This window comes from Stenella coeruleoalba, assembly GCF_951394435.1.
Source record: "Stenella coeruleoalba genome assembly, chromosome: 1".
Lineage (NCBI taxonomy): Eukaryota > Metazoa > Chordata > Mammalia > Artiodactyla > Delphinidae > Stenella > Stenella coeruleoalba.
The window spans coordinates 28,511,574-28,786,240 of NC_137169.1; the positions used below are offsets into that span (position 1 = coordinate 28,511,574).

Sequence of the window (274,667 nt, forward strand, 5' to 3'; positions counted from 1 at the left end):
TTATGAGTGTAAAATACACACCAGATTTCAAAAACTTATATAAAAAATGTAAAATATTAATAATTTTTATATTGATGACATGTTGAAATGATAATATTTGGAGGTTAAATAAAATATTAAAATCAATTTCACCTGTTTCTTTTTTGCTTTTTATAATGTGGCTGTTAGAAATCCAAAATGACAAATGTATCTCACATGGTATTTATATTGGATAGCACTCAACTGTATGTTTGTCTCTTCTTAGGGGTAGGAACTGGCTCTAATACATCCTTATCTCTTTGTATTTCTAAAGCTCAGTACACAGGGAATGATGGAAATACCTGATGCTAGTCCTCAGAACTTGGGGCTGGAAAACAAGGGTCCAACAGACATCATTACATTATTTGGTTTTTCCATCCAGGAACTTGGCATCTCTCTCTACTTAACTCACTTTTTCTATTTAAGAAAACTCTCTTTAAGAGTTTTCACTTTTAACTCTACTTAACTTACTTTTTTCTATGTCTTATTGATTCTTACAGATTTTCTTATAGAACACAAGCATCTCATTAAATTTATTTCTAAGTATTTTAAATGAGATATTTTACCCTTATAGTTTCTAATTAGTTATTACTTATACCAGTAGTGAATGCTATAGATTTCTGCTTATTTTCTTGAATCTTTCCACTTAGTCTTACTAATTTTAAAATTAGCAAGACTGTATATTCCTATTATATAATTGCAACAACTGCAATAAAGATTTTTTCTTATATACTTAATTTTATTTCTCTCTCTCTCTCTGTCTCTGACTCCCTCTGCTCTGGCTAAAATATCCAAAGCAGTATTAAAATAGTATTAGTGGTGAAGAGTGACCTCATTTATTCCTTAAAAACAGGAAAGCATCTCTGCTTCTCCACTAGCTAAAGATAGATATTCTATTATCTTGTTGTTATTATTATTATTAACAATAATAATATAATAATAAAATAAATATTAATAAATAATATAAATAATAAAATATAATATAAAATATAATTATAAATAAATATAATTAAATAATAATATAATAATAATTAATAATATTATTATTATTCTATTATCTTGATTTTAATGATTTTTATTAAGAATGGGTCTTGGGCTTCCCTGGTGGCGCAGTGGTTGAGAGTCCGCCTGCCGATGCAGGGGACACAGGTTCGTGCCCCGGTCCGGGAAGATCCCACATGCCACGGAGTGGCTGGGCCTGTGAGCCATGGCCGCTGAACCTGCACGTCCGGAGCCTGTGCTCCGCGGCGGGAGAGGCCACAACAGTGAGAGGCCCGCGTACAGCAAAAAAAATAAAAAATTAAAAAAAATTTAAAAAGAATGGGTCTTAAAATTTATGAAATATTTTAATCTATTACAATTATCCTGTTTATTTTTTGTTAATCTACCTATATGGTATATATTTATTTTTGAACCATTCCTGAATTACCCTTATGCTTGTGATATGCTGCTCTTTTAATAATAATGTCATATAGTGTTATGAAGAGTGTTGACCTTGGAACCATCCAGCATGGGTTCATGTTCTGCCTCTGCTAGTTGTAAGCTGTGTGATCTTGAGCAAGTTACTTAGCCTCTCTGTGTCTTCATTTTTTTAAAATTTTTTTAATTTTAAAAAAAATTTATTTTATTCATTTTTGGCTGTGTTGGGTCTTCGTTGCTGCGCGTGGGCTTTCTCTAGTTGCGGCGAGCGGGGGCTACTCTTCGTTGCGGTGCGCGAGCTTCTCATTGCAGTGGCTTCTCTCATTGTGGAGCACGGGCTCTAGGCGCACGGGCTTTAGTAGTTGCGGCACGCGGGGCTCAGTAGTTGTGGCTCACGGGCTCTAGAGCACAGGCTCAGTAGTTGTGGCACACGAGCTTAGTTGCTCCACGGCATGTGGGATCTTCCCGGACCAGGGATCAAACGTGTGTCCCTGCATTGGCAGGCGGATTCTCAGCCACTGTGCCACCGGGGAAGCCCTTCATTTTTTTAAAAATTAATTAGTTAATTTGGCTGCGCTGGGTCTTAGTTGCAGCACGTGGGATCTTTGTTGCGGTGTGTGGGATCTTTTTTAGTTGCTGCATGCAGGATCTAGTTTCCTGACCAGGGATCAAACCTGGGCCCCCTGCATTGGGAGCATGGAGTCCTAACTGCTGGACCACCAGGGAAGTCCCTCTGTGTCTTTATTTTTAATGATAGTATCTGCCTGTGCTGTTTATTTACCTATTGCTTCTTAGCCCAAGCTCACCTATATGTTCTATGATGCACCAGGATTTTTGTGAGGATTATGTGAGTTAACTTATGTAAAGTGTTGGAACAGTGCCTGACACTTAATATTAAGTAAATACTTAATAATGTTAAGTGTTAATATTATTATCATAATTTTAATTATTCTCTTACAGAATTCTGTAGGCTAGTATTTGACTTGTGATTTTTGCATCCATATTCCTGAGATCTCTTTTTGTAATATCATCATATGATAAGAGGTGTGGGTCTTTATCTGCTATTGTGAACAAATTGGGAAAATTCCCGTTTTTCTCATGTTCTAGAACCATTCATATAATATGGAACAGAATTATCTCTTTAAGGAATGGTTGGAAATATTACACAGTAAACCTTCTGGGCCAGATGTTGTTTGGTAATTTTTGATAGTTTTCTCAGTGTCCTCCTTAATTGTTGCTCAATTCTTGCTTTTTATTCTGTTTTGAATTTTTTAAAGGAAAAAAATTGTAGTTTAAACTTTTGATCAGGTATCAGATTCATTAGTCTATAGTTATGTAAAAAAAATTCCCTTGTATTTGTTAAATCTCTGTGATGAGTTTTAAAATTGGGGAGATAAATATGTTCACTGTCTTGATTGTGATGATGGTTTCACAGATCGATACATATGTTAGAATTGATTAAATTGTATACTTTATGTGCAGTTTATGTATGTCAATGATAGCATAATTTTAAAAAGTCTACCAATTGCATAAATCTTTTCAAAGTACAAGGTAACATTTATTAATTCCATTGTTCATGATTTCTGATTTTTAGAATTATCTCCTGAAATATTATACAAGAAATACATTTTATTATAGATAAAAAGAGATGGTGCATGCAGGAGGTGTTAGTGATTCATTTTCTGATAATAGGGTATACGATTTGTTTTATGTCTACTATACTACCTTGATTTCATTGTTCCCAGGCTGTTCTTTTAATATTTTAAAAAAGGAAAATATAGATGGAGATACAGTTTTTTTCTTAGGCCATTCTTGTTGTTTTGGGGCCAGGAAACTCTGCGTTTAGGGAAGGTGTGTAAGTGGAAAGATCTGAGGTCTGGCCTACGTAGCAGAGGCCCTTGGGTGTGACTTAGCTATGGATTGAGGTGGAAGGATTGAACTGGAAACAGAAGGAGCCAATAAGCTTTCTGGGAAGGTACATCAGGAGTTACTGAAAGAAGTCTGAATAAGAAAACAAGATACTATCTGGAATTCCTTTATACTCTACCACTTTGCCTAGCCAAGAGTGAAATCCTTGATGATGAAGACACTCTGCAGAGAGACCCTGCAAGGCCAGGGCAAGGCTTGACTCCACTAGCCACTTTGGAGGTGGATCAGAATAGTGACCAGTGCCTTTCCACAAAGTTAAGTGTGAGGCTTCATATTTAGAACAGGGGATTCAAACTCTTCTTAAGGAATGCTGAGCTTCTAGCTTAGTTACACCAAGGCAGAGATCTTGCTATTTCTGAGGATGTTTTGATGCCATCTGTTTGACACAGATCAACCCAAATTTACTGATCATTCTGGGCACAGCTTGTGCGAACCACTAAAGGGGGACAGAAGTACATCTGATATGGTCCCTGCTCTTAAAGAATTTAGAATGTAGTACAAGAGACAGACAGTAATTATGGTAGTAGCCAATACTTCACCTGCATTCTTCTAGGTACTGTTCTAAGGTCTTTATATATATTAATAACAGTCCAATGAGGTAGGTACTATTTTCACCCCCTAAAATAGGGGAGGAGGAAATTGGGACACACAGAAGTTAAGTAATTTTCACAGCTAGTAAATGGCAGCACCAGGATTGGAACCAAAACAGTGTGGCTTTAGAGTCTTTGTTCTTAACTTTATCTTGTAGAGCAGTAGTTCTTACAATGTGGTCCCCAGATCAGCAGCAGCAGCCCCATCTGGAAACTTACCAGAAACATGTATTCTTTGGGTCCCACCCAAGACCTACCGAATCACAAATTCTGGAGGCGGTGCTTAACATTCAGTGTTTTAACAAGCCCTCCAGGTGATTCTGATGCCTGCTATTTGAGAACCTCTGCTAGAGAAAAGCAAAGCATACTATGAAAAGTGTCAGAAATTAATCTTCCCAATGGGTAGCAACTGGATATGGTCTCTCTCTTAAGTTCCTAGCCTTCTGCACGGCATCTAGTGTAAAGTAGGCATCAAAAAATACAGATGGATGATGCATACATATGAATGAATATATGGAAAAGTGATGTTTGAGCTGGGGTCTCTTACCACCTATCAATTGATGCAGACCAAATAGGAGAAATGTTCCCCGAAACCGTGAGACCAGCAAGGAGGTGATTGTGATACTTTTGGCAAGGTATGGTAAAGGTCTGCACCAGCACAAGGAGCCATCAGAAGAATGTCAGGGAGATCATGCGAGAGCAGTTCAGGAGGTAAACATGTCAGGTCTTTGTGAACAGCTGTATAGGGGAAGAAGCAAGGGAGAGAGAGAAACTGTCATTTCTGGGATGAAGGTGCCCTTCACAGAGACAGGAGGTATAGGACAAGCACGTTTGTGGGGGAAAGATAGAGTTTGGATTTGGACTCTTGAAATTTGAAGTGCTGGTAGATCCAGGTGGAGCTGTCCAGCAGACACTTGGAAATATGAGTCTGAGACATGGTTGGAAATAGAGATTTGGAAGGATAGTTGAGTCATAAGAATGGATGAGACCTTTAAGGGAAAAGTGGAGAGTGGAATGAGAAGAGAGGTGGGTTTGAAACCATGGTGAACACTGTTATTTAATGAATCAAAAGCAAGAGGGGGGCCCTTGAAGAAGGCTGAAAAGGGCTTAGGCAATAGGAGACCTCAGAAAATGCTGAAGCCAAGTAGAAGCCTCAAAAAGGAAGGAGAGGCAAAGTGTCAGATGCTGCAGAGAAATAAGAGTTGAAAATTATCCTTTGAATTTCGACACAAAAAGTGTTTTAAGTGACATGGTGAGGGCAGAAACGGATTGACTGAGTTGAGGCGTGAGCTGTAGATGAGAAAGTGGAGACAGGTGTTTCCCAGGTCCCGCAGGTAGAGCTCAGGAGCTGCACTCAAGTTGAGACTGCGACATCTTCCAGGGTAGGCAGCCTCTTTCATATCTGTGGTCTCAGCGCCCGGTAGTCGGCCTGGAAGAGAGGGTGGCGTCAGTGAGTTCAGTGACTAGGGACGGAGAAAGGCTTCGCGGAGGCAATCGCTTTGCAGCCGAGGCTTGAAGGATGAGGGTGATTGGGAGGAGAGGTGGGAGGCAGGGCCCCTGGGTGACGGGGCTCTCGGAGTGTGTGAGGGTGACCTGGGAATGAGGTGGAAATGTGCGCGTGGCCCTGTGTGAAGGGGGGAGGCTGTGTGTAGGCTTGGAGGGACAGGTTTGGGGAAAAGACAAGGCCGGAGGTTGCTGCGGGGGGTTGTCCTCCCGCCCCGCCCCACTTAAGCCACTGCGTGGTTCCGCGGCGCCTCTACCGGAGCCCTCTCGCCGGGCTGCATGGCGACGGGTGACCGCCAGGGGCCGCTGCCTCCGGTCCCCGGTGCCCCCGCCCCTCTCCATTGGCCTTTGTTGCTGTCGGAGCGCCCCGTTTGACTCGTTCCCGTCCGCCCCCTGGGCCTGGCGGTCGCGCCTGCGCACTGGCAGCGGGCCGGGCGCTAGCTGGGGGAGCTGCTGCAGGCTCCGCGGCGGCGGCTGCAACGGAGGCTGCGGGGGCGGCGGCGCGAGCGGCCGGGCTTGGGGGGGGTAGCCGAGCCCGGCCCGGGAGCCCAAGCAGCTAAAGTGCGGGGTACCTAGGCCCTTCACGCTGGACTCCACAGTCTCCGGGCCGCCTGACCTCCGCACGGGTATATGGGATGGAAGCGGGACCCTCGGGAGCAGGTAAGGGCCCCCGGCAGAGGGGCACGGTGCATGCTCCAAGGACTAGGGGACTCCCGCGTGAAGAGCAGGATTTCCGACTGAGGAAAGGTTTCCTGAGTGAGGAAAGGGGCTCTTATGAGATGGGGGGCCCAGTTTGAAGGGGGCTGTGTGCAGTTCCGGGGGAAACCTTGTGAAGGGAGCTCAGAGACGGGGGCCATTTATCAAAGGAGGCTGTATGCACTCCTGGAGGTGGGAAGTGCTCTGGGAGAAGGGCCTGAACGCACGTAAGGACACTCGGAGATCCCGGGAGGCCTAGGGAGAGGCCCGGCAGGTGGCAGGGGGCGGGCCCCAGGTGTCCAGGAGAGGAGGGGGTCGACACAGATGGGCCCAGAGCTGCCGCATGCCGGGGGCGGGGGCTCAGCCGGGCTGGGCTGGGCTGATGTCTTTTGGGAGAAGGCGCCAGAGCTGGGCTGTGAGCTCCGTCCCAGCCGGGCCTGACGCGGGGGCGAGGGTCAGGGGGCAGTGGGTGGGGATCCAGCCCCGGGATCCCCCCCCCCCAGTCTAGGGAGATGGAGCGGAGGCGCCGGAGCATGCGCGGAGGTGGCAGCTGGAACGGGTTGCCCGATGTGGTGGGGGCGTGGCCGCCCGAACCCCCCACCCCCAGACCCGCAGGTTGGATTGCAAAAAGGAGCGCACTGTTGGGCTGCAGTCTCTCTTAGGTTATGCTGGCAGAGTACAAGTGGAAATGGGCCCCTTCCCCATCTTGGGGCTCTTGCACTTGGCCCTGAAAACCTTCAGTCATAATTTGCCAAGAATAGGTTGAGGGAAACTGCTAAAGTGCCTTATTCTGCCACTGGGATGAGGAAAGACTGGGATGGAAGCAATGTTTTAGGTTATGGACGGGTCCCCCTTGAAGACAGGCCTTAAAAAATGTGTTGGTTACTGAGGTACCAAGGCCAGGACCAGGTTTACCTAGAAGGGGTTTTCTGCCTGGTTTGCACGGTCCAACAGTGAGCAGAATTGGGATCTTTTAATCCAAGGAAAATGACCTCTCTATTGAATGTCTCCTGAGTCGACAGCCTAATCTTTCTATACCTTAATATTTTTATGTTTGTTGTCCCCCACTGAGTATCTTTTCTTTTTCCTCTCTCTACTCCCCAGAAACTGTCAGGGCCATGTTATTAGACCCAAGGTCGTCAAGCTAGCCTTTTGTCACAAATACGTTGTTTGGGGTAGGGGGAAGTCTATAGCCTTCACCATGGTGTCCCAGGTGATAGCCATAACTTCTCCTTATTTACAATCAGGAGAAAAGGCGGTAAGAATAGAGGAGAAACTGAGGCAAGGCTGCCCCAAGAAGACCAGAGTCCCTGGATGTGTTGTGTAGTGGTGGCACCTCCTGTGTCCTGTCTCTTACCCTTTTGATGGGAGGAGCAGTCTGGACCTGGGAATCCTTTAGGTCTTGTCTCACTACTTCCTTCCATTTGATCTCGGAGTGGGAATAGGATTTCCATTTGGGACAGGAATTTCATTTCTGGTTGAAGCATCTTTGTCTTTTATACCAGATCTAATCCCCTTAAGGAAATAGCTCCTGCCGACTCAGACTCATTCTTGGAGTCATCCATTCAGTGATCTATAAGTACTTAGTGACTACTTTCCCTGGGACAAAAACAACCTTGTAAAGGCTGTGTAAGCCTTAAGGTGGAATGCAGGGAGCAACTGACTTCAGAAAACTACTTCCTCCTTCCCTTAGGCCCCTTTCTCCATTCCAGGAGCTCTCGTGGTTTTCTGGGCTGGAGACTACTTGCAGCAACCCAGGGACTAGAGTAGTAGAGGTCCCAGAGGTCCAGATGGATTGCTGGGAGCTGGCACCCATACCAGATTGATCTATTATGGTGAATTTCTAATAGCCTCTAGAGTGATGAAAAAGTTGACTTTTTCTGATTCATGTTACATATTTATAGCTTCTAGGGAAGGAACTAGAGCCTGGTATCTGGAGTTGGCTGTAGCCTAATGAGGCAGGCTTTACCTCATCAAAAGGTGTAATTGAAATTCATTCTGGAAGCTGTGAGTGGAGGGATCCCATAACTGCCTCCTTCCTAGGCTCGGACTATTTTCTTGGAGGTTTGAGGACACAGTACGTACACAAAGCAAGGTATTGTTGCTGGCTTCACTGGGCTTATGGCCAGGTGTGCCTTCTGTGCTCAGGTGTGTTACAAGTACATATACTGGACTGGGAGCTCCCAGAGGGTAGAGGTGGTGTCTGATTTATCTGTGGAACCAACCAATGTCTAGGCCCTGACACAAGTACGTCTTTATTTTTTGAATTGAATCACATTCCAGTGTGAACATAAATGGTTAAGCACATGTGTGGATATTTAATAATTTGTGTGTACTCAGTGTGTGGACAAATTCTTTTTGGAGCGATTGGCCCTTTACTCTTTGCTTACTGGACAGCTAACCCAACCTTGAGTTTGTCTTTTGAGTGGGCTGTCTAGCTTATTGGGAGGTATGTGTGCCTCAGAACTGCAGGGAAGGAATCCCTGAGCCAGGCCTTTCAGCTCTGTTACTTTTCCTTCTCAGGGCTGGTTGAGGATGGGGGAGGGGGAGTGTCCTTTTCATAGCCCCTCCCTCCATGCTTTTGTCTGCAGGGAAGGGCCCCGCCCCTTTCCCCCAAGGCCCAAGCTTTGTCCTCTGTGCTGGGGCCCTCATCTGCATCACAAAGTGGCCGTCTGTCCCTGTCTGGCTCTGAAGGGAAGTGTCTCCCTTTCTCAGACTAAAAGCTGGGGGCAGGGTGGGGTTAGGGGAGGAACTTTGTACTGCTGTAAGGCTTGCAGGGGAGTGGAGTGGGAGAGAGGTTCTCTCTTCCTCCTGCCTTCCCTAGTTTGGGTATGAAGGGGAGGGTGGGGGCTCCTTGTTTTTCCAAAGCCTCCTAGGAGTGGAGGGTGCCTAAGGCTAAGTCTGGTGTGTAGTCCTGTTTCTGGGAAAGAGAAGGTTTTGAGGCTAGAGTGTCTGTCCCATCCCCCATCATTTCTACCCAGCCCCTAGCTCTAGGGGATGTCTTTCTCCCAAGGCTCCTAACAATTATTCAGCCTGGGAGGCTAAGGAGGTGAATGGAATGTAAGAACTTGGGGAGGGAAAGGGTATCTCTTACCAGCTACTTCCACTAGGGTCATGTTTGTCCTGTGCTGGGTTTATAATTGTTTCTGAGCAGTGTGCAGGTGTTTGTGTGCTGTGTATGCTTGTGTGTTCTTTGTGGTGTGTCTATGGATCTGTTTGTTAATTCATTTAGTATCTGTATATTGAACACCTATATGCCAGGCGCTGGAGATTCAGCAGTGACCAAGGCAGATACAGCCTGTATCTTTGAAGATCTCACAATCTAGGCTGGTGAGGGGTATGTGTATGAAGGTACACTGTCCAGGTCTAAGTATGTGTTTGGATGTGTATGTCTATCTATGGCTTGTGTATAATTTCTGTTCAGCTCTTTCTGGGGTATGTGGCCAGGTGCTAGTAGTTAAGCTTTCACTTCCCCAGGTAGCTGAATCCTGAAGGCCTTTTCTCCCCAGACTGGGCTGCCATTCCCGTCTGTGTTTCCCTGTCTGTGGAGTAGGGTAGGCTTGACAGGTGGTTAGAAGGAGACACAGCAGCTTAGCTCTGGAAAGCAGGCCCCTCCCTTGAATGGTTCTGACCTCTTCCTGACCCCCCTGCTGAGGATATGCCCCATCCCCCCAGCCTCGCCAACTGTGAAAGCAGATCTCTGGTAATGGGAGGTTCTGGGCTGTTTTGTCCCTCTTTCCTCCCACCTGGGCTGGTCCTCTGCTGGCAAAGACAATAGTAGATGCTGAGGGAGGGTTCTCTTAGGCAGTTTCCTCTTTTCTTCCCTTTCCCCTCAAGCTAGAAGATAAAACCAGGGGCAGCAATCAGACTGGTGGCAATAGAGGAGAAAGTAGTGGGAGTTCGCCCTGCCCTAGCCCTTTCCCAAGGGCTGCCTCTGTCTTAAACCCCTTCTGCTACTGTCTGGGCCCTCTGTGTAGAAGGAGCTGTGGGCCTGGAAAGAATCTTGTATTCTTCTTCCCAGAAGCAGTAATCTCGTCTTCTCCAGGATGCTACTGTCTGCCCCTCCTTCCCAAATCCTCTACTCTAGTTTACTCTTGCCTTAGTCTCCTATATTTAGCCTGTCTTCATTCCCTAGCTTTTTCTTCTTTTGAACTTCTTCATTGTCTCCCCACTTGCAGCCTTGCTTCTTGCCCAGGCTCTCAACTCTAAACTGTCTTGCCCCAGCCCTAACTCCAGCCTTTCCTCCTTCCCAGTTCAAGCATTTTTGGGCTGTGACCTCCAGTTCCAGCCTCTTCACCAGCTCCGTGTTTCAGCCTCTCTCCTTTCCTTAGTCTCCAAAATCCATCCTTTTAGCCTTTTCTCCTTTTCTGCTCCATCCTCAGCCATTCGGTTGCCTTAATCTTTTCTCAGACACTGCCCTGTTCCTTGCGTGGCCTCCCCCCATCCGCCCGCCCCAGCACTTGGCCTTCTTTAGGTCTTCCTCCTGCCTGCAGTGCAGAGAAGCATTAAGATGATACTATTTTGTGTTCTGGATGGTGATGAGTGAAGTGAGCATCTGGCTGACAGATAATAAGGCTTTCTTGGTCTGCTAGATAACCTGAAGGAGTCTTCATCTAGTAGAGGGAAGAAAGAGTTTTGTTACTAGAGCCAGATTTAGCCCGTCTACTTAACATGTAATAGGAAGATATTACATACTCATTTGATGAATTTAAGATAGACAACAAGGGTAATTTTCCTAACTGGAAAGAGTTTTTAAAAAATGAGCCTGGGTTGTTTCAGCCAGTGGAAGCCCTCAGTTGGGTTGGGTAGTCAGGAAAGAGGCTTTTCCTACACTTTGCTGCTCCCGTTCTAGGAGGCCTTGTGCCTTCTCTGATCAGAGTGGTAAGGAAATTACCAGACTCTACCCTCACCAGCCTCTCTGTCTTGTAGCTGCAGGCACCTACCTGCCCCCCCTGCAGCAGGTGTTCCAGGCACCTCGCCGGCCTGGCATTGGCACCGTGGGGAAACCAATCAAGCTTCTGGCCAACTACTTTGAAGTGGACATCCCTAAGATTGACGTCTACCACTACGAGGTGGATATCAAGCCGGATAAGTGTCCTCGCAGAGTCAACCGGTAAGTAATGCACGTTTAAGCCACTAAGTCCAGTAGTCCTTATTTTCCTGAGTCTCACAGCCTTAAAAGAGAATCCAGAGGGGTAAAAGAAAAACTAGTAGAGGGTGATATCACCAAATTCAAGAAAGTTCTTGAGGAAGAGATTCTAAGTAAGGTAAATGTTGAAAAATATCACTGGATTTGGCTATTAGGAGACAATTGGTACCTATTGCCACAGTAGTTTCAGTAGAGGAGTTGGGCTAGTAATCTAACAGTGAGTTAAGGAATAAATGGAAGGCAATGTGGTAGGGATAGTGAGAACAGATAGCTTTTTTCTAGATAGCTTGATAGTGAAGCATGGGGAGAGAGGGAATATGTTGGCTAGAGAAGATTATAGGGGTCAAGTATAGTGCCTACTGCATTTCATTATTTGTTGAAATGAATAAATGAAAAGTTTTTAAGAATGAGACATGGGTATGTTTATAAACCGAGAAGGAGCTAGTGCAGGAGAGGTTAAAGGTACAAGACAGAGAGGAGAGGAGTGAGTGGGATGTCCTTGCTGAGGCAGGAGGACACATATATATATGCACAATGTAAAAAAAAAATTTAATATTACAGGAAGAGTAGCAATGAAAAATGTCTCGTATTACCCTGGCCTCCTGTCTCCTAGTCCCTTTCCCCAGATGCATTCATTATTACCATTCTTGAGTACACTTCCAGATATTTTTCTATACATATGCAAGCCTATATGTTTACAGAACATTTTTAAAGCACACAGAATACAGAATCTTATATACACTGCTCTGCACCTTGCTTTTTTCCACTGAACAATATAATTTGGAAAGTAATATATATCAATACCTACATATTTGTCTCATTCTTTTGCATAGCTTCATAGATATTCCATTGAATGGATATATTATAACCTATTTAATAAATCTATTCAGGAACATTTAGGTTGAGTCTAAACTTTTGCTACGAAAGTGAAACTGTGTAGAATATTAATATAGATACATTTTTGCACTCAAATACAAGTGTATCTGTAGGATAAGTTCCTAGGCTGGAATTGCTGGCATAATACATTTAAAATTTTTGAGATGTTACCAGTTTTTTTTAAGGTAAGTTGTACCAATTTATACTCCCATCAGTAAGGTATCATCCCATATCCACACCAATTCAGTATATTGGATTTTTTAGTTGTTGGCATTCTGATAAGTAGAGAATTGTATCTTGGTCTAATTTTAAATTGTATTTCTCTACTGAGTGAAGTTGAACATATTTTCAGATGTTTAAAAATTATATATGGAAGGGATATTTCAAGTGTGAGAGGAAAGAAAGAGGAAAAGAGGCAAGTGTATATAAATGTATTTGTTTATATGTCTGGGAACTTGAGGGTGGCCTTGCCTTCTATGTTCTACTCCTTTCAAAATTATTAAAGATGCTTTTTGATCTGAGGTAGGAGTGGATTCTGTCGTTAGGCGGGTAGTGGAGAAGGTTTGACACAATCTATGAGGATGGAAGTGATCAGAGATATGAAAAAGATTGCTGGGCAGCACTGAGGCCTAATTGGCATTAAAACCATGTGTTTACAGTTGCTTCCAATGTATAGTTTGAGTCTTTTTATCCAATAGTATTCAAGAGCTTTGGTTTAGAAAGCGAAGAGTTCAGATAGTTGGATGGACTGGGATTTTGAAGGCTAGATGGATACTCTGGAATCTAAGTAGCAGAGCACAGGAACTGAAATCAGGAAAGAGATGATAATGGAGAGAAAACAGGGTGGTAGGACTAAGGACTTCAGAGAGATGGAAGAGGTGAGGTTCTTCTTCCACACTTTATTCCTATTCCAATTCAGGGCTCTTCCCATCTACCTTTCTTGATTATCAGCTTGGGGATTGGAGCAGCCTAGATTTTGTTCCTGATTCTGGACAGACCCTGAGATTAAGCCCTTCTCCCCTCAGCCTCCCCCTCTGCTCAGAAGGCACTCACAACCACTCTTTTAGGTCCTTCGGAGCCTGGGTGATCCGAGGACCAAAAATATCACCTGGGAGCGTATTAGAAACGTAGAATTTCAGACTTTGCTCTAAATCTGCTGAATCAGAACCTGCATTTTAGATCTCTAGGTGGTTCATATGAATGTTGAAGCTTGAGAAGCACTGCTTAGAATAGAGATTAGTAGCTGGTAGGACAGAATATAGTAGATGGGACATTGCCTGGAGTTTAAATTACTTCCAAGAGCTTGAAGTAGTAGTGTTTCAGCTTCCACTGGCCTTTCCCATTCCCCACAGGGAAGTGGTGGAATACATGGTCCAGCATTTCAAGCCTCAGATCTTTGGTGATCGCAAGCCCGTGTATGATGGAAAGAAGAACATTTACACTGTCACAGCACTGCCCATTGGCAATGAACGGGTAAGGTTGGGAGTCAGGCTGGACCTATCTGGGGAGGGACAGAACTCAACTAAGCCTGTTTGCAGTCTGGCAGTCCAGAGATCCCTTTCGTCTTTTGTGCTGAGAAAGTGTGTTTTAGGGTGAGGGATGGGTAGGTGCTGATGTTTATTTAGCCTCTTGTATGTCTGTCCCTGTCCAAACAGACTGAGATTAGACTTAAAATAGACCTAAGGGACTTCCTACTAAGTGTGGTTGAGAGGGACAGATACACTGAGCCAAGGTGGCTGGAGACTAAGGGGCTGGATTTACTCTGAAGTTTTCATTGTGAGTCCCTATCAGATTAAGAAGCAGATTCTGGGAAACCTATGGGGTGAAGGATAATAGGGGCAAGGCAGGGAATATTGGACTGTGGGACAGCATCAGCAATCTTTCACCCCTTTCTCTTTCCTGAAGGTTGACTTCGAGGTGACAATCCCTGGGGAAGGGAAGGATCGAATCTTCAAGGTCTCCATCAAGTGGCTAGCCATTGTGAGCTGGCGCATGCTGCATGAGGCCTTGGTTAGTGGCCAGATCCCCGTTCCCCTGGAGTCTGTGCAAGCCCTGGATGTGGCCATGAGGCACCTGGCATCCATGAGGTACTGGGTGTAGTTAGTATCTGGGCTACAAGTGGTGGCAGAAGTGCTGTGGGAGGAGGAGGGGAATGAGCGTATATTAAGGTCCCACCGTGTGCCTTTCAAATAAAAAATTCTTTGAAGCCCTACCATATACCAGGCAAGTGTGCATATACATTTAGATGGTTTAAAGCTTTGGCCCTGTCCCTTGTAGATATCTTTGGACCTCACCCCATCTGTCCCTGCAGGGCAGTAAAAGGGGAGAGACTTGCACAAGGTCAGTCACACAACTAGTAAAGGATCAGAGCTGGAATTAAAGCCCTGGTGTCCTGCCTTCCAGGCCAGGGCTCCTCCGTGCCCAGGATGCCTCACAGGGTGGGGGCCTGTGCCCGAGGGACCAGTTCTCTGCCTGTCCCTGCCAGGTACACCCCTGTGGGCCGCTCCTTCTTCTCACCGCCTGAGGGCTACTACCACCCGCTGGGGGGTGGGCGCGAGGTCTGGTTCGGCTTTCACCAGTCTGTGCGCCCTGCCATGTGGAAGATGATGCTCAACATTGATGGTGAGTGGGGAGAGCTATGGAGCCAGGGGCACCCTGAGTCCAGTGACCACACTCCCAGCCTCATCCCTCCCAGCTCTGTAACCACACTCCTAGTCTAATCCCTACAGCCCTGGGACCCCTCCCCCATCCCAATACCCTATAAAGAAGAGGGTGTAAAGAGCAGTGCTTCCATTTATTCTGGAAGACAGAACCTGAGCTGAGCTGTACTTACCATGTCCCCACAGTCTCAGCCACTGCCTTCTACAAGGCGCAGCCAGTGATTGAGTTCATGTGTGAGGTGCTGGACATCAGGAACATAGATGAGCAGCCCAAGCCCCTCACGGACTCTCAGCGTGTGCGCTTCACCAAGGAGATCAAGGGTGAGGACCCAACCAGGCGGGGAGGGGAATCAGTGCTACTTTCTCTTTAGTCCTAAAAGGAAATCCCCTTGGGATATATTCAGGGGAGAGGCCAAGCCTGGGCACATGAACAACCTTTTCCAACCCTGACAAGCAGTGTGTGTGTCCCAGGCCTGAAGGTGGAAGTGACCCACTGTGGACAGATGAAGAGGAAATACCGCGTGTGTAATGTTACCCGCCGCCCTGCCAGCCATCAGACGTAAGTTGACAGGGCTGCTAAGCCATACTGTTGGTGGAAGAGGGCCGATATTTCAACATACTCTGTTCACTTTCTCTGCACCCACACCTGGCCCTGAGGATGAGCCCTGTTTTTGAAGATAAGCTGTGGGAATTTGGCATCCCTCCCCTAACCTTCCCAGATCCATTGATACTCTCCCTACCATTTTTACCTTCTTGGTCTCCACCTTTCCTTCTTGGGCCTTTACTGGAGAGCAGGTGTCTTTCTCTGGCTTCTTTCTCAGTTCTATAAACGTTAGGATCTCTCTCAACTTATTCTTCCTCCTGAAAAAGCAAGTTGATATCCTAGGCTAGACCCTTGGGAAAGTTGTCACTGATTCCATCTACGTCCTTCACTTCAGACTGTGCTGGACTGTGAGTGCCTACTGTGTGTCAGGCTTCATGCACAACACTAGACATACAGATGAGTCAGATATGATCTGACCATTGTGGAACTTGCCTTTCAAATCTTTGGCTTCACTCTTGGAGCCCTGTATTTCCTCTGCTTCCCTGTGAGTGGTGGGAGTGCTCAAAGAGGTTGGATAGGGATGAAGTCAAGTCTGGCGCTTCCCATGGTTGTAGGTCTAGAAAGGTGTTACTGAATGCTAGGCTATGACACTTCTTTCCCTTCCCCCAAACAGGTTTCCCTTGCAGCTGGAGAGTGGACAGACTGTGGAGTGCACAGTGGCACAGTATTTCAAGCAGAAATATAACCTTCAGCTCAAGTATCCCCACCTGCCCTGCCTGCAAGTTGGCCAGGAACAAAAGCATACCTACCTGCCCCTAGAGGTGAGACTGCCAAGTAATGGCCTGGCTGGGGAACAAGCACGGTACCTGCACACTGATCATCAGAGGTCTATTCTTCCATTTGTAGTCTCTCATCATTTTTAGGTTTGGAAAATTGATGTTCTGAGAGGTCATTCTGTGAAATGTAGGCCTCATTCTTAACTGCTGAGTTCTTTACTTATCCCGCATCCTGCTCTCGTATTCTTTCAGGACTGCCAGGCAGAGGCGAAAGCTGTATTTACTGTTTAATAAGTAATTAGTTCATTCAGTACAGAGATTTCAGATACCTACACTCATGTCCTCTTAATTTCTCTTTCCCTGTCTGGAGCTCGGGATCTAAATGACCTAAAGATACAAGTATACTTTATTTTACAGAAAATGTACATGAACGTTACCTATAACGTGAATCCTGTATCCCCAGTGATCAATGTGTTCCTTTTTTTTAAAAAATTAATTAATTTATGTTTGGCTGCATTGGGTCTTCATTGCTATGCGCGGGCTTTCTCTAGTTGTGGCAAGCGGGGGCTACTCTTCGTTGCGGTGCACGGGCTTCTCATTGCGGTGGCTTCTCTTCCTGAGGAGCACAGCCTCTAGGTTCACGGGCTCAGTAGTTGTGGCTCAAGGACTCAGTAGTGGCTCACGGGCTCTAGAGTGCAGGCTCAGTAGTTGTGGCGCATGGGCTTAGTTGCTCCGCGGCATGTGGGATCTTCCCAGACCAGGGCTCGAACCCGTGTCCCCTGCATTGGCAGGCATCAGATTCTTAACCACTGTGCCACGAGGGAAACCCAGTGTGTTCCTTTTGAAAAAGTTTTCGCTCCAAGATTTGTCATATTTTTATGCTTCAGCAGACCTTTGAAATTCTGCAATTAAGGAAAGAATAGTAATGCTCTTAAGTCATTACTTAAGTCATTACTTAAGTAATGCTTTTAAGTCATTTGCATTAAGTCATAGAATGCAAATGGAGAACCACTGGGCTGTATTTGGTTTTCTATACACTAGCCAAAATGTCTAATGAGAAACTGTCTCTGACTGCTTCATTGTCTAGTCTAGTGCTGCTCAAAGTGTGGTCAGTGGACCAAGAGCATAGGTATTACCTGAGAGCTTGTTTGAAATGTAGAATCTCAGGTTCCACCTAGACCTACTGAATCAGTATCTCTTTTAACAGAATCTAAAGAGGATTCATATGAACATTTAAGTTGGAAAAGCACTAGCCTAGATGACCGTCCTCTGTTCTAGCAGCAGGAGTCAGATAGCTGGGACCAAAACTTAAGCCTTCTTTCTGTGAGCTTCTGGGATTTCAGAACTAACCAGAGGAAATTAGGCTGAAGGAAGAAGAGATCCCAAAGCCCAAGAACTCTGACTTAGTAATAGCTGCTGATGCACAGAAAGTGGGATGAAGACAGTATGTTCTCTGAGATGTAAACAGAAGTCTTTAATGGCAATTACAGCTAAGTAGATAGGCTTTGGGTAATATCTACTGCAAGCTGAGATTTGTTAGCAAATTGACATTACTTCTGTTTAAACAATAGTTTCCAAGGTGAATAACTTATGTATTTTGATTTTTACTGTTGCTTGTTTATTTAACAAATATTTATTGAACTCCTACTATGAGTCATACACTCTTAGGTGTGGGGAAAGCAGAGATTAACAAGACAGATAAAGTCCCTGCTGTCATGGAGCTTATAATCTAGAAGGGGGAGATAGATAATAAGTTGGTAAATAAGATAGTTTCAGTTGGTGGTAAGTGCTATAAGAATAATAAAACAGGTTAAGGGGATAGTCATAAGGGTGGAGCGGGTTGGAGATTCACTTTAGTTATTGTGGTCAGGGAAGGCTTCTTTTTTTTTTTTCTTTTTGGCCACACTGACGGCATGTGGAACTTCCTCAACCAGGGATCAAACCTGTGCGAGTGCGGAATCTTAACCACTGGACCACCAGGGAAGGCTTCTTTTAGGAGACATTTGAGCTGAGTCCCAAATTATGAGATAGAACAACCTTTTACAACCTGAAGGAAGAGCCTTCCAGGCAAGAGTTTAATAGTGAGTACAGAGGCTCTAAAGCAGCAGGGAGCTTGGATCTTCTTAGAGAGACAGAAGGCTTAGTGGCTGGTATGTAGTGTATGAGGGGAGAAGTAGTAGGAGATGATTTTGGAGAGAGGTACAGGGTCAAATCACATAGGCTATTGTAGGTGATAGGATTTTTTTAGAATTGCTTTATTGAGATATAATTCACATTCCATAAAACTCACCCTCTTAAAATGTACAATTCAGTGGGTTTTAGTTAATTCACAGAGTTGTGCAACCATTACCGTTGTCTGATTCTAAAACATTTTCATTGCCCCCAGAAGAAAGCCCATACCCATTAATAGTCACTTACCATTCCTTCTGCCCTCCTCACCAGCCCCTGCTAACCACTGATCTACTTCTGTCTCTGTGGATTTGCCTATTCTAGACATTTCATATAAATGGAATTATATAATATATGGCCTTTTTTTAAGTGGCCTATTTCACTTAACGTAATGTCTTCAGGGTTCATCTATATTGTAGCATATGTCAGAATTCCCTTCCTTTTTAAGGCTGAATAATATTTCGATGTATGTATATACCGCATTTTGTTTGTCTGTTCATTCATTGATGGACACTTGGGTTGCTTTCACCTTCTAGCTATTATGAATAATGCTGCTATGAATATAGGCGTACAAATATTTGTTCTAGTCCCTGCTTTCATTTCTTTTGAGTACATACCCAGAAGTGGAATTACTGGGTCATATGGTAATTCTGTGTTTAATTTTTTGAGGAATCACCATACTGTTTTCCACAGCAGCTGTACCATTTTACATTCTCACCAGCAATGCACAAGGGGTCCGATTTCTCTACATCCCTGCTTTAGTCTTTTTTCCAGTGTTGATTCTGTAGTTGAAATTATCCGTAAAGAGTTCTACAACTTAAAGTTACCTTCAAGAGAGCAACCTCACAAATTTTAACAATTCTGGATTTTCATTAAGGGAATTGACTAATTCTTTGAGGTACAGAGTCTAAGGGCAGGTGACCTTGTCCTGGTTTTCCCTACCATTGTTCAGCATGAACTCTGGAAGTTAGGCAGAGAAGCAGTACTTAGTGTATTGGCCCTATGGGAACAAGTTTTACATTTCATTTCATCTAAATCCTCACAACAGCTTCAGGAGACAGCTAGTGCTTTTTCCGGTGGCTAAAATTAAAGAAGCAGAGCCTTAGAGTGGTTAAGAGTCCTACCCAAGGTAGCATCTTCTAGAATTGGCAAAGCTAGACTTCAAACTCAAGTGTTCTTGAGTTCTCTCTACTTTGCCAAAAGGCTTCCTGTTCACTGCTTCCTGAATATAGTATATTGGGCAATGGAAGTCTTATATATCACTAGGAAGTCTTTTCTGATCTCCATTGTGTTCTCTTGGGCCCAATACAGAGAACCATGTGGCAGGATGTTCCTCACACCAACAGAGCACACTGTCAGTCAACAGACAGTGATTTCTATAGTCCAAGGGCTCAGTGATCATCTGTAGGCTCGGGCTCAAGAGTTGAGTCACTGCTGGTTCTCCTGGTGTGTTGCAGTGTGGAACGACTGACTGCCTGCTACCATTGGAGAGCTGTCTGCTACCTAGGCATCCAGTGTGTGTGTATTGAGTTTTTTTAGTCTTAAGAAGAGCTCTAGACTAGGTCCTTTGGTAAATAATAATTTATGCTACAACTTACTGAGTGTTTACAATGTTCAGAACTGTACTTGGTTCTTTAAGTGCTTTATTTAATTTAGTCTCCAGACAGTCCTAGGAGATTGTTACTGTTCTCCCTATTTAATATATGAGCCCTGAGCCCAGATCTGCCTCTGGATCCCAAGCTCTTAATCACAAAGTGGCTGTATTACCTTTTGTATTGCACGTGGATATTTTCTAACTTACCTGTCTATGAACAAGGAATTTTCTAGTCCATTTCCCAGGACTGACAGCCAAGTCCTCTTTCCTTACTATGGGGCTCCGGGTATAGGGTGAACTATACTCAGGCCAGCGGTACGTATTCTTGTTTCCTTAGGTCTGTAACATTGTGGCTGGGCAGCGCTGCATTAAGAAGCTGACTGACAACCAGACTTCAACCATGATAAAGGCTACAGCTAGATCGGCCCCAGACAGACAAGAGGAGATCAGCCGCCTGGTCAGTGAGGATGCAGAGAAACGTATGCTTGGTTGCTCAGTCATGGGAGTCCCTGGTAGCACAGATGCCTTTCTGCCCTGGCAGGACCCTTAGGAAAACAAAAGTCTGGATTTGTTACCTGGGACTCCATAGGACTGCTCTTGCTTCTTGACCCTGTAGCTACTTTGTTTCCTATCTCTTTTTCTCTCCTGTATTACTTCCCTATGTTATCCATTCCCACTTACCTCATCTTCCACTTCCCCCCAACCCCTTTTTTAGGGCTATTTCTTGCCAGCCTCAGCTGTTCTTCAGGGCTTTCTGCTTGGGACCTGGAAGGTGAGCAGTATTGCCAAGCTACTGCTCTCCTGAGATCCCCTTCTTTTGTCTTACAGATGAAGAATGCCAGCTACAACCTAGATCCCTACATTCAGGAATTTGGGATCAAGGTGAAGGATGACATGACGGAGGTGACGGGGCGAGTGCTGCCGGCGCCCATCTTGCAGTACGGCGGCCGGGTGAGCAGGGTCAGGGCCAGACAACATCTCTGGGACATGTGGGGGGAGGTTGGGTTGTATAGCCCGTGGCTTTTGCTCCCCTACGCACCTGGCTCTACTGAGGCTCACCTGGATGCCCCCTTTGCCTATCCCCAGAACCGGGCCATTGCCACACCCAATCAAGGTGTCTGGGACATGCGGGGGAAACAGTTCTATAATGGAATTGAGATCAAAGTCTGGGCCATTGCCTGCTTCGCACCCCAAAAACAGTGTCGAGAAGAAGTGCTCAAGTAAGGAGGTTGGGTGTATGGATGGAAGGGTGGGAAGGATCCTAGAGCTGCCTAACTTCCTCTACTCCCAGGGGGCCACGATTTGATCTGTAGTCTGTTCTTTCTGAGTCTTGACTCTCCCCACCTGTGCTGTCTGGCTCACACTTCTGCCTGCTTCTTTTCTGTCCATCTGTGGTCAGGAGTCTTGATAAGGAGCCATATCTGCGTCAGAGATGATGATTTCAGGACATGAATCTCCTAAGGGAGACCTGAATTATTTTATTGTTATAATTATTAACATGGATGGTAAACAGTAGTAGTGATGACTATAATGTTTGTGCCAACATTGTACCTAATTTTATGTTCTCTTATTTCATCTTCACAGTGAGTAGGTGGTGGTATTTCCATTTTCAGGAGACTGAGGCTCAAAGAGGTTAAGTAACTTGTACAAGGTTTGCATATCAAGAAAGTGTCAGATTGGAATCAAATCAGTTCTGAGGTTTCAAAGCTTATATTCCTAATTGGAAATAAAAGTTCAGCTGGTACTCTGAGCTGTCCTTTCCTGTGCACAGAATTTGTTCAGTCGGGTCCAAGTGACCTGAATTAGGTGAACATGAATTGTAAGGGCCTCTGAGCCACCTGTGGCTGAGTGGCTGGGAGTAGATGATAGCAATGAAGAAAGTGATATAGCCAAATGGTTTAAAGGAACAGTTTAGGGGAGTAATGGTCTTGAATGAGTGAATAAGTAAGTGAAGAAGTCACCAACCCTTCCCCTGCAGTCTTCTTTTTTTTTTAACAGCTTTATTGAGATATTTTTCAAATACCACAAAATTTACCCATTTAAAGTATACAGTTCAGTGTTCCTGCAGTCTTTTGAAGTGGTAGCTTTTTTTTTTCTCTGGATCTGGAGTAAGGTCAGTGCACTCTGGGGCTGAGAAAGAATCAGTGGAGCTGACCACTTCGGGCAGTGATGAGAATTAGTAGAGATGTGTGCCCTGGTGGGTTCAGCTGGCCTTGGGATTTTCATAAGAATTAGTTACAGCAGCTCCTGATGAATATGGAGACTCTGGCCCTCCTTCTCCCCTCACAGATACATAACTACTTCCACACAATTATAGTTTCTCTTAAATGTGTTCCTCTTGTCTCCTTTCCTGGGTTCTTGGGATTTTAGCCCCATTTAAGCCAGGCTGCTCTTAGCCTTGGCCAGGCTTTGGAGGGCTGGTCCTTAACCAATATTAGAAAGGCTCTCAGCGCTGTGCCTTTGTGTCACATTGTTGGTAGCTCCACTCTTGGTGTGTTTCTCTCTCATTCCCGTGTCCTTCCCCTGTCCCATTCTTTTGAGAAGCAATTTGTTGTTTTGGATATTTTGGGGTACAGAAACTGATAAACCTAGAATCTCAGAGTTGGAAGGAGTCAGTTCATCAGACAGCCCCTTCTTGCAATGATCCCTAGATTCAGGGAGTAAAAATGTGACTTGTACACCTGGGTCAGTGTACCCAGTTGCATGTATGGTTCTGGGCTAAAGATTAAGATTTGAGAGTTTTCGGCTGTGGCAGTGGATGAGATTGTCCAGGGAGAATGTGCATAGTGAACAGAGGCTGAAAATAGAACCCAGAGAAACCAGAAAGGAAATAGAACAAAGTTCCTACATGTGTATGAGGGAATGGGATCCAAAGCACAGGAAAAGCCATCCTTTCCACTGAGACAAAAGGGGAAGAGATGAGGTGGAGAAATTGGTAATTGGGGAGGTATAAGGGAGTCCTAGGGTCAACCCTCAGAATTTTCTTCTGGCTAAAGAAGCCGTTACCTCAGCTGTATCACTTTTAGGACAGGATTTTAAGACTTTCTCCATCCTAGAGTTCTCTAAACACTTTGTGGCCCCCAGCACTGGACATAATATCCCAAGTGTGATCTGGTAATAGAAGATAGGGAAAACCACTTTCCTGGAAGTAAAGACCCACTTATTGATGGAATCTGGTAACACCTTGGCTTTTTAAATAGCTATACTGTAGTTGTATACAAAGCAGAGAAATGGAAGAAACACTGTTAGGTTGTCCATCAGAGCCCTGGCTCTTATTTACATGAAATAATAGGTTATATTTTTTATTCTAATGTTTATTTGAAAGAATTTTTTAAATTAGAATAATATGGAAAACATCCATGTGTCCATCATCCAGAGTATTGTCATATTTATTTTATCCTTTTTAAAAAGTAAATAAAATAGTAAAGATAAATTTGACATTCCTTTATATTCTCCATTCTAGTCCCGTTCCTCCTTTCTGATGCAGTCACTGTCATGAATTATTATAACCTTCCTACCCAATTTATGTATTTTATATACCTATATGTATATAAGTGATTTAAAATTTTATACAACAGTGTTGTACTATATTAATCTTATGGGTTTTTTTTCTTTTTAACTAATAAGTAAAAAATTTATTTCCTCGCTGTATAGGCTTTTAAATCCATCTTATTGATATTTATATGCTACATAATAACATCCCCTAAACGATTGCTTTTATTCTCTATTTGTACATTGTTGCTTTTAATCTAAATGCAGGACTTTCACAATTGAATTTCCTGCTGCTCCTTTCAGTCTGTCATTATATTTATGTAGCTCGATTTTTTTTTTTAATCTGTTGCATGTGAACCCTCTCTTCCAGCTTTGTCTTCCTTTCCTAGGGTAAAGCTCTAAAGGCAAAAGAAAGAAGCTTGTTTAATTATTTGCTCTCAGGCTTCAAAGAACCAGTAGGGGAGGAGGGAGCTCATTTTTTTCTGAGCATCTCCTGTGCTCTGATCACTGTTGGAACCTTATTTATTTTAATTTGAGCCAAGAGGCCTTCCTCTTGGGCATCTTCCTATTGCTGTAGACTTGAAACATAGGAACCAGCTGCTTGAATGGGACAACATGGGGGACTTTGAGAATTCCCACAGATCCCTTCTCTGGGCTCCCTCAGCTCTCTGCTCATACCATTGAACACTTGGCAAGCTCTATCTTGTCCTATCCAACTGTAAATGTGCTTTTTACACTAGATGTGATGATGTCTCATTCATCTTATAATCTGTCAGTGCCTGTCATAGTGCTAGGCACCTAAGATGGAGGCATTTGGTTAGAGGTATTAAAGTGGGACTTACCTGCCTCCTGTCATGACCATACTTGTGCTGCAGGAACTTCACAGACCAGCTGCGGAAGATTTCCAAGGATGCAGGGATGCCCATCCAGGGCCAGCCTTGCTTCTGCAAATATGCGCAGGGGGCAGACAGCGTGGAGCCCATGTTCCGGCATCTCAAGAACACCTACTCAGGGCTGCAGCTCATTATCGTCATCCTGCCAGGGAAGACGCCAGTGTATGGTACAGTTCTGTTGGGACAGTGATTACGGTGATAGGACTCCTCTCAGGGTAGCTCCCTGGAAGATCCTAGGGACGACTCAGTGTGGATTCTTGACTCTAGCCAGAGCTGTTCCTTAGTGTCAGTGCTCTTCTTAAAGGAGAAATATTAGACTACATGAGCCAGTTAGTCATCTCTGGTCCTGTTTACCTGCTCACAGTCCTTCCCAGTAACATTTACTGGGGTCCTCTGTGTGCTGGTGTGTATGCCAGGCTAAGCTGAGCTGGATACAGAGATGAGTCAGTCCAGATTCCTATTCTCAGGAGTGCATTGTCTGTCAAGACATAGGGCAGCACACCCAAGCAGAATTTGTGGTGGTTCTGTTGGTGTTCCACTGCTGGGAATGATGGAGACTTTTTGAGAAGCTTTCCCTCTCTTTTCCTCTCTTTTAAGAATGAGAATGACTATATACATCTCTGACTCAGTGCTCTTCTCTTACTCTTTTTCCTCCACGTCTCCTCTTCAAAGGAAGAGGTGTCTCTCCTTTTATCTTACTCAACCCACGTGTGCTCTTGTTTCTATTCCTTCCTTTTACCTTTGGGACCCTTGAACCCTCAAACATCTTTAGATTCCCCACCCTAGAGCACTTTACCACAGTCATGCCATCTCCTTTAGCTTTTTTCTTCCTATTTTTTTGTTTTTCTTCATCAACGTTTTTAAATGAGTTCTCTACATTTTCTACCCCCACTTCCTCACCAGCCACTTACTCCTTAGCCTTTTTCATTATTTTACCTCTGCCATTCTCCTAAACCTCCTCTGCAGAGGGTCACCAATGACCTTTCTCCTCTTGACTTCTTGATATTTTCTCCTGTCTCTCCTTAATTGTTTTTGTCATTACCAGGAATGCCTGGCATTTTCCAGATTTCTGTAGTCTGCCCTCTCTGCCTTTTCATTCTAGTGAAATTCTCATCCATTTCAGTTGTTTCAGTCACCAACTATTGTTACTGTATGTTATATTGTATTATTAAAATCTTGATTCCACCCTTGACCTCTCTGCAGTTCCGATCTCTCCCTTTGACCTATCTCCTTTCCACAAGAGTTTATTGATCACCTACTGTGTGTGAAAAGAAACACCGCTAGATCCTGAATACATTGGTATGTGCTCTCTGCTCTTACGAAGTGTTTTGGTGAACCATTTCTTTACTAGCTTGTCTCCTCTGTCTACCAGTAAGCCCTTCTCTTTACTTTTCTCTTCTGTGTTGGCATCACAGTTGCTTCTGGGTACCTTCATCCAGACTTTGGGGACAGTCTGTCTTCTCTTCGCCTCACCTCTAATGCTCTTTTTTACAGTATTAAGGTGTATTCCCTGCTCTCCACCCACTCTTCTCAATTTAGTTCTAACATTTCTTCTTAAATCTTTCTTGTATAGGTTACTGGATGAGACTTTTTGTGATTGTACTCTCAAAAAAACCCCAAAAACCTTCATTAGCCCCCATTCACAAAATAAAAGTTTTTTAGGGCCCTGATCTTAGTTTAACCTTTTCAGCTTCAGGTACTGTTCCCTTTGCCACACATACCAGAAAGATGACTTGTTCTGGAGTTAGATAGAACTGGATTTTAATCCTGGCTATGCCAGATTACTGTCTTAGGCAAATTATCTAACCTTTCTCAGCCTCATTAATTAATTATATAAAATGCAGCATCTAACACCGTGCCTGTGACATAGTAGATGCTCTAAATGCTCATTCCTTGTCTCTGCTGTCTAGTCTCTGGTTTTGCTTACATCATTTGCCTTTGCCTAGAATATTTAAGTACTCTTTTTATCCTCCACCTTGCCCTTAAAATTCTCTATCTTTCAAGTCCTAGTTTAAATGTACTTATTCCTGGAAGCTTTCTCTTGTCATCCTACCTACAGGATTAACTTGTCTCTTTTTGGATTCCTCTAGAAATTGTATCAGGCTGCTGATCAGTTACGGTCTTGCTTGATATTGTTTTGAGCATGGAGTGGATCTGATTCTGCTCTGAAATCTTCTTCCCTCTGCACATATATACCCAAGGTAGAGCCTTCCGCTCACATGATACTCAATACTTATGGAAGTTGGTTCACCTCCAGTCCATGTCTCTCTTGGGCCATAAATTGGTGTCCCTTGTGATTGATAAAGTGGAGTGTCTTTTTATATTTCTATTGGCTGTTTCACTAGCCTCTTTTGAGAAGTGCCTGCTCAAGTCTTTTCCTTTTTTCATTGGCTTCACTACCTTTTTCTTATTGATTTATCGGATGTTTTTTAGGAGAACTGCCTTGAGTAATTATCCATGTTTCTGGTTTCCTCCATAAAGGGAGAATCCAGTGTTTTTGGCCTGCATGTGGAGTATAGTGCGGCATGCTTGGAGAAGTCAGTGCTTACTCAGAAAATTTTCCCTTCCCTGGGCTCAGTCATGTTATACCTCTCGCCAGTCTCATACCTTGATTAGGACCTTGGGTTTCTTCCACTTACATGCTGTTCTTTGATTATATTGAATACCACTTAGGTAATGGGGGCATTGCCTAGGAATTAAGCCTGCAGATAAGAGGAACAGTCAGATTCTTTTAAAGATCCTTCATCCTCCTTCCTGGTAGGCCAAGTGATGGTCAAAGCAAGGTCCATATGCATTGTGATTGCCCTGAGAGTGTAAAAGGATAGTGTCACATTTGTCCAGTTCTAATCTGCTACCATACCTCACCCTGTTCTTAGTATTTTTAACTCCTTCCTCTCCACTAAACTGGTACAATTTTTTTAATGTAAACTTTTTATTGAAGTACGGTATACATATAGAGATCTTTTGTGTTCAGTCAATTAATTCTCACAAAATGTCTTAGCAAGGTAACCAGTACCTAGTTTTGATAGTAGAACATTACCACAATCCCAGGCTACCAATCACTACAACTCCCCATCAGTGTTAACCACTATTATTTTGGCTTCTAACACCATAGATTAGTTTTGACTGTCTTTGAACTTTATATAAATGGAGTCATATACCATGTACCTTTTTTTGTGTCTGGCTTCTTTCACTCAACATTATGTTTGTAAGATTTATCCGTGTTTGTTTAGTTGTAGTTTGCTACAGTTTTTCCATTATATGATAATAACACAATTTACATGTATTTATACATTCTACTGTTAATGGACATATTTGGGTTGGTTCCAGTTTTTACTATTATAAATAATGCTTCATTGAACATTCTTGTACATGTCCTTTGAACATATATGCCCATTTCTATTGGGTGTGTAACTAGGAGGGATTTTAAGTGTACAAATGTATACTTCCAACAGCAGCAAATGAGAGTTGTAGTTATTGATGTCCTTACCAAACTTGGTACTGTCGCTTTCATTTTAGCCATTCTTATGGGTGTTTAGTTATACTGCATTTTGCTTTTAATTTGAATTCTCCGGTGATTGATAAAGTTGAGTATCTTTTTATATTTCTATTGGCTGTTTCACGAGCCTCTTTTGAGAAGTTCCTGCTCAAGTCTTTTCCTTTTGTTGCTGGCTTCACTACCTTTCTCTTATTGATTTATAGATGTTCTTTATAATTCCTTTATTCAAATTTATATGTATTATACATATCTGTGGCTTGCCTTTTTACTTTCTTAATGGGTTCTTTTGTTGAACAGAAATTTAAAATTTTAATGTAGTCCTATTTGTCAATATTTTTCCTTTACGCCTAGTACTTTCTGAGTCCTGTTTAGGAAATCCCAAGGTCATGAAGATACTAGTCTGTGTTTTCTTTTAAATGTTTTTTTTTAACCTTTCACGTTTAGAACTAGCCTGTGTTCGCCAGAAACTGTTGCTTTCTCTGTCCCTTGGCAGTGGTTCCTCTTTTGGTGCAAAGCCTAGAATCTCAGCCTCCTGCCCACACCTAGAATCAGCACATGTACCCAGGGCAAAAGCAGCTGCAGCAGATGGCTCACCTCTGTGAGATTCTCTCCCTCTCTGCAGTGTTAACCCTTCCAGTTCTTGTTGTCTTAGCACTTCTCTACTGCCTACAAAAAGATGATTTCTATATTTTATTTGGCTTTTCTGAATGTTATGTGCAGAGACACTGGTTTGCCTCTAACTTTATCTATTAGAAGTAGAAATGATCCCTTTAGCTTTTTAAACATTCTCAAATCTCTCCCATTGAAAACATATCATACCGTTCATTGATCCTACATCTCCTCCTTGGTACTTTGTATTACCAAAAACAGTTTTTGCCTCTATACATTAATTTTTGCCTCACTATCACAAAATTCTGGTCCTCATTTTACCAATCTCTTAGCAGCATTTGACTTAGTTGAACACTTGCTCCTTCTTGAAACACTCTTTCTTCCCTGGCATTCATGATATAATACTGTCTTGATCTTTCTCTTGGTTCTCTGAATTTTTGTCCTTTGCAGACTCATCTTCTTCCTGTTCTGCAAGTATTGTGAGTTCAGAGATACAGGTCTAAGCCTTCTTCTCCTTTCATTCTGTTCTCTTCCTTGGTGATCTCAAGATCATGTTTTCAATTACTGCCTGTACCTAAATAGCTCATAAATTTACCTCTCCATTTCAGACTACTCCTGAACTTCCAACTACTATACTCAGTTGCGTGATGGATATCCTCACTGGGATGACCAAAAAACACTTCAAACTCAAAATGTCTCAAAAAGAACTTATGATCTATCTGTTCTATTATAAAAATCTAGAAACTCAGAGGTTATCCATAAGAATTATTTTCCCTTACATATATAGTCTCTTGAATCTGTTTCTTTCCATCTTGACAGCTGCCTTCTTAAGCTACCCTCATTTCCCTAGATTGGTCTCATGACCACATTCTTCCTCTCACACTATGGTTCCTTTTTATTCTCCTTTGTAGTTACTTTGGCCTTTCAGTTTCTCAAAAGTATGTTGCTTTCTCCTATCAGCGTACATTTTTGCACGCTCTTCCCTCTGCCTGGAATGCTCTTTCCCATATTCCCTCTCCCTTCTAAGTTCTCTTCTACCTTTAGATTTCAGTTCACTCATTACTTACTCAAGAATCCTTTCCTGACTAGGTTATTACCCCCACGTTATATGCTCTCACAGCTCCATGGAGTTTTCTGTTGTAGCATTTGTCATTGTTATACTTTTCATAATTTTTAAAATTAGTCACTGGATAGTAAGCACTATAAGAGTAGGGACCCTGTGTGTTTCTGGTCATCATTGTGTTCCCTAGCACCTCATATACTTCGTGGCATCTAGGAGGCATTCAGTAAATATTTGTTGAATGCACTAATCAGTTCTCTCCCTGCTCATAGCTGAAGTGAAGCGTGTTGGAGATACACTCTTGGGAATGGCTACACAGTGTGTGCAAGTGAAGAATGTGGTCAAGACCTCGCCTCAGACTCTGTCCAACCTTTGCCTGAAGATCAATGTCAAACTTGGTGGCATTAACAACATCCTAGTTCCACACCAACGGTATGAACTCTATTGCCCACTTGCCCTTGTCAAGCAAGGTACCATACTGGTGATTGATGAAAAGATAGGACCCTGTCCAGGCCAAGTGAATCACACACAAGGGAGAGAGGACCAAAGTGGGTGCTAGATGGTGCTAGGAAGAGAAGACCCAAGTCCTCACCATTTGTTTTCTCTTCCTTGTTTAGCTCTGCTGTCTTTCAACAACCAGTGATATTCCTGGGAGCAGATGTTACACACCCCCCAGCAGGGGATGGGAAAAAACCTTCTATCACAGCAGTGAGTGTTACTTTCCAACTTCCTCATAAGGTTCTTCTCTTAGCTCTGGGCCCCCAAGACTACACATGATTTCCTTCCCTTAGCTCTGGTGCTTGACCCTTCACAAGATCTTTTTATTTCAGCTGATCATCCCCATTAACCACTCCCTTGGTTTCTTAATAAAACTAACTCTGCATGGCATTTTCTTTTCAGAGAGAGAGCAGTGAGAGTGTAGGCTGTGGCCAGAGACTTGGCCCTGTCTCCATCACTTTTGTTCTGTGTTCGAGTTTCCCTCTCTCTCTCTCTGTGCCCACTTTTGGAATATGAACATATCTCTTCTCTGAAATCCCTTTTAAGGGAGTTACTTAGTTGCTGTGATTGTCCTTTACTCTTCCCCATCCCTACCCCTGATCCACCTAGTAGATTAGATAGCTCTCCAATCCCTCTCCTGACATCTTTGCTCCCTGTCTCATAGGGGCTTCTGAATTGGCTAAAGGGACCAGGCCTTCTTTCCCACTTCTCTTTCTTCAACCCTCAAGTTTCTCTAGGCAGACTGGGCCTCTCTCAGTAAATGTGGGGAACTCTATACTATGCTTATCTTTAATTTCCTTGTGGCCATCCATCCTAGTAGGCTTTGGCTATTGTCCCCTTAGAAAATGATGTTATTCCACCACCCACAAGAACACTCTTCACTGTGGTTCCTAGCGTAGATTAGCACTTGAATTGAAAAAAAAAGATAAACTTGTTTTTGAATGAGGTCACTCTTTGAGCTAGTAGTGCCAAACCTTCACATGCCCCTCTGCAAGAAGTAGGGAAATCAAACTTATCAAGTACCTACTGTGTGTTAGGCCCTGTACAAGATGACTTATATGTGCTTCAACAGCACTGCAAGTAGGTGGTATTCTTATCTCCATTTCAGAGGAGGAACAAGAAGATCACGTGGATTAAGTAACTTCCACACGTGTGATAGAACAGAGATTGAACCAGGGCTTATTGAATCCAAAAAACCTCATTCAATTACATAGTTGTTTTGCTAAGAGGCCTTTCCCCAAACCCAGAACCTAACAGTGTTGGGAGGGTGGAGGTTCTGGGAGCTTATCCTGCCTCTTTGGTTATCAGGTGGTAGGCAGTATGGATGCCCACCCCAGCCGTTACTGTGCTACTGTGCGGGTGCAGCGACCTCGGCAGGAGATCATTGAAGACTTATCCTACATGGTACGTGAGCTGCTCATCCAGTTCTACAAGTCCACCCGCTTCAAGCCTACCCGCATCATCTTCTACCGAGATGGGGTTCCTGAAGGCCAGCTCCCCCAGGTAGGGCCCACAATAGGTCAAGAAAACCTCACATTGAGGCCAGGGGGCCTGATGGTAGCAGAGAGTACTGCTGTCTTTTCTGAGCTATTGACACTGGGAGGTGCTACTACTTAGGGAGGTTTGCTAAATGGAGCAGTCTTGGAAGCAGAGATCACAATTGAGAGATGGTGTGTACAATCACTGATAGACCTTTCTTCTTGTAATAAAAGACCCTCAGTGCCTATTTACTAGTTGGTCCATGTTGAAGACTGATTCTTTAGACCAGTGGTTCTCAAACTTTAGCATCCATCAAAATCTTTTGGAGAGCTTATTAAAGTAGTTTGCAGAGCTCTACCCTTAGAATTTCTGCTTCAGTGAGTCTAGGATGGGGCCCTAAAATTTGTAGCTCTGACAGGTTCTTAGGTGATGCTGCTGGTCTGGAGACCACACTTTGAGAATCACTGCTATTGACCTTCACGATGTTCCTCCTATTCTTTCTCCCTGCTAAGCCTTCATATTCTGTTGTTTAGATTAGTGTACTGAACTGGTCTCCTTGACTACCATTTAATACATAGTAATATAACTACCATTTATTGGGTACCTCTTATGTGCCGTAAACTGAGCTAAGCACTTTGTATGTATTTCTATTTAATGCTTACAATAACCCTATGAAATAATTATTATTCCACTTGATAGATGATGAAACTGAGGCTTGAAAATGTTAAATGATTTCTTCAGTGTCATCCAGGCTAATAAGTGGTAGAGCTGGGATTCAGACAAATTGGTTAGATTCCAAAGTTCATGCTCTTAACCATTATGCTCAATTTCCTCCAAGTCATACAGTGTTTCCTAAAATGCCAGATGCATTTATCATAACATGTCTGTGTTTAGAGATGTCTAGTGACCTCACATAGCCTGGGGTTAAAATTCAAACTGCTTACTAAGCAAAGCAGTCAGCGGTTATTAAGCCACTACTAGGTTTTTTGTGTTTTTACTTAATTATTTGTTTTAGTCTTCACAACAGTTTTGTGAAGCTGATCTTATTAGTAACTTTAGTCAGTGTGGAGAAAATGAGACTTAAAGGGGTTAAGTAACTTGCTCAAGGTAATAAAATTAGATAAAGCTTGGGTTTAAACCTAGTTCTAATTGATTCTAAATTGTATTTACTTCTGCCATACAGTTTTTACTCCCTATACCTGACATCCAAGGCCACAAGGCAACTACTGACTATGGTTTTTCACCTGTGGCTTCTTGAGCTAGTCCATTTTTGTATAATACTGCTTTTTTTCAGGACTGAATTTATCTAGTCCCTCTACACCCATTTCTGAACTATGTGTCTAGTCTTCTATGGTGGTCCCAATCCTGTCTGCTCTTAGAGCTCATGGGTAACTTCCATTTTCCTTCTGATCCTAAATTCAGCCTTACTTTGGGCATTGTGATTTCTCTCTGAACCTTGGTTCTGTGTCTTTATGTTAGGTCTAATTATACATAGGAACCAGGTGAGTGCTCTCTGCTGATACTAAGCCTCCCAGCTAAGCTTTATAGGAACATATCAGGTGAACTGTCTACAGGCATACCTCGTTTTATTGCACTTTGCTTTATTGTGCTTCGCAGATACTGCATTTTTTACAAATTGAAGGTTTGTGGCAACCCTGCGTCCAGCAAGTGTGTCGGCACCATTTTTCCAACAGCATTTGCTAAAACTTCATGGCTCTGTGTCACATTTTGATAATTCTTGCAGTATTTCAAACTTTTTTATTATTATTATATTTGTTATGGTGATCTGTGATCAGTGATCTTTGATGTTACTACTACGACTCACTGGCTCAGGTGATAGTTAGCAATTTTTAGCCATAAAGTATTTTTTAATTAAGGTATATACTTTTTTGTTTTAGACATACTGCTACTGCACACTTAATAGACTATAGCATAGTGTAAGCATAACTTTTATATGCACTGGGAAACCAAAAAAATCATGTGACTTACTTTATTGTAGTGATCTGGAACTGAACCCACAATATCTCCGAGGTATGCCTGTATAAGGCTGATTTTGGTAGGAAGGGCTTATCATCTCTAATGGTTGGGTATCAGCTTATAAAGAGAGGCTGAACAAAAAGCCGTATTACAAGTGGCAACCCCTTAGTTCAGAAAGATGCGTGAACTCAAGAGGAGCTGTATGTCTCTTTGTCTCCCTCCTCACCCTGTGCCTAGATCCTCCACTATGAGCTGCTGGCCATTCGTGATGCCTGCATCAAACTGGAAAAGGACTACCAGCCCGGGATCACTTATATTGTGGTGCAGAAACGCCATCACACCCGCCTTTTTTGTGCTGACAAGAATGAGCGAGTGAGTGAGGGATTGAGGAAGCCACCCATACCCTTATCTTGTCTCCCTTCTCTTAATATGGAAGAAGCCCTTGAAATAAAATCTGGGGATTTAGTCCTTGGCCTGTCCATCTTCCCTGGTCCCTTTCTTCCCCTTAGCTCTTGTGGTCCTTCCTCTGCTGCTTCCTTCCCTTTGTTTCCCCCTTCTCCCCTCCTTCCCTTATACTTCATCTCCCTCCTCCTAGCTCCCTGGCCTATAGACCCCATATATAGACCAGCTCCCAGAGAAGGGAAAGGGAACTTCCATTTATTGAACTTCTCCTATGTGCCAGACACTGTACAAGGCGTCTTCCTCACAGCAGCCCTGTGAGGTAGGTACTGTTATTATCTCCAGTTTAGCCTCAGAAAGGTTAAATGACTTGCTAAGATCACACAGCTAATAAATGGTGAAAGCAGCACTTAAACACAGGTCTGTATGACTTTAGAAGCCTATTATTTCAATTCCCAGTACCCTCTGGGAATAGCAGCTTCTACTTTACTCTTGGGATTCTGATGGAATCAGATTAGAATTGAGTCGGGGCCCTAGTTAGGGTCATGCAGGTCTTGGGATCTCGGTTGTCTTTGTCTCTATACAGATTGGGAAGAGTGGTAACATCCCAGCTGGGACCACTGTGGACACCAACATCACCCACCCATTTGAGTTTGACTTCTATCTGTGCAGCCACGCAGGCATCCAGGTAGCTGGGCTATGTCCTGGGATTTCCAATGGGTCAAAGATTAGTTGATTATTCCCACTGCCTCTAGAATATATCATTCCTCACTGAGTGGCATTCAAATCAGGATTGTTCTCTTAATAAGCCCTTCGTGCACTTGAACATGAGTGCACTTTGAACGTCTTAGGCAGGTTGCCCATAAGATGAGTGCTTTATGACATAGGTGGCTTTGTGTCTGCCTTTTCATAGGTGGGTCTTCCAACCCAGCCATACTCTTAATAGTGAGCCTGTTCCTTATCGTCAACCATCCCCTCTGCCCAACCTGGGGCCCCTCACCTTCCTATCTTCCCAGGGCACCAGCCGACCATCCCATTACTATGTCCTTTGGGATGACAACCGTTTCACAGCGGATGAGCTCCAGATCTTGACGTACCAGCTGTGCCACACTTACGTACGATGCACACGCTCCGTCTCAATTCCAGCACCTGCCTACTATGCCCGCTTGGTGGCTTTCCGGGCACGATACCACCTAGTGGACAAGGAGCATGACAGGTGAGGCCTGGGATCAGGCTGGCTTCCTTTTTGCTTCAGCCTCTGGTACCAGACCCTCTCAATTTTCCTTGGGTAGTAGGAAATGAGTATTGTCCGATTTGATGTCCTTGGGCTCCTCAGCCCAAATCTGGGTTGGGGTTTTCTCTTAAATTGTTATGGGAATTGGCATCCTAGGGGTGGGGGAAGGAATTAGCAGCTCAGTTCACCAGGAAGGACTTCTTTCATTTTTCCTTTTCAGTGGAGAGGGGAGCCACATATCGGGGCAGAGCAATGGGCGGGACCCCCAGGCCCTGGCCAAAGCCGTGCAGGTTCACCAGGATACTCTGCGCACCATGTACTTCGCTTGAAGGCAGAACGCTGTTACCTCACTGGATAGAAGAAAGCTTTCCAAGCCCCAAGAGCTGTGCCGCCCAAATCCAGAGGAAGCAGGGAGGAGGGAGGTGGGGCAGGGAGGAATGCAGAAGGCCTTGTTTCCTCTACAGAGGGGGCGAAAGGGTGGGGAACAGGGCCAGTAAGCCAGACCACCAGCCAGAAATCTCTGATATTCACCTCATGCCCTCCACCCCTCACCCCATCTTGTCACATCTGGCCCTGACTCCACTGGACCAAGAGAGGCAGCCCCGGTGCCCACCATACACACAGATGTCGCATGTGACTCACAGTGCTAAAGACTCATGCCTGACAGCTTGGTAAGGTCGGCCCTGCAGCCCTGCAGACAAAAGCTGGTAGGTTTGGGTTTGATACTTTAGATGGGAAAGTGAGGGGCTTGAAAAGTGGGTGGGAGGAGGGAAGGATTTTTTAGGAGCCTTAATCAGAAAAGGTCTAGATTTGTTTAAGAAGAAAAACGAAACCAGATGCAGATCAATATTTTAGGATACTAGATGTTTTAATGGGTTGAGAATCCAGCTTGTAGGAAGATTTTTAATGCTAATGATTTGGTTGCCCCTCCCCCAGCTGCCACTCCTCTTTCCCTTATTCCTCTTTTTCCACCTTTTCTACCCCACCTTACACCTTCTCCCTGACAGACATCCAGCCCCTAGTAAGACTTAAGGCACTATGGCACTTAGCTCTGAAGTGACACGACCCTGTCTTCCTTCCGCCTGCTGGTGGGTAACCAGTGCCTTCCCTGTAACGGTAATGCTGCAGAACTGCAACCTTTTGTACCTATTTTTGGGGGGGTGGGGGCGGGGTGGGGGTGGGAGAGGAGGTAGGTGGGGATGAAATATCCCTAACCCAACAAGCCTCCAGCCAGAGCGCCAGCTATTTTGCATTTGAAGGAGTTGACTTCCATATTCATTGAGCTTTTAAAAAGATCGCCACCTCAAGATGGTTAAAATCCATTGACATTTGCACTTTCAGACATGACAAGTCTCTCGGAGCTGCTGAGGTGACTGGCCTCTGGCCTTTCCACTTACGTCTCCTTTCTTCCTGTCCCCGCTTCCTCCCCACCTGCCTGGGTCTGGAGTTACTTTCATAGCATTTCTCACTCTTGGCTTCTTTTTTTTCCCTGACGATCAAGTCTGTTTATGTTTCAATATTTTTTAACTGGGGTGTCTTTTAACAAACGATCCTTAGGTCTAAAATAAGAAAAAAAAAAAAAAGCAAAAACTAAATGTTATTTTTATACCATAACTTGAGTCTATTGCCAAAATCTGGAAATCCCTCCCATGCCCAATGAGTTTACATCCCAGAAACATTGAGCCGTCAGAAGGAACTATGTACCTGACTTGTTCTTTGGCCTGGCTCTGTAGGGGGTGGTTATCTCCCCAAGGTGGGGCTCAGTCTCCACCCTCCTCTGTGCAGATAATATCTTTCTCTTGCTGCAGGCACCCCTTCTGCACTGCCCTGCACTCTTTTCTGCAAGTGCATCTTCCCTTCCTCTGGACTGTCCTCTGACACTTTGGCTTATCCCAGATTTCAGTGTGTCCTGTGGATAGGCTGGGGAATTTTGCTGCTCCCTTTTGCTTCTGTTTACACAAATGAATTTTTCCTGATTTCCCACTAGGGCATGTGAGTGGGTGGCATGGGCTTTTTAAAAAATTTTTTCCTGTCTTCCTGGGTAGAGATGGGGTTTGGCTGTGTTGCAGAACTGGAAAAGTAGGGGGTTCTAGCTTGGGGCCTGTTGGCCTTGAAGCAAGGCTTCCTCATTTCTTGACTGTTCATTTTTTCCTGTCCCACTGCTTGGGATGAGGAGTTGCAGCTTCAGTGTGGAAATTCCTCTTTTTGAGGAGCCTGGGCTTGGGCTTGCCCCAATCTGGTGATGAAGCCACGACACTTTAGACCTAGCTCAGGCTTGGAGGCCAGCCAGAGGAAGGCTGGTCTGAATATGGGCGTATGAAGTTAGAGCTACCATTTCCCCTCCCCAGCAGCCTTTGTACAGACCCAGATTTGCTATGCAAAACAGTCTATCCCAGGTTCTGTTCTGGTTGGCTACTTTGTTCAGCAACTTCACAAAACGTAGCACAAACATTGATTATGGAGAAGGCATCAGGGCTGTTGAGTAACTCTTCCTTTACTTCTTTCCTGCTGGCTACAGTGTGGGGTGCCCCATGGGCACAGCCCAGCTGAAGAACAGAATGGAGGGCTCTGGGAGGAGGCAGCTCACTGGAGAGCCTACATTCCTTACACAAGTGCCTAAAGAGAGTGATGCCAACACTCCATCTGCCCTGTCCATCGCCTTCATATACTGTCTATTTTGTGTTCAGTCACCCTTTGGGGAGGGGAGTTCTCTTGGGACAGTGGGCTCTGAGTGTTCTCTTCTTGGGTATGTTTTGGGGCTGGGATCAGGGCAGTATTCCTGGAGGGTCCAGTCATTCACCAGCATTTTGCAAATGTCCATTGAGAGCTGGTGGCAGCCACCTACTCTTAGCAGCAAGTTTGTGTTCTCTCCTTTTTGTCTCTTTGCCTCACTCTGTCCAGTTGGGTTTTGAGCTGAGGCTTGACATGCATTTTTTAGCCCTTTGGCATTGTACATGCCATTTAAGAAATAAAAGCAAAAGAAACAGCTTGGGCAGTGGCAAGAATATGACATCTTGCTGTGATTTTCTCTATTTCGTTTTATCTTTGAAACTTGAAAAACACCCTTGACCTTGAGGATTACTCTTGTTTGAAAGGTGGTGCATGCAGATTGAGAAGTGGTGTTGGCAACAAGCTTTGGCTTTCTTTGATTTCGTTCAAGTGGTGCTTCTTACTTAGGCTCTGAAGAAGCTCTGGGGAGACCCCAGCCTCATCCTCTTAGAGAAGTCTCCTGCTCCCTTTGTTCCACTCTTTTACCTTCCTTTTCCTCTTCTCTCTTTCCCTGGCCTCCTTTTATTTTATTTTCTGTTCACTCAGCTTGCTTGCTGGCCTCCCTGCCTGTCTGCCTTTGTGATGATGAATTCTCTGCATGGCTAAAATGATCGCACTGTTCGCTGACAAGGTCAGGCTTAGCTCCTCGGCTGCAGAAGACCAAGAATCTTCTTCCCAAGCCCAGTGATGTCCTCACTGGGCTGGACTGCCCCCAAACTTACGTGAGGGCATAGCAGAAGGCCTGCCCAACTGGCATGAAATCAGGAGGGCTTCTGGCAACTTCCACACCTGTCCACTCTTTGGAGTTGGTTTCTCTCATTGCTTTTTCTAGATCTGGTTTCATTTCTCTCTACCTGGGACCTCCCTTTTCTGAGGATGTCCTAGGGTTGACCTACTTGGTTATCCAGCGTTGAAGGGTTAGGGGATAGACATGGGGGAAGAAGAGAGGAATGAGAAGAGAATGGAGAGAATTTGGCTAAAATCTGGGAAAGGAGAGCGCTGCTCATTGATCACTTTTCCAGTCCAGCCTAACTCACTGGGGCTGAGGTGCTACTGCTGGCCGCTGGGGATAAGCCTAAGGCTGTTGTTGTGGGAAACTTAGGCTTAGATTAATGCTGAAGAAGGTACCTAACAGTGTGAAACCTCCCTAAGAAGCTCCCACCTACTCAGTAGCTCCACTGCAGCCTCCTCTTTGGCTCAGCAATGATGTTCTTGGATAGTTTTCTTGTCCAGAATTCTGTAAATGAGGCCAGCAAGATGGGCAGCCAGGGGAACACTGTGACTTCTTAGCTGGCCCATAGGGTATCTGCAAGGCTGGTGGGACAGTGTTTTAGACCTGGCGTCATGTGTAACAAAGAAGGATGAAAGTTCCTTCCCCTTCAGGGTAGAGAGACATCTCTAACTAAAATGCAGTTTTGGAAATTACATTGGGGGAAGTTATTTTTATTTATATTTGCTGGGCGTAGGCCAATCCAGGATGGTAACTGGGATGCCTTCCTTCTTAAAGTCTGATCATGGCAGGGTTATGCAGGGCACTCTTTCCTCTTTGGCCTTCTAAGCAGACTGGGGAGAAGGGATTCTCTGGTTTTCTCTTTTCGCCCATTTATTAGGACTTGCCTTCTCCCTGGACAGGGAGAGAGGCTAGGTTGGTGCTCTCCCCTTACTCTACTCCTACTGACTTAGAACCTCTGGCTGCTGTTTGGGAGCCCAAGAAAGGTAGTGGAGGTTATGGGCTCAAAACAAAAGAAAACAAAGCAAAAAAACAATAAGGTGGGGAAGGCAGATTTCCTTCTTTAAAAAGGAAAATAGGAAACCCTCCAAGGATTGTGCAAGTAAAGACAATATGTCGAATGCACTGACCCCCCTGGTGTAGTAGCAATAAGGAAAAATGAAATGACTTTCCTGTGCACACAGTCCAACCTGATTGGTGTGTGATGTTGCACTTAGCAGCCATCTGGTGGGCATGTGTGTCTACTCTGGGTTTCACTTTAGTTTCTAAACTTTTTATCCCTCTCAAGTCCAGCATGGGTGGGGAAATGTCCCTGGAGCCCCACAGCTGTGTACTTGTTTGCATTTGTTTCCCTTTGAGACTTGTGTTTGTGTCCTGCTTTGAGCTGTACCTTGTCCAGTCCATTGTAAAATTATCCCAGCAGCTGTAATGTACAGTTTCTTCTGAAGCAAGCAACAGCAGCAGCACAATTCTGTGTTTTATAAAGACAACAGTGGCTTCTATTTCTAAAGTGCGGTCTCTCTCTCTTTTTTTTTTCTTAGCAAAGCAAACTGTTGGGATTAATTATAATCTCTGATAGATTTTACGTTAGAATAACAGATTGTTAGAAGAGCAGAACCATCACTTTCTAAAGGAGTAAAGTGGGTAAAACAAATTCCGGAGTGTTGAAACTGCAGATTGTATGTAATCACTTCACAGGGCCTCCATTTATTCTTCATTCAACAAACATGCAAAGCACTGTGTCTAGAAGTATTATGAGGGGAGTAAGCAGGCACAATTCAAAAATGAGGAAAACAGTGTTTCTCTCTTTAAGGAGTTTAAAAAGTTTGGTGGTGGACATCAGTAGCCAGATGGTTCTCTGGTACCATTTAGAGAGATTATGAGGACTGGAACAAGGCTCTAGGGCTGTATCAGTGAAGATAGAAAGGAAAGCACAAATTGGAGAGACACTTGGGGAGATAGAATTAATAGGACTCCATGGATGATGGAGCAGGAAGAGAGTAGAGGCTAATAATGTTCACTCTTCTTGAGCAAGTGAGTATATTGGGACATTCCTCTAGCCAAGACTGGGGGGAAAGGGAGACTATAGAAGGAAGGTGGTACATTTTGTGAAGAAAGACAATTAGCCTTGTTTAGACTGAGTTTTGAGGTTCCCATGGGGTAACAAGGTTAAGGTTTCCAGTAAACATTTATGTTTTGGTGCTCAGGGAAGACTGCAAAACTGTAGTTATAGATATGGAATTCATAATCATATAGATGGTAGTTAAAACCATAGGAATGAACAAGATGGCTTAGAGAAAGAGTAGAGCAAGAGAAACCTAGCGTACGAATGTAGGAAACGAGATGAGGAGAGGAAGTAGAACCTAAGATGACAGATCACACGTAGATACCTTGTATGTTTTTGACTGCTTTAATGAGGTGGGAGAATAGTCAAGAGAGTGGAATAGGATTTAGGAAAGACAAGATTAACAACATGAAAACTGCAGTGAAGGGGGAGGGTTACTTTTTTCTACTTAGTTTGCTGTCTTCCACCCCATCTTGTCTGGGATCTCGTAAGTATATGGTCATTCTCCAGTATTTTTTGAAAATGAGCATTGGAAAACCTAACTTAAACGAGGCTAAGACTGGGACTTCCAGGTTGTTCACCACAACCACCAGCACCATTTCCACCTCCAGCTTCCTCCTATCCTCAGGAGATGCTTGTAAAAGAATAAAATAAACAAACCTAATTTTGTTCCTAACTAGTGTCATAGGTGGTGTTCCAGTGCACTCAGTAGCACTTAGCAACTTGCTCTATTTACTCTCATGACTTGTTTTCCCCAGAGCCTGTGAATTTCTAGGAGCAGAAGCTACATTCTATTCATTTTCATCATCTCAGGGCCATAGCATGTATCGGCGGGGGCGGTCAATATTTGTGAGTAGAAATGAGCTAGAAATCTGTGGTTCTTGAGTACAGAGGGGAGAATTAAGAAGTGATACTGAGTCTACAGGATGGGCTCAGTATTCCTGAATCTTCAGGTAAGCAGAAACAACCAGATTATCATCACCTTTTCTTACTCTCACCCCAGCTTCAAGGTTCTATGATTTTGTGCCTTAAACTGTTGGTGCAGTTGTCAAGCATGTAAGTTCAGCATGCCTCCCTGGTACTCCTAGATTATTGTTATTTCTGTGTATTGGGGGAAGATGGCACAGAGAATGATTCTGGCACAGGGCCCAGTGAGAAATTTCAGTGGCAGTTAGTATGTACAAAAGTGGGCCTAGCATTTCTCTGGAGGCCAAGTGTTCAAATTGCTAACCTGTGGCTACCCTGCCAGATTTGCTTGGAAGCAAGCCAACCAGACCCATGCTCCTTTTCACCAGCAAGGAGTAGTGAGGTTGGTTGGACTTGAAGAGCAAACTGGAACATGGAGGAGATTTTTCCCAGTTGAAGCAAGACAAATTTTTGACCGTTAATGAAGCAGAAAGTGTTTAGCAGAGCGAATGGGAAGATAATCATTATACCACATTTTGGTTATAAATTTCATTGCCATAAATGAATGATGTTAAAAAGATTTCAGCATTTGGCTGTTGGTTGCTACTCAAGAGAAAAATATGGTGGGAGCCCAAGGCCTGATTTATCTGGTCCTAGAGCTCAAAGTTTGATTTAAGGCTTGTCCTAGCACCCCTGGATATCCCTTTTCAAGATTGGTTGAGCAGCCTTCCCTCTGCCCTGTCAGTTGGCACCATATACTGTAGCACATTCTTGTCTGTCAGGTGCCTTTAGGGTAGAATGAGGCTGTGTATTTGTTGGGTATCACTTGGCTTAATAGACCCCAGAATCACATGGCAGTTAGGGTTTGGTGGCTAAAGGAAAGGGTTATAGTGCAAAAAGAAGAATATTTTCAAGTTCTGAGCCTGGGCCATCCTCAGACTACTGTCTGTACTGCTTAAATGTAAAGAAGCATCGAATTGGGAAATTAGCTCTCCATTTTTCTTCCTAGTTTTCAAGATATTTATTCCTTTGGCTGTAAGCTAAGGAGACCTGGCAGGCTTAGAAAGTGCACAGAGCATGACAGAAGCACTCTTTTCAAGCAGCAGTGTTGAGGAGCTGGAAAAGTGGACTTGCTGGAGGTGAGGTGCATTTAGAAGCTCTCCATTTAAGTACCACAACTACCTTCCCAGGATACCGTATCAAGATTTTTTTAGGCCACTGTGGCTTACCCTGCAGGAACACACTGTCCTCTTATTCTAGACTGCAGCAGCTTCACCACTGTCCTCTTGGCAGTGTCTTTTTGGGACAGAGAAATTTTGAGGAACTTTTCTGGGGACCTTCCCCACCTTCTGAAGGCAAGGAACTTGCCTTGTAAAAGAGGCAGTGGGAGCTCCTAGCCAGGTTTTTGGGTTGTTAATGGAAGTGAACTGGAAAAGGAATAGGGACTTTGGGTACTTTGAAGTACTTGGCTAGGTGTTCTGTACAGTATCCATTATAATTTGGTTGTATCTTCATAGCATTCGTGTGAAGTAGTTTATCAGTTACCTTCAATTGCAATAGCAAAACCCAAGTAAATTGGCTTAAATAAGGAAACTATCACATGACAAGAAGTCCTGATTTCATATGGCTCCAAGGTTGGATAATTCACTGGCTCAATGATAACATCAACATAACAGATTCTTGCAGTCTTTTTGCTCTGCTATCCTTTGTGTTGTTTTATCCTCATGCTAGTTCACCTCAGGATCCCAAGATGGCTGCTATAATTCCAGGAAGGAAATGCTGACAGAACAAAGTCTAGCAGAAGAGGGACTAATTTTTCCCAATGTTTCATTTTAAAGAAAGGGAATCCCTGGAAGCCCCAGCAGATCTGGCCTAACGTCTCATTTGCTAGAAATGGGTCATCTTCCCACTATTCTGTCATTGGCAAAGCAAATGAGATCATCCATCATGAGTGGCTTAGATTAATTACAAGTTATCCTATGAGTCATGTGGATTAGAAAGACAAATCATGTTTGCTAGGCAAGAAGGGATAAAAGGCTCTTGGGTAGGCATCAAGCAGTGTCTGCTCTACCTAGCTACTCTGGTTTTTACAGATGAGGAATGTGATGTTCAGAGAGAGTGTCTTTCCTAGAATCACAGATAGTAGCAGAGGGCCTTCAGTGTCAGCTCTGACTGTCCCTAAAGCCAGTATGTTTTATATTGTGTTCTGCTGCAGTACAAAGTAGCTTCCTTTCTGCCGTGTAAGAATTGCTTGTCTCGGAGAAGAGATTTCAAAGTGTCAAGTCGGCTAACTTCAGCCCATGCAAGAGGAAAGGGTTCTATCCAGTTGCTTTCCTCATCCAGTGATGTTTTTCTAGCACAGGAAGCTTGGAATGCAACTTTCAGAGGGCACTGATTTCTTTGCCCCCAAGATTTCTGTACTATTTTACAGTTCTCCCTTCTGAGAGCAACCAGTACCACAAGGGATGAAGGCAGAGTTGCCATTCTTGAAGCCCACTTATTTATTGGTCCATCCACCTGCCCCACAGATATTTATGGGATGCTGCTATGTACGAGGCACAGGCACTGTTCTAGGCACTGGGGCTATGACAGTTAAGATACACAAAGACCCTGCACCATACCCTTAAGAGCAGACTCATTTGGGAATGAGGTTATCCAAAACTAGGATGTGCATGTTGTCAGGGGAGAGCCTCATACAGCTTGGCTTTGGGCAGAATCATTCAAACTTTTTTGCCTTCCTACTTCGTGATATTACAATTCGTGAGCCTTTCATAATGGGCTCACAGGTGGGGTCCACGGATAGCAGAGGTAGATGGGAAGGGATCATTGACATTTATTAAATTGGGCTGAATTAGAAGGTCCCAATCCTGTTAAATCCATGTCAACAAAGCCAAGAAGCTTGCAGTCATTTAGGGAACCAGTTGAGGGGGTTGAGGGGTGAAAGACTCTATTTACCCCTGTTGAATGCTGCTAAGGACTTGGATTGTGTAGAGTCAAAGATTGAAAATAACTTTTAAGATACAGTGTTTCATCTAGTGACATTTGATAGTTTGAAATTGGGGAGGGCATTTTCAGTATAAGGGGTAAGGATGGGAAGGAAGAAGTGAGGCAGAATTGGAGTCAGATATGGGTTTGAATCCCATCCATTAAGTGTTTACTGTAGGTGCATCTAATAAGTGCTTTAAGATGATAACAATAGTAAATGCCCTCACTAACATTTAGGGAGGATTTTCTCGGTGCTTTATGTACATTCCCTAACTTCACAACAACTGTGAGGAAACTGAAGCCCAGAGGTTCAAGTGACTGATCCAAGTCCCACAGTGACAGGGGGGGAACTAAAGATAGGATTTTTGCCCCCCTTTCCTCTTTGTCCCAAGCTTTAAAAAAATAATGTATTTTGATTGTTAAAAGTCTAAACATTACTGATACTTAGAGACAGGGAAAAATCATGAATCATTCCTCAACCTGAATAAAATAGTATCATTTCTTTCAGGCAACAAATACTAATGTGCTGGTCTTAATAACCTTATAAAGCTTACATTCTAGTGGAGGAGGGGGCACCCAATAAACTAGTGAACAAAAATTGCAGATTGGAAAAAAAAAAAATTGCAGATTGGGAGAGGGGTTCTTAAGGAGATACTGTAATAGTATACAGGAGTACCTCACTATAGATCGGAGGTCCGGGAAAGGCATCTGAAATGTCTTAAGTTGAGGTGTGAAGAGCGGTTGGGGGGTGGAGGGGAAGGGGTGAGTGTGAAGAGGAAGGAGAGGGCTCCTGGCCAAGGGAACCAGAAGCAGAGAGGCTCCAGGTCTAATAGAAAAGCGCTTTCCCCGTTAGGGGAGGCCGACCAGTATAGCTGTCGCATGATGAGGAAGAGTCTCGCTTGAGGGGAAAGGCAGGGGCCCCGTTATGCCTACAGCTGGCCCCGCGATGGAGTTTGGGTCCTGGTGTGACCAGGCGTTATTAAAGAGTTTTTAACATGGAAATTATAAGAACTGATGTTTGTGTCAAGTCCTGTTTCATAATCTTTCCCCAAGTTATATTGTACATTTCCCCCCACCCAAAAAAAAACATGGTCCTCAAAGCAACTCTACAGGCTTGATCAACTAACTGCTGGTGGTCACTTGACCGCCTGCAGAGGAGGAGGTGCGTGGGTCGGTCCCAACTGGGCGTGGCGGGAGGGCCTCGAGAAGAAGGGGGCCTCTCTCCAGGACAAGATTGGCCCAGGGCCTTCACAGCTGCAGGTCTTGGTCCTGCACCCCAGACCAGCCACGCTTCACGAAGGCTCCTGTCCAGGTTAGCTTTGCCGCCCTCCGCGACCTCGCCTCGGGCAGGCACTGTCCCGCACCAAGGTGGCGGGAGGAGTCCAGCCCCTCGGGGTTGTCTCCAGCAGGCACGGCCGGGCGGAGGGCCGCGGGAGGGCAGGCCCCGCCCAGCTCGCGGCCGTTGGCCGCACCCCATCGCGCTCGCCCCAGGCCCCGCCCAGGCTCGGCGCCCGCTCCGCGACACCTCCCCTGCGTCCTCCGCGCCGGCCGCGCCCGCACAGACGTCGCGTCCGCACGGTTAGGGCGGAGAGGCGAGGCTTGGATGTCGGGCGAGAGCCCGGGCAGCGGAACTGACGCCAGCAGGCTTCCGGGGGCGGCCCCCGGGGAGGTCGGCGGCGGCGCCGCAGTCGTGGAGGGGCACTGGGATCGTAGGCGGCCGCGGGCGACGCAAGTTCCGCACGGAGCCCGTCTCTTCTCGCCTCACGCTTCTTCCTCTCTCCTAGTTGCGCGCTGCCTCCCGACGGCCGCTCTTCCTGACGAGAGCTTTCGGAGTGCGGTTGCTGAGGAGAAGCCGTCACCACCCCGCCTCGGGGCCGAGTGAGGGTTCCTGTCGCGCCGCGTCGCCCCCTGCGCCGCCTCCTTGCCCTCAGTGGCGGGCGCCCTTCTCGCTGGAAGCATTCTCCCCAGCTCCATGAATGGAAATCGGCTCCGCAGGTGAGTGAGTCAGAGCTGCTGGTCCGTCCGTTGGGGGTAACCGCAGAGCATCGTCGCTCCCTGCGCCCCGGCCCAGGTGCGCGAGGTGAGCGCCGTCCCCCTTCGGTCCCCCGCCCGGCCCTTCCTCCGCCTCCCCGCAGCCCCGCCGCAGTTCCCTGGAGCCACGGAGTAGGCGATGACACTGCGGGGAAGAGACTGCTCAAAGGATTGAAGTTTGGGGTTCCCTAGGCCATATTACTCTTTTTTCCCCGGAGTCTAGAAGGGTTTGCCATCTTTTTTGTTACTCCAGTTGAAGATACAACGGGGTGTGTATTCTTTAATCGGGTAGTGTGTCCCGTAGAGGCACTGGGTGGCCAGCCTTCTCCCTTATGTATCTCCCTTCTGTAGTTGTGAAGATGCATTAAGATAACAGATGAGAATTAAGTTTGAAACAGGTATTAGTGCAACGTCAAATGCAAGATGGAATTTCTTCCATCCCCGAGTTCTCATCTATGTTTGTGGCAGCATGGTACATATAATAGTTCCTGAGGATCTTGGAAATGTCGTATCAGCCTGGATCACTGCTGATGTGAGGAGGTAGATCTTAAAATTGCTGACTATATATATATGTTTTCATTCTATATTCCCTAGAGAATCGGCTGTCATATTCTTGGAAATTTGGAATTTAAGAAAACTGCTTCTTTCCTTGGGAAAAAATGACAGTCTTGAGAAAAAATTGCATCATGGGCAGTACTTATCTTAAAAAAAGAAAAAGCACTTTTTACGGTCTGTAATTAATTGAAGGACATAAAGTAGGTGTTACATAACGATTTGCTTTCCAAATGATCATATTTGGTATGTTAAATTTGGAAGTCTGCTTCATCCAGCCAGTCACAGTTTTATAACTTAATTATGAAAATATTAAGCGGCGGGTGTCTTCTTACTAATAGTACCACAAGTCCCTGAAATTCACATCTCATTTTGCCAATTTGAGAGGCACCTGAATATGAGATAAGAAAAACTTATATGAAAGAAACCAGTGACATAATGATATTAAAGATTTTGTTGACTACGTTAAGGAGTATAATTGTCAAATAGATGCAAAAAGCCCTTAGGAATTGTAGAGGTGGGCTGGGGAGAAGGGTTTATTACAAGTTTTATTATATGGAATTTTCTCTAATCAATTTTTACCGTGTCTCTTTTGCATGCTCTTTTTTTTTTTCATGTCTCCTTTAAAAGGGAAAGGTTTGTCTAGATTGTGAAGAGCTTTAGACTCTCGTTTGTTTATCATTGATTTGTAGGTTTCCGAAACTGTCTTGCTTTTGTTTTCCAGTTTTCTAATACACTGTTTAGGGAATGTGATGATTTGGGAGCTATACGTGATTTTTACATAACTGTTCTGTTGTTGAGCCTGGAAAACAAACATGAAAGTTAAACACTTTACTACTTATCCTAAAATTTTAAAGATATTTCCAAAAATTTTTAAGGTTCTTTTCTTTTTTGGGTTTTTCATGTGAAATTATTCCCAAATATATGGGCAACATCTTAGAAAATACTTCTGAAGTCAAACTGCCTAGCCAAGGGGTCCAACTCACCAAGTACGATTCAGTAAACGCTCCTAAGAATTCTTGAGCTATAGATAAGTTTTACTTCTTTTTGCATGGGCCGTTGCTGAAATATATACCTATTTAACTGTCCTCCCATCTGAGGAGGTATAGTTAGATTTGTCAGCCATATGCTTGGACATCGTGAAACACAAAGTTTATTCTTCAGTGCAGTTTATACATGATTGTAATTTAATGATGAAGATAAAGTATAATTTGGCTTAAGATTGTCATCAAAACCAAAATTTTCATTCTTCCTGAGACGTGTAATTGTTATGCTGCAAGTGAAATCGAAAGCATAATTGGGAAAAATGTGCAACTAAGTCTAAAATCAAGAACTTGACAGATACATATTTTGGTTTAAAAAATTTTAGATGCATATTTTCTCTGATAGTCTATTGAGTCAGTGTTGGATCTTGGCTCTCCAATTTTGTTCTAAGTTTTTCTTTTGTGTGGAGATTCTCAGGAATCATCTTATGGCAAAATATTTTAAATTCTAATTGTTAGGTGGATACATAGAAAACTTAAATTTATTTACATTAGAGGACTAGAGATACAAATTCTATATAATTGTTTCTTGGCAAATCGTTCTTCACTAAAAGTTAATATTTGTCTATTCTTCCCTTTTGCATGTAATATTTTAAGTGATCTTTTAAGGATGTCCTGTACAATGTAGTGATTTAGTACTGTGTTAACCAAAAAGCTGGCAGGCACAATTGGTTTTTAAATAATAATAATCAATAGTTTAGCATCTGTGCCTGTGACTCCTTAGTTAGAGGAACTTCTGATGAAACCCTATTTTTTTATGCTTTAATTACAGCTGGACTAAGAGTATATATATTTTCATTCCAAATAAAGTGGGAATAAAAGAAGCAGAAACGTTCATTAAGATATCAGTTCTCCTGAGTAGCTATTTTTTAGGACTGTACTATTCTAGTCTGTATTTTTAGGTAAAGTCAGACTACTGTTAAGGGCAGAAGGAATTGTACTTACCTACCAATGGAAGAAAAACATTTTCTATTACCTTAAATTAATAATAATGCAAAGTGATTTGACATGTTTGGTAGATGTCTTACACAGTCTTGCAAAAGTGAATAGACTATGTTTCTTAGTTATATTCTTGAATTCCTGTTTGAATGTAGTTGTTTTAGGACTCTGTGTTTCTTTAATAATAAAAATCAAGAAAAGTTATTTGAGAACAAGTTCCAAAGGATGTGTGGAAGCTCAATTTGAATGAGGTGGATAAAAGTTGTGGATTCAAAGTACTAAAATATGTAATGCCATTAGGTTTTCAGTTTAGTATTTCTTTAATCCCTTGGGAAATGTTTTTATTGTTATATAGATTTTCTCACTTGTAGATTTTTGTCTTGAAGAAGATAAAATGCTGTTCTGTCTAGAGGGCATGAATTATAAACATGGAAAAGGTTTTTCTACTTTATTGTCGCTTAACTTTTAGCTAGTGCTGCTCTGGAGTGGCCATTATAACTTTTTTCCTAGTATTTATTGCTGTTGACTGGCATTGGGACTTATAAAAATGTGCAAGATTATTTTGATTTTTGTTTTAGAATTTAATTTCTCTGACAGTGATGGAAAGCCCTGAGGGAAAACTGTAAAGGAGGCAAGAAACAACGTTTTTCTTCTAAACAAAGACTTGAAAGTAAAGCGGGAAAAAGAACATCTATGAAACCCTTAAACATAATTCTATTAACATGATGAAGACTTTAAAAACTTATCCTTGATTTCATCACCCTGATATAACCACTCTTTAAAGTTTTAAACCAATTTCCAAGCTAATAAATGTATTAATTAAAAAAAATTTTTTTAATGAAGTTATTTAGGAAAGTGGTTAAAATGAATGAAACAGTTTCTAAGTGCTACGTTTGCTCTTTCAGAGAATTTTATGTAATAGGTTGATAATTTAGAATTAATTTATATTCTCCAGTGGGAACATTGCATTTGTTTGGTTCTGTAGGCCTGGTCTGAAAGTATGCAAAGAGGCCAGAGGCCCTGTAAAGGGGACATTTCCAGGAAAAGTTCTATGTTGTATATGGAAAAACCCTGGCTCGAGATAGAATTCTTGCCAAATTGTCATAAACTGTTAGATTCTAATTGAATACTACATTGCTTTATATCACAACCATCTTTTTTCACACTGGTTTCCATAGTCTTAAAATAATTGAGGGTCTACCTGAAAGATGAATTAAATATTATATTTCGTTAATCTAAAAAATTTTTTTCCTCTTATAATACTTAAAACTAGGATCTTAAGTAATTTATGTGTGGTTTGGTTTTCTTTTGTTTTAATGGATGGGAGGAAAAGGCAAGTGATCTGTTTTCAGGAAGGTAAAGCTAAAAAGATAATTTATTTAAGAATAGTATTCTTTCCAAACCTGTTTAGTCTCGGTTTGTTGTGATGAACAGCATTCACCAGACATTCCTGCTTCTAATTCAGTTGTCTAGGATACTCAATAGACCCTCATTCTTGGCTCATTAACAAAACAGATGTGAGAAAGAATATTGTGTGGTTTTTCAACCATAGTGGTTATGCTGTTAGGATACATGAACAGCCTTTCTGTATTTGGAGTTTCTATAGTTTTCTGCCATTATCTGTGTTTTTAATATTAATGATTTTCTTTGGCTACCCATTGCTTTAAAAAAAAAAAAAGACTACTGAGATTTAGCAAAATCTTGTTACACAACTGATGCTTTCTCTTATATCTTAAATGTGGGCTCTCTGTGGTTTGGTTGCAATAAATTATGTACATTAGTCTGGAATGTTAGTTTAATGAAATAATCTGTAAGAATTCTTGTTTTAAATCAGCCAGTTATTCCTCTGTTGTTTCTAAATTATCAGGTTCTTGAGAAATCAGAAGATATCTGTAGGATATAGTCATGGGATATTTTTATATTCTTCATTTTTGCAAGAAAGTGTTCTCGGTTGTAGGCTTACATAATACAATTTTTGAGTCATTACCAATATTTGATATTTTAACTGATTTCTAAATCTTACAACAGAAGTTCATTAATATATCTCTGAATTTTAAAAAAGGTTGAAGAATAGATTGCAAAATAGGCTTATATCTTAGCAGTGAAGTCCTTTTTTTTGTTTGTTTGAAGAAACTTATAGCTTCTAAATTAGGACTTGCTCTCTGGGTATTTAACATAAAAGTGGCATTCTCTAAAATTACTCAAAATTTTTCTAAATTTTTGCTTGGGTGATCAAAGTTTTTCAAAAGCTACCCAAACTTTAATTATAAAATAAATCTCAAAGCATTTCCATAGTGCGTGGGCTACTTGTTTTCCAGGGGGAAAAATGGCTTTGAAATAATGGTTCCCCATAGTGCATCTGAGAAATTTAGCCCCCAACAGTCTGAATGTTCTAGAGTGATTATTTAGCTACAGTGAATATAATAAATGTAATCTGATATAAGTGCATTGTGTTTGTACAGGTTCACTGAATGAGTACGTAGACTTAGTAGATAAGAAGTTACTGAAATCTCATGCAGATGTTTACTAGTTAGCCTTGTGGAGTTAACTAGTAAACAGAGGCATTTAATTATGTCAAATTTTGAGGTCAACACATTTATTTTTTCAAAACAAAAATAAAAATTTTTTCCTGCTTGTAAAAATGCATGTTTATTATTTTTAAAAAAGCAAACAGTATAGGAAAGTCTAAAATAGAAATGACAATAATATGATCCCATTCTCCAGATAAAACCATTGCAAATTTTTCTTGTATATCTTCTCAAACGTCCATCCATCTGTCATCATATAGTTTTTAACCTGCTTTTTCTACTCAATATTGTATCATGGATATTTTTCTTTATCATTACTTATATCTATGTAGCAATATAGCAACATAATAATTTTTACTGAGTACATAGCATTTAAATTTTTTATTTTATTTATTTATTTTTTTGCTGCACTGCATGGCTTGTGGGATCTTAGTTCTCAGAGCAGGGATTGAACCCAGGCCCTTGGCAGTGAAAGCACAAAGTTCTAACCACTGGACTGCCAGGGAATTCCCGCATTTAATTTTATATTATTAATTAGTGTCATTGATGGTGGATTAGATTTCTTTCCAGTTTTTTATAAAATTATAACTAAAACTTTGGTAATTATCCTAATATATACATCTTTGTATAGTGATCCAGTGATTGCTTTAGGATAAATTCCTAGAAGTAGAATGGTTGAAACGAGGTATCCCATGAATATCAAAGCAAAAGTTCCCAGTGAAAATCCACAATTTGGTAATAGGCTGTAGTAGTGCTGTAGTTGATTCTTATTTATTCATTGCTTATTTTCATCAATCACATTTACTATAGACTGTAATTTAGCTTTGGACTCACTAGTACATGTTAGATTGTTAGGTCAGTGAACAACACGCACATATGCTTTGAAAATGTATGGTTTTTTGTTTGAAGTTTAACATGGTTAGTTGTTATTAGCCAGTACTTGCTGTAGCTACTAAAAGAAAAGTTTGAAGTAGAAATGCCAGATAGTGCTTTTTATTTCTGTGTAATTACATTTTCAACTCTATTGGGCAATATATGTATTTGTTAAATAACTAAAATATGCCTCTCTGGAAGTATAATTTGTTGTATTGACAGAATTATTTCTTCCAGTAATTTACATTAAAATATTTTGTATACTTAAATTTGATGATTTTATGGTCAGTTACAGTAGAGTTCTGTTACATTGCTTATTCATGAAACAGAATTTTCGTTTTTACCAGTTTGTATAAAAAGCATGAGGGAAAATAACAATAATGGAGAAAAAAATCGTCAGTGTAATATAGTGTAGAAAGCATGGGTTTTGGAAACAAATCCTGGCTCTCAAATTAACATGGTAACGATGTGTCGTTGTAGGTTCATCGATTGTAACAAATGTACCACTCTGGTGTGGGGATGTTGATATTCGGGGAGGCTGTGCATATGTGGGGGCAGGAGGCATATGGGCAATCTCTACCTTCTGCTCAGTTTTGCTGTGAACCCACAACTGCTCTAAAAAATAAAGTCTATTAAAAATTAATTGTGACTTTGGGCAGTGCTTTTAATCTTCCTTAATCTTAGTTTCCTTATCTGTATAATGGTATAGTAAAGAGATTCAGTATGCAAAGGAAATGACATTCCTCTCTTCCTAATTTTTAAGACATTTTATTATAGAAAATTGAGGATGTATATGCAGAACTGTATAATAAACTCCCATGTACCCATCGCCCATGTCCAGTCATGTCCATTCTACTTTCCCCTCCCCTGTATTTTTTGAAGCATATTCTAGACATAATAATATTTTATTTATAAATATCTACTAAGTACATCTATAAGAGATATGGGGGACTTCCCTGGTGGTCCAGTGGTTAAGACTCCATGCTTTCACTGCAGGGGGAGCGGGTTCAATCCCTGGTTGGGGAACCTTGCAAGGCGAAGCCAAAAAAAAAAAAAGTTATGGACTCTTTAAATAAGCCACAGTACCATTATCACAGCATAAAATAATAGTATAACCCTTTATATCAAATATTCAGTCAGTATTCAAATTTCAGCTTGTCTCAGATATTATTCTTTTTTTTTTTAAACAATTTGCCTCTTTAAAATTTATTTCATTTTTGAGTCAGGATCCAGATAAGTTTCCCACATTGTGAATGATTATTATGTCTTTTAAGTGCCTCTTAATTTGTAAGTTTTCTATCCTCTTTCCCCCTACTATTTATGGATTGTTTGTCCTTTTAGACTTTCTCACAGTCTGGATTTTGCTGGTTCCATCTTCATGGTGTAATTTAACGTGTTTCTCTAAATTTACTGTAAACTGCTAGGACCAAAAAGCTTGATCAGATTCAAGGCATGTGGGATCTTAGTTCCCCATCCAACCAGGGATCGAACCCCCATCCTGTGCAGTGGAAGTGTGGAGTCTTAACCACAGGACCACCAGGGAAGTCCCCTCAGGGTATTCTTTTTTTTTTCCCCCTGGCATGCGGGCCTCTCACTGTTGTGGCCTCTCCCATTGTGGAGGACAGGCTCCAGACGCACAGACTCAGCGGCCATGGCTCACGGGCCCAGCCGCTCCGCGGCATGTGGGATCCTCCCGGACAGGGGCACGAACCTGTGTTCCCGGCATCGGCAGGCGGACTCTCAACCACTGCGCCACCAGGGAACCCCAGGGTATTCTTTTTGAACTTACTGCAGTCAGGTTTTTGTCCCTAGAACTTCACTGAAATTGCTTTTATCAAAGTCAACAAAGAATTTGTTAAACCCAGTAGTCAGTTCCCAAATCTTAATTTTATTTGTCTCTTCAACTTCATTTGATTACTTTGCTTCCTTCTGGACATTCCTTTTCCACTTGGCTTCCTGGCCACCACATTCTCCAGATCCTCCTCCAACCTTATTGGCTATCACTTTTCTGCTTCCTTGCTGTTTCATCTTCATCTCCCCAATCTCTAAACATTGGGAGTTTCCCAGAGCTTATTAGTATTCTTCTGTATCCTGCCACAGTCAGGGTGATCTCCTCTGGTCCAGTGGTTTCAAATATCACTAATATGCCAAGGGCACTCATAGCTACATTTCCAGCCTGGACCTCTCCCTTGAACTCCACACCCATCTAACTGCCTACTAGATGCCTACTTGTACAGAAACCTTGACGTTAACATGTCCTAAAAATCCTCTTGATTTCTTCTCAAAGCTTTCTATTATTCCTGAGTCTTTCCTGTCTCAGTAAGTGCATTTCCAATTCTTTTAGTTGCTTAGACCAAAAAGCTTTGAGGGCTCTTTTCTCTCATACCCCACACCTAATCCATTAGCAGTTCCCGTTGGGTCTACCATCTAAATATTTTCCACAGTGACCTCATTCCCATAGCTGCTACCACCCCTGCCCTAGCCAACATTATCTTTTGCGTGGAAAGTCGACTAGCCTACTAACTGGTCTCCCTGCTTGTACTTTTACATATAATTTTTCATACAGCAGCTAGAGTGATTGTTTAAAAAAAGTTTGTCAGATCATAATGCTTCTTGATTCAGAACCCTTTGTTGGTTTCTCATGTCTCAGAATAAAATCCAAAGACCTCATCATGGCTTGCAAATCCTATAAGATATGATCTCCCAGCATCTTTCTGACCTCATCTCCTACCGTTCTCTCTGCTCCAGGCACAGTGGTCTCCTTGCTGTTCATCAAACACCAAGCAAACTTCTGCTTTTTCCTTTATACTTGATTTTTCCTTGCCTGGAATGCTCTTTCAGCTGTCTACATGACTTTTTCTTTCACTTCTGTTTTATGCCTACTTGTCACCTTTTCAAAGAGGTCTTCTTTGACAAACCTATCTAATATGGCTAACTACCTCTCCCCCCACACACACATTTTCTATCCCCGTAACCTATCTTATTTTTTTAAAATAAATTTATTTATTTATTTTTATTTTTGGCTGCATTGGGTCTTTGTTGCTGTGCGTGGGCTAAGCGGCGAGTGGGGGCTACTCTTCATTACGGTGCCCGTGCTTCTCATTGGGTGGCTTCTCTTGTTGAAGAGCACGGACTCTAGGTGCACGGGCTTCAGTAGTTGTGGCTTGCGGGCTCTAGAGCGCAGGCTCAGTAGTTGTGGTGCACAGGCTTAGTTGCTCCGCGGCATGTGGATCTTCCCAGAGCAGGGCTCGAACCCGTGTCCCCTGCATTGGCAGGTGGATTCTTAACCACTGCGTCACCAGGGAAACCCTAACCTATCTTATTGTTTTATAGCAGTTATTACTACCTAATTGGCAAAAAAGAAATACAATATAATCTGCCCCACACCCCTATAAAACCTTCATGAGGACCAGGTCTTTATTGTTATTATTAAAATTATTCACTTGAACAATGTTTCGCACTTAGGATACAGTAAATATTTGTGGTTTTTGTTTGCTTGCTTGTTTGTTTTTTGTGATACGCGGGCCTCTCACTGTTGTGGCCTCTCCCGTTGCGGAGCACAGGCTCCGGACGCGCAGGCTCAGCGGCCATGGCTCACAGGCCCAGCCGCTTTGCGGCATGTGGGATCTTCGCGGACCGGGGCACGAACCCGCGTCCCCTGCATCGGCAAGCGGACTCTCAACCACTGCGGCACCAGGGAAGCCCTACAGTAAATATTTGAACACATTTACGAGTCAATGCATGGATGACTTAATGAATGATAGATTTTCAGCACGTGTTAGTTTGTAGTAGTATAGTGTACTGATTAAAAGCCCAGGCTCTGAAATCAGACTGCCTGTTTGCAAATTGTAGCTTTGCCACTTTCTGTGAACATGTTTTTTAATCTCCTTGTGCTTCAGTTTCCTCAGTATAGTATAGTACCTGCCTCAAAAGTTATGTTGTAAGAAGTCACCAAATGTATATCAGATATATAATACTCAATACATGTTAGCTGTTATTGTTGTTATAATTTTGGGTTATCCCCGAGTATATTGTGAACTACTTAAGCAAAGTAACTGACTTATTAATTAATCCATGTATCTATAAAACCTCGAACATAATAATTGTTCAATAAATAGAATAGATAAATGACTTTTTATGTTTTTGATTTTTAAAAAATTGTCTATGGGGGCAGTGAATTTCAGAAGAGAATGGGGGTTATAGAAAAATAAAACATTATTAAGCCAATCTTGATAGTCATCACATGTAAATAAAACAGCAGAAAGTTATTTTTTTAAACACATAAAAGGTTTTTTAAAATTTTAATGCCTAATGCTAGAGAGGGCATAGGAGAGAAATCTGGTGATAGTAATGCATTTATATGCCAGTTTGGTAGTAAATACCAAGAGTCAGAAACATGTTTCTGTTCCTATCCTTTGACCTGGTAGGTCTCTTTCTGAAATTTATCTGAAGGAAAAAATTCTATATGCCACTTTCCCTCTGTAGCTCCCCCAAATAAAACAGTAGGTGCTTGATGCAGAGAAATTCACTTAGCATAGTTGTGTGAAATGTTGTAGCTGTTTATTTATATTAATATTTATTGAAGAGCTACTACTTTCTTTAATGGCTTCTGTGCCAGGCACATCTAGAATGTATAGGTCATTTTATCTAATTTTTAAAATAAGGTAACTGAATGTACCTCAACATAAGAGAGGCCATATATGACAAAGCCCACAGCTAGTATCCTACTCAGTGGTGAAAAGCTGAAAGCTTTTCCTCTGAGATCAGGAGCAAGACAAGAAGCCTCCTCTCAACACTTTTATTCAAATAGTGCTGGAAGTCCTAGCCAGAACAGTTAGGCAGGAAAAAGAAAGAAAAGGCATCTGAATTGGAATGGAAGGAGTAAAATTGTCTCTATTTGCAGATGACATGCTATTATATATAGAAAACCCTAAAAACTGCATGAAAAACTATTAGAAGTAATAAATGAATTTAGTAGAGTTGCGGGATACAAAATCAATTTACAAAATCTATTGCATTTCTGGACTTCCCTGGTGGTCCAGTGGTTAAGAATCCGCCTTCCAGTGCAGAGGACGCAGGTTTGATCCCTGGTCGGGGAACTAAGATCCCACATACTGTGGGGCACCTGAGCCCGCGCGCCGCAACTACTGAGTCCGTGCGCTCTAGAGCCCACGTGTCACAACTAGAGAGCCCACGTGCTGCAACTACTGAGTCCATATGCTCTGGAGCCTGTGTGCCACAACTAGAGAAGCCCATGCAACACAACGAAAGATCCCACATGCCTCAACGAAAGATCCCACATGCCTCAACAAAGATCCTGCGTGCCGCAACTAAGACCCGATGCAGCCAAATAAATAATAAATTTATAACAAAAAAGCCAAAATCTACTGCATTTCTATACACTAACAACTAAATATCAAAAAGATAAATTTTTTAAAAGTCCCATTTATGGTAGCATCAAAAACAATAAAATGCTTATGAATAAATTTAACCAAGAAAGTCAAAGATCTAGGGGCTTCCCTGGTGGCGCAGTGGTTGAGAGTCCGCCTGCCAATGCAGGGGACACGGGTTCGTGCCCCGGTCTGGGAAGATCCCACATGCCGCGGAGTGGCTGGGCCCATGAGCCATGGCCAATAAGCCCGTGCGTCCAGAGCCTGTGCTCCGCAATGGGAGAGGCCACAACAGTGAGAGGCCCGCAGACCGCCAAAAAAAAAAAAAGAAAAAGAAAGTCAAAGATCTACACATTGAAAACTATAAGACATTGATGCAAGCAATCAAAGAAGACACAAATATGTGGAAAGATATCCTGTGCTCATGGATTGGAAGAATTAATATTGTTTAAATGTCCACACTACCCAAAGTGATCTACAGATTCAGTGCAGTCCCTATCAAAATTGCAATGACAAAAAAAAAAAGAAAAAAACTGCAATGGCATTTTCTACAGAAATAGAAAAAACAATCCTAAAATTTATGTGGAACCACAAAAGACCCCCAATAGCTAAAGCAGTCTTGAGAAGGATGAACAAAGAAAACTTCCTGATTTCAAACTATATTATAAAGTTATGTCAAAACAGTGTGGTATTGGCATAAAAATAGGCACATAGATCAATGTGAGCCCAGAAATAAACCCATGCATGTATGGTCAGTTAGTTTTTGACAAAGGAGCAAAGACTATACATGGGGAAAGGATAGTCTCTTTAATAAATGGTGTTGGGTAAACTGGATAGCCATATGCAAAAGAATGAAACTAGACCCCAACTTATACCATATATAGAAATTAAAATGGATCAAAGACTTTAACAGAAGACCTGAAACCATAAAACTCCTAGAAGAAAACAGCACGTGAGCTCCTTGACATTGGTCTTGGCAATGATTTTTAAAATTTAATAGCAAAAGCAAAGGCAACAAAAGCAAAAATAAAGAGGTGAGACTCCATCAAACTAAAAAGCTTCTGCTCAGCAAAGGAAACCATTGGCAAAATTAAAAGGAAACTTATAGAATGGGAGAAAATATTTGCAAACCACATACCTGATAGAGGGTTAGTATCCAAAATATACAAGAAACTCTTACAACTCAGTAGCAAAAAAACCAACTCAGTTAAAAAATGGGCAAAGGGCGGAACAGCTAAGCCTGTGCACCACAACTACTGAGCCTGTGCTCTAGGGCCCGCGAACCACAATTACTGAGCCCGCGTGCCGCAACTACTAAAGCCCACGTGCCTAGAGCCTGAGCTCTGCAACAAGAGAAGCCACTGCAATGAGAAGCCCGCTCACCGCAACGAAGAGTAGCCCCCGCTCACCGCAACGAAGAGTAGCCCCCGCTCGCAGCAACTAGAGAAAGCCCGCACAGCAACGAGGACCCAACAATGAAGACCCAATGCAGCCATAAATAAATAGATAGTTAGATAGATAAATTTATTAAAAAAATAAAATGGGCAAAGGACCTGAATAGACATTTTTCCAAAGAAGACATACAAATGGCCAACTGGTACATAAAAGGTGCTCAGCATCACTAGTCATCATGGAAATGCAAATCAAAACCACAGTGAGATATAACCTCATACCTGTTAGGATGACTTTTATCAAAAAGACAGGATGATAAATGCTGTTGTGAGTGTGGAGAAAAGAGAAGCCTTATACACTGTTGGTGGGAACATAAACTGGTATGGCCACAATGGAAAACTGTGTGGAGGTTCCTCAAGAAATTAAAAATAGAGCTACCATATGTTCCTTTACCAGGGGGGAAGGGTGGAGGGGAGAGATAGATTGGGAGTTTGGGATTGACATGTACACACCGCTGTAATTAAAATAGATAACCAACAAGGACCTACTGTATAGCACAGGGAACTCTGCGCAATATTCTGTAATAACCTAGATGGGGAAAGAATTTGAAAGAAATAGACACATGTATATGTATAACTGAATCACTTTACTGTTCACGTGAAGCTAACACAACATTGTTAATCAACTATACTCCAATATTTAAAAAAAAAAAAAAGAATAGGGCTGCCATATATTCCAGCAATCCCACTTCTGGGTATATATCTGAAGGAAACGAAACCATTATCTTGAAGAGATATCTGTACTCTAATGTTCATTGCAGCATTCACAATAGCCAGGGTATGGAGACTGTCTTAAGTATCCATCAGCGGATGAATGAATCAAGAAAATGTGATGTGTGTATACACACACACACACACACACACACGTATACACATAGTGGAATATTACTTAGCCTTAAAAAAAGAAGGGAATCCTGTTATTTCTGACAATATGGATGAGCCTGGAGGGCACTATGCTAAGTATAATAAGACAAAGACAAATACTACATGGTATCACTTATATGTGGAATCTAAAAATAAAAGTCAAACTCAGAAACAGTAGAAAAATGGTTGCCAGGGAGTGGGGGAAATTGGGAAAAGTTGGTACAAGGGTACAAACTTTGAGCTATAAAATAAATAAGGTCTGAGGATCTAATGTATAACATAGTGACTATAGTTGATAATACTCTGTTGTATAATTGAAATTTGCTGAGAGAATAGAATTTAAATGTTCTAAGTCCCCCCTCATCCCCCAAAAAAGGTGAATATGTGGAGTGATGAATGAGTTAATTAACTTGATGGGGAGAATCTTTTCACAGTGCACAGGTATGTCAAATCATTGTGTTGTGCAGTCTAAATATCATTTTAAAAAATACACTACCAAATGTAAAATACATAGCTAGTGGGAAGCAGCCGCATAGCACAGGGAGATCAGCTCTGTGCTTTGTGACCACCTAGAGGGGTGGGATAGGGAGGGTGGGAGGGAGACGCAAGAGGGAGGAGATATGGGGATATATGTGTACATATAGCTGATTCACTTTGTTATAAAGCAGAAACTAACACACCATTGTAAAGCAGTTATACTCCAATAAAGATGTTAAAAAAAAAAAGATCCCACATATAAGTGAAAATAATAATAATAGGCAACTGAGTCTTAGAGGCTGTGACTTTCCCCTGGTCATTAGATCTGGAATTTGAACTCAGGTTTGAGACCATACTTCAGTTGAAGTAATTAATATAATTACTCCTTTTATCAGTTAAGAGTTTTAGTTGCAAATAACAGCAATCCAACAGAAACTAATTTAAGCAAAAGGGGTTTATTGGCTCATGGAACGCAAGGCAGGTTGAATAGAAGGCAATAGGAAGAACCGGTTTGCAGCTGAGCTTGCATCTGGAGCAGGTGGAACTAGTAACTGATGGTATCAGACTACTCCATCTCTTATTTTGATTTCTCTCTATTTGTAGCTCTCTACTTGTAGCTTCCATTTTCTCTCACTGTTGATTGGCTTTTTCTATGCATCAGAACACCTGATCTCCAACAGCTATTATATCTCACAGCTTTAGTCCCTGAAGAGGAAATACCTGATTGTTGTTTAGGTCCCAAGTTAAAACAAAAAAAGTCCCAGGGAAAAGGCTTATTACTTTCTCTTGGTTCTGGTGTCCATCCCTAGATGAGTTAGTTGTGGTGTCAGATTCACGTAAGAATATATCAATTGCTGGTATTCATGTAGTACGTGAGAGAGTGTGTAGTTTTCAAGAGAATAGCCAGTAGGTGGAGGAAAAGGGTGGGGTTGTGTTTAGCATACAATCCTGTGAATATCCACTACAACTGCTTATGTTTCACTATTTATAATAGTGAAACATTGGAAGCAAGCTAAATATTCTTGAGTGGAACCTGGTCAGTTTTACTTCATCAACTTCATGTATTATTACATAACCATTAAAATTATGAATATGAAGACCTTAGTAATACAGATATGCTTATGAGGCTATGTTAAGTGGGAACAGAATATAACATTTTATATACAGTGTGTTTGCTACTGTGAAACTTGAAAATGTAATGGAAGGGATTCAGATTACTCAAACAAATTTATGAGGTAGTGTGACAGAGGGTCACTGTGCTCCACAGTCTGGTCCCTAGCTTTGCAGATCCTGATGCTTGGTTTTGCCAGGCATCCAGAGCTGATCATCACCTTGATGGACCGATTGATGCTAACCAAGTTCACAAGAAACTAATATATAAGTCATAATGCCAATTTAATTATTTACAAAGAAAAATACCATTTCCAGAGCATAAAGAAGATTCATGTTGACTAGTCAGCGACTTATCTCCCTCCGGCCATCTATATGGGTATACAGACAGTAATCAGAAGGTTGCTTTGTAATCGTGGAATCAGAACAAGGGACTTAATATGATGTGCTCTTTAGTATTAGGGATAGAAATATGAGTGACTCATAAACTCTGTCCTCAGGTCACTCAATTTGTAAGAAAATGCAGGTAGTTAAATAGCTATAGAATTTTCTCCGTGTGGAGTAGACAGATTATTTTATTAGGCTCAGAACTTCCACTAAAGAAAACTAAAAAATCTGGATAAGATGGAACAAAATGCCTTCTTAAAAGAGGATGGAATAATTAAGAATAGGTTACTGAAAATCAGGCATTCTGTATCACAACCACTAGTTGGGAGACTATTTCCTTTTATTTTATTTTTATAAATGTATTTTATTTATTTTTGGGCTGCGTTGGGTCTTCTTTGCTGCGCATGGGCTTTCTCTAGTTGTGGCGAGCAGGGGCTACTCTTTGTGCGAGCTTCTCGTTGCGGTGGCTTCCGTTGTTGAGGAGCACGGGCTCTAGGCGCGTGGGCTTCAGTAGTTGTGACACGTGGGCTCAGTAGTTGTGGCGCACGGGCTTAGTTGTTCCGAGGCATGTGGGATCTTCCCAGACCAGGGATCAAACCCGTGTCCCCTGCATTGGCAGGGAGGGGGATTCTTAACCACTGCGCCACCAGGGAAGTACCCCCTGAGTTAATTTTTGAAAAAAGTTTTAGGTCTGTGTCCAGATTCTTTTTTTTTTTCCCCCTTTAGCATGTGGATATCCATCCACTTATCAGCACCATTGCTTGAAAAGACTCCTTTTTCCGTTGAATTGCCTTTGCTCCTTTGTCAAAGATCAGTTGACTTGTGGTTCAATTTTGGGGCTGTGTATTCCTCTGATGTATTTTTCTATTCTTTGACAAAAACCCACACTGTCGCGATTATTGTAGCCTTATACATTAGCACCAAAAAAAGAAAAGAAAGAAATACTTAGGTATAAATCTAACAAAATATGTACGAGATCTATGTGAGGAAAACTACAAAACTCTGGTTTAAAAAAATCAAAGAAAATCTAAATAAATAGAGATATTTTATTATACATGGATAGGAAGACTCAGTATAAAGATGTCAGCTTTTCTCAACTTGATTTATATACTTAGCACAATTCCAAGCAAAATCCCAGCAAGTTATTTTGTGGATATTGACAAACTGATTGTAAAGTTTATAGGGAAAGGCAAAATACCCAGAACAACTACATGATATTAAAGGAGATTAAAGTCAGAGAACTGATTGACAGTACCTGATTTCAAAACTTACTGTAAAATATCATAATCGAGACAGTGTATTATTGACAAAAGGATAAACAAATATATCAGTGGAACACAATAGAGAGCACAGCAGAATGGGTTCCAATCTCAGTTCTGCTACTTACTAGCTATGAAATTTTAGGCAAATCATTTCAGTTTTCCTCATCTATAAAATCATTATGAAGTTTGGGGTTCCATTTGTTTATTTTTGCTTTTATTTCTATTGCCTTGGGAAACGTTGGTATGATTTACAATCAAACTTATAAGGTTTTGCACAGCAAAGGAAACCATAAACAAAATGAAAAGGCATCCTACGGACTGGGAGAAAAATATTTACAAGTGATGCGACCGACAGGGCTTAATTTCCAAAATATACAAACAGCTCCTACAATTCAATGACAAAAAAACCCATTAAAAAAGGTGGGCAGAACACCTAAATAGACATTTCTACAAAGAAGACATAAAGATGGCCAACAGGAACATGAAAAGATGTTCGACATCGCTAATTATTAGAAAAATGAAAATCAAAACTACAGTGAAAAAAAAAACAAAACAAAAAACTACAGTGAGAGGGCTTCCCTGGTGGCGCAGTGGTTGAGAGTCTGCCTGCCGATGCAGGGGACACGGGTTCATGCCCCGGTCCGGGAAGATCCCACATGCCGCAGAGCGGCTGGGCCCGTGAGCCATGGCCACTGGGCCTGCACGTCCGGAGCCTGTGCTCCGCAACAGGAGAGGCCACAACAGTAAGAGGCCCACATACCGCAAAAAAAAAAAAAAAAAACCTACAGTGAGGTATCACCTCACACCAGTCAGAATGACCATCATCAAATTTACAAATAATAAATGCTGGAGGGTGTGTGGAGAAAAAGGAACCCTCCTACACTGTTGGTGGGAATGTAAATTGGTACAGTTACTATGGAAAACAGTATGGAGGTTCCTCAAAAAACTAAAAATAGGGTTGTCATATGATCCAGCAATCCCACTCCTGGGCATATACCCAGACAAAATTGTAATTCGAAAAGATATATGCAACCCTATGTTCATAGCAGCACTATTTACAATAGCCAAGACATGGAAACAGCCTAAATGTCCATCAACAGATGAATGGATAAAGATAATGTGGTATATGTACACAATGGAATATTACTCAGCCATTAAAAAGAATGAAATAATGCCATTTGCAACAACATGGATGGACCTAGAGATTATCATACTAAGCAAAGTAAGTCAGAAAGAGAAAGACATACCATATGATATCACTTATATGTGGAATCTAAAATACAACACAAATGAACATATCTATGAAAGAGAAACAGACTATAGACAGAGAGAACAAATTTGTGGTTGCCAAGGGAGAGACTGGGTTGGGGAGGGAAGGACTTGGAGTTTGGGATTAGCAGATGTAAACTATTATATATCGGATGGATAAACAACAAGGTCCTACTGTATAGCACAGGGAACTATATTCAATATCCTGTGGTAAACCACATTGGAAAAGAATATGAAAAAGAATATATATGTATAACTGAGTCACTTTGCTGTACAGCAGAAATTAAACACAACAATGTAAATCAACTATACTTCAATAGTAAAAAAAAAATTATTGCAAGGTTTGGTAAGAGCTTGATAAATTTTATCTGTTGTTCATGTTCTGATTTTATCCTGACAGGATTCATAAGAAAGAGGCAGGTTAGGTATTATTTCCATTTTATAGATCAGGAAATAGAATTTCAGGGCTATTAATATTTAACAAAGGTCAAGTGGTTAGATAAATGGCAGAGCCAGAACTATGACCTAGTCTAGAATTACTCATTATTACCTATCTCAGTTTAGGATAGCAGGAAAGATTATGCCCTCAGAAAAGATCTTACAAATATATGAAAACAAAATTTAAAAATAAGTGATGCAGGTGGCACTTTAATGTACTTTCATCCACAGTGAAGAAAAGTTGTTAATTATCTTTTTTCCTATTCTCTGGAAGAATTTGTTTAAGATTAGTATTATTTCTTTCCTTAAATGTTTGGTATAATTCTCTAGTGAAGCCATCTGGATCTGGAATTTTTTAGTGTGTGCATGTGTGTGAATATTTTTAATTGTGGATTTAATTTTTTCAGATAGTTACAGGACTTTTCAGATATTTTAAATGTAAATTCATTTAGATAATATTTACTAACTGAATTTATTGTTTGAATTTTGTTTAACAAAGCTACAACATTTTGAGCTTCAAAAACTTAATGTTAGATATCACCTAGGGTTTGTTTTTTTCTTAACTGTGATAAAATATATATAACATTAAATTTGCTGTCTTAGCAATTTTTAAGTGTACAATTTAGTAGTATTTAAGTACATTCACATTGTTGTGCAACCAATCGCCAGAACTCTTTTCATTTTGCAAAACTGAAACTATACTCATTAAGCAACAATTCCTTTTTCTACCTTTTTCCCCAGCCCCTGGCAACCGCCCTTCTACTTTGTCTCTATGAATATGACTACTCTAGGTATTAGGTGGAATCATACAGTGTCTTTTTGTGACTGGCTTATTTCACTTAGCATGACCTCTACAAGGTTCATCTATGTTGTAGCATGTGTCAGGATTTCCTTCCTTTTTAAGGCTGATTGATGTCCCATTATAGGTATATACCAGATTTTCTTTATCCATTCATGCGTCAGTGGACACTTAGGTTGCTTCCACCTTTCGTCTATTGTGAATAGTACTGCTATGAGCATAGGTGTATAATTATCTTTTCAATACCCTGCTTTCAATTCTTTTGGGTTTATACCCAGAAGTAGATCATGGATCTACTAGATCGTATGGTAATTCTATTTTTAATATTTTGAGGAACCACTGTACTGTTTTCCAAAACAGCTGCACCATTTTACATTTTATTTGAAAAGAGAACTTTTCAAATTTTATATGCTTTTGTGTACCAGTAAGCTGTATCTTTCTAGGACTTAGTCTATTTCATCAAACTTTCAAATTTATTAACAATGTTTGTAATGTCTTCTGTATCTGTAGTAATACTGATACTTTTTTTCCCGTTTATATTGGTTACTTAAGCCTTTTTTTCTTCTGTTGTAAAAGTCACTGGAATTTATCAATTTTAGTTATCTTTTCAAATAATTGAGTTTGTTGTTCCTTTTTATTGTATATTGTTTTTATTTTGTTCATCTGCTCTTACCCTTCTTTAAGTTTACTTTGCTATTGGTTGCATACATTTTAGATACGATTTGTGCTTTGTTTATGCTCACCTGGGTTTGTGTGCTCCTTTCTACCCCTTCCAAAACAATTTTCCAGAGGTACCCAGTTTTTGTTTCTTTGTATGTTTGTTTTAATGAGGAAAGTAAAGTGGGGTGAAAGAAATTGGTATTAGAAACCATGTCATCTTTCAGCACTAGGCTTCAAGCATTATCAGCTGTACTTAAAACTCTAACTTACTCTGGTTGACAAGATTATTAAATGCAGCTTGTAAGAGTGTCTCTCTCTTTTTTTTCCCCTTCCCTGGCAGGACCCGTTGGGGCCCAGCCCCTACTCATGGTGCCCAGAAGACCTGGCTATGGCACCATGGGCAAACCCATTAAATTGCTGGCTAACTGTTTTCAAGTTGAAATTCCAAAGATTGATGTCTACCTCTATGAGGTAGATATTAAACCAGACAAGTGTCCTAGGAGAGTGAACAGGTAAGAATTCAGAGATCTTTTGCTTTTGGTATTTGTCTTTGCTTTAGAAATTATGTTTATCTTGTATATCTAAATAGCAATGATAATGTCTAACAGTTTGACCAAGAACAGATGGTAATTTGCTTTGAAACTGACTATACTTCAGAGGTGTGATGATGGGAAAAATCTACAAACAGCCTTGAAATTTTTCCATTATAACATAAATTCATATGTTTTCTCTGTGATAATAGAAAAGGTGCAAGTCATTTTTATGTGCTCTTGAAACCAGACTGAGCATTTTTTCCTTTGCTATTAGGTAATATTTATCGGTGCTTTCTTTTTTCTCCCCACCCCACCTCGACCTTATTTACCCCTTTCGTGATGTTCCCTTTAAGATGATGGTGGTTGTCATGGTTTCATGCCTTCTGTTCTCCTGATCCTCAACTCCTAACTGTTCCCTACTCTTTTATAGGAACAAGTATGTATGATATATAAAGATTTATCAATCTGCTTTCAATAAGCTTCTTTCACTTCCCCCAAATACTATGGATATGGATGTGGTTTAGATAATACAGGAACAGAAAAGGAATTTATGACGTGATGTATACCACAAAGGAGGGTTTTTAAAAAAAAATGACTTATGGACAAAATATTTAGAAAACAATGATGTTCAACTTAGCCTTTTAGTTTGTACTATCAAATACCCCAGCCTTTTCTTACTCAGTATTATTATTAAGAGCCTTCATTTAAAACGTAGATTTATTGCTGTCAAGAAATTTGTAATTTAGTAGAAGAAGAGATAAGACACATAAGAAATATGACATGAATGAGCACTAAGAGACTTTTTAATAACATATAAAAGAAGACCATCATATGAGTGTTATAATTAACATGTAATAAAGAGTTCTTTCTGAGGTCAGGAAGCAAGTTGTGGAGTATTACAAGTGGAGGAATCTTAAAATTATCAACTAATCTGATGCCTTTTTTTTTTTTTTCCTGATACCTTTTTTGTAGCTGAAATCCAGAAAGGTTGAGAGGCTTACTCAACAACATTTCTAATAGCAAAGGTGAGACCAGCACTCCAGAATCCTGACTTGATAGTCATTAAGAAATATTTGTAAAGCAAGAAGGAAAGGAATTGGGCTAATCTAAACAGTTGGTAGAACTGCAGATCGTGTAATAAAGAGAACACTTTTTTTTTTTTTTTTTTTTTAAGATGAGGCAGCAGTAACAAAGGTACAACAATTGAGAAGAACCAGGTTTAGTGAGCCTAAGCCAGGCTTAAGGGGGGAGGTTCTGGTCAGGTACTACAATAAGCTACCATCTGTGAGTACATGACTTCCTAATCTTGCTGTAGCCTCCACCTCTTTCCTGAGCTTCAGACTTGACACCTGAATATCTATAAAGTGCTTCAAACACAGGTCAAAACAACTTACTCTCTCAATCCCCATCCCCACACTCCACTCATACTACTATATTCTTTTGCTCTACCTAAATTCCCAAACTAGACCTTCCTTTTTCCTCCTGTTGGTTATCAAGTCCTATTGCTTCTGTTTCAGAAATTATTCCCTAATTTGGCCCCTCTCCATCCATACTGCTACCACCTTGGTTTCAGACCCTTATTTGTTATCTAGACTATTGTGATGATCTTCAAATTGGTCTCCCCTAACATTTCTTTCTCTCCCCATTCTCGATAAGTATCCATACTTCTGGCGTAGTTATTCTTTTAAATAAGAAATCTGATTATATCACTCCCCTACTTTAAAATGTATTCAGCTCCCTATTGCCTACAGAATAATATCCCAAATTTAGTGTAGCATACCTTTCTTAGTTTGGCTCTAACCTTTATCTTTTTTCATATTCTGCAACTCCTACCAGGAATGCCTCCTCTGCCCTTACCTATCTGGCAAACTTCTATTATTTTTCAAGACAAACCTTTTGAACTCCATAGTCAGATAGTAGTTCATTCTTTTTTTCTTTTTCTTTTTTACAAATAATATTTGGCAGTTTATTAACCAGTGGAGTATATTGCACAACAAATTACCTCACATCTTTCAGGAAGAAAAACAATTAAATTTGAAAAGTAAAGACATCACCCACTGAATTCGGACACAGTTAAAATGTGCTTTAAATATTTCTTTGGGAGAAGGGACACAACACTTCTACTCAATTAAGAGAAACATATGTACAGTCCAGGTCTTTTGTTTTCTTTACACCCATCATGCCATGAATTCATAGGTAATGGGTTCCAACAGTTCAGGCTCCTTTCCACTGGTTCTCATGAAGTGTGCTTCTCTGGGTGGAGCAGGCTGGCGCTTCAGCTGAACCCAAGTACCTTTCTCTTTGGCTTCCTTCTTTTTCTGATCGTTTTCCTTCACACATTTCAGAAAGCTGTCTTGGCTCTTAGAGTGCTTAATGTGCTTGATAGGCACATTAATTCTCTTGGCAAGAATCTTGCCCTTGTTTGTTTACAACGATGCCAACATTGTGCTAGGTAACACTGTAGACTCTTCCAGTTTTGCCATGGTAACATTTGTGGGGCATTCCTTATGGAACAGTACCCATTCGCTTGATATCTACAATATCACTTTCTTCTTGATTCGCATGTATGTGGCCAAAGGAACAACTCCGTGTTTTCTAAAAGGCCTAGAGAACATATAGCAAGTACCCCTCCTCCTTCCCTTTGTGTTGGTTAATAATTTTGGTGAATTATTGGAAGATGGTGGTTCCAGCCGAAAGGCCAGATGGTAGTTCATTCTACTATGACCTTGTAGTACTTGGTTGGTGTACACTTCCATTACAGTATTTTTAGTGCGTTATTTGTTACCCTCTTCTCTCAGTGTAACCTCTTCATGAAAAGTAATATTCTTTATCATCATCTTTGTAGCCCTGATCTTAGCTCAACGATTGGCACATAATAAATACTCAGTAAAATGAATGAAATGCTTATAAAAGTAAAATGGGATGAGTGTGTTGGTAGGAGACAGGAAAGAGAACTGGACATTATAGAGGGCTTTGTATGCCTAGATATGGATTTTCAGTTCCCTACCCTTCTCTCCTAGGATATATAGGTTAGTCTTTATGTTAGTGTCCTTCTCTTTTGTCTGTCTTTGGGCTTACAGGGACCAACTGTCTCATGCTGCACTCTCAAATTCCCTTTTTCTTGTTTCTCAAAATGGGGGTGTTAATGTGTAAATTTGAACGAAGGATAATTCTGACCTTTCTGGTAGATGTTTACATTTTTAAAGGGCATTTATTAATCTAAGGAAGTCTCTTAACTGATACAATGTCTAAGGCAGATATTTCTTAGCTGAATTCCTTATTATTGCCTCTTCACCTTGCCCTGCCTGAAAAAATTGCCCCTAACTTTAGCAGTATATAGTGAAGAATTCTTATACGTTATTTATTGAATAGGAAAATTATATGACGAAAATGTTAGAAAAACAAAATCACTTGAAGACAAAATGGGATGGAATTGAGGAAGTGGTAGGAGTTGGAGGCTTGGGACTTAGAGGGATGTCAATAGAAATTTTTTTTAGTATTTCAGATGAGTTATGAGGGACTAGGGCATTGGCAATAACGTTGGGTAAAAAAGAACAAAATTGTTTATTAGATTTGTTCTTTTTCCTACCTTTTTTTTGGTAGAGGAATAATCACATGTTATATGTGTGTATATGAAGTTGCGTACCATAGAGTTTCACATGTAGATGCTCAACATGTTGGTTAAGTTTGGGAGGAAAATGTATATAATAAATTAGTGTGGTACATTCTGGTTTTAACTTACAGTCCTTTTGGCATCCCTAATTGTATTTCATCTTTATGTTGCTTTGTCTTCTTACGTTATTTGTCAGTAGGAGTAAAGGATCTGCAATTTAGATGTTCCCAAATGGAAATTTTTTTTATCGTGTACCTTTTATTTGAGTTTTGACAGGAGCTATAGGACTTCCTTGGGACTCTAAAATTGGCGTTAACCAACTTTATACTTTGTTAATAATATTGATTTAATTTTATGTCAACATCCACAAAACTTATTCCCTTTATTTTCTTCAAAAACCTAGCTTTTGTCTTCACTTTTTGCAATATCATGTAATTAGTCAGTTAAAATTGTTGGTGGGCTTCCTAAATTGGTTCAGTTCTTACACTTCAACAACTAGAATTCTAGAAGTTAGAAGAAACTAAATAGAACTTTACAATTCCTTTTCAATATGAACTAAACAGTTATGGGCCAAAATGCAGCAGTATTTAAATCAACACATATGAGGTTTCTCTTGTCCATATGCCACATGCTCAAATATTTGGCACTGTGGCATTAATCATAATAGTAGAATGATGTATTGCAGCCAAACAAGTTTCCACTTTAGTCAGAAGAGTTTTCTTGGACAAAATATCCAGGAAATGCTTGTGAATCATCTTGTGAGTCAATTTTTCTACTTTAGACTTTCTGTCTGTTGCCTTTTTTATCCTTTCCTCACTTCTTTGGGGAGTGTGTGTCTATGTGTTTCTTTTTTTCCCAATTTAATGATTTGATTATAAAATCATCATTAGTTAAAAGAGCATGTAAAGCAGATTTCAGATGTTTCTTGTTTTTTTTTAACAAGTGAATGGTCTTAAAAATTAATTTCTAGAAATATTATGGCCTAAAGTATAAAATCAGTAACTTGAGATTTTTATGCTAGTTTGTCCAGCTACTAAATATATATGAGGGTAAACCATGAATAGACTGTTCCATATTTATTCAAAATTGTTAAATAGTGAAATAGATGGGGAAAGTTGTATATGCAGCATGATTATAAATATAAGATCTCCTTGCATAAAGGTTTGAAGGAATGTTGAAATAGTTGGTAATAGATTGTGATCGAAGTTTTTGGTTTAATTTTCTTTTACAAATTAAGCATTATCTTATAGTCATTGTACTAGTATGATTGCTGTTACTATTCTATTATGATTAATGACATAGTGCTGAGTGTGCATAGTGCATATGGATGTAATGTAATTTTAATGATTGAATCTTAGAAGGAAAAAATCTATATTGATATGATTTTGGTTTTTAAATAGAAATAGCAAGTCAGAGTGAAGAAACTCTCTTCTACTGCTATTAGGAATATTATTGGCATAGTGTAATAACAGGGTAGTGTGCCAAGAAAGGGATATTCTTTTTTTTTTTTTTAACACATTGGGTTTTTTTGTTTGTTTTCTTTTCTTTTTTTTGGCTGCTTTGAGTCTTCGTTGCGGTGCGTGGGCTTCTCACTACAGTGGCTTCTCTTGTTGCAGAGCACAGCCTCTAGGCGCGCGGGCTCAGTAGTTGTGGCTCATGGGCTTAGTTGCTCCACGACACGTGGGATCTTCCCAGACGAGGGATCAAACCCGTGTCCCCTGCATTGGCAGGTGGACTCTCAACCACTGCGCAACCAGGGAAGTACAGGACATTCTTTTTTTAAATAACATCCTTATTGATATAAAATTCATGTACTACACTATTCACTCATTTAAAGTGTGCAATTCAGTGGCATTTAGTATGTTCACAGTGATAATGTACAACTGTCACTGCAGTCATACTTTAGAACATTTTGTCCTCCACCAAAGAAATCGCATACTCACTAGCAGTCACTCCCCATTGCCTCCCTCCCTGCAGTCCCTGCCCAACACTAATCTACTCTCTGTCTCTGTAGATTTGCCTTTTCTGGACATTTAAATATAAATAGAATCATACAATATGTGGCCTCTGTGTGACCGACCTCTTTCATTTCACGTTTTTTTTTGTTTTTTTTTTGTGGTATGCAGGCCTCTCGCTGATGTGGCCTCTCCCGTTGCGGAGCACAGGCTCCGGACACACAGGCTCAGCGGCCATGGCTCACGGGCCCAGCCGCTCCGCGGCATGTGGGATCTTCCCAGACCAGGGCACGAACCCGTGTCCCCTGCATCGGCAGGCGGACTCTCAACCACTGCGCCACCAGGGAAGCCCCATTTCACGTTTTTTTTGCTTTTTTCTTTTTTGCGGTACGCGGGCCTCTCACTGTTGTGGCCTCTCCTGTTGCAGAGCACAGGCTCTGGACGCGCAGGCTCAGCGGCCATGGCTCACGGGCCTAGCCGCTCCGCGGCATGTGGGATCTTCCCGGACCGGGGCATGAACCCATGTCCCCTGCATCGGCAGGTGGACTCTGAACCACTGCGCCACCAGGGAAGCCCCATTTCACGTTTTCACATAATGTTGTAACATGTATTAGTACTTCATTCCTTTTTATTGCTTAATGATATTCCATTGTATGGATAGTTTGTGTATCAGTTCATCAGTTGGTGGACATGTGAATTGTTCACACATTTTGGCTCTTAATTATGCTGCTATGCACATTCATGTACAGAATTTTGTGTGGGACGTGTTTTCGTTTCTCTTGAGTGTATTCCCAAGAGGGGAATCATATGGTAACTCTATGTTTAACCTTTTGAGGAACTGCCAGACTCTTTTCTAAAGTGGCTGCATCATTTTACATTTCTATTAGCAGTGTGTGGTGATTCCAGTTTCTCTACATCCTCATTAACATTTATCTGTCTTTTTGATTATAGCCATCATAGTGACTGTTAAGTAGTTTCTCATTGTTACTTTGATTTGCATTTCCCTGATGGCTAGTGATATTGACCATATTTTTGTGCACTTATTGGCTATTTGTATATTTTCAGAGAAATGTCTATTCAGGTCTTTTGCCCATTTTTAAATTGGATCATTTGCCTTTTTGTTACTGAGTTGTAGGAGTTCAATACCTTATATCAGATAAGATGATTTGCAAAAATTTTCTCCCTTTCTGCACCTTGCCTTTTTACTTCCTTTTAAAAAATTTTTTCTTTTTTCTTTTAATTGAAATATAGTTTATTTACAATATTATATTATTAGTTTCAGGTATATAAAATAGTGATTTGGTATTTAATAGATTATATTCCATACAAAGTTATTATAAAATATTGGCTATATTCCTTGTGCTGCCTTTTCAGTTTCTTGATGGTATCCTCTGAAACACAAACATTTTTCATTTTGATGAAGTACAATTATTTTTTTCTTTTGCCAGCTGTTCTTTTGGTGTCTTATCTGTAGAGGGGTATGCTTCTGATTAAAATGATTTAGAAGACATACACCAGAAAACACTGCCGGTGAAAATCAAATGGTATAGTTTTGAACGTTTAGCTATCTTGGGGAAACTATATCATGCAAAATATGTCAGTTAAAAAAAAAAAGCAAGTTTTATTTTCCTTGTTAGTTGTTAGTCACTTGGAAGATAGGAAAGCTAATAGATGGTGATTATTTCAAATCTCAAGATTCTTTTAAAGTAGCATTTAAATAAATTACTCAGTAGAAATTAACCTTTTGGCTAATATTCCTACAATATATTTGAAATTCAAAGATAATCTTATAAATAAATATATGTCTGAACATCAGGGACTAGTAGGTAGGGTTTTTTCCTAATATCTATCTATTTGTGTAGATTTAAATTACAATAACAGCTGTATAGTATTCCATTGTAGGATGTGCCTTGACTTGTTTACTTCTAGTATGCTCCATTTTTTTTCTTAGGCTGAGTTAAATTAATTTAAAGCAGTTATCTGAATACCATATTATTGTACCAAAGCAGAATGCTATTAGTACTAGATTTCAGGATATATGGATCCTGACTAGAACTATAATTCTAAAGCCTGCAGTAACTTTTAAAAAGATCATTTTTAAAAACTTCCCTATGTTTTCATTAACTGTTTAACTTATTGTGCCCCTGTTTGTGTCAGGCACTGTGCTAAGTTCTGGAGATAACAAGATAAATAAGACATGATTCCTGCCAAGGATTATGTAGTCTGTATAGAATGACAAGTTCTGTGAGATGTGCAGTATATGCTGTGATAAAAGATTCCTGCTTTTGGTTAGCGAGGAAGATAGGGTACATGACATTGTTACCTGAGCTGAATAGTTACCCAGTGGACTAGGGGAAAGAATAATCCATAGAGAGAGAGCATGACCAAAGGTGTGACATGTTTATGTAACAGAAATAGGCCAGTATAAATAGAGTAGCTAGAGTCTGAAAAAGTTGGCCAGCAAGTAGGTTATAAAGGATCTTAAATCCATGCCAAGGCTTGTGAATTCAGAAAGAGTAGAGAGCCACTGGAGGCTTTTGAGCAAATGAGGAACACCTATATTTAAAAGCATTTCTTTCTTTCTTTCTTTTCAGTGTTCTTTTTTTTAATTGGATTATAGTTGAGTTACAATGTTGTCTTAGTTTCTGGTGCTCAGCAAAGTGATTCAGTTTTTTTATATGTGTGTGTGTGTGTGTGTGTGTGTGTGTGTTCATTCTTTTTCATATTCTTTTCCATTATGGTTTATTACAGAGTACTGAATACAGTTCCCTGTGCTATACAGTAGGACCTTGTTGTTTATCTATTCTATATATAATAGTTTGCGTCTGCTAGTCCCAAACTCCAGTCCAACCCTCCCCTCCGCCCTCCCCCTTGGCAACCACAAGTCTGTTCTCTATGTCTGTGAGTCTGTTTCTGTTTCGTGGATAAGTTCATATGTGTCTTTTTTTTTCTTTTGCTGTACCACGCAGCTTGTGGGATCTTAGTTCCCCGACCAGGGATTGAACCCAGGCCCTCAGCAGTGAAAGCGCAGAATCCTAACCACTGGACTGCCAGGGAATTCCCATATGTGTCATATTTTAGATTCCATGTATAAGTGATATCATATGGTATTTGTCTTTCTCTTTCTGACTTACTTCGCTTAGTATGATAATATCTAGGTCCATCCATGTAGCTGCAAATGGCATTATTTCATTCTTTTTAATGGCTTAGTAATATTCCATTGTATATATACCACATCTTCTTTATCCATTCATCTGTCGATGGACATTTAGGTTGTATCCATGTCTTAGCTATTGTAAATAGTGCTGCACTGAACATAGGGGTGCATGTATCTGTTCGAATTATAGTTTTGTATGGGTATATGCCCAGGAGTGGGATTGCCGGATCATATGGCAACTCTGTTTTTAGATTTTTGAGGAACCGCTATGCTATTCTCCATAGTGACTGCACCAATGTACATTCCCACTCACAGTGTAGGAGGGTTCTATAAAAGCATTTCTAGGAAATTCCCTGGTGGTCCAATGGTTATGACTCCATGCTTTCACTGCCAAGGGCATAGGTTCAATCCCTGGTCAGGGAACTAAGATCCTGCAAGTGGCATGATGCAGCCAAAAAAAAAGAAGCATTTCTAATGGCAGTGGGGAGAATGAATTAGAGAAGAGAAAGACCAGGGTCATGGAGAACATTTGGAAGGCGATTGCAGTAGTCTTCAAACTTTTGATCTTGCATCCCTATTAGTTAAAACATACTTACCCATGCATTCAACAATAAATATATATATATATATATATATATATGTATATATATATATATACACATATACACACACACACACACATTTAAAAATTTTTAATTTATGGACATGTACTACTATTCTAACATTGCATAACTATTGAAAAATTAAAGGTGGGAAACAATATTTTGAAATAAACTATTTAAGAATAGATTTAGTAATCTGACGTGTTCTGATTACTGTACCAAAACCTGATAGAATATGTGCCACACACTTGAACGGAAATAAGTTACAACATGCTGAAGATGCATGAATGAGTGGGAGTTCCACTGTTAACTCTTATGTTGCAGAACTCCCATTATTCTCTTAGGATTCCTTGTGTACCTACATACGTTACACCTGATCGTCAGATGTGGACTAAATGAGGATACCAGTGTCAATCCCTATTCGTGAATTTTAGTCCATCTCAATTTGTAATTGTTAGATGAAAATTAAATATAAATACTTCTAACCATTTTTTCTCATACTCCAGCATAGCCACTAGCACCTCTAATACTTTTTTTTAAAATATTTATTTATTGGCTGCGTTGGGTCTTAGTTGCAGCATATGGGATCTTTTATTGCGGTGCGCGGGCTTCTGTCTAGTTGTGACTCGTGGGCTCAGTTGCCCCGCGGCATGTGGGATCTTAGTTCCCCGACCAGGGATCGAACCTGCATCCCCTGCATTGGAAGAGGGATTCTTAACCACTGGACCACCAGGGAAGTCCCCTATTTTTTTTAATTTGTAATATAGTTGATTTACAATTTTAGTTTCAGGTGTATAACATAGTGATTCAGTATTTTTGCAGATTATACTTCATTATAAGTTATTACAAGATAATGGCTATAATTCCCTGTGCTATGTAATATATCCTTGTTGCTTACCTATTTTATACATAGTACTTTATATCTGTTAATCCCATAGCCCTAATTTGTTCCTCCCCCCTCTTCACTCCCCTTTGGTAACTGAAGTTTGTTTTCTATAGCTTCTGTTTCTGTTTTCTATAGCTTCTGTTTTCTATAGCTTTCTAAGTTTGTTTTCTATAGCTTCTGTTTCTATAGCTATAGTTTCTGTTTTGCATATACATTCATTTGTATTATTTTTAAGATTACACATATAAATGATATCATACAGTATTTGGTCTTTCTCTGTCTGACTTATTTCACTAAGTGTAATATTCTCTAGGTCCATTCATGTTCCTGCAAATGGCAGAATTTCATTCTTTTTAATGGCTGAGTAATATTCCATTCTCTCTGTGTGTGTGTGTGTGTGTGTGTGTGTGAGTGTGTGTGTGTGTACACATACACCACATCTTTATCCATTCATCTGTTGATGGGCACTTGGGTTGATTCCATGTCTTGGCTATTGCAAATACTGCTGTTATGAACATCATGGTGCTTGTATCTTTTCAAATTCGTGTTTGGTACCTACTTTTTTAGATTAGAGATAGTGTGTTCTAAGACTTAACTAATAGCAGTGGCAGTGGCGGTGGAGCAAAGGCTTAGATGTAAGATTTAGAAGAAGAATAAATAATTTAGGTGTGTAGAGAAAGGGAAGAGATAAGAATGGCTTCATAGTTCCTTGCTTGTACAATGTTGATGGCTTTAACAGAAATACAGATGGTGAAAGGACCAAGTTTTTTATTTTCTCTTGACTATTTGGAGGTTGAATTGTGTAAGAAACATCCAAATGGATAAGTTCAATAGATTATTGGAAATAAGCGCCTAGAGCTCAGGAAATAAGTCAAGATTGAGATTTGAGATGTGTCAGCATATAGGTGATAGTTAAAAGCTAGGGAGAATGTGTAGCGTCAAGATAAGAAAACTGAGAATAGATCTCTGGGGATACTGTTGTTTCAGGTTGCCAGTGAAGACACTTAGAGATTGCAAAGGTAGGAGAACCAGGACAAAGTAGAAGCTGTTTCAGAGAAAGTAAAGGACGGATTGTGATTTTCAAGGATTGATCACAGTGGCAAATGCTAAAAGAAGCGAGGAACGTAGAGACTGAAAAGAGGCTATGTCTATTAAGAAGTCAAAGGTGGCCTGAGGGAGAAGTGTTCTAGAGGAGAATTGTTAGTATAAGCCACACTGAGTTAAAAATCTGTTGCTCAGTCTAAAGTAATCTATCAATTGTTTGTGAATACTAGAAATGGTTACTAGATTAGCTAGTGTGGTTATATAAGATTATGAAAGAATTCACACCCATATGAATTAGCAGTGAAGATAGTTTATGGTAAAATGCTCTGATGTACTACAAATTTTATAAGGTATTAAAATGTTGATCTAAAGTATAACTCCTTTCTCCTCTACTCTGCATCTTTAAACTTTAACTTGATGCAAAGGTATGGCTACCTTCTCTGCTACTTGGTACAGAGTTATGAAGATAAATTAGAGGTTAGAAGGATACTAGGAGAGGCTGTCAGCTGTTTTCGCTGTGTTTTATAAACTTCTGGGTGATTTTAGCGTCTTGTTATACCTTAGCAACCTTCCTTTGTTCTGTCTGTATTATAGTGGCAGGTTAATTTATTGTAGCTGGGAATACTAAACTAAGGTGAATAGTCACTTTTAGAGGAAAATACTATTTTACGTTTTCTCCTAAAGACTAAAATAATATTTCCCATTCTACCTTTTGGGAGCAGAGAATTAAGAGGTACCGAAAAACAAGATGAAGATGGGTCTCTGTGAGTTTATAGTAACAATTAACAGGAAAATAATTTCCTCTCCTTTTTACGTTAAAGTTTCCCTCTCCTACCATTTTTCTGCTGTATGAGTCAGGTGGTAAAGTGGAACTTACTGAAAACAATATTAAATTTTACTTTACAGTCTGTGCACCAGAGCATGATGGAGTCAAAAGACTTGGTACCAGAATATAGGAAGTGGTGGTTGAGGTAAGAGTGGGAAGGTAGGCTGTAGCCCTGTGTAAGACCTAATGTACTCAGGGAGGTTCCATTTTTGTAGTGATTGCCAGATATTCTTCAGGATTTTAAAATTCTGTCCTGAGGTTCTACAAAAATGCATCATATTATTCTCTGCAGGAATTCTTCTCTCTTCAGACTAAGGTTATTAGTAAAAGGAAGCCACTGGGCTTCCCTGGTGGCGCAGTGGTTGAGAGTCCACCTGCTGATGCAGGGGACACGGGTTCGTGCCCCGGTCTGGGAGGATCCCACATGCCACGGAGCGGCTGGGCCCGTGAGCCATGGCCGCTGAGCCTGCGCGTCCGGAGCCTGTGCTCCGCAGCGGGACAGGCCGCAACAGTGAGAGGCCCGTGTACAGCAAAAAAAAAAAAAGGAAGCCACTAAAGATTGGTTAGAAGTTCTTACACCCAGTTACTCAGATTTTCTTTCCCAAATTTCTTTCCTACATACTGCTTTAGAAGTTAAAATATTTTAGGTATTTTGGTTTTGGTAGCTTTACTTTTTATTGTAAGCTAAGAAGCTGGCTTAACAGTACACACTTAAAATGTTATCCTGAAATTTCTACATTTGAACAAAAGATTCCTCCCCTCATTGTTCATTGTTATAATAAAAGACTAGTGCTCCACAAACTACAATGTAGGGAAAATTCAGTTCACAGTTTCTGTTAATTAGCAGAATTCATTGTTTGTATTATTTACTATATTTGATGCTACTGCATTGTAATGTATGTTTGTTGTTAGGAAGACTTCCGTACCTCAGTATCATTCTTGAAGTACAATTTTGAGATAATTGTGCTTAAATTTTTATATAAAAATAGTATGATACATATTTACCATTTTCCCCCAAGGTACTTTCACTAATATCCCACATGGTCCCTATAACAGCCCTGAGACTATTATCTCATTTTTATTGATAAAGGAACTAAATTCAGAGAAGCCAAGTAAATTTCCCAACGATTTAGTGGCAGAGTGGGACTAAAAACTCATGTCTACTTATTTTTTCTCCAGTACATATGTTACCACATATTTTAAAGGCTCCTCAAGTTGGCCATTTCTCAGTTCAAACTTTCTTCATAATATAGTGAGTACCTTTGCTGCTACAGCTGACTAGATGACTAGATAAATTACTGTTTTAGAGAGTTTTTCCTCTAGTTTCACATGCCTGCCTGATGAATATTCTAATAAACTACGCTTTGCTATAGTATCATTTGAGATAAAAAATGACAAGTTGGGCTTCCCTGGTGGTGCAGTGGTTGAGAGTCCGCCTGCCGATGCAGGGGACGCGGGTTCATGCCCCGGTCCGGGAGGATCCCACATGCCGCGGAGCGGCTGGGCCTGTGAGCCATGGCCGCTGAGCCTGCGCACCCGGAGCCTGTGCTCCGCAACGGGAGAGGCCACAGCAGTGAGAGGCCCGCGTACCGCAAAAAAAAAAGACAAGTTGCAGTTCCTGCATTTGTCATTTTGTTAATTTGCATAATAAAGTTCCATTAAAAGTCTAAATATATCATTTAATTATATCATATTAGTAAGAGATTAAAGTTAAAATTGCCCAATGTACATAGAATTCTAATACCATTCTGTAAAGGCTCAGAAGCCTTAAGTTCAAATCAATATTTAGTGTAATTATTTATAAAGGAGTTTCTGTATCTGATGCTATGATCTGCAGTTTCATTATTTGATATTCTCTTAATTAAATTTTGCTGTTAGAGGGGATTGTAGACATTATTCATTTCAATCTTCTAGTCGGTATCTTCTCTGACATAAGTGCTTTTTGAACAGTTCTAGCAAGGATGAACTCAGGTACTTTATGAGATAGTGTAATCCACTCGTGAATAACTCTGGTGGTTAGCAAATGTTGGAAATTTTTGTTCCAAAATCTAGCTTCTTAATATTTTCCAACTATTTGTCCTAATTCTGTCCTCCCATACAAGGAAGATACTCTACGCAGTTTTTCACATGACAGTCTGTCAAAATAGCTGAAGACTTCTCTAATTTCCTTTGACTCTTTCCTATTCTAGACTAAGAGTCCTTAATTTGATTTATTTTTGCTCATATTATGTGAGTTTCTATCAGGATTACCTTTTTATGATTATATTTCATTTGTTAGGGTCTTAAGTTTTTTCCAAATTGAACAGAGTACTCCAGTTTGAAATGACCTGTGTAATATTTGATGGGATGGTTACCTGCCTTATACTGGGTATTTGAATATATGCAACCTGAGTTCTTTAATTCTGAAGAAACTACATCACAGTATTAGTTGATTTTGGATTTATAGTCACCTAAATCCCCTTTGCAGGAGAGCAGTGGGTAAGTTTAGATCCTCTAATTTGTTCTTATTGCAGTTGAACTTTTCAAACATAAGTGTTTAGACTTTACAGTTACCCGTATTATGTTTCATCTTCTTTTATTTTGTTTATTGTGGTAGTTTGTCAGTAGCTTTTAATACACTAATTTGTTCTTAGCATACTAGCCCTGTCTCTCGAGTTTGTATTATTTGAGGGTTTCTTAACCAACAGATTTTAAAAAAAATAAATTTATTTATCTATTTTTGGCTGGGTTGGGTCTTTGTTGCTGTGTGCGGGTTTTCTCCAGCTGTGACGGGGGTGGGGGTCGGGGGGTGGGCCACTCCTCGTTGTGGTGCACGGCTTCTCACTGCGGTGGCCTCTCCTTGTTGTGGAGCATGGGGCTGTAGGCGCGCGGACCTCAGTAGTTGTGGCTCATGGACTCAGTAGTTGTGGCGCCCGGGCTTAGCTGCTCCACAGCATGTGGGATCCTCCCAGACCAGGGCTCGAACCCGTATCCCCTGCATTGGCAGGCGGATTCTTAAACACTGCGCCACCAGCGAAGTCCCAACAGATATTTTTTGATTGTTTACTATATGTAGGCCACTAGATATGTTTCTTTTCCTTATTGTATTGATAGTTTGGGGCAGTGGGGGAGGACTCGAAATTTATTTTGAATAAATGTTTCCATGAATTTCCAAGTTATTGATATCTTAGAGAAAGAAAAGGAACTTGCCCTACCCCGCATTACAACATAATAAAACACTCCAGTAATCATGAAAACATATGATACTGGTCCAAGAACAGACAAGGAGACCACTGGGACAGCATAGAGAACTCAGATCAGAACTTAATAAGATAAACTGGCATTATAAATTGATCAGTTAAATATAGATTGTTTAGTAGATGGTGTGGGAAGACTGGTAGGGAGAAAAATAAAATTGATTTCTTACATAATACTGTTTATAAAGAAGAACCTCAAATGGATTAGTGACCAACATAATATAGATAAAATTATAGAGTTAATGAAACATAGTACATCTTTGTGAGTTAATATTTGCAAATTATTTCTTAAAACCTTAAAAGTATGAAACCATAAGGTTAAAAAATGATTAATTTGATGATACAGCATTAAAGATTTCAGTTCAGTAAATACATGGACATTGTTAACAGGTAGGTAACATTTGGGGGAAGATATTTGCAACAACTAAACCTGTTAAATGAATTAACATTAGAATATCAAAGAAACTCCTTCAATTCAACAAGAAAACTGGGACCCCAATAGACAATGAACAAAGGAAACAAACAGGGAATTCACAAAAGAAGAAACACAAATAATGAAAGGATGCTCAAATTCATTAGTAATAAGAGAAATCTAAATAAAACAAGCTTTTATTGGGCTGGCAAATAATTTACTGGGCTAGCAAAAATTAGAAAGCAAAGCTGGATAATGCCAAATCTTGTCTGGGATGTAGGGAAATAGGAACCTCCAGGAGGATTGTTCAGTGCAGCCATTCTGCAGAGCAGTTTGGCAGTTCTTCATCATTTAGTTGATAAAATTCACTTGGACCTAACAGTTTTGTTCCTGGGTATATATAGCCGGAGATTAATTCTCACACAAGTTCATAAGGGGACATAGAAGGGGATATTGCATTGTAGCATTGTTTTGGTGGCTGACTGTTCTCTGAGTCTGTATTGCTGGGAGAGTAAGTAGACAGCATGTGGAGTACTTTGCATCACAAGGAACTAAGTGTCCCACAGCAACGTGAACAGATTTTAAAAACCTAGTGCAGAGGTTAAAGTTAGGAATATATGCAAACAGAAGAATGTTTATCAAACACATTAGAAAAAATAACTTATTAGGAAGAATGGGAATAAGAAATGAATATGGAAGGAAAGAAATCAATTAGTTAGAAGAGGAGTCTTATATAGGTGAATGATGATAATGTGGCATGAACTGAGGAGCACGATTAACTTAAGCTTTTGTACCTGGAGAATAAAAGTGGGGTTTGGAGACTCATTTGGCAGTGGGATATAAGTTGGGCCGGAGAAGAAAAAATTAAAGGCATAAAAAACAAGAAACTTAAAATAATTCAGGTACTAGAACATGAGGTTTTAATTTAGGATGATGGTAATTGGGAATGGAAAGTAGAAGACTGGTGCAAGAAATACTTGCAAAATAAAATTGAAAGGTGGGGAAATAGAAATTTTGAGCATTTGGAAAATTCCTCTGGGTATCAAATCAGCTTAATTATTTTGTTCCAGAAAATGCTTTTTTCTCTCCTTTCTCTTCTGCTTCACTGGGCTAGAATTGAATATTTTTCCCATTCTTTTAAATGTATTGTAAATTATACCAGTACTATGTGAGTGTACTGTCATTGTAATATATTTAGATTGTGTAAACAAAATAAAAAATCATTCTTCTCTTCACTTCTTTCTCCAGAGGTAACTAACCACTGTATCTGTTTGGTACATACCCTTCTAGATTTCTTTCCACTGCTTTTACAAATTATGTGTACGTAAAAATAAATATTGATTTGTGGATATTTGGTATTATTCTCTCTGTAGTCTGCAAATTTTTTTAAATGTCTAAAAAAGCTTTAATATCATTCCATGTAAGTATATAGGATAAAAATGTTTGCTGGGTAAAAAAATGGAGGTTTCAAAATATCCTTACTGGCTAGATACCATTGGAAGAATGGGTGGGTAGAGGAATGGGGCGGGTACAGGATACAGGTGTGTTTATTGCTCTTAAAATCTCACAGTCTAGTAGAAGTGAAGTATATAATAATAATTATAATACAGTGAAGAAAGTGTTCTAATAGATATATGTACTAGGTGCTATTTGAGCACAAAGGAAAGAGCATCATATTCTTTGATAAAGAGAGGTGAATGTGTCAGGTAGTGCTTAGAGATGGTGAAAGGGATTTTGGATCAGTTTATAAGGATAATATTTTGCAGGTCAACTGTGTCCCAAAATGATTAAGTAATTCACTGGATTCATTCTTCTCTGTCTTTTGTGAAATTCATATCATCCCTTCCAGAAATCAATCTTTCTGGTATCCTAAGCCATGGTCCTGAAAGCAAAATCTTTACCATGTATGATTATCTTTTAGAATTTGGACAGCTTTAAATAGTGTAAGAAATTACTTTAGGTAAGATTTTTGTATTTCATCATGCAGAGGATTATATGAATGCATTTTTTCCCTTTTTTAGGGAGGTGGTTGACTCAATGGTTCAGCATTTTAAAGTAACTATATTTGGGGACCGTAGACCAGTTTATGATGGAAAAAGAAGCCTTTACACAGCCAATCCACTTCCTGTGGCAACTACAGGGGTAAGATGCATTCCTTTATCAGAAAGCTATACTTTTGCAATGTCTTTTAAATGCACTTATTGCCATTTTATTGTAGTCTATATATGTATCATTTATCTATTTTAACTTTTTATTTTGAAATAATTTCAAACTCAAAGAAGAGTTGTAAGAATCATGCAGAGAACTCATGTATACCCAGATTCATCAGTGTTCTTAAAAGTTTGCCACATTTGTTTTATCATTCTCTTTCCTTTCTCTTTTACTTTCTTTGTATCTATAGAGACAGCTATATATAGAGATACATATACATACTTATTTTTTCCTGGACCATTCAAGAGTAGGTTTTATACATTATGCCCTTTAATGTGTTTTTCCTAAGAGCAAGGATAAAAACCATAGTACAGTTACCAACTTCCCTAAATTTTACATTGATATATTTTTGTCTAATCTGCCCCTATTCCATTTTTGCCATTTATTCCAATGATGTCCTTCAGCATTTTTTTTTCCCTTTAGTACAGAATCCAATCCAGGTTCCTGAATGTATTTAGATGTTACGTATTTTTAGTCTTCTTTATTCTGGAACAATTTCCCAGCCTTTTTTTTTTTTTTTCTTTTATGACATTAACATGGTTGAAGATTACAGGCAGGTTATTTTGTAGGATGTCCCTCTGTGTTTTTCTGGTGCTTCCTCTTGGTTAGATTCTGAGTAAGCTTTTTTGGCAGGAATATTACGTAAGTGTTCTTTCCTTAATAGTGCATCGTATCAGGAGGCACATAATATGTATTTGTTCCATTAACGGTGATGTTAACTTCGATCACTTGGTTAAGTTGGTATCTGCCAAGTTTCTCCTTTCAAGTTATTCTTCTTTCTTTTGTGGGGAGATCGTATTTTTTTTAATTGTGGTAAAATACACATAACATAAAGTTTATCATTTGAGCCATTTTTAAGGTATGGTTCAGTGTCAAAGTACATTTACAACCATCACCATCATCCATCTCCATCTTGTAAAGCTGTAACTCTGTACACATTAGACACTTAACTCCCCATCTTCCCTCCCCTCAGGCCCTGGCAACCACCATTCTACTTTCTGTCTTTATGAATTTGACCTCTCTTAGTACCTCATATGAGTGGAATCATAGTGTTTTGTCTTTTGTGATTGGCTTATTTCACTTAGCATAGTATCCTCAAGGTTAATCCATGTTGTGACATGTGTCAGAATTTCCTCCCTTTTTAAGGCTGAATAGTATTCCATTGTATGTGTATACTACATTTTACTTATCCGTTCATCTGTTGATGGACACTCGGGTTGCTTTCCCATTTGAACATAGATTTACTCTAGGGACCTCGTATAAGTGGAACCATACAGTATTTGTCCTTTTGTGACTGGATTATTTTACTTAGCATAATGTCCTCAAGGTTCATTCATGTTGTCACGTGTGTCACAATTTCTTTCCTTTTTAAGGTTGAATAATATTCCATTGAATGTATATACCGCATTTTGTTTATCCATTCATCCACTGATGAACACCTTTTGGCTATTGAAAATAATGCAATAATGCAACATGGGTGTATAAATCTCTCTTCTAATGCCTGCTTTCAGTTCTTTTGTGTATATACCTAGAAGTGGAGTTGCTGGATCATATAAATGATAATTGTATTTTTAGTGTTTTGGGACACCACCATACTGTTTTCCATAGTGACTATACCATTTTATGTTTCTACAAACAGTGGACAAGGGTTCCAAATACTTCACACCCATGCCAACATTTGTTGTTTTCTGAATTTTCGATAGTTGTCATCCTGTTGGGTGTGAGGTAATATCTCATTGTGGGTTTGATTTTTATTTACCTAATGACTAATAATGTTGAGCATCTTTTCATATGCTTATGGGCCTTTTGTGTGTCTTCTTTGGAGAAATATGTATTCAGCTTCTTTGCCCATTTTTTAATTGGGTTATTTGATTTTGTTGTTGTTGATGAGTTTTAGGAATTCTTTATGTATTCTCATGGGATATATGTTTTGGAATATTTTCTCACATTCCATAGGTTGCCTTTTCACTATGTTGATTGTGTCCTTTGATGCACCAAAGTTTTTAATTTTTGTAAGGGAGATACTTTTAAGAATCCCATTTCTCTTTAGACTTTTTTAGTAGCTGATGATTCTTGCTTGGAAGGTTTATTATTATGTAGTAATGGTGATTTTCTAATTCTGTCATTCCTTCTACATTAATCATTGTTATTCTACTGTAAGGGAGCACATTTTCATCTCTTCTAGTTCTTTATCCTTATTTATTTGCCCAAATTGTCCCAGATTTTGCCTGTGGCAGCCCCTTTAAGTTGGTTCCTGTGTGCTTTTGTCATGACACATCTTTTTTTTTTTTTTGAGTATTTCCTTACTTTTGGGCAAAAGATGTTCCAGGTTCATCTTGTGTTTTCCCTGCTGTAGTCCTGCAACCAGCCATATCTCAAAGGTACACTGGTTTCTTTTAGTTAGGGAATACAATTTAGAAACCAAAATCTGGGTACTGGATGTGCTCATTGCTGCTGGGGTATATGTGCTTATAAGCCCTTTCAATGGACAGAGATAGAAAATATAAATACATAAATAAGTAAATAGATAAACAAAACAGATAATAAATATTACATTCATATAATAAACCTAACATATGTATCCTGCAAGTACCACTTATTGTATGCAATATTGTACAGTATGTTTATTGGAAATCATGAATTCAAACTGATTCTTCCAGTTCTAGTCTATCCCAAAAGGATTCTTCCTTTACTCCCTACATTGCATATTTGTGTCTTGCTTCTCCTTTAAACCCCTGACTCTCCAAAATATTACCACTTTTACTTATTTGTTCAGTCCTACAGTACATATAAAATAGTTTCTGAATTACTACACTATATCACTACAGAAAACAAACATAGTAGTAAGAGTTTAAGGTTTTATTTTGTATGCAGTTCTTTCCCACCCACCCCTCCTCCACACCCCTAACCAAGAGTATAGTCAAAATATATTATGTTCAGGAGTTACCTGAATTAGTGTTTTCTTTTCTTTCTTTCTTTCTTTTTTTTTTTTTAATATTCTTTCAATCTGGCTATGTTATTTGTTTGAAATGCATTTGGTTTCATTTGATTTTGTATTTATTCAGTTTTAGTTTTTTCTCTCCATCCTTGTTGATCTTATTTTTATTTTTTTAATGTTATAGAACTTAATTTAACATGCTTCCAAAAGTCAAAACTAAGCTGAAAAATATACTCAGAATTGTTAATCCTTCCTTTATTTCTTCCAATCTGTTCTTTCATATCCTTTGAAAGTAACCCCTTTTTTTTGTTGTTTCTGATTCATGCTTTCTGTGTTTCTTTTTACAAAAATATATGAATATTTTTCCATTTCCCCCTTTCTCACATAAAATATGGCATACTATTTGTAATCTCTTGTACTTGCTTTTTTTCACATAACAGTGTAGCTTGGAAATTATTCCATAGCAGTTCCGTTACCTTTTTTTTTTATATCTGCCTAAATGGTCATTTAGGTAATTTCCGTATTTTGCAATGACAAAGAATGCTGGCATAAATAACTTATTTACATTTTAGTCTATCGATTTCACATTGAGATTGTTTTTTTTTTATATTTGCCTTGTTTTCTCTTAAATATTTGTATCAGTTAAAAATTATTGTATTTATCTTTTAAAACTTTTACCAGTTGACTCTTCTCCCATCAACAGGTAGATTTAGATGTTACTTTACCTGGGGAAGGTGGAAAAGATCGACCTTTCAAGGTGTCAATCAAATTTGTCTCTCGGGTGAGTTGGCACCTACTACATGAAGTACTGACAGGACGGACCTTGCCAGAGCCACTGGAACTAGACAAGCCAATCAGCACTAATCCTGTCCATGCCGTTGATGTGGTGCTACGACATCTGCCCTCCATGAAGTGGGTGCTTCTGGCTTTTTTTTCCTCTTTAGGTTTTAAGTGTGAAAGCTTTCTTCCCAAAAGTAGGTTGTGCAGTCTTCCTTTGGTTAACCTTCAGATGTTGTATATTTTGATTATCGTAGTTGAAGAATAGCATGCATACAAATTCATTGAGAGAAGTAAGTTACATAAAATTCTCTGACTTGTGAAAGTAAATGCACATCATTAGCGTAGCTATTTTTTTCAGGAAAAAATGTCTAACCCTTTTTCTTAGGAGCTATAAATCTTAACTAACTGATACATTATCAGTTTTAGTATTTTAGTTAAATCACCGTGTTTTAAAGGTAATTTCATTGTTTGTATAATAGTATCAAAGTGTGTTGAAATTGTTACTTTTTTAATCACAGTAGCATCTCACATGTGTATATATATATCTATTTGTATATGTATAGGATCAGTGTGTCTTTTTAAAGAAAAATATTATGTCCTACAAACAACATTTATAGAAGTAGCTTTTTGATCAATAATTATTTATTCTTTAGCATTTTCTAAGGTTAGAACTATTTTTTAAAACTATTTTAAATAAAATTTAATCTTATTCAAATATTAGTTTTAAATATAGAGAATTTCAGTGAGGGATGGTGTTTTTTCATTTTGAGTGGTTGCTTTTTGATTTCACAAATTTGGAAAATGTTTAGTTTCATATATTCATAATGAGAGGCATTACTATAAGTTAAGATTATATCCTCTAGACTCACCTGTTCTGCAGATTTAAATACTCAATGGGAAGGAAAAGATTGAACATGCCATTTTAATTTTTGTAGATATACGCCTGTGGGGCGTTCCTTTTTCTCAGCTCCAGAAGGATATGACCACCCTCTGGGAGGGGGCAGGGAAGTTTGGTTTGGATTCCATCAGTCTGTTCGGCCTGCCATGTGGAAAATGATGCTTAATATTGATGGTAAGGGAATTAAAACCATGTTCTGTGCTGGGTAGTTGATTTCTATATGGCCTGTGTGTGTGTGTCTGTATATAAGTACATTTTATATGTAATTATATGTACTGGTGTCTTGAATTAATATTTGGACATATATTAAGACAAACTGGAAAAACCTTTATTTTTTATTGTATTTCATTTAGAAATCCTTTATATAGAACTTGTCCTGGAATGCTACTAAACATGAAGTAAGCAAATGGAAGCAGATGTAAAAGCCTTGACATGATCATCTGAGCAATTATAATTCATTTTTGTCCTTAACAATTATATAAGTCAGTATTTCATTATGAAATACATATTTTAAAGGAAGAGAAGTCTGTTGGTCTTGGTGACCCTTAGATTGTGCCTACTACTGATGTTTAATGTGGTGCTAATTGCATTCTCATTTTTAGGTGTTTTTTTTTTTTTTAAGAATATTTTCGAGTATATATAAAAGTAGAGAGAATAGTATGATAAACTGCTGCCTATGTAGCCAATATCCAGATTGTCAGGATTTTTCTGCCTTTGCTTAAACTATGTACATTTCTTCCTCTACTGTAGTAATTTTAAATCAAATCCCATACAGCATGTTATTTTTTCCCTACTACAGTGTGCACCTCTAAAAATATGGATGTTTTCTTACACAGTCACAATGCCACTATCATATGTAAAAAATTTAATCATTTATTTGTAGTTTCTAATCTCTGTCCATAATCAGATTTCCCTGATAGCCTCAGGGATAGTTGATTGGTTCTAATCAGGATTTAAACAAGATCCACACATCGCATTTGGCTATTATGCCTTTTAAAAATGTAGTAGTCCCATTTCCTTCCCTCTAGTTTCGTTTTGTTTTTTCCTTTTTTATGTCATTGACTTGTTGTAGAAACTTTCACTTTTCCTGTTGAATATCCAAAAATCTGGATTTGTCTTTTGTTTTCTTGTGGTGTCATTGTCTTCTTCCTCTATCCCCTATATTTCCTGAAAATGAAAATTGGCCCTGTAAGCTTGATTCAATTCTGATTCATAAATGCTCTGTATTGTATCATATTAGGAGGCATATAGTATATAGTGGTCCCAACTTTAGTGGTACTAAGATTGATCAGTATGTTCAGAGACCAGTAGGCCTGATCTCTCCATTGTAAATTTCCCAGTCAGTCTTTCAGTCACTGATATTCCATTCGTTGATCATTGTTACCTGAGTCATTTATTTCACTAGTCATTTTTTCACTAGAAAAACTGGTATTTTTTCTAATTGTTATTCCTTTTACATTAGGTGGAATTCTTATGTGGAAAATCACATTGTCCTGTTGATAATTCATAGTCTTTGATAGCTTTCTTGCTTTCTGGCACAGCAGAATTTTCCAGATTCATCCTGTATTTCCTCCTCTATACCTGGAATCAGCCATTCCTCCAAGGATCCCTGGGTCTTTCCAGATCAGTACATAGTTTTGTCATTATTTTCAGCTGCATCTACCATTGTGGGGATACGTCGAGATGATGTATTTTTAAAGTCATCTTTAGGTGTATACTAGGGCTGTTGTTTTTTTTTTGCAGTACGCGGGCCTCTCACTGTTGTGGCCTCTCCTGTTGCGGAGCACAGGCTCCGGACGCGCAGGCTTAGTGGCCACGGCTCACGGGCCCAGCCACTCCGCGGCATGTGGGATCTTCCCGGAACGGGGCATGAACCCGTGTCCCCTGCATCAGCAGGCGGACTCGCAACCACTGTGCCACCAGGGAAGACTAGGGCTGTTTTTAATTATTTTCCATTTCAGAACATCATTCATATATATATATTTTTTAATTCATTTATTTATTTATTTTTGGCTGTGCTGGGTCTTCTTTTCTGTGCGTGGGCTTTCTCTAGTTGCGGCGAGCGGGGGCCACTCTTCATCGCGGTGCGCGGGCCTCTCACTGCCGCGGGCCTCTCACGTTGCGGAGCACAAGCTCCAGACGCGCAGGCTCAGTGGTTGTGGCTCACGGGCCCAGCCGCTCCACAGCATGTGGGATCTTCCCGGACCGGGGCACGAACCCGTGTCCCCTGCAATGAGAGGCAGACTCTCAACCACTGCGCCACCAGGGAAGCCCCATTCATATATTTTTATTTTTAAGATAGATTCCAGGAGGTGAGATTGATGGGTCAAAAGCAGATATATTTGTAATTTTGATTGTTACTGCCAGATTGCCCTCCACTGAGATTGTAAATATTTTGCGTCAGTAAATGAGACTACCTGTTTCCCTATACCTTTGCCACTAGAGGTGTCAAACTCTAGATTTTTGTCAATCAGATTTACAAGAAATAGTTTCCTTATGTACTATTATTTTGCATTTGACCATCTTTTCACATATGTAAGGGCCACCTTATTTCTTTTTTATTAATTCTTTATGTCCTTTGCTCCTTTTTTTCTGTTGGATTTTTGGTCTTATTTACTGAGAGAGCTTTCTGAAATCAAGGAGATTAGCCCTTTGTGATATGAATTGCAAATATTATCCCTAGGTGGTTATTTGTCTTTTGATCTTTGGTGTGGTCTTGTTTTTGCTTTTTGTCATGTAGAAAGTTGTCTTTTGGTGGGGCTGTGTGTTTCAGTCAGTCCTTTCTTTTATAATTTTAATATCTTCTAGGGCTAGTCTCATTTTTCTCTTCAGGATTTCTAGGCCATTCTTACTTATCTCACTATATAAGCTTTAGAAATACCTTGTCAGAACTAGTGGTTATGGGAGGATGGACTGTTACTTTTACTGTGACCTCATTATATTTTTAAGTTAAGTTACTGAGTCTTAAGATAGTGAGTCTTTCTATCCAAGAAAACACTATGCCTTTCCATTTGTTCAGGATTGCCTTTGTTTACTTCAGGAGTGTTTTAAAGTTTTCCTCACATAAAATTTGCACATTTCTTATTATCATTCCTGGATATGTCCTCTCTCTCTTTTTTCCCTATTAAATGGGTTTATAGATTCTAACTGGTTATTGTTTATGTACATGAAGGCATTTAATTTCTGTATAGTAACTTTTTTCTCTCTGCCTTATTGAATTCCATTAACTTTTCAAGTGATTTCCTTGCAGTTTCTAGGTTATAATCGTTTCATCTATGATAGTGATAGGTTTACGTCTTCCTTTGGATTTTTATACCTCTAATATTTTTTAATCAGATTATATTGACTAATTAGATAGGACAGTGTTAACCATTAGAGAATAGTGGGCATCCTCTTTTTATTCCTTACTTTAGAAGGAATGCTTCCAGTGTTTCTGCATTAAATACATATATGTATGTATATGTTTAGGAGCATCTGTTGGTTCCTATTTTATTGAGTACTTTTAATCAAGAATGGATGTTGAATTTTGTCAGATGTCTTTTAGTGGCTATGGAGCTGATGATATGATATTTCTCTTCTTTTTTAACAAACACTGAACTAAACATGTGGTTTTGGATTATTTTAATGTGATGCTGTAATCTGTTTTTTAATGCTTTACCTTTTTAATCAAATTGCAAAAAGTAAGATTGATCTGATCTGCAATCTTCTCTTTTTTTATGCAGTCTTTTTCAAGTTTTGGTATTAATATTTTATTTCATAAAGAATTTAGAAGTTTCCCATTTTCTAAAATGTACAACAGTTTTTAAATAGTATTGAAATTATCAGCTCTTTTAAGATTTGGTAGAATTCCCCTGTAAAATCTTGTGGCCTGGTGTGTTTTGTTTTGTTTGGTGGGTAGCTCTTTTAAATCTTGCATTTATTTTGTGAAAAATCAGTCTGTTTAGAAATATATATTTTATCTATATCTAATGTATCTTTACTAAGTAGTTCCTTTTTTTTTTTTTTTCAGTTTTGTCTACTTCTGTGGTTTATCCCCATAGTTTCTTTTTTGTATTTGTGCTTTGTTCTTTTTACTCTTAATTAGGAGAGGTAGTAGTTTAATCAACGGGTTCTCCCCACCTCCCCCCACCAAAGAGCTTTTGAATTTTTTTCTTAGTTCTCTGGCTTTCTGTTTTCTGACTCCTTAATTTCTCTTTTTAGCTTTATAAATTTTTTCTTCCACTTTTCTTCAGTTAATTTAGTTGTTTTTCCTTCCTTTTTGAACTATATTAGTAACATTTAATTTCATTTCTTCTTATTAAAAAAAGTATTTAAAAAAATTATTTCGGGAATTCTTTGGTGGTCCAATGGTTGGGACTCCGCACTTTCACTGCTGAGGGTGTGGGTTCGACCCCTGGTCGGGAAACTAAGATCCTGCAGGCCGTGTGGCATGGCCAAAAATAAAAACAAACAAAAACCAAAAAGAACAGTTATTTTTCTTCTTATCACTGTTTTAGCTATGTTCCAAAGCTTCTAATACCTAGTTTTTTATTATATCATTTTCTCAAAACACCACAGATTTCATTTGTATTTCCCATATTATCCAAATGTTGTTTGAGAGACTTTTTAAATTTTCAGATTGAAGATCTTTTTATTTTCTGATTGTGTTATAAATTTCTAGTTTCATTTTGCTGTTAATCAGAAAATGTGGTTTGTATTTCTATTTTTAGAATTTGTTGAGGGTTTTTTTTTTTTAGTAACCTAATATATGGTCAGATTTTGTGAATGAAAGTTCAATAGCTATTTGAAAATAAGATATAATCAATTTTTAGGATAGAGTTAAATGAATATTCATCAGCACTTCAATTTTGATTATGTTGTTTAGATCATCTATTTCCTTATTTATTTTTGTTTACTTGTCTCAGATGGGAGAAATAAATTTAAATTTCCTATTGTGTTTCTATTTCTTCTTATATTTCCACTTTCATGATGTTGCTGCTATAGTATTGGGAGCATATGTACACCTATCTGTATTCTTCATTGATTTATACCCTTTACAATGATAAAGTGACTTTTTTTGTACTTTTGGGCCAAAAGTCTACATTGTCTAACAAAAGGATTATAATCCATGTGGTATGTTTTCTGTGCTTTTTAAATGCTAGTTCTGTTATTAGGAAAGATTTTTTTTTTTTCTCATCAGTGGTTACCTTCATATAATAATAATCTTTCCCTCTCTTTAAAACAGTATCTTTTGCTTTCCTTAATCAGTAACATTTATATTAGCTTTATTCTTTTCCTTCCCTTCTTTCCTCCCTCTCCTTTTTTAACTAGTTTTAGCCAATATAGCATTATTTTATTGTTGTTACGATTTTGCTTAAATTTATACTACTTGACTTTCAACTTTGATTCCTGTCTATTACTGTAAAGTGAAATCAGTGAGTTTATGCTACTTTTTATGATTTTTCTGTTATTCATTTATTTGTATATATTACTGTTCCAGTGTTTTGTGAGCATGTTAACAGTTACATTCCATTCTGTCACCTGTATATTCATTCGTTTTCAGCTTAAATCTACAGTTATATGTGTTGGTGCTAACTGCAAGTCCTTTTGCTAAAATTTTTCCTGTCATCTCTTGGTTGCAGTTTGTCCTCAAGTTGTTACTTCAGGAAGGGCTCATATGAGTAAGAGCTGAGTTTTTGCATATTGAAAACCATTTGTCTATAGCCTTTTTCCTGAAGGACTGCTTGGCTAGACATAAAATGATTGAACCACACTTTTTTTTCATTCAATTTTTTCTTATTGAAGTATAGCTGATTTCCATGTTGTGGCAGTCTCTGCTGCACAGCAAAGTGACTCAGTTCTACACGTAGAGACATGCTTTTTTTTTTAATATTCTTTTCCATTATGGTATATCTGAATGACACTTTCTTGAGTTTCTTAAAGGTATTTTCCCACTGTCTTCTCACAGTGAATGTTCAATAGAGAAATATGATGTCAGCAGATTTTCTTTTCCCTAGAAGGGACCTGCTTTTTTTGTCTGGTTGCTGAAAATATTTTTTACAATTATTTTACTAGATTTTTTTCTCAGTGTTGAGCATTTTGGGTCAGTTTTATTTAAAACATGGGATTCCCTTTGAAAATGTAGGTTCAACTCTTTTATCTTTTTTTTTAATCTGTCATTTTATTTTCTTTTAAAAAAAATTCCATCCTACTTGCTCCTTACTGTGCCTTTTGTGATATAATTTTTACCATTTGCTCAGTCTTCATTTTTTGAATTTGAAAAAGTCTTTTTCTTCCATTTCTTTCATGAGTTCTCAGTGCTTATTTCATCTTCTCTTAACTGTTTGTCTTTCCCCTTAGTTCTTAAATTTCTGCTCTGAGATCTTTCTTCATAGCTGCATTAAGAAGTTTTGAATTCATGTTAAAAAGTAGTGTTATAATTTTTTATCTACTTCGTGGTGGTATTTTCTGTTGAGTTTTCTTTGTCAGGGATGTTGTGCTGCTTTTTTACATTTTTTAAATGGTATTTTTGTATGGATACTTATCACTTTTGTTATTCGTATTTGAATGAGATGAGTTGTCCCAAACCACCTATTAGAAGAGACTGGAGTGGGAGAGGGAGGTGGGACAGGACATTAGGAGCAAGGTGGTTTTCCAGGTTTCTCTGCTCAAGGCCTCTGTCCTCTGTTGTTCTGATGGGTTCTTTCTTCAAAATAAATCACATCTCTTTTGCCTCTGAGTAATATATGTTTAAGGAGTTTCTGCTACCAGGGGAATTCAGCTCCTGCCTTTTTTTTTTTTTTTTTTTTTTTTTTTGGCGGTATGTAGGCCTCTCACTGTTGTGGCCTCTCCCGTTGCGGAGCACAGGCTCCGGACACGCAGGCTCAGCGGCCATGGCTCACCGGCCCAGCCACTCCGCGGCATGTGGGATCTTCCCGGACCGGGGCACGAACCCGTGTCCCCTGCATCGGCAGGCGGACTCTCAACCACTGTGCCACCAGGGAAGCCCAACTCCTGCCTTTGAAAGTGCCTGCTCAAACATTAGCAATTAGAGAATTTGTGAAGAGTACGTGGTGGTTCACTGTACTCTTCTTTTAACTTTTCTCCAAGTTTGGCATTACAGAGGAAAAATGCAAGCCTTGGTTTTAGAAGGGTAATCCTATCTGAGCTCTGTCACTTCTAGTTCACCCTCTACTCACTCTCATGACACTTTCTACACCTCCTTTCTCTACTTCCTTCTGAGATTTCCCCCATTCAATCTCAGAACTAAACATTGCACTTCCCACTTAGGGTAGGACCCTCTCTCTCTGGAGTGAAAATTTACTCTTGCCCCACTAGGCTTTCTTTCATCTTTCATGTCTTTCTCCCTTGCATAGGTTCTACTAGTCCCAAGTACTTTGGGCCATATTTACTTACAATCTGGCATTTTCAGGTTTTTATTGTCTCCTAGGTTCATTGAAGATGTAGGATGTTTTTTCCTTTTCTTTTCTCTCTTTTTTACATTATCTTTGTTGCTCTGTATCAAGTTCTAGGAGGAAAGTGGGAAATTTTGGAAATAAATTGCCGCTATTTTCCTACTGGAACTTAAAGTTCAGCTTTGGATATTACTAAAAAATAATTTCTAAATAACCCATTGGTTGAAGAAATCACAAATTTTAAATATTTTGAACTGAAGAGTATTGAAAATAGTACATATCAGAATTGGTATGATTAGCTAAAGCAATGCTTAGAGAGAATTTAAAACCTTAAATGCCTATTAGAAAAGAAGAAAAGCATCAATTACCTATACATTCATCTTAATAAGTTAGAAAAATAACATAATTAAATGCAAAGAAAAATAGAAGGAAATAAGAGTTAAAAACAGAAAATAATGAAATAGAAAACAAATTTACCTCTATCCTGTAGGTAGGAAGACTTCAAAAGTTTTCAGGAAGGATAGTGACATGATCATATTTGTTTTCCAGAAAGAGACCTCTGGCAGCAGTGTGGAGAATAGATAGAGGAGAAAAAAACTAATCTGAGAAGCCAGTTAGGAGGCTTTTTCAATCACTAGTTCAGGTAAGAGATGGTGATGGTCTAATGTGGGATGGAGAGGAAGGAACATATTACAAAGATTAAGTTGAAAAAATAGGTTTAAAAACCATGTCCAGAAAAAAACTTTGGGTATAGTTACTGGTACATGGAACTGATTGGAAATGAAGAGACCAGAAGGTTTACTAGGTTTTTGAAGGAAATGGTTTTTGGAAGTAAAGCTACAATCTTAGTGTATTAGGTTCAACCAGAGAAGCAGAACCAGTAGGAGACACATAGAGAGAGAGAGCGATTGGGCTTACACAGTTTTAGGGGCTAGCTAGTCAAGTCTGAAATCCTTAGGGTAGGCTATCAGGAAGGGCAGGCTAGAACACATGGGTATGGGCTGTAGCTGCTGTCCATAGGTGGAATTTCTTCTCTCTCTTGGGGATACCTCAGCCCCGTTTTTAAGGCCTTTCAACTACTAAATGAGGCCAACTCAGATTATCCAGGATAATATCCCTTTAATTACATCTATAAAATATCTTCACAGCAATACCTAGATTAGTGTTTGATTGAATAACTGACAAGTAGTAGCCTAGCCGAATTGACATATTAAAAATAAAAAAACAAAACCCCATACCTGGCCTACAGAATTCTATGATTATTCAGTCTTTGAAACAACCTTCATATTCCCAAACCTTCAGTGACTGTGCTAGCTAACTGTGCTGGCTTTTGTAAACTAGCTTTCAAGAAGGGCATACTCACCAACATACATTCAGAATAGTGACTCATTCATACCAGGTATGAATGATAATACTGAATATGGGAGGTAGGTCTGCTGTTGCTGGTTAGCTGGCAGTATATACCATGTATAAATATGTCAAATGTAAATATGTCTAAAGCTTGAGGATTCTATGGAACATATGGACAGAGTCATCTAGTATGTAGTTGGAAATGCAGATGTGAAAATCTGTAGTGGTGTGAGCTAAAAGTAAAAGTTTTGGGACTCCTTAGTATATAAATCCATATTTGAAACTCTGAAAATGGAAAAACTTTAGAAATAGTATTTAGATTGAAAACAGGAATGAAAAGGATAGAGCCATGGAGAATACTAGCATTTAAGGAAGAGGAACCAGTGAGCAATTAATGATTATCACAGGCAGTATGAGAGCCAAGAAATGGTGTCAAGGAAGCCAAGGGAGGAAACATATTCAGAGAGTAGATTTTACAGTTAAGCAGCGGAGCTTTTCCAGTAAAATCAAGAGTAAGACAAGGATGTCAGTACTATGATATTTAGTCACTATTGTGTTTGCTAACTTCTGTTCTTCTTACAGGTTTCAGTCTACATGTTACTTCCTTGAGAAGCAGTATTTGACACCCTTCTTGCCCCCCATCCAGCCATTCCCCCAAGTCTGAGTTAGGTATTTCTCTTATGTATTCCCATAGTACAGTATACTTCCCCTGTAATACCATGTGTCACCTTGAATTATAAGTGTTTATTATTCTTTGTCTCCTGTTAGAATGAAAGCTCCATGAAGCTAGGGACTGTCCATCTTATTCACCAGTCTACCTCCATGCCTGGCACAACTCTCGGTCATATTAAGCAAGGAATGCATAAATAAAACCAAGAACATGGAGGAGGAGTATCTAATTGAGCCTGGAAAGTTAGAAAAATATTTGTAGAAGTAAATGATGTCTTAACTGAGCTTTAGAAAATGTGATGACATTGAGAGTTTGGGTTGAAAAGGGGATACACAGGAATAAAAGATTTCTGAGAGGTCTCTAAAATATAAAACTTTATTGAAAGATATAAGTGAAGATCTGAATGAAAGAAATATATTAGGCTTATTGAGAAGACTCTGTTTGATAAGATGTCAGTTCTCCCAAAATTAATCTGTAAATGCAATTTTAAGTAAAATCTCAATTGGGTATATAGTGAAACTTGATAAGTCAATATTAAGATTTATATGGAAAAAATAAGTGACGATGAAAAATCAATATAATTTTAAAGAAGAGTAAAGGGGGAGAAATTGCCCTCCTTATGTTGAAACTGTAACAATTTTAGCACACTTTTTAAACTGCAGGGACAGACAGATTAATGAAGCAGAATATAAAGCCTAGAAATAAGCTCTGTGTGTGTGTGTGTGTGTGTGTGTGTGTGTGTGGAAACTTTGTTGATATTAAGTTGGCATTTCAAATCACTGAGGAAAGAGTAAAATGTTTAATAAATGGTGTTTATGCTGTTGTTAACTATATGAAAAAAATAATTAGACCCATCTCACATCATATCCCAAATTTATTTCTAGGTGGATTGTAATCTAAAATTTGTAAAGCAAAACTTTAAAATTCTGTCAGGGACTTCGCTGGCGGTCCAGTGGTTAAGACTGCACGCTTCCAGTGCAGGGTGTGCAGGTTCCATCCCGGGTCGGGGAACTAAGATCCCATATGCCATGTGGTGTGGCCAAAATAAAAAATAAGATAAGATTCATTCAGAGAAAAAGTAAGAGAATATCTCTAACACTGAACAAAATGTAAAATGTATAAATCATAATAGAAAATACTGGTAAGCTTGGCTCTGTCAAATTTTAAAACTTATTTGTTATAAATACACCATAAACAAAGTTAAAATGCTAGAAGAATATTAAAGCATATATAACCAAGAGCTTTATGGGATATAAGGCAATCAGTTAAAAAAAAAAAAGGTAATTCACAAAAGAGGAAACACAAATGGCCAATAGAAAATCAGATTCTCAAATTCATTAGTAATCAGGAAAATGCAAGTAAAATCAGTACCATTTCACACCTATCAGATTTATAAAAATTTAAGTCTTATATCAAATGTTGATGTGGATAAAGTATAAGGAACTATCATGCACTGCTTATAGGCGTATGATTTGATACAACTACTTTGGAGGCCGTTTTCAATATCCAGTAAAGATGATATTGAACATGTCTTAAAACCCTTAATATACCATAGAGGTATCTTGCAAAAACTGAGACATTATTTGTAATAGCAGAAAATTGGAAACAGCCTGATTCCTGTCAATAACAGAATAAGTAAACATTGGAATGAGTACATAAATTGTTCTATTGTGGTATACTATGTAACAGTTAAATGAATGAACCAGGTCTACATATATCAACATGGATTATTATTGAAAACAATGTTGGGGGGATGGTCAAATAGCAAAAGGTTATGTTACTACTTATGTGAATTTTTTTTTTTAAGTATATACTGGATACATACAAATGCAGTAAAAGTATTGAAACATAGATGGCAGTGCTTTGTGACCGCCTAGAGGGGTGGTATAGGGAGGGTGGGAGGGAGACGCAAGAGGGAGGAGATATGGGTGTATATGTATACGTATAGCTGGTTCATTTTGTTATAAAGCAGAAACTAACACACCATTGTAAAGCAATTTTACTCCAATAAAGATGTTAACAAAAAAACAAACCATAAAAACATAGATGGGACAAATACACACCAGTTTCAGTATAGTGGTTCCCTTTAGGAAGAAGGAAGGAAAGAAGAAAGAGGAATGAAATAGGTTGGTTGGGATAGGGAGAAGAGATAGAACCTATAAGGCTACATGTTTCAGGAAACATGTGACAGTATGTTTATTTGTGTGAACAAAGTGTGTAGATAATTTCAGGTGCCACTGTGAAGCAAAGAAACAAAAAGATCTGTGTTATCTTAATGAAATGAAATAAAACCTAAAATATTATTTTCTTTTATTTATTTATTTTTGGCTGCATTGGGTCTTCGTTGCTGTGCACGAGCTTTCTCTAGTTGGGGCGAGCGGGGGCTACTCTTCGTTGCAGTGCACGGACTTCTCCTTGTGGTGGCTTCTCTTGTTGGGAGCACGGGCTCTAGATGCGTGGGCTTCAGTAGTTGTGGTGTGTGAGCTTCAGTAGTTGTGGCGTGTGAGCTTCAGTAGTTGCAGCTCATGGACTCTAGAGCTCAGGCTCAGTAGTTGTGGCTCACGGGCTTAGTTGGTCTGCGGCATGTGGGATCTTCCTCAACCAGGGCTCAAACCCGTGTCCCCTGCATTGGCAGGTGGATTCTTAACCACTGTGCCACCAGGGAAGTCCCAAAGCCTAAAATTTTAAACGGGTTTATTCTTATGAGACTGATGTGCTGCCTACTGCGCTAAGAAGGCACTTAAATGAGTTTATTTTTAAATTGTCAATAATATATAATGCTGCTGTGAAAAATAATGAGGGAAAATATTACACTGACCACCTTACTTGCTTATATTTCCTTTCTTGTTTGTGTGGTTTTGATTTTACAACCCTTCCACTTGGTATATTGCACTGAACAAAATAGTCTTTATTGAACTTGAAATCAACCAGAGAAGATTAGTATTGAGCAATATAATGAGTACTACGAGGAAGTACTAAGTGCAGTGGGACTGCGTAACAAAGGGATCCATTCTAGTCTCCGTGTTCAAGGAACTTTTCTCTGAGGAAGTGACAGGTGGGAGCTAGGTGAAATTTGTGGTGGAGATAAGCATGGAATAGTACTTTAAGAAAGCAAGCAATTTAATTCTAATTGTGTGACTTAATCTTGTCTTCAAAATGATTGTTTTCATGGTGTTTAATATCCTAACTCTCAACTATGTAACTTTAATGAATTTTACCAATCTTAGACACACAAAAAACTTTTTTTCACATTTCATTATCTCTGAAATCAGGAGATGTCTTGCAGTAGATCGTTTGTCACAGTTGAATTGGCAAATTTCTCTTTTAGGATACACACAATACTGATGTACCTTACCATAATTGGCATTTTAGAGTCAATGAAATGCAGAATATTTTTTTAGGTTGGCCTGCCTTTAGGCCTAACTCATTTGCAACTTGCATTTAATTTTTGTAATTATGCATTTTAAGAGCATCAGAGTGAATCTCGGGAATTCCCTGGTGGTCCAGTGATTAGAATTCCGCACTTCGACTGCCGAGGGCGCAGGTTCAGTCCCTGGTCAGGGAACTAAGATCTCACAAGCCGTGCAACACAGCCAAAAAAGAGTGAATCTGGTACTTATTAGTTGTATGTCCCTGAAGATATTTTTGTTTACCACAGGGAGAATGCTAAACATTTTACATTAATTACAGTCAGCCCTTGTTACCTGGGTACCATGTATACTGAGGGCCGACTATATTATGTCATTTTTTTATAAGGGACTTGAGCATCCACCGACTTTTGATATCCAAAGGGAGTCCTAGAACCAATCTCCCCAAGGAACCAAAAGACAACTGTATCTCCTATGAACGTCATCACAGTTGTATGAGTTAAGTGATACCCCCAACTGAAGTTTAGAGACAAAATCTAAACTTTCTCTAAAGTGACTTTCTCTCTCGAAATGTCACATAGTTTGTATTTTATATTTTTATTAATGTATTGATATATGTAATATAACCTATTAAAGGTATATTTAGATAAAACTATATTTGAGGCACAATAGTTATTATATTTAAATGATAGAGGTCAGTTTTTCTGATTCCAGAGATTATGCCCTTAATATTCACAGCTCTTTACTGCATCCTTTAAGAGGCAAGATTCCTGGCAGACAAATCTCAGACCCAGGACATCTGAGTTGAGAAATGTTTTTTATTTTTATATACTTTATTTACTTCTTTGTGCTTTTCAGTAAAAAGTAGCTTTTTATAAAACATTCACTATTTTGCTACTAGAAGAAAGTAGTCATAATATATAAATGGTTGTAGAATTTGGTAATTATAATTTATGCTGCTTAAGAGTCAAAAGTTCTCACTGAATATGCTTCCTTTGCAAGGAAAACAGATTTCTAATAAGTAATTTATTAATCACAATATTAGTGTTGCTTGCTTCATATGTTTGTCTTCAGTTCAGGTATAAGATCCCTAAGGTTAAGAAATAATTTGATTTTTACAGTATTCAAATTAGTCCTCAGAAGTAGATCAAAGCAGAATATTTCTTTAGGGTGAAAGGGTCAGGCAACAGGGCAGGAACTTTATCAGCACTGGTCAAGCTCAGCCAAGTAAAGATACCTGTATCAGGCTTGTCTAGTCTATCCTCACATTAGAAAAAGAGTATAATGGCATCAGGAATTTCAGTGACAGTCTAATCAGATCTGTTTCTTGACCCATACTGCTTCAGTCTGATAGAGTATGTTCATATTTGGTGCACAGCTGTCCTCTTGGGATCAAACTTCACTATCTGTATCCCTTCCTACCCCTCCCCCCTTTTTTAGAAGTTTCATGAGAAAAGCGTACACAGGAGGCAAAATTTTTTGATGCCTTACACATTGGAAAATGTATCAACAAACCTAAATGAAAGTTCAGCTAGGTTTCTATGTTGGAAATAATTTTCCTTCATAAATTTGAAAGTGGTGCTCCACTTTTTAAATAGCTTTAGTGAGGTTTTGTTTCCCTTGTATTACTTTCTGGAAAATTTACTTACCTTCATTTTCTAACCCCCTTCGCTTTTTAAAATTTCTATTCGTTCTTTTTTATTTCCTGAATGTTATTTTATAGTAGCATACTATTCTTGTTTCATATATGGTAGTATCTTCTCTAAGCTCACTGTAGATCATTTATTTTGGGGTATTATTTTTCTTACACATGCTTATGCTTCTTCCAAATTCTTTTTTTGTTTGTTTGTTTGTTTTGATCATTATCCTCCATTTTGGAAGCTTCCTTCAAGCATATAGTATCCTTGATTATTTATTCATGATGCATTGGGACTCTAAAACACTGACTAGATGCTTTGAATTCATCAGTGGAGCCTGTTTACTTTGAGCTTTATCATAGGGTGATTTGATTGGGCTGATGTTGGGGAACCTATAATGTTAGTTTATCCTTATGTCTTACCTGGTCAAATTACCCAAAGATGAGCCCTCCAAACCTCCTGCTTGAAGGGTAATAGTCTTCATTACCTGCGATCTGGAAGCCAAGTTGGGGATTCTGGCTTGGGGAATGTCTGCATTCAGCATTTAATATTTATAGTTACTTAATTCCTTGTTTTGGGTACAGTCCTGTGCCCTTAATTGTGCCTGACATCCTCCCTCCAAAAGTCTTTTACTTTTTCCAGAGAATACACCTACAGTTTATGCCAGGATAAAGACGAGGCAGTTGTTCCGCAATGTGAATGGAGCTGAACAAGGGATCTAGGATTCTACCTGCTTCTCAAACAGCTTTCCTCTTCATTTTTCTGCACTACCCCCATCCTTTTATCACCGGTTTCAGAGGTACCTAGCACTGCCATTTCTCACGCCTTCTGAGGATTCTATCTGCTATGTCAGTTACAACTTGTCTACTCGCTTTTCATCTTCTAAAATGTTGGTGCATTTTCTGTTTTCTGTTCTCCCTTCCTTCTAGGTTTATGTCTTTTTTCTTTCTTTCTTTCTTTCTTTTAATTCCTTACCATGGCTATAGTGGAGTTTGAGGAAAGAATGAAATGAGCTGCTTGTGGTTCCTCTGCCATCCTAACCCAGGATCTGTTCTTAAAAGGCAGAGGCTTTGTCTGAGTCATCTTTAAATTCCAACCCACAAAAGAGTCCCTGATATGGTAGGTACTTGATGAATGTTTAAATGGATGGTTAAGTCTTGTTTTACATCTGTAAAACTCAGTAACAAGTTTGTGCTAGAGGCCTAGTTTCTTGCCATCTGGACCTCTCAACAGGGCTGGCTAAGTGTTGTCATGATATTGTGGCTGGCTTCCTCTGGAGCAAGTAATCCATGATAGAGCAAGGCAAAAGCTGTAATGACATTAAGGCCTAGCATTGAAAACTATATTCTGCCAGTTTTGTAATGTCTTATTAGTTATATAAACCAGTTATATTCAGTGTAGGAGAGACACAAACGTGGAAATCCCATGAGGCAAGACTTATTATTAGGGACCGTCTTTGGAGGCAGGCTAGCACACACACTTTCTATCTTAAGCTAGAATAAGAACAAATTAAACCGAAAGTAAGTAGAAGGTAAGAAATAATAAAGATCAGAGCAAAAATTAATAGAAAAACAAACAATATAGAAAGTGAATGAAACCAAAAGTTAATTCCTTTTAAAAAGCTAATAAAAATTTTAAACTCCTAACAAGGCTAATCAAGAAAAATAAAAAAATAAAACTGATTACTAGTGTCAGGAATGAAAGAAGGGGTTATCACTAAAGATCCTTCAGAACTGAAAGATTAATAAGGGAATGTTAGGAACAAATTTATACCAATTAATCTGATAAATGAAACACAACTTTACAAAAATTGGCTCAAAGAAAATTGGAATAGCCTTGTATCTATTAAGGAAATTAAATCCATAATTCTTTCTAACAAAGAAAACTCCAGTCCCAAATCATTTCGCTGCTGAATTTTATCTAACATTCAAGGAAAAATAATACCAATCTTTCACAAATTCTTTCAGAAAACAGAAGAAGAAGAAAGGCTTTACAACTCAATTTTATGAGGCTAGTATACCCTGGAATCTGACACCTGACAAAAACAATGTAATCCTCTCAACAGACAGAAGAAATCATTTGACACATTTTAACATTTTCATGATAAAAATTTGTAACAGACTAGCAGTAAAAGGAAACTTATTCAACCTGATCAAAGCATCTAGAAAAACATACAGGCATCATCATACTAAATGATAAAAAGTGTGAATGATTTTGCCATAAGATTAAGAAGAAGACAAGAATACTTGCTCTCACTACTTCTAACATTGTGCTGGTGGTCCAAGAAAAATAAAGGCATAATATTGTAGAGGAAGTAATACAACTATCTCAGTTTGCAGAAGACATAATTGTTTACGTAAAAAATCCTAAGAAATCTACCAAAAAAAACCAAATCCTACTAGAATTAATAGATGAATTTACAAGATTACAAGACACTAGTTGCATATACAAAAAGAAAATACTAGCAGTATAATAAATAATACCCAGCATTCAACAATTAGAAAAGTGAAAAACACATGTACCATTCATAATATCAAAAAATGTAGGGCTTCCCTGGTGGCGCAGTGGTTGGGAGTCCACCTGCCGATGCAGGGGACATGGGTTCGTGCCCCGGTCCGGGAGGATCCCACGTGCCGCGGAGCGGCTAGGCCCGTGAGCCATGGCCGCTGAGCCTGCGCGTCCGGAGCCTGTGCTCCGCAACGGGAGGGGCCACAACAGTGAGAGGCCCGTGTACCGCAAAAAAATAATAATAATAATATTTAGGAATAGATTTTAAAAGAGATGTACAAGCCCTCTACACTGAAAGCTACAAAGCATTCCTGACAAAGATAGGAAGATATAAATAAACAGAGATACAATGTTCTTGGCCCAGAAGCCTCAAATTCTTAGGATGTCCATTATCCCCAAATTGATCTGTAGACTCAACACAATCCCAGAATCTCACCAGGCTTTCTTTTTGTTTTTTTTTTATAATATAAATTGACAAGCTGATTCTAAGATTTATGTGGAAATGCAGAGAACCTAGAATAGCTAAAACCATTTTGAAGAGGAACAGAGTTGGAGGATTCATAATCCCTGATTTGAAGACATGCTATAAAGCTACAGTAATCAAAGCTGTGATATTGGGGTTAAAGATGGACATACAAATCAGTTTACATGATAGCTATAGATACTACACTTGATCTTAGCCAAAAGGCTAAGAAGTGATTAGAATAGCTAGAAATAGCTAGAAATAGACCCACTTACGTGGTTGATTGATATTTGACAAAGGGGCCAACATTCAATGGGGAAAGAATAGTCTTCTCAATAAACGATGCTAGAACAGCTGAGTATTTGTACAAAAAAAAAAACCATTAAAACTGAGAAGTTTGTAAGAAAAGAGGAAAAATATTCATGTCCTTGGAATAGACAAAGATTTCTTAATATGTTGGAAACCTCATCTAAATGAACACATTCTCTTAAGAACACTGTTAAGAAGATGAAAAGACAAGCTACTGCTGGGAGAAAATATTTGCATAACATATCCTAAACAAAAGATTTGTGTCCAGAATATATGAGAAACTTGCACAACTCAGACAATTTTAAAAAGTGGTCAAAATCAGACACTTCACAAAAGATTATGGGAATGGCCAGTAAGCACTTGAGAAGATGCTAAACATCATTGGTCATCTGGAAGATGCAGGTAAGAACCACAGTGAGATATCACTTCATACCTGCTAGATTCGCTAAATCAAAAAGACTGGCAATACTAAGTGTTGGTAAGGGTGTGGAGCAATCAGAAATGGTAGGAGTATAAAATTGTACAACCACTTTGAAAAATATTTTGGCAGATTCTTTTTTTTTTAATATTTATTTATCTTTGGCTGCATTGGGTCTTCGTTACTGTGCGTGGGCTTTGTCCATTTGCAGCGAGCAGGGGCTCGTTGCGGTGGCTCCTCTTGTTGCGGAACACGGGCTCTAGGCGCGTGGGCTTCAGTAGTTGTGGCACGTGGGCTCAGTAGCTGCGGCTCGCGGGCTCTAGAGTACAGGCTCAGTAGTTGTGGCACACAGGCTTAGTTGTTCCGCAGCATGTGGAATCTTCCCAGACCAGGGATCGAACCTGTGTCCCCTGCATTGGCAGGTGGATTCTTAACGACTGTGCCACCAGGGAAGCCCTTGGCAGATTTTTTTAAATTTAAACATTTTCTTGCCATGTGTCCTACCAGTTCTATTCTTAGGTCTTTCCCCAGGAGAAATGAAAAAATAGGTCCATACAAAGATTTGTGCATATATGTTTACATGTTCATAATAATTAGGAACTGGAAACAACCCAAATGCCCAGCAACAAGTGAATTGAGAAACAAGTTGTGATTTATTTATACAATGAAATACTACCCAGCAGCTAAAAAGAACTAACTACTAATTTATACAATGGTATGGATAAACCTCAAGTAAGATGTACAAAAAAGCTAGACAAAGTGGTGTATACAGTATAATTCCATTTATATGAAATTCTGGAACCATTTATTCTATTATGAAACGAATCAGATCAGTGCTTGCCTGTGGCAGATGTGACAGAAGCTGATTGCATAGGGGCAGGAAAGTACTTTCTGGGGTGATGACAGGTTCTGTCTTGATTGGGGTGGTAATACCATAGATGTATATACGTTTGTCAAAATCATTGACCTTTACAATTGAAATGCATTTTATTGTATGTAAGTTATACCTCAAATTGTTTTTTTTCTTGAACTGAGATATCATTACACATCCACCAGAAGGGCTAAAATTCAAGTCTAACGATACTAATGGTGAAAATTTGTCACGACAGTGACTCTTAAATGCTGCTTGTGGGAGAGTTATTTGTTAAAACCACTTTGGAAGAGTTTGACATTATCTAGGAGAGTCAGAGATACACATCCCTAATGACTCAGCAGTTCTACTCAGATATTGCCTTTTCTACTAGAGAAATATACGTGTTTACGTATATCAAGAAGGCCACCTAGGCACTTCCCTGGTGGTCTAGCAGTTAAGAATCCACTCTTCCACTGCAGGGGGCACAGGTTAGATCTCTGGTTAGGGAACCAGGATCCCGCATGCTGCGTGGTGCAGCCAAAAAAAAAAAAAGGCTATAAGAATATTCATAACCTTATTCTAATAACCAAAGGAAAGTGCCAGCATAAACTGTCCACCAACATTAATAATCAGGTTTTTTTGGTTTTTTGTTTGGTTTTGGTTTTTGCTGTGGGGCAGCTTACGCCTGGGATCCTTAGTTGCCTGACTAGGGATTGAACCTGGGCCCCTGGCAGTGAAAGTTCCCAGTCCTAACCACTGGACTGCAAGGGAATTCCCTGTCCATCAACATCAGAGTGGATAAATTGTGTATTTCTTCAACAGAGTGTTAGAGCAATGAAAATGAAGAAACCAGTTACATTTAATTAATATAGATTAGTTAGAAACAGTGTTTAGCAAAAGACTCAAAAAGATTACATGCTTTATGTTTCCAGTTACATAACATTCAAGAACTAGGAAAACTAAATTGTGGTCCTTAGTGATCTGTACTTATGTTGTAATTCTATAAAGAAAAAGAAGTGATTACCATAAAAGCCAGGATTTTGGTTACCTCTAGCAGAGAGAGGGGAAGTTAAGGTTGGGAAAGGGATAGGGAAGAGGTTTCTAGGATGCTGGCAATATTTAGTTCTTGACATGAATGTTGGTTATGTGGATATTCACTTTATAATTTGTTTAGTGACACTCTAGTAAATATGTGATATTTTATATTAAAAATAGAAAAAGAAAAAGAAAAGCAATCCTTTCATCTATCAATATCTCCTGAGTACTATGTTAATATTATTTTGCTAGGTAATAATAGACACACCAAGATGTTTAATGTGACCTCTTAATTGCTCACTATTACCATAAAAAGGCATTGTATAATAAGTTTCTGTTCTTATATCTTCAGAGCAATGAAAGTATACATATAAAATTAAGGCACATAACCTCTCAGGAGATTAAAGTATAATTGTAGTTATGTTTTTACCAGGATCCAACATTATTTACTGCTTTATTTTATACTCATCATTTGGACCTGGGCTCATTTTGGTACTTGTAGTCCTAGTTATCTTAAATATGGCAAATATTTATTATTTTCTTTTTTCACATCTGTTATTTTAGCTGCGTCCTAACAAAAATTTTCAGTTTTGACACAGTAAAATGCACATTCAAGAATCCTAATCACTTTTTCATGGAACATTCTCCCATCAGCCTCTTCAAGGAGTTAGTTTACATTGACAAAATGATTTTGCCTAGAATTAAAACCTCAGTAAATGAGAGAGCAAAAGACATGAGTAGACAGTTCTTCAAAGATGAGAAAAAGAGCTCTGATGAGCTCCTGCCATGTTCTGGGCACAAGTAGGTACCTTATATTGAATCTTCACCCTAATGCTATAAGTACTAGATGTTTTTCTAATTTTGCAATGAACGAATTATGATTTCTCTGAATTTCAAGTCTGGATCTAGAATTAAAATCTATTTCATTTCCAAGCCTATCCTTTTCTCATTATTCTAACACTGTTACCCATGAAAAGAAGAAAATAAACCTAATTAAAAAAATAAGTGGGCTTCCCTGGTGGCGCAGTGGTTGAGAATCTGCCTGCCAATGCAGGGAACACGGGTTCAAGCCCTGGTCTGGGAGGACCCCACATGCCACAGAGCAACTAGGTCCGTGAGCCACAACTACTGAGCCTGTGCATCTGGAGCTTGTGCTCCGCAACAAGAGAGGCCACGACAGTGAGAGGCCCGTGCACCGCGATGAAGAGTGGCCCCCGCTCACCACAACTGGAGAAAGCCCACGCACAGAAACGAAGACCCAACACAGCCAAAAACAAATAAATAAAATTTAAAAAATAATAAGTTAGTAAGTGATGAAAGATTAAAGGATACATTTCCAACAGCAATAAAATTTTTATCAATTATTAATAAATGACTTATAAAGTATCACAAAACCTTAATGAAACTGGAATTACGTTAATAAATTCAGAGATATTATGTTCATGAATTGAAAGGCTATCCCACTGGTATTCTAGACATCTAGTCTATTTTGGTAAATTTTTTTGCCTTAGTTGTGTATTATACATATCTAGATAATGGCAATCTAAGTAGTTGGTAAGATCGCATTTTCTACCAAACTCCTCTCAAGTTTTCTACTTCTCAATTGTATTTATCTGAATTGTAACACCTGCCCATTAATTGTAATTATATGCATGTAGTACAAATTTATCCATTTGGCTGGTGTTTAAGTTGTTTCCATTCTTTTTACCATTATAAACAGTGCTACAATAAGCATTCTCATTCATGTTGCCTTTCACAGATATGGAATTTTTGCAGAGTATATACTCCAATAGAGTGAAATTGTTTTTTGGGTTTTTATTAAGTTATTCATTCATTCATTCATTCATTCATTCATTCATTCATTCATTTATGGCTGCATTGGGTCTTCTTTGCTGCACCCGGGCTTTTCTCTAGTTGCGGCGAGGGGGGCTACTCTTTGTTGCGGTGCACGGGATTCTTATTGCGGCGGCTTCTTTTGTTGCGGAGCACGGGCTCTAGGCGCGCAGGCTTCAGTAGTTGTGGCACGCGGGCTCTAGAGCGCAGGCTCAGTAGTTGTGGCACACAGGCTTAGTTGCTCCCTGGTATGTGGAATCTTCCCAGACCAGGGCTCAAACCTGTGTCTCCTGCATTGGCAGGCGGATTCTTTTTTTTTTTTTTTAATTTATTTAATTTATTTATTTATTTTACTTATATTTAATTTTGGCTGCGTTGGGTCTTCATTGATGTGCGCGGGCTTTCTCTAGTTGCAGTGAGCAGGGGCTGCTCTTCGTTGCGGTGTGCGGGCTTCTCATTGCAGTGGCTTCTCGTTGCAGAGCACGGGCTCTAGGCACATGGGCTTCAGTAGTTGTGGCTCGCGGGCTCTAGAGCGCAGACTCAGTAGTTATGGCCCATGGGCTTCGTTGCTCCACGGCATGTGGGATCTTCCCGGACCAGGACTCGAACCTGTGTCCCCTGCACTGGCCGGCAGACTCAACTACTGCGCCACTAGGGAAGCCCTGGCAGGCGGATTCTTAACCACTGCACTACCAGGGAAGTCCTAGAGTGAAACTGTTGAGTTGAAAATTATGCTCATCTTCAAACTTACTATAAATTACCATTTGTTCCTAACTGACTATATCAGTTTATATTCCTACAGTCTTTATGAGAGCTTTAATTCTTCAGTCTTCCTTTGGCTTGTTGTCAGCTTGTGTTATCAGTCTTAACATTTTTGGCCAGTCTTGATTGGTGTAAAATGATAGCTTGATATAGTTTTTGTATATATTTCCTTAATTACAAATAAGATAATTAGTGAAAATTTGTTTTTTGACATTTAGATTTTCTCTTCTATGAAATGCCTAGTCGTACGTATCCTTTGCCACTTTTATTGTTTTATCTTGATTTATAGGAACTTATTATATATTCTGGATAGTAATCATTTGTTATATGTATTACACATATCTATAGCCTGTCTTTTATTTTTTCTGGCTTTGTTTATGGTATTTTTTTATGATAGTTTTTATATCTTAAGAAATTCTTTCTTGCCTCCAAGATCATAAAGATGTTCTATATTTTCCTCTAAATGTTTATTTTTCTTTTCATGTTCAGTTCTCTGAATAGGAATTTGTTTTTGTATATTGTATAAGGTGGGCTTCCAAGTCTGTTCTGCTGGTCTGTGTGTCTGTCCCCACAGTCTCTTGACTTGAATTGGATTATAACAGATCTCGATGAATGTTAGAGCAGACCTTATTCTTAAAAACTATCTTGGCTATTCTTGTTTCATTTCTCTTTCAATGTTAATTTTAGTATCAGCTTCTTAAGTTCCAGAGGTCAAGGGGGTTATATCCTATTGGTATTTTGATTGAAATTGCCTTGAATTTGCAGATTAACTTACAAATAATTTATACTAATAAGGTATATACTCCATTTATTTAGATTTTCTGTAGTAGTAAAGATACCTATTACTTCTATAGGTCTTATGCATCTTTTGTTCAGATTTTATCTCAAGTGTCTTGTGGTTTTTTTGTTGTGATATTAAGTGGTATCTTTTTAAAATTACATTTTAAGTTGGGTGCTAGTGTATAAGAATGTAATTTTATTTTTATATGTTGATCTTAAATCTAGCAACCTTACTGAACTGTCTAATTCTATAATTTATCTATAGATTATTGGCTTTTCTCTCTAGACAGTCATATTGTGAAGAATAATAATTTTGTTTCTCCCTTTCCAATCTTTTTACCTTTTACTTCTCTTAGCTTGCATTCCTGTGCCAGCTAGCACTTTCTATTAAATGAAGTTGAATTTACCATAGATTTTTGGTGGATAACTTTTATCAAATTAAGGAAGCTCCTTTCTAGTCCTGGTACTGTGAGACTTTTAGTTATGGTGCTGAATTTTATCTAATGCTTTTTTGAGGGTAATTATCTGTAGAAATGATTGTATGTTTATTTCCTTTAGTGTATGTTTATTTCCTTTAGTATATTTTGTTAATAGGTTTTAAAAATATTAAATGTAAATATTACTTTTTCAGTTAAACTCAGCTGATTTGTGAAAGGGAAAGAAGGAAAAAATGCATAAATATGTAGGTTTATAAAATGTTAAGGATTTAACCAAGGGATAGAGAGGCAGATCTTTGCTGATTGAAATTCATGCCTAATTCAACTGTACTCACTGATTTCATCCCATCTTTTGTAAGAGCTTTCCTTCACTAACTTTAATTTTTACCTCAGATGCCCACATTGCTGTGGGGAAGATGGTGAACAGTAATGATTAGAAGAACAGTGGGATAAACACTAAGGAAAATTAATAGAATGTTAAACAGGATAAATAATGTTTGTTTAGTAGTTTCAACTCTGTGAGATAAGACACATTAGTTGTGAATGCTAGTATTATAATAATCCAGTGAAGAAAATTTACCTGTAGGATTAAAGGAAGGACAAAATAAGCATGTTAATTACCATGTATTTATTTTCCTTTATTCACTTTTTTTTTTAATTAACACAGAAGCAATATGTGCTTATCTGGTATGTATCCTGCCAGCCTTGTTTTAATGTACGACAACATTCTCACATTTTTTAATAGAAGAATGTAATGTATACATTTTTTTAAAGTACTGTGGATTTGAATAAGATACCCAGAATGCTAATACAGTCTTACCAGTCTCTCTTTTTTTAGTTAGTTTGAAATTGTGGAGGTATTTCTAAAGTTTATTTGGATGGAAGTACAAAACCAACATAACTCTCCATCATGAGGGACATGAAGTAGGTCCATGCAATGAGATATCCTGCAGCTGTGAAAAAGAGTGATATAGTTCCATATTAGTACATATAGATCTATCTCTAAGATATATAATGAGAAAAAAGAAATCAAAGGCCAGAACAGTGTGTCTAATGTTTTATCATTTGTGTTCCTTTTCAATAAGAGGGGAAGGGAATATATATTCACTTAATTACCATGCACCCAAACTGCAGAATAAAAAGATCTCTAAGACACATTGTTAGTTTTTAAAATAATAATAAAAGAAGTCATAGAACATTTATTATCTGATCTCATGTTAAAAAAGAAAGTTGTATATGCATTTTTATCTCTAAGTGCATATTAAAAGAATAGGATATATACATACCTAAGTACTAATAATGGTTGCTTCTTAAAGATACTTGGAGACCAGAAGTCTTTACTGTGGATATCTATATTGTTTAAATTTTTTAGGATGAGACTTCACTCATGTATTATTTCTGTAATAAAGGAAAAAGTAATATGTGCTCACTATTAAAAAATGAAGATTTAAAGATAAAGTCAAAAAGAAGAAAATAAAAAATATCTACAGTAGCCTTACTACCTGAGATAACTACTTAAAGCCTTGATAAATATCCTTCCAGAGATGAGGGACATTTTGTGGAAGACATTTAATCCTAAACCAAGGAGAGTAAGAGAAAGAGCACCACAATAGGCATGTTTTTAAATAAAAAAATAACATGATAGCATGTAGCTTATTGTCTGTTTTGGTTTTACTTTTCACTGTATCCCCAGTGCCTTTATAGCACATAATAGCAGTCAGTAAGTATGTATTTAAGAAATGAGTGATGGTGGTCTACTAACTATTGGTGAAGCTCTTCTAGTTCCAAAACCCAAGATTAAGAAATCGTACTTGTTGGCTCTTGGAAGACTGCTGACTGTAGCTAGATAAAATTGGGCAGATACACCTTACTATTACTACCTGTAGCTTGGATTAGCACTAGTAACATTTAATACCATTGTCTTCTCAAATCTGTGCAAGACAGGGAGAGCTCTCGCTAGAATAGATAAGCAGTCTAGGGTGGCTTAAAAAGCTTTGTTTAAGAAATAATACCTAACCTTTTCTTCTTTAAGGTGCTCTGGCCTTCTTTGTCCCCTTACAGACCTTGTTTCATAGCCAGAACACTGCTCTGTACATGTAGTAGGAAATGGAATGATTCAGTTACCCATGATAAGAGATAGATTATAAAAACTGTAATATTAGGCTTTTTCTGTTGTTGTGCTTGTCTTCCAGTCAAACAGTTCAAATTGAAACAGCTTAACTTTGGAAATATTTTTATATGTATATAGGTATACATAAAAGGGTAATTTTAACTCTGTATTAGTTAATTATCATGGAGCCCAAGATCAAGTTTTTGAGTTTTTTAAAGGAAACATTAATTTGTACTATTTGTGTTTTTCTTCTTAGTTTCTGCCACTGCCTTCTACAAAGCACAACCTGTAATTCAGTTCATGTGTGAAGTTCTTGACATTCATAATATTGATGAGCAGCCAAGACCTCTGACTGATTCTCATCGGGTAAAATTCACCAAAGAGATAAAAGGTGAGTTAATTAGCATTTGGAACAACTTAACTATAAAATGCATGAATATAACAAACTTTCATTGAAATTTTTAAAGATATAAATCTGTTCATGTAACATCACCGGTAAAAATATGGACTAATTATAAAATGTCACATTAAATTCATTACCATAACATCTTAGGTAGTGTGTCAATGAAAGAAATACCAAGTAATGGAATTAATATTGATACTAGCTAATTTTTTGTCAATACTTTGCCTTACTAGCTGAAGGTATAAGAGTGTCTGTTAGGAAAACGCTTCTATGATACTGTTAAAAATAAGTTTATTCCAAAAACATTGTCACTTCAGAACTGGAGCCATTCTTTGAACATATTCTATCGATAATGTAATGACTTCTTTATTTTTCTGAAATGATAGCAGAATATTTTATTCCTTTGTAAATTTATGGATATGGGACTAGCCTGTTTCATGTGTTGTTCTAGAGTTGAAACTTAGTAATTTCATATACATTATTCAGTTGACCATTGATCTTGACTATTTTATAGTTAGTAGCTAAAGTGTATACAGTGGGTTGCATCGTATGTATATTTTACTAATACAAATTCATCTCTACATAGTCTTCCAAAGAGAAAAATTAAAAATTAATTTCAATTGTTTCCTAAAATTTATATTTTGTATATACTTATTGTTTATATAATTGTTGCTTTCTATATACATGTACACTTTTATGTGCAAACCCACACATAGTGTACTTTATCTGCAATTTAAGGGATTTTTCAACAGTAATTTTGATTACGTAAAATTCTTGCCTTGTTCATGACTTTAGAACCTAATCCTCATGTAAGATGTGACTCCACTGTATTTAGTTCTTTATTATTTAGACACAAAGAGAAATTAGATATTCTCTAATTAGAATGAATAGTATAAATTCTATTTAAACTAAATGTTAGATCTTCAATTGTCAGAAATAATTATGTCGTTTTATTTTAAGGTTTTACCTATTTGTTACAGGCAATTTTTAGCTTGTGGTTTGAATGAAGCATTGAAGTTTGTTCTCTGAACATCTTTCAGTTCCCCAAATCAGTTAGTATAGTTGAATACATCCTACTTGCTCCAGTAATCCTTTATTCTTTGCCATTTAGTAACCAGGAGAGAGATGGTCATTGTAATAAAACATTTAAAGGAAAATTCTTCCTACTTTGAAAATAGGCATCCATTTATCTCAAGTTATTTAAGTGTCAGAATAAGAAAGTGTTATATATTCTTATATTGCAATCATACCATTGTCCTTTCATAATCTGTATTAACTGCACAGTTAGCATTGTTGGGAGGTAGTGCATTACCCACCATTAATATGTGATCATCTAAATGCCATGGTTTCCAGTGGAGTTGCTGCTTAGTTACCACCTCTGATATCATGAAGTCACTTACATTATTTTGCGGTAACTATGCAATCAACTCATATCACCACTCTATCACAGAAAATACAAGATGTACAGAACAAGGATTCAACTGCTGCCCGAAGAGCATGGACTCGATCTTAACTTCAACTGCTCAGGGGGCCAAAGAAATGACTGAAAAAATGACTAGAAAGCATTATAAAGTTGATGTTATAGTGAAGGTAAAGCCAAGTTTATAGGTTAAATATTTGATTTATTAAAGCCAAAAACATTTTTTGTTGGATGGAGGGTTTGGGGAGGGACCTGGGCAGAGAATTATCTAGTCCATTTTTTTAAATTTCAGCTTTTTGCTAACCCCTGGATTTGGATCTAATCCTTAGGCACCTATGACTGTAGATTTGGGGTAGAAAAATCTGAGTTGGATCTAACTGACATACTGATGATTTTTTCCTCCATTCAGAGTCAAGAAGGCTTTTTTTTTTTAAAGAGGACTCTTTAAAGTACGTCATGTATTCCTACCTCAATTACACAAGAGAATCAAAGTTACATGTTTTGTATTATGTATTTGGGTTTAATTTTTAGTTGGCATGAGGAATTTGATGAAACTTGTTAAATAGTGATACAAAGGGTGCTATGATGAATAGATTTCCTAGTACAATATTATTTGGTTCTAGTTGAACTTTTTCCTAAATATTTAATGGTAACTTTAGGGTGGTTTCTTTGTGCAGTAATTCATCATAGTTAAATAGCAGAAATATTGGAGGAAGTTTATGGTAAAAGTACCATATGTATGTAAGAGTATTTTATTTTACTTTTTTATTAATTTTTATTGGAGTATAGTTGCTTTACATCAATTTTATTTTTGATAAAAACTTATTTAGTAGGCTTGTAGAACCTTACTGATAATTTTTTTTAATTCAAGGGGAAGATTTGAAAACAAATTGCTAAGTGGTATAGATAACAGAAATTTGTTTTAAATTTTTCTATCGTGTTTTCCCCCTAAACAATATTTTTACATCTTGCTTACTTCATATGTTGGTGTTTCCTTCTTAAAAGGCCTTCTCTTGGTAGTATTTCCTAGTCTTATTTATAGAGGCATAGTAAATGCTCTAATTGATCTGAAATTTTAGTTTTATAAAGGTAGTTACTAATGAAAACTATTTCTCACTGATTCAATTAGGAGTAGTTCTTAAGAAAACCTCATACCAATCTGGTACAGTGACACTGTGTCCACTTAACATCTTAATTTATGCTGATATGTCATAAGAAAATATTACTATGATTGAACTTTGTGTTTGGTTCTGCAGTTAGTAGATACGAAAATAAGTTATACTGTATCAGGGTTTCTCAACCTTGGCACTATTGATATTTTGGGCTGGATAATTCTTTGTTGTGGTTGGGGATGGGAGGTAGTGATGTCCTGTGCATTGCAGTATAATTTAGCAGCATCCCTGGATCCAAGCATTCCAAAATCTAGCATGTATTAGATGCCAGTAGCACCCCCAGTCATGACAATCAAAAATGTCTGCAGACATTACCAAACCTTCCCTGGAGGTCAGAGTCACCTCTGGTTGAGAACCTCTGCACTATAGGATACACAGATATAAAAGGAAAATAATACAAAAGTATAACTGTAAATACTATCAGGGAACTAAAAGTTGTCCTCCATCTACCCCTTTTTAGATTTTCCTCCTTTGGAGTATAGGCCTTAGAAATGGAGTTGCTTATCTGTGACCAGTAGCCACTGTATCTGTTTGTTAACTCTTCTCTAGGTAGCTCCAAGAGTATCCACTAGCCACATGTAGTTATTTAAATTTTAATTTATTAAAGTTAAATTAAAATTTTAGTTTTTTAGTCACACTAGCCACATTTCATGTGTGCAGTAACATATTGCTGGTGATTTTAGCACAGATGTAGAACAATCCATCATCTCAGAAAATTCTTTTGTACACCACTGCATAGGAAAATTCATCCCAAAGAATTTCAGCCAGTATTTTAAAAGCCCACAGCTTCACTTTCTAAAGCAGGCCTAGGATCTGCAAACCCCTAGGGTCCACAAATGGACGTACAGATCCACAAACATCTAAAATCATATGCTAAATTAAGTGTATGTTGCATTTTTCTGAGAATTTATTGCTTTCATCAGATTCTCAAAGAGATCATTGATTCCATAAGACGGTCTGGATTGCCTGTTCTAGGAATTATTTTGGTTGCATTTGCTTTCTAATAGTAGTAAAAGAACTGTATCACTATATTATCCTTCAGCGAAATTGTCACTCCACTTCTGTTAAAAGGGCCTGGGATTTTTTTTTTTTTCCTTCCTGCATTAAAAATCTTTGAAGGACTTTCTTCTTAAGCTATATGAAATTATGATCTTCAGTCAGTATGTGATTACTGGGCAAATCAGATATCACATACTTTGAAGGTTATAGAATATCTTGAGAATTATCATAACTCCCTTTGCTCCTTCCCTCAACCAGCATAAAAACCTGCATTATAAGCAGGGTTTTTAATTAATGGAGAACTTTATCCCTTGATATACAGGCTTTGCAAATTTTATACTATTTTTTAATAGCTTGATAGAATAGGGAAAAGGTTTGGAGTTAGGTCTATCATGATTGTAACCGTTGTTAACAATGTTATATATAAAATCCTTTGCTAATATCACATTGCCTGTATCACAGATTTTCTGTTTAGAATTTGAGTTTTTATAGTAGTGAACAGGCTTTATAGTTATAAATATTTTACATGTGACAGTTCTATAACCTCAGTTTTTCTTGTTGGGAACAGGTCTGAAGGTTGAAGTGACTCATTGTGGAACAATGAGACGGAAATACCGTGTTTGTAATGTAACAAGAAGGCCTGCCAGTCATCAAACGTAAGAAAAGCTGGTGTTTGTCAGAGCAGAGATGATGTGAGGCAGCTTGCTCTAGTTAGTAGATTGGGAGTTTTGCTGGCTCATAATGAGATAAGAGTTGTTAATGTGTAATTTTTTTTTTCCAGCTTTCCTTTACAGTTAGAAAATGGCCAAACTGTGGAGAGAACAGTAGCACAGTATTTCAGAGAAAAGTATACTCTTCAGCTGAAGTACCCACACCTTCCCTGTCTGCAAGTGGGGCAGGAGCAGAAACATACCTATCTGCCACTAGAAGTAATGTGTTTAGGCTGCTTATTAATATCCTCTTATTCATCGTTCTGTTGGGGTTTTTAATGACCTATAACTTACTTCATACTCTCACATTTATTTTGGAGACTGAACTGTCTTTAAATTTCCTTTTATTCTAAATTTTCAGCTATAAAATAATATGGGAAAAAATTCATCCACAGTCCTACCACTCTAAATGTAACCACTGTTAGCATTTTGGTACACTTCTTTTCAGCCTTTTTATGCAGTGTATATTTTACCTAATTATAATCATACTGTAAAGCAGTATTGTTTACTGCTTTTTTACTTAACATGATATTAAACAGAAGTGGTTTAATGAAGTAGATATTAAAATTTAATCTCACATGTAATTGGCACTCAGAATTTTAAGAAAGATGTATATATCTAGTACAAAACTTTTTTCCATTTGTAGGTCTGTAATATTGTGGCAGGGCAACGATGTATCAAGAAGCTAACGGACAATCAAACCTCCACTATGATCAAAGCAACAGCAAGATCTGCACCAGATAGACAAGAGGAAATTAGCAGATTGGTTAGTACTTAACCCTAGAAATGAAAATTAAAAACATATGAGGGTGAGCTCTAAAGAACCATGTCCTTATCAACTGATACCTTATTACCATTTCATGGGCTGTCAGAATTAAAAGAGATTATGAAAGTAATCTAGTGGTATTCTAGGGGTGAATCTTAGTGGGTTCTATGAAAAGGGTTAGACTAGATCCTTCTAATTTAACCCCAAGCTCTTTAATTAGATTCAGAACAGATACTCTCAGAACTAATGTTTCAGTTTAGCAAACTGGACCTTCCTTACCTTCCACCTAAAAGAGGAAGAGAAAAGGAAGAAAAGTCAAAGTTTTATGACTAGCAATGGTGAGAGTCTTAACACACAAAGTAGGATGGCTTAGCTCCATTGTAAACACCGGTAACCGTACAGGATGAATAAAGAAATATAAGACAGCTCCAGCCGTATGGGATCTCTAAGCTGTCTCCTTGTTCTAAATGGGGAGAAAAGAGACATCAATACTACTTTTAAAACTGACGGGGCTTCCCTGGTGGCACAGTGGTTGAGAGTCCGCCTGCCGATGCAGGGGACGCGGGTTCGTGCCCCGGTCTGGGAAGATCCCACATGGCCGCGGAGCGGCTGGGCCCGTGAGCCATGGCCGCTGGGCCTGCGCGTCCGGAGCCTGTGCTCTGCAACGGGAGAAGCCACGACAGTGAGAGGCCCACGTACCGCAAAAAAAAAAAAAAAAAAAAAAAAAAACTGACGGAATTAAGGCAAAATGAAAAATGAAGGCAACTGGATCTTATCTTACTCTCTTCTTGAATACCATGTAAATTGCCCAAGTGAAGAGAAAAAAATCTAGAAATCAGAACATTACCCAAAACAACTTAATAACACTTTCAAAAGCAGTTTTAGAGATTGTTGGAAAAGGGTTACAGAATTGGCTCTTTCATTTTGTAAGGCAATTACCAAAAAAAAAAAAGAAGACCTTGTTTTCCAATATAGTTTGTAAAGAGTAAGTTATTACATGATATTTAATTAGGAAAATACAGGCTGACTCTCATCATGGATTTTTCTCTGATCTACTATGACAAAATTTTAAAACCTTTAAGAGACTAGAACCTCTCACTATCAATATAAAATCTCAATAACTAGTTCTACCTCATTTATTACAGCTTTTCTGTTCAGAGAGGTGATATTGTACAGTGATTGAAAGCACAGGTTTTGGAATCTAACAGCTCTGGGTTCAAAGTCTAACTTCTTTACTCACTTACTGTTACCATTATTGTATTATTATAATTATAGCATCTGGTAGGCTGGTGCAGTGATTGAGAGTAGGAACTCTAGAATCAGAATGTACATGGTTTCAAATTATATATCACTTGCTTAGCTATATGGTTTTAGGCCAATCATTTAACTGTTGAGATTTAATTTTATCCTCTGTAAAATAAAGATTATAAAAGACTTTATAGTCATAGGTTATTGTGAAAATTAATTATAAAACATTTAGCACAAGCACATCACCTACCAACTCCTGGTAAATAGTAGTTGTTGTTATTGTTTGTAACCTTACAGAAAAAAAAATGGCATTTAAGCTTGAAGAAAAGATACATTAGTTAGATGCATTAATTAGATGCCTAATTTAGAAAACAAATTTTCCTGCACATTGTGGGGAGATTCTTTTTACATACTTAGATTATATAGTGTTTTTTGTTTTTGTTTTTGGTGGTACGCGGGCCTCTCACTGTTGTGGCCTCTCCAGTTGCGGAGCACAGGCTCCGGACGCGCAGGCTCAGTGGCCATGGCTCACGGGCCCAGCCACTCTGCGGCATGTGGGATCTTCCCGGACCAGGGCACGAATCCGTGTCCTCTGCATCGGCAGGTGGACTCCCAACCACTGTGCCACCAGGGAAGCCCTATATAGTGTTTTTTAATAGAGTGTTACTCAAAGAATTGAGCATTGCCTTTTTTTGTAACCTTGTTTGACCTTTATTCTGAGACTAAGTAAATATGTTTTGGAAAACGCATTATAGCACACTATGAGCATGAATTACACTTTTGAGATTCAAGTCTACAGTGAATTACAATAAATTCTTTATCTTTGCACATTTTGGTATATTACATAAAAATTATAATCTGTGTCTCATACTGGCTTTCTTTTCTGTCTCAAGTGTATCTCTTAAGTAAATTTTATAATGTGCTGTGTTTTATCTGAAAATATTCAAGGAGATTTTGTATAACTTGTAATCAGTTAGGAAAGAAAGCCTTAGGATTATTGATATTTGCTGTCGAGATCTACATAAAATAAATTTCAATAGTATATATCCAGATCCTCTAATTAGAAGTAATTAACCATTTTTAGGTCAGGTATTGGGTTGGCCAAAAAGTTCATTCGGGTTTTTCCATAAGATATTAGGGGAAAACCCATACGAACTTTTTGAACCTTATATTTCTCTTGCAGTCTCTCAACCACCCTCCCAAAGTATATGAGGCTTAATCATATAAAGTTACAATTTTCATGAGTCATAAATAGTTGAAATTTCTTATTATGCAACCTAATACATTTAAATGTTCTGTAAATTATCAGGAGTTTCACAGACTTCCTACAGTCCACTCATGATCTGTGGTCCCCAAGTTAAGATTCTCTGCTCTATAGTGAGGGTACCATTATCTACACCTGTCAGTATTATAAAACATTGTTGACACAGTGAAGAAAAAAAGTTAGAGGGTTCTAAAGCAGGGAATTTGGGGGAATTTTGAAAGTAACTACAAACTTTTTCTGTTGTTAGGTAAGAAGTGCAAATTATGAAACAGATCCATTTGTTCAGGAGTTTCAATTTAAAGTTCGGGATGAAATGGCCCACGTAACCGGACGCGTACTTCCAGCACCTATGCTCCAGTATGGTGGCCGGGTAAAACCTCTTGATAGTTTTTAAATTATAATCATACAGTTTCTGTGTATGGAGAGAAGGGCTTCCTAGCTAAGTCTGGAATTTAAAAGTGTTTTATTGTTCCAACAATTTTTTTTGTTTGTTTCAATATCAGTGTCTTTGCTTGAACTTAGTAGAACTTTTGTTTTTCTATGATAAAAATATAAAATATTGATTTAGAACAGCCTGTTCCATGTAGAATATCAGATATATATCAGTTCAGCAATTTGAAATGCTTATTTTCAGCTCATTCCAATAAGTTATATATTAAATGTTTGTTCATTTTTGCCTTATTATTTCTCTTTCTCTGTAGAATCGGACAGTAGCAACACCAAGCCATGGAGTATGGGACATGCGAGGGAAACAGTTCCACACAGGAGTTGAAATCAAAATGTGGGCTATAGCTTGTTTTGCCACACAGAGGCAGTGCAGAGAAGAAATATTGAAGTAAGGCTTGTCATTAGTTTCACTTTGGGACCATTTTGTTTTTAAATTTTGTATTTCAGTTTTAAATTACTCAGCTAATATTCTAACCAGTGTTGCCTCAGTATGAAGTATATTTAATCACTGAACCTTTAAAAATGTTTCTTCTCGTTACTTTGATGAAGATTCCTGAATTTGTTGGTCATATCTAAGTCACTGATTCATTCTTACAAGCATCCTAATGGACTAGCTTTTGTGGTATAGCAGGAGTACCATTGGCTTTTGATGGCAAACAGATTAGATATAATTCTCAGGTTTGCCACTTCCTAGTCTTACTACCATGGATAATTTATTTAATCTCATTATGCTTCACTTTTCACCTTTTAAAAATAGAGATAATAGTACCTATTTACTGAATGAGGATTAAATAACATCCTTATTTCTCAATTGAGTTCTTTGAAAGAGTCATTTAATTTCTCATTTTCACTTCCTTACTTTCCAAAATTTGACCTGCATCTCCACTACTTTTCCTCTTCTCCAGATTCTTTCCCTCAACAATCTTCTGTTAAAATTTAAAACAAACACAAAATCTTCTTTTTTTTTTTTTTTTTGCGGTATGCAGGCCTCTCACCGTTGTGGCCTCTCCCGTTGTGGAGCACAGTCTCCGGACACACAGGCTTAGTGACCATGGCTCACGGGCCTAGCCGCTCTGTGGCATGTGGGATCCTCCCAGACCGGAGCACGAACCTGTGTCCCCTGCATTGGCAGGCGGGACTCTCAACCAGGGCACCACCAGGGAAGCCCTTCATTTTTCATTTTACCTGATTTAAGGCTTCCAGGCTTCCATTCTCTCTCCTTCCTTGAAATCTTAGTGGTCTGCTGAAACTGGTTACTGGAAGAACTTCAGTATCTTTGTGCTTATCAATTCTAATGGTCTCCTCTCAGCCATTATTTTTCCTCAAAATTTGTGCAGCATTAGATACAATTGACTACCTTCCTGACATTCTCTCCATTCTTGCCTTCCTGCTTTCTTTTTATCACTTTGGCTTCCTTTCTCCTCTACACCATCTCCTTTGGGACTCTAATCTTTGGGGCATTGGCAGTCTCAAGGGCTTCTGCTGTTACTCTTGTTTGAGGAGTTGTGCTACTGTGAAAAGAGCACCAGCTCCACTTGTGACTACCTCCGCTCTAAAACTTCTAGGTTTGTCTTTGACAAAGAATAACATTAAAAATCATATAACGTTTAAAAATTTTCATTTGCCTCTTAAGTCCTTTCTCCATTTTCATATATTCTGGACAAAGAAACTGAGTACTGTATGCCCTCTAACTGTCTGGTATTTTTTTCCATTTCCACTCATTCTGCTCTTTACTGAAAATGCCTCCTTCCTATCTCTACATTTCTAAATAATAGCCAGTCTTCTGTGATTTGTGATGCTGGAAATAATCCATAGTAGCAAACATAGTAGTTTATCATTTGTACTTGTCACTTCCTGTATAAAATAGAATTATATTATAATTATCTGTGTAAGTTTCTTGTCTCCCCTCTGGAATCTAATTTCCCTAAGAAAATGATTATGGTCTAATTTAAGTCTCCACTAACAGATCCTATAAAATATGCCCATAATGAATAGTTCTTGAGTGACATAGAGACCAGTTTACCCCAAGTCAATTCAGAATTTGCCTCCTTCATGTGAGAAAAATTATTTTCTATTTAATTCTGTTCACTTCTTTTTATTAGCTCCAAATCTTATGTCTTAAGGTTCACTTAGTATATTTTTTTTAGTATAGTTTTTTTGTTTTTTTTTTTTGCAGTATGTGGGCCTCTCACTGTTGTGGCCTCTCCTGTTGCGGAGCACAGGCTCAGGCTCTGCGGCCATGGCTCACGGGCCCAGCCGCTCCGCGGCCATGTGGGATCTTCCCAGACCGGGGCACGAACCCGTGTCCCCTGCATCGGCAGGCGGACTCTCAACCACTGCGCCACCAGGGAAGCCCTTTTAGTATAGTTTTTATCCCCTGGCTTTCAAGTAAAATGTCATGAGGACAGTTAAGGAGAATGCTGCTATTATCTTACTTGACCTCCAGAGACCAAAGAAAACACCTCCAACTGTTTTTCAAGCTTCGAGATACTCTTTTCATTTTACATTTTTTATTCATGGCTTGATAGAAGTCTCATAGTCATTGGGCTTATGGCTCTTGTTCAGGCTAACTGAAAATATTCAACTTCATACTTTCTTGAATTAAATACTAATAAGGAAAAGGAGAAGGGAATTCCTACAAACTCCATCTCTGTCCTGAGGGAATCAGTGTTTTTGAGCAAAGATCACTCAGATCCTTGACGTAGGACCGTATTTGTTTTAAAAACAAGTAAAGTGATTGTTAAATCCCAACATTATTACTTATTTATCCTAGACTAAGTGCAGAATTTTGTTTAAATAAGAAATTATTAGTCTTTTGTTTTTTCAGTGTGGATAAAAGTACATTAAAGTGCTGTCTGCCTCATTTCTTTTTAAATGTTTTCTTGTTTTTTTTAATCTTTTCTGAGGACAGAATCTTTCCTGCTATCCTAAGTGTCAGATAGGTATTATTGTAGAAAGAAATTCTGCACTAGGTCATAGTTCTTACTCTTGCCATTTGTCTAATAAGCATTTGACCTTGGTCAAATACTTAATATCCCTGAAACTGTTTCCTGATTTATAAAATGGCAGTAATACTTTACCTACCACTTTCTTATGAATCTTGTCAGGATCAAATTAGAAAATGTATGAGTGTGCTAAGTGCTTCACATGTATTATCTCATTTAATCTTCACACCAACCCTATATTGAAAGTGGTCGTTTTACAGATGAGAGAAACTGAAAAAATTTGCCTAAAATTCCATAGCTAGTAAGTAACAGAACTAGAACTGGAACCTGTAGAGCTGAGCTCTTAACCAGCACACTCTATTACTAATGTCCTTTGTGAACTACAAAATGCCACATAACTGTACAGTAGTGTGCTTAGTTTGCCAGATAGATTACTGACCAACCATTGCCCTTAACATCAGTAGTCTGGTCACCTCTTCTTATATGTAGCACACAAATCTTTGCTTCATTCTCCATTCCCTTCTCAAACTTTCCATTACTAATTTGTAGGTGTTGCTGACTAGACAAAGGTTTTATTTTTAGTGATTTCTCCTTCTAGGGGTTTCACGGACCAGCTGCGTAAGATTTCTAAAGATGCAGGGATGCCCATCCAGGGCCAGCCTTGCTTCTGCAAATACGCACAGGGGGCAGACAGCGTGGAGCCCATGTTCCGGCATCTCAAGAACACGTACTCTGGGCTACAGCTCATTATTGTCATCCTGCCAGGGAAGACACCAGTGTATGGTAAGGATATTGTATTAAGATTGCATTTTTCCTCAAGTACTCAGTCTTCCTTTTAGGGACTTAAACTGGAAGTCCAGTGGTTAAGACTCTGCACTCCCAGTGCAGAGGGTATGCGTTCAATCCCTGGTTGGGGATCTAAGATCCTGCTTACCACACGGCACGGCCAAGAAAAAAATATTCCTTTTAGAATTATGCTAACACATATCCTAAAACTATCAAACATTAAAATATATTTTATAGCTATAGTATTTAAAACCATGTATTGTTACTATAAAAAGACAAATCTGGAGAGCAAACTAAATAGTCTGAGACCCTGTGAAAAGAATTTCAGTAAAGGAAGCATTACAAAACAATGATTAAGGGAAGAATTATTTATTAAAAATGTCATTGAGATAACTTGAGTATCAGTATAATGTAGCAGTTAAAAGCACAGGCTCTGGAGTCAGACTGTGCTGCTTAATACCCAGGTTTTGCCAGGTATACTACCTGTGTGATACTACCTGAATTACTTAACCACACAAAGCCTGAGTTTCTTCATCTATGAAATTAGGATACTACAAATACCTAACCCGTAGAAGGTAGCTGTAAGGATTAAATAAATTTACATATGTAAACTGGGTCTATGATAGCACCTGTCATACAGTGAATGCTCAATAAATGTTAGCTATTATTATTGTAAACAAGTTAAAGTGTATGAGATTAATATGTTAAGTATAAATCATTGAAACATGGAAAAACACAAAGAAAGTATAATTTTCAAACTACTGAATGGAGTATAATTATTTAAGCTTAAAATGATAGAATTCACATAAGAAAATTTGTTAGATTTGACTGCATGAAAATTAAATTTTCCATACATCACAGGTGTCTAAAATTAAAAGGAAACCATAGAACGTGAAAAATATTTGCAGCAAATGGAGACAGCAAAGGGCTAGTTTATTATTAGTTAAAATATCCATATGGATCTGCTATTGCATTCAAAGGAAAAAATTTTTATATTCTCCTACATTAATGAGCAAATAATATAAACTAAAATTTCTCAAGAAAAAACAAGTAAATATTTGAGAAAATGTTGGTTTTCACCAATAAAGAAAAGTACAAATTAATAAAAGGAAAATTTTTATGCTACTAAATTAGCAAATATATTTAAATACTGTACTACCCAGTGATTGTGAGTATGCAGTGAATCTAGTATTTTAATATATTGCTGATGACAGTATAAATTGATAATATCCTTTCATCGAAAGTATAAAAATGTGCTTGCAGTCAACAGCTCAGTATTTCCCATTCCAAAAATATGTTCAAAGAAAAGAATTCATAATGTAGAAAAATCTCTATGCACAAAATTTTCATAATGATATCTATGACACTGAAAAACTACTAAGAACTGGTTTTAAACAGTAAGTTGTATGTTGGTGAAATAATATGCAGTGATTAAAAATAATGGTTATAAAATTTGAAAGATATTTTTTAAGTTGTGATAAAATACAGAAGGTGTTAAACTCAAAGAATTTGTAAATCAAGGTAAGAACAAACAACTGAAAAAGACAAAGGACATAAAAAAGAAATGCAAATGGTCAATTATCAATGCAAAGATGCTGAGCCTCATTAGTCATTAAAGAAATATGAACTAGAACAAATTATTTTTCACCAACAATGATAATACCCATTTTTGGCAAAGGCATGAATAAATGTACATTCTCATACACTGTTGATGGGAGAGAAAGTTGATATTACCATAGCCTCCAAGCTGATATTCTTGCCTTCATTCCCTCTAATTCACTTTCAGTGCATTTTCTACACTGCTTCCCTCAGTGATTCAGTGAGTGATTTTTCTAATTAATAGATTTTATTTTTTAGAACAGTTTTAGATTTACAGAAAAATGGAGCAGATAGTATAGAGAGTTCCTATATGCCTTCCTTCCCCTGTACACAGATTTCCCTTTTTTTTTTTTTTTTTTTTGCGTTACACGGGCCTCTCACTGTTGCGGCCTCTCCCATTGCGGAGCACAGGCTCCGGACGCGCAGGCTCAGCGGCCATGGCTCACGGGCCTAGTCACTCCGCGGCATGTGGGATCTTCCCGGACCGGGGCACAAACCCATGTCCCCTGCATCAGCAGGCGGACTCTCAACCACTGTGCCACCAGGGAAGCCCCAGTTTTCCCTATTTTTAACATTTTGTATTAGAGTGGTACATTTAATGAACCAGTATTGATAAATTATTATTAACATATTGTCCACAGTTTACATTAAAGTTTACTCTTTATGTGTACAGGTCTATGGGTTTTGACAAATCCATAATGTCACGTATCTACCAGGACAGTATCAAAGAATAGTTTCACTGCTCTAAAAATCCCCTGTGCTCCACTTACTCATCTCTCCCTCCATCTCCTCAAACCCCTGATAACCACTGGGCTTTTTATGTCTCTACAGTTTTACCTTTTCTAAAATGTTATATAGTTGGAGTCATATGGTATGTCCCCTTTTCTGATTGGCCACTTGCAGTTAGCAATATTTAAGATTCCACCATGTCTTTTTGTGGTTTGATAAAGCCATTTCTTTTTAATGCTGAATAATATTTAATATTGCATTGTGTGGTTGTACTACAGTTTGTTATACATGTACCTGTTGAGGGTCATCTTGATTGCTTCCAGTTTTGGGCATTTATGAATAATACTGCTCAAACATGCATGTGCAGGTTTTTGTGTGGACATAAGTTTCTAACTCAGTTTGGTACATAACCAGGAGCACAACTGCTGTATCAAATGATAAGACTGCCAAAAAGTGACTGTACCATTTTGTATTCCCATCAGCAGTGAATGAGAGTGCCTATTGCTCTACATCCTCCTCAGCATTTGGTATTGTCAGTTTTTTGGATTTTAGCAATTCTAATAGGCATGTAGTAGTATTTTATTGTAATTTTAATTTGTAGTTCGTTAATAACACAATATTGAGCACTGGACTTCCCTGGCAGTCCAGTGGTTAAGACTCTGCGCTTCCACTGCAGAGGGCACGGGTTCAACCCCTAGTTGGGGAACTGAGATCCTGCATAACTGTGCAGCTTGGCAAAAAAAAAAAATAGAGAGAGAGAAAGAGAGAGAGAGAGAGAGGGAGAGAGAGAGAGCACCTTTTCATGTGCTTATTTGCCATCTGTATAGCTTTGATGAAATGTCTGTTCCAATCTTTTGCTCATTTTTTAATTGATGTGTTTGTTTTCTTATTGTTCAGTTTTAAGAGTTCTTTGTATGTTTGGATACAGGTTTTTTATCAGATACCTATTTTGCAGATAATTTTCTCCTAGGCTGTGGCTTGTCTTTTTTTTTTGCGGTACGCGGGCCTCTCACTGCTGTGGCCTCTCCCGTTGTGGAGCACAGGCTCCGGACGCGCAGGCTCAGTGGCCATGGCTTATGGGCCTAGCCGCTCCGCGGCATGTGGGATCTTCCCGGACCGGGGCACGAACCTGCATCACCTGCATCAGCAGGCAGACTCTCAACCACTGTGCCACCAGGGAAGCCCTTGTCTTAAGTGTCTTTCATAGAGCACAAGTTTTAAATTTTAATGAAGTCCAAATTTTAATAAAGTCATCAATTTTTTTCTTTCACAGATCATTTTTGGTGTTATAGTCTAAGTTTTTATACTGTGTTATCTTCTAGTAGTTTTATAGTTTTCCTTTTTTACATATAGGTTTGTAATCCATTTTGACTAAACTTCTGTGAAAGGTGTAAGGTCTGTATCTAGATTTTTTTTTTCTTTTTTTGCATGTGGATTCCAATTGTTTCAGCACCATTTGTTGGAAAGATTATCTTTCTCCATGAAATTGCCTTTGCTACTCTGTGAATGATCGACTATATTTGTGTCAGTCTATTTCTGGACTCTATTTTGTTTCATTGGTCTGTCTGTCCATTCATTTGCTAAAACCACACTGTCTTGATTAATTTAGCTTTGTGATAAGTCTTGAAGTCAGATAATGTCAGTTCTCTGACTTTGTTCTTCTTCTTCCCTGTTGTATTAGCTAATAGGTCTTTTGCCTATCTATATAAACTTTAGAATCAGTTTGTCAATATCACAAAATAACTTGCTGAGACTTTTGTTGGGATTACATTGAATCTATAGATCAAGCTGGGAAGAATTGACATCTTAATGTTAAGTCTTCTATCCTTGAACATGGAATATCTCTTTGTTCAGAGCTTCTTTGATTTCTTTTATCAGAGTTTTATAGTTTTCCTCATTTAGATTTATATCTAAGTATATTGTTTTTTTCTTTTTCTACTATAAATGGTATTGTGTTTTTAATTTTAAATTCTAGTTCATTTTTAGTATTTAGGAATACAGGTGATTTTTGTATATTTATTTTGTATCCTGAAACCTTGCTATAGTCACTTATTAGTTCCAGGAAGCTTTTGTCAATTTTGGGGGGTTTTCTGCATAGGCAGTCATGTTCTCTATGAACAAAGACAGTTTTATTTTTTTCCTTCCCAGTCCGTATACTTTTATATCCTTTTCCTTGTGTTAGTAGGAATTCCAATACGATGTTGAATAGCAGTGGTGAGAGGAGACATTCTTGCATTGTTTCTGACTTTAGGGGGAAAACATCTAGTTTCTCAGCAGTAAACATGATGTTAGCTATAAGCTTTCTATAATTGTTATTTATCAAGTTGAGGAAGTTCCCCTCCAGTCCTAGGTTTTTTTGTTTGTTTCGTTGGGTTTTTTTGCGGTATGCGGGCCTCTCACTGTTGTGGCCTCTCTCGTTGCGGAGCACAGGCTCCGGACGCGCAGGCTCAGCGGCCATGGCTCACGGACCTAGCCGCTCCGCAGCATGTGGGATCTTCCCGTACCGGGGCACGAACCCGTGTCCCCTGCATCGGCAGGTGGACTCTCAGCCACTGCGCCACCAGGGAAGCCCTCCAGTCCTAGTTTTGCTGAGAGTTTTTATTATGAATGGATGATCGAGTTTGCAAAATGTCCTTTTCTGCATCTGTTGATATGATCATATGATTTTTCTTCTTTTTTTTCTCTTAATGTGATTAATTACTTTAATTGATTTTTGAAATGTTGAACCCAGCCTTGCGTGCCTGGGATAAATCCCACTTGGGGATGGTATATAATTCTTACACATTGTTGGATTGAATTTGCTAATATTTTGTTGAAGATTTTGCATCTGTGTTCATGAGAGAGATTGATCTGTAGTTTTCCTTTCTTGTAATGTCTTTTTCTGGTTTGGGTATTAGGGTATTTTGGCCTCAGAATCATGAGTATTTCCTCTGCTTCTGTTTTCTGGAAGAGATTGCAGAGAATTGGTTTCATTTGTTCCTTGAATGTTTGGTAGAATTCGCCAGTGAAACCATCTGGGCCTGGTACTTTCTTTTTTTGGAAAGTTGTTAATTATTGATTCAGTTTTTTTAATAGGTACACACCTATTCAGATTATCTATTTCTTCTGTGTGAGATTTGGTAGTGTCATTCAAGGAACTGGTCCACTTCATGTAAGTTAACAAATTTGTGGGCCTAAAGTTTTTCATAATATTCTTTTATTATCCTTTAAATGTCCTTGGGGCCAATGACCCTTTTTTCATTTCTGATATTAATAATTTGTGTTGTCTGTTTTATTCTTGATTAGTCTGGCTAGAGGTTAATGAATTTCTTTGAACTTTTCAGAGAACTAGCTTTTTGGTTTCCTTCATTTTCCTCTGTTGATTTCTTATTTTCAATTTCATTGATTTCTGCTCTAATTAAGATTTTTTTCCTTCTGCTTGTTCTAGGCCTATATTGTTCTTCTTTATCGTTCTAAGGTAGAAACATAGATTATTGATTTTAGATCTTTCTTCTCTGCATTCAGTGCCATAAATTTATCTCTTAAGTACTGTGCATCACACTAATTTTGGTAAGTTGTATTTCATTTTCATTTAGTTTAAAATATTTTTAAATTTCTCAAGACTTTTTCTTTAATCCATGTCTCATAGAATTATATTGTTTAATATATAGATATTTTGGGATTTCCTGGCTATCTTTCCATTATTGATTTCTAGTTTAATTCCACTGTGGTCTGGGACCATACTTTGTATGATTTCTGTTCTTTCAAATTTGTTAAAGTGTGTTTTAGGACTATAATGTGGTCTTCCTTAATGAATGTTACATGTGAGCTTGAGAAGAATGTGTATTCTGCTGTTATTGAATGAAGTATTTTATAAATGACTCTTAGAATCAGTTGATTGATGGTACTGTTCAAGTCAGCTATTGAATATACACTTATCTTCTGCCTGCTGGATCTGTCAGTTACTGATGAAAGTACATTGAAGTCTCCACTATAATAGTGGATTTGTTTGTTTCTCCTTACAATTCTATCAGTTTTTGCCTCACTTGTTTTGGCATTCTTTTCTTAGCTGCATACATGTTAAAGATTGTCCTGTCTTCTTGAAGAATTGACACTTTTATTATTATGTAATACCCCTCTTTATCCCTGTTAATCTTCCTAGTTCTGAAATCTACTTTGTGTGAAAAAATACAGCAACTTCAGTTTTCTTTTTCTTGGTGTTAGCATGGTATATCTTTCTGTATCACTTTATTTTAGAATTGGTTTCTTGTAGGCAACATGTAGTTTGGGTCTTTTTTTTTTTTTGGTTGCGGTGGGTCTTAGTTGCAGCAGGCAGGCTCCTTAGTTGTGGCACTCAGGCTCCTTAGTTGTGGCATGTGAATTCTTAGTTGCGGCATGCGAGTGGGATCTAGTTCCCTGACCAGGGATCGAACCCAGGCCCCCTGCATTGGGAGCGTGGAGTCTTAACCACTGTGCCACCAAGGAAGTCCCTGGGTCTTATATTTTATCTTCCCCTCTTTTTCTCCATTTTATGTTTTTTTTAAAATAAATTTATCTATTTTTGGCTGCATTGGGTCTTCGTTGCTGCACGTGGGCTTTCTCTAGTTGTGGCAAGCGGGGATACTCTTTGTTGCGGTGCGCGGGCTTCTCATTGCGGTGGCTTCTCTTGTTGCGGAGCACAGGCTCTAGGCGCGCAGGCTTCAGTAGTTGTAGCACGCAGGCTCAGTAGTTGTGGCTCGCAGGCTCTAGAGTGCAGGCCCAGCAGTTGTGGCGCACAGGCTTTGTTGCTCCGCGACTTGTGGGATCTTCCTGGACCAGGGCTTAAACCCATGTCCCCTGCGTTGGCAGGCAGATTCTTAACCACTGCGCCACCAGGGAAGCCCCTCCTTTTTATGGTTTTAAATGAGCATTTTATATTATTCCATTTTCTCTCTTACATCAATTATACTTTTTTTTTTTTTTTACTTTTAATGGTTTCCCTAGAGTTTGCAGTATACACTTACAACTAATCTGAATTTGCTTTCGATAATTCTGTACCACTTCACCGATAGTGTAGATACCTTAGAACAAAGTATTCCCAATTCCTCCCTCCCCCTTACAATATTTCTGTCATTCATTTCACCTATCCATAAGTTGTAACCACACAATATACTGTTGCTATTATTATTTTGAACAGTATCTCTTAGTTCAGTTAAGAATAAGAAAGTAAAAGATTTTATTTTACTTTTATTTATTCCTTCTCTGACCTTTTTTTTATATATAGATCTGGACTTCCGACCTGTATACTTTTCCTTCTTTCTGAAAAATGTCTTTTATCATTTCTTTCAAGGCAAGTCTACTGTCAACAGATTCCCTTAGTTTTTATTTGTCATATTTCCCCTTCACTTTTTAAAAAATTATTTGCTTATGTTTACTTATAAATCAAATTATCTACTCACATAGTTTCAAGTGTTAAATCATTCTGGAATTCTTATTTTCAAAAACAGCACCTTTATAGCTGTCATCCCATTTGTTTTTTTCATAGAAAAACTCTTTCATCATCTGCCACTTTTTAAATTTAATTTTTGTTTATTGAGTGCTGCTGCCTGTATTTCAGTTTCTTCTGTAGTCCTGCCCTGTTTTGCCAGAACCTTGGGACCTCTACATTTGTCTCATGTTGGTGTAGGTGATGCCTTCTATAAATCAGTCACTTGGTGTCATTTTTTTTTTTTTGGCCGCGCTGCGTGACATGCGGGCTTTTAGTTCCCCCACCAGGAATTGAACCCCTTGCAGTGGAAGCGCAGAGTCTTAACCACTGGACCACCAGGGAAGTCCCAGGTGCCAAATTTTGATTGTAGTCTTCATTCCTTCTGAGGTACTGTTTTCATAGGAGTGTTCCTGAATTAACTTTTTTTTTTTTTTTTTTTTTTTTGCGGTACACAGGCCTCTCACTGCTGTGGCCTCTCCTGTTGCGGAGCACAGGCTCCGGACGCGCAGGCTCAGCAGCCATGGCTCACTGTCCCAGCCGCTCCGCAGCATGTGGGATCTTCCCAGACCGGGGCACGAACCCGTGTCCCCTGCATCGGCAGGCGGACTCTCAACCACTGTGCCACCAGGGAAGCCCCTGAATTAACTATTTTTAAACAAGTTTTTGTGTATATGTGTGATAAAATATACATAACATAAAATTTACCATTTTAACCACCTTAAAGTACACAGTTCACTGGCATTAAGTATATTCACAGCATTGTGCAACCATAACTACTGTCCATTTCCAGAACTTTTTCATCATCTCAAACAGAAACTCTGTACCCATTAAATAGTAACACCCCATTCCCCTACCCACCAACACCTGGTAGCCTCTATTCTACTTTCTGTCTCTATGAATTTACCTATTCTAGTAACTTATATAAATGGAATCATATAATACTTATCCCTTTGTTTCTGGCTTATTTCACTTAGGGTAATGTCCTCAAGGTTTATCTATGTTGTAGTATGTATCAGAATTTTCTTCCCCTTTTTTGTTGTAAAATATACTAATATATAAAACAATAATTTACCATTTTAACAAGTATACAGTTCAGTGACATTAAGTACATTCAGTGTTGTACAACCAGCACCACCATCCATCTCCAGAACTTTTTCATCATCCTTAACTGAAACTCAGCACTAACTCCCCATCTCCCCTCCCTCAACCCCTAGAAACCTATATTCTACTTTCTGTCTCTATGAATTTGACTGAATAAATCATATAGTATTTGTCCTTTTGTGACTGTTTATCTCATTAAGCATAATGTCCTTAAGGTTTATCCATATTATAGTATGTATCAGAATTTTCTTCCTTTTTAAGGGTGAATAATATTCCATTGTATGTATATACACGTTTTGTTTATCTATTCATCTGTCAATGGGTACTTGGATTAGTTCCACCTTTGGGCTATTGTGAATAATGCTGCTTTGAACATGAATATACAGCTCTCTGTTCCAGTCCTTCCTTTCACTTTTCTTGGGTATATTACCAGAAGTGAAATTGCTGGATTATATAATTCTGTTTTAGTTTTTTGAGCAATTGCCTTACTGTTTTGTACAGAGCCTGCACCATTTTGCATTCCTATCAGCAGTGTACAAGGTTCCAGTTTCTCCACGTTCTTGCCAATATTTATGTATTTTAGCCATCCTATTGGGTGTGAAGTAGTATCTCTTTATGGTTTTCATTTGCATTTTCCTAATGATTAGTGATGTGGAACATCTTTTCGTGTGTTTACTGAACATTTGTAGATCTTCTTTGGAGAAATGTCTATTCAAGTCCTATGGTCATTTTTATTTGGATTGTTTGGGTTTTTTCTTATTGAGTTATAGGAGTTAGTGTGTGTGGGTTTTTTGTACATGTTGTTTTGTTTTGCTGGTTGGTTGGTTGGTTTGTGGCCACACTGCACAGCTTGTGGAATCTTAGTTCCCCAACCAGGGATTGAACCCAGGCCCTTGGCGGTGAGAGTGTGGAGTCCTAACCACGAGTCCACCAGGGAATTCCCAGGAGTCAGTGTTTAATTGTTCCTGCAGTTAATGGCTTCATCAGCTTCTGCTTCTAATAAGCTGATCTTGGCTGTGATTCTTTGTATTCACCTGTTTTGGGGGTGGCAGTTTTCTCTTATGGATCTAAGACTAAGACAAGTCATTGATTTTCAGTCATTGATTTTTTGTTGTTGTTGTGAAGATGGAAATGATGACTTCTAATCTTTTGTGTGTTGGTGCTATAGTTAATGTCCAGAATGGTATTTTTAAGTACAAATCTGATTTTATCCCCTTCCCTATCACCCCCACTTCAGTAGTTCTTCATTTAACAATTGGTAAAATTGATATTTAAGATTATCTTCCAAAGGTTTGCATGTTCTAATCTGTGACTTTTTTTTTTTAATAAATTTATTTATTTTTTATTTTTGGCTGAGTTGGGTCTTCGTTGCTGCACACAGGCTTTCTCTAGTTGTGGCAAGCGGGGGCTACTCTTTATTGCAATGCATGAGCTTCTCATTGCGGTGGCTTCTCCTGTTGCGAAGCATGGGCTCTAGGCGCGCAGGCTTCAGTAGCTCTGGCACGAGGGCTCGGTAGTTGTGGCTCAGGGCTCTAGAGCTCAGGCTCAGTAGTTGTGGCACACAGGCTTAGTTGCTCCGCAGCATGTGGGATCTTCCCAGACCAGGGCTTGAAGCCATGTCCCCTGAACTGGCAGGTGGATTCTTAACCACTGCGCCACCAGGGAAGCCCCTAATCCATGACTTCTTACCTCTTCAGAATTCAGCTCACTTTATGCTTGTTTTTCCCCACAGAAACTCTTTGTTTATCCTCTTCCTTCTACCTGTATTGCTTCTCATAATCCATCTTCCACCCTTTACCAAGTAAACACACATTCTTTTGAATTTTATTTCAGACATCCCTTCCTTGGGGAAGCTTTGCCTGACCTCCCTGACAAGGTCAAATTCTCTCACTTTTAATATCTTACAGCACCTTGTTACCACTCCTTTATGTTGTTTCACAGTTACAATGTTAAATTTGAAGTTATTTAATTAATGGCTATTTCTCTGACTAGACTATAAGCTCTGTGAGGGCAAGAACAATGTCTCTCTTGACTTAACATTGTATATCCAGAGCTTCGCACAGTACTAGCATGTATTAGGTGGCTCATTAAATATTTGTTGAATGAATTAATAAACCTTTTTAGAGGGCAAATTTTCAGTATCTATAAAAATGTTAAGTATATATATCTCTGATCCCTCGATCCTACCTGTAGAAATTTATCCTGAAGCTATAGTTATACAACCAAATGAAAGTTAAATATACAAGGATGTTATTCATAGCATTGTTTGAAATAATGGAAACCTGGAAAAAGTTAAAAATATGTCGGTGTATGAGTAGTGGTTAGATACCTTATGACATTTAAAAACAAAGTAACTGCTGTTGTTATAAATAATAAGGGCATCTATATATTGGCATTCAGAACATACTATATTATTAAGTGAATATGACAAGTTACACAATAGAGTGTATAGTATATTCTCAATTTTTGTTTAAAAGTGTTTTCCATATGTTATATATAAGAAGTTATGGGGCTTCCCTGGTGGCGCAGTGGTTGAGCGTCCGCCTGCCGATGCAGGGGACATGGGTTCGTGCCCCGGTCCGGGAGGATCCCACATGCCGCGGAGCAGCTGGGCCCATGAACCATGGCCGCTGGGCCTGCACGTCCGGAGCCTGTGCTCCGCAACGGGAGAGGCCACAACAGTGAGAGGCCCGCGTACTGCAAAAAAAAAAAAAAAAGGAAGAAGTTATGGACACCAAACTCTTTATGGTAGTTACAATGGCAGAGAGGGGGAGAGGAACAGGAAACAGGATAAGGAAAGGAACAGGATAAAAACCTTTATACAGTAATACCTCTATATTTCTAAATTAAAGTTTAGAGAATCGGATTGAAAGCTATAAGTATACTGTGATTATAACTGCATTAAAATAATGCAAATGAGAACCTTATTGGAAGAGAGTACAATTAAATACTAATAAGGGTTTATGTATGATATTTTTCTCTGGTTTTTCGGTTATTGTGGTTATACTATTTTTGTGAAGACAAAAGTATGCTTCCTTATATATGAAGAAAACAACTGGAAAAAATTATCACTAAATACTTAAGCTAATCTTCAAGGCAGTAAGTATACTTTATTTTTTAGGATTATTTTTCATATTTTATAGTTGTATATTGTAGAACACAGTTTTCACAAATGCTGGAAACAGTTCATTCAAAAGATCTAGTTTAGGGCTTCCCTGGTGGCGCAGTGGTTGAGAGTCCACCTGCCGATGCAGGGGACACGGGTTCGTGCCCTGGTCCAGGAAGATCCCACATGCCGCAGAGCGGCTAGGCCCATAAGCCATGGCCGCTGAGCCAGCATGTCCGGAGCCTGTGCTCCGCAACGAGAGAGGCCACGACAGTGAGAGGCCCACATAACGCAAAAAAAAAAAAAAAAAAAAAAAGATCTAGTTTAAAAAAAAAGATCTAGTTTATTTTAATTGGCTAGATATCAAGTTAAAACATTTAAGATAGACAGTATATTACTAATTGCACTCTTTTTTTTTTTTAATTTTGGCCGCGCTCGGTCTTCATTGCAGCGTGAGGGCTTCTCTAGTTGTGGCCTGCAGACGCAGGCTCCAGAGCACATGGGCTCAGTAGTTGCGGCGCACAGGATTAGTTGCCCCACAGCATGTGGGATCTTAGTTCCTCCACCAGGGATCGAACCTCCGTCCCTGCATTGGAAGGCGTATTCTTAACCACTGGACCACCAGGGAAGTCCCACTAATTGCACTCTTGAATGCCCTCAAAACTCTGCACATTTGTATAATCAAATAAGGCAGTATAGGGAATTCCCTGGCGGTCCAGTGGTTAGGATCCGCGCTCTCACTGCAGAGGGCTCGGGTTCAGTCCCCAGTCAGGGAATTAAAATCCCACAAGCTGCGCAGCATGGCTGAAAAAAAAAAAAAGGCAGTATACTTTAAATTTTAATAGCATTGTTTCAGTATTGGTATAAGTTTTGGTATCCTGTAATACAGTGATGTATTTCACAAGGGGAAACATACATAGCAGCTTAATTTTCAGTAAAATTTGCCTTTTTATAACCAGAGGTATCTGTATTTGTTCCACAGCGGAGGTGAAACGTGTTGGAGATACACTTTTGGGTATGGCTACACAGTGTGTTCAAGTCAAGAATGTAATAAAAACATCCCCTCAAACTCTCTCAAACCTGTGCCTAAAGATAAATGTTAAACTTGGAGGGATCAATAATATTCTTGTACCTCATCAAAGGTAAGATAAGCTAATCACCTAATGAAATATTAATTTTTCTCTGTATTGCCATATCTAACACCTGTGTAAGAGACAGCTTTGTTGATTCCTGCCAAGGAAAATAAGTAGACATTTTGGCAAAAACTTAAGAGTTTTGATTGGCAAAATTTACAAGATTTCTTTATGAAAAATCCCCTCCCATCTCCATTTTCATTTAGTGTGCAAAGTACCTCATCCCTGGCTAGAAAGTATTGAGGATTTTATTTATTTTTCACTGGAGAGCCCAGCTTGAAGAACTTTCTCATTGTTTGGTAGTCATCTTGAAGCTGGTGTCATGAGGCAACTCACTCACCTAGAAAGTGAGGGAAGCCTTTCTTCCCTCCTTTAGGGGCTTTGGGTGGAGTTGGATGGGGGGGGCATGTCAATTAAATAAATCAATTAAGGAAGCCATATCAACTCCTGGTGGAGTCAGTGGGACAACAGATGTTACTGTTATATCACCATCATGTCTAAGAGCTCTTAGGAAGTATGACACGTAATGACCTAGAAATAGGGTGCTGGGGAAGAGGCTGTTATTTGGAGAATTGAACAACAGGTTTCCTTTTAATAGTTGAAGCAACTAGGGCTCTAAAAAATTAAATATCTTGTTGACACAGAAGCTCTTTTTTTCCTGTTTTTCCATACTGCCTCTATTTCCCATCCCTATTAAATATGAGATTCATAAATGACATGAATATAGAATTTTATCAACAACTCCAAGAGCTAAGAGTCATTTGAATCTTAAAGGATACAGTTTTAAAATAAAATGAAGTGCTAGCTACTTTATGACTATTAAATGTATGTTACTCAAATTTTATACTTTTGGTCAGAGGCGGGGGAGTAGTAGAGTCCCATAATCCCTTCCAATGTGGTTTAATGATTCTTTATCTCCTTGAGAGATTACATTGGCTTAAAATGTAAGTAGGTTAAAGAATTATTGATACAAATCAGTGGATTAATATGAAGAAGTTTATCATTTTATGCCTATTAAGAATGCTAGCAGCAGTTGACCTTTGCAACCACCAGCACCGCTGCTTAAGGCAGAAAACTGCTCTGAATACTTCTCTTACTAGAGATTCATGATTTAAGAGAATAAAGCTGTCAGTAGTTCAAGCCTATGAAGTTGTCTGTAACGGACCTCCTCTGTGCTATGCCAGCAACTTGCAGTTGTGTTGCAGTAGTGTGAAATAGGTAAAAGAATAATGAAAAAAATGATCTAACTCTTTTTAAAACTGTGTTTAAGACCTTCTGTGTTCCAGCAACCAGTGATCTTTTTGGGAGCAGATGTCACTCATCCACCAGCTGGTGATGGGAAGAAGCCTTCTATTGCTGCTGTGAGTATCTTTAGACAGGTTTATCTTATCTAAAGTTTAGACAAAGATCAACATTTTGGTTTTAACTTTTTGAATTTTAATTACATTTTCTTTGAAACCAACTTTTATAAATATAAAGTTTAAAAAATATGTTTATAAAGTTTTATAAATATATATATCTATATGTAGATCTATGCAGAGCCAACTTTCAAATGTTCTTTGGGTTTTTTAAAAGAATGATTATTCTCTGGTTTGGAGGCTGCAAGTTCTGTATATATCTATTAAATGAAGTTTATTAATTATATTACTCAACTCTTCTGTATCCTACTTTAATTTGTCTGTTTGACCTCTCCATGGTTGTATATTTTCAGTTACCTTTTGTAATTCAGAGTTTGTTTATGTATTTCAGTAGTGTCTTTGTTACAGAAAGATGCATTACATATAAGTTTGCTGGATTGCATTTTTTTCAGTATAAAATATCTCATCTTTGTCCAGTTTTATACTTTGCACTTGAATTCTTTATTACTGCTCCTCTTACTTTTAACATCTGCCTGTTCTGTCTTTTGCCCACCTTTATATTTGTAACCTTTCTGTGTCAGTTCAAAAGTGTATTTCTTATAAATTTCATAAAGCCAGATGATATTTTACCCAACTTGAAAATTGCTTGACACACCATTGTAGAGCAATTATACTCCAATAAAGATGTTGAAAAAAAGAAAGAAAGAAAGAAAATTGCTTGATTTTAACAAATGCCAACATTTTGAAAATGTCAACATATTTTAGGCATACTTGATAAATTTCAGAAATTAAACTGTAAGACTTTTTATATATTTTTTCTATCATTCATTATAATCTTTACTTTTAAAAATCTGATAAATCTTAATCTTTCCTTGAAAATGATAGTAATATTAAATTTTTCACTGATTTTTCCAAAGCTCTTTTCATTAATGAAGAAAATTGACTTTTATCTATTAATAAATTATATTTCCTTGTATTCTTAATGTTATGCATAAATTGTGTACATTTCAAGTGTCCTAGAGGTAGTATTGAGCAATCTCTGATATTCATTAAAATATTCCTAGAGAAGATAAAATAATACAAAATTTCTAAAGACTTACTTTGGATTTGCTATTTTAGGGTTGTTTTCCAAGGAAGTTTAAGCACATTTAAATTCTTTTGGACTTCTAGGTTGTCATTGTCCTTTTTTGCTAAATCCATTTCTACCAAATATTCACTTTCTTTTATAATTATCAGAGGTCTTGTAAACAGAATTTGATTATTTTTGCTATATATCTTCTATTCCCAAGAACTTAAAGACTAGTGTGAGAAACAATGTAAGTAATAAATGCCATATAGTATAATAGATACTACCATGATAGTGATGTAAATTAAAATTGCAAAAATCTGGTGTGTTGAGGAATTCCAAATGCAGGGAATTGGAATGTAGCATAGCAGACTGTGAGGCTTGTAAGATTTTGTAAGGCTTATTTTGCCATCAGAGGGGGTATGGATTTATTTTTAGCAGTGGAAAAGAAATGGTCAGGTTCCTTTTTTTTTTTTTTTTTTTTTTTTACTTAGAGAAGATTTAAAAAAGCAGATACAATTCCATGTACCTAAAGAAGTAGACAAGTTGTAGCTCACTTTTTAAAAAACTCTTGGTTATTTTCTAATCTGACCTAAGACTGAAGAGAAATGTAAGAATTTTCCATATCTTGGTTTCTAATAAGATGTTTAAATTACTGACAGGAATTTAGGTACTCTTTTGAAATAGTGTGGTTTTATTTATTTATGTTTTAATTGATATATAATTGACATATAACATTATTTTAGTTTCAGGTGTATAACATAATTTGATATTCATATATATTGTGAAATGATCACTACAATAAGTCTAGTTAACATCTGTCACCATACATAGTTACAAAAGTTTTTTCTTATGGGGAGAACTTTTTTTTTTTTTTTTTTGGCTGCTCCGGGTCTTAGTTGTGGCACACAGGATCTTTCCTGGTGGCTCGTGGGCTCAGAGTGCGTGGGCTCTGTAGTTGCAGCGTGAGGGCTCTCTAGTTGTGGCACCCAGGCTTAGTTGCCCCAAGGCATGTTGGGATCTTAGTTCCCTGACCAGGGATCAAACTGGCGTCCCCTGAATTGCAAGTGCTGAGAACTTTTAAGATTTACTCTCTTAGCAATTTTCAAATATGCAGTACAGTATTAACTATAGTCACCATGCTGTACGTTACATCCCCATGGCTTATTTATTTTACATCTGGAAGTTTGTACCTTTTGAGCCATTTCACCCATACCCCACCCCTCTGGCAACCACCAGTCTGTTCTCTATATCTGTGAAATCAGTTGGGATTTTTTGTTTGTTTTTTGTTTTTAGATTCCACATATAAGTGGCATCATATAGTATTTGTCTGACTTATTTCACTTAACATAATGCCCTCAGGGTTCGTTCATGTTGTCACAAATGGCAAGATTTCATTCTTTTTTATGGCCAAATGATATTCTATTGTATGTATATGCCACATTTTCTTTATTCATTCATCCATCAATGGACACTTAGGTTGTTTCCACGTCTTGGCTGTGTAAATAATGCTGCAGTGAACATGGAGGTGCAGAGGTCCATTTTTGAAGCATGACTTTGTTATAGATACTACCCTGGAAGAAAGAGAAGCTGGAGGTAGAATAACCAGCTGGTTCTTGGCCCAGGCTCTGATCACTGATGTGTGAACACTTTTAAATATTCTGGTTCCAGTGATCATGCTTCAGTAGATCTATGAGTGACTACAGTCAAGGAGAACTTGTAAGTTCATGCTTCAGAGTTCCCTCTGCTCCAATCACATAACAATATTAAGAGACAGAGAGAAAAAATTAAGATAGCTGCTCTCAAAACCAAGATTTAAAATTTATGAAGCATAAGAGTTTTTAAGGTAATGCCAAAGTCATCTTGAATATGGCTTCTGGGATAGTTTGCTAAACTGTAAGAGCTATAAAGAGAAATCAAGAGTTTGAATGGACCTTTTTTATTTATCTCCTTCCTCTATGTACATCTCTTTGTCTTTCTATCCTTACTAATATTTAGGTTTACCAGCAACATCTGTAAATTAGAGCCAAATTGTTAAATATAAAGTACAGCCTACTTATGGGAAAATAGTTTTTGACCCTAGACTGTGTCTTTTATTTTGTTCTTCACTGGAATTATCTATTTTTATTACTTTCAAAATGAACTGTGATAAATAGTTAAGGTTATAATAAAATACAAATTTAAATGAAATCCTTTTTTTTTTCAACTTTTTTATGGTAAAATTCATATTCATATAGTTTTGAATACCTTAATTTCTATGTTTTCTTTACTTTTTTCAACCTAGGTTGTAGGTAGTATGGATGCCCACCCAAGCAGATACTGTGCTACAGTAAGAGTTCAGAGACCCCGACAGGAGATCATCCAGGACCTTGCCTCCATGGTCCGAGAACTTCTCATTCAGTTTTATAAGTCAACTCGGTTCAAACCTACTCGTATCATCTTTTATCGGGATGGTGTTTCAGAGGGACAGTTTAGGCAGGTTGGTTGCCTGGGATTCTCATCATACTGTGGTTAAATCAGATACTGTGTTTATAATATGGTGTCCAGTTCTGAAGTTAGGAGCCTTAATTGAGAGTTCTAAAGTCAAATTTTGATACTTCCTTAGATTTTCCCTTTTAAAATATTTACTGGATATGTAAGCCTTGATCGCTAAGACCATGCTCTGATAATAGTTAAAATGGAATAGAGAAGTATAATTAGCTGTGAGGTGATGAATTTAAGAAATTCTAAGTCTAAATCATTGTCTTACTTTGAAGTATGTATAGGAGAACAACTGACTAGATCAAGTCTTTCCATTTCATCTTCTCTAGGTATTATATTATGAACTACTAGCAATTCGAGAAGCCTGCATCAGTTTGGAGAAAGACTATCAACCTGGAATAACTTACATTGTAGTTCAGAAGAGACATCACACTCGATTATTTTGTGCTGATAGGACTGAAAGGGTAATCTTACATTTATTGTAATACTACTATAAGCAAAGGTTATCTAACATAGTTCATAGAGCACTTAACAAAGGCTCTCTGCCAACAGCAGAGTTTCTGATATATAGTAGTAGGTTACAGCAAAGCAGATTGATTATGAGTATAGGAGCATCAAAATAAGTTAATTTTTAACTTTCTAGAATTTCTAGTAACACTCCAAATGTTCAAAATCCCATTATACTTTTTTGTTGTTGTGAAGAAACTCATAGTTTTAAAATTGTTCTTTTTATTCATATTTTCCTTAAATGTTCAGAAGAAAAAAGGTATGTTCTATTTTTTAAATATCTTGTAAAAATTAATTTTACAAGCTAGGGACATTCTAGAGTGATTAGTGAAAATTCATGCAAACTAACTTTCATTTTCAGTGCTCTGCCCCCATCCTGTAAACCTTAGAGCAGAGAAATCTGAGGAGTACAAGGGTCAGAGTCCCCTTGGGAAAGGGGATCAATAGAAAAGACTGAAAAAGAAAGGAGTGTGTCTTGTCTTTGGTACATATTTGGTCTTTGATTACACTGGTTGTGTAGCTTTGGGCAAGTAACTTAACATCTCTGTGCCAGTTTCTTTCTGAGCAAGGCTTGGATAATATTAATATTTGCCTTATTTGGGTTTTTGAAAGGGTTTTTTTTAAATTAAAATGTGTAATGTACTTAGAACGGTGCTTAGGCACACGCTAAGCACTCAGTGGAGGTTACCTAGTTGTAGAGTGTTGATAATGGTGGTAGTGATAGAGAAAAAGAGGGCATAATAGCAGGCACTGTTCTGGATATTTTTTATAAATTTAGCTCATTTAACCCTCACAAACAACACTATGAGGTACTTATTATTATCCCCATTTTTCACAGTAGGAAACTGTGGCACGTGGAGGTTAAATTGGTAGAGCTAGGACTCAAAATAGGCAATCTGGCTCCAGCGTACTCTTAATCACTGTCCTATACCACATCTCTAATAGCAGTAATGATAGTTTTATTTTGGCCTCCGTGTTGTTAAAGGCCTGTGCCCCAAATTACATTTCTGTACCTAGAAAACCAAAGGTTTCTTCAAAAGTTAGATCAGGAAAACCTAAGTTAGATTTAATGATTTCTTGCAACTGATGTTTAATTGTGCCTTTCCTTCATTTGTTTGCTTCTCTTTCATCTTTGCTCTAAATCTACTAATCATAATAGATGAGAGATAATTCTAAATGAGGAAATAGGCACAGAGAGGAAAATACTGTGCCCTAGATTTCATGACTAGAAACTGGTGGAGCTCTGATATGAACCCAGGCATTCTGCCGCCTCTCTAAAGAGAATAAAGCTTTTAAATATATATTAATTAGGAGATTTGTGTGTTAAGAATAGGCATAACTTAGTAGTTTATGAACTGTTTTCTTTATTTTGTGATTTGGTGAAGCTAGCTGGTTGGTCCACACAGATATAACTCTAGCCACCACCTGGTAACAGTCCCTCACACAGCAGAAATAATGTCTGAGTCAGTAAAAGAGTCTCTGATTTGTTAGCCTTCTAAACCTCGACTTACAATTAATGAGTTTAAATATGTTAGGGATAAGGAGGTAGAGGTAAGTATGTATATGCATTTAAAGTGTTTTATTAGGAGACTTTCATTATCAGGAGTTTCGAACTTTTTCATTTACATCATGTATTACTCAGAGAAAATCATGGTGTCTGTTTTCTTACAAGATGTTGAAACTGCTAATATAAAATAAAAGAAATAGGGCCTTTGCAGTCATTTCCATGTTTGACTCTCAGTTCTGCCCTTTATTGTATGCTATTGGGCGAGTTATTTTGTATTCCTGAGCTGTAGATTCCCCCCAGACAAATGGGAATAATACCTAACTTGCAGGATTATGAGGATTAGAAATAACGTATGTAAAGTACCTGGCATATAAATGGTTAACAAATGGTGACTCTAGTTGATGCTGTGGTCAGCATTCTTTCCCTCTAAAAATATAGGGTTCTCTGAGAAAAATGCTAATTTTCATAAAACTGCACATTCAAGAGTACCTGCTCTGCACAGACATCATAAATTGGAGCACTAAACGTAACTTTTTTTAAAAAATTTTTTTAAGTTTTCTACCTGTATTACGATCAACTACCAGCTAAGCATCAGTAGAAACTAATAACTTTGTTATCAGCTTTCACTTTCAGCAACATTTAAGAATAGGAACTAGGACTAGAATAAGGTCTGCTCTTAATGGCTGCTTAAGTAATATTTCAAGCCGAAAATAGTGAAACATGGGATCAGCCTATGTATTTATATCTTTTTAAAAGTGCTTTCAGACACATTCTTTACCTTTGTCTTGTTTGTTTAAACTTTGACCAAACAATCTAGGTCGGAAGAAGTGGCAATATCCCAGCTGGAACAACAGTTGATACAGACATTACACACCCATATGAGTTTGACTTTTACCTCTGTAGCCATGCTGGAATACAGGTAAGCCTATACTTTGGGTGAAATATTTTTATTCAGGAACTTCTATTCTTAGGCATATTTTTTAAATCTCAGAAAAGAGAGAAAGAAATATTCTTCTCTACACGTCAGATTGTTTCCACGTGAAATTAGAATGAAACTTTCAGTAACTAAATCATATCCCCTTTTTCACCTTGAGAGGGACTTATTTCTACGAAAGTACCAGAATATAAGTGTTTTAATAGAAGGCATCTCCCTAAACTATGTCCTTAATTTAATGCAAAACTTCAAAAAAATCTAAAATACCTGATTGTTCCTTTGATATATTCTTTTTGATAATAATACTTCATAGAAAACTTTGACACTTACTGGCAGATATTGAGCATGTGAAAGAGTTTAGTTGTAGAATTACAGCTTTAAGTTTCAGTTAAATAATTCTAAGTCTTTTCTTATTTTTCAGAAAATCTTTTTGTTAATTTGTTAGCTGTACTTAGTAAAACATAAGCTGTAATTGAGTGCTTCTCAAACTTTCCAGCAGCAGAGAGTGAATCCACATTCGCAGGATACCTGAGAGAATGTAGCCCAAAACTATTTTAGTTTACTTGCCATTGATTAAAATAGAAATTTCAGGAAGATGTAGCTAACTGTATATCTGAATCTTAAAGCTTTATATGTCCCACATACACTAACCACAGTTTCACTCTTAGGGCTTTAAAATTATTGTCCTACTCATTTATATATGTTCTTATAACTGCTTCTGTTTACAGTCAATGTGGTACATTTTCATGGTGGGTGGTAACAGCAAAACAAAGTTAAAAGTACCTTCTGAGATAAAATCTATTATCATTCGAGTACATATTTTAACCTTAAGTTTCTCTCCATGTATCCCAAGGAACCCTACTGCTATGACTTTTTAGTTAATATAATGGAGGGGGAAAAAAGGTTCTCTATTCACGTAAATTTTAGAAATGCTGGTCAAACATTGTTTTTTTACTCTAGAACTTTTGGATACCATTGATATGCAAATGGTTGTTATGAATTTTCAGGACAGGACTATTTCTCTAATGTATTTAACCAGAAACTTTAGGGACCAGTATTTTGGGGGGACACCAAATTGAAACTTTGCTCTAGTCAGCAAATAACCAGGAATATTTCACAGGGACTTTCTGGGCTTTCTTTAGTTGCAGTGAGTGAGGGCTACTCTTCCTTGCAGTGTGCGGGCTTCTCATTGCCATGGCTTCTCTTGTTGCAGAGCACAGCCTCTAGGCATGCAGGCTTCAGTAGTTGCAGCATGCAAGCTCAGTAGTTGCAGCACATGGGCCCTAGAGTGCACAAGCTTCAGTAGTTGCAGCACATGGGCTCAGTAGTTGTGGCACACAGGCTCTAGGGTGCACGGGCTACAGTAGTTGTGGCACACGGGCTCAGTAGTTGTGGCTCACGGGCTCTAGAGCACAGACTCAGTAGTTGTGGCACACAGGCTTAGTTGCTCCATGGCATGTGGGATCTTCCCAGACTGGGGATCGAACCCATGTCCCCTGCATTGGCGGGCAGATTCTTAACCACTGTGCCACCAGGGAAGTCCCCAAAGACCGTTCTTTACATGTCTTCCCAGCTTTATTAGACTTTTTAACTTCTCTGAGATCAAAAGGAGGAGTCTTATATTTTAACAGCTAAAATTAAAATCGAATCATTCCTAACCAGTATGAGATAATTTTTTTGTATCACTACTTTTAACTTTACCAGTGAACAACAGATCCTTTAACAACATTTTGGCCAAATTCTGTAACTTCTTGACATTTATGTTGGTCATATTGGTGTTTACAGCTTAGTTCCATTTCCTCCCCTCCCCATTTTATTTTGAGATAAAATTCCCATTCATTTTTAAAACTTAAATTTACAAATAAAATTAAAGCTTGGCTTTTCCCTTCTACTCTCCACCTGCCCAAGACAGGCTCTAGAGCTTTGGTCCTAGTGTTTTGAGTAGGGGAGGGGACCATGGCTTGCCTCCGAAATACCTCCTTCCCCTCCTCCTTCTAGGACTCTAACTCATCTGGTACTGCTGACTGCCAGAATGTCAGTAATGGGGAGATGACAGAAGTCTTTCTCTAGTCCGTTCTGATTCTTTCTAATCCCTTAGCCTCCATGGAGCTGAGAACCCTCAAAGGGCAGCAGTGTCCTTCTTTAGCCCCATCTGTGGTATAGACCCCAGCCCCTTCTTTAGGTTAGATATCGCATTGCATGGCTCCATGGCCCCTCCTTCTCTACTCAACTTCATTTTTTTAGACTCCCAGAACTGCTTCCAAGAGCTCTCATCGCTCTAGCTGTATGGAGTTGGGAGAGTGGGCCTGTGGACTCTGAACTCAGGAATAATCCAGTTGGGGAATGAGATGGGATAGTCTCTCCCTTTCTAACAGGCTCTCATCTTTACAACTCATTCTCTTGGAGTGCCCCTTACATGTCTTTAGCGGAGAGAGAGTGCCTTTCCTCACAACTGAAATTCTGTATTTTCACAAAACTCTCAATCTCTTCCTATATTGAGAGGATGGGGGTAAGGTGAGAAGAGGCCAGAGCCCGGGATTTGATGGTAAGACCTGTCCTGAACTGTCTCCTCTCGGTGAGCCCTTGAAGGGAGGGTAGCTGACTCCAAAGGTTGGTAGCTCTTTAGAATGTAAGATGCTTAGCACCTTTAGTCCCCTGCTTTGGACCTTAGTTGAAATTCTAGGACAGCAGGGAAAAAAAATCCTACTTACCATACTGTTAGAAACACATTAACCAGGTGGAGCATGTGACCCCTCTGACCTACCAAAGGAAATTCTTCTGAAGACATAAATGTACCTGTTGAGGAGTGGGCAGCGTCCTAAATTATAACTTCCTAATATGAATCTCCCAAACTTCGAAGGTGTCCTTCACTGTGATTTAACATTCCTTTGACTCCACTTTAATTAGCTCTCTCTACCATTTTCTTTGGGTTCCTAACTTGGTCTTTTGCCCCAACACTCAGTACGTGACCCCTTCCTTTTTTCTCACTAAGAAATTACATTGTCAGTCATGCCTACTTTCTTCTCTCCTTTCCCACAGGAAAAAGGGTCAACCTGTAGAACTGTTCTCATTCGCTCTTGCCTGCCTTAAGTTGGCATTAGTTCACCAGTTACCCTCTTTCGTATATCTTCAGTCTCCTTTAAGCTTCTGATTCCATTCCCTTAGCTTATAGTTATCCCTGTCCTAAAATACAGTTCCTTGCTCCTGCTGTTCTCCTTTAAGGTACTGTCTTTCTACCATTTGTCACCAAACTGTTGGTAAAAGGATAGCCTAAACACACTCACTAAAATGGCTAAAATTAAAAGACAAACAGTATAAAGGATATAGAGCAACTGGAACTCTTATACTCTCCTGGTAGATGTGTAAATTAATGTGAACATTTTTTAAAATTGGCTGGCATTATCTACTAAACTTAAATATACGTATGCTCTATGACCAGGATTTCCACTCCAAGATAGCCAACAGAAATGCATATCTATGTTCACCAAAAGATAGTATGTTAATATTCATAGTAACACTGGTCATAATGGTCAATACAAAAACTATCAGTACAAACAGTTCAAATGCCCATGATCAGTAGATTGGATAAATAACTATACAAATGTGATTTATACAACAGTAAGAATGATACAACAGTGTGTATGAATTTCACAATGTCAAATCAAAGAAGCTAGACCCAAAGGGTACATACATTATAAACTTCAAAAACAAGCAAAACTAATCTATGATGTTAAAAGTCAGGTTACAGGGAGCAGGGTGGCAGGTAGGGTAGTGACCCTGAGAGGGCACAAAGGGGCTTTGTGGTTGCAGTTAACATTTAGTTTCTTGATTTGGGTGCTGGTTTCATGGGTATATTCTCTTTGTGAAAAATTCATCAGTCTACATGTATGGTACATGAATTTTTCTCTATATATATTTACTTCTATAAAAGGTTTACCTTAAGAACAAAAAAGACTACACTTATTTCCTCTTCAACTTATAGCAAACTGCCTTCTGCCCCACCGTTATTTCTCCTTGATCTCTGTAACTTCTGACGCTGTTATAATCATGCACTCATCAAAACCGTCTACCATTTGGCTTCCACTACACATGTTATCCTACCTGTCATCTTACCCTTATGTTTTTTCTAGGTTTCGTTCTTCTACCCACTTTTTTTTTTTTTTTTTTGGTGCGGTACGTGGGCCTCTCACTGTTGTGGTCTCTCCCGTTGCGGAGCACAGACTCCGGACGCACTGGCAGGCTCAGCGGCCATGGCTCACGGGCCCAGCCGCTCTGCGGCACGTGGGATCCTCCCAGACCGGGGCACGAACCCGTGTCCCCTGCATCGGCAGGCGGACTCTCAACCACTGCGCCACCAGGGAAGCCCCATTTCACGTTTTTTTTGCTTTTTTCTTTTTTGCGGTACGCGGGCCTCTCACTGTTGTGGCCTCTCCCGTTGCGGAGCACAGGCTCTGGACGCGCAGGCTCAGCGGCCATGGCTCACGGGCCCAGCCGCTCTGCGGCACGTGGGATCCTCCCAGACCGGGGCACGAACCCGTGTCCCCTGCATCGGCAGGCGGACTCTCAACCACTGCGCCACCAGGGAAGCCCCATTTCACGTTTTTTTTGCTTTTTTCTTTTTTGCGGTACGCGGGCCTCTCACTGTTGTGGCCTCTCCCGTTGCGGAGCACAGGCTCTGGACGCGCAGGCTCAGCGGCCATGGCTCACGGGCCCAGCCGCTCTGCGGCACGTGGGATCCTCCCGGACCGGGGCACGAACCCGTGTCCCCTGCATCGGCAGGCGGACTCTCAACCACTGCGCCACCAGGGAAGCCCCCACCCACCTTTTGAAATTTTAAGTTCAGGGAATTCCCTGGCGGTCCAGTGGTTAGGACTCAGCTCTTTTACTGCCGTGGGCCTGGGTTCAGTCCCTGGTCAGGGAACTAAGATCCTGCAGGCTGTGCAGCACAGCCAAAAAGAAAAAAAATTTAAGTTCAAGTAATATTTATGACTTTGAAATCTCTTTTTACAGATACAACTTTTCTCCTGATTTCCAGATCTTGAAGTTATTTTTGATTGTACCCTCTCACCTGCCACCCTTATCTAATGGAATCCCTGAACTCTACAGAATCTATCTTCTTAGTCTAAGACCTATCTCTTATTCTTTTTTTTCTTTTTTGGCTGTGTTGGGTCTTCGTTGCTGTGCGTGGGCTTTCTCTACTTGTGGCGAGCGGGGGCCACTCCTTGTTGCAGTGCACGGGCTTCTCATTGTCATGGCTTCTCTTGTGCAGCGTGGGCTCTAGGTGCGCGGGCTCAATAGTTGTGGCTCACGGGCTGTAGTGCGTAGCCTCAGTAGTTGTGGCGCACAGGCTTAGTTGCTCCGTGGCATGTGGGATCTTCCCGGACCAGGGCTCGAACCCATGCCCCCTGCATTGGCAAGTGGATTCTTAACCACTGTGCCACCAGGGAAGCCCCTATCTCTTATCCTTATCCTCACCTCCCCTGCTTAGTTCAAGTTCTCATTATTACTTTCCTATCCTGGGTGCCCTCATTTAGTCTGTTCTCATTAGATTAATTAAAACAGGTAAGATCCGGACTTCCCTGGGAGGAGGTAGGATTTGGTAGTAATTTGAACTTTATCCCCAAAATCTTGCACAGTGTCTGAAAAATGATAAATATTTGCTAACGTACGAGCTAACCTGTCTCTTTTCTCCTTTACCACTGCCATTTTCATACTTCATACATTCATCATCTCATACCAGCACTAGTGCACCAGCCTCCTAATTGCTCCCCTTGCTTTTAGTCTCTTCCTGTTTTCTTTTCTTTTTTTCCCATGGGGGGGGTGGTGGTGGTGGTGTTTATTTAAAGTAAAAACAAAAAACAGTTCACCCATTTCTCCCACCCCTGCCTCTGGCAACCACCAATCTGTTCTCTGTATCTTTGACCATGCTTTTTAAATTATTTTTCATTCATTCATTTTGATTCCAGATATATGGCATTTGTCTTTCTCTGTCTGACTTATTTTACTTAGCATAATGTCCATATATATATATATCATAATTTCTTTATTTATCCATCAATGGACACTTAGGTTGTTTCCATGTCTTAGCTATTGCAAATATTGCTGCAATGAACATAGTGGTGCATACTTTTTGAATTAGTGTTTTTGTTTTCTTCAGATAAATACTCATAAGTGGAACTGGTAGATCATATGGTATTTCTGTTTTTAATTTTTTGAGGCACCTCCGTACTGTTTTCCATAGCGGCTGCACCAATTTACATTCTCACCAACGGTGTAGGAGGGTTCAAAAGAGAACTCTTATGCATTGTTGGTGGGAAAGTAAACTGGTGCAGCCACTATGGAAAACAGTATGGAGGTTCCTCAAAAAACTAAAAATAGAGTTGCCAAGACTTCCCTGGTGGCGCAGTGGTTAAGAATCTGCCTGCCAATGTAGGGGACATGGGTTCTAGCCCTGGTCCGGGAGATCCCACATTCCACGGAGCAACTAAGCCCATGCACCACAACTACCAAGCCTGCATTCTAGAGCCTGCGAGTCACAACTACTGAGCCCACGTGCCACAACTACTGAAGCCTGCACGCCTAGAGCCCATGCTCCACAGCAAGAGATACCACCGCAATGAGAAGCCCTCACACAGCAACGAAGAGTAGCCCTGCTCACCGCATCTAGAGAAAGCCTGCATGCAGCAATGAAGACCCAATGCAGCCATAATTAATTAATTAGTTAATTAATTAATTAATTTAAAAAAATAATAATGAAAACAGAGTTGCCATATGATCCTGCAGTCCCACTCTTGGGCATATACCCAGAGAAAACTATAAATACAAAAGATACATGTGGGGGGCTTCCCTGGTGGTGCAGTGGTTAAGAATCCACGTGCCAATGCAGGGAACACGGATTCGAGCCCTGGTCTGGGAAGATCCCACATGCCGCGGAGCAACTAGGCCCGTGTGCCACAACTACTGAGCCTGTGCTCTAGAGCCTGTTAGCCACAACTACTGAAGCCCGCATGCCTAGAGCCCGTGCTCCACAACAAGAGAAGCCACCACGAGAAGCACGTGCACCGCAACAAAGAGTAGCCCCTGCTTACCGCAACTAAAGAAAGCCCACACACAGCAACAAAGACCCAAAGCAGCCAAAGATAGACAGACAGATAGATAGATAGATAGATAGGTAGATAGATAAATTTTTTAAAAAGAAGGAAAGGAAGTGAGGGAATTTAGTAAAAAAAAAAAGGTACATGAGGGACTTCCCTGGTGGTACAGTGGTAAAGAATCTGCTTTCCAATGCAGGGGACATGGGTTCGATCCCTGGTCGGGGAACTAAGATCCCACATGCCGCAGGGCAACTAAACCTGTGCGCCACAACTATTGAGCTCTCACACCTCAATGAGAGAGCCTGCATGCCACAAACTACAGAGCCCATGCACTCTGGAGCCTGTGCGCCACAACTAGAGAAAGAAAAACCAGCATACCACAACTAGAGAGAAGCCCGTGTGCCACAACTAGAGAGAGAAAACCCGTGCGCTGCAACAAGAGATCCCGCATGCTTCAACTAAGACCCAACACAGCCAAAAAAATAGAGAAAATAAATAAATAAATAATTTTTTTTTAAATTTATTTTTGCAGTACGCGGGCCTCTCACTGCTGTGGTCTCTCCCGTTGCGGAGCACAGGCTCTGGACGCCCAGGCTCAGCGGGCATGGCTCACGGGCCTAGCTGCTCCGTGGCATGTGGGATCTTCCAGGACCGGGGCACGAACCCATGTCCCCTGCATCGGCAGGCAGACTCTCAACCACTGCGCCACCAGGGAAGCCCAATAAATATTTTTTTTAAAAAAAGAAGATACATGCACTCAAGTGTTCATTGCAGCACTATTTACAATAGCCAGGACATGGATACAACCTAAATGTCCATCAACAGATGAATGGATAAAGAAGATGTGGTATATATTACAATGGAATACTACTCAGCCATAAAAAAGAATGAAATAATGTTATTTGCAGCAACATGGATGGACCTAGAGATTATCCTACTAAGTCAAGTAAGTCAGAAAGAGAAAGACAAATACCATATGGTATCACTTAATGCGGAATCAAAAATATGACACAAATGAACTTATCTACAAAACAGGAACAGACTCACAGACATAGAAAACAGACTTGTGGTTGCTGGGGGTGGCAGGGGTGATGGATGGGGAGTTTGGGACTAGTAGATGCAAACTATTATATATAGAATGGATAAACAACAAGGCCCTACTGTATAGCACAGGGAACTATATTTAGTATCCTGTGATAAACCATAATGGAAAATAATATTAAAAAGAATGTATATATATGTATAACTGAATCACTTTGCTGTATACCAAAAACTAACACGACATTGTAAATCAACTATACTTCAATACAGTAAATTTTTTTTTAAAAAAGTTCCCAGGGAATTCCCTGGCAGTCCAGTGGTTAGGACTTCCACGTTTCCACGCAGGGGGCACAAATTCAATCCCTGGAACTAAGATCCCGCATGCCCCACCATGTGCCCCACCCCCCCAAAAAAAAAGTTCCCTTTTCTGTCATCATTAACACTTGTCATTTCTAATCTTTCGGATAATAGCCATTCCAACAAGTATGAGGTGATATCACGTTGTGATTTTGATTTGCATTTCCCTGATGAGTAATGATGTTAACCTTTTTTTCATGTGCCTGTTGACCATCTGTATGTCTTCTTTGGAAAAATGTCTATTCAGATCTGCCCGTTTTTCAACTGGATTTTTTTCTTTTGCTATGAATTTTATGAGTTCTTTATATATTTTGGATATTAACCCCTTATCAGATACATGATTTGCAAATATTTTCTCCCATTTAGTAGGTTGCCTTTTTGTTTTCCTGATGGCTTCCTTTGCTGTGCAGAAGCTTTTTAATTTGGTGTAGTCCTACTTGTTTATTTTTGGTTTTGTTGCTTTTGCTTTTGGTGTCAGATCAGAAAAAATCATCACCAAGACCTATGTCAAGGAGCTTATTGCCTATGTTTTCTTCCAGGAGTTTTATGGTTTCAGGTCTTACATTTAAGTCTTTAAACCATTTTGAGTTAATTTTAGTGTATGGTGTATGGTGTAAGATAGCGCTCCATTTTCATTCTTTGCATGTGGCTGTCCAGTTTTCCCAACCCCATTTATTGAAGAGACTGTCCTCTCCCCATTGTAAGTTCTTGCCTCCTTTGTCATAAATTAATTGATCATATATGCATGGTTTATTTCTGGGCTCTATTCTGATCCACTGATCTACCTATGTGCCTGTTTTGACCATACTGTTTAATTAGTATAGCTTTATAATATACAGTCCCCAACATATGATAGTTTGACTATTTTTTGACTTTGCAGTGGTGCAAAAGTGATATGCATTCAGTAGAAACTGTACTTCAGATTTTGAATTTTGGTCTTTTCCCCAGCCAGTGTTACACAGTACAACACTCTCATGATGCTGGGCAGCAGCAGCAAGCCACAGCTGCCAAGCAGTCACATGATCACAGGGTAAAAAACTGATACACTTACAACCATTCTGCACCCATATAGCCATTCTGTTTTTCACTTTCAGTACAGTATTCAATAAATTACATGAGGTATTTAACACTTTATTGTAAAATAAGCTCTGTGTTCGATGATTTTGCCCAACTATTGGCTAACATAAGTGTTCTGAACACGTTTGAGTTAGGCTAGGCTAAGCTATGAGGTTCGGTAGGTTAGGTATATTAAATGCATTTTGACTTAGGATATCTTCAACTTAAAATGGGTTTATTGGAACATAACCCCATCGTAAGTGAACGAAGATCTGTATAATATTTTATTTCTTTTTCTTGGCTAATTTCACTGGCTAGGACTTTCAATAACTATGTTAAATAAAAGTGGTGAGAGTGGGCATCTTTGTCTTTGTTCCTGATCTTAGAGTATGATTGAGTATGATGTTAGCTGTGGGCTTGTCATATGTGGCCTTTATTATGTTGAAGTACGTTCCCTCTGTACCTGTATTGTCCTCAGTCTTTATTATAAATACTCAAATGCTTTTTCTGCCTCTATTGAGATGATCATATGATTTTTATCCTTCATTTTGTTAATGTGGTGTATCACATTGATTGATTTGCAGATGTTGACCCATCCTTACATCCTAGAATAAATCCCCCTTAATCATGGTTTATGATCCTTTTAATGTATTGTTGAAGTTGGTTTGCTAATATTTTGTCGAGGATTTTTGCATCTATGTTCATTAGGGATATCGGCCTGTAATTCTTTTCTTGAGGCACCCTTGTCTGGTTTTGGTATCAAGGTAATGCTAGCCTTGTAAAATGAGTTTGGAAGAGTTCCCTCCTCTTCTGTTTTTTGGAAGTTTGAGAAGGATTGGTATTAATTCTTCTTTGAATGTTTGGTAAAATTCACCAGTAAAGCTGTGTGGTCCTGGACTTTTATTTTTTGGGAGGCTTCTGATTACTGATTCAATCACTAGTAATAGGTCTGTTCAGATTTTCTATTTTCTGCTTCATCATGATTCTGTTTCTAACCCATCCTCCATATTACTGCTGATGTTACTTTTATAAAACCCCCAATCTTATCACACCCAAAACCTCTCCTGTTAAAAAAAAAGCTGTGCAGTGCTTTCCCTGCTGGCTACAAGTGAAAGTTCAAATTCCTAAGCATGTCATTCAGTCTGATTCCAAATGTTCATTTCAATTTCATCTTTTTCCCCTCATGCCCCATCCCATATTCTGTTCATCCTAGTCTATTAGCTATTCCCCAAATGTGCCATGAAACTTTATGCCCCCGTGCTTTTGTTAAGGCTGTTCATTCTCTCCAGTGTCTCCTCACCCTACCCATCCCATAATGGCCAAATCTCACTCATTCCCCTCCTGGTGAAGAACCCCCAGGGCTCACCCTCACAGTTACTTCCTTTGGTATTCTCATATAGGACTAAGTACCGGTAGTACTATAGCCATTTATTAGTTGTTTTATAATTACAGATGTTCTATTTCCTCTACTCCTCTACTGAATTATGTTTCCATTGTTTTGACTTTGTTTTTCTTTGAATTCACAGTTCCTAGCACAGTGACTAATACATAGGAGCTCAACTAATGTTCTTGTTTTTTTATTATGGTAAAAAACACATAACATACAATGTACCATTTTAACCATTTTTAAATATACAGTTCTGTGACGTTAAGTAATTCACATTATTCTGCAGTCATACCACCTTCTATCTATGGAACTTTTTCATCTCCCCTGATACTCTGTACTCATTAAACACTAACTCCCCATTCCCACATCCCCGCAACCCATGGTGATCACCATTCTACTTTCTGTCTCTATGAACTCGACTACTTCAGGTAGCTCATGTAAGCGAATTGTACAATATTTGTCCTTTTGTGACTGGTTTATTTCACTTAGCAGAACATCATCAAGGTTCATCCATGTTGTAGTATGTGGCAGATTTTTCTTCCTTTTTAAGACTGAATAGTATTCCGTTATATATATATATATACACACACCACCTTTTATTATACATTCAGCCATCAGTGGATACTTGGATTGTGTCCACCTTCTGGCTATTGTGAATAATGCTGCTTTGAACCTAGGTGTGCAAATATCTGTTCGAGTCCCTGTTTTTACTTCTTTGGGATATATACCCAAAATCAACTAAATGTTTTTTTATTGATTATTAAATTAGGATATATTTTGCTAATGTACAAAGCTTGTTTTTTCACTTAACTTAGTCTGTGGTGAATATTTATTTAAAAGTTTAGAAATCAGCAGAATATTCTGTTGCCTTCTATAGGGTACCAGCCGTCCTTCACACTATCATGTTTTATGGGATGATAACTGCTTTACTGCAGATGAACTTCAACTGCTAACTTACCAGCTCTGCCACACTTACGTGCGCTGCACACGATCTGTTTCTATACCTGCACCAGCGTATTATGCTCACCTGGTAGCATTTAGAGCCAGATATCATCTTGTGGACAAAGAACATGACAGGTAATATAAAAGCATAACAAGTACAGATTCTCACCCAAATCCAAGTATGCTCTGTGTGTTAGGATTTTCGTGGGAAATTTCTTTAAGTGTTTACATGTAAGTAGGTGCCTCTGTCTTTGCCATAAAGTACTGCCATTTAGAATTAAAGTTCCACAGGCTGTTAGAAGAGTCAGTGATCCAAATGAAAAGCTATGATAGAACTGACTGCCCAAGATGAGGGTTCCTATTAAAGTGTGCAGTCTGGGCTTATTAGTAATAGTGTGATGTAGTGATTTTGTTGCTTTACCAGATTAATTCAAGGGAGAGATTATTGGTAATAAAAGTGATATATACAGACAAAATTATAGGATGTCTTGGATTTACTTCTAAATAGTCCTGGAGAGGTGAGAGATGTAAAACAGAATTGGCCTTGAGTTAATAATTATTGAAACTGGATGATGGACATGTAGGGGTTCATTATACCGGCCTCTTATTTGTTTTTTAATTTTTAAAAAATTTTCTACAGATAATATTTTTCAGAATTTTTACATCAGAATAGGGTTTGGTTTTGTGTTCACTGCCACTTTTCTTACAGTGCTGAAGGAAGTCACGTTTCAGGACAGAGCAATGGACGAGATCCACAAGCTCTTGCCAAGGCTGTACAGATTCACCAAGATACCTTACGCACAATGTACTTTGCTTAAAAAGTCTAAGAATATTCTCTGAGAGGAAGAACTGGAAGATGAATCAACATACAACTTATGTTTCCAGTGGAGTCAGCTGAGTGGGGATGCCTCCAGCCATACAGAAACCAACACTGTGTGGGGGCCAGGGTATGATCTTTATGTTGATACAAGGAAGATTGTTTACTTCATCAAGGAACACAGCACCATTATGCAATATGAAACCAGCCAACTGCTTTTTTGTGCGGTCTCCTGTAGGAAGTATCGCGATCATTTAGTTTTCACTTTCTTGTAGTCTAACCCTTTTAATGCCTTTACCTCAAGTTGCTTGGCAGCACAACTCTTTGCAAAAAAAAAAAGTAAAGAAAAAGTAAATGATGGTTTTTTAAAAAACACACCTACATGAATAATCAAAGTGATTGTTCACAATTATGTGTGCAAAAAATGTGCATTCATGTATTCTTGTAAAAGTTATCTGTATATTTTACTTATATACATGCATACTGCATATGCATATATATCTGTATCTACACTGATAATAGATATATATGTATCTCTGTATATATTTTATAGTTCATTCCATTGGGGAACTTTCTTTCCCTTTTATTATCCTCCCACCACCACTATGATTTCTCTCTCTACCGCCCTTGCCTTCATCACCTACATTTGTTTTTCCCTGATGCTACCAGTAACATTCAGATGTTCATGTATCTGGTTCATTTGAATATGAAGCATGGCAAACTAGATTTTTATTTTGCACGCCCTACTCCTGTCTTGTCTCATACATAATTCTGAGTCCTCAACTCTTGGTATTGCTTTCTTAAGAAACTATATATATATATACACACATATATATATAAAAAATATGTTTTTGTGAGAGTGAATGTCTGCCCCCTCCTGCTCTCAACTTACATTTGCCATTTGTGCAATGTGTACATAAGCAGTAGCAACCTAAACTATTCTTTTTCTCTAGTGAGTTTGTTAAAGCTGCTATAAATATATAAAAAAAAAAACACACAACTTTGTCAGAAGTTGTAACTCTATATATAAGCGATATGTATTCTAAAGTCTTCTGTTTCTATGTGTTATACATGGAAATCCCTTAAAACTTTTACAAAGGGTAAATATTTTAAATGATTGGAACTGTGTAGGGTTGAGGCCTCTGAAATTGGGTGGAGAGAAGGGATTGTGGAGGGTTTTTTTGGTTTTTTTTTTACTAGTTTATTTGCTGCCTCTCATACCTTAATGTGATTTTCATATATATATATTTTTATATATATGTGTGTTGTATATATATAAACATATATGTATGTGTTTTGAAGTATAGCTTCCTTTTCTTTTATATTTATTAGAATAGTGCTTTAATAATTATAGAATCATATTGGCAACATCTTTTATAGAAATATAATCATGTTTATTTTAAGAACTGACAACTTGTTTTTGCTCTCTTTTAGTGCAATAAGCAGTTTTAAAAGAAAGCTGTGTCTGTTTGACATCTTTACCACAGATAGTGGGAGAAACAGGCACCTCCATAATTTTAAAAGGGCAAAGTATATAGCCTTAATTTCAGAAGGAAAGTTTTGTAATTTTCAAGTTTAAAGCATGTCTTATAAAAATCATAATGAAAATGAAGGAAGTTAAATTTCCTAAATGAGTGTTGACCTTGAATATTAGAAATAAAGTTGAAGAACTTTGATTTAAGTAATGACAGCAACTAGCTTTAGATTTAGAAGATATTTAAATTCTTTGAAAATAAATCATGTTTATTGAAGAATCATACTGGTAAGGTGCCCATTTTCACTTACTAACATGAGTCAGGAAAATATAAAATGATATTTTAAAAACTTTTTTTGCTAATTCATCACCAGTGTAACTTTCCTTTTAAAATTAGGGTGATGGTGACAAAGGAAGTTAGGACTTTGAGCATTTGAAATTAGTTAAATCACTGAAATGTTGAAAAAAGTTTTGCAAAACTTTTGTTTTATTGACTTCACTTTAAGATATTAAAAAATACTATAAAGCTGTCAAAACCAAGTTTATCAGTAACCTTGGATTCAGGGGAGCTTTGCACTTTGTAACTCATGAAAATAGCATTTTAATTTTTTTTTTTTTTGCACTGGTTCAGAGTATAGATATTACAGATTGTTTCCAGTGGGCATTGTTGTTAACCTTTCAGAATTCCATCTGCACATGAAAACAAATGGATTAGCTCTTTAGTTCTCTCTTACCTATAATCCACACTTATTGCCAATTTACTGTATTTTGAGCCTAAAATCTGAGCCCATATCCTCCAACAGGTATGAAATCTTTTGTCCCTCTGCCAGAAAACTAAGAAAGTACTGTATTTTGTATGTTTATTATATTGAAGTGTATGAAATGCAATTTACAACACTGTTTTAAAGCTCTTTACATAAGGTAATGTTTGTGTAGTGTATACATTTTTCTCCCAACCCTCCCCCCTCCTCCAAAAAATTTCTATAAAGAGTGTATTTTTTTTACATTGAAATTTCACTGAATATAGGCAAGAACATAGGCAAGAGAAGAAAATAGTATATCCTAGGTGGTAAAAACCTGATGGCGTATGTTTGCTCAGTATGAGTAAAACATCTTCCTTTATCAGTGGGAGCTGTACAGATTGATGTGGAAAACTTTAGAGCCCAGGGAAGAACTGTAGATAACCTTTCCCTGTTTACCTGCTTTACCTAATTTTCAGTCACTTAATCTCACATGTGCTAAAGTAAAGCCTATAATTTAAAACTATTTAGAAGGACTTTTACAGAGGAAAAAAAAATTTTTTTTAATATAAAGCTTTACATTTGAAGTGAGTTCTTTTTAGGGTGCTCTTAGAGTTTCAACATTGCTAGTTTAAAGTTGGTTAACTTGAAAGAATATGTATAGTATATTCTATTTTGCTTACTAACAAATTGGTATATCAAACTTAATTATAAGAAACTTTGTGCTTAGAACTTTAAGGTAAATACTAAGTGGCAAATATTTTTTGAAATTTGTTTCGTTATTATACTTCTGGTGTAGAATTGCTGATCTTTTTTTATTTAAAAAAAAAAAAAAAAGGTTGTTTTGAGTTTAATGGTCATGAAACTCAACAGTGACCTTTCTGTTCCTGCCCTTGCTCACTAACTATACAGTGAATGCTAAATTTCTGTCTGCTGTTTTCTGTGATGTAAGAGTGACTTTAAAATGTCAGTCCCAGCAACTGGTATAATAGATTTTCATGTGAAGCAGAATTGGGAGTTTAATGTATATTCTGGATGGCAAATGTGTAAAGTGCTGATACATGTTTTATATTACAGTATCAAGTTACTGGCATTGAGGACCATGCATTTATAATACCGTAGCTGCTATATTTATTTAATGAAGTAGAGTCTGACAGTTACTGCACTTAACAGTAAGGAAATGAGCAGGATTCAAGGCTAGTGTTAGACTTTTTTTTTTTTTCCTAAATAAGATTTAAGAACATGAAATATCAAGGTAACAAAGGGTGCTGCCAATTTAGTTTCAATTTAATATCAGGATACTCTTTCTTTGTTTTAGAAATGTGGATTTTTACTTTAGCAGTTTTGGAAAAGGGTACCTCAGCCTCCTCAGTACTGGTTTTTAGCATATTTTTTACAGGAGTACAGGTGCCCTTTATTTTTTTCTTAATATTTACCTTTAAACAAGTTTCTCAGAAAAAGTACTCTGTGGAAATCTTCCTGTTTGTAACCTATTAATTTATTTATCTTCCTACAAGAGAGTCTAGGTGGGATTCTAGTAGGAATGTACTGGGTGTTTTAGAAGGCACTTGATAAAGATTCATCTCTACTTTCTAGCATGGAGACTTCTAGCCCTCTAAACACCTATACTGGTTTTCCAAACTAGGTTCTCTGATGACCCACCACTGCCTAAAGTTTACTTATATATTCTCTAATGGATTTTAGTATGACAGACCTCATGACAGGCTTAGTCATGACAGACTTAAAGTATGACTAAGGAGATAGAAGCTGAGTTGCCATTCAGTAAAAATGGCTAGCTGAGGATCTCAATGTTTAAGGACAAGGTGAACACTCAGAGTGCCAGTAATCAGTCTGAAGGATCTATTATTGATGGATTATAGACCAGGAATTAGAGACTCTTATTCAAGGAATTTGGTGGGTGTTTGATTCAGAGGCCAACATGAATTTGCCATGGGTGGTGATTTTTATGAAATCTGTGAAGCTAGCCACTTGGATTCAGCTAGAATATTTTGTAGTCTTGCTGTTAAAACTTGATAGTGATGTTTTGCCAAGAAGCTTAACTGACAGCTCGGCATAAATTTTATTCAATATCATTAAACCTGGGTTAAATATTTATTTAACTCATCCTCTTAGATGTTCTCCTACTGAATAGTTTTTAAAGACAAGTTGCCCCTAACAGTAACTTGCTACTTAAATTATCTTTTATGAGTTATCAGTCAAGCTGCAAAAGGACACCATTGAACTGGCATCTTTATTTTGGCTTTTTTAATCCTTTTCATTCTTTTTGAGAATTCATGGATGTCTTAAAGCTTCAATAATAATACCTGGGAGACTTTATCAAGTGAGGCCTTTGTGAGTGGCAGTATAACCCTGACTCTAAAGTCTGTCTTCATTTTCCTTTTTCCCTCTCATTTGATCATATAAAGCACTTTGTGATTCTACAGGAGTCGAAAAACAAGCCAAGAATAATGTGTAAAATCAGTACATAGATGTGAAAGTCAGAATTTTCTCCAAAAAATCTTTTTTAAAAAATTTCCTGCTTATACTAAGAACATTTTTGATCGGTGGCAATATTGGAAATGATGCTGTGATTAGTGAAACCTAAGCTGACTCCCAGGAAGAAAAATTCAGTCTCTCTCTCGCTCTCTGTGTGTGTGTGTATATATATATATATATATATATATATATATATATATATATATAGCCTCAAAGGGAAAAATATTTTTAACTTTTTCCTACTTTTAAAAGTGGTACATTTCAGTTTATAATTTTCCATGTTGGTCAAAATCATTTCTTTTAACTAAGATATAATGGTCAAGGCTTATGCTAATATTATCTACTGCTAGTTCAATTTTATTTTTCTTTACCCATCAAAGATAGTGCTCTATATTTTTACATCGTTGTAAGAATCTTTTGCTCTTAAAGTACGGAAGTTAAAGATTTTAATTTGATTTAAAGATAGAAGTTTAATAAATTTCATATGGAGGGTTGAGATTTACCAATGAGAAGCCCTATTAAAATATCAGGTAGCCAACAGTGTGACAAAATTAAGATGCCATCAAATCATCTATCTGGCCATTGGTCTCCCTTCCTTTTTGAAATCAATGTCTTAGGTAACCAAACTCTAATGTTGTGTCCATGTTAGCGTGTCAGTAAAGCAGAGATGTTCTTCAGGGTAGACAATGAATTAAATTTTTAAATCATTTTTTAAAGCGAGGCGGTTCTTAGAAAGTGCCTTTTCAGAAGATGGTGCTGTAGATTTTTATTTTTCAAATAGCATGAGGCTAAAAATTTGAAAGATAAATTATTTTAGAATTCCAAGAGTATGACCGTTTCATATAAATAATGTTATTTGTTGTTCTGAATCTGGTCCAAGGGAACCAAGTAAAGCTTTTATTCAGTAAAGTATCTAAGTAAATGCTCACCAAATATATTTTGTAAGTTTAAAAACACAGTTTTTAACAGAATTAACCCTTTCAGTTCTCAGCTGTGTTGCAGGTATTATATAAGGCATATAAAACAGCAAGTTTGCTTAACTTTTTAACAAGAGTATGGATATAGTAGTAAGTGCCCGACGGCAAAGGTAACTTGCCAGAAATTATGTCATAGGCTACGTTTTCCCCCCCAGCATATTGACCCTTTTGTAAATATCTACTGGCAGCCTTTTCTAATTAATCTTTATTAAAGAAGACTGCTTATAAAGATGGAGCCAAGTCATCATGGAAATCAGTGTAAGAGAAGTAAAATGATTCTCTATCTTTAGGGAAATTTTTTCTTTTTCAGGCAGCAAGAAATATTCTAAATGTTTCCCTCTTTTTTCTAGCATAGGTGAAAAATGATGACAGTGCATCTATATGATCAATTAATTAGAAATAGAACAGGTAAAATTGGGCTTTGGAGGAAATAAGTAAGAGGGAGGATAATAGCAGGACTATTCATACTGGTTGGTAATTTGGTAATCTACCAGAAAGCGATTTTCCCCTGAACTAGGAAGTAGTAAACAGCAGTAAATGATCACCTAACCAGTTCTTGCTTGTGAATTTGGTGAGCACTCTTCCAGAAAATAGACTTAAAAACACACAAAAAAACACACCTCAGTAACCTTGTATGCTGCATTATGTAATAATGATAGTAAAATTATATTGATTGTTTGGAGTGTACTATGTCTGTCTGCAAATACACATGCACATTAAACTTTTTCATTTTTTATAATGTCATAATAGCAATTACAAGTTTATTTTTTTAATATTAATTTTTCTATTGTGATGTTTATATTTATTGGCAATTTGTGCGCAACTTTTATATTTTGCTTAGATATTGGTTTTAAGGTATTTTATTTTTATAGATATCTCTAGCTTTTCCTCTTTCTTTGTAATATTAGCAAAGATTAAGATGGAATGTTAATATGCCAACCAAACTACTAATTCCATAAAGTCTAGAGTTTGGATTTTTACCAATAAACCATTAACACTATTTTCTAACTTAGAATACTTAATGTTGTTTATATAGTGGGCATTAAAGACAGTCTTTAGACAGATTTCTAAACGTGGAGGGGAGGTGGGGCTTTTCTTTAGTTTTCTTTCCTTTAAGTAGAAAACTAATACTAATGGATTGGATTTATTTTACCTGATCTGCAGTTTTGGGGCAACTTGATTGTTTACACTTCTTATTTCTCACTTCAGCTACATTGAAACTGCTTTAGGTGGATACATCATCCAGCGTTAGGATTGTGATACCATTCTCATAGGCCTGGAAAACAAAGAGCAAATGATCCAGAAGTCAGTGATAATTGACTTTGAAATGGGCTGCTCCAGCCCCCACCATGATTATGTTGAGTGGAAGATTTGCTACCCTGATCTTTTCCCTACCATACCTTTAACGTTGATTCAACCCTACCTTACTTTTAAAGTTGTTTCTTCTTCATCAATGAAGAAACAGAGTTTAAGTGACTAGGTAGAATCAGAGATAAAGGCTAATATAGTATTTCAGCTACTTAAAAATTTAAGTAATAATTATGAATGTGAATTAATTGGAAGACAGTTAAAAGTATGATTATAGAAAATTAATTTCAAGCATATGTGGTTACTCCAGTTTCCTAGTGAATAGATCAAGGTAATTTGTATTGACATTAACTTTTTATAAAGGTGCATGAAAAAAGTGAATTCTGTTAAACAGGTACAATATTTCCATTGTGTTTTTACACAGTGAATTTGCTTGGTAAGCCATTTTTTTCTGTAAGAGATTAAAAGATAAACTTTATCCCTCCTCTGAGCTTTAAATGGGTTTAATGTATGACATTTTGCCATACTGCATTCTTTCACTGAGAGGGGTAAATGAGAAAGTTTCAAGTAACTATAATTGGAAAAGTATTATTTTTATGTTATGTGAAATTTAACGATTTAAAATGAATCAGCATGTGATTTCGTATAGACATTAGCCATATCACTTTTTCCCCACGTTTTTGCCAGTTTCAGTAGGTTGATACACACACACACACACACACACACACACACACACACACACAGCTACTTCCTTACCCTACATCAAGTATTAATTGAACGTTGGTATTCTGATTATAGGAATTTGTTGATACTAAAAAACTAAATATGTTTCAATCAGATATATTTTTATTGCAAATATATGCTCCCCTCTTAAGGATATTTATTGTAGTTATAATTTTAATAGTTTTATTCATTATGCTTCAACATTGTCCTTGATTGACAGGCATATAATTCTTGTAGATCAATATTTTTAAGGCAGCTTTGAGTAGAAATCATCCTTTATTTTCTTTTTTCCTTCCAAAAGCTCATAGGAACCTGACACATAGAGCTTATTTTGCTCTTTTAACTGGTTGGCTCCATAAATCAGGGTACCTGGCATCAGTAACTGAATTACCACAGTGAAGTACTTGGTGACTTGTTCAAGTTTACAGTCATCTCTTAGAACTGTCATGAATAGGCTTATGTGAGTAGAAAACAGATGGGATTGTTGGTCATTAGAACTTTATTTTCTTTGCCTTTTTTTTTTTTTGGTTTTATTATTTCTAAAAATTGACTGCATGCACATCTGTAATTTTATGTTTAAAGTTTAAGAGGCCATGCCAGAAACTAGAGAGGGAGATAACCCTGGTATTTAATGCCTAAAACTTTCCATCTTCATTTACTTCATGGCTTTAGTTGGAAGAACAAACAAACAAAAATCCTTTCATTTGGCCCTTTATTTTTAGAACCAAAGAAGGAAAGACTCTTTCTACAAAAAATGTTTGCAGGTGTGATAGGAGATCTTTGTGAAGAAATGGACTAGTGGGATTGTAAGAGTATGTAGTGAGGGGGTAAATGAGGAAAAGGGAAAGGTTTCTTTGCCGGAATCCTTGGAGAGAAACCTTATAATTGTTTGATATTTGTCTGGTTCTCACAGTCACATTGTAAAAGAGGAACTGTTGCCATTTGAACCTAGGAAGAGAGTCTCTGTAACCTAAATTTATTTTATGTTGTTGTCCCAGATCTAAAGCTGCATCTATTTTGATTAGAGAAGTTGCTTCTGAGTAAAGAAACGAAGTATTTATCCTTAAATAGAGCCATGGCGTTGCTATCAACACGGCTTCTCCAGCTTTTCCCTTTATATAGAAAACACAAAATAGGACCTTTCCAGACAAGGTAGTCTTTCCTGTAAAGAAAATATTTTTTGATAACAGATTTGGGGGAAACACTGGTAGATTGTAATGAAGGGGGAATTTTGCCTAATAACATGGACAGTCCAACCAGGTTAATGGATACAGTTTGATCCCAGGGAGTTTAACAAGAGGAGCCTTTGGTAGCAGGTTAAACCTTTGGTTTTGGTAGCAGCAGATTTGGATCTCCAGTGTTAACTGCAGATATCTCCCTGTTTCATAGAAAGGGAATGATCTCATAGTATTGATGATGATCCTGCAAATGTGCCTGTGCTCTTTCTCTAATTCAAAAACCAGGACTAGCAAGCACTAACCAAAATCTCCTAACACTTTGTCCTATAAGATTCTTTAAAAGTTTTCCAGGAGCTTTCTCCTTTCTTAGCCCAGGGTACAATGCCTTGCTCCTCTTTAAAAAAGAAAAGAAAAAGGATTTAGAGGCAGTTTAGATAGAATTCTACTATGAGTAAATAATAGGGTCTTTAAAATACTTGGGAAAGGAAGATCACATGCCGCAATTTATAGCTTGATTGAGAGACTCTTTGAATACTGTTTTTCATGTTTGGGTTCTAAAGTTTTTTCTTTGACCTACCATTCTTTGATTTACTTGAGTGCCATGATTCTATATTGGGATGAAATCAGTGTTTTATGCCATTTATGAATTGTGCAGTTTTTCCCTCTCCACACCCTACACACACACACTGTTAAAAATAAAAGGGGGAGGACTAAAAACAAAGAGAGGTAATGAGAATCATTAGAATGTAACTTTAGTTAATATAGATGGAAAGAAATCCTAACTTGGCTAAATGAGAATTAAGACTGAAAGTGTTAGTGCTGCAGGTATTATCTCTATCCATAGAGGTTTTTGCTAGCTATAGAGTGGTAATATGAACAGAATATATACCTGAAATATGATGTTACAGCAAAGTGATAAAAGAAATTATTCTTGAAAGTAATATTTCAATCTTCTCTAACAGAGATGCCCATATTCTTAAGGAAAATGAATGTAGCTCCTGGTTTTAATGAATCAGACTCTGATTTAAACTTCAGAAGATTTGTAACTTTTATTCTGACACATCTTCTTAAATATGTAAAAATTACACTGAATGAATACTTAAGACTATTCTTTCCTCTTAATTTACATAATGATTTTTTTCAGACCTTAGTTCTATAGATATTGATTTCTTTCTCACATATATGCCTCTTGGTGTGTGCAGAATTCCATATTAAAAGTTTTTTTAAACTCATTTCCTAGTCAAACCTGAACTGTAAAGAAGGCATAAATAGGTTTAAAATGCAGGAAATTTTAGAAGATCACAACTGGAAAAAGACTGTTGAGAACTTGTTGCCTTTGAGAGTAGAAAGGGCTCTAAAACTTGAACTGAGATTTGGAGTTTAGTCAGAGCTCTACCACTAATTTGCTCTGTGTCCATAAGGCAATTTCCTTAATCTCTGTGTGCCTAGGTTCTTATAAAATGGTAGTGATAATAATACCTGCCCTCACCTCCCTCACAAAGTAGTTGTAAGAATAGGATAATGTTTGTGACAGTGCTTGAGTTCTCCAAAAGAAAAGCTATTCAGAAGTTCAAGATAAAAGAATATTGTTGTGTGAAGGGTTCATTTCCAGTTTGCTTCTATGAAAGTATCTTTAGTTACCCTAGATCATTTTATCAAACAAGTGTAAGAGAAACTGAGGCTTTATCATGGTATGGTGTTCACCTACAAACGTATTCTGTTCTGTTTCTCCCCTGCTGGATATTTATTGCACAAGCTGAATTTTTCTTTATAATAATCTTTGGAAAAAGTGTAACTTCAAAAACCAAACTCCTTTTAGTGGTGCTATGGCAGCTGTGATTGTATTTTGAGTTAGATTAATGTGGTGAAACCATCAGATAATCAGAAATTAACTTTGCCTTTTGCCTTCAGGCATTTTTGCTACAGATTGGCATCAGAAGCTGTTGTACAACCAGATAGTTATCCCTTTGTTTCTTGCAGATTTTTGGTACCTTTTTTTGGAACCTTTTTTTGGAGTAAGGGGTTAGGTTTTAAGAAGGAAAAGTGTGCTTATTTCACTTACCACTTTGCAGAGTTGACCGTTGCTTTCCAATCACCATGTACCTGTAAAAATTAAAATATAGTAAAGGGTTTTTTCTTCATTTAAATTCAGTTCTGAGCATCTGCAGGTGATATCAGGCAGCCTGTTGGTGTCTGACCCAGTTATCTTTATGGATTGTGGGCAGAACCTTACATTTCTACAGGCTTACCCACTTTCCTGAGGGGAAGGGGCGCTTGTTTCTAGGAAAAAAACAAAGGGCACATCACCACAGGTTGTGTAAGCAATTCCTTGTTGAAACAGACAAGTTTGGTTTGTGTTTTGTTTTGTTTTAAGAAATAAAAGGATGCATTTTAGGTACACAGGGTATGAATGCATTCAACATTTATTTTTTTATCTCTGTAGATGCTGATCTCCCCTTGTTGCAGGCAGTTTGGGCTTTTCCAGCTCATCACTAACATGGATGAGATCTATCTTAGTTTTATAGGATAATGAGAATTACAAGTACTGAAAAGTTGGGGAGATTCATGCTTGGAAAATGAGCAAAAAATCCACCTTGCTGGGTGAGATAGCTGAGAACATTGGATATATCAGGAATACTTTTAAACAATTTTTGCTGTAATGTGTAGCTTTAATATCTGTCTTCAGTTATGGACCCCATGAAAGTATTACTGTATCTTGTGAATAAAGATCATTCTTGTGAACTAGTATATGGATGCATTCATAGGCTGTGGGAAGCAGTGATGTGTGTATGTGTGTGTGTGTGTGTGTGTGTGTGTGTATAAATATTCTATGTTTATAACACTGTGTATTACATAAGTTTATATAGAAAAAATAATGTGTTTCTTTAGTGTTTGGGGGACTAAAATTGTAATATAACCATTCCAGTGTAATCTGACCACTCAGTCTAGAGAACATTTGTATTACACACAAATACACACCCCTAAAGCATTGCTAACTGCTCCCACTTGAGATAATTGCTGCTTTTTTTTAAGCCCGAAGTAGTGGACAGGAAATAGCACTCTTTTAAAAGGGGCTTTTCTGAAAAGTAAAATGTAAATGTAGGACATGTGGGGAGGTGGGGCCTCCTGCAAATGCCCTGCAGATGGACAAATAGCCTTTTAAATTTTACTTTTTAACCATCTTAACCGTGTGTGCCTATTTGTACTGCAGATGTGAAATATTTTGGGGAGTTAATATCAGTATGTTTTGAAACTGAATTATTACATAAAATCAGAGTAACCTCTTTCTCCATCCTCCTTTTCCACACTGACTCTTCTTGCCAAATATACCAAGTTTCAGCATGGTAAAATGATGGACACTCAAACCTCCTTCCTCATCTTCCCTATCCTGTCTTACACCTGGTCTGGCCTTATATTTTTTGTTGGCTTTTCATAAGTAAGAACAATTTACTGTAGTACTTTAGAGACTGCAGAATTTCAAAATGTTTATAAGCCTTCCTTTGTTAATGTTTGGTTACACGATAACATTAGTTAAAACAATGGAGTAAGTCTGAGTTTGTAATATGCTACAAGATAAAATCTTGAGTGATATTAAACTTGACTGCCACATTTTATTAAGAGGAAATTGGATTATATGGTGGGTGGGAGCTAGTCTATGATATATATGTAATCACTGTATAATTAGAAACACCAAATGTTGAGTCCTATCACTGTGTACTTGGGGGCCAGGCTTTGGATATGGTTGTCATTTTAATTCCTCAAAGACTATATGTCATTAAGATGAGCAGAAGGCAAATAAAGTTTTTAAACAAAACTACTTTTGGGGGGTATTTAAATTTTCTTTCCCCAAAAAAAATTTACTACAAAAAAACCTAGGGTTGAGACTGAGAAGCTTCAAGCCGCTTTTTAAGCAGTTCAGTCACTTACAATATTTTATGTTAAAGAAATTGTCATAATTCTTTCTGAGCCAAACTGTCACTAAAATGTCCTGTGACAGAACCACTCCTCTTTTTTCTGCCATTCTGTGTATTGGAAGTGTTCTTAGTTGTATTTGTTTTTAATCCTTGATTTTAAAATATTAATGGTTTTAGTGTTGCTTAGCTTCAGTTTGAAGTGTAACTTTCACTAATAACTGCAATAAAAAGAAAAGCTTTGCTCCAAACTTTGTTTTGCGGTCACATCATTACAGCACTTCAGGCTTAGGGAAAGGGAGTTGGTGTGATAGAGTGGAAAGAATTTAGGCTTTCCTAATCACGAAGTCCTGAATTCAAACCTGGATTGCGTGATTGCGTGACGATAGACGAGTTCCCTGATGCTTCTAAATCTCAAGTTTCCTCCACTATAATGAGATAATAGTAGGGCTGTTGGGACATTAAATGAGTTCATAGATGGAGGGTACTTAATAGTGCTGGGCATGTAGGTGGAACTCAGGTTTTAAAGAGGTTCTGCTGCGCCGGCCCCCCACCAACCCAGGACTTCCCTGGCAGTCCAGTGGTTAAGAGAGTCTGCACTTCCACTGCAGGGGGCACAGGTTTGACCCCTGCTTGGAGAAGTTCCGCATGCTCTGCAGTGCGGCCAAAAAAAAAAAAAAAAAAAAAACACTGGTGGGGCTGGGGCTCCATATAAAAAAAATTAAAGTGATGGAAAATACAATTCAATAAATAAATAAATAAATAGTTTCTCCCCCACCTTAAATAAAAGACACTGGGTCTTTTAGACTCTCCTCCCTTAAGACATTGGGTGGCGTGGAAAGAGGGGTAAGCAAGAAGCCAGGCTTGCGAACTCTGCCAGGCAGTGAAAGAACTTAAGAATAAAAAGAAACTGAAATGGACGGGGAATCGTCACAGGCACTGAAGTGGATACACAGCCCAGGTATGATATGCAAGAAAACCCTGGACTGAAATTTTGAAAACCAGCTCTCAACTGTCCTAACGGCATAGCTTCAGGTATATCACTTTTCATTCCATAATTGAAGTTAATAGAGTAAAATCAGAGGTCTCAAGTTGGCAGCCAATTTCTGTCTGCAAATAATTTTTGTTTGGTATTTAAAATATTTTTATTAGTCCCTAATATTTAAAAAAATCAGAAGATCTCACATAAAAATCCCTTAAAAAGTAAGGACGGTCATCGATTTCACTATTCCTTCAGTATCCCTTTACAGCTGCCACCAGGGGAAGCTCAAGAGTGGTTGGTCCCTTTGGATGGAGCACACTCTCCACAGCCCCGCCACTCTGCCCAGTCTGCACAGGTCTGGACTCAAAGGAACCCTCAAGAGGTTCCTTTGAGGTGAGGCCTCCAAGCAAGCAGGAATCCCTATGAGGATGAGCGCTTTACCTGGGGGTAACTCACTACTTTGAAGCAGTCCAGCCTAAATGTTAAAAACTTGTCCCTTCATTATTTCCATTTACCCTATTTCTGTTCTCCAGAACATCAGAGAATTCAGTCTGTTCCCTTCTGGCTATTATGTGTTCTTCACCCCAGTCTTCTCCCACCTACATGTCGCCAGAGTCTGTGCAGCCCTAACAGTACAGTTTGTTTTCTTAAAGGATCTTGTTACTGATGCTGAAGAAGCTCTAGTTAGCTTAACTAACAAATGCTGATGGGTTGAGTTTTTTTTAACTATGTGTGTCAGTTGTTAAGTTTGACAAATTGAAGAGAATCACTCTACTGTCAATCTTCCCAGTAACTACACTGATAAGGAAAATTCTAAAAACGTCAATAACTACACCCAAATTCATACAGTTAAATGGGGGAAATATGTGTAACGGTGATGCGAAGGCATGCTCTGATAAATCAGGCTGTAGCATCCCTAAGTGTAGTACCAGAAAAGCATGACGGTTATCTAGGCAGACAGTAATCGGACGATTGCTCTAATTGATTAACAAGACATGCTGGACTGGACAGAACAAGTCACCAATTATATTAGAGTTCACCTGCTTGAAACTTCAGGTAAAAGCGTGCTCAGAGCACTACAATAAAGCATGGAGAAATGAGGCGGCAATCTAAGGTAAAATTCCGAGGTGGTTTGTTTTTTGGAGGGGGGCCATACATCTTGAACTCTCAGTTCATGTAGTTTCCATGTTTCAGTCGTCTGATCATTTGACAAATTCTTTGGCTGCTGAGACTTGCATGCCTTGCAGATGCTTTTAGGAAATAATTGGGTTAATCTGTCAGTGCCAGGAAAGGATGGGATCATTTTTACTATACTTGATAAAATGTCTCTATCATAAAGGGGACTGGAATCTTTAGTTTTATCTGTAGAAAAAAGATGACTGTTTTCCTGCCTTCTGTCACTTTTGTTATTTCTGTAATTTCCACAATCTATAGAGATCTTTGCAATGCCTTTATAGAGCAGCACTTGTCTCATACTTTTCTCTATTAAAATATTTTCCTTTAAGAATAATCCTTGGGGGACTTCCCTGGTGGCGCAGTGGTTAAGAATCCACCTGCTAAAGCAGGGGACACGGGTTTGAGCCCTGGTCCGGGAAGATCCCTCATGCTGCAGAGCAACTAAGCCTGTGTGCCACAACTACTGAGCCTGTGCTCTACAGCCCGCGAGCCACAACTACTGAGCCCACGTGCCACAACTACTGAAGCCCGCGCATCTAGAGCCCATGGTCCACACAAGTGAAGCCACTGCAATGAGAAGCCCGCGCACTGCAACAAAGAGTAGCCCCCGCTCGCCGCAACTAGAGAAAGCCCGTGCACAGCAACAAAGACCCAACACAGCCTAAATAAATAAATAATTTTTAAAAAGGAATAATCCTTGGGAAACTTACACAACAATGTAAAGCAATTATACTCCAGTAAAGATTTTTTAAAAAAAAGAATAATGCTTGGGTTCAAGATTTACTTATAAACAAAGCAGACATATTCGTGGTTTAGGATTATGAAGCTTTATATGATGTCTGATTCTCAGCTGAAATAAAATGTTAATGGACTTTTTTGCTAACGGACCTCAGAAACAGCCCAACTCAAAAGTACTTGTGGGCTTCCCTGGTGGCGCAGTGGTTGGGAGTCCGCCTGATGACGCGGGGGACGTGGGTTCGCGCCCTGGTCCGGGAGGATCCCACATGCCGCGGAGCAGCTGGGCCCGTGAGCCATGGCCGCTGAGCCTGCGCGTCCGGAGCCTGTGCTCCACAACGGGAGAGGCCACAGCAGTGGGGGGCCGGCATACCGCAAAAAGAGGCCCGCGTACTGCAAAAAAAAAAAAAAAAGTACTTGCAACTGCTAACTGTACAATATTACTCTTTATTTACTGCAACATAAACTGTCAAATGGAAATTGCATATTATGTTGCAAAAAACAAAACCAAAAACAACATAGGAATAGGATACTTTACCAAACAGGATTTCAGTCACCACCATCATTCAGATGGTTTTCACTTGTATTTTATACAAATGTAAAATTAAGGTTGCTTAACCATTTTATGAGTTTAATTTTTCTAATTTATTTTTGTACTTTTATAAAGATTTTAGATTATAAATGTTTGCCGTTTGTGGTATTTCTTTGAATAGTGTTATTTTTTTACTATATTAAAAGGTGTGTTTTAAATCTTTAATTTAAAAGTATTACTAATATCTACATTAAGACCCTTTAAGGAGCGACAGGGCGACTCTCTGGAGGCCGTGTCCTCTGTGGTGCCTGAGGAGGACAAGCTCTGTTCCTCTGAGCACCAGTGGTCAGACCATTCATGTCTCAGCATTTCTCCAGGACCAACCTACCCCAGGATGGTGTGGAATACAGGACATTCACCTGTCGCCCAGCCACCATTCTGGTTCCAAGGCTGCATGTCTCCACTGGATTGGTGAGAGGGTTGTCAGTGTTTTGCTCCTGGGCCTAATTCCAGCTGCTTATTTGAATCCTTGCTCTGCAATGAACTACTCCCTGGCTGCAGCCCCTCCCTCTTCATAGTCACTGGGACATTGGACAAGTTGTGACTATATTACAGGGATTGGCACTCTCAGCTTTCACCTTTGCTAGGCTTTGTTATTTCAACGATCATGATGAGGGCATCTGCACAGCTGTTGCTATGCTATGGAAGCTCTGACCTTTTAGACGTAATACCTTGAAAATTGATTGTACACCTCCCTTGCCTCTGCTCTGTCATGCCATTCAATTCACAATAAGGAGGAAATAACAGATAAGTCCATTGGTGAGACAAACCTCTTCTCCTAATCACCTCGTTATTTTTAGAATGTAATCTTTGAGGAAAGATTTGAGAGCAATTGTAACCAAAAAATTGTCAGACTGAGTTCTCTATGCTGGGGAGTTAATGGGGTGTCTCTCAGCTTCTCACAAGACTCACAGTATAACTAAACATTATATATGAGCTTTTGCCTTTTAATTTATCAAACTCTTAAAGGGAATTCAGCTTTATTGCTCTCAATAGCTGATCAGACTTCTATATTTGTCCTAGGATGGTAGAGAAAGGGAGAGACTGTTAATTCGAGAATAAAGACTTTCAGAAAATTAGGCAGTGTTTAGTTTTTGCAAAGTTTCCCGCTCTGTTCAGTCGATACCAGTTACTGATGGTTACATGTCCAAGGTAAACTGGCAAATTAGAAATGCTGATGTTTCACATTACTGATTTCTAAATCCTAGGAAGAAGAGCCTGGAGAGTTCCTGAATATAGAGAAGTTCCATGTAGGGAAGAGGTCCCTTTATAGATGTTTCAAATTGTTACAGATTCTAAACCTAGACTTAATCGTCAAATGTGTTTATTTTACTTGTCCTAAAATAATCTGTCCACAGATATAAAATTATAAGTAATAAGTTGTTGTTTTCCCATTGTGGGAATCTCTAATGTGAAGATGTATTCTATGAAGATAAAGTCTTTTTTAAAATAAGATGCTGTGTAATAAAAATTTATTCTACTCCAAAAAAAGACCCTTTAGATACCCATTTTTTTTAATTAATTAATTTATTTATTTATTTTGGCTGCGTTGGGTCTTCATCTCTGTGCGAGGGCTTTCTCCAGTTGCGGAGAGCAGGCTCCAGATGTGCAGGCTCAGCAGCCGTGGCTCACGGGCCCAGCCGCTCCGCGGCATGTGGGATCCTCCCAGACCAGGGCTCGAACCCGCGTCCCCTGCATTGGCAGGCAGACTCTTAACCACTGTGCCACCAGGGAAGCCCTAGATACTCATTTTTAAATCTGCACAAAAGTATAACACTTTACTTTGAATGCAGCAAAGCTACTTTCCATTCATTTAAACTGATAGACTTTTCTTTCTTATACAAGAAAGTGGAAGGGCAAATAGAGTCGAGGAGGGGGGTTGTTGGTTGTTTCAACCTCCAGATTAAATCATCTGCAGCTGTGTAGTTGAAACAGCGGTTCATTCTCTCTGACTATTGTATACAAAACTACTTAGTCTCACTTAAGTCTCAACCTTGAGGATGTCAACGTGAATTTATTTGGCCTGAGACAGGTGTGAGAGCAACAGAAAAGTAAGCTGGAAAAAAGGCCAGAGTAAAGCAGTTTCCTTTGGAGTAGTGTACAAACAAACAAAAATGCCTAAGTTAGAGAGAGAAACTATTTCCACTCTCTCTGTGTTTTTAAAAAAGTGCAATTTACTAGAGCAACTATACCCAAATCCCTTGGCAAACAACTCATACAAAAACATCAAGATCGGCCTTTCTCACCTTCTGAGATGCCCCACACTCTGTGGAGTGTTTCTCTCTAAATAAATCCACTTCTTACCTATCACTTTGTCTCTCACTGAATTGTTTCTGCGATGAGACATCAAGAACCTGAGCTTCGGGGCTTCCCTGGTTGCACAGTGGTTAGGAATCTGCCTGCCAGTGCAGGGGACACGGGTTCGAGCCCTGGTCCGGGAAGATCCCACATGCCGTGAGCAACTAAGCCCGTGCACCACAGCTACTGAGCCTGCACTCTAGAGCCCGCGAGCCACAACTACTGAGCCCGTGAGCCACAGCTACTGAAGCCCCCGCGCCTAGAGCCCATGCTCCACAACAAGAGAAGCCACTGCAGTGAGAAGCCCGCGCACCACAACGAAGAGTAGCCCCCTCTCGCTGCAACTGGAGAAAGCCCACGGGCAGCAATGAAGACCCAATGCAGCCAAAAATAATAAACAAATTAAATAAATAAATAAAATAAAAATAAAAAAACATCAAGATCTTCCACTGTACCTCGAAGGTGGGTCACTTGGTTGTAAGTAGCCAAAGCCAGTCCCAATTTAAAGCAGAAATCTTCTGATGTGACACTAAATTGCTGTTGCTTGAAAAACATTTTCACAGTCACAGTTCTCACTTTTCTAAAATTGCAATTTCCAGAGGGAAGACCAGAGTTCAATTTAATAGTAGAATACAACTTTGCTGTCATTTGCCAAGCACATTAATAAGCCATTTGGAACTTAACTTTGGTTATCTACATACGACAGAATGAAGGTAAGGGGGCGGGGGGAGGGTGGAATCTCCAAATTTGTACTTTGTTTCTCCACTTAAGAAGGTAGAAAGGCCAAAATAGAACAGCTTTTAAGACATTCAGTTTTACATTTCTGCATATTGGAAATAACCTGACATTTTAGCATGCTTCTAAACAGAAAACAGTGAATAAAATCATCATTCATGCTCTGAATTGTCTTTATATTTTTCCCTTAGATTTAAATTTAATTGAAAACAACCTCACATTGTTAGAAATTGCCCTCTTGGAAGAGAAATAAAGAAAGATAATTTACCTGAAATCTTTCCAGATAAAAAGTCGTTAACGATCGTGGAGAAACAATCCAGTATTTAATTAGTCTGTAATATCTACAACCATCAGGAAGCACAATAGCGTATTTCAGTAGAAAAGACTTGGGAGATGGAGCACCACGTAGTACTGTATCTGCCTCTAGACATTGGAAGTGCACGCTAAAGAAAGATAAGTCTTCAGGGAACAACACACGAAGTAAGCTGTGCAAATATACATCTCCAAAAAAGGCAATACAGTTTTAACTTCAGTAGCTAGATGTGGGGATGGATACCTTATCAAGATATTTTTCATATTAGAATAAGATCAGCTGACCAAATATTAACTAAAGTACTTTTAAACACTGTCCTAATTCAGTAAAAGGTGTATACTCTGAGGATTTTAATTATTGGAATTCACTAAGTAAGGTAATCTATGACATTTACTGGGAGGAGAAAATTGAGAAGAACAGAGAAGATACATAACATAACACTTCACAGATTTTGAGAGAAAATAGCTTGTTATTGTCAGGGCACCTCATGTCTCCTTTGGCTAAGTCTTAATCAATTAAAAAAGTTACGAGTTCATATTCTGCTGTTTTCATGTTTTTATTTTCACATTTTAAAAAAATTTCTTGCTTCCTTGTCTACATCTCTAGGATCCTTTTTAATTCACGAGAATGTGGAATGGATAGTTATGTTCTTTAAATCTGAAGAGAGAAAGCAGCCAACTGAAGAATATTACAACTAGACACAAACAAGTCATGGACATTATCTTCCTATTTATAATGATCATAGGAGAGGTGGCAGCTGTATCGAAGAGCAACATTCCCAGGGTAATGCACACATGAAACAGAGAAATGATATACATTTCTGCTACAAACTGAAAGTAATGCACTTCATGAATATAATGTGTCTGTCCTGTGTATTGCTTTGAGCAAATGGGGCTCCTCGTATATGAGTCCACATTGGACCAGATGACATCAAAACACAGCTAAAACTGCCCATAAATTTTTGTTAAAACTAAATTTCCTATTCCATTTCAATACATACACAAGTCCACCGATGAGAGCCAAAGATATCCCTAACTTGAAGGAATAGTAATAATTTATAGGCTTCCTGGTTCTGACATTGACCATCCGTCTCTCATTTCTCTCGGCTACCCATGTGAACATTTGCTGCGCTATGATACCCCTCTCTTTGAAATTTTAAATGTCATCTGCTGTAAATTTACTTTTAGCAGAAAAGTGGAGGACATTCGGAACAGACATCACCTGGAGCATTTCAGAGGCCTCGGGGCTTTCATCAAAATCCACCATAGCAAAAAATACCTTGTTGCTGAATGCACTGGAGAATTGCCAGGAATCTGCCAAGATCTGAAATTCTTGAAGAGCAAGTTTGCATGTTACACATAATCTAAACTTCTGGAGAGTAGTAAACGTCACAGTAACAGAATAGTTTCTTGGTTTTTCTAATACAAAACGATTGAACATGGCATCATTCATTCTTATCACTCTGTTTTTCTGAGTCCAGTCCATCAGCTGTCCGACCTTTTCTGCTAATATCTTCTTCCTTTGTCCAGGATGTGCAGGAGCCTCAGGAGTCATGAACACCAAAACCACCACCATGGTCAGAGATACACGCCAAAGCCACCACCATTCTTCCATATTTGTTTACTTCTTTTTGTTAAGTTTCCAAATATCTATGCCAAAATCTTATCATTTCTCCCAGCAATTAATTTGTCCAGGACCTTTTATTTGTCTTCTTTAATCCTAGTAAAAGAGCTATATCACAAATTCCTATGCATGTCTGGTTTATGAGCCATGTATTAGAGTTTAGAAAATATTCTGTGAAAAAACAAAATTCTGTGATCAAGGAAGTCTTGGAAATGTTCCAGTCTGTCTTTCTGCAGAGTTCCAGACTCACATTTCTAACTGCCTCCTGGACAGCAATACCTAGATCCACCACAATCACCTCAAACTACTCAAAAGCCAACCTCATCATCCCCTTGCCTGCCAAGCCCTGGGTTCTCTGCCTCTCTTCCCACTGTGACCCCATCCCACCAATCACTGAGGTTTTAAAACTGAGGACTCTTCTTGGACTCCTCTCTTACCCTCCATCCATCAAACCAGAACTTAGCCTCTGGAGCAGACTGCCTGAGTTTGGATCCAAGCTCTACCACTTAGTTTTGTGACCCTGGGTACGTTCCTCACTTCTCTGTGCCTCAGTTTCCTCGCCTGTAAGACGATGGTGGTCATAGCATCCATCTCCTAGGATTTTTCTGCACAGCCCTCAGAGAGGAGCAGGCGGGCAAGCTGGGGATAGCATCCCTGCCTTCCTCTTGCTGTCCAGCGCCACCACTAGAGGCAGTGCGGAGTCGTAACTGAGAGAAGGTAGACCTGGGGACCAGATGCATCTAGGTTTCCATCCTTACCAGTCTCTTCAGTTACTAGCAAAAATGGGGGTAATGCCTACCTCACCTATTAGTTATGTACATTACCTGTCAACATCTTCCAATGTCTAGAACGGTACTAGCACGATTGGATTTTTTTTTCCTTCTCCTTTTTAGAGAAATGGTTGGATACTGAGCATTACTTCTAATACCTGTTACCTCTCCCAGGGACGTGCCCTCTCCAATTACGATGATCATTCCTTCTATGCCGTCAAGCAGATGATGAAATTATTGGGAAAGACAGAATCAGTAGAATGTGTGTAAATAATGTTAAGTTCTGGGAAGGATACCTGCTGGAGAGTGAGCCTGACTGGGAGATTACTCTGGCTATGCACGGCACCTTTTTTTTTCTTTTTGCCATGTCGATGCGTAACCTTTATCAAAGTAAAGATTTTTAACTTGTGAATGAAGTGGACGCGATATCCTGATGCCCTCCTCCTCCGCATCCTCTTGCTGCACCAGCCCCGCCGCCGGCCCTTTCCTACCCGGAAGGCCTCTGGGCCCCAACGGCCGCCGCCACCGTCGCGCCGCCCGGCGGTGACTAAGCTGAACGCGGGCTGTGATGACCCGCGCGCGGAAGAGGGGTGCCTAGCAACCGGGGGCGCTTAACAGAGGAGCCGGCGAAGGGAGGCGGAAGTGCGCGCTGGGAAGGTGAGAGGAGGAGGGGACAGGGGTGGGGAGGTGCTCACCCGCTCCCGCTCCTTTCTCTGCGCCGGGGTATTAATTTAAACTGAAGATGATTATCCTAGGAGGGGAAGGGAGGGATTGGGCTGGAACTAGACAAACCGCAGCTCCTCCCGCTGGGGCCCCTCACACACCCGCTCCTCCTCCTCCAGCAGAGGGCAGAGGGAGGGAATATGACCCAGGTGGGGAGGGGACCAGCCCCCCACCACCAATTCCCTAGGGCCAATTCGAAGCCCCTTCGAAACAAGCCGGTCCTCTCTGGATGGGGATAGGACTCCTTCTCTTAGATCCCGCAGGGCCCTAGCCCAAAGCTGGGGCAGGGAAAGCAAAGAAAGTAGCACAGGACTTGGTTACTGGAAGTAGTGGTGGAAACTGGATTAAGGACTACTTTTCCTGCTACCTGCCCCCCCCCTTCCGCCAGCCCCGCCGAGCACTTGGCACTACACACACACACACGCACACGCACACGCACATGCACACACACACACGCGGACACACACACACTGAGGAGCCCCATTATCCCCTTTCACCTGCTCCAGGACCTGTAGGATCCAGCAGTTTGTGTCTGTGGATGCATGGGTGGGAGGAAACTTAGTTAATGCCTCACACGAAGTTGAGTGTAGGGAGTGCTGTTTCCAAGCAGGCTTCCAGCAGGAAGGGGCTTGGAGCGAAACGGACAGGAGCACATCCTTTGGAGGCTTTCCTCAGTGGTCTCCTGCAGCCTTGTTTGCTCCCTCCAGCAGAGGTGGGTGTCTTGGAACAGGCCTGGGGTCCCTGAGCCTTCGGCTCCTGCACCATGGCCACCCTGAGTGTCAAGCCCAGTCCACGTTTCCAGTTGCCGGACTGGCACACCAACAGCTGCCTGTTGTCCACTAACGCTGAGCGGCAGCGAGATGCCTCACACCAGATCCGCCAGGAGGCCCGGGTCCTCTGCAATGAAACCAACAACCAGGTTGGGGGCCGGAGCCCAGTTGGGTGGGAAAGGGATAGCCCCCAACTCCCGATAACCTCTTTATCTGGCTCTGTCTCTTCCAGACCATTTGGGACGAACATGACAATAGGACTCGACTGGCAGAGAGGATTGATTCTGTCAACCGGTGGAAGGAGACGCTGGACAAGTGTCTGACGGATTTAGATGCCGAGATCGACGCCCTGACACAGGCAGGGAGCCAGGGCAGGGTGCCAGGAGACCCTGCCTGCAAGGACCTCCCTCTCCCTCCCCTCTTCCGGGTCAGGGTATTTGGTGGCATGTCCATCTGAGTCACTTGGCCTAAGTGGGGATGAGAGCTGCTTCCCAGCGGATGGCCCCACCAGCCTCCTGTGCCCTCTCTTTTCTAGATGAAAGAGTCAGCAGAACAAAACCTGCAGGCCAAGAATCTGCCTCTGGATGTGGCCATTGAGTGCCTGACCCTGCGGGAGAGTCGGCGTGACATTGATGTGGTGAAGGACCCCGTGGAGGAAGAGCTGCACAAAGAGGTAGAGGTCATTGAAGCCACCAAGGAGGCCTTGCAACAGAAGATCAGCCAGGCCTTTGAGAAGCTCTGGTAAGAGAGAGATGTGTCATTTGCACGTTCACCCGCCTTTGAAGGCTGTGTTTTAAATGTAGGACATGTGTATCGTGGGTTACAAGTCACTGGCTCTCAGGCCGCCTTCTGCCCCCGCCGTGCCCATGGCAGAAACCACTCACCCACTGATCGTAGTACTTTTTGCACCACCTGGACGTGGTCTCAGAATACTTCTCATGAACCTGCTCTAGGCAGCCATTATCAATTTATTGGAAGCATGAGAGATGAAGCCCATGTGCCACCACGCCGACTTTCTGGGAGTGTGAGCCTTGTGAGTGTGGCTACTGGAGTGTGCCCTGTGGGTGTGTGCAAGCACTTGGTGCCATAGTTTTGTCTGTGGGGAGCTCATCCAGCTGTGCCTATATTTGTCTCAGCTGCAGCGGCAGCTCCACTGTCACCTCAGCTTTCCCATCCCTCCTTGTCCCTTCAGTACCATGGGCGCTGCGTTCCAGGGCCTTGGAGGTATGGCTCCTGATCCAGTCTGTTCTGTCCCCAGCCTCCTGCAGGAAGTCCGACAGCAGCTCAACTCTGACCATCGGGGCAAAATGGAGGCAGTGGACATTGACAGAGGCTGCTTCTCTCTCAACCTCAAGTCCCCGAACATCTCTCTGAAGATTAATCCCACACGTGTCCCCAACGGGTAAGAAGGGCGTTTCATTCAGTCTCTCTTCCTCCCCGCAGAGGCCATATTCTGATTATTTCCTGCCACCTGCAGCTCCACCACACTCCAGCAGTGGGATGACTACAGTCAGTTCAACAAGAACCGAGCAGAGGCTGAGATGAAAGAGTCCATAGAGCTGAGGGAGGCCATCGCCCTAACTATTGCCAAGGTGACTGACCACTCCCCCTACCCCGATCCTCCATGACTAAGAGATGGCCCCAGCATGCACTCAAGCGCTTGTCTTCTGTTCCCTGTCAGCCATGTGGCATCCCACCCCTCACCTGAGCGACATCCTCAGCTGGCCAGAGCTCATACCCTCCCCTTGCCCTGCCTACTTTCTGTCCTCAGACCAACAACGAACTGGAAGCCCAGAGGGTTGCAACGGAATTTGCCTTCAGGAAGCGGCTGTGGGAGATGGAGAAAGTGTACAGTGAGCTCAAGTGGCAAGAGAAGAATGTGAGCCTTCTCCGTTTGGTCTCCTGGGGCCTGGACTTCCTGCTGTGGGATGAGGAGCCTGAGGCCCTGCCAGGAAGCCCCGGACTGGGTGCACCAGGTGGAGACCAGTCACTCTGTCCCTGCAGACCTTGGAGGAGATTGCCGAGCTGCAGGAGGACATCCGGCATCTGGAGGAGGATCTGCGCAGAAAGTTACAGAACCTGAAGCTATGCCACACCCGGCTAGAGACCAGGACCTACCGGCCCAACGTGGAACTCTGCAGGGACCAGGTACGAGGGCACCCCAGTGGGGCATGGGCCCCTGGCTAAGGTTCCTCAGGATGACTCACTCCCTGGTGAAGCAGGGGTGCTGGCGCAGGGCAGCCCCCAGACCCGTGGGCAGAAGGACAGTGTGGCTGACCTGGACTCCCAACCTGCCCCTCTGCCTCCAGGCACAGTACGGCCTCACTGAGGAGGTTTACCAGTTAGAGGCAACCACTGCTGCCCTGAAGCAGAAGCTGGCGCAGGCACAGTAGGTTTGGGGAGTGGGCAGGACGGGCGGGGAGACACCTCCCACCATTGGGGTCCCTTGCTGCCTGCCAGCTTCCCTGCTGTCTTCCTGATTCAAGGCTGGTGAGCTCAGCCCTGACCTCCCAGCCTCACACCGGCGGTGGTGGGCTGTTAATCCCTCCTCCCCAGGGATGCTCTGGACGCCCTGTACCAGCATCTGGCCCGGCTGCAGGCTGACATCGCCTGCAAGGCCAACTCCATGCTCTTGGACACCAAGTGCATGGACACCCGGCGGAAGCTGACCATGCCGGCTGAGAAGTTTGTGCCGGAGGTGGACACCTTCACCCGCACCACAAACCGCACCCTGAGTCCACTCCAAACCTGCCCGCTGGAGCTAACCTAGCGAGGGGGCTGAGGGAGGAGGGGAAGGCTGGTGGAAAATGAAAGAGGGAGGGCAGTGGAGAGAACGAATCTAATAAAGGTCGGGGGTTCTCAGTCCAGACGGTTCTTTGCTACCCCTGCATGTAGCCAGTGGGGAGAGGGCTCTTGGCTGTCCTGTGCACGGAGGAGCAAAGATGGTAACAACATCCCTCAAGCTCCATGTTCCCAATCCCATGCCCTTCTCTGGGCTAGGCCAGCACCCTGGGCTCCAGCGCCGTGATCTCTAACCAGCTCTGTCCCAGCTGGACCCTTGCGTGCCCTCTTGACGCCTAGGGGAGGCCCAGAGGGGGCTAGGGTGACAGGGGGAGGGCTTGGGGGTGGCCGTCCAGGACTGAATGACCCGAGCTGGGGCTGCTGTGGCACGGCTGGCCGACCGTGGGGGCAGTGGCCCGAAGGTCTGGCTCAGTGCGCAGCCCTCGGGGACCCTTTAGTGGCCGTCCCGCCCGGCTGTGACGCCGTTTACAGGTCGGGGAAACGCGGGCTAAATACAGAGGCCGGGCCCAATCGAAACGAGGTCTGCGGGACCGCCCCTTGTCACCCGCGGGGCAGCTGCGACTCCGGGCCGCCGGGTGGCGCTGTGGGGCCGGGGAAAGCCGCGCGGTGGGGCGCGCGCGGGCCGCACCGGAAGTGGCGGCTGGTACGCGCGGATGGCGGCGGCTGCGGTGATGACGGCGGCGGGCTGCGGAGGGGCTGGGGCGGCTCGCTCCCTCTCCCGCTTCCGCGGCTGCCTGGCGGGCGCGCTGCTCGGGGACTGCGTGGGCGCCGTGTACGAGGCGCGCGACACCGTCGACCTGACGTCAGTCCTGCGTCGGGTCCAGGACCTGGAGCCGGACCCCGGCTCGCCGGGGAGCGCGCGGACAGGTGGGCGGGGCCGGGCGCACTGGGCACCGGGGAGCTGCGAGGGACTCAGGCGGGGAGGGGACAGCGGCCGGAGGGGCCCGCTCTGCACGACCCGCGGGCACCTTGGATTCAGCGTGTCCAAATCCGAGCCCCGTCTTCGCACGTCTCGCCCCGAACGTGCACCAGCCCGGGGCTTGGCTACACAGACCTCCCAGCCGTGCAAGCCACGCCTAGATTGCGCCTAGTCCAATACTTAAGTCCCTGCCGATTTTACCCATTTTACGCGTTTTACCCGGGTCTCCCGAGTCAGTTGGCCACCAGTCCATCTCCACGCAGCTGGAGGGCACTTCTGAAAGCAGATCTTATCGCGGCCTCCCCTCATGAATCTCTGCAGTAATTTTCCATTACCCTTAGGACATAGCCAAACTCCTTAATGTTCCCTACGTGGCCGGCCCTCGCCTGCGTCTCCAGTTTCACCTTATACCACCCTTGGCCTTGCTGTCTGCGCTGCACTTCCTCTCACTTCGTGCCTCCTCTAGCTCAGGCCTTTGCATGTACTGCTATCCCTTTGCCTGTAAAGCTCTCTCCCCTCTGCCTCTCCCTCCCTGTGCAGTCAACTCATCACCCAGATCTCAGCGCAGTATCACGGCTGAGGATGATTCTTCTTGGAGAGCATGTAGGATAGTAAGAAAAAGGGGCCACACCCGGAACCCTGGAGGAGGAAAAGGAGCTAGAGAAGGAAACAGTTTATAGGAGGAGAAGCAGAGGGGAGATGGGTAACAACAAAACTCAAGAAAAGAATTTCAGGGCTTCCCTGGTGGCGCAGTGGTTGAGAGTCCGCCTGCCGATGCAGGGTACACGGGTTCGTGCCCCGGTCCGGGAAGATCCCACATGCCGCGGAGCGGCTGGGCCCGTGAGCCATGGCCGATGAGCCTGCGCGTGTGCTCCGCGGCGGGAGAGGCCACAACAGTGAGAGGCCCGCGTACCGCAAAAAAAAAAAAAAAATTTCAAGATGAAGACACTGGTTACTGGTGTGAGGCTACAGAGAGGTTAAGTGGGGGAAAGTCTAGACTTAGAAAAGCATCTTCAGTAGAAGGTTGAACCTTGGAAGTTAGATTTCAGTGGGTTTAGGAGGAAATGGAAAAGGAGAAAATAGAGTATGTTTGGTATGAAGGGAAGGAGAGAGATGAGCTGTGGCTGAGGTGAAGACAGAATGGGGGGGACAGTTCATAATTTCATTTTTGGTTTGATGTTAAGATGAGGGGAAGACATTTTAGTTTGAGATTTTAGGACCCTTTGGGTGCAAGTGGCAGAAAACCCAACTCAAAATGGCCTGAGCAAAAAGAATGCATTGGCTGGCATCACTGAGAAGTCCAGGGCAGGTCTGGCTTTAAGCAGAGCTAAATCAAGCCATCTCCTCAAGACTCAGTTCCTCTCCTTATTCAGATCTGCGTTCTTCTGGGTGGGCTTCACTGTAACAGTCCCTTCCCACGGGGTGGCCCTCAGCAGTTCCCAGCTCAGCGTCTCCAGCAGAGGAAGTTTCTCTTCGCAGTGGCACCAGCAGAGGTCTCTGATGGAGTCTCAGTGGTCTGGCTTATGTCACCCGTCCATCACTGAAACAGGGAATGGGGTGCTGTTTGGCTGGGCTGGAGGTGGCATTGGCTCCCTCCCCTATCATCTGGACTGGGAGTGGGAGAGAAGTGATTCCCTGGGGGAAAGCAGGGTGCAGGGACCGATCAGAGGGAGACCAGGTGCTGCTGCATTACAGAGGGAGGAGTTGAGACAAAGGAAGGGCAAGGTCCCTGGGGAACTGGGCTTGGGGGGCACTTCAAGAGGGACCAGTCCCTCTGAGGACAGACTGGAGAGTGTGGCTGTGAGTAGGTGCCTGTGAGCCTCTCTTCCTGGTGAAGTAGGGTGTGGGGGCTCCTGAGAGTGAAAAGGGAGGAGAAGGCAGGGTTGGGACTTGGGATACACAGAGCAGGGCAGGGATGGGGGGCAAGGGCAGAAGGCAGATGTGAGGAATAAGAAGGGGCTCACTAGGGAGTATGCTTAGTTCTCTGTAACTGTCTCTTCTTCAGATAAAACCAAGTCCTTGGCCCTAGCTGGCTTATAGCCTATTTGAGAAGCTACCACGTAACCAATGGTGTGTGTTACAAGTGCAGAGCAGTAGACTCGGGCACCCAGAGGAAGGAGCCAGGGCCAGAGGAGGGCGGGGGAGCAGCCCCAGGTGGGAGGGACTTGACCCAGGCTCCAGGATTGGTTCTGAGGATGTGGATTGGAGCAGTGGGATATAAGATGGGTGAGGAAGGGCGGGCTTCAGATGGCCAAGGCAGTGAGTTTGGACCTCATCCTGAAGGCAGCAGACAGCCATTCGAGCAGGAGAGTGAGATGAGGAAAGTGATATTCTACTCTTTCTGGCTGCACATATAGGTTGGGCTGGAGGGTGGGGAATATGCAGGAGATTTGAGAGGCCCAAAGCAGGTCCATTAAGACTGGAGATGCAGCCAGAAGGGGTGGAAGGTTTTCCTCCAGAAATCAGCAGGGCATGTGACTGACTCAGAGCCCTGGAAACTGGATGGGAGTGAGAGGCTGACTTGAGGCCTTCTGGAAGTAGTAGATAAAAGGAGTGAGCGGGAGGCCAAAGCCGCCACCCTCGAGCCCTGCAGCTCGATCTCCGCCCCCCGCCCTGTCCCTGCAGAAGCACTGTGCTACACAGACGACACAGCCATGGCCAGGGCGCTGGTGCAGTCCCTGCTGGCCAAGGAGGCCTTCGACGAGATGGACATGGCGCACAGGTGAGGGCAGTGGTCCTGGGGTGAAGCAAACCAGGTGGGCAGAGTTATTGCACCCCTTGACCAGAGCAGTGACATCTGTGCATGCCGGGACACCCTCCCCGCACACCCCGCTGCAGGACACTCTCCCTAGGGCAGCTGCAGCTTCCCAAGCTAGAAGTGACAGCACCGCTGGCACAGGCTCCTGAGGGCCCAAGGATTCCTCTTTTCCCAAACCAGCCAGGTTTCTTCTCTCCCAGCCCTGGCAGGCATCTCTTAGATCACTACGCTGTCCCATTCTCTCCCCTAGGTTTGCTCAGGAGTACAAGAAGGACCCTGACCGGGGTTATGGTGCTGGAGTGATCACCGTCTTCAGGAAGCTCCTGAGCCCCAAGTGCCGTGATGTCTTCGAGCCTGCCCGGGCCCAGTTTAATGGCAAAGGCTCCTACGGCAACGGGGGCGCCATGCGGGTGGCCGGCATCTCCCTGGCCTATAGCAGTGTCCAGGATGTGCAGAAGGTAGTTAGGGCTGGCTGGCTTCTGGACACTCTCGTCCCTCCCTCCTCTGCAGCTTGGGTGCTGTGACAGCAGGTCTTTGCCTCCCTCATCTTTGCCCTAGTTTGCCCGGCTCTCGGCCCAGCTGACACACGCCTCCTCCCTGGGTTACAACGGTGCCATCCTGCAGGCCCTGGCTGTGCACCTGGCTTTGCAGGGTGAGTCGTCCAGTGAGCACTTCCTTGAACAACTCCTGGGCCACATGGAGGAGCTGGAGAGTGATGCCCAGTCTGTGTCAGATGCCCGGGAGTGAGTATGCGGGCTGGAGGCGGGCTGGAGGCGCGTCTGTGCATGTGCATGCTGGTGGGGTGGCCCTGCCTCAAGCAGAGACCTTCCTTTAATTGCAGGCCCTAAGGAGGGGTGGGAAGAAGCCCTTTGCCTTGGCTGTGCCTCAGGGCTCTCCGGGTCCCAGAGAACAAACCGGGTGGCTCGCCCTTCCCACTTCTTGCCCTGACACCCGTGCTTAAGTGTCAGATGCCCACGTCCCTGCCTCGCCCTGCCATGCAGCCCTTCCCCCTCCTGCCTTCTCCACCCTGCTGGCTCCGACCTCCCTGAAATCTCGCCCCCAACCCACAGGTTGGGCATGGAGGAGCGTCCGTACTCCAGCCGACTGAAGAAGATTGGGGAGCTTCTAGAGCAGGACTCAGTGACCAGAGAGGAGGTGGTGTCCGAGCTAGGTGGGTAGTCTCCCACCCGTCATCCTTCAGGGTCAGTCTTGGGCTCAGGAGTGGGAGGGGTGCCTGGAGTCACGCCTCCTGCCGTCACACCTTTGCCAGGGTTGCTGAGACAGCAGAGCCACGTTCCGTAGGGTCTTTGGCAGGCTGCGAGCACAGCTCCTTCTTGTTCTAGGGCAACAGTACCCTCAGCCTTAAAGATAAACATCCCAGAGATGGCAGCCGGCCGCTGGTTTTTTACAGCTGATGGTGATAGTACTTTACTGTGTTCTGGGCACTATGCAGAATGCTTCACCTCTAGGATGTCATTTCACCCTTGCACCAGCCCTGCGAGAATTCCTAACTTTATTCACTCTGTACACGAGGAGCTGAACCCAGGATACAGGAATCACACAGCCAGTAGGTCGGCGAGCCGGGATTTGAACCCAGGTAGCCTAACTCCAGAGCCTGTGCTCTTAATCGCAGCCCAGCTTGAAGCTGAGAGTGTTGACTTGTGGCAGGTGGCAGGAAGCCTGGGGACATGTGGGGCTCGGGAAGGGGGGTGGCTCAAGTTCCCATAATCTGGCTTCCCCACAGGGAATGGCATTGCTGCCTTTGAATCTGTGCCCACCGCCATCTACTGCTTCCTGCGCTGCATGGAGCCCGACCCCGAGATCCCCTCTGCCTTCAACAGCCTCCAGAGGACTCTCATCTATTCCATCTCACTTGGTGGGGACACAGACACCATTGCCACCATGGCCGGGGCCATTGCTGGCGCCTACTATGGCATGGAACAGGTGCCAGAGAGCTGGCAGCAAAGCTGTGAGGGCTATGAGGAGACTGACGTCCTGGCCCAGAGCCTGCACCGGGTCTTCCAGAAGAATCTGTGAGGGCCACAGCTCCGCCATACCCAGCAGGACCAACTACAGCTCGGACTGGAAACCCTGGGCTCCCTTAGGCTTGGCTCCCTGCCTCGGCCTTCCTGCGGTGTGGCCGGAGTGCACCCTTGGGGCTGGGGACTCCTCTGGGGAGGTCACTGAACAGTGAGGGAGGGACAGGTGCCTTCTGGTGCTGGGTTCCTGGCTTCTGCAGAGCCTCGGTGCTCCTGGCTCCTCAGTCAGACATAAGGGACCGGGGCAGGTTTTATTTTGGAGCAGTACTTGTGGTGTTTTCCTTTATTATCTAGGACATGGGATTTGGGGAGGTGGAAATGATCTGCGGCATCGTTTCTCCTTGTTGGGATTTAACCAGTTTGCCAGGATGCCTGCCTTTGACTGCACAGGGCCCCAAGCGCCAAGTTTATATGGATCAGGAGGTGGACACGTGAATCTAGCTGATCTAGATGCATACCTGGCCCTTGGCTGTCATGGGTCTTGTTAACAGCTTCCCGACGAAGTTACAGAGCAATAAACAGTTCTTTAAATCCCACCACTGTTTCCTGTGTTTCTCCTCTGCCCTGAGCGGATTCTTCCCCCCTCGCCCTTCTGTGCCTGTGCCTCTCTGTCTGGGCCTCACTCTCCGAGGAGCCAGGGACCCAAGCTGCTGGCCTGTGGAGGCATATTCCTCCAGCTGTTCAGCCACGAAAAGCAGAGCAGGCATGGTTTGGTGCTTTGTCCTGGTGGAGATCCCTCACAGCGGCCCAGGCAGCGGGCAGGAACAAGCCAGATTTTCCTGCTCTCAGAGCCTGGCTTCATAGGTTGCTCCCCAGATAGAACCCAGGCCCAGCCAGGAACCAGAACGCTGTAGGACGATGCCGAGGGGACCGTGTTATCACGGGACCGCTGACCTTTGTGTGAGGGGGGCACGTCGCCTCAGGTGAAGGCCGGGCCTCGTTCTGCATCTTGGGCCTCAGTCAAAGGCCTTGGCCTGCTGGGAAGTTCTGCACACCATCCATTCTGAAGAAAGGAAAATCGAAATGGAGGAGACACCGCCCCTCAAACTTGAGGGATATTCCAGCCTCGGTGGAGAGAGACGCATGCCCAGCTCTGCAGCTAGCCTGAGGTTTCAGGACTGTCGGACAGGCCTGCTTTCAGCCAAGATGGGGTTCTTCCAGGCTGGGGAAAACCACAGGATTTTTCAGGGCACAGGTTGGTCTCAGGTCTGCTGTCCAGATTCCCAGAGTACGGCAAGTTATGGGGCAGTGCTTTCTCCCAGGACAGCTCCCCTGGCCCTGCCTTCAGCGTTGGGCCTTGCACTAGCCCCGCCCACAGGAGCAAAGATTCCTGATTTCATTCATAATTTGTATCAGATGTTGAAACTTGACCCTTGGGATCCTGAGCCAGCTGTCATGCTCCACTACCCTTGAGAGCTTGCAGGAATGTTCCAGGGAAGCTTGATCCGTCTCCCCTAGCTCCAGCCACTGCCTCACTTTGCTTTCTTAAAATGCCTCTTGGCATTTACTTGGTGCAGAGCCTCGGCAGCTTCAGAGAATCAAGCATTTCTGATGCGGTGGTGACAGAACCCCTGGCTGGGAGGAATGCACGCTCCTCGAGAGGGTGCAGAGCAAGAGCCCCAGAGAGCTCCCTGGGTGCTTCATGAAATCCAGAGGCTCGAGACACCTCTGAATCAACGCCAGTTTCAGCACAGGGCTGTTTACTCAACAGGCTTTATTGAGATTGTGTCAATACAGTCAATACCGTTGTTTTTCTTTTCAAAAAGAAGTCCCATTTTCTTTGATTCCCCAGTGCATTTTTCCCCGAATCTTCTGTGACACAGGGTACATAATAGGTATGTAGAGAACTAAGCTCCTACACCAGGTTAGAAATGAAATTACTAACGGAAAACATTTAAACCTTAATCTTAAAAAAAAATGAGGAATCAATATAAAAATGCACAAGGTAATGTAGTTTTCATTGTTAAAACCTGACATAGTTTATCAAAGCTAGTCAGTTAAGTGGACACCTGGAAATCCCATAAATATTTCGGAAGCACCACCCACCTCTCCCCAAAGGCTTCAGGAATGACATTTAGCAGAAACTCAGTTCTGTGAAACAGCATTTTTTCTTTTTTTTTTGGCTCCCTGTACCCTCCTCAAGGCCCTGGGCTCCCACTAGGACCTGATGCATTTCCGCCCGACAGAAGCCTCCCTAACAGGTCAGATGGCAGCGGCTTTGACCCAGGAAGGAGGCTGAGCAGATGGCTCCCCGAGGTACGACTTGAGACTTAGTACCCGTGGGGGCCGATGAATAAGAAACCCACCAGGAACCGTAGCCACAACCTGCTCTTGAAGTGCCACTTGGGCAGATTTGGGTTTTTGTCTCTCCTTTTGCAAGTTAAAGCAAGTAAACGGTCTGCTTTGTTTGGAGAAGTTGTGGCCAGGCGATGGGCCTGAGGAGCCACAGAGTCACAAGTCGGGAGTCAGTGGCATGAAGAACCCAGGGGCAGGACGGGAATAAAGACGCAGGCCTACTAGAGAATGGACTTGAGGACATGGGGCGGCGGGGAAGGGTAAGCTGGGATGAAGTGAGAGAGTGGCATGGACATATATACACTACCAAATGTAAAATAGCTAGCTAGTGAGAAGCAGCTGCATAGCACAGGGAGATCAGCTCGGTGCTTTGTGACCACCTAGAGGGGTGGGATAGGGAGGGTGGGAGGGAGGGAGATGCAAGAGGGAAGAGATATGGGGACATATGTATATGTATAGCTGATTCATTTTGTTATACAGCAGAAACTAACACACCATTGTAAAGCAATTATACTCCAATAAAGATGTTAAAAAAAGAAAAAAAAGAAGTCAGTGGCCAGTCTCCTTCCTGAACATGGGAAGGAAGGCTGGCATGGGCCAGAGCTGGAGCAGGTTCACGCTGGGTCCTCAGCTCTATCCACTCGGCTTGAACTAGCGGCTGAGGGCATGGGAGGGGGTCCTGTCTGTTTCCTGCAGGGTGGAGCTCTGATTGGGGAAAACGGCAGAAACATCCAACTCATTCCAAACGGGCCTGTTGGCACCCTTTTTCTCAGGGCCTCATCCTCCTGGGCCTTAATCCTGCCTAGGACAGGAAATTGGAACCAGAGGGTGAAGGAGAAGCCCCAGCAGACTAACCCCTGTAGTCGACACACACCCATCATATGGCTATTAAGAAAAAGCGGGCGGTGGCCTTCATCCCCAAGCTTGTGTGCACCTTGTTCTGAGGGCAAACAAGAAGCTCTCTGCCTTGGGGATACTGGGGTTGGGGGTGGCAAGGATCCCTTACAATTTTGTCTGAGAAAATCAGCCCTCCCCCAGCAGGTGAAAGGAGAGAAAGGGAGGAATACTCATGTTCGCTGACTGCCCATCCTGCCTCGTGCCCGCCTGTGGCGGTCCCTAGGGGCCTGGGTGGCTGGCCTCATGATGAACAGAGCCAGAGCTGGTGGAGGCAGCCTGGTGGATGGAGACGAAGGTGAAGAGCTGCCATCCTGCCTCAGACCCATGCCCCTACCCCTCACAAACCACCGTTCCCCATGGCTGCAGCCTGAGCAGTGAAGGGGGGTCGGCACTTCCTGGGAGCCTGAAGGAGGGGCCACACGCCTGTACCTGCCAGGGACAGGCCTGATGCCACCGCCCCACTGCTAGGGTGGCAGTCCTGACAGGGTGTCCACTGGCCACCTCGATGGTCCCCCTCCTCTCCCTTCCCCTGGAGGAAACAAAAACTCTTCAGGGGACCCACCGTCTTATGCTGGAGGTCCCGCGCGGGGCAGCCAAGAACTGAGGGAGGCCCTGCCCCCTTCCTTGAGCAGGGGCCGTCTGTGGGCAGGCAGGAAGGGCAGGGCTGCGAAGATGTCTCCCCGGGGGAATGGGTGGGGGAATTCAGTCCCCTCTCAGCTCTGACTCGCACAGCAGCAGCATCCTTCGCCGCCCAGCAGGGCCCAGCACTCACGGGGGCCAGGGGTCTCCACCAGCTGGGCAGAACGTCCTGGGGCCCTGCCTGCAGGCCAGGCAGGGCAGGAGAGGGGGCACAACCCCGACGCTGCACAGACACTCGGGGGAGAGGAACGCAGGCCACCTTCTTCCAGAAACCACCTCAGCCTGCGCGGAGGGAGAAACCCAGTCAGTCTCCTCGGGCCAAGGCCGCGGCTGCCTCTGCTCCCGCCTCTGTTTGGCCTTTGGTTTTTTCTTTAAATGGAGGTTCTTTGTAAGTGAGAAGGTCTCTCTACCGCTAAAGAGGAGGAGGCCGGGGCAGCATGGGTTATGTGGGGCACAGCAAGAATCCTGAAAAGGAGGAGTGGATGTACTCGGTGGAGTAGAGGCCATTGGCCTGGTCCGAGGGCATCTGCACCCAGACCTGGTCGTTGGGCCGCAGCTGGAGCACAGCCCCCCCAGACGCCTGGTCCAGGTAGCCCTTCTTGTACTCGTCATAGGTGTAGGTGGCTGGCACGTTGTTCTTGTACAGGGCCACCCACACGTTGGTGCCCTTGACGTGCACGTGGTAAGCAAAGTAGTAGACCCCGCCCACGGGGCAGGTGAAGATGCCGGTGGCCGGGTTGTAGCCACTGTGGCCATTGTAGAGGGTCCGGTCAAACTTCACAGGCATGCCTGAGGCGGGGAAGGGCGAGGTGAGCACAGCGGTGAAGGCGGGCGTGGCATGGGCCGACAGCTCGCCCAGCCCAAACCGGGGCTTGGTCCCCTTGCCCAGCACAGCTCCTTGCACGCCGCCATTGGGCAGGTGCAGGCCAGCGATGCCAGTCTCATCGAAGGCCCCAGGTGCACCAGGGGGCCCGGGAGGTCCGGGAGGCCCAGGAGGGCCCGTGAGTCCTGGGGAACCTGGGACCCCAGGAGGCCCTGTAGGCCCAGCCATGCCAGGTTCTCCCACTTTCCCCTCTCCAGGGGCCCCCGGCAGGCCTGGTTCACCCTTCAGGCCTGGCAGACCCTGCGGCCCGATAGGGCCAGTCGGACCTTGGAGTCCTGGGATTCCAGAAGGGCCTCTCAGGCCAGGCTGCCCAGGGAGCCCCAAGTCACCCTTCTGCCCCAGGGCTCCTGCCACCCCTGGTCCTCCAGGGCGGCCTGTGAAACCTGGCTCGCCTTTGGGCCCAGTCTGTCCAGGAGGTCCATGAGCCCCTGGAAGCCCCCTCTCTCCTGGGAGCCCAGGTTTCCCAGCCAGGCCACTAGGCCCCTGGTCACCCCGAATGCCAGGCACTCCTGGGGGTCCTCCAGGCCCCATCTCCCCCTTAGGCCCCGGGGGCCCACGTCGGCCAGGTAGCCCTGCAGACCCCGGAAGTCCAGGGGGGCCCCCAAGGCCCTGTGGTCCCTGTTCCCCTGGCTCCCCATCCTCACCTGGCTCGCCCCTGTCCCCCAAGAGCCCCGGGACCCCAGCTGGGCCCCTGTCCCCCTTGGGACCTGGCAGCCCTGGCATCCCATAGCCAGTGGGGCCTATCAGGCCAGGAGGGCCCCGGGTGCCTGGCTCTCCTTTGGCCCCTCGTGGGCCCTGTGGCCCTGGCACCCCTGCTGACCCTGGTACCCCCATACCATCCAGCCCAGGGGGCCCTTTTGGGCCCAAAGCTCCTGGCTCCCCCCTGGGTCCTGGCAGCCCAGGAGGCCCAGACTCACCCTTATCTCCAGGGGCCCCAGGAAACCCATCCAAACCTGGTTTGCCCAAGCCAGCTGGACCAGGGAGACCAGGGGGTCCGGGGGCACCCCCCTGGCCTGGGGCTCCAGGAAGTCCTGGTTGGCCCACTCCATTTTCACCCTTGAGGCCTCGATCACCCGGGGGCCCAGGCTCTCCCTGGGGCCCTGGCTCCCCCCCAAATCCTGGGGGCCCTGGCACCCCCTGAGGACCTGGTTTTCCAGGGACAGCAATGCCTGAGGGCCCAGGTAGGCCAGGGGGCCCTGGGGGCCCCCGGAGGCCCTGGTCCCCTCGTATCCCTGGCTCCCCCCGAAGCCCCGGCTGCCCTGGTGGGCCAACCTTGCCTGGAAGCCCTGGGGGACCAGCCTTGCCCATCCGGGAGAAGCCAGGGGGGCCAGCGGGTCCAGGCTGCCCATGTAGCCCTGGTTTTCCAGTGCCTGGTTTTCCTGGGAAGCCAGGAGGGCCAGGGGGACCCCGCGGTCCGGGTTTTCCTGGGGGACCAGGCTCTCCTTTCAGGTCCATTGGCAACAGCGGTAGAGGCATTTCTGAGAGAGAAAGAGAGAGAAGGGGTCAGTCAGGGGCCTGAACAGTGGGAACAGGGGACCCATCTTCCCACTCCCCATACCAGCGTGTGGTGCAACTTGAGAAGACAAGGTTCTGTATCTGTTCATGAAGACCAGTCCCGTCCTCCCCCTCCCTGCTCTCATGGAAGATGGAATTTAGGCGGTTCAGTGGCCACCTTGGGAACCGCAGGGTATCCACACCCAGGGCTCTTAGCACCCAACCCACCCAGACTAGGCCTTCCCTAAGAGCTTCTCATCCCTGCCTGACCGGGGTGGAGTGGCCACCAGGTGGCACCAGCATCCCTCCTTAGAGCCGATCTGAGCCGCCCCGCCCTCCCCACTTCCCCACAAACCTTCCCGCCCCACCCTCTACCTAAAGACCATCTCCGCCAGCCAGCGGCACCCCACTTCCCCACCCCACTTCTGCACCCGCCCCGGACCAGCATCAGGAAGAAAGTGGAGATGGGAAAGTCTTTGGTGGGGATTGAGGGGCTGTGGCCGGAGGCGGGGGCGCCTGGGAAGAGCTGGTGGAGGTCGGGAGGCAGGGAGTTGGGGGTCAGGACTGTCCGGGGCGGGGCGGGGCGGGGAGGTGCTCACCCAGGTATTGGCCCTTGCCCTCGCGGAAGGGCGGCCCCACGGGTCCTTTGTGCATGGGCTGCACGTACTGCACCGGCGGGTAGCCCGCTGCCCCGGCGGCTCCACCGCTGGCGGCCGCCCTCAGCCCGCACCCCAGCACCAGCAGCAGCAGCAGCAGAGGTGGCGGCAGCGAAGACAGGGACGTCAGAGCCCCCCGCATGGCGTCCTTAGGCTTTTGCTGCAGGGAGGAACGAGAGGGGCCATCAAGCCAGCCCATGGGTACGTTGGCAACGGGCCCAGGGACTCACAAAAAGATCAGGATTTAGATATTATTCACAAGCAATTCTCAAAGTCTCAGAGTCTCTCCTAATCCTGCCCATAGCTCTCTATCGCCGCCCCCCCAAGTCTACCGAGGACCCCTCCCTGGACAGTAGCCTCCCCCTAACTATTCACTTGGCGGCCAGATGCCCTTCCAGAGCATCTCTAACCTTGGCACAGCTCTGCCAGAAACTGTTTGGTGATTACACCCACTACCATGTGCTGGGCTGGCTCTCTGCCAGCCAGGGGCTAAGCTCTCTAGAGATGGAAGCTCACTTAATCCTCCTAACACTTTAACGAGGTATTGTTATTGTCATCCCCATTTTCCAGATGACAAAACTAACGCAGAGGTCTCTAGGAAGCAGACTGGGGTTTTTTTATTTTTATTTTTTGGCTGCACTGGGGCTTGGTTGCAGCAGGCAGGCTTCTTAGTTGTGGCATGAGAACTCTTAGTTGCGGCATGCATGTGGGATCTAGTTCCCTGACCAGGGATCGAACCCAGGCCCCTGCATCGGGAGCGTGGATTCTTTTTTTTTTTTAACATAAATTCATTCATTTGTTTATTTATTTTTGGCTGCGTTGGGTCTTCGTTGCTGCGCGCAGGCTTTTCTCTAGTTGTGGCGAGAGGGGGCTACCCTTCGTTGTGGTGCGCCGAGCACGGGCTCTAGGCACGGGGGCTTCAGTAGTTGTGGCTCGCGGGCTCTAGAGCGCAGCCTCAGTAGTTGTGGCGTACGGGCTTAGTTGCTCCTCGGCATGTGGGATCTCCCGGACCAGGGCTCAAACCCATGTCCCCTGCACTGGCAGGCGGATTCTCAGCCACTGCGCCACCAGGGAAGCCCTGGGAGCGTGGAATCTTAACCACTGTGACACCAGGGAAGTCCCAGAACTGGGATTTGACTAAGGTCTCTCTGACCTCACATTATGTCGATGCCCTTCTGGGGCTCCCCACTGCCTTCAGGATCAAGTCCTTTGTGGGAATTCCCTGGCAGTCCAGTGGTTAGGACTCCGTGCTCTCACTGCCAGGGGCCCAGGTTCAGTCCCTGGTCGGGGAACTAAAATCCCGCAAGCCGTGTGGCCAAAAATCAATTGATTTAAAAAAAAAAAAAAAAGGGCTTCCCTCGTAGCACAGTGGTTAAGAATCTGCCTGCCAGTGCAGGGGACACGGGTTCGAGCCCTGGTCCGGGAGATCCCACATGCAGTGGAGCAGCTAAGCCCGTGCGCCACAGCTACTGAGCCTGCGCTCTAGAGCCCGTGTGCGAAAACTAGTGAAGCCTGCGCACCTGGAGCCTGTGCTCTGCAACAAGAGAAGCCACCACAATGAGAAGCCCGCGCACAGCAACAAAGAGAAGCCCCCGCTCGCCGCAACTAGAGAAAAGCCTGCGCGCAGCAATGAAGACCCAATGCAGACAAACATTAAAAAAAAGTCCTTGGTGCCCAGCATGGCGTTCAAAGCCTTTTAAATCTAATCACCTAGTGGGTGCCTGCCTATCACCTGCCACCCCTTTCTCTGCCTCTCCCCTCCCCCATACCTTTGCCCCAGACACCAGGCAGCCTCACACTTCCGGGCCCTTGTACCTGCTATTTCTCTGCCTGCAGTGTTCTTCCTCTCTCCAACTCGTCCTTCAAGGCCCAGGGAAGCTGTCATCCCTTCCTCTATAGAGTTAACCCCTCACTCCTGTGTCCCGATCTAGCCCTGTCACAGCATTTAGCTCAGCTCTGAGAACAAGGCCTGGCTTGGGAAGAAGCACAGGCTCCAGCTTTGGATGGCCAGCCTGAGTCCTCCGCTCACCAGCTGGGGGAGCCTGGGCAAGAGGTTTCCACTCTGTGAACCTCAGCTTCCTCATCTGTAAAGTGGAATAACACGTCCACACAAAAACGTGTACATGAATGTTCATGGTGACATTATTCGTAACAGTCACAAAGTAGAAACAACACAGATGTGCACCCACTGATGAATGGATGGTGTGGTATATCCAGGCAACGGACTGTCATTCAGCAATAAAAAGAAGGGAGATACTGATAAATGCTACAATACAGATGAATCTTGAAAACATTATACCAGGTGAAGAATCCAGTCACAAAATCATATTATCTAATTCTATTTGTATGTTCAGAATAGGTAAATCTATAGAGACAGAAAGTAGATAGATGAGTGGTTGCCTAGGGCTGGGGGGGTGGAAATGGGGAGTGACTGCTAATGGGCACAGGGCTTCTATCAGGGGTGATGAAAACGTTCTAAATTGCTTGTTGTGATGGTTGCACAATGCTGTGAATACCTTAAAAAAAACATTGATTCGTACACTTTAATGAACCAATTGTATGCTATGTGAATTGTATCTCAATAAAGTTCTTTTTAGAAAAAGCTAGGCTAGGGAATCTCCTAGTGGTCCAGTGGTCAGGACTCTGCACTTCCACTGCTGGGGGCCCGGGTTCGGTCTCTGATCGTGGCCAAAAATATAAAATAAAACAAATTTAAAAAAAAATTTTTTTTTTTAAAGCTAGGCTAACCACCTGCTTCTCAAGGCTGCTGTGATGATTAGAGATATCACAGTGCCTCACGGCAAGCACCCATCAATATCTGCACAGTGGACTAGCCTGGCATTTCACACGCCCCAGGAAAGTCTCACTTGCCCTGGCATCCCTGCTCCCGGCTCCCCTCACCCCACCCAGGGGCCTCTCCACACCTGCGCCTGCCCGGGCGCAGGAGGGAGTGCGGGCGCGTTGTGCACACCCAGGGATGCACGTGGGGCTGAGTCTGGAGCTGCAGTGCGGTGTTCCTCCAAACTCAGTATCACTCAGGGCTTTGCAGGAACGAACGCGGGACTCCGGAGAAGGTCGGTGAAGCTGCCAGCCCAACTCTGCCATAACCTCTCTGTAACCCTGGGCGGGTCGTTCAGCCTCCCTCAGCCCCAGCATAATAGTAACCCCTGTGACCTACGGGCTCCCCACGTGCCAGGCGGGGCTTCACCAGCTTCACATCACTAACCCTCTTAATGACCCCCCACCAGCTCCTACAATTATAATCCCCTATTCTATAGACGTAGAAGCAGAAGCTTAGACTAAGCATCTTGCCCAGAACACCTTCCCTCGACACAGGCCGCCTGCTCTGTCCGCACCATGATCGGTGCTGGGCCTCGAGAGGCCACAGGGTGCAGGACTGGCACTCAGCTACTGCCGATGGAAGCTCCGGCCATGCACTGCCCTGACGTTTGTTGGACATTCCATCCCCGTGCAGCCCTGCGAGGCTTGTCGGCCCTGTTTTACAGATGAGGAAACTGAGGTGCTGTCAGAGCCTAAACCCAGGCAGTCTGACTCTTGAGCCCCAATCTCTAACCACCACACCACGCGTCCTCTCCGGAGAGGGGGAAGGGCCCTCCTGCACTTGCCACCCGAGCTGGGGGGGCTGTTAGGGTGGAGGTGGTGCTCACACAGCACAGAGCCAGGATGTTCTGCCTGGTAGGGGGGCAGAGGGTTGGGGGAGCAGGTGGAGGGGCAGAGTTCGCAGCAGGAAGCAGGGGGAGGGGAGGGAGCAGCTCTGGCCTGGGTGGGCCAGAGGCCGAGGTCGCGGCACCACCACAGGAGGACTCAAGAGAACCCTGGCTCTGGGGAGCCCTGGTCCCCTTCCCATGCTGAGTTGAGGCCTCACTAGGCGTGGGGGGGTGATGGAGGGTGCAGGCAGCCTCAGGCTCAGCTGGGAGGGTGTCTGGGGTGGGAAGAACTGTGGAGGAGCACAGGCAGGCCGGGCGCCAGAGGAAGACCCCCCAGTCCACTCAGGAGCCCGGGCAGGGGCAGGGCCCCCTGCCAGCTGCCCACTTTTCTTTCCTCCTTGGCACGGTGGATCTCCAGGAAGCATCCGCACCCTACACCCTGTGGCTCCCTGAACTTGCCCCATCCCAGCACTGCCAGCATCGTGGAGGTGGGGCAGATCTGCTGCAGGACCCCAGAGCAGGTGTTTCCTCTGGAGGGAGGGGTGTCTGAGTGAGGATGACAGCTCACACCACTGGTTGGGCACCGCCTAAGTGCTGCATATTCTGCATTTAACTCCCACAAGGTCCCTGGGAAAAAGGAACTATTGTGCTTCCTCTTTCTATAGGTGAGGAGTCTGAGGCTGGGACAAAGACAGTGATGTGCCCACTGGCTACAGCTGGCAGCCAGGATCTGAGCGGAGGTCTGTTAAGAACCTGAGCTCTTAACCGCTGGGACAGACTGCCATGGGGGAGGGAGTGGGGGAGAGTGCGCCAGAGAGCACAAGCTAGACAGAGAGAGAAGCAAACTGAGAGAGAGAGTCTCTCTTCCAGCTCCAAGCTGCCTGTGGGTTTGAGGAGGGAAAACTTGCTCTAGCTCTTAGAGGGGAGGTGGCTATGCCACTCCAGGTGGGGGGCTTGGCCAGAGAAGGGGCTGAGAATTGATGGCCCTGGAATGGTGCGACGTGGCAGCCCAGGTGGGAGGGACTGCCCCCCAATGCCGGCCACCGTCAGAGCCGAGGGTGCCTGGGCGCCCCTGAGCCCCTGCTCACTGCCACCCCTCCCCCCCCACTGCAGGCTCCGCAGGCTCTCTGGCCTCTGTACGTTCATTTCACCCTCCTGCTTCTCCACCTCCTAACTCTTCCTCATTCTTGGACATCCTGGACGCCTACTGGATGCCTTTCCCCGGGCTCCTCTGACACCTGCAGGTCTCCCTCACAGCTCTTGTTTCCCTCTTTGGCTCTTCTGCTCTCTCCCCACCACATTCCCCCGACTCCATGCCCAGCACAGGACTTGGATGGCACACAGAGATGCTCCATGTTTGATGAGCTCAATTTGCCATCAGATTTAATGATCACACCAATAACTCACTCCAGGAAGCATCCAGGACTTCGCACAGACACATGTCACACGGCCCTGGGAGCCCCCTCCCTAGGCCAGATGCGCTTATCTGTTGGCTAGAATGGGAACAGGTGGGACATCCCCGTGGCCTCAATCAAGGATCTTCAGCTAAGAACTGCCTGCGCAGGGAGTAGAGGCACACAGGGAGGAACAGCTGTGATCCATTTGCTTCCTCCTGGTCTCCCCGTGAGGAATGGCGGCCAAGCAGGGGTGTCAGGGGTTGGCGGAGGGCCCTGAGGCTCAAGCCTGGCTCTGCTGGGTGACCTTGGGCAGTCCATCACCCTCTCTGGTGACCTCTTAGGAAGGAAGGCAGGAGCCAGGGCAGCTGGGAAGGGGCTGGGCTGGCAGGGGCAGGAGATGGGATGCAAAAGGAGACGGTAATTCAAGGGATGGAGCGGTGGCGGCAGCAGGGTAGACGCGGTGTTTGGACAGCTGCAAGTCCTTAGCGGGGATTTCCCCCCTTTTCAACAAATCCCCGTAAAACAGCATTTTGTCCAAGTCAGCGTTTTGTGGCAGCCTGGGCCTCCTCCAGGGGCGGCCGAGGAGGTTGGCTGGGAGCGGGTAGCGCTCCAGGGTCTTTCAGACCAATGGAGAGGGGAGGGGAATGGACCCCAGCAGGAAGAAGAAGCGCATGAAGACAGACCCCTCTCTCCCTGGACAGGGCTTTGGGAGGGGAAGGGGCATCAGCAGCAGTGACTCCTCCCCACCAGTCCCCTCTCAAAGGGTCCTGTCCCAGGGGGCGGCCAGCAGAGGGGGCCCAGGTGATTCCATGGAATTTAAGGGCCTGCCTACTCCCCATCCCATTTTACACGTGAGCTATCAGAGGTCCAGATAAAAAGGGGAGCCTGAGGGTGGGGCGCAGGCTCCCGACAGACCGTGCAGGGGTGTGGCTAGTGTGGCCCTGGCAGCACCCCCACCTCACCCCACCCCACCCCCGGTGGGTGGATGGAACGCGGCTCTGTGCAGGCTCCCGCTGCTCCAAGCCCCCAACCCCAGAAGGGCGGCTGCAGCTGAGGAAGCCTCGGGGAGCTGAGGCAGCCCGGGGCCTGGCCAAACCACAGGTATGTTATGAGACGCTTCCTGTTGTGGAGACATTTCTGCGGGATCGGCTGCCCCACTTGCTCCCCCGGTGCCTCCTGCCTCCCCGCTCGTCCAGCCTCGCTCTGTTCTGTCCCTGGGTCTCTGGCCCTGACTCATTTCTCTCTGTCTCTCTCTCTCTCTCCAACCCGGTCACTGCCACTTCAACAGGTGAGCAGCATTTCTTGCTCAGGCTCTCCCTATCAGGGATCCAGCCCTGGGGGGCCCTAAGGCCCTCTAGGTCCCGGCAGCCCCTGAACTCCCATTTCAGCAAAGCTACTTACCGGCTGGGTGATCTTGGGCAAGTGACTTAACCTCTCTGAACCTCGGTGTCCTCATCTGTGAAAGGGTTAACTGAGATGGTCTAAGCCATCAGCCCCTCCATGCGGCTTTGTCCTGTTACCCCGGTGGCCAGAAAGTCCTCCCTTCAGTCTAACCTCAGTTCCTCCTGCTGCAAAGCAACATCTCCTCCAACCCTTGAAAACCTCAGGTGACTTGCCGCCAAAGGCCAGCACCTTGTGAATTTGCCTAAAGTCAAATTTCTGGCCTGCTAGGCCTTTTCCCTAACCAGCCCTGAGATGACACCGAGCAGGGGTCACACAGCCTGCTCAGGACAAGGATGGAGTTATGCATCTTGGAGAGGAGCAGAGGAACTGCCCTCCTCCCTCACTGGGCATGATGCCCACCCCCACTGCTGAGCAGGGTGGCTCCAGACTTCTCCAGGGTTCCTGAGCCTCCCAGCCCCCCCACCTCTCTCCCGGCTTGCAGAGATCAGAGAGCCCTTCCCCGTCCCCCTCTCCTGAGTCTCAGAGGAAGGGGGTCCTGTCTCCCACTCAAGGCCCCGGGCCCCTCCACACCTCTTCCTCTTCCTCGGGGACCTCTCGCTCTCTGTGGATGCCTCCCCCAGTCTCCAGCCTCTCCATCCCACATCTACACAGGCCTCACCCCCGCCCCTGGCCACCTCATCTCTTTCCAGCCCTTCTCAGCCAAGCTTCTCAAAAGAACTGTCTCTACCCCTCACCCTCTCACCTCGTGTTTCCTTCTCGCCAGCACTGACTCCCGCCTTGTGACCCTGCTTTCCTCCTTCCTGGAAAGGCTCTTCCTCAGATTCTTCTCTGCTCCTTCCCTCTGCCCACTCTGCAGACCCAGGCTTGCCCCAAGGAGCTGGCTCAGGCCTCTTCTCTTCTCTCTGGATGTTTCTCCTGCAGTTTCCAGCTCTCCCCAGCTCCCACAGTTCCAATCCCATCACCAAGGACTCCCACATCTGTTTCCAGCTACCTCTCTCCTGAGCCCCAGACTCCTGGGTCTGACTATGAGCTAAGCATTTTCGCCTGGCTGTCCCTCATACACCTCCACCCAAACTGCTGTCACTACCTTCTCCCCTATTACTTGCTTCTCCCCCACTCCCTGTTGCCCAGGCCAGAAATCTGGACGTCACTTCTGACACTTCTGACCCTTCCTTCCTTACATGGAATCTCTCTAGCCTATACCATGCCTTAGCACAATTAGAAAAGGCTACCCCTCCTTCCAGCCAACTCAGGCCTTACTCATTGCCTTTCCCCGAGTGCCCTTGAACAGTAACCAACCTGCACAACTGTACATGACAGCCCTGTTCCTTTACCCTCAAACCCCCAATCCAGTCTTATGGACTCTGTCTTCTCTACTTCTGGGTATGTGACATGCCCACCTGTGTCCCTTCCTCTGTGTCTCTGTGTCGCTGAATCCAGGTCCTCACCTGCCTGTGTGTCTGAGGCATCTCCTGGTGTGTCTCTCTCCTCCTATCTCTGTGTCGCCATCCCATTTGTCTTCCCACCTCTGTGACCCTGTCTTTCTCTGTTGTCTCTCTCCGTCCTCTCTTGTTCCTTGTACCTAGATCCTGTCAGAGTTCCAGGTTCTGAAATCTCTAGCTGTTGGTCACTTGATGGGAGCCTCTAGAAGGCCAGCACTTATGGCTTTAATGTTAATGTCAGGTCTGGGGCTGACCACCGTGGACGATCCACAAGCAGCCCCACAAGGTCTGGGTGGAGACTTGCGGGGCCCAGAGCCCATGAGCTGAGCTCACTGTCCTACAGGCCACTGGGACTCTGAACCCCTCAAATTTAAATATGCAGGCATGAGGACTGCTCCAAAGCCAAAGGGCTGCCTGGAACCTGGGAGCTGGCGAGGTGGGGGGAGGTGATCAGGCTGGGACAAGGCCGCCTGGAGGACACCTTATCATCCAGGTTGATGGCAGGACAGGAGTGCTGCCCTCTTCACACCTTGTCTACCCAACCAGGCTTCAAGAGTCCTAACATCCCTCACCTCTGCAGGTGAGGCTCCCAGACCACAGGGGACCTCCATTTGCAAAGCAGCATTGGAAGGAGGTTTGAAGGACAGAGGAGAGTTCAACATACTCATAGGCGCAAGTGATGGTGGAATATTCCAAACTGAGAGCAGAGCAAAAATCTCGTCAAGGAAGACTGAGGGGCTTCTGGGCTGGGCAGTATCTAAGAGGCAGAGAACCTGTGGTTCTGAAACTTGAGAGCGAGAGAGATTGCCTGGAGATCAAAATAGGGCTTCATCGGCAGGGTTGTTGCAGCCTGGGTGAGGGCCATGGACTCACCCTTAGGGAAATCACCCATGTTCAGGGAGTGAGAGGAGCCCACTGTTCCCTGAGCCCCAGCGTCCTGAATCCAGACAACCCAAGCTTTTCGATGTTTCCCTGTACCCACCTGCCTGCCTTTGCCTGAATTGCTCTTTCTTTCTCCTCCAGGCAAACATGTTATTCCTCATTTAAGACCCAGCTCAAATGCCGCCTCCTCCAAGCAGCCTTCCGTGCCTCTCTCAGGCAGAACAGCTCCTCCTCCAGGGCATGTCTTCCCCCAACCCCACCCCATCCCCAGCTGGGGCTCAGCACACTGGCACTCGGAACAGCCTGCAGCCTGTGTGCTCCAGCTCCTGGCCTCTGACAACGCCACCTCCCACCTCCAGACAAGCCTGCAAGATGGCTTCTCATAGGGTCCCTTTTTCTTTGTGGCTCTTCCAGGGTCCTTCTCAGCTCTGGGCTGGAGGGGGCTTGCGGTGAACCTCCCTCCCTGCAGGTAACTAGGTTTACTTCCCAGACCCCCAGCCGCTGCCCATCTCTGAGGCTAGCCACCCCACTACCACCCTGGGTAGGAGCTTCTGGCGGGGCAACAAAGCATCCAGGGAGGTAGGGACAGCCAGGCGGGGGGAGATGAACCAGAAGAGGCCCAGCAGTGGACAGGACCCAGGGCAACAGTGTATCCTCAGGCAGGTGGCCAGGAAACCGGCCCTTCCTCGCCGGGGGGCTCGGGCCTCAGCTGGTGCCATTGCTCATTTCCCAGAAGAGGCCTTGAGCTTCTGATCGAGACCGGACACGGGTGGGCCACCGGACCCAGGCACCCCCAGGCTCCAGGCCGAGCCAGGCGGGGCCTTCTCAGCCGCCAGTCCCCCGCCTTCTGTTTCGCATTTGCAGCCTTTTCCGGAGCGCCACCCGCCGCCCGCCGCCCGCTGCCTCCCGACGCCTGCCAAGATTCCTGGGCCTTCGCGGCTTCCCCGCGCAGTGGCGGCAGCTTCGGCATCGGCAGGAGGGGCTGAGCTGGGCAGGGAGCGGGCCCGGCGGGAGCGCGGCCAGGCCACTGCACCCGGGCAGGCCAAGCAAACACGGCCACGCCAAGGAGCCGGGCGAAATAGTTCACAAATGAGAAAAAGCCGCTTCCAAGTTGGGCCGGAGGGAGCTGAGGTCACCTGCCCGCTAGGCCACCCCAAGCCTGGGAGGGGCATCTGCTGCAGCTGGAGGGAGCAAGGGTAGGTAGCGGCAGGCACAGGTCTCATCCAGCTGGGGATGTCAGAGAGCCCTGCCCCCAAATCTAGCTCACCTTTCAGGTCGGAGGGGCCTCTGAAGGTGCCAGCAGAGACAAGGCCTGAGCATGAAAGAGGGAGACGGTGAGGAAGACGCCAGGAGCTGGCGAAGCCTCCTGCGCTAACTCAGCTACCCCAGCGCCTGCCATGGGTCTTTTACCAGGAGCCCCTGCTGGAACATTGGCCCCCAACCTCAGTCTCCTCTCAGGGAGCCAGGTGCCCCCCTCACCAACTCCATTCATTCCATGCACTTAGCAATGCCCATGGGGGACCTGGCCCTGGTTTGATGGAGGTCCTCCTGTCCTAGGGCCCAGGCTGAGGAAGCCCCTTCTGTGGGCCAGGGTCCATACCGGAGAAGTCCCTACACTCTGTCAGGCCCTAAGCTGGGGTGGCCCCTACTATAGACCAGGGTTCCTGCCTGGGGAAGCTCGTACTAGGTAGGGGACCTGAGGCTAGGCCTTGGGACAAAGAAATGGTTCAGCCCCATGCCCTGCCCTGAATTAGCTGGAGGCATCAGACACGTGGCCATCACACAATTGACTAAGATCTCCAGGCCGTGGGAGTGCAGAGCAGGAAATATTGCCCTCCCTTGAGTTTCCCTGGAAGACTTCATGAAGGAAAGGACATTAAGGCTGGATCCTGAAGGGTGAGTAGGAGTCTGACAGGCAGACACAGTAAGCAAAGGAATTTCAGGCAGTAGGAAGCTGCTTGGCAGATACAGGGACGGTCCAGAAGTGCTGTGGGGCTGAGACGACAAGGATGAGCTGAGAAGCCTCGGACGACTTAGTGGGGAGCCTTAAATGCTATGCTTGTGTATCTCTGGAAGGCAATGGGGAGCCATGGAGGGTTGTTGAGCAGGGGGAGATGATGTGGTCGCAGCCCTCGATGGCCAGGTCCCCATTTCTGGCTCAACCATGATGCCTGGCTATCATAAGCCCTAGTCCCGGTCACACAGCAGAGCTGGGGCCGTAGTCCAAGCCCAGATATGAATCCTGGGTGGATGGGGAGGGGACGCCTAGCCAGCCCACCTGGCAGGGAGGCCTGCCGGCTGCGTCACTCTCTCCCCCAGCTGCTTGCTTGCCTCTGCCCGCTCCCATGGAAACTCTGACATCCCAGCCCTCTCGTTGCACAAGCAGCCAGATGCCGAAGCCAGCGGCTCCTAAGCCTTCTCTCCAGCTCAGCTGAGCCCTGCCTCCGTCCACGCCCCTCTGACACCATGACCCCAGAAGGGGGTCATGAGGCTACTCTCTCTGAGGGCCCAGACTGGCTGATGGAGCTTGCGTGGGAGGTCCTCACTGGCCAACTTGACCCCAGCTTGTCTGGCCCCAGCCCACACCCTCACCATGAGGCTCAGGGAGGGGAACTGACTTATGTTGGATCTGGGCTTTTGAAAGATGAACATGGATTTAACTGGGTGGTAGTGGGGAGAGGTGATCAGTCCAGGCTAAGGGAATACCATGTGTGAGGGTAGGGAGATGTGAATGCCCTGAACATATTTAGAATAAATAAACGAACTAACTAATCATAGCTAACATTTATTGTACACCTACTATGTGCCAGGCACGGTTCTGGGCTCTTCTCATGAATTATCTCATTTAATCCTCATACCAACCCAGTGAAGTAGGTTCTTCGTCTTTCCTTTTTACAGAGTGGGAAACCAAGAGACAGAGAGGTTAAGTAATTGGCCAAAGGTCACACAGCTCACGAGGGGTAGAGCCTAGGCTGTTGGTGCCAAAGCTTGGACTCTTAACCTCTCCAAACACAGATGGTTTGAGATGAGAAGGGCCAGCTGGGGTCAGCCTGAGAAATGCCTTAAATATCAGAATCAAAGATCTCCAGCACAGGGACTTCCCTGGTGGTGCAGTGGTTAAGAATCGGCCTGCCAGTGCAGGGGACATGGGTTCGATCCCTGGTCCGGGAAGATCCCACATGCCGCAGAACAGCTAAGCCCGTATGCCACAACTACTGAGCCTGCGCTCTAGAGCCCGCGAGCCACAACTACTGAGCCCGCGTGGCACAGCTACTGAAGCCCATGCACCTAGAGCCCATGCTCCGCAACAAGAGAAGCCACCGCAATGAGAAACCCGTGCACCACAACGAAAGTAGCCCCTGCTCGCTACAACTAGAGAAAGCCCGCGTGCAGCAACGAAGACCCAACACAGCCAAAAATAAAAATAAATTAAAAAAAAAAAGACCTCAAGCACAGCTTAAAGCTGGCTCCCCATCCCCTCCACCCATTAGCCCTTAATAATAATGGTCGCTAAAAATCCCAAGTACATTTTCTGCACCAGACATAGCACTAGGCATGCTCCAGGCATTATTTTTGATCATGCTCTCCCATAACTCTATAAGGCGGGAATTGCTGTCCCATTTCTCTGAGGAGGAGCATTGAGGCTCAGAGAGGTGACATCCATTCTCCAAGGTGACAGGAAGCACTGGGGCTGGGATCTGAACCTTGGGGCTTGCACAGCCCCTAAATGGCCAAACCCCTGTATACTTGGGCTCCCTGGAGACTGCAGCCACGGTTACTTCTCCCCACTTCTCCTCCACCCCCGCCTGTGCTGCCTCAACCCAGATGCCAGCACAGCTGGCGACAGAGTGAGCAGCTCCTATGACGGGCCTCAGGGGCCCACTCCAGTTGACCAAGGCTCCCGCGGTCCTACAAAATAGAAGGTGGGGTGGGTGAGTGTGCCAGGGCAGTGCCTGAGCCGACTTCAATGGGACTCTGTTCTTAACCTCCGCCCTCAGCCGCCTTTCCTAATCTCCTCCTGAGCCCCTCCCCTGGCGACATCTCCTCCTTGCACAGAGCCTGCCTCCAGCTAAATCCCAGGCCAGATGTGGGGGGGACAGTCTATACCCCCCTGGCCCCCACCAGCTTTGGCGAGCGCAGGTGCCCAAGGAGATTGGCCAGGACCCCAGGCCTGCTTCCCCATCCCAACTTTCCAACCTGACATGCTGATGGCCATGAGGTGAACAGCTGGCTCCTCCCAGCGGGGGGCTCATGGGAGAAGTCTCCATTTTCTGAGCCCCTACCATGGGCTGGCCCTCGGCTAAGAGTCTTGCCTAAAACATCATGACGGGTTAAGAACCACTCTGGAGCCCAGCCGCTCGCAGTCTTCTCCCAGCCCTGCCTCTTACCAGCAGTGACCTCAGTGGTCTGTGCCTCAGCTTCCTGGTCAATACCATGGGAGCAATTCTTACTTCGCAGAGCACTGGAGAGGATTAGACGCGTTAATTTCATGTAGCCGACTTCAAGCAGTGCTTGGCATAAGGAACATTCAATATATGTTTCCTATTATCATTATCATCATCATCACCATGACGCCTCCCAAAAGCCTGAGGTTAAATTATAAACCCTATTTTACAGATGAAGAAACAGAGGCTCAGAAAGAAGTCATTTGCCCAGGGTCACCAGCCGGCCGGTGGCGGACGATGTCAGTTTGGACTGAAGCTGAATGAGTTCCCAGATAATGAGGACAGCCTTGCAGCTCTCTGGAGCTGAGGCACAGAGAGAGAGAGAGAGAGAGAGAGAGAGAGAGAGAGAGAGAGAGTGTGTGTGTGGGGGGGGGGGGGGGTTGGGAGGGGTCCTCCACTCGCCCCTGTCCTGCCTGACCTCCAGGGGCTCCCCTGCCCAAGCCCCTGCTGCCGCTGCAGGAGGGGGCTCTGCATTCCTGGCTAAGCAGCCGGATTTGCTGTGCTCCAGGAACTATGAAAAGAATGTTTGCCACGAGCTGAGCCTTGGTTGCCTGTCAGAGGCAGCATGGCCTGGAGGGCCCACACAGAGACGTGTGGCGGCCAGGAGCCGCCACAGCGGGAGGGAAGGAGGCTAGACACAAGAGAGCTTCTGGTTAGTGAGTGCAGTGGATGCTGGATGGGGGTGGGGACCAGTCAACCTCCTGGGGTCTTCCAGGAGGGAGAAACGACCCCCACACACAATCTACATCGGTCCTCCCCACAGGCTCCAAGGAGAGCCGGGCAGGCATTACCGGCCCATATCACGGATGGGACTATGGAGATCCAGGGAAAGCTCACAGCCAGTGGCAGAATTGGGACCCGTGGCCGGGACCCCTTGCTCCCAGAGGTTGCCAACCCTCACGGGACCCACCAGGACCACAGCGCATTCTGAGATACTAGAAAACACCATGCCAGCCCTCACTGTCCTGGCCCCCCTCCGGGCCTGACCTTCTCATGACTGCTACTCCCCATGTTCCCTGTCCCTCAAAAAAGTACCTTATGTATGAAAATTCCTGGCACACTGTGGACAGATGCTCAACTAAGTTTCCATTCCTTTCCCCGCCAAACCAAGCCCTGTAGAGGGCAGTGACCCGGGAGGTCGGTGGGAAGAACATGAGTTGTACATCCTCACAGACCTGGGAGTGAATCCCAGCTTGGCACTCAGCAAGGGGACGCTTGGCCAGTTTATGGGCCTCTCTGAGCCTCCACTTCTCCCTCTGTTAAATGGGCTACCGACCCTTGCCTTGCTGTAGTGTTACAAGGACTAAATGAGATACGCAAACACAGGCCCTGATACACAGTAGGTGCCCAATAAACTCTTATTGTTACCCTCCCCCAGGGGGACAGAAATAATTGAAATTAGAGAACCTCAGATGAAAAGGTTCCCTCCATGCCAGGTTCCTGATGGCCCCTGCTAGGGGAGGGCGGCCTCTGAGAGGAAGGGAAGCCTGAGCCCAGGGTCCTGTCCACAGGACTCAGTTCTGCCACTGGCTGCTATGTGACCTGAGGCAACTTCCTCTCTGAGTCCCCATAATCCCATCCCGGAGATGAGCCGGCAGTGCAGGCATGGCTCTCTCCAGGAGGCAGTAACCCTCTGCCACCCACTTCTTCTGCCCTCCAAGAGCCAGAAATCTCAGCCTGCGTGGGGACAGTCACTTCTCAATTCAGAACTTTCCAAGAATCTGAATAGAAGCAGGGCCAGGCCCTCCCCATTCTCTTCCCAGGATCCAACCAGAGAGGTGTAACAGACTCTGATCAGAAGTCTGGGTGAAAGTTTTTGGCACTGCACCCGGATCGTGTGTGACCTCAGACCACTCCTCACCTCTCTGCAGGCAAAAGGACCCTGGTGACAAGTATTAGCATTCCCATTTTATAGATGAGGACTCTGAGGCACAGAGATGGGAAGTCCCTTACCCAGAGTCACGCAGAAAGTAACCCCAGTCTGTCTGACTCCCAAGGTCAGGATCTGCTGTCTACACCCCGCCACCATAGAACAGAGCAGGCCTGGAATTCCCTTTCTGGGACCATAACTTCCTTAACTGATGTCTGGGCATACGTGTGCACACATATGGCCTCATATACCCTCTTTGGCTTCTAAACATACATACCCAGGTCTCCCAGACACTAAACTAGCCCCAAGACCCATGGCCACACTCGACACTCAGCTCCCTGCACCTAAGCATACCAGACCCTGGTGTTCAAACCCACATCTCCCCTTGACCTGACTTCTCTGGGGTCAGACCACGGTCACCCAGTACAAGGCTCCTGGCCTGCCCTCTCCTATCCCCACAGCCAAGCATCACTGAGGCCTGTCCAATCTCTCTCCTTACTCCTCTCCATCTATACCTGCCTCCCATCCCCATGGCAACCACCCACCTCAGCCCCCCATCACCTTCCTCCTCAAACTCTGCCCAGCCTCCTAAGTGGTGTCCTTGCCTGTAAGATCCCTCTTCATCCTTTCCCCCCAGAGCAACTAGAGTGATTCCCAGTTTGCACCACTCTGCAGCTCACACCCTTTCTCCAACAAGGCCCTAGGAAATCTGACCTCAAAGTAGTTGTCGTCCCTCCCCGTCAGTCTCTCACAGTGTAGTCACCGTCCCCAGAGAGAACTCTGCAGCTTCCCACCTCCACACCTTCGCACACGCTCTGTCTTCTGACTGGAATGCCCTCATTTACCTTTACCGCGCCCTGCACCTGTCAAAGTTCTCGTTCTCCCTGAAAATCGCGGCCAGAGTCACCTCTTTGCTGCTTCTCCTGATGGCTCCTCCCACACACACTTTGGCTTGTAAGGTTCCTCCCCTTCATGTAGCTCCACGGGCACCCTGAGAGACAGCTGCACCCCGTATGAGAGGCCACTGTGCCTCTGGTTCTTCCACCCCCGCTCTGTAAGTGCCTCAGGCCACCGATGGGACTGGCTCATCTGAGGCCCCACTTTCCTACAAGGGGAGCCCCATGCGTGCCACTGGGGGGCCTGGAGTGGGCTGGGGTCCTAGCAGGGCAACCAACCTTTGGTCTGGCTCAGACCCGGAGCAGGGGGCGAGTTGGGGTGCTCAGGCTGACAGCCCTGTTTGATATCTTCACCTCTCTTTTTCTTTCCGCTTCCTCTGAGCCAAAGAGCGGAAACTCATTTTCACTGTGGTGGACAGAGTGAAACTGGAGAGAGAGACCCTGGTGTGAGTGTGTGTGTGTTGTCCTGTCTGAGTACGTCTGGCTGGGCCACGTAGGGCCTGCCATGTGTCTGTAGGAGTGTGTGTGTGTGTGTGTGTGTGTGTGTGTGTGTGTGTGTGTGTGTGCGCGCGCGCACGCATGCGCATGCTGTCTGTTCTTTCAGCATCTGTGGTGGTATGTGTTTCAACAGAGCATGTTCTGGTGTATGACTGTGTATGACTGTCAGTGGGAGGGAGTGTAGCTATGCAGCTGTGCGTGACTCTGTCTGTGGTGTGTCCTCATTATCGTTTTGGGGTGATTGTGTGTCCAAGGGTCTATTGGTGTTCACCAGCCCAGCGAGAGGCCAGCGGGGACATCTATGCCCTGACTGAGACCACCAACTCCCAGTGCAAGGTTGCTGCCCCCCACACGTCCTCTTCTGGGCTCTAGAATGGGCTCCCTGAGGGCCCCCCTTCTACTCAGGCCAGTGAGGGTCAGTCCCCAGAGAGGAACCCCAGACTGCCTGACCCTCCAGCCATCCCAGCTCCACAGCCCCCAGATCTTCCAAACACCCAAGGCAGCTCCCTAGGAGGTTGCCTTCGCTAAGGGCACTCCAAGGAGGGGATGGACCCTGCCACCAGACAAGGGCACAGGCCTTAGCAAGAGACGCTGAAGGTAGACAGGAGGAAGGACTTCTGGGTTGCCAGGGTCCCCTGAGGGAGGTCAGTGGCATTTCTGCGTCAAAAGGCTAGCATGTTCTCACACACGCTGAGAACCTCACACGAGCACACACTGACAGATGCCCACATTAATAACATACTGGCAGACACTCACTGTCCCCCCCACACCCCACAAATGCACACATTGACAGGCTCACACATGCATACACACAAGAAGCAAACTCAGAGGGTCTGCCCTTCCCCGGCGCGCAACTCATGGGCTCCTCTGGATGAATAGTGTCTCTCCGCCCGGGGGCTAATGTGGCCACTATGCCTCCAGCCCCAGGACAGACACCCGGGGAGGCTGTTCTGGGGCCCTCAGACCCCAGCCCCTCTGAGCCGGGCAACAGTCCCCTCACCCCCACAGGTCTCAGGCCTGAGCTGAGGCAAGGTGCTGAGCCTCCGGCAGGGACATTCCTCAGAACCCCACTCTCCAGTTTGGGGGTGCCGCCAGGACACCTAGAATAGGAGGAACTTGGGGGCAGAAGCAGAAAAAACGGGAAACCGGGAGGTCACCAGCAAACTAGAATCGTGAGAGAGATGGGGAGAGGAGAGCTGAGGGGTTTCCCCCGCCTGGGGCTACAGCGGGGTCTAAGGCCACTGCTCCCTCCTCCCTGCTCCACCATCCTGCGATGGAAGCTTTGTCATCCCCATTGTACAGGTGGGAAGGGAGACTCCCGGAGGTGAAGTGACTGCTCCGAGACACATGGTCAGGGATGCCACCCAGGACTGTCTGAAGCTGGAGCCCCTGCTTCTGGGAAGGAAGGGAGGAAGGCGCTTTATCTGGGATTCTGCCCCGGGAAGCAGGAAACGGGATGGGCGCCCGCATACCAGCGCCGACCCCCAGCCCAGTCCCCCAACCCGTCCTCACCTCGGAGTCCGAGGCGCAGGCCCAGCTGTCCCAGCTGTCCCAGACAGTTTTGGGGGAAGCCCAGGCCGGGTCCTACCCTCGGAGCCCCCAAACCCGGCAGCCGTGCCGCCTCCCCCCACCCCCCGACCCGTTACCTGCAGGGGCGGCCGCCTGGCGCCACTCCCGGCCCTCGAGGGCGGCCCGGGGCGCGCGGGCTCCGGGCAGGGGCGTCGTCGGGGTCCGCGCCGGCGAGGCTCCGCGTCGCTCTGCCGGCCGCCCCTCGCGGCTGCCGGAGTGGGCGGGCGGCGCGGGGGGGCCAGGGAGGCGGGAGGGGCGCGGCGGGGCGGGGCCTCCACCCTCTTCTTTCCACTGGCACCGCCAAGGTCCGCGCCCAGCCCGGCCTCAACAGCCGCCTCCCTCCGGGGACCCACTCAAACAACCCCCAGCCCACGCACATCCCGGGCAGCTCGGTCCCCACTCACCCGCACGCGCCCTGTGCCTGCGTCTGGAGCCCCCTGCTCTCGGGGATGACCCATCTATGGGGACACAGACCCAGACCCTGTCGCCGAGAAGGGGGCCATGGTGTGCTCAGGGCAGGGAAGGGGCAGCACAGGAGTGATGGCCCATAATTGAGCAGTCCGCGAAGGCTTCCTGCCAGTGGTGACCTAGCTGAGAGGGACTGGGCTGGGGGTGGGGTGGGGTAGGGGGGAGACTTAGGGGGAAGCGGGAGGAGGGACGGTGGTGACCCGCACATTCTGGGTTTAGGGAGGTGAGCCTGTGTGCTCACAGGGGCGGGCAGCGGGATCTTGTAGGCTGTGCAGAAGCTGGTTAGACTTCACTTCAGGGAAATGGGGAGCCACCGAAGACTCTGGAGCAGTGCAGTGACGTGGTCAGAGTTGGGCTTTAGAAAGAGCCCTCTCTCCTTCACTTTGCTGTACAGTAGAAAGTAACACAACATTGTAAAACAACTATACGCCAATTAAAAAATAAATAAAAAGAGCCCCCTGACTTCCACATGGAGGAAGACAGAGGCAGGGACACCGGAGGAGGCTGCTGGAATAATCCTGGCTGGTCCAATGAGGCGGACAATGGGTGCTGGAAGGAAAGGTCAAATGTGAGAGTAAAGAAGGTGGGATGGGCAGGATTTGGCTGTGGGGGTGAAGGACCTAGAAAGAGGGAAGTGTCGAGGACAGGGCCCAAGTTTCTGATTGGGCAGTGGGGAGGTGGTGGTCCAGAAGGAGGATGGTCAGATGCACTGAGTTGCACACTGCTGTGGGCTTCCACGTATCCAGCAGGCAAGTGAGAGTTCCGAGCTAGAGATTAGGGGCCCGTGGTGTACAGATGGTGACTGATGCCATGGGAGGGATGCTCAGGGAAGGGGTGCCCAGGCCACAACCGAGGACCGTTAACATGCACATGACCCGTAGAGGAAGAGAGGTCAGCAAAGGAGACCTAGAAGGTGGGGCTGGGAGGTGGGGGGAAACCAAGAGAGCAGTAACTCAGAAAAGAAAGACAGGGTGTTTCTAGAAGGCCAGGGAGGCCCCCAGGGTCAAGATGTCTCAGTCCTTTGGGACTGGCAATTAGGGGCTGGTGGTTGGGGTGCAGGGCAGGGGCAGGGGCAGGGGGCAGGGGGCAGAGGCCAAAGGAACAGCCACAGGGGAGAAAGTGGAGGCAGCAAGTGCAGTAGGGGAGTTTGGAAGGGGTTTGGGGTGAGGGTGTGTGTGTGTGTGTGTGTGTGTGTGTGTGTGTGTGTGTCAGGTCTAAGTGGGAAAGACCCTCCACAGGCCCAGAAAAGGAGCAGGGAGGGCCCACGGCTGTCTGTCTCTGGGTCTGGGCCCACTTCCATGGCCCCTCACCCTCCTACCACCTGCCCTCCGAAGGCCTCCCACTTTGCTGTCCCCCCGCCAAGGTACACACCAGCCCTGCCACTCCTCGATGGGGCCTCCCATCCTCGCCCACCTCCGGAGTCTGGGCCCACTCCCACCCTAGCCCTCAGATCGGGGGGACTGCAACGGGTCTTTGGGTCTGGCCTCCTGGCCTGAGCCGCTCAGAGGGACAGCAGGGGAGCCAGGCTGGGGCACTGTCCGAGGAAGGGGAGGGGGCCTGGTTGGTGGGGTACCTAAGAGGACACTGGCTGGGGTGGAGAGCTGTGGTCCTCCCCCAGAGCTGGTGTGAAAACCAGGCCCTTGATGGGGATCAGATGGGGGTGAGCGTTCAGGGAGAGGGTGGGAGCAAAGCAGCAGGGACTCTGGAGTTAGGCTGCCTGGATTCAAGTCCAAGAGCCACCACTCACCAGCTGCGTGTCTTGAGCAATTACCTAACCTCTGGAGCCTCGGTTTGCTCATCTGAAAAGCGCTCATAGGCCTGTTGTGAGGATTAAATCCATTAATCCACGTCGAGCTCTTAGCTCTGAGTGTGAGCTGTTCTTGGGGGGGAGCTCAGTGAAGGGGGCGCTGGTGAAGCAAGCAGGCAAGTGAGGGGGTGCACTGTGCCCAGGAAGGGGCTCCCATGGGCTCCGCGCACACAGTTGCTGCAACACATACTCAGTCCCCGACGTGATTCCACCCCTGATTCTCCTGACTCACCCTTTAAACTTTCCTGAGGCCCCCCTGCCTGGTGCTATGTGGCACACACGTCCCCAGCCCCTCTCTTCTCCCCCTGCTGAATGCCCTGCAGGGAGGGAGGGCTCCAGCTCCTCCTTTCAACCGGCCCTAGGAGGCCAAGTCTGGCCCTGTCCTGTTGTCCTGTGGCCCCTGGTGTTCACTGGACCCCCAAGGTGAGCCTCAGCTACCCATCCCCCAACAGAGGCTGAAACAGTCTTGCCACAACCCTGCCACAGCTGCCTCCTCTTCTACCAGCTCTTTGCACAGCAAACCTCAAGACAGGAAATGAGTGTCTGGGTGCCAGAGGTTGCAGGCTTTCCAGCCAAAGCTCACCTTTAGGCTAAGCCAGGCCAGACTCCCAGCCTGGTTCCCCATCCCACCTGCCAGGGCTTCCATCCTTGGTCTGTCTCTGGTAGTGCCTAGATATCAGTGGGTCGGCCCTGTCTGTGGTTGCCTGCTGTGTGGCCTTGGACAAGTTGCTGCCCCTCTCTGGGCTTTATTTTCCTCAGCCACAAGAATCAGAAGCTGGCCGGAGAGGATTCAAGGCCTGAGCAGGGGTATGAAATGGGGTGGCTGGTTAAACTGAACCAGACGAGGCATGTAAGCTGCTTAGCACAGCCCCTGGCAGAGGCGATGCTGGCACCTGCCTGGTGGTTCAGAGCACAGGCTGAGGAGTCAAGTCGACCCGGGTTTGGATCGCAGTTCTGCCTCTCTGTGACTGTGGGCAAGTGACCTCATTTCTCCAGACCTCGAATTCTTCCTCTTTAAAAGGGAGATAATGATAGTCCCTAATGGCAACAGCTAACCCTTGTAGGGCTCTTACTCCACGCCAGGCACTATTGTGAGCACTTCTCATGGATTAGTTCATTTAATCCTCACACCAACCCTTTGAGATTGGTATGAGAATTGTCCCCACTTTGTAGATGGGAAAACTGAGGCACAGATGGGTTAACTGACTCACCCACGGTCACACAGCTAGGAAGTGGATGAGCTGGGAATCGACTCCAAGCAGGCTGGCTCCCCAGTCTTCCCCTTTCCCACCATGCTATAGAGCCTCTTAGAAACAGTGACTATAAAGGGTTTCACACAAGCCTGGCACACAGTAATGACTCAGTAAATGTTAGCAATTGTTATTACTGTTACCATGATTCTCCCATTCCTTCTAAATTTCTCTCTTGATCTGTCAATGAGAAAACTCTGGGCTCCAACCACCCTAGGCTGGAGACTGGGGAGGTCCTGGCTGGAACCTTCCTCTTGCCACCTCTTCCATCTGTCTGGCAAGCTGATGGGAGAGAGGGATGTTTGCACAGATGTGTGCCTAGGGTGTGCAAATAGTCTGGGGAGGGGGCGTGGTGTTGGTGAACTGCTGCTCCACCAGGGCCTTGATGATTCTGCACACCCCCATGCCCACCCCTGACTTTCCATATCTGCTTGGGGACTATAGACTCTTGGTTCTATAATTCCTGGAAAGTCCTTCCCTCCGTCTAGCCCTCCTTCTTTCTTTTCAGTTGCCACAGGCCTCTCTTACAGAACTAGGGACATGAAGACTCCTCCCGCAGGCCCCACCGTTCTCCTCACTTCTACCCCAGAGGATCTCTCAGCCCCATCCTCAAAAATCCCAGTAATGCTGTGGAAATTAAAGTTACCTTAAATATTCTAATCTTATAACAATTTTGCTTCAATCAATGTCTAAGTGTGACCACATGTTCCCAGACCACCCAGTGGCCTGCTTGGTGGTTTGCGGGGTGGGGTGGGGGGTGAGCTCCTAGAGGGATGGAGGGCAGAGGACTGCTTTCAGGCCTGGCCTGGCTCAGGAGGGGCTTCTTGGAGGAAAGGTCTGCAGGTCACTGAGTCCCTCCCTGGCCTGCTCACACTGAGCAATCCTTCCCCTTCCTCACCTTCCCTCAGACAGCCTGGGAAGCACGGCAGGCCTGGGTGGAGCCTCCTTATACTCCCTCCCGAACAGCTGGGCTGGGGGAGGGCTGGGGGCTGGTGATGCTCAAAGGCAAGGGGAGGCCGGGGCTGGCTTCATGGGCCTGTAGCTCGGAAGGGCTTCGTTTTATGCTCTCGTGGGTCAGCTTGAAATTCATAATAATTTTCGAATCAGGGGCTCTGCATTTTCATTTTGCACTGAGCCCGATAAAATATGTAGCTGGGGAATTCCCTGGTGGCGCAGTGAATAAGACTCCATGCTCCCAATGCAGGGGGCCTAGGTTCGATCCCTGGTCAGGGAACTAGATCCCACGTGCATGCCGCAACTAAGAGTTCGTATGCCGCAACTAAGGAGCCCTGGAGCCACAACTAAGGAGCCCGCCTTTCGCAACTAAGATCTGGTGCAACCAAATAAATAAATAAATACCATTAAAAAAAATATATGTAGCTGGTCCCAGTGGAAACCCACACTGCTCACTCAACCCTCTCTCTATGGGCGCTCCTCACTCCATTCTTACACTCAGCCAATAGTGAATAAAAATTTATTGAGCACCTGCTTTATGCTGAAAGTAGTGCTAGACGCTTGGGGATATAGCAATGAACAATAGAGGCACGACCCTGATTTCGCAAAATTTCCATCTGCACACACTCAGACACTGACATATCCACGCACAGCAATTTTGCAAGACAATTCCCCTAATGTTCATCGTAATTGCCAGTTCATCGTAACTGCCAGTTAGGGAACACTCAGCCTATGACAGGAGATATACATGCTTCATTTTGTTTTATCCTCAAAACAGTCAGCAAAGTAGGCATTATTATCCCCATTTTCCAGATGAAAAAACTGAGGCTCAGAGTTCAAATTCTTTGTCCAGAGTCACGTAACTAATAAGTTATGTGCAGAGCTGGGACTTGCCCTTGACTCTTACTTTCAACCTCTCCTCTCCTCCCCACCACCACACATGGCTTCAGCTGCTTCCCCATAGATAGAAGCTCCCAGCATCTCCATGTCCCCAGCCCCCAGCTCAGGGCTACATTTCCATTAACTGAAAGAATTCACATACAGACACACTCCCCAAGGAATACAAGGAAACAGTCACTCACTGAAATACACACACATACATATGCAATACAGAATGTACTGGATAAGAGCTTGGTGTCCAATACTGGACTATTTTGGTTCAAGTCCTAAGTCTATTGATACTATGCATTAGCTGCGTATCTCAGTTTTCTTATCTGCAAAATAGGAACAGTGATAGGGTTGTTGTGAGTGCTAAACGAGAAATCCAGGTGAAGTGCTTAGACTCGCACTGGCAAATAGTCACTCTGCAATAAAGATTAGCTGTTGCTATGAATAACATTTGTCCGCACTCACTCACACATGCCGTCACGCTCATCACACCATCTTCCCAGCCCTCCTCTAGCCTGGCTCAGTCCTTGATGCCCTCATGGCTGACAGTCCAGGCCCCCAGAGCCCGGAGGGTGGGTGGGTGAGGGTGCTGCCCCTTACCAGCTCTGGGTCCACCAGAGAATGCTTCCTGCCTCTAGCCAAGCAGGTTAGGTGAGCCAGACTGAGTTAGGAGGGTGCTGCCCTGTGCCTCGGCTCCTTCCATTATTCGTACTACACCCAAGCCCTCAACTCTACTGCAGCGCCCTCCCCCCACCCCCTTCCCCACAGTAGAAACTTTCCTCTCCTGCCGCCAGAAGCGTAAATTGCCCCCAGGAATGCGCTGCATCCCACAGCTCCCCTGGCAGTGGCCAGCGGCCGTCCTGGGGTCAGGCCTGGCCCTACATCAAAGGCTGGGGATTGGTTAACAGCGAGGCTCCTCGCCTGCCGCCACCCTCCCCTCCCCTCCCACCGGCCCTCTGGCTTCCAGGGAACAGCACATGGTAGCACTTAAGCTCCGGGAGGGAGAACGGGAGGATGCTTTTCCTGCACCCACCACCCCCAGCCATTCACAATGAACTGCTTGTTAGGAGACTGTTTTAACTTTACTTAGCGCAATTTCTGCTCCCGGGCCTCTCTTGCCACCTCCTTCTCAGACCTGGATGCCCAGTACAGACGTAGGGGCAGCCAATCCACCAGAGAAAGGTGTAACCTGAATATGGAAATGTCACTGGTGCGAGTCCGGGGCAGGAACAGGACTCTCTTACATCAGGGGAACAGGGCTGGTGCTCTGGTCTCGACTCAGGAAGTAAGTGGGGGTTGGTTAGGCGAGGCCTCAGAGCTAGCTCGTCCAACTCAGGAGGCCAGCATGAGAGTTTGGGGTGTGAATGGAAGCCAGTGATTTCTTAGCCTACGTGTTCTTTCCCGCGCCCTGGGTTCAGTAGGCAGGCCCTTAGCCAGGCAGCCATGTGAGCTTTGTTCTCAGGTCCCATGGTTGTGACTAAAGAAAAGGGGCACTTTCAGGCTCTGACCAGCCTCCGAGATTTACTCCATCAGGTGCATCTTCTGGCAAACGCTGAAAACCAGGGATCCAATAGTAACTCTCTGGGACAGTACAGTGGTGGTCTGGAGACCCCTGGTGGCCAAAGGCTGCAGAGCAAGGTCTTTCCTTATTGCTCTGCCCAAGCAGCGCCAAGTCCAAAGGCCACCAGCATGGACTACTCCAGCCACCCAGGCTCTTTGGGAAACCTCCTCGCCCCCCCCCCCCCCCCGGCTAATCAGGTCCTCCCATACAACCAGGCAAACCTGCCCCATCCTGCTGGCTGTGCCAATATATCATGAATGGGGAATGGCCTAGCCTGGGGGTTGCGGGGTGTGGTGTCCCAGCCTCAGTCATAGTAAAGCAAAGGGATACGTAATCTACAGCTAATTAACTTCAGGGGTGGGGGACCAGCTGTTGGGTAGCTGGGCCTTGTATGTTTGGCTTATCTGGGGAGAGGATGAGGTGATGTTCCCAATAGTTCACAGCCCTCAGCCCTTTCCCTTCCCTTCGCCCCTGGGTGCACATCACACAATTGTGGGGTTGTAACCGCGAGAACTCACCAAGGGGGCTTTGTTTCCACAGCTTGCCGACCCTGTAACGTTGCCCAAGTTAAATTCTGGGAAAGGAAACATCCAAAACCTCACGCCATACAAACAGCTGCTGGGAAGTTGGTTGTGGTCTGGGAGGAGAGGAAGGGCAAGGGCCCCCCTAGAGAAGGAAAGGGTGGGGCAGCTCACTTTTCTTGGCAGGGTCCAGGCACCACTCAAACGTTTTCCACATCTGGGGCCCAGCCTTCGTTCCCTTAATCTCTCCTTCATTCACTCAAACTCTGGTGTGACTGGATCCAGCATTGATGGGCGCTGAGGATACAGTTGACCAAAATGGGGTGCATGCCCTGGGGCCCCCAATTGTACTTGGAGGGGGAGGTAAAGAGGCTCAGAGAAGGATGGGATCCCTATACTCGGGGACACAAAAGTGATCTTTCCTCTCCTCAGCGGCTTAACCCAGCTGGAGGAGGCAGGCCGCGTGCTCTGGTGCCCCAGGACCCTTGTCCTAACCTTTATGACCAAGACACACTTCAAGCACAATGCTCCCCTCATCTCAGGCCTGCCTACTAACCTCAGGGAATGCCTGGGGCTCTGTTTCACCCCAACAGCCTGAGACCTCAAGGCCCTAGGCCATCCCCAAGAACAGTGCTACCAAATATGGCCTGACGACCTCTGATCGCTCCCTTCAAAAGCCATCCTAAGCTCTGTGACACTGAGAGGGAGCCGCAGGCCTGCTCCCCCACCCTCCCACCGTGTCAGCCAGGCATCGCGGTTAAGAACACGGGCTTTGGAGTCTGGCTGGGGCTTTGAACCCTAGCTTTTCCACTTACTAGCTGTATGACCTTGGGCAACTTGGGCCCTCCTCCTAAAAATGGAATTATTGTGAATTAGATGATACGTACAAAGTGCTCGGTACAGTGATGACACATGGTAAGCACTCAATAAATGGCACCCCAATACCAAGGTTTACATGGTCTTTCTAGCCAAATCCTCCAACTTGGTGGCCAAGGGCCCAGGACAGTCCATTTTAGGCACGTCTGGGATAATGGTCTGCTTCTAGATTTTGCTACAGACAGTAGACTCAAAAATGACTCTGAAGGGCCTCATTTGCTCCCAGGTTTCCCAGACTCTCTGGTCCATGGGAAGAAGCCATTCCTAGACCAGATGAAGTCAAGGTAGGGCACAGGAACTTTTAGCAGGTCTCCTCACCCCACTGTAACAAAATTCCCAGGGCTGAGCAGAGAAAAAACATGACATGATTGGGATTTCACTCAAGAATGTGTCTTTATTGAAGAACTTGTAAGAAAAAGAGATGGACCCTCTGTAAAAAGAGGAGATCTTGCCTCCAAACAGCAGGAAGGAAAGAGAGGCCTGGGTGGCCTCCCAGAAGTCACCGTTTCTGGCATGACTGGTTCCCCTTTCCTGGCAAGCACTACAGTGTGTCACACCACAGCTAGCAAATCCGACCCACCCCTCCCAGCTTCTCCTCCCCTGTCCCAGTGAATCCTGGATTCCCTACGGCCATTCACCAATGACTTTCTGAAGACCCAGGGACAAATGTGCTAGGCTTGCCTCTTAATGAGGTCAAAGTGGTTCTACTTTGGAAAATTCAAACAGGAATGTAAACTGGCTTGAGCTCTTTCCAGTCCAACCAAGGATGACTACATCCAGCCCCTCTGAAGGGAAAGGGAGCAAAGAATTTCCCTCCTGAATGTGCACACTTGTAGGGTAAATGGACTATATCACAGTCTGTTCTTTATTAACATGGAGAAGGGAAACAAAGTTAGAAGAATATATAACATCCGTGTTAAACAGTCACTGAGTTAATTCTAGAGGGCAGAGGGAGCACTGAGGCTTCCTGACTCCAACAAGGCTCCTGCCAGCTACGCTGAAGTCCTGGGGACGGTCATTCCTCTCCAGCTGGGAGGTTGTCCTCAATCCGCCTGATGAACCTCATCCGGATTTCTGTCACACCGTCTCCTTTCAGGGTGTCCTGGACAAATTTGGCCTCCACAGCCATCTGGACCTGAGGGACAGTGCAAAAATGAAGGGGCGGCTGCCTAGCCACAGCCTCTGGGAAACCACCAGGGATGGGGCTGTAACTGACTCATCCACAGTAGCCTAAACAAGGAGGCTGGTTTCCACATGGACAAGATTGCCAGTTCCTGTGCAGAAGGCAGTGGTCCCCACCCAATAAGGGAGACTTAGCAAAGAACACTCGCAAATCAAACTGTCACCAAATAAGCCAATCTGGGAACAGATGTTCCTGGGCTCTGAGGGCTGAGCGCACCACCTCCCAGCCTAGCAGGGAGCATCAACACCATGTGGAGATTTCCAACTTGGATCCTACACTTGGCAGCATCACCACCTCAGGCAGCGAAGCACTGGGGTGAGCTAAAAGCCCTTCTTTTCACTCTCCCATTCATTCGTTCAAACATTTATTAAGACCTTACTACATTTCAGGTGTCTCAGAAGGTAAAGAGCTGCACTCACCATCTCCAAGGCTCCTCGCAACACCCCACACAAGAGATTGGAATAAATAAGGGACGAGTGGTTATCAGGAAGTTCCACAAAGTCCACCAAGGGATTATTTTCCAAAATGAGGGAGAATTCGTCACCAGCTGGGCTCCAATTGGTGATGCTTGGAGTGATGCCCAAGTACATCTTGAACGCCACCTGTCAAAAAACACACAATGGCACTATGAGGAAGAGTAGTAGGGGCTGTACGACAGGGAAGGTGATGTGATGGGACCAGCAAGGGGAACTAAATGGTTCAGGAAAAAAATTGTGGCTTCTGCAAGACACTGAAGCTTCAGGTATTCAAGGCAGAAAGGAAAAGCAACTGTGCACAATTCCACACCCTTCTCCTTCAAGGCATCATACAATTAGGTGACAACTTGCTGATTACCTGCACTTCTTAGTGGAAAGGAGCACTGATCTTCTGACAGGGGTGGCTGCCCTGAACCAGCATCTAACCACAGAGCGGTCCCAACACACTTTCCTGTCCTCTCTCTCTGCTATCTGAACCCTTCTTCTAACACCACAAAGCTATAGGTGTTGTATCATTTATTATTAAGCCTATAATATGTAACACTAATATTATTAATAGCAAACACTTTCTATATACATGCTGCAGTAAGGGCATTCATTTTACCTGAACGCTCATGTTCATTTTTTCATTTACTCCTTACAGAAGCCCTATGACGTAGCTCTTATTTTCTTCATTTTAAAGACGAGGTAACTGGTAATTAAAGAAGTTAAAAATAACTTACCTAAGAACTACTAAGTATTGGAGCCAGAATTTGAAGCCAGGTTTGTCTGTATTCTTTATTTTTTTTCCCCTAAGATTTTTTTTTTTTTTTTGGATGTGGACCATACTTCCCCGGCAGTCCAGTGGTTAAGACTTCACCTTCCAACGAAGGGGGCACAGGTTTGATCCCTGGTCGGGGAGCTAAGATCCCACATGCCTCACGGCCAGGTCTGTCTATATTCTTAACCCCCATGCTACTCTGCTATACCTGCACAGTTGAAAAGATCTGGCTTTGATTTTAGTGGGTCTTTAATCCACAAGGATGATCCCAACCATTCTTCCCTTTCTCATAATCTGTGTTATTCCTAAACCACCAGGAAGGCTTCTTTGGTCCAAACAGCTGCCTAGCTATTCTTCTGGAATAATAAGGGCCTTTCTAAGGGAGCGAGTGGTAAGCAGTGCCTTCCAATGACAATCCTTCGGTACGGCCAGGTGGCCCAGGATAATGACCTTGGCAATGACATCTGCAGTTTCCCGGAAGTCATGGCACCTCCCGACATTTGACCGTGCCAAGAAATCTTCAATCAGTCGGACTCCAATGTTATAGCCCCTGGGAAAGAAATGAGAGAACAGACTATATTATGCGGTCTGAATGTCTTATGTCTGAACATAAGGCTGTTGGTGGTAAAGGGAAAACTAGGACAATCCCAAAACACCCCAATAAATAAGCAGTGGAAACTGTACCCAAAGTGTTGGTAACGAGAGTGAACCCTGTTCTGGGCCCTAAGGGACCACGTAGATTCGGTGCACTCAGGAGTCCCGTTACTGACTCTCCCACAGAGGAGCTCACTCACATTTTGTCCAGCTGTTTATTCACATCTTCATCATTTTCATAGTCCTTGCACAGCTGGGTGACTAGAGCCCCATAGGTCAGGGTGAAGAGCTCAGAGCTCTAAAAGAGATTCAAAAGGCAGTCAGGACCAAGCCACACAGAAAAGCAAGTTTGGTGAGAGTCTGGATGGGCCTCAATGCAACTGTCAGAATTCAAAGGAAGGTTACTCGTGTCTGGTGGGAAAGACCATCACCCCCTGTGGAGTAGCCAAAGAATTTAGCTCCCTAGGGTCAACGTGTCAGGGCTGAAACTAGACCCACTAAAAAACAGGCTGTGAAAGGCACCTCACGCACTGAGCAGTCACCCTTCCAACACACCAAGGTGGACTTCTGCTGACCCAGGGTCCCACCACAGCTGCCAAGCCTAACTGCACTCCCAAGGCCCCATCCAGGAGCAGCAGAGGTCCCAGGGGGAAGGAAGGAAGCACCAGATGAAGTCCACTGCACTAATGATAACCCTCTAAGTCACCAACATGGGAAAAAATAATGTTTCTCTTGACACATAGCTAAAGTGTTTGCAGGAAAGGGATAACTCTGAAAGGAACACAATCTTTTGTGTACCTGGAACACAATACTGACCTGGACTGGTTTCTATTACAACCACAGTTGAAAGCACAGAAACTCCCAGATAAAGAATCCTGTCACCTACTTACCAAAAAACAGAGAGATGTGGAAGGTGAAAGGAACAGCAAATACCAAGACTACAGAATAAAAGCAGCGGGTTGGGGGAAAGGTATTATCGGAGTTAAAGTGAGAAACGTGTTAGCAGCACATTTGGATCAATGTCCTCATACAGAAACATGGCTGAAAAATCAAGATTGCTACCCAACCAGTCCTTTCTTTCTTTTTTTTTTTTTTGTGGTACTGGTACGCGGGCCTCTCACTGTTGTGGCCTCTCCCGTTGTGGAGCACAGGCTCCGGAAGCGCAGGCTCAGTGGCCATGGCTCACAGGCTCAGCCGCTCCGTGGCGTGTGGGATCTTCCCGGACCGGGGCACGAACCCGTGTCCCCTGCATCGGCAGGCGGACTCTCAACCACTGCGCCACCAGGGAAGCCCCAACCAGTCCTTTCTGAATGGAGGCTTGTCAGACTTGGAGCAGAGCACCTCTCCGTCTGCAAGTCTTCGGGGGAAGAAAGTACAACTAACATTAAGGCTCAGGCTCCCACGGCCCAATGCTCCTCACCTCATCCCCATGGCCTGGTGAGGAGGTCACTGCAAGAATAATAATGTGAGGGACTTCCCTGGTGGCACAGTGGTTAAGAATCCGCTTGCCAATGCAGGGGTCACAGGTTTGAGCCTGGTCTGGGGAAGATCCCACATGCCGCGGAGCAACTAAGCCCATACACCGTAACTACTGAGCCTGTGCTCTAGAGCCCACAAGCCACAACTACTGAACCCACGTGCCACAACTACTGAAGCCTGTGCACCTAGAGCCTGTGCTCCACAACAAGAGAAGCCACTGCAATGAGAAGCCCACACGCCACAATGAAGAGTAGCCCCCGCTAGCCACAACTAGAGAAAGCCTGCGTGCAGCAATGAAGACCCAACGCAGCCAAAAATAAATAAAATTTTTTAAAAAAGAATAATAATGTGAATGCCTTTTGCTTACATACATTCTATTTTTCATTATCTCATTTTTCACCCCACAATAACTCTGTAAAGCAGAAAGAGCAGAAACTAATCTCATTTTAGAGATGAGGAAACTGAGCCTCAGAATGGTTCAGTAATTTGACCAAGGACAGATAATTATTATTTTTATTTTTTAAATATTTATTTATTTATTTTTGGCTGCGTCACGTGGGATGTTTCATTGCGGCAGACAGGCTTCTCTCTACTTGTGGCGCTCAGGCTCAGTAGTTGCAGCATGTGGGCTTAGCTGTCCCACAGCATGTAGGATCGTAGTTCCCCAACCAGGGATTGAACCCACGTCCCCTGCATTGGAAGGCGGATTCTTAACCACTGGGAAGGCGGATTCAGACCACCAGGGAAGTCCCCAAGAGACAGCTAACTATTGACAAAAGTAACTTGGGGGGATGAAAACCAGGAGTTTCTAAGCCAAAGTTCATTCTGTCCACTGTTCCCCACAACTGCAATATTAATAACCTTCCCTAAAAAACAAACAAATAAAAGGTACTGTACCAGGAAGTCAAAGAGAATCAGTTTCAGAATAAGTGAGCTCTTTGAATTCAACTAAAACAGATCAGGATGTCTCCAAGAGACCATATACCAAATATGGTAATTAAAGGGAAGCTATGAAGGAGGAGAATAATTTTTAGTAAAGTTAAGGGTTTGGCACTAGAATGGCTTAGGCATGAATGGATGGAGACAATCCAGCAGTAACCAGTCCACAGAGTTGGCACCACGGCATTAAATCAGGAGATCTTTTCTTCCATTATTAATGAGTCCTTGGACGGAGACTCCAAGAGCCTCAGCCCACCATGATGCCGAGTAACATGCATATCACGATGTTACCAAGCATTTTACACAGCAGCAGCCCCCAGGTTACCAATAAGAAAAATCAAGGTCCTAAACAGATCTGTCGGTGGTCACAGAATCAATATGCCTGGGATCTGGGAATAGGGTCCCTGATGCAGGTTCTCCACACCCTCTCTTAATTTGTAAGTCTTATCTCCATCTTCAGTTATGAACCAAGCCTATATGGAATAGTGCATGACATAAATACACAACTTAAAGGTCTTCAGACTTTAAAAATAGGAATGAGCTGTGGTATAGAAAAAATCATTCATTCAAAGTTTACTATGTACCAGGAACTACCTAACAGGAGGGAAAGAGGTAATAAACTGAATAAATAAAATAAATGGTTTGCCAGATGGTGAAAAGTGCTATGGAGGAAAATAAGCACAAAAGGAGATTTATGTTTACCTGTATGTATGTGTGTGGGGGGGTTCAGTTTTAGATAGGGTAGTCAGAGAAGGCCTCATTAAGATGATATTTGTGCAAAGAACTGAAGGTAGTAAGGGTATCTGGGTGAAAAAATTTGAGGCAGTAAGTGTAAGGCCCTGAGGTGGGAGTATGTCTGACATGAGTGAGAAACAGCTAGGAGACCACTGTGATTAGATAGTAGTAAACACAAGAAAGAACAGAAGAGGAAGTCAGAAAACTAACAAGTGGTTGCAGAGTCTGAAGACCCTTATAACTTAAGGTTCCATGGGACCTTAAAGGTCAACCAATTCAATCAGTCCCATTTCTTCACTGAACATAAGCACATTCTTCCAACAGAAACATGAATCTCTTCTGCAAAACTTCTACTTTCAGACTGCTTTAATTATGTTTAATAATAATGATCACTAACATTTATAAAACTTTCAGAGTGTCTTCACAGATACTTATTGAGCTTTATAACAACCATGAGAGGTTAGCAAAACAAACATTATTTATCCCCATTTTACAGGAGATAGGTTAAGTAACTGAGACTCAGTCTTCTTAGAGTTGAGCACCGTCCTGTAAGTTATTATGTCCAAAAAAAAAAAGGTATGTCATCCTAAGCCACTGCTTAATCTCCCTGAACATCAGCTTTTCCCATCTGCACAATGGCGATAGTATTATCTGCCCTTCAGGGTTATCAATGAGATAATATGTGTAGAGTACCTGCTGCACAGCACCTACTCAAGAAATAGATACTGTGGGACTTCCCTGACTTCCCTGGAGTGGTTAAGACTCCGCGCTTCCAAGGCAGGGGGCACGGGTTCGATCCCACATACTGCTCGCCAAAAAAATAAATAAAAGTAGATATTGTTATTTTTGGCCTTAAACTGGTTCTCTGTGGTGTGGTGCCAGAAAGCACCCTGAACTAGGTTCAAAGAGGGAGATTCTGAATCGCTATAAAGAACTTTAAAACAATTAGTAAGGCATATAGAAGGATGCTCGGTTTATAGTCAGAAGACCTGGTTCTGAGTATGGACTTGTCACTAGTTGTGAGACTTTACCTAAGTCACTTCACTTTGCTAAACTTCAATCTTCTCCAACAAAAACAGTAACAGTGAAATATGTCATGCCAATCACAGGGTTGGGAGGAGGGTCTAATGAGATCCTGGACTTAAGGATGCTTTGCAGACCAAGAAACCACAAGAGTGGTTTCACACTGGCAAAGCCAAGTGCTTCAGGCACAACCTGAGCAGAGTAGGTAAGCCAAGCCCTACACTCAGGTAAGCTACCGCACGGTTTTCAGGCAGCTTGCAGTCAGCGCCCCAAACAAAACATCAAAACTCCTTAAGGGGCTGATCTTTTGAGCTAATGCTCCAAGATACTTATTAACAGTCATACTTACTATTTTTGTCAACACAAATAATCCAGCGTGACTGCTCCCCAGCAGCTGGGGAAGGAAGGTCAGTAACAGGACTCAGTCCATCCCTCTTTTGTCACTCTCCAGCCTCCTGTCATGGAGATTCTGAATGCTGCTACTCAAGTAGTAACTCACCTGAGCTCTGGAGGTTAGAGCCACAACACAAAAGAAGGGCAGGCCTAAACACACAAAGGTTAATATCTTTACTAATAAGGACGCTTGTATGGTGACCATTTTGCAGTGTACAGTAATATCGAGTCACTATGTTGTGCACATGGAACTAACATAGTGTTGTAGATAAACTATACTTCAATTAAAACAAAAAGGATGCTGCGAATTCCCTGGCGGTCCAGTGGTTAGGACTCTGTGCTTGCACTGCCGGGGGCACAGGTTCGGTCCCTGGTTGGAGAACCAGGATCCGACAAGCACGGCAGAAAAGAGAAAAGGCTTGCTAGCTGACATTTACTGAGTGTCAACTGTGTTCTCAGGTGCTCTATCACACTGGTAGCTTTACATGCGATACCTCAGTTCATCCTCAGAACAACCTTATTATACTATTATTACCTTTTTAGTGGGAGTTTCCTAGTGGCCTAACAGTTGGGATTCCAGGCTTTCACTGCCATGGCCCAGGTTCAATCCCTGGTCAGGGAACTGAGATCCCGCAAGCTGCTTGGTGTGGCCGAAAATAAATAAATAAAGATGGTGAAACTGATGCTTAAAACAATGAAGAGGGCTTCACTGGTGGCACAGTGGTTGAGAGTCCGCCTGCCGAGGCAGGGGACACGGGTTCGTGCCCCGGTCCGGGAGGATCCCACATGCCGCGGAGCAGCTGGGCCCGTGAGCCGTGGCCACTGAGCCTGCGCGTCCAGAGCCTGTGCTCCACAATGGGAGAGGCCACAACAGTGAGAGGCCCGCGTACCGCAAAAAAAACAAAACAATGAAGACACTTGGTCAAGGCCACGTAAGTAAGCAGTGAAGCCAGGACTCAAGCCCAGGCAGTACCATACTTCTGTGTTGTGTATTTTTCCACCTCTCTCATAGAGTATGTGCTTCTCAAGGTTAGGGACTAGGACTTCATCTCTGCATTTCCCACAATGCTTTGCACAGAGCTGGGACTCAGGAAAAGTTTGCTAGACAAATGGGCTGTTTCTGTTTACACAGACAAAAAGCAGACATCTAATTACTTGGGCATATTAACCATTTAAGTTTTGGAAGGCTTACCTGGGAACGCAGCACTTAGCAGAAGGTTGGGCTGATTGGGAAGTGGGCTGCTAGAGGGGGAGACTCCAAAGGCAGAGAGGAAAGGGGAGCATGTCAGAACCAGGTGGCTACAAAGAGGATCATGTGACACGCCTCGAGTAGGTACCAATAGGAATTGAATGACAGGATGCACCAAACCTTCACGTCATTCATTCAATATAGATTGCCTAGTGCCAAGCATCATTCTAGGTGCTGGGACTGGAGCAGTGAACAAACCAACCCCTGCCCTCATGGAGTTTACATTCTCATGGGGGAGACTGAAAATAAACAAGTAAGTATAGAATCTACAATGAAATATTTTAAATGAAATAGACAGTGTTTGAAGAGAAACAGAGTAGAGTAAGAGGATAGAGAACTAGTCAGGTGGTCAGGAAAGCCCTCTTTGAGAAGATATCTGAGTAACTGGATGAGGTGAGGAGTAGCTAGCTAGTCTCTAGGGAAAGAAGTTCGAAGCAGAGACTACAGCAGTAGCAAAAGCTTTGAGGCCTGAATGCACTGCTGCCCCTCCCTAATTCCCTCACTTCACCAAAACTGAGTGAATACTGAGGGCTGGGGGGGGAGGGGTGTGTGTGGAGACTGAAGGTTCCTGCTAAAATGGTATTAAAAGTTTCAATATTGGGGCTTCCCTGGTGGCGCAGTGGTTAAGAATCCACCTGCCAATGCAGGGGACACGGGTTCGAGCCCTGGCCCGGGAAGATCCCACATGCCGCAGAGCAACTAAGCCCGTGTGCCACAACTACTGACCCCGCATGCTACAACTACTGAAGCTCGTGCTCTTAGAGCCCGTGCTCCACAGCAAGAGAGGCCACTGCAATGAGAGGCCCGTGCACCACAATGAAGAGTAGCCCCTGCTCGACACAACCAGAGAGAGCCAGTACACAGCAACGAAGACCCAATGCAGCCAAAAATAAAAATTAAATAAAATTAAAAAAAAAAAGTTTCAATATTGGTTTCAGGTTTTAAAAAAAGGGTACAAAATAGAGCTAGATATGAAAACTAAACAGGAAGACTTCTCATATCCATTCATGTCATAGGAAAAGGAGAGGAAAGCAAACATTTACCATGCCCCATGCATTTTACACTACCTCACTTAATCCTAGGGAGGTATTATTGTCCCCATTTCATAGATAAGGAAATTGAGGACCAATGAGAATTCCAACCGATATCCATGCTTTTTCCCCTACAGGACATTGTTGCCTAGCAAAATATTCTCTCCTTTTTCTTTTTAACTCAGTGTTTCCTCCAAAACAGGAATCCACAGAGTATCTTCGCAGGCCCACAAATCCTCCCCAAATGTAAGTAAATGTCTCTGTATATGTTTGTCTATTTACTATTTCTGCGAGAAGATCCACAGCTCTCATCAACTTCTCAAAAGGGATCTGAGAGAAAAAGTACAGTACTACTCTGGAGTAATAGGGTCTCCTGCTGCCCATTTTTGGTGGCTGTTCCTGGTATAAGATGCAAAGGTGTGAGGGAAGTTTAGTCATCCCTTCTAGAGCTGAGTGTCAACAAAAGGTCCCTGGTCTGCCCTGCATGCAACCTTCAATAACTCAGTCTGTAAACTGGAAAACAACGACAAACGGGCAATTCTGGAGGAAATAAGAATATGCCAAAGAAAAGGAACACCTGTCAAGAAGTCCCCTCAGTTTGGATAAAAACATCAACCACGTTACTTTCCAGGCCCAGCCCCCATCTGCAGCCAAACTTCATAGGACTAGATGGTGTCCCACTATTCCCAGGACAAGGAGGGAGCCTGCCCGCCATTCGCCAGAGGAAGAGCACTTACTCCCTACTCTGGCTCACCCCTTACACTTGCTTTCTGGCAAAACCAGTAGCTGAGTGTGAGAGACATTATGGTCTAGTAGTCTGAAGCATTAGCTTTGGGGTCAGAGAGACATGGGTTCATCAGATCCTAACTCTTCCTAGCTGTAAATCTGGGCCAGTATGCAACCTCTTTGAGCTTTAAAATGGCGATAACATTATCCACCTGAGAGTTATTTTGCGGATTAAATGATAACGGACGTAAAATGCCAGGCCCAGTACCTAACACACAGTAAGAGAGCAACAGTGGGAGTTACTGTTATTGCCGCCGTCGTTGTTGGTCTTGCACCCAACTGCACCCGGGGGAGGGGTCTCCGAGCTACTCCAGGGGCCCTCCAACCTGCCTCACACCCGGGACCACCCCGGAGCGATTCTCCGCTCTCGACCCATCAAGGAGCCTCCTCCTTCCTTCCAGCGGAACCACCCCCTCCCAGCGCTAGCAGAAGGAGCTTTCCCAGTTGCGACTCGCGCCCCGCGCCGGGCCCCTTCCCCAGAACACCTCCATTCCGCCCCGCCCGCCGAGTCACACGCTCCGGTTACCATTTTCTTGCTCTCGGTGCCACGGTTCGCCTGCCTCGACATGGTGCTGGCCGCCCTACCCCACCACAACACAGACCCACTCGGTGACCCCTTCTAACACCGCTGGACCCAGTTAGCGGCCCCACGGCATTCGGGATTGACCGGCACCGACTCACCGCGCCTGCGCGGCCTGCCGCGGGGCACCACGGGACTCGTGGTCCGGCCAACGAGGGTAATTCCCGCCCAGGAAACGTCGGACTACAACACCCAACAGCTCCACTGGCAGCACCTTAATGTAGCAGGACTACAACTCCCAGAGTGCTCCGCGCACAGCGGACTCTTGGAGCCTGGTTTCCCCATGGGCTGCGTTATGGCCGCTGGGTGGCGTCCGCGGCTTGCTGTAATCCTGTATCATCCACAAACTTCCCTTTCCTCCCCACCACCCCAACCCCTCCACTCCCCCATCTCCACTCAGTGATGTCCGCAAATTCCTCTCTCGCCGGGGATGGTCTTGGAAAGTCCCTCTTTCAAACTAGCTTCTTGCGCTGTTGCTTTAATTCAGAGCCAGAACCTCCCAGGATGTCCCAGAAAACTGGCCATGGCTCATACACAGATCTGGCTGCTTCTTTACAAAAATATTCAATGACCACCTACTATGTGCCAAGCATTTCATCAGTGGCTTTCTCTTCAAACTGTCATCTGCCTCTAAACCCCAAACGCAGCCAGCACCTGCATCCTACCACTGTGGCCTCCTGATGAAATATCCAGGCTGATAAAGTTCAGGTCACTTTCTCCCTCTCCCTTCCCTAGAACAAGTACACAGCCTGGTTCCCAGAAAAGAAAGATCACCGGTGTTTGTAGCAGTCAGTCTTGGATTTCAATCCCAGCTTTGCCATTTTAGGCAAATTGCTGGATCTCTCCCAGTTGTTGTGAAGATTGGTGAGACATGTATGCAGGCACTTGGCACAAAGTAAATGTGCATTCCCTTTCTTCCAGCCACTCTCTAAAAACTCAGCCCAGCAAACAGGTCCCACAAATACCAGGGGAATGTGCTGGCCGCACCCTCACCCATCACCAAGGGGAAGTCCTACAGTCAGTCCCTGGCTATAGCTCTTTGGTTGCAGCCCCAGCCATCCCTCCCTGGCTGGTCAATGCTGAGGAGGCTTGGCTGGGAGTCCCTGAGCACCCTCTCCTCACTTAGGAGAGCCTGACTCTGCGGCAGCTCCATTCTAGCCCCTAGCCTTCACCATGACAACCAGCTTGCCCAGACGTGAGCCATCCTGGCTGTCCTGGCTGGGGGAGTGGGGGGGTTGGGCAGCAGGCTGCTCAGTCTGAAAGCCAGCACCCAAGATTCCCCCAGTCTGTCCCTCCCGTGCAGGATCAATCATTATTATACTCTTCTCCCTGTGGCACAGACATTCTGGGGCCTTCCTAGAGGCAGTGACCTTTGACTCTCCCTCCTGTGTCAGTGCCTTGGCTGAGGGTTCTGGGAAGGAAGACGAGGGTCGGCTGGGGGTGAGGATGAGGAAGCAGGGGTGGGCTAGCCCTTGGAGGCCAGCAAAGCTAGAGAAGAACCTCCTGCATTCCCAGGAGAAAGGACAGCTGAGGTGAAAGCTGCAGTTGGCTGGCCTGTCTGTTGGTCTGGGCTCCTCCCTGCCGGCTGCCCTTGGCTGCCCACAGAAACCTGAGTCACAGTCACAGCCAGCGCTCCACCCCACCCAGCCTACTGTCAGGCAGGGTGGGTCTGGAGAGACTGAAGGCGGAGCCTCTCCCCGCCCATCTTATAACCTCTGAGATTCTTCCTCTCTCTGCCTGTGATTCCTCCTTTTGGAATTCCTCTTTCTCTTTGGGACTCCTCCTTGGAAAGTCACCAGTACTGAATTGAGGGTGGGGGTGGAGTCCACCTCAGGCTAATCTAGAGGGTCTCCTCCTGGCTCCTTAGCGACTTCTTCAAGGGCTCTCATTCCCAGCTCCCGATCCCTCTCCGTCACCCCTGGGGCCAGGACATTTAAGAACACCAGGCACCCCCTCCCCACCCTCATCTCCTTCTCCCAGGAAAAGAATGCAGCAGGGACAGCTTCCCATCCCTAGCAGGGACTCTAGCCGCCCCTTCTCAAGAACCCAAAAGATTGAACCTCTTTAGTCCTGGATCTGAGCTCCTCCCCCTCCAATCCCTCTCTGTTACTTCCCCTCTGCAAGAGCTGAAGGGAGGGAGGCCTTTTTGCAGCTGGTGTCAACTTTGTCCTTGAGGACATTCCCCACCCCCAACCCCAGAGGGTGGGCCCTGAAGGATACAGCTTCCCAGCAGAGTGGTCTGTGTTAGAGACCCCTTCTTGCTGCAGCGCCTTGGGTGTAGGGTGGGAGTCAGAATCTGATATCTGTTCTCTCAAGCCGCCCCCACCATGAGGCCCCTCCTACTTCCTACTTGTGTGGGAGTGGAGACAGCCTCCAGGGCTTTGGTCAAATCTCCCAGTGATTTCCTTCACCTCTCCATCAGGTTCATCTTGGATCCTGCCCCACCAAACCTAGGAGGTTGTAAATGCTCGTGCTCCTGCTCTCCCCCTAGGGGGATCAGGAAGAGAACGTGTATCTGATTTCCATCCAGTGTCCTGTCTCCTAGCCCCAGCCCAGCCTCATGGTGAAACTAACAGCTCATTCAAGCCTGTTTCCGTGGAGTGGGGAGGGGACTGCCCTGGGCCGTAGGGGAGGAACAAGGGAGGTCACAGAGTTCCCAGCCCCTCACTGAAGAGGGCAAGACATTCTCAGACCCCTGTGATGTTGCAAGTGCCCTGCTTGCTCCTTCTCTGCGATGTCTAATACGTGGAGGGCTACATGGAGCACTTTCACTCAGCCCCAAACTCACAGACACCCACTCTAAACCCCATCAGTTGCCGGGGCCTGGGATCCACCAAGGATCCTGGTCAATTAGCGGGCAAACGAAGAGGAGCCCAGTCCATATGCCTACTCCGACTGCATCAATCACAGGACATCGGTGCTCTCCTGGCTCCCCTCAGTCACCTTCCCAGGACTCGCTGTGCAGGAAGCCTCCTGGGGCTGGCCAGGAGAACTGCCCATCAAGTTGTCTAACTCCCAGATGTCCCCACCACCAGCATTTTGCGAGGAGGTAGGTGCAGGTGTCTCCACCCTCAGTCTAGGGAAGGGCTCCTCAATCTTGGCAGCATTGACATTTTGGGCTGGATGATTCTTTGTTCAGGAGGTGGTCTTGTGCGTTGCAAGATGTTAAACAACATTCCTGGTGTCTAAGTACTAGATGCCAGTAACATCCCTAGTTGTGACTACCACAGAAGCCTCTAAACATTGCCAAATATCCCCTGGGGAGCAAGATTGCCTCTGTTGAGAACCACCGAGTAGGCTAATACCATATGCTGTCTCTTTGCAGGGGGCTCCTCAAAGTCAATCCTAGATCATTAGACATGATGGAGGATTTCCAGTTCTAAAGCACTGCTCACTCTTCTCCTTCTGAAGAACCTTCAACAGCTCCCTAATATCTATATAGTGTAGATCATGATGCCAACTGGCATTCAAATCCTCCTACATAGGCCATCCCTGGCCTATCTCTTCATCTTCAGCTCCCACTTCCCCCTCTACTATTTTTTTTTTCTATTTATTTATTTAGTGAGTTAGTTTTGGCTGTGTTGGGTCTTTGTTGCTGTGCGTGGGCTTTGTCTAGTTGTGGCGAGTGGGGGCTACTCTTCGTTGCAGTGCACGGGCTTCTCATTGCAGTGGCTTCTCTTGTGGAGCACAGGCTCTAGGCACGTGGGCTTCAGTAGTTGTGGCACGCAGGCTCAGTAGTTGTAGCTCATGGGCTTAGTTGCTCCGTGGCATGTTCCCCCTCTACTATTCTTGAGCTCTAGCTATAGAGGGTATCTCACTATTCCCACCAATATATGTCTTTGTCCCTACTGTATCCTCAAGATTGTGCATGGGGGTGGGGAAGAACCATCCCAGATGGCTCTCCCCTACTGGGTTCTGTTCATGAATTCTGAGTCTAGTCACTACCTGGCTCAGTGTGGGCCTGGTCAGCTCTGGAAGATGCAGGACCTGAGGTCTCTGACCTCACAAAGGACAGTGCTGGACTCTACCATCCGCATGGTCCCCTCACCCTGCAGATGGGATGGCTGACAACAAAGATGGGGGATCTGATCCTCATCCTAATCTGCTTTTACTTTTTTTTGGGGGGGGGTAGGAGTTTATTAATTTATTTATTTTTGCTGTGTTGGGTCTTCGTTTCTGTGAGAGGGCTCTCTCTAGTTGTGGCAAGCGGGGGCCACTCTTCATCGTGGTGCGCGGGCCTCTCACTATCGCGGCCTTTCATTGCGGAGCACAGGCTCCAGACGCGCAGGCTCAGTAGTTGTGGCTCACGGGCCTAGTTGCTCCGCGGCATGCGGGATCCTCCCAGACCAGGGCTCGAACCCGTGTCCCCTGCATTAGCAGGCAGACTCTCAACCACTGCACCACCAGGGAAGGTCCTGCGTTTACTTTTGAATGCCCATCATCATCATCATATTTGTTAAGCACTTCCTATATGCCAGGCTCTGTGCTAAGCACTTCATCTGTGTTGCCTTATTTTACCTTTACAGCGACCCCATGATACCCCATGGTATTATTATTTTCCTGATTTTATAGATGAGTTTAACTGGGTTTCAGAAAAGTTAAGACAGTAGCTTAAGGTTACCAGCTCCAGTTGCAGACCTTCTAGCATCATCCTTTTCTAATGTTTTTGGACTGGGCAAGGTAGTATTCCATCCCTGGCCCTCGAAGAGGGTTCAGTCCCCCATCTACTCACTCCTCCCAGGACAGTCTGCTCCCAGGTTGCCTGAGATCCAGAACCTTTTGTTCCCAACCCTCCCCCTTGAAATGACTGCTCTCTGGAGCTGCTCAAAGGAAGGAGATACTGGCAGGAAAGGGGGGCAGGAGGACAACATATCGCTGGGCCTAATCTCTGGGCGATGGAGAACTAGACAACTGACCTTCTGGAGGTCAGGACAAAGGGCAGGGATTGGGTGCGCAGGGCCCAGCTGCATCTGCTCCTTCCACCCCTCAGTCAGTCCCTGCAGCAAGCGCCGTCATCGATCCACCTTCCCAGCAAGCTTCCGCCTCTCTGCCCAGGCTGGGCCCGACTTGGCATGAGGCCCTACCTCAGCTGGCACTAAAAAGGGGATTCGGGGATCCACTCCCCTGTGCTGGGAAGCAGGACTTCTTGGGGAAGGGGAATCAGAAGGGACTCACTCACTCTTTCGACAGGACACAGGGGAGAAAATCCTTCCGGGGAGCTGGAAGGGGTCGTCTGAAGGGGCTGGGGAAGGTTCAGGGTCAGGACCACCCAGTTTGGAGCCGGGAGAGACCCAGCAGATTAGAGACTTGGGTAAAGCGGTGGTGCAGGCCTGTAATTACCCCAGAGGAGCAGGGAAGACACCAACCGTAGGATGATGCAGGAAGGGCGGCAGCAAGGCTCCCGGGCCGGGCCTCTCGCCACCCCAAACATCACCAGGGGAGAGAAAGCATAGCCCTTTTAGGGGTCTCCTTGCGACCCTCCTTCAGGTCTCCCGACGTCCCCCGGGAGGATTTTGTTTGAGGTGGGTTTGGGAGAGAATGAGGACTTGAAGCTGCCGCCAAGGCCCCAGAGCCGGAGCTTCCAGGCTCCAGGGTGGGATTGGGGGCTTCCAACCCGGCTCCCCCCTGCTCCCCCCAGTCCTAGCGGCGGGTGAGTCACCAGAGCGCTCCCTACATAGTCGCCTCGCGCAGCGGCGCGTACCAACGCGCCGCCGCAGGGGGAGACAGCTCGACGGGCGTCCTCCGGGAGCCGTGGCGTCCTCTCCGTGGCGGCCGCGTCCCCAGGCTCGAGGCCCCGCGCCCCCAGGGCGGGGGCGGGGCGGGTGGGGCGGGCTCGCGGCCGCTAGGTCCCGGGCACTGCGGGGGTGGCCCTCCCTGCGTCCAACTTGGTACGCGCCAGCGGCGAGGCCAGGCCCAGCCCGGGCGGTACAATAGGGTTGGGCCGCGGCGGGGACTGGGCCGGCGCTGGGCGAGGAGCAGGATCGCGGCCGGAGCCGACAGACACTGGGCGGCCGGCGACTCCGAACCCGCAGGCCACCAGCCGAGCCAGCCTCGACCTACCCCGGAGCTCCCCCCCGCCCTTCGAATCGTTGCCCGCCGGGCCGGGCCGGGCGTGATGCACCGCGGGACCCCTATCCTGGCCGCTGGCCGCCGCCGCCGTCGCCGCTGCTGAAATCCCGAAGACTCCCCAGTGACGCCGCAGCCATGGAGAGCGGCTCACGTTCGGAGCCCGGTGCCGGCGCAGCCCCAGGTATGCCAGAGGCGAGATGAGAGAAGGGGATCGTGGGGCCTCGGACAGGCCGAGGATGAGGCCGGCCCGGTCGGCGGGGACCCCTCTCCTGCCGAGCCCTCTGACCACTTGGAAGTTCAAAAATAAAGGTTGCAGCGGCGTCGGCGGCTCTGGGCCACCGACGCATCTTCTGACAGCTGCCCCCTCCCCCATCCCGGGCGCTGGGACGTCCTGGGCGCCAGGATCCGCGAGGAACCCAATGTGGAGTTGTTGGTGACCCTTCCGCCCCAGCCCAGTGCCACCTCGGCTTCCCTGCCCTTACCCTTCTTCCCGCTCCACCCCAGGCCCTGAAGATCCTCTTCTCCTGAGCTGGGGCGTCTGTCCCCTCCCCATCCCCGGTGGGCACGTGTGACCCCAACCTGAACGTGTGTGTCGGGGGTCCACATTCTCAGGCCTGAAGCCTTGCATACCGAAGCCTAGGCCCTGGCGCCCCCCCCACTCCCAGGCCCTGGCCCAGACCTCGCCCCCACCCCATCCCTCCAGCTGCCGCGCAAAGGGCCTGTTGCTGCTGCGGGCTGGCCGGGAGGGGAGTAGAGGGGAGGGGAGGTCTCTAGCGGCGGCTGCCAAGTAACCCGCCGGATAAAGGCGAGGGGGAGGGGGAGGCGGCATTGTTTGGGGCGAGGGCGGGAGCTGGGGAGTGGGCCGATTCCCCTGCAGCCTGGCCTACTCTGGAGCCCACCCAGGCCGATTTGGGGAGGAAGGGGATAGAAGTAAATCTGTCTACCCTGGTGCCCTCCTTCCCAGCCTCTCCCGTCCTGAGTCTTTCCCTGGAGAATGAGGTGAAGGCTTGAGGCCGGCACTCCAGGGACCTGCCACATCATTCCTCAGGCTGAGGCTTCTGATACCTACCCCCCTTACACACACACACACACACACACACACACACACACACACACACTCTCTCTCTCTCTCTCTCTCTCTCTCTCTCTCTCTGCCCCTCCCTCCCTCTCTCTCTCTCTCTCTCTCTCTCCCTCCCTCTTTCTCTTTCTCTTTCTCTCCAGGCCCCAGACCATCAAAGCTCTCTCCCCTCCCCTCACCCCACCAACCACCAGTGCCCAAGACTTCTGCAAATCCCTTTCGGATCTGGGAGCAGCTGATGAGGGGGTGGGGACAGGTTTCTGGTTGGGCCTGGGGTTGGAGGGAGGGATTTCTCCTTCTCTTTCTTCCTGGAAAGGGAGGGAAGAGCTTGATTTCTGAGGACCTAAGTCCTGTTCCCACTGACTCAGGGGGGAGGTGGCCCCAACCCCACACCTCCATAGAGTCCTAGAGCCTAATCCCTGTCACCTCCCTGCCCCCTGGGGCATGGGCCCAGGATGAAACAGTGTCTGTGGGTGCGGAGAGCGCAGGACAAGGTGGAGCCGCTTGGCTGTGGGTGGGATCCTCCCCCAGTATGGGTGCTCGGAGGGGATCCTGTGGGTGTGGGAGCTGGAGGACGCAAAGGGGAGGCTGTCAGACTGGTGTGGTTCGGGAGGTTTGTAGGCTGTGCTGGAACAATGGCACTTTGGTCCGTCTTGGCTCTGCTGAGCTTGAGAGGGGACCCAGGGAGGCCTAGGCTGGGTCACTTCCATCTGCTTACTGGCCCTCTGCAGCTGAGGGTCTCTGGCACTGGTGTGTACATCGGGGCCTGAATGGCGGTGATTACTGGGCCAGAGATGAGGGCTGGAGTGAGTAGCTGGTTTATAAGCAGGGCACTGGAGTGGGATGTCTGGACTGAACGTGAGGGCATGGGCGGGATGCTTGGCTGTACTGGGGGGCGCCTGAATGGGTCCTGCATACAGGGTCCTGGATTGGGAAGACTTCTACACATAGGGACCTAGATGGAGTTACATGAGAACCTGGGTCAGGATGGTGGCTGGTCCCTACACAGAGAAGCTGAAGGTGACAAGGGCCCTTGTGAGTCAAGAGCTTCCAGGGAGTAAAGGAATTGTCCACTACACGTGCCCTTGTGAGAGTTTGAGGCATGGGTCTGAGACACCGAGTGCGTATGACGTGATTCCTGCCCTCTTTGAGTTCCCTTTGCACACTGAGCATTAACAGGAGGCAGCGTGCAGCAGGGGTCAAGTTTGGACTGGAGCAAGTGACTTAACCTCCTCTGGCCAGTTTATGCCCCTGGAAAATGGAGGTAGTATTATCAACCTTGTGGGGTTAATGTGAGGGTCAGAAGTGATGTACCTAAAGGAACCTGGCACACAGACACCTGCAATACAGTGTTATTGCCATTGCTGTCGTTATGCTTATCGGAACTGGTGCCAGCAGGGAGGCACGAAATATGGAGGAAGTGAGGGCAGGAATTGGGAGTCAGTTTGCTTAAGAGTGTAGACTCTGGAATCAAACAGTTTAAGTCTCCCCTTCGTGACTTACTACTGTGTGACCTTAGGTAATTTGCTTAAGTCTTAAATTTTCCCATTGATAAAGTGACAATAATGCTGGACATTATCTCATAGAGACATTGGGATCATTAAGTTAGAGAAACGCGTAAAACACTTAGGAGAGGCCCTGATACGTAGTCAATGCTCAATAAACGCTATTTATTTTTGTTGTTATTATTTTTAATTCCTTCAGAGGCCTGAGGTGGAGGTGTCATTAATTAGAACTTCAGGAGGTAAATGTAGGCCAGAGAGCAAGGGGGAGGTGCGTTCTAGACAGACATGAGCCAGGCTGTATCTGGGGAACAGAGGGCCCCGTACTTGAAGTGGGGCAGTTGGGAGTAGGAGAGAGACCCAGGGGATGGGTGCAGCCATCCAGCCCAGCCATACTGTTGCCCGCCATGTGCCAGCTTGGTGCTGGCTGTACAGATGGCAGAGAAGTGAATCAGAGTCACTACCCTCAGGGAGCTCCTGGCCCAGTGGGGGAAACCGATGTGTTCACTGCTGGGAAGTCCAGGTGTAACAGTGATACAGTGGTTGGTGGAATCTGTTTGTGGAAGACTTCACAGAGGAGGCATTTGAGGTGGACCCGAATGGATGAGAGGATGGACTGCCTCTCTACATACAGCAGCCAGCCCGGCTGGCAGCTCCCACTGACAGTTTCTGTCCCTCCCTGGGTTGGTGGGCCCAATAATGAGGCCTCTAATGAGCCCCTAATGTGCAGTCATGCATATGCAAATAAGGAGGAAGGGGCACCAGGCCAGTTCACTCGCCCAGCTCCTCCTCCTCAGGGATGGGCATCAGCTGGTGGTGGGGAAGGGCTGAGGGAGCAGGGAAGGAGCTGAAAGCAGGGCCCAGGCTGGGGTGGTGGCACTTGAGGGTGGTCAGGGCAGGTCTCAGGTCTGATCAATGTTGGGATTTTGGCCTCAAGCAGCTGGGGACCATGTCCTTGGGTCCCCACTGGGCCTTGGGGCCGGTAAGGCAGCCAACGAGCCAGCCCAGATAATGCAGCTTTGTTGGAGGTGGCAGCTCTGCCTGGCACCCCAGGGCACAGCCTTCAGCATCTCCATCATCACCTCTCAGCTGCAGCTCTGCCCCGAGGGGAGCAGAGAGCATGGTAGGGGGTAGACGACCTGGTATCCAGTGCTCCTCCCCAGTTATACGAGGAGATATGGGCCAAGAATAGACCCTCCTGGTGATCCTACTTATCTCCCACAGGTCTTTATTAAGGACCTTCTCTGTGCCACACGTAGCACTTAGTACGTCCCGTGCATTGTCTCATTTGATTCTCAGAACTATCCTGGTAGGGACTAGTATTAGCCTCATTTTATTATTTATTTATTTATTCAAATTTTCTTTTTCGTTTTTGGCTGTGCCACGCAGCATGTGGGATCTTAGTTCCCTGACCGGGAATCGAACCCGCACCCCCTGCAGCGAAAGCACGGATTCTTACCCACTGGACCACCAGGGAAGTCCCATATCTTCATTTTATAGATGAGGCTCAGAGAGGGAAGTAATTTGCTTAAAGTCACACAGCTAGCTACTGGCAGAAGCAAGGTTTGAACCCAGGTCCATCCGACTCTAAAGCCTGTGCACCAAACCTCTATGGTGAATTAGCATGGCCAAGCCAGCTGGTGATAGAGTCTGGCCTGTCCTTGCATGACTGGTCTTCTATGGGCATCTTGGTTTTAGGGACCCTGTGAGCTTTTCTCTGGCAGGCAGAGGTAGAATCAGCAGAGCCCTGGGTCCTCTGTGCCTCCTGCTGGGTTGGAATCTGAGCAAGTGGGACCAGAAGGAGGCCCTGGACTCAGGCAGTGGTGACAGTTCAGCCAGTAGACCATCCTCAGGCCTTGGCCTGAGTCTGGGCTTCTGTCCTCAGCTTCTAGGCCCCAGCGTGGGCAGCCCTGCTGGGGCTGAGGGAGGGCCCAAGCTGTGGGATGGGGTCATTTCCTGCCGCCTAAAATAACAGGAAGTGGGTGCTCCTGATTGGAGGCTGGGAACAATGGCCGCCACCCCGGCCAGAGAGCTCTTCAGATCTGCAGTCTCAGGTGGGATCCCGGCTCTATCACCCACAGAGGCCCACGGCTTGGCCCCAGTGCCCTGCTGCGAAGGGCCTGTGGCCCAGGTTCGGAGGACCACTGGAGCAGGCTGTCCCTCTCCTAGTTCACTCCCTTTCAGAGCTGGCTCAGCTCTGTCCCGGCTGGGAGTAATGCTGCCCCTTAAGGCTCCCCTCTGTCCCAGCCCCATGATCAGGCATCTCCCAGGGTTTGTCCTTCCTGCCCACCCCATCCTCCCAGCCCAGATCTCTCCAGGAGAGGAAACCCAGGAGGCTGCCTCCTTTGGGTAGCAGAGTGAAGGTACAGACTGTCACCCTGATTTGGGACCCAAACCCAGCTTTGCTACTCACCAGCAAGTCTCTTAATCTCTCTGAATCTATTTCATTTGTCAAATGGGGTAATAATGTCGACCTCATAGGATTGTGGTGAAGATGAAAAGGACTGAAGCTTTAAGGTGTCCAGCTGTGCCTGACACAGCATTAGCTGTTGCTGCAGTTACCTGGACTTTCCCTGGGCCCAGGTAAAGGAGTGCCCAGAGGGGCAGGGCCGAAGTGACCTGGATGAGGCTGTGTAAATATACTGGGACATCACGTCCCCGAGTGCTGTATGAATCTCTGAGGTTTCTGTCTATGCCTCGGGGGGGTGCCTGACTGCGTGTGTGTGTGTGTGTGTGTGTGTGTGCGCGCGCGTGTGCGCATGTGTGTGTGTGTGCGCGCGCGCAGATTTCTGAATCCCAGTAGGTCTGTTTTCTGTATGTAGCAGGAGAGAGAAAAGAAACACGTCTTGTCTCTCGCCATTATGCAGACTCTGTCCACATTGTCTGGGTCTCTCTCTTTGCAGTGTGTACCCTCTGTCTGCGTGTGTGTCTTTGCCCCTCTGTCGGCCTCCCTGCCTTCGTTTGTCTGATCCAATGCTGCCGCCTAAGGAGCTGCTACGAGAGCCAGGAAGGCTCTGGGTAGGGGTCAGCTAGATGCTGACCTCTGCTGTCTGTGCAGCCCCTCCCCTGGGCACTCCCTTGCTCAGCCTCCTGGAGGAGGGCCACTCGCCCTCACACCTGCTCAGGTGCCCCACTTCTTGGCTCCTGGTGGCCAGCCTGGGCAGGAGCCTGCCTTCCCTGCATTCCTGCCCTCTGAGCTCAGTGCCTGCCTGCCCCACCTGCACCCTTCATCTTCATGGGGGAAACCTCCCCAGGGGAACCACTGAATCACTTCCTTCTTCAGGGAACAGGCAGGAGCCTTAGGGAGGGGTGATGTGACACCCACCAGAAACAGTGTGACATAAGGGTTTTGTCATCAGACAGCCTTGGGCCCTGTCCTACCTCCGACACTGACGTGAGCAGCTCACTTAACCTGTCTAAGTGTTCGCACCTGGGGAACGGGGGCCCCTATAGCGCTTTCCCTTTGGGGCTGTAATAAGAACTAGATGAGATAAGGGAAGGTGCCTGGTGTACTGCAGGGCTTCAGCTGTGTTTCCCTTCCTGGGCTGAGGAGCTGGCAGGGCACATACAAGGCTCTGATATGGTGAAGACATTTAGGGTTAGAGAGGCTAGACTTCGGAGCAGCTTGGGGTTTTACTATGTTATCCACAGTGTATCCATCCATCCATCCATTCATTAAACAGACACAGAATTCCTACTCTGTGCTGGGTAGGTCCTGTATAAAGCTCTGGGCTGCAAAAAGGGTTCTCGCCACCAACTCTCGCAGGGGCAGCAGGCAGACAAAAAGGGCAGACTGAGTTATCGGTATTGTGAGAGGAGTTTTGGCCCAGGAGCAGTTGTTGGGGAGGGATGAGAGGAAAGGCCTGCCAGCGCCCAGAGGGTGGAGATGGGAGTAAGCACCCTGAGACATGTGACAGGCCCTCCGAGAGACTCGGCCCTGATCTTTCTGCAGTCCTTCTTGGGTTTTCTGAGAAGACTAGACTTACTGACCCTGCAACCAGCTCCTGCACCTTTGCCCTGCTAATGCTTTTTGTGCCAAGAAATGAATACAAACTATCTGTCACTTATCCAGTTCTTAACAAATACTTCTGGTAGATATCAGCACAGCAAAATAAAACCTCACAATTCGACACACACAAAAATACAATAAAAGGAGGTGGCTGAAGGATCACATTTGATGATTGAAAATGGAAATAATCAGATATTGGTTTAACCACACCACACCATAGAGATAATTAACCAAGGAATTAATTTGGCTAACATAATTTGTTCCGAATAACACTGTCCCAATGATATTTCATCAGGGTTGGCATAATTCTGAGGAAAATATTTGGATTCGGGGTCAATAGTCCTCCAGGTCAGAAGAAGAATTCCAAACGTGCTATTTGCCTCTTGGGAAGTTTTTCCTGTTGAACTGCTGGAGTCAACACTCATTATTACTTTTATTAACTTCTCCCTGACTACCTTAGTCCAAGAAGCTGCCCAAACTCAACTGAGGGGGAGTTGTTTTGCTTCCCTTCAAGTGCTTATCCCTTTGCAAGAAATTGCAATATGGGTTTGCTCATTATTAGAGTAAAAATCTCCTTCTCTGTGCACCTGCTTTAGGCAAGGGTGGCTTCCTGGTACAGTGCTTTATTCTCACTCGGCAGCATTTCGTGACGGTCTCCACATACTGGGCACCACAGCAGCTGCTGTTGAAGCAGTGGCGAGCAGAGCAGATGCGGCCCAGCCCTTAGGGGGAGGCTGACAATAACAAAAGGACCAAACAAGGAAGTATAAAACCGTAACAGTCACAGTGCTCCAAACAAGAGGCACATGAAGCCGTGACTATATATAATGAAGGAATTTACCCTGTTCGGAGAGGCCAGGGAAGGCTTCCCTGAGGAAATGATGCCTAAGTGGAGATCTGAAGGGTGAATGGGAGTTAAATAAGAAAAGACGGAGGGAAAAGAGCGTGTGCAAAGGCCCCGTGGCAGAGGGAGTGTGCAAGGCTATCAGAATTAAAAGGTCAGTGTGGCTGGAGTGTAGAGAGTAAGCGGGGAGCGGGGGAGCAGAGGTGGGGACTCAAGAGGTGTAGGGAGGGAGACAGGGGCTTCAGGCTGCCAGACTTGCAGCCTGGGTTCAAGAATTTTGTCTTTCTCTTCAGAACAAGGAGAAGTCACTGTGAAGCTTCCAGTGGGGAAGAGTACCATGGCCAGATTTGCGTTTGGAAACAATTACTTTGGCTGCTCAGTGAAGAGCAGAGTGGGAAAGGGTGCAGGTAGGACAGTGGGGGGAGTTTGCAGTCGTCCAGGGAAGAGAGGTGCTGATGGTATCTGCCAGGGTGGAGTTCATTGATACATTCATTCAACAAATAGCTGTGGAGCACCTGTGTGCCAGGCTCTGTTGGCCTTAGAAATAGAAGAGCTAAACAAAGTAGACAAATATGTGTGCCCTCGTGGAGATTACCTTCTGGGGGTGGGAGACAGTGTTAAAGTGCTACTGATGCTTACTGGGGAAAATAGAGTTGGAAGGAAAAAGAATACAGTTGGAAAGGGGAGGGAGACTTCAACTGCAGTTTGTAGTTTTAAGGAGGGGATCAGGGAAGGCTCGAATGAGAAGTCGCATACGGGTAAAGATCTGAAGGAGGTGAGGGAGTGAGACATGCAGGATCTGGGGGCAGAGAATTGTGGAAGAGGGAACAGCGAGGGCAAAGCCCCGAGGCAGAAGCATGCCTGTCACAAATAAGGAACAGTGGCCAGAAGAGACGGAGCAGGGGGAGAAGGGGAGGAGGAGAGGAGGCCAAGAGGTAATGGGCTGGAGGGTGAGGATCCCCAAGGGCCTTGGAGGCCATTGTGATGCCTTTGTTTTTTCCTCCCTTGAGGTGGGGCGTCTTTGGAGGATTTTGTCAGTTCCCCAAGCAGGGATTGAACGTGGGCCACGGTAGTGAAAGCCCACAGTCCTAACCACTAGGCCACCAGGGAACTCCTGATCTGACTTATACTTGAAAAGAATCATTCTGCTGCTGTGGTGAGAGAAGACCAAAGGGGAACAAAGAATGGCAGCAGGGAGCCTTTTATGAGAGATGACAGTGGCTGGACCACGATGATAGAAGTGGAGATAGAAGTGACTGGATTCAGAGTATACTTGGCATGTGGAGCCAAAAGGATTTACTGAGACATTAGATGTGAGTTGTGAGACAAGAAAAGATTCTAAAATGACTCCAAGATTTTTGGCCTGAGAAACTGGAAGGGCTGGGTTGCCATTGACCGAGATGGGGAAAACTGGAGGAGGAGTAGGGTTTGGGGGAGAAAGATTGGGAGCTCAGTTTTGGATGTTAAATTTGGGGCATCACAGACATAGACAATGGACTTGAGGACACGGGGAGGGGGAAGGGTAAGCTGGGATGAAGTAAGAGAGTGGCATGGACATATATACGCTACCAAATGTAAAACAGATAGCTAGTGGGATGCAGCCGCTTAGCACAGGGAGATCAGCTCGGTGCTTTGTGTCCACCTAGAGGGGTGGGATAGGGAGGATGGGAGGGAGATGCAAGAGGGAGGAGACATGGGGATATACGTATATGTATAGCTGATTTACTTTGTTATACAGCAGAAACTAACACACCATTGTAAAGCAATTACACTCCAATAAAGATGTTAAAAAAAAAATTGTCAGTAAGACATCCAGGGGTGTCAAGTAGGGAGTTGCATGAGCTAAACTGGCACTCAAGGGAGACGTCTGGGCTGGAGGTAAAAATTTGGTTGTCATCAGCAGAGCAATGGTATTTAAAGCCGTGAGTCTGGATGAGATCACCAAGAGAGTACGTGTAGACCAAAAAGAGATGAGGTCTTCACCGGAGCCCTGGGGCACTCCGGTACTAAGAGGTTAGGAAGTTAAGGAGGGACCAGCAAAGAAGCCTGAGAACTCACAGCCAGCAAGTTGAAGGAAATCGGGAGAGCTTGTCGTCTTCAGAGCCAGTTGAAGAAAAGTGTTCAAAAAGCACCAAGGGATCAACCGTGTCAAATGCGGCTGATAGGTCAGCAGGACGAGGGCCAGGAAGTGGCTGCTGACTTAGCAATGCGGAGGTCACTGGTGACCTTGAGAAGAGCAGTGTCATGGAGCAGTGGGCGTGAAGGCCTGACCCACGTGGGCGCTTGTGGCAGAGATGGGAAGAAGCAGACCAATTCTTCCAGCAAGGCTGCTTACTGAGCCCCTGTCAGGTGCCAGAGGTGGTGTACCTACTCACCATAGGTCCCAACACCATAGGCCCCAGCCTGAGGAAACTGGGGCTCAGACAGGTTCAGGGCCTGTCCAAGGTCCCACAGCAGAGCTGGAATTCCCTACTCAGGCCTGTCTGACTCTGAAGCCTAAGACCTTTCCACCTCGCTGCATCTGATGCCCAGGTGCAGGCCCTTCCAGGCCTCATCCCTCTACTTCTTCCGAGACTCCCTTCACAGGGCTAGTCAGAAGCTAGTTGGAAATTCACTGTCTTGCTTGGTGGGTGTGATTTGCCTAAGTGTAGACAAGCAGCCGCCTACCAGCTTTCATTGCAACACAGGTAGCAGGCACAGGTGCTGGGAGGATGGCAGTAAGCAGGACTCAACCTCAGCCTTCAAGCTTTGTACTGATACTTACATACCTAGGCCCTCTGGCCCCAGACAGCCCTGGGTTCAGTCCTGCCCCTGCCATATACTAGTTCTATGACCCTGGACAAATCACTTAGTGGGGTAAGTTTTGATCGTCTCATCTGTCAAATGGGGATAAGATTCTCAGAGCTCATATGAAGATGCAGGATGGGGATACAAAGGGCCCAGCTCAGCTCTCGGTATGTAGTAAGCACTCACTAAATGGTTGCCACTAGTTTTTTTGCCCACTGGAATTGGAAAGGAGTTTGCGGGTGGCTGGGAAGTCGACTAGCAGTGACCAGGCAGCCTTTTGGAGCTGGTCTGGTGAGAGCTGTCATGAGCCTAGGGGCTGGCAGAGTTGGAGGGACCGTTGGGGGAAAAGGGCCTTAGCTGGGGCTCTTGCCTGGAGACCAGGAAGCTGGAAGGGAAGGAATGAGGGGCAAATAGTGTGAGCCTCAGATCATTTCATTGTGTAACATGTGTTACCCCGTACTGCCTGACACAGGCAGGAGGGTGTGGGGCTAAGAGCGTGGGCTGTGGTGACAAACACTGGGTTCAAGTCCAGGCTCCTTCACTTCCCAGCTGAGCGACCTCAAACTACTTTACTTAACCTCTTTTTGCTTTACTTTCCTCCTCTGTGTGAAAGAGATATTTATAGTGCCTTCCTCAGAAGTACTGTCATAAGGATTAAAACTAATACGTGTAAAATGCTCTCAACATAGGAAGCCTTCGAGAAATATACACACGTTAGTGGTCATTGTTGTCACTAACACTCATCACAGTCCTACTGTCTGCATTTTACAGAGGAGGAGCTGTGGCACAGAGAGGGTCTGTAACTAGCCCAAGGTCACACAGTTAGCGGGGAGGCCACTAACAGCCTGTCTTCCTCAGAGCCCACTGGACACCCGTCTCCCTGAAAAGGGTCCCCAGAGTTCCAAAGCTGACTCCTGGGGAGTGTCCTCTCCCTGCATCCACATTGTCACCCACAGGGGTGGAGAGTTTGTCACCTCCTGAGAGGGCCACCGTCCCTAGAGCAGAGGACCCTGCATGGTGGAGGCACCTGGCGAGAGCGGAAAATGCTTCCTTAGATTGACCTTTCCATGGACCCTGGCCCTGATCCCTACGCCCAGGCAGTGGCTGTGTCCCCACCAATCCCCTCAGTGCCCAGAGGGCAGCAGTAGATGGTACCAGGGCTCAACACGCAGAGGCTTCCTTTGGCAGCTTCATGAGACCCACAGGAAAAGAGAGGGAAGTGTTGTTTGCTGGTACATGAACTGTTCCAGGCACTTCACTGGCACGCCTATCAGCTTGGGCTTACAGTCCCCATTTTACAGGTATGAAAACTGAGGCTTAGAGCGGTTGAGTGGCTTCCCCAAGGTTATCAGGCCCTCTCTTCCTGTCTTGGGGTGGTGAAGTCGGAATCAGGCCCTCATCAGGCTGACTCCCAAGCCAGTCCTTCTGTTGCGCTATAGTGTACTTGTGCTCGCATGTGTGCATGAACACGTATACACCAAGTCATGTGTTTTCCTTACTTGGCACTTTGGTGTCTTTTACAGGGACCCTGAAATATCAGTGTCTTAAAAGAAGAAATCTGAGGGTGGTTGGGAAAGAAAAAAAGATGACAAAGGGGATGTCGCTGGCTGCCTACCCTTTTGGGGATTCCACACGGGCATCCCACTGTGCCCAGCGCTGGCAGCCCCTGAGCACCAGGCCTTGGGATGGGCACTGTGACCCCAAGGTAAAGCAGAAAGGCGAGGGAGGCAGACATGGAAACCAATCATTACCATTTGGTGCACTAACAACTACTACAAACTTCTCAGCTTTTCCGATACACCCTGCTCCCTTCTGCCCCTTTGCAAATGCTCTTCTCTTAGCCAGAACCCTCTCTTCCTTGGTTTGCCAACTCCAGCTCATCCTGGACCTCAGCTTGGCTATAATTTCTGCAGGAAGCCCCTCCAATATAGGTTAACAACCATCTCTGCTTTGCTACCCCAGACATAGTACTTATTCTATACTGTAATCGCCTAGCTATCTATCTGTCTGCCCTGCTAGAGTGTGGGCTCCACAGAGGCAGGGACTGTGGCCATTTTCTCACCGTTATATCATTAGTATCTGGAAGAGGGCCTGGCACATGGAAGGAACTCGATAAACATGTATGAATGAATGAATATCAGCTGGACAAGGGAGAGAGCTGCATGTTGAACTGATGGCACAGATGTTCTATCTGACTTTCTCTCCTCTCTTGTGTTGTTCTTCCAGATGTGGCAGCCAGGACCCCTCCAGAGCCAAGACCTTCTCCAGAAGGTGACCCCTCCCCGCCGCCGCCACCACCACCGATGTCAGCCCTGGTGCCCGACACTCCCCCGGACACCCCTCCCGCCATGAAGAACACCACTGGCCCTAAGCAGCTCCCACTGGAACCAGAAAGCCCCCCCGAGCTGGTAGGGCCTAGGCCAGCCCCGAAGCAGGAAGAGTCCCCTTTCTCAGAAGTGAAGATCAGGGGACCCACCCCACCAGCCACAGGCCCACGGGATGCCAGGCCTCCTCGAAGGAGCAGCCAGCCATCCCCAACAGCAGGGTCAGCTGCCGACAGCCCTCCTGCGAAGCAAGGTATGTGTGATGTCCCTAGTCCTGGGCCCAGTCCCAGCCCTGGATGATGCCAGCCAGAGGAGTCTCTACCTGGAGGAGATAAGAAAAGGCAGGGGATGAGGCCTTCGGGGAGGGCCCTGAGGCTGACTGCGGTCTTGGGGGAGGCTCTTGACCTAAGCCTCTTCTTGTTCCCTCTATTAAGATGCAAAGAAGGCAGGAGAGAGACACAAGCTGGCGAAGGAGCGGCGGGAAGAGCGGGCCAAGTACCTGGGTAAGTGTGTGGGAAGCAGTGGCATCTTCTTCAGCGTCACCACCATCGACATCCTATTGGTAACACTAACACTTCTGGGGCATTTATTATGTGTACTGTGCTAAGAGCGGTACGCTTATCCCACTTAACCCTCTACCCATTCTGAGGATGGGGAAACAGAGGCTCAGAAAGATGAAATCCTTTGCCTGAGCCACACAGCTAGTGGCGTAGCTGAGATTCAGACCCAGAAGCCTCATCTCACCCCAAATCTCATGCTCCTAATCACAATACATGAGTATCGATACAGCAGACCCCAAAGTCAGACGGGGATCTGGCACGAAAGAGCTTGTTTCTCCCTCGGTGCCCAGAGACCATGAGGCCAATGGGGGAGAAACAGGCCTCCTGTTGGGGAAGCCCTCATTCTGAGGTCTCAACCCATCTTCAGGATGCCCTTCAATTTGAGGGGGGGAGTCTGAGAGCAGAGGCACCTCCCCACCAAGCAGGCAGGGGGAAGACCCCCCCAGGGTCAGAGGAACAGGCAAGGCCACTTGGAGGAGACACTTGCTGGGCCGGCGCTGCAGGACTGCTCACGCCCCCCGGGGCTCCTTTCTCCACAGCGGCCAAGAAGGCGGTGTGGCTGGAGAAGGAGGAGAAGGCCAAGGTGCTGCGGGAGAAGCAGCTCCAGGAGCGCCGGCGGCGGCTGGAGGAGCAGCGGCTCAAAGCCGAGCAGCGCCGAGCAGCCCTGGAGGAGCGGCAGCGGCAGAAACTGGAGAAGAACAAGGTGCGTTTATGCTGAATTCTGACCAGGTGTACGTGGATCTGTGTGCATGTGTGTGCGCACATCTGCACCCTGGCTTAGTGTGTATGCACATCTGTGTTCATGTGTCTGCAGTTGTGTGCCGTGGGTACTACATCTGGGCATCTGTGCAGATGTGTTTGGTTCTGTACACGCCAGGGTGAGCACTTGTAACCCTGTGCTATCAGTACACGTATGTGTGTGTGTATAGGTGTGCAGAGATGTGTCTGTCTGAGTGCGCTGAGTGAGCTCCTAGTTAGGAGAACCCTGGCTTGAGCACCATGAAGATATGAAGAAAAAGGCAGCCTGGCCCTGCCCCGGGTCCTCAGGCTAAAAGCAAACACAGCTCCAGGGGTCAGGACCCCCGTGCCAGTGGCCCACCTGGGAGTCCCAGGCACGGAGAGTCCCGCTCCATCCTCAGAGAAACAGCTCATACACTCAGATAATGAATGAGTCAAGAACAGTGAAAAGCTCCCCAAGAACAAGTTGAAAGGGATCTGTTGCAAACTGTCTTCAATCATAGGGGGAGGCATTGTCCCAGGAGAGAGACGGCCTTTCTCCCAGGTAGGAGGAATGATTCTGAGCCCAGACCCTTCCCCTCTGCCCCCTCCTCACCAGGAGCGATATGAAGCAGCCATCCAGCGGTCAGTGAAGAAGACGTGGGCTGAAATCCGGCAGCAGCGCTGGTCCTGGGCAGGGGCCCTGCACCACAGCTCCCCAGGACGGAAGCCCAGTGAGTGCGCGGGAGGGGCCGCAGGGTGGGCGGGGGAGGTTGGGGCCTGAGAGGTGGGGGAAGGGAGCAGCTTCAGTGCAAGGAGCTGGCAGCTCCCTGCAGCAGGTATGCCTTGTTTCGTGTGACTTGTGCCTTCTGGAATGATCTGTAAACCCAAGTCTGTAAACCCAAGTCCTTTACAAGGACTTCCACTAGCAAGTCAGAGGTCGAGTCACTTCATTTGGTTCGCTCCTCAAACCTCTGTCATTTTAGATTAGCCTTCTTTGCTCCTGTCAATTGCTATTAGTTGCTGGTACACAGAAGAGCACTTTAATACCCTGCAGACACTGGATGTTTAAAGAAAACCGTCACCCCCTTATGTATCTGTCTTGGAAGGTAGATTTTTGTCTCTGAGTTTTCTTCACGTAGGGCCATCGCGGATTTTGGTCTTTTTGCTGGCATGTATGTACCGCTGTGTTTGGATGTCTTTATGTAATGGCAAGACTCAGTATTTCTCACTGTGCATCTTTTGGTGTATGTGCTCATGGATCTGTGCGTTGTGTGTCTTAATATGTGTTTGCCTTGGTGTGTTTGTGGCCTTGTGTACCTCAGTGTGGGTTCCCAAGTCAGATGGAATTGGGTCAGGATCCCAGCTCTGGCACGTGTGGTGTGACCTCTGACTTCTTGCTGTCTCACTTTCTTCATTTGTAAAATGGGGATAACAGTACTACTTGCCTCCGAGGTTGTAGGTAGATGTTGGGGAGGATCAAGTGTGGTAACATGTGTGTGGTGCCCAGCACAGTGCCTGGTACACGGTAAGCATCCAACAAATGCTAGCTGTTACAAATATGATTAAGTTGCTTCGATGTATCTGTGCCTGTGTGCATCTGGGTCTGACCCTCTTTCCGTTGGTGTTTTTGTTTCTGTATCTGTGCATGTCTGCACACACGCATGCATGTGGAAGTACCTATCACTCTATATGCCCGGGCCTGCACGTCTTTGTCTTTGTGTGTCCCTATGACTATGTGGATTTGTGTGAGTGACTTTGACCGTGGGTTCTTCTGTTTAGGAACGTCTCTGCATTTGTCCCAGTACCGTGGGTGTTGTAGCCATAGAGCCTTGGCTGGGCAGTGCCAGCAAGTGCCGACGCTGGGTGGTTATGGGGGAGGGGTTGCAGCACCCAGCCGTAGGGAGTGACTTCCTGGCCAGGAAGGCTGTAGTTTCTCTAGTTTTACTCCATCTCCTTCCTCTGTTCCTTTTCCGTCGGCTCCCCCAATCCAGGCTGTCTCTGGTCACCTAACCACCCCCTCGCCCCCCCCACCCCGCCCCATCCTCTCAGAGCCGAGTCTGCCTCCTCCTCCCCTTCCTAGCCTGCCCACTCCTCCCTGTCCCCTCCTGCCCGCGGAGCATCCTGCATGGAAGGCCTCAGTGCCCCCCCTGGCTCCCGTCCGGCCCGGCCCTAATGCCATGTGTTTTCCCCTCCAGGTGGGAGCAGGTGCTCCGTGTCGGCAGTAAACCTGCCCAAACACGTGGACTCTATAATCAACAAGCGGCTCTCAAAGTCCTCTGCCACGCTCTGGAACTCCCCCAGTAGAAGTAAGAGAAGGCCCAGCCCTCCTCCCTCCAGAGCTCCTGTAGTCCCCACCAAGCCTCCTCCAGAGCTCAGCAAGAACCCCAGGTCCCAGGAGCCCTCACATACCCCAGGTCTCCATCCCTGCTCGACCCCACTTGGGGCTCTGCACCCCTCGGGGGAGCCGGCATTTGGGTCTGGGCCCTGAGAACAGAGGTGTGCCCCACAGGGGAGAACAGAGACAAAGGGCAGTGACCCAGCAGGCAGAGAGCCTGGCTGGGGCCTCAAGAGCAGGTGGGTTGGGGGTGGGACTGGCGGTGGAGGGTGGGAATGGGCAGGCAGCCTCGTCTCCAACCACAGCCAGCTGGCCTAGGCCAGCCTTAGGCAGGTGGCCTTGCCCCCGAGTACCCGACGAGCCTGGGTGCCGTGTGTGGAGGAGCCCTCTTGTTCTGACTCCACCCTGGAGGGCCCATGCAACCCTGCCTTCTCTGCTTTCAGAGCCCCAGCCGTGGCCTTGGCTGGCTCCAGAGCCTTGGCCAAGGAGGGGAGCACAGCCCCTGTGTTCGCACCATGCCCTGGTGCTCACATGTGAAGGGGCCATGGTAGGAGTTATTTATAAGTTTCTCCAGCTTTTATTTTGTTGCTCTGTTGCCTAGCAACCAAATCAGCTGCTGTTACCAACCCCACCTGACTGAAGCTTAAAAATAACCCAGCAGCTGAGGGGACAGAGCAGGGTGGCCCAGGGCAGCCAGGCCCCTTAGCAGCCTCTCCCTGGCATGGGACGCACGAAAGCGGGGCCTCTCCTCAGTCAGAGGAGCACGAGGAACCCCACTGTCCCAGATCCATGGGGGCATGCCTCGCCAGGCCAGCCCTCTGAGAGAAGGAAGTGGGACATGGAAGTGGGCAGCTGGGTCTGCCACCAACCTTGGGTGGCTCCTCTCTAAACTCACAGTGCAGAACCCTTTCACCTGGGGAGAGTGGTAGGAGGGGACCCTCTAGCCCTGCAGGACATTGCCATGGGAAGTGTCTTGTTGCTTGGGTCTGCAGTGGAGGTCAGACCCCAGGACGGACCTGTGTAACCCCCCATGACTGGGGGGAGAGGCCTCCTGGGGGAGGAGACTCCTTGAGCTCGGCATGGGGGTGGTACCTGGCGGTCTCCGGATGCCTCTGCCTGCTCTGGCCCTGCGGTAACCCGCCTCTCCCGGCATCTCCCCCTAGATCGCAGCCTGCAGCTGAGCCCATGGGAGAGCAGCATTGTGGACCGTCTGATGACGCCCACCCTCTCCTTCCTGGCACGGAGTCGCAGTGCAGTCACCCTGCCCCGAAACGGCCGGGACCAGGGTAGGGGCCACGGTCCTGGGAGAGCCCCCTCGAGAGGCGGGACAGGGGCCAGCCTCGTGAGTAGGCCACGCCCCGACCGCACTCATCCCTCCGCAGCCGTGCCCGTGTGCCCTCGCTCGGCCTCCGCCAGCCCCCTGACGCCGTGCAGCGCCCCCCGAAGCGGGCACCGCTGCGCCCCCGCCGGGGAGCGCCGCAAGGCCAGCGCCGGGGGCAGCCCTGCCCCGGCACGCCTCCGGCCCGAGGCTTCGCTGGTGAGTGGCGGGGACAGGGATCCCATCCAGGGCAGCGCGGGCGCCTCTGATCTCTGCTCCCCCTCTCTACGCTCTCCTTAACCCTCCTCCCCAGGTGCAGAAAAAGGAGAAGAAGGACAAGGAGCGGGAAAACGAGAAGGAGAAGAGTGCCCTGGCCCGGGAGCGCAGCCTCAAGAAGCGCCAGTCGCTGCCGGCCTCTCCGCGCGCGCGCCTCTCCACTGGCAACGCGGAGTTCAGGTGGGCCGGGCAGTGGGGCGCACCGCCTGCCTATGCCAGCCAGCCAGGCAGCCATTCGTTCGTAAATATGTGTTAGGCACCCACCTCTGGAAGGAAAGCTCCTTGAGGGAGGATTTTTTTGGGGGGTGGGGGGAGTGTTTTGATCACCGAAGTACCCTAGCACCTAGAACAGTGCCTGGCGTCTGGTAAGCACTCAACAAATACCTGCTGGATGCATGAATGGTCCTTGCCAGGTACTGTTCTGGGTGCTGAGGGTGTTTCCGTGACCCAAACCAGACCTAGTTCTTTTTTTTTTTAATGTTTATTTATATGGTTGCCCTGGGTCTTAGTTGCAGCACGTGGGCTTCTTAGTTGCAGCAGGCAGGCTCCTTAGTTGCGAAAGGTGAACTCTTAGTTGCGGCATGCATGTGGGACCTAGTTCCCTGATCAGGGATTGAACCCAGGCCCCCTGCATTGGGAGAGCAGAGTCTTAACCACTGCGCCACGAGGGAAGTCGCTAGGCCTAGTTCTTGCTCTTATTAGTCTTACTGGCTATTGGGGAAACAGACAATAATCAAAGAATCACAAATGAATATGTAATTACAAACTGGGATGTATGCTCTAAAAGGAAATTTTATGTTTCTGTGAGAGCACATAAGGTGGGGTGCTGACCCAAGCCTGGGGCGGACACTTCCCTGAGGAAGTGACATGCTGAAAGTGTGTACATGTGTGCGTGGACACTCTGTGCCCTCAAGGTCTAACTCTTCTTTTTTTCTCCCAGTCCCAAATCCAAGGCCCGGCCATCCTCTCCCTCCACATCCTGGCACAGGCCTGCCTCTCCCTGCCTCAGCCCAGGGCCAGGTCATGCTCTGCCCCCAAAACCACCGTCCCCCCGAGGTACCACTGCATCACCCAAGGGGCGGGTTCGGAGGAAGGATGAGGCAAAGGAGACCCTCAGTGTGGCGGGGCCTGAGGACAAGAACCAGAGCAAGGGCAAGGCCCTTGACGAGAAGGAGCCTGCAGCCCCAGCCTCACCCGCACCCTCGCCTGTGCCCTCACCCACCCCAGCCCAGCCCCAGGAGGAGCAGCCCACAGAGATCCCTGCAGGTGGGCAAGGAGAGAAGAGGCCAAAAGGTGGGCAGGGCAGAGAAGCCAGCTTTGCCTGTGAGGGGCAGGCGGTCAGAGGTGTGGGCTGCCAGAGATGCCTGGGGACTGGGTATTGGCGAAAGGAGGCTCCTGCCAGAGAGGAGGACCTCACTGTTCTGAGTTGGTGGCAGGAGTTGGGCGGGTGGGCCGCCGGGATCGCACTGAGGTCCAGGAGGCACTGGGGCATGCAGGGGTGATGGAGGTGCCTGTGCTGGTGTGTGCTGATTCCTGGTCCTGGATCCCGCTCCAGATACAGCAGTCTTGACCTCACCCCCAGCCCCTGCTCCCCTGGTGACCCCTGGCAAACCGATGGCTGGCACGACGGACCGAGAAGAGGCCACTAGGCTCCTGGCTGAGAAGCGGCGCCAGGCCCGGGAGCAGCGGGAGCGCGAGGAACAGGAGCGGAGGCTGCAGGCAGAAAGGGACAAGTGAGCACGCCCTCGGGGACTGAGGAGGCCTTTACAGGGGCTGGGGAAGAAGCTGGGGATAAGCCTGCGTCTCCTCTGTCCCCCAGGCGAATGCGAGAGGAGCAGCTGGCTCGGGAGGCCGAGGCCCGGGCAGAGCGGGAGGCGGAGGCCAGGAGGCGGGAGGAGCAGGAGGCCCGGGAGAAGGCTCAGGCGGAGCAGGAGGAACTGGAGCGGCTGCAGAAGCAGGTGCCCCCGCGGGGCGGGGCGCGGGCGCCTCCTCGTGGCGGGCCTGGGGCCGACCGGGAGGGACAGCTGGAGGCCGGCTGCCTAAAGCTCACGGGGTTCTCTGGCAGAAAGAGGAGGCCGAAGCTCGATCCCGAGAAGAAGCGGAGCGGCAGCGTCTGGAGCGGGAAAAGCACTTCCAGCGCGAAGAGCAGGAGCGGCAGGAGCGCAAAAAGGTGTACAGAGCGGCGGGCCGGGAGTTCTGTGGGCGGGGTTTGGTCCCAGTGGGCGGGGCCAGCTCCTGGGCTCAGTCCCCACTCCGTTGGAGGGGCTGGTGGGGCTGGGAAGTGGGCCCTGCCTTGGACTTGTAGAGGGTAGGACAAGAAGGAGTTGGGGTGAGGTCGGCTTTCTGGCCTGGAAAGAATTGATACGAGCTGGAAGGGCCTTGAAACTCCAGGACCAGGACTAGCTGGTGGGAGATTGAGGGTTAGGGCGGGTCTTGGGCCTAACTGGTGTGGGGCTTCCCAACAGCGCCTGGAGGAAATCATGAAGAGGACTCGGAAGTCAGAAGCTGCTGAAACCAAGGTCAGGATGCCCCCAAGAGCGGTGTTGGGAGTGGAGGTCCAGTGAGGAAGGGAGGTTGGGGAAAGGCATCCAGGGTGGAGGAGGGAGGCCGTCTGGGAGGCTGCTCAGGGTCTGGGCTGGGGAGAGAAGAATTCAGCAGCTCAGTGGGATGGGGCCAGATATCACCTTGAGCCTGACTGCTCTTCCTCTTCAAAGCAGAAGCAGGACAGAAAGGAGGCAAAGGCCAACAATTCCAGCCCAGGTAAAGGCCTGTTCCCCTCGTTTCCATCCCGATCCTCAGACCTCATCCTTTCACCAGCCCCTAACTGGTGGCCATTCCTTCCCAGGGATAGACCCTGTGAAAGCCATGGAGGCTCGGTCTTCTGGGCTGCAGAAGGAGGCTGTGCAGAAAGAGGAGCTGGCCCCCCAGGAGCCTCAGTGGAGGTACCAGCTCCCAACCCCAGGGGCCGTGAGCAGGGAGGCAAGGTCAAGCTGGCGCTGTGGGGTACCTGGGCTGTCCTACGATGGGAGGTGCCTAAGCGTTGGCCTCTGCATCCACAGCCTGCCAAACAAGGAGTCGCCGGGGTCCCTGGTGAATGGCCTGCAGCCTCTCCCAGCGCACCAGGAGAATGGCTTCTCCCCTAAGGGATCCTCTGGGGACAAGAGTCTGGGCCGAACTCCAGAGGCACTCCTGCCCTTCGCAGAGGCAGAAGCCTTCCTCAAGAAAGCTGTGGTGCAGGCCCCGCAGGTCACAGGTAGGTTTCCCTGTCTCCCGGACCTATATCTATACCTCCCAGCAGCCTTCCCTGGCCTCCTCAGCCGTGCCCTCTCTTCTCCTAGCTCTGCCAGAGGCCCTCTCAAGCTCTGCCCTGAAGACCCCCAGCCATCTGAGCTTGGAGCCTGCTTTCCCCTGACTGTTTCCTTTCCTGCTTTTTTCCCAGAAGTCCTTTAAGGGGTTGCCTTGGATCCAGGCACAACTATGAGGGCTCCTTTGCGTCATCTACCAGGATGTCTGCAAGAGAAAGAGACAGAACAAAGCTGGAAGTGGCCTGGGCCCCTGAGGGTTGGGTCCTCTCTGTTATTTTTAACCTGCACCTTATAGACTGATGTCTCTTTGGCTGGAGCCCCTCAGTGCATTCGTGTGCTCACACGCGCGGACACCCCCCCCACACACACACACACACATACACTCACAGCCTCTCTGGCCTCCTCCCACGGGGAAGCGCTACCTGTAGTATTTGCCTTGGTTTGGTGGGGTACAGTGGATGTGAATACTGTAAATAGCTTGTGCTCAGACTCCTCTGCGTGGAGGGGTGGGTGCAAGAGGCAGACCCTCCCAAGACTCCCTGGGGAGATCTTCCTCCCTCTATTTAACTGTGACTGAGGGGGAACCCAGGTCTGGGGATGGGGGGCACCTTGGGCCACAGGATACTGGTTGCTTTAGGAGTACCCATGCCCCCTGCCCTCGCCTGGAATCAGTGTTATTGCATCTGATCAAATTTCTCCAGAAATAAAATGAGAATAATTCTGCCAGTGCTGTCTCTTCTTGGGGCTGGCAGTGGGGCTGGGACCATGTGGCCTCCTGAGTTCTAAGAAGAACTTGAGGAGCCAGGGGCCTGCAGATATCCATCCCTACCTGGTATCAGTCCTAGACATCCTGCCTGTGGCCTTCCTTTTTGTCATTTATTCATTTAACACAAATGGTTACATCTACCCTGTACCAGGCAGTGGGCTTCTGTGCCAGGGATGCAGTAGTAGGAAAAGACGTGGCCTCTGCTCTCACGGAGTTGACAGTCCAGCAGGTGAGCGCCGGAGGCAGAGTCGTCCACTCAACATCCATTCCCATCGCCCCTTCCTCATTCCAGACAGAATCCTGATTTTGTTCAGGTGGCTGTCTTCCTCCTGGATCCCACCCTGTGCTTCAGCAGAGAAGCATATATATATGAGATATATCAGTTTGCTGTACACCAGAAGCTAACACAACATTGTAAATCAACTATATTTTAATTTAAAAATTTTAAAAAAAAGAAAGGTCCGTTGAGGTGGAGCTTGGCGCAAGGTAAGGCAGACCATGCAAGGCCGTGTTAGGCTCTGTCAGGAGTTTGGATTTTATTCCAAGGACGATGGGAAGAGAATGAATGCTATTAAATGGGGGTGGGAAGGGTGACACGGTCAGATTGGCATTTTTATTAGACCTCTCTGGCTGTTGGGTGGGAAACCAGTAGGGACTTGCTTGTAAACTGGGAGACCAGTTAAAAAGTGATTGCCAAGGTCCAGACAGGAGATGATGGAGGGTTAGGCTCGGGAAAACAGAGGCGGAGAGAAGTGGGCCACATTAATTTATTTATTCAAGAAACACTGAACACCTACTATGTGCTAGGACTGAGGTGCTGGAGATTTTCAAATGAGCAAAAATTGACAGGGTCCTTATGCTCACGGAGCTTACAGTCTAGTGAAAGAAACAGACATTACTTTAATACTACAACCTGGACTCCCCTGGTGGTCCAGTGGTTGACTCCTCGCTCCCAATGCAGGGGGCCCGGGTTCAATTTTTGGTCAGGGAACTAGATCCCACATGCCGCTCTTGTGGGATCCCGCATCCCACGAGACCCCTCATGCCGCAACTGAGACCCCACGTGCCGCAACTGAGACCCGGCGCAGCCAAATAAATAAATATTAAAAATACTACTACAACCAAATGGACAATTACAGCTATGACAGGTACATGAAGGAGAAGTATGTGGTGCTGGGAGGGTGAATAATGAGGAATCTGACCTGGTCAAGGAGGTCAAGAGGAGGGTGTCCCTGAGAAAGCAATGCTGGAGTGGAGATCTGAGCGAATAGGCGTTCACAAGGCAGAAGGCTGGAATTCCGCGCAGAGAAAACAGCAGGTGCAAAGGCCCTGTGATGACCACAGCCAGTGTAGTTGGAACAGAGAGAGTGAGAGGGAGGATGGGGCCACAGAGGGAGGAAGGACCAGACCATGCAGGACCTGATGGGCCATACTAAGAGTATGGTCTTTATTGCAAGAGCACTGGGAAGCTGTTGAGAGATTTCAGCAGGTGGGTGACACGATCAGATTGATGATTTGAAAAGATCATCAGAAGCTACCACCTGGAGAGGGGATTGAGAGGAGAAGGAGAGAGGAGTGACAGTAGGGAGTCCAAACAAGAACACCAATTCTGGTGAGACATGATGGGCCCTCCATCCAGTGAGTGGTAGAAACCGAGAGGTAGACAGAGGAACTGAAAAAATGGGGAAAAGAAAAGAAAGGTGTCAAGGATGACTCGAAGTTTTCTGAGGCAAATAAGCAGATGGATACTGGTATCATTCACTGTGAGAAGGAACTCTGGAAGAGACCCAGGTTTAGGGGGACAGATCATGAGTTTGACCTAGAAGTTGGTGGTGGATAACAATTTCTCCTATAGGTCTGGAGCTCTGGGAATGGGTCTGATCCCTCAGGCTGGGAGGAAAGGGCCTGGAGGCCAGGAGGGGAGAGTGCAGGGGACGTTCTAGGAGGGTGCAGTGTCCAGGCGCCTGGGGCCTGGGTCCTCTGGCACATCACGGGGGGTTGCTTTGGAAGAACTGGCCAGGCTGCAGAGAGGCTGGCCTCCTGGTCTATTTCCTGGTTTCCTGCCTGAGCTTTAGGAATGTCCGGTCTGTTCCTGAGCAAGACGGAGCAAAGTGGAGGCGGGGGCAGAAGACTGTGCTCCGGAGAGCCCTCCCTTTCTCCAGTTCTTTCCCAGCAGGGCCAGACCAAGCAGGGCCAGAGGAGGCAACAAATGCCCTTCCCTCCTCCTCCCTTCATCCCAGCCGCCACCGCTCCTGAGCGTCGGCTCTCTTATAACCGCCCAATTCTCCTGCTACTTTCTTTACCAGCTTCAGGGGCGTCAGTCCGGATGGGCCTCCGTCAAAGGAGCGGTCATTCCACCCCTCAGCCTGGGCCCGGCTACGCCATGAACGGGCATCTGGCTCCCCCTCGTGGTTACATGAGCACATTGGCGAGCTAGGTGAGGCCGGAGCTGCCGGGACCAGAGGCAGGGCTGTGGCCAGGGTCCTGGCAGAGAGGTCAGGAAGTGAGTGTCCAGTCCTGGCCAGTGACTCACTCTATAACTGTGGACTATTCTCGTGACCTCTGTGAGCTTCTATTTCCTCGCCTGCAAATTAGGGCTAGTGATCTGGGTGAGGCATTCCTTGAGCTAACACATAGAATAAAAGAGTCTTGTTAGTTGCAAGACCCCCTCCCTAACTGGAGGGGCTTTGACCTCCTGGGGCTGTCAACAACACCTCCTGTGTACTACCAGCCCCTTCCCCAAACCACTCCACTTCGGGACAGCCTCGTTAGACATACCTCGATGTGGCCAGAGCATTGTGATACATAGGGCCAGGTCCGTATTTTCAGGGTGCTCAGTCTAGATGTAGAAGGAGGCATTGAATGCAACCTAAGAGGTCAGTGACAGAACCAGGCACAGGATGTGATGGGAATATAAAGGAGAAATATTTGATCCAGATCTCAGGGGCGGCTACCCGTAGGAGATAACTTCCGAGAAGCTCCTTTAAATTAAGGGCTGAGAACTGAGAACACTATGCCTCGAAAGGACAGCCCCTAGCACTCAGCTCTGGTCCACTGTTGCCAGGTGGATTTGGATCCCAGCATTGCTGGCAATGGCCAACAAGGGTAGAATGATGGTTTGGGTGTGCCCCAGGTGTGGGCAATAAAGGTAGAGAATTAAAGAATCATAATAAAAAAACTAAAAATTGGCCTGCTTTTTATCATCACTACCCATTGGCAATTTTAAACAACATCAGTTAAAAAATGCTTCTCCTGGACTTCCCTGGTGGTCCAGTGGTTAAGACTCCGAGCTTTCACTGCTGAGGGCTGGATTTCAATCCCTGGTTGGGGAACTAAGATTCCACAAGCCGCGCGGCACGGCCAAAACACACACACACACACACACACACACACACACACACACACACAAAACACTAATGCCCCATTCCCTCCTCCACCCAGGCCAGTCCCCTGGCAACTAATTTTTTAAAATTAAAACACTAGCATTTCAGAGAAAACTTATCTTAAGAGCAGGATTCAGACCCTGGGCTTTAGGTGCTTGTATTCCTCAGGGTTGACAGTCTGCCCTTCTCACAATTCTGAAGTTGATCTCATCTGCTTTTGGGGCTTAAACTACTGTCTAGGTGAGAGGCTGTATGATGCGGTTAGGAGCAGGGATCCTGGAGCTGGACTTCTGGGGTTTGAACCCAGCTCTGTCATTTAGTAGTTGTATAACCTTGGTTACATTATTGAACTTTCCCCCCTCATTGTAAAATGGCAAAAGTGAAGGCACAGGGACTTCCCTGGTGGTGCAGTGGCTTAACCAGATTCTTAAATCTGCCTGCCAATGCAGGGGACACGGGCTCGAGCCCTGGTCCGGGAAGATCCCACATGCCGCGGAGCAACTAAGCCTGTGTGCCACAACTACTGAGCCTGCGCTCTAGAGCCCGTGAGCCATGACTACTGAAGCCCACGCGCCTAGAGCCTGTGCTCTGCAACAAGAGAAGCCACCGCAATGAGAAACCCGTGCATCGCAACGAAGACCCACTGCAGCCAAAAATAAATAAATAAATAATAAAAATACATTAAAAAAAAAAAAAGACCCTGCATGAGACCAAAAAATAAAGTAAAATAAAATTAAATTAAAAAAGAGTGAAGGCACAATACCTCATAGGGTTGTTGTAAGAAATCAATAAATTAAAGTATGTAAGAACTTAGAAGGAATTCCCTGGCTGTCCAGTGGTTAGGACTTCGTGCTTTCACTGCCGAGAGCCGGGGTTCGAACTAAGATCCTGCAAGCTGTGTGGCGCGGCCAAAAAAAAAATACTTAGAAAAGTGTCTAAAAGTTGATAAGGGGTAGATAACATTTTTACTGTTAACTTTTTGCTAATGACTCCCAAATAAGAATCTCCAGTCCAGGGCTTCCCTGGTGGCGCAGTGGTTAAGAATCCGCCTGCCAAAGCAGGAGACATGGGTTTGATCCCTGGTTCGGGAAGATCCCACATGCCACAGAGCAACTTAAGCCTTTGTGCCACAGCTACTGAGCCTCTGCTCTAGAGCCTGCAAGCCACAACTACTGAAGCACGCCTTCAGCCCGTGCTCCGCCACAAGAGAAGCCACCACAGTGAGAAGCCCGCATGCAGCAACAAAGACAAATGCAGCCAAAAAGAAATAAATATATGTATTTTTTTTTAAAAAAAGAGGACACACTATTAAAATTAAATTAAAAAAAAAAAAAGAATCTCCAATCCAGACCTTCTTCCCGAGGTTGACAACATACATATGTGTCTGCTGGACGTCTTGGCTTGGACATCTTGTAGGCACCACCAATTCAAGTCCAAATCTGGACTTAGAAATATCACCAGAGAGCATCACAGGATCCACCAGCCTCTCAAGCAAGATCCCTGGGAAGTCACTCCTCCTGCCGCCTCACCTCTGTGATATCTCCTGCTCTGTCCCTAGTGCCCTCTCGCTGGCCCAGGCTGCTGTCATTTCTGCCATCCTAGAAATGGCAACAAGGTCCTCTCCTCCAATCCAGTCTCTTCAGAACAGCCACAGATGTGCCCACACACTCCCCTGCGTAAATCCCCTCAGGATAAAACGCAAGCCCTGTAGAGTGGCTTCCTGAGGGCTGCTAACCCTGCAGCTCCCACACTCTTCCTCTCTTCTCTGTGTTCCCCCAACCCTGGATTTGTGACTCCTCCCGATGAACCATTTCCTGGCCCTGGGACACTCTTCCCTGCCTGCCCGTCTCCCACCCTTAGCTGGCTGATGACTGTTCAATTAAATAGCTCTTCTTCCAGGAGGACTTCTTTGACCCCAGAGCTCTGGACCTACCCTAGCACAACAAATGCTTTATTTCAATGATTTGTCTATTAAATGCTCCTCTGCCAGAACCTGAGTCACAGGAGCAGGGACATTTCAGTTTTGTTGTCCACCATGTCCCTCGTAGCCCCCAGTGCCGGGCACACCATAGACGCTGTCTGTGTGCAATAAATGTCTGACAGAGAAACATGAGCGAGAGCATGGACGCCAGAACAGGCGGGAGAGTGAGGGACACTACTTGGCGGGTTGTGTTTCTGTGGTGGCATGTCAGACCGGCCGGGATGATGCCAAGCGTCCCGGAAGATGGGCAGGAAACAGGCACCGAACGCCTTGTATCCTGATTAGCTGGGAATTTTGTTCTTCATCCCATGGCATGGAAAACCACAGCAGGGTTTTAAGTCAGGAAGTAACGTGATTGGAGGTGAAACACCAGCTGGCCACAGTATGGAGGCAGGTGGGCCAGACTGCAGGCAGGAAGACAGTTAGGAGGCTGTGGCAGTAAGATGTCTCTGGAAGGACACACAGGGAAGTGGGGAAGGGAACTGGGTGGCTGAGAGGCAGGGCAGAAGAGACATTTCATTGCATGTTCTTTTGTCTCTATGGAATTTTAAAGCATGTGACTATATCACTTAGTCAAAAAATCATTTTAGGGCTTCCCTGGTGGCGCAGTGGTTGGGAGTCCGCCTGCCGATGCAGGGGATGCGGGTTCGTGCCCCGGTCCGGGAGGATCCCACATGCCGCGGAGCGGCTGAGCCCGTGGGCCATGGCCGCTGGGCCTGCGCGTCCGGAGCCTGTGCTCCGCAACGGGAGAGGCCACAACAGTGAGAGGCCCGCGTACCGAAAAAAAAAAAAAAATCATTTTAAAGAGTGGATGAAAGGGGGCTTCCCTGGTGGCGCATTGGTTAAGAATCCACCTGCCAATGCAACCCTGGTCCGGGAAGATCCCACATGCCGCGGAGCAACTAAGCCCGCGAGCCACAACTACTGAAGCCCACACAGCTAGAACCTGTGCTCCGCAGCAAGAGAAGCCACCGCAATGAGAAGCCTGTGTGCCTCAACGAAGAGTAGCCCCCGCTCGCTGCAACTAGAGAAAGCCCACTCGCAGCAATGAAGACCCAACACAGCCAAAAATAAATTAATTCATTAAAAAAAAAGTCTTTGTTGGGAATTCCTTGTTGGTCCAGAGGTTAGGACTCTGCGCTTTCACTGCTGAGGGCCTGGGTTCAATCCCTGGTTGGGGATCTAATATCCTGCAAGCCTGGTGGTATGGCCAAAAAAAAAAAGAAAGTCTTTGTTGTTACCTGAATTCAAATTTAACTGAACAGCCTCTATTTTATTCGGCAACCCTATACCCCAGCTTTTCTCTTCCCTCTGCCCATACTGCTTGGCCTTTCCCCAATTTTTTTTTTTTTAGTATTTATTTCATTGGCTTCTCTGAGTCTTTAGTTGCAGCATGCAGTATCTAGTTCCCTGACCAGGGATCGAACCGGCCCCCCTGCACTGGGAGCGTGGAGTCTTACCCACTGGACTAGGGAAGTTCCCTTTCCCCGATTTTTATTTTAAATCATTTTTAGAATTTTTTTAAAATTTTTGGCTGCATTGGGTCTTCCTTGCTGCGTGTGGATTTTCTCTAGTTGCAGAGAGCAGGGGCTACTCTTCGTTGTGGTGCGCCGGGTTTCTCATTGAGGTGGCTTCGCAGAGTATGGACTCTAGGCATGCAGGCTTCAGTAGTTGCTGCGCGTGGGCTCAGTAGTTGTGGCACGCAGGCTTAGTTGCTCTGCAGCGTGTGGGATCTTCCCAGACCAGGGCTTGAACCCGTGTCCCCTGCATTGGCAGGCAGATTCTCAACCACTTGCGCCACGAGGGAAGTCGTTTATTTTAAATCTTGATTTGAATAATTCTTACTTTAAAAGTCACTCCAATTTATTTAAAAAATTGCCACTAGACTTTTCTGCAGTGCCCTTGTCCTCACACAGTGCCCACCTGCACACAGAAGCCTAGGCCGCCAGGGTCTGCCAGGGGTGGTGAGTGGGAGGGGCAGGGTGGGTAGCCCTGGCACCAGGCCCTGGGTCCTGGTGATGGGCACTGGTAATTGAGCCTGGATGCTGAGTACTGGGTTCCAAGCACCGGGCACCATGTCATGGCTCTGAGCTCTGGGCTCTGGGTCCTGGAAACCAGGACCAGGGCAGAGGCCACAAGTTCCTGGTTACTTGGCAGAAGTTATTGGGCTCAGGGGCAGTCATGAGCCTGGTGTCACTTACTGCCCCAGGGCAGGAGGAGCTGCCTAACTCCAGTTGTTTTGTAACAGCTGCTGGACTGAGCTAGAAGAGAAATTTAAGGAGTTGGGGGTGGGGAGGAAGGGATCTGTGGGTTGAGCAAGGCCACTTGGACAGGCTGACTCAGGTACCAGGCTCTGGGGGGGTGACAGCAGGTTGGAGCTCCAGGTCTCAGGGAGACAGACAGGTAGGACCCTCGGGGCAAAGGCAAGATGGGTGGTGGGAGGTGTGGGACCCTTTAGCCCCCTGTCTTTATACCCTCCCGTTTGCTAAGCTCCTGGCCCAGCTCCCAGGCCAAGACAGCTGGAGTGATGAGTGTGGCCGAGGGAGTACGAATGCCAAAAGCTTGTCTCACGTCTCAGAACACAAGGATCCAGCCAGAGCAGATGGCACGGCTGAGAGTGAGAAAAAGAGACCAAGAGATAAACTGAGATAAACAGGGACATCACCAGAGAGAGACTAGAGAAACAGGACAGGACACAAAATGAGAGACTGAATGGCCACCCACAGAAGTGGGTTTTGTGGGGAAGGGAGGGATGAGTAGCTACCCAGCCAGCAGACCTTTCCTTTATCTCTTCCTAGACCCTGCCCTGAGTGTCTCCCCACTGTGTCTCCTACCCTAGTTTCTCATCCTCAGCACTATTGATGTTTGGGGCAGGAAATTACACGATGTGGGATTGAGGGGTGGCTGTCCTGTGCATTGTAGGGTGTTTAATAGCATCCTGGACTCTGCCCACCAGATGCCAGTAGCACCCTTCCCCCGAAATGTGACAACCAAAAAATGTCTCTGGACATTGCCCAATGTTCCCTGGGGAGGAATTGCCCCTGACTGACAGTCTTCCCTGCTCCCAAGTAGATCCATGTGCTTGAGAGCCAATTCCTGGTTTCTGGCTCATTCTGGTTCTCCCATCCAGAGCCCCCTTTGCTCCCCACATGGCTTCAACTGTCCTGACTCTGAAGCCAGGGAAACTGCGGAAGCTGCTGAGACTGAGAAGGGGTCTGAAGATCTGCTGAAGCAGCTGTGAACGAAGCACCTGTCTTCATGGCTTTTCGGGTCTTATTCCATCCAGAAGCCACCACAGGGTGTTTTGGGGTGCTCTAGGGGGTGTTTTGTGAGTGGGTATACACTCTTGTCTCTAAGGGAGGAGGGAGAGATGAGTCCCCAAGTATGTCTGGACTAGGTATTTGTAGCAAGTATTCATTTTACCCACAATACTCAGATGTAAGACATGTC

General features: G+C 44.1%; 7 protein-coding genes and 3 pseudogenes across 25 annotated transcripts; 6 read left to right on the plus strand and 4 right to left on the minus strand.

Annotated features, from left to right (window-relative positions):
* Positions 1-5,925: 5,925 nt before the first annotated feature.
* Positions 5,926-36,201, plus strand: LOC307174755 (protein argonaute-1). 4 transcript variants are annotated; one of them, XM_079899080.1, is made up of 19 exons: positions 5,926-6,119; positions 11,085-11,268; positions 13,533-13,653; positions 14,086-14,267; positions 14,666-14,802; positions 15,027-15,161; positions 15,312-15,399; positions 16,058-16,205; positions 20,261-20,380; positions 20,752-20,874; positions 21,010-21,143; positions 24,291-24,475; positions 29,749-29,908; positions 30,094-30,184; positions 31,283-31,477; positions 33,668-33,802; positions 34,416-34,517; positions 34,846-35,045; positions 35,284-36,201. In XM_079899080.1, exons 1-19 carry the CDS (start codon positions 6,095-6,097, stop codon positions 35,390-35,392), a joined length of 2,574 nt encoding a protein of 857 aa, XP_079755206.1. In that variant the 5' UTR covers positions 5,926-6,094; the 3' UTR covers positions 35,393-36,201. The 4 variants fall into 4 exon arrangements, with proteins under 4 accessions (XP_079755206.1, XP_079755208.1, XP_079755209.1 ...); XM_079899082.1 differs by lacking the exon at positions 5,926-6,119 and adding an exon at positions 6,145-6,215; XM_079899081.1 differs by lacking the exons at positions 5,926-6,119; positions 11,085-11,268; positions 13,533-13,653 and having other exon boundaries at positions 14,241-14,267; positions 14,584-14,802.
* Positions 36,202-46,169: 9,968 nt separating this feature from the next.
* AGO3 (argonaute RISC catalytic component 3) lies at positions 46,170-164,246 on the plus strand. Of its 8 annotated transcripts, none has more exons than XM_079917244.1 (19): positions 46,170-46,513; positions 66,932-67,103; positions 84,877-84,997; positions 88,708-88,916; positions 89,720-89,856; positions 115,866-116,000; positions 120,172-120,259; positions 120,385-120,532; positions 120,960-121,079; positions 123,839-123,961; positions 124,293-124,426; positions 127,582-127,766; positions 140,733-140,892; positions 142,154-142,244; positions 145,592-145,786; positions 146,118-146,252; positions 148,620-148,721; positions 160,549-160,748; positions 161,323-164,246. In XM_079917244.1, exons 1-19 carry the CDS (start codon positions 46,495-46,497, stop codon positions 161,429-161,431), a joined length of 2,583 nt encoding a protein of 860 aa, XP_079773370.1. In that variant the 5' UTR covers positions 46,170-46,494; the 3' UTR covers positions 161,432-164,246. The 8 variants fall into 8 exon arrangements, with proteins under 8 accessions (XP_079773370.1, XP_079773371.1, XP_079773372.1 ...); XM_079917245.1 differs by lacking the exon at positions 46,170-46,513 and adding an exon at positions 68,097-68,149 and having other exon boundaries at positions 67,012-67,103; XM_079917246.1 differs by lacking the exons at positions 46,170-46,513; positions 66,932-67,103 and adding an exon at positions 68,086-68,149.
* LOC307184054 (large ribosomal subunit protein eL21-like) lies at positions 69,272-71,441 on the minus strand (annotated as a pseudogene). The gene has a single exon. The product of its transcript is annotated as a large ribosomal subunit protein eL21-like (transcript).
* Positions 164,247-176,214: 11,968 nt separating the features above from the next.
* On the plus strand, positions 176,215-178,376 carry LOC307186309 (succinate dehydrogenase [ubiquinone] cytochrome b small subunit, mitochondrial-like; annotated as a pseudogene). The gene is made up of 2 exons: positions 176,215-176,275; positions 177,918-178,376. The product of its transcript is annotated as a succinate dehydrogenase [ubiquinone] cytochrome b small subunit, mitochondrial-like (transcript).
* Positions 178,377-181,682: 3,306 nt separating this feature from the next.
* On the minus strand, positions 181,683-182,682 carry LOC307186905 (dolichyl-diphosphooligosaccharide--protein glycosyltransferase subunit MAGT1-like; annotated as a pseudogene). Its single transcript has one exon. The product of its transcript is annotated as a dolichyl-diphosphooligosaccharide--protein glycosyltransferase subunit MAGT1-like (transcript).
* Positions 182,683-184,947: 2,265 nt separating this feature from the next.
* TEKT2 (tektin 2) lies at positions 184,948-187,764 on the plus strand (the record flags this gene model as incomplete). Its single annotated transcript, XM_079930435.1, has 9 exons — positions 184,948-185,103; positions 185,187-185,312; positions 185,490-185,695; positions 186,213-186,356; positions 186,432-186,546; positions 186,726-186,833; positions 186,959-187,102; positions 187,264-187,343; positions 187,511-187,764. The coding sequence occupies 9 exons, from the start codon at positions 184,948-184,950 to the stop codon at positions 187,722-187,724; spliced, it is 1,293 nt and encodes a 430-aa protein (XP_079786561.1). The 3' UTR covers positions 187,725-187,764.
* Positions 187,765-188,404: 640 nt separating this feature from the next.
* ADPRS (ADP-ribosylserine hydrolase) lies at positions 188,405-194,019 on the plus strand. The gene is made up of 6 exons (XM_079936265.1): positions 188,405-188,623; positions 191,301-191,397; positions 191,684-191,891; positions 191,992-192,176; positions 192,504-192,604; positions 193,178-194,019. Exons 1-6 carry the CDS (start codon positions 188,410-188,412, stop codon positions 193,468-193,470), a joined length of 1,098 nt encoding a protein of 365 aa, XP_079792391.1. The 5' UTR covers positions 188,405-188,409; the 3' UTR covers positions 193,471-194,019.
* Positions 194,020-197,406: 3,387 nt separating this feature from the next.
* On the minus strand, positions 197,407-200,493 carry COL8A2 (collagen type VIII alpha 2 chain). The gene is made up of 2 exons (XM_079923254.1): positions 200,280-200,493; positions 197,407-199,664 (listed from the first exon to the last, which is right to left on the minus strand). Exons 1-2 carry the CDS (start codon positions 200,476-200,478, stop codon positions 197,746-197,748), a joined length of 2,118 nt encoding a protein of 705 aa, XP_079779380.1. The 5' UTR covers positions 200,479-200,493; the 3' UTR covers positions 197,407-197,745.
* A 26,563-nt stretch (positions 200,494-227,056) lies between these two features.
* TRAPPC3 (trafficking protein particle complex subunit 3) lies at positions 227,057-238,079 on the minus strand. The gene is made up of 5 exons (XM_079940358.1): positions 237,907-238,079; positions 229,946-230,043; positions 229,602-229,701; positions 228,335-228,517; positions 227,057-227,867 (listed from the first exon to the last, which is right to left on the minus strand). Exons 1-5 carry the CDS (start codon positions 237,946-237,948, stop codon positions 227,748-227,750), a joined length of 543 nt encoding a protein of 180 aa, XP_079796484.1. The 5' UTR covers positions 237,949-238,079; the 3' UTR covers positions 227,057-227,747.
* Positions 238,080-243,879: 5,800 nt separating this feature from the next.
* On the plus strand, positions 243,880-265,807 carry MAP7D1 (MAP7 domain containing 1). 6 transcript variants are annotated; one of them, XM_079936277.1, is made up of 18 exons: positions 243,880-244,210; positions 256,476-256,826; positions 257,008-257,076; positions 257,673-257,836; positions 258,470-258,584; positions 260,049-260,159; positions 261,352-261,474; positions 261,571-261,725; positions 261,820-261,962; positions 262,723-263,048; positions 263,338-263,515; positions 263,602-263,740; positions 263,848-263,952; positions 264,248-264,301; positions 264,497-264,542; positions 264,628-264,724; positions 264,842-265,035; positions 265,222-265,807. In XM_079936277.1, exons 1-18 carry the CDS (start codon positions 244,165-244,167, stop codon positions 265,230-265,232), a joined length of 2,427 nt encoding a protein of 808 aa, XP_079792403.1. In that variant the 5' UTR covers positions 243,880-244,164; the 3' UTR covers positions 265,233-265,807. The 6 variants fall into 6 exon arrangements, with proteins under 6 accessions (XP_079792403.1, XP_079792404.1, XP_079792401.1 ...); XM_079936278.1 differs by having other exon boundaries at positions 264,500-264,542; XM_079936275.1 differs by having other exon boundaries at positions 261,352-261,725.
* Positions 265,808-274,667: the final 8,860 nt, after the last annotated feature.

Coding starts and splice junctions, on each gene's coding strand:
- MAP7D1 (XM_079936275.1), top strand. CDS start 244,165: ATGGAGAGCGGCTCACGTTCGGAGCCCGGTGCCGGCGCAGCCCCAG. Junction 263,953..264,247: donor AGCGGCAGGAGCGCAAAAAG/GTGTACAGAGCG, acceptor GCTTCCCAACAG/CGCCTGGAGGAAATCATGAA. Junction 264,543..264,627: donor GGCCAACAATTCCAGCCCAG/GTAAAGGCCTGT, acceptor ATTCCTTCCCAG/GGATAGACCCTGTGAAAGCC.
- AGO3 (XM_079917244.1), top strand. Junction 124,427..127,581: donor TGCAGAGAAGAAATATTGAA/GTAAGGCTTGTC, acceptor TTCTCCTTCTAG/GGGTTTCACGGACCAGCTGC. Junction 160,749..161,322: donor GTGGACAAAGAACATGACAG/GTAATATAAAAG, acceptor CTTTTCTTACAG/TGCTGAAGGAAGTCACGTTT.
- COL8A2 (XM_079923254.1), bottom strand. CDS start 200,478: ATGCGGGGGGCTCTGACGTCCCTGTCTTCGCTGCCGCCACCTCTGCTG. Junction 199,665..200,279: donor GGGCAAGGGCCAATACCTGG/GTGAGCACCTCC, acceptor TTTCTCTCTCAG/AAATGCCTCTACCGCTGTTG.
- TRAPPC3 (XM_079940358.1), bottom strand. CDS start 237,948: ATGTCGAGGCAGGCGAACCGTGGCACCGAGAGCAAGAAAATG. Junction 230,044..237,906: donor GCACCGAGAGCAAGAAAATG/GTAACCGGAGCG, acceptor AATCTCTTTTAG/AGCTCTGAGCTCTTCACCCT. Junction 229,702..229,945: donor AATAAACAGCTGGACAAAAT/GTGAGTGAGCTC, acceptor TTTCTTTCCCAG/GGGCTATAACATTGGAGTCC.
- ADPRS (XM_079936265.1), top strand. CDS start 188,410: ATGGCGGCGGCTGCGGTGATGACGGCGGCGGGCTGCGGAGGGGCTGGG. Junction 191,398..191,683: donor GAGATGGACATGGCGCACAG/GTGAGGGCAGTG, acceptor TCTCTCCCCTAG/GTTTGCTCAGGAGTACAAGA. Junction 192,177..192,503: donor TCTGTGTCAGATGCCCGGGA/GTGAGTATGCGG, acceptor CCCAACCCACAG/GTTGGGCATGGAGGAGCGTC.
- LOC307174755 (XM_079899080.1), top strand. CDS start 6,095: ATGGAAGCGGGACCCTCGGGAGCAG. Junction 6,120..11,084: donor AGCGGGACCCTCGGGAGCAG/GTAAGGGCCCCC, acceptor TCTGTCTTGTAG/CTGCAGGCACCTACCTGCCC. Junction 35,046..35,283: donor GTGGACAAGGAGCATGACAG/GTGAGGCCTGGG, acceptor TTTCCTTTTCAG/TGGAGAGGGGAGCCACATAT.